Source organism: Ischnura elegans, chromosome X, assembly GCF_921293095.1.
Source record: "Ischnura elegans chromosome X, ioIscEleg1.1, whole genome shotgun sequence".
In the NCBI taxonomy this organism is placed as follows: domain Eukaryota; kingdom Metazoa; phylum Arthropoda; class Insecta; order Odonata; family Coenagrionidae; genus Ischnura; species Ischnura elegans.
In genome coordinates, this window is record NC_060259.1 from 74,124,742 (window position 1) to 74,334,119 (window position 209,378).

The 209,378-nt window shown below is 38.3% G+C and overlaps 2 protein-coding genes and 1 long non-coding RNA gene across 6 annotated transcripts; 1 reads left to right on the forward strand and 2 right to left on the reverse strand.

Annotated features, from left to right (window-relative positions):
* Positions 1 to 2,916: 2,916 nt before the first annotated feature.
* LOC124171893 (adenosylhomocysteinase-like 1) lies at positions 2,917 to 156,052 on the reverse strand. Of its 4 annotated transcripts, none has more exons than XM_046551284.1 (15): positions 155,834 to 156,052; positions 144,875 to 144,919; positions 117,682 to 117,769; positions 27,606 to 27,752; positions 26,253 to 26,353; positions 24,681 to 24,752; positions 19,786 to 19,816; positions 19,534 to 19,701; positions 15,518 to 15,668; positions 14,367 to 14,519; positions 14,100 to 14,265; positions 9,373 to 9,540; positions 8,689 to 8,767; positions 7,974 to 8,094; positions 2,917 to 4,373 (listed from the first exon to the last, which is right to left on the reverse strand). In XM_046551284.1, the coding sequence occupies exons 1-15, from the start codon at positions 155,930 to 155,932 to the stop codon at positions 4,367 to 4,369; spliced, it is 1,596 nt and encodes a 531-aa protein (XP_046407240.1). In that variant the 5' UTR covers positions 155,933 to 156,052; the 3' UTR covers positions 2,917 to 4,366. The 4 variants fall into 4 exon arrangements, with proteins under 4 accessions (XP_046407240.1, XP_046407242.1, XP_046407241.1 ...); XM_046551286.1 differs by lacking the exons at positions 117,682 to 117,769; positions 144,875 to 144,919; positions 155,834 to 156,052 and adding exons at positions 28,338 to 28,485; positions 66,053 to 66,242; positions 95,367 to 95,473; XM_046551285.1 differs by lacking the exons at positions 117,682 to 117,769; positions 144,875 to 144,919; positions 155,834 to 156,052 and adding exons at positions 28,338 to 28,485; positions 66,053 to 66,265; positions 95,367 to 95,473.
* LOC124171894 lies at positions 82,980 to 157,977 on the forward strand. The gene is made up of 2 exons (XR_006868004.1): positions 82,980 to 83,534; positions 157,578 to 157,977. It is a non-coding gene; the product is annotated as an uncharacterized LOC124171894 (long non-coding RNA).
* A 41,595-nt stretch (positions 157,978 to 199,572) lies between these two features.
* LOC124170697 (F-actin-capping protein subunit alpha) lies at positions 199,573 to 208,604 on the reverse strand. Its single transcript, XM_046549601.1, has 7 exons — positions 208,501 to 208,604; positions 207,581 to 207,644; positions 204,782 to 204,833; positions 204,387 to 204,558; positions 203,237 to 203,415; positions 201,134 to 201,284; positions 199,573 to 201,013 (listed from the first exon to the last, which is right to left on the reverse strand). The coding sequence occupies exons 1-7, from the start codon at positions 208,540 to 208,542 to the stop codon at positions 200,810 to 200,812; spliced, it is 864 nt and encodes a 287-aa protein (XP_046405557.1). The 5' UTR covers positions 208,543 to 208,604; the 3' UTR covers positions 199,573 to 200,809.
* Positions 208,605 to 209,378: the final 774 nt, after the last annotated feature.

Sequence of the window (209,378 nt, forward strand, 5' to 3'; positions counted from 1 at the left end):
GCGAGCCGCTGATCCTCGCGTCCTGTGAACTGCTCACAATTTATAGTGAATTCACCAACGGTGTCGGCCTCTTTACGGCATGTGTGAACTTCAATTACCCTCCGCCACCGTTTACCCAATTGTAAGGTGAATCGTCAGCGTGAAACCTGTTTCCCCTCCTCTGCCTACACCTCCCCTCTCACGCCTGCTTCGAGCGCGGCCGCGATCTTGTAAGCGGTCTGGCGCTCTCTCTCTGCTACTGACCTCAGACAAGGAAGGAACTCTTGCGTGCCCGGCTTCTTCCCAACGGCAAGAGTCCATTATCCTCAGGCAATTTAGTATTTTATGTATTGTGCTCCTAAAGCTTACTTCGGTCATTAAATGTATTATTACTGTTGGAAATCAACCATATTGTTTGTTAATTTTTTTACTCCTAACCACCTATATTCTCGTCAATTCATTCTCGCGACGTGTGTGCGTTGCAAGGTCACCGCGAGCTTTATCAATAGGGTGGTTTCCTATTATTTTTTATTGCCTAAATCGAAAGATTATTACTCCTGGAGTACGTATTTCACGCTTTTAGATTTTTTAATGACGGTATCTATTTTTCGCGATTAAATGAAAAGTGAAAATTTTCAAGCGCGCGAAAACGCGACGCATAAGTAGGAATGATGGGAAAAAAGTCCGTGTGACGCATTTCTGGTTCCCCCTCCCGCCTTGTGAGGTGACCTTGGAGAGGCTCTGAGCGCTGATACGACGCAGGATGCTAGCGGGTAGCTGAGTACCATGCTATCTGGTAGCGCTTGGCTTAAAAAAGGTTTATTAATACCTTATCAAATGAAGAAAACTTTCCGACCTTAGCCAGTTTTAATAGGTTATTATTAAGACATGTTCCCCTGAGCTCTGTGCCTCTTGCATGCATTGGTAACCTCAGACGATGTATAACTCCTATCCTCTCCTATAGAAACTAGGTCCCTGTGACGTCACGTGGAGTGGCATCGCATGGGCGCCATTCTGGCCTTTTTCAAATGAGGATAAAATTTGGCCCTTGTCATTCGTCTAAACCGGTATTTCTAAAACCAAATAATTTGTGTATTATGAATACACTAATGGTGGGTAACGAATCGCAATCAATGCCTTTCGTTTTCTTCGATGAAGGAAACTACCCTATTTCCTTCCCTGCTTGAGGTAGAAGAGCAAGCTGGTTTATGTGATGATGATTTGAGCGTCTTTTGCGACCATTTAGTTGTACCTTACATAAAAATATGACGCAAAGATTTGATGATCTTCTTTTGTTGGAAATTCCAGACTGGGTGATAAATTCGTTTGTAGATATTGAGAAAGTTGGGGTATTAGCGGAAGAATTAATTGGACTACAAAATGACATTGAATTGAAATCGAAGTTTTACAAAAATTATCAAGAGTTTTGGCTACAGAAGATTTCCAATCCTTATCCTGAATAATGGATGGTGGTTTAAAATCTCCTTCTTGCATTTCAGACTTCATATTTGGTGGAACGTGGTTTTAGTACAGTCACTCAGCTTATTTCACAGCAGAGAAACAGACTTCAGGTTTGCAAACGCAATTTATGACTTCTGCTAAGTGACATTAAACTGGACATTGGAAAACTTGTATCCTGTCATCAAGCTCATCCTTCTGATTAAAAATTAATTTGATGGAAATATGTAATTAATTTTAGCAATAGAATCTTCTTAAGTGACTTCTATACCATGAACAACTATAATAAAAAGTCACTAAATTGTTAAAATAATTTTAACAAAACATGATTGGCCATTCTGTTACTATAAATTGAAAATTTTCATGCTATAACTTAATTTAAGTAAAAGAATGACATGTAAAATTCTAAAAGAGCTTTCTTAAAATTATTTTTTTTAATGTCAAAAGTATATTCTCCATTAAGTTCCTTTTATTGTGTATTAAATCATTTACATAAATGATTTAAAAAACTATACATCCATTGGATTCTAAATAAACATTTAATTAGTGATTGTTTTAATTTAATTATTACAATTTTCCTCATTTGGGTAATTAGTATATGATTCTGATTATTATTTTAAAGATACCGATTAGGGCGTTGAGCATAGGTTTTTGGATCAAATGGAGAAATGAGAAAGATGGAGAAAAAGTTTGGGAAACACTGCTCTAAGTGATAATGCATCTGAGGTCTTAAGATTCTTCTTACAGCATTCTTTCTGAATATCAACTAGGAAAAAGCTGATTTTTTTCCCAAAAATCGTAAATTATCGAAAAGAACACAAGTTTGTGTACTGGTGCATTCACCTAAAAGAAAATGCTAGGAGTGCATCAGGCTCATAGGTGTTATCATGAGGACAGCTAAGTCACCCACTAAAAATAGTGAAATCAGGTTTTCAGGTCAATGTTTTGTTGTATCACAGGTCACAGTTTTTAATTTTGAGGCAATCATCATCACCTCGTTGTTCATTAAGTCTATCAATTTCTTTTTTTACTACATTATCATCTCGCAAGTGCTCACAACATGGAAAGAAGCTACTATTGTTCATGCCAATCTAATTTAGCATACCAGATAAACAAATAAAGTAACTTTACAATTATTTCATTTGAACTTGAGCTCACATGCATTAAACCTGAAGAGGACTAACGGAAGATACCAGACAGAATTACCTTAAAAGACAGTAGTGCCCATAATTTGAAAGAATTTTGCTTCATTTTAGAACATACCTAAAACATGTTTTTAAAGAAATAAATGCAACACGAAATAATAAAAAAATAACATAAAATTCATTTTGAAGAAATGAGCAGGGAGATGCCAACCAATATCAACTCCAATACCTTCTGGCACCTTATCAACATAAGCGTTTGTTTATATGAAAACCAAGGCACTCAGTGAATATTAAAAAGGATATACTCAATCAGCCATATGACATATAAAACAACTGGAATTGAACAATTTATTCAACCAAATTTAATCACTTTAATTTTTGCAATCTTCTGTTGGTAGAGCAGGTCAAAAGCTTCCCAAAAATACATAACACAGACCGGTTCTACTTGGAACAAAGAAGTGGAAAATGTACAGAAAACACTATTAAAATTAATTAAAACACATTGAATAAAAATCTGAGTTTTTCAAAAATAGGAACCATTTATGCTTAGTAATTTCACAACAATATGTACTATGTTACTACTAAGCATTACATGTTGCTCTAAGAACTTTGCAGAATGAAATCATTACGAACAGATAAGCTAGCTACAAATTATACAGTAACAGAACAAACTAACCATCAATACTTAGCAACATTAGGGTGATAAGAGACATAGGTAACACAGTTGGCAATACCTTTCAAAGGGTTAACAAATAAAAATAATTTGTGTTAAACTTTAAAATGCTGTTTATCACATACCACAATCAGTTACACACAACATCTTTCTGAAGAATCTTTGCATCATGCAAAATTTTTGTTTTTCTAAGGAAATGAAAAGTCATTATGCCACCAGATAGAATTTCTGCATTTTAAAATGTTCCTCAGCCATGCTGGACTCATTAATTCAAAGGGTAACTTCTATAAAACACGTTGTTTCAAAACATTCTTAATAAAAAGAATAATGAGTGATTGAGAGCAAGTGAAAGAAAGAAGACAGTTATGCGTTCAAGTAGTGTCCCAGCATGTTCTGACAATCTATGAAGAACAATTTGCTTACAAAAAATACTCTGCATCTTACAAGAGTGCAAGTTGATGATCAGTCTATTTCTTCAGTAATCATGATACTGAGAACCATATGTATCCACACAAACATTTTGGGCAGGAAAACATAAGAAAAATATGGAATAGAAACTAAGACATTGTCAGTATTCACAGCTGTATTTTTTGTAAAAATAAAAGATTGCACAACTCCTAGGAGTCTGAAATTTTATTACTTGAATAGTATGTATTCACAGTATTTCAGGTTGCCTTAGAATACGGTTAAATGAACTGCTCTTTGAATAAAATATTCCACCACCACTGGCTGAGTTGTACATTTGTGTTCATTAATGTTTATTGCCTATAACAAAATAATGATATACTATAAATTCAACCATGGCATGTAATTTCCAAAACCTCAATTACTCCCTTTGTTAAAGTGTAAATATCTCGTTCCTGATTCCATACAGAACTTGAAATCAACTTTAAATTTTAATTTATTCCTTCCATTGCCCCACTAAAATATCTAATAAGAACAGAATCAAATTCGGACAAGAATCCAATTATAACCTATTCGTTTTTTTTTCTTCTCACCAGTTAATGCATTAATACTAAAACATTTTCTGAGCACAACGTTCTAGATGATCCTCCTACCAACAAATTCCGGACACCATATGACGGTTACAGGGGTTCCACCACAAGCAGGATTAGTACCTGAAATAAAAATATGTACAAGTGTTATTGTCCAGTGGTGTAACTAGGAATATGCCTTGGATGGGCAGGGAGGTTGAGGGGGTTACTCCCCCCTCCCAGTCAACCAGGGGGTGTGGCAACATTTTTGAAAATGACATTCCTGGGAATACATTTTACATCATTTTGGCACTTAAAATTTGGGTTTCATGAAAAAGTTAGGTTAAAAGTTATTATACGTCAGACTAGACAATATTTTTTTATTATTTTTTTAATTATCTGAGGCTTTAAGGGGATCTATCCCCCTCATCCACCCCCATACTTGAGCTACTCTTGTTGTCAATATAAGTATACTTCATGCAGCATTGGATAGAGATGACTAGGTTTTTCTTTATGATTCAAAACCAGAAAATTACAAACAAAACCCATATAGCATTAAGAATACTTCAAAGGCAGCTTTTAAATTAAAAATCTAAGTAAAAATAAAAAAAAGTAAAAATCCAAGTTAAAAATCTAAGGAAGTAAAAAAATCTAAGTAAAGCAGTAACAGTGAATATAAGGGTCCTACTAATGGTGAACCAAAAACATAAAAATTCTACTTCCACTGGGGTACAGGACTTGGGCTTAGGAGCCATTGCAATTTATACTTCTCACCCACTAATACACCGCTCATAGGCGGATCTAGGGGGGGAGGGGGGGGCGATGGGGGAACGTGCCCCACCCCCCCAGAGCTTTAAAAAATATTCAAGATTTTTAATACGGTCCCATTGTCATTGCGTTCGTTTTGTATTACGAGATATCCTTGTACCCCCCGAGAAAGAAATCCTGGATCCGCCCCTGACACCACTCATGCTTTTCAACACCAGAAGTGATTTAATTCGAGTTCCTCATGTTTAAAAACGTTCTTTGCTTACACAATTATTTGTACAATTTGTGAGGATACTCATGATCCATACACAGCAAACTCTATATCTACAAAGTTGGAATGAATTGTAAGACTGTTACATGATACAATGACAATCAGCCTTCTCACTAACATTGACAGGGAATCATGTCACCCAACCACAGAAAAAAATATGTAATTTTAAAACCAAAAATCTAGCCAATAACTGTAAAATTAAAGGAAAATAAGTAAAAACTGCTATTGTACGTCATTTTTATGACTAATACATAACTGACATTGTGAAAGAAAATTGGCAAAATAGGAAATTAAATTTTCTTCTTCACCCTCACAGAGTAATTTCAAGATGCCCAAAATTTGGCACATCGATCTCATCTGCAAAAGTTTGATGATTTACTCATCATAATAATTCCTCTTTTACATGGATTCTATTAAAGTCTTAGTATCTGTTTGCATATTCTACTGGGGTAATGTGAAGGAGACAATGATGGAAATCATACTGTTAAATATAAACTTCATTCATTGCATATCTACTCAATCAAAATAATGGCAAATTAAGTGTGACTAAGCGATCGGGTTTGTGTGGTGACTAAGGTGTTGGTTTCCCGCCCCATAGGCTCGAGTTCAAATCCCGGCCGTGACAGAGAACTTTCGGAGACTGCCCGATCCCTGCTTGAATATTGTGTGGAGGATACTTCAAGCAAAACTGTCGGTTGGGACAATAAGCCGTGGTCCCCAAAAAGGGCATACCCAGGATCAAAACTAGAGGGGGAAAGCCAAGTTGTAACACAGAAGAGGTTATGAAACCAAAATTTCAAGAAAATTATACAAGCGCATTTTTAGTTTCTAAAATCATTTGCTCGTGAAAAAATTATTTTGATTTTAATCACATGATTTATACTGAAGAAGAAGAGGCGAGGAAGAGGACGGCCAAGGCTGGAGTGGGAAGGCTATGCGGAGAGAGTGGCAGCCCAGAGTGGGCTGAGTATAAATGATGTGAAGCGGCTCGCTCAGAATAGGAGGGAGTTTAGAAAGTGGCTGGTGGAACCCGACGCCTAACAGCAAAAGGGGATACGAGAAAGAAGAAGATTTTTACTGATATTGCTTTTCTTGGAATTAACCTTTTCGCGCCGAGCTCCTTCACGGGAAGTTGCTTTTGGCTCTACGAAGGGTTTGAGAAATTCTTTTTCGCCCCGTACGGAGTTTTACTTGGCTTGGGACTGTGCAGGTAGTCGCTTTCTCCCCTTAATGACCTTTCCTAGCGGGGTCCCGGACCCTTTCCTCGGAAACTGGGCAAATATAATCCTCGACCCTTTTCCCCGAAGGCAGCCCATCCCGGCGTACTTTTACGGTCAGTTTATTGTTGCCAGTGCAATTTTATTTTTTTTATTGTTACTGTTGCATTAAATGTCAGTTCATCAATGTATTCCTTTCATTTTGCAATGCCTGTAGAACTTTTAAACGAAGTTCTACGGTTATTTTTAGGGTTTTCAGCAAAACGGCACTATATCATAGCCAAATGAGCTTTTCCGAGAAGAGTGAGGTAATCATCTTCCACGTACATATTTCAGTAGGTGAAAACACGGAACGAATGTCTACGTAAAACATTCCCTATTGGTACATTAAATTTATGAATTTTTAGGATATGCATTAATCAGTATTTATAGCGAAATTCTTTTATAATACCTTTGTATTCCAAGGTTGGTAAGAGGTTATTAAAAATAGCCGCTGTAATTTTGGCTCACGACAAAGAACTGAGAGAATCATATTTTATTACAATACGAGGGCTTTTTTTCATAGAAGTTAAATCGGATATTCTATCGAATTTCACCGCAAATGTACACTTAGAATGAACACTTAGAACTAACAGAGTAACATATATTTTTAGATGTAAATCACTACAATATCGCTCCTATAAACTTGATAGTAAGTTATAAAAATAACAATTAAACATCTAACCTTAGCGTCTCCAAAAATTGTTTTAGGTGATGATCAACTCCGTTAATATGAACGCTAGAATTCCGTTTAAAATTTGGAACCAATCAGCAGAACATACAGAATGTAATTCCTCGCATTGATTTTCAATAAATGCAACATGAACGTTTTTAGTTATTTTAACTTATAAACAAATAAGTGACCATGAGCACCTTCCTTGAGTGGGACACTGAGAGCTGGAATGGGCCGAGGTAATCCCCACACGGACAATAGGAAAGGGCAATAGGAATAAACCTCTCGCGCCGAGGGACCCTTATGGCGGTTGGGACCCACTTGGCATGCTTGACCGCGAAACCGTGAAAACACGGCCTTTGGCCTTTTGCTTCAAAAAATTCAAGCCGTGAAAAGCCGGCCTTCCTTCTTTAGCATCAGAAAATTCAGGCCGTGAAATCACGCCCTGCGTAGGGAAGAGGTTACAGAAAATTTGTTTTAAAAATTTGTTTTTAACTAAATTTACTTTTGACTTTAAGGGGGGGCACTTGCCCCCTCCTGCCCCCCACTGGGTATGCCCATGGTCCCCAAGCTGCCTTTCGTTAAGAGCTGGCTAATGCCAACGCCAGATTTCTCTCCACCCTTCTTTCCATACACCCTTCCATACACCCTCTTTCCATACACCCTTCCATTCTCTCCACCCTTCTTTCCATACACCCTTCCATACACCCTCTTTCCATACACCCTTCCATTCTCTCCACCCTTCTCCACAAGTGTGACACGGGTGGGTAATTTACCTGTAGTAATTTGGCTTAAATGGTCCGGCCTTATTTAATCCCATGTATTTGGCCTGTTCATCTGAGAGCTCAGTGAGATGAGCATCGAAGGTCGGAAGGTGAAGGCTGGCAACGTATTCGTCTGGAAATGAATTCACCATTAAACCATATCATACATAAGAGTTTCAATACATGTTGTGAAGAAATGCAGATAGCACTGTTTCTTGCTAAAAAAAAAATCAATATAGCTTCTAACGAGAATTTCACTCTGTTATATCTCATTGGCTGTGGACTAATGAATCATACAAAATCATTACCAGGACTTCATTGAGAAAAATGAATGATCAGAAATGATAGGTTTAATATTCAAGGATATATGTTCACATACAAGTATAAGTAAAATTTAAGAATAAATATAAGAGAACTCCTTTTTATTAGAATTTCTGATATGCGAATAATTACTGAGAAATTTTATTAGTTATAGAATAAAAAGAAATAAAGTTTGCCTTCAGCTTTCAAATGGACCCTCACTAACTTGGATCCATTTTAATCAAAAACCCTACATAATATAAAAACTGGCACAGCAAAAGATATTTAAAATATGGCCATGACACATTAGACTAGAGAAATTGAAGAGCATAGAAATAAAAGCGACATATTATCTGTATTGAAGTCTGCAGAACTTATTCATTTAATAAAAATTATCACAATCAGTCAATAAAATATATCGACTTACCCATTTTTTTAGGCAGTAGATAAACATCTGATTTATACCGGCCATGGGGAGCATTGAACAGCTCTATCAGGGCAAGAGCCTGCAAAGTTAAAAACATATAATAAAAATTATGCATTGAAAAATTATGTCAAGATAAGAAAATTTAACTTAAAAATTAATTTATATAACCGGTTAATATGTATTCAGGTCCATCTTTGACTGATTGCATTGATACCCTGTGGCTGGGACATGATGAGTGGTTAATCTAGCCTGGCATCGGCATTAAATGTAAGATGGACTTGGTGTTACCAAACACTTTTAAGAGCTAACTCCAATGTTGAATCAAGAAATCTTGTATATTTCACGTAAATAACTTTCATATTGACCTGTTTCATCAATGTGTGACAAAATTACAGCTGTATATTTGTACTTGACAATGTTGCACAGCAACAAACCCGGTCGTTATTAAAATTATTTATGTTAAATCTAAAAGATTTTTTGATTCCACATGAAGCAATTTCAGGAAGTCACGCCTCAGACTACCCAGGTAACTCAAGGTTGACTAAATTACACTAATCTTCATAGCTTTTTGTAATCGCAGAAGTTTCATCCATTGTGAATAGGCTTGCCAAATATCAATGGCTTCTCACATCTCATGAAATTCAACTTCAATACTGTATCACGTAAACATTGACACGTCTTTACCTGAGTAGCAGCAGTGATGGACACAACAAAGGAAGGCAGGCTGGAACAACTCAGATTGACTAACCGCCCTTCGGCAAGCAAAATGATCCGTTTACCATCCGGCCAAATCACATGATCCACTTGAGACCTAACTTTCTCCCAAGTCAAATCAGGAGTTCTCAAACTATTCTGTAAAAATAGAAGCAAAAAATGATAATTTACAGATTAAACATACAGCTTAGTAACGAAAACAAAGTTTCTGCATGCAGCATACATGTATGCCATTCACAATTTTAAAAAGCACTCATTCAAGGACACTATGATGGTGGCCTGTACGGACTTATGGGTGACATTAGCACATAATTCATATAGGATGATTAAAGAAATCCTGATGACAAAGGGCATTACAATAATAACAAGCGATAAATTTATTTAGCAAAAAAACTGGGACCTATTACACATAAATACCAATATGAAGCTGAATGTAATGGTTTTACCATTGATCAAAGAGTATTTTTTCTCGTGGCAATAAGGATAACCCAAAGTAATAGTCATAGCAGAATAACAGTTATGAATAAACAGAAATCCAATGCGCAGCCATGAACTTGATAGTGAATGAATCACTTCTTTCTAAGAGTTCATCCGGTAGTACTCATTTGACTAAATTTACAGTGGTAAATTTAGTAACATGAGTACATTACCAAAACTAAATTTACAGTGTGTTAAAGATGCCACAAGACAAATTGTGGGATAAATTGATGTGAGACCACTGAATAGTTAATCAGTCACCAAAAAATGGCAATATTAATGCATCTGACACCTCTCACATCACGCTCAAGGTGAGGTGGATCACATTTAAACAATAAGGATAAGTCGACAGGTAGCCGGATGCCTTCTCTCACATTAAGAAAACAATAACACTAGCCGAAACACAAGAATAGTCATGAAAATCATAACTCCGATTTTTAAAGAATTAACATAGTTCATATCAATGGCAGCTTGTCAGTTGAAGTGAATGAACTGCAACTTCACCTGTATGTTGAGAGGCTTTATGAAAATGCCAATTAGCACCTAATTTGTAATAGTCATGAATCTAATAGAGGTTTTTGATGCACAATGCTCCTATAGTTATGCAGAAATAGGTCAAACAATGCTCCCATAGAATATTTGACACATTCATCAGTCGCGTTGCCTTGATCAGTGAAGGGCCCAGGTCCTCCCAATTCACTTGCAAGTGAGGTGAGGGAACCTGGGTCAAATGATTTTGCATTCTTTGAGGGAAGTAGCTAAAATTTTGAAATCTAAGAACAAGGTAATAGAGGTATTGAAGTTGTCTATTAGCTCTGACAAGATGCTGGGGGAACCCAAACTTTTTAGTAATTGCAATCGGAGCTGGAAACTCATAAGAACAATGATGAGAGTGTCACTTTGAGGTATGTTAGTGGGAACCTAAATATTGTTCCGGACTCATCAATAAAACTAGCGAAGCTAAAAGTGTGCAAGTACAAGATCTGTCATGAAAACTGCATGGATTTATACAGCAAGCTTGAAGATTTCCACAGTAGTCTCATCTGGTCAATAGTTATGGCATTCTTGCATTAACTGACACATATGGCTATTGGATGGTATGTATATCTGACTCAGAAATTGCTTTGCATGACATTTCTTTGCAATAGGTCTACAAGTGTGATGGGTAAATGAAGAGATGGTGGTGTGCTCCTAGCGGTAAAGAATATGTATCTTTAGTGCTACCCAAATAATTGTACCCATGAGTAACTTGGAGATTGATATTATCATTATTACTTTTTAATTGGGCTAAGTGATTATTACTTCACATTGTAAAGTATCTATTTAACCCTGCAACCGTACACCTCCATTTCTGTTACACTAACCGTACACTGGGGTACTGAGTGCCCCAAAAAGTTATAAAACATATAAAATGCAAAAACTTATTTTTATTAAAAAAAACCATTGAAAACGCGTTATTTTGGCCTTAAATTATTGCAAAAACATAAATTTAATTACTTGTTTTAATATTTTAACAAATATAATAAGAGAATTAAGAAACCTTACATAAAATTTACGGGAAAGTTAAAATTCCCTGGGGCACTGAGTGCCCCGGTGTACAATTCCAGGGTTAAATACATCGGGAACACAGCTATTGCTACTGGTATAAAATCATTGTATTAATTCCAATGCATCATATTTCGTGAAATATGAATTCTTTATGTGCATTATGGATGTTTTAACATTGTTAACTTTCAAAATACAGCACGCTCCCGATTATCCGGGCTAATGATGGAGAGAGACAGCACGAATAATCGGAAAACACGGATAACCCAAACTTTCACTTTAATGTCTTGTAATATTCAAAATTTTCATACAACAAACAATATATTATTATTTATGCAGTTATTCTGTTATTTTAGAGTGGTTCCCGGACTCATTAAGAGCTTTCTTTGCCAGTTCGCAATCTTTTTAGCGGCGATAACATGGCTGTACTCATATTTTTAATGCGCCATGAAAGGCTTGGTTTCAAAAACCACACATCCGCGGCTTAGTGATCACGGATACAGAAAAGTGGTCTGCACGAATGCTTCAAAACCACTGCTCGACATCCAAAACTACACTGTCAGGCACCACGCAACATAGTTCCATCTCACACAAGTCTCCCAGGTTGTAACTGCTGTACCCATGATCACAGAGCATAGTCGCTCGCTGCAAGGCTTGGAAAACACGAATATGGTGCTCCCGTGAATGCAGCTAGTGTGCAATCGCTTCCATTTTACATAGGGGATTATAACGGAAACAATAAGCCCGGTGTATCCTAGCATTAATGCAGTAATTCCGGTGATTTAACATCCGATTTTATTTTTTTTATAAAGATCGTGGAAAATATTGAGCGAGAGTGAAAATCATGCACGGATAATCCGCAACACGGATATACCGCAGCCGGATAATCGGAAATCTGCTGTATTTATATTGTTCCCCTAAATAGTGCTAAACTTATGAAAATCAGATGATGAGCTACAATCATCATTGCACAATTTGGTATCAGAAGGTTATGACGAGCTAGACTCATCGTTTCAGCTTAAGGGGTTAAAGGTGTGCCATTTAGACTTAAATGCGAAGATTGCACATTTCATTCAGTCTACCAGATGTTGGACACACACATCTCAGAAAAGAATTCTTACATCACCATTCCTAAGTCATAGATTACACATTACAATTCAATTCCCATAGGAAATTGGGAGCACTTAATTTCAGTAGAATCAATAATCTGCTTCAGAATTCAGATGCACTCGAATAAAGGGTCTGAAAATATGTATATACATAGGTACATGGCTTTCCAAAAGGTCATTTCATACATGACTATTTTTCTACTCACAGGGTCAAAACAGGTTAAACATTCAACTACTGTCTTTAGGTGGACAATAATGCAAGATTTAAAATTCTAAAAGTACCCACAAAAAGTCTCAAATAACTACATAGATTCTCAAAAAAATGAAAATGATGTTCAAATTCATTGCTTCTTTTACTATTCAAATCTATTATTCATTAATTTTTATGGTTATCTATAGGCTTCATTTAAAAATGATGTAAATGATGGTAAAGCATTTATTTTAATGATTCAAAGTATCTAGAAAAAGAACAAATAATCCCTAACCATAGGAATACAGCACACCTCCATGTAACAATTTATTCAATTTACCATCTGCAAGCTGGCATTTTCTAAGAGCACTGACTTGTACAGCATAATTTTCAGTATCATAAGTGTTTTATAAATGAAATAAAAAGAGAACTTTTTAAGAATGAGTTATTCCCCCCTTATTTGACTTTCGTGATTCCTATTTGGTACCTGCAATTGATTCTTGGTCCCGATTCTTAGTTCCGGTTCTAATTCATATGTTTCATTTTCATAAATTAATTCTTAAAAGTTATTTATTAATGAATTTTGCTGGATTACTACAAAAACTGCAAAAAGTAATGCATAAAAATACCTCAAAAGTGATCGGATCCTTAAAAGCATAATATTTAAAGAAATTGTTGTAAGTTACACTCAAGAAAAGTTTCCAAACTGGGTTTTGCGTAAAGTATTTCAGACCAGAGTCTTCCAGGCCTAAGTTCCCACAACCTAAACGACCAGTGGAACCGAGACCCACAGAACTGAACCGACCCATCCCGAAAAATTTTAATTACTGTTTAGTTTATGTCCCCACTACAACAAATCAATAATAGCATTGGTGTTGATGCTATGGAACTAATACCCCTCCTGTATTCAGCTGGTTCACATCAAAATGGGATTAACATTACCAACAGTACAGAAGAATAAATCAAAAGTATAAAGCAAGGGTTTAATGCAACTTTCGATATTTACAGGCTGTTCACTTTGGCAGGAGTTATGAGGGCCACCCAGGGATATTTTGGATAAGGGGTGGAGAAAGGAAAAATTTAACCCCTCTTGAAAAGGCTTCCCCCTCTCTTTGTGACCCGGAATATTTTAGATGCCTGTTTATACATTAAAAATAAAGCAACTCTACCAAATCATTCAATTACATCCGGTTATAAATAGGTATTCCAGGATCATTTGGTTACAATAGCATCATGAGAGCACATTTGCAGAGTGAATTTTCAAGGAAATCTCAGGAGTGATATCAACTCATGCAGTGAATGTGCCATTTCATGCCATTAACCATGAATTATTATGAGAGACTAAAATTAAAGATCAAAGACAGGGGATTACTTACAACATCAATTTCGGTATTAGAATGTCCCATATTACATACAACACAACCGTTCTTCATCTTATCCATATGCTCACGGGTTACAACATTTTTATTTCCTGTGGCAGACACAACTATGTCTACATTGCGGATAACTTCATTGAGTTTTACAACCCGGAATCCATCCATGCTGTAATTATGGAAAAACAAAACGTGCATGTTTAAGGTAAAGGAAATCGATGAAAGAGTATCACATTAGGATAAAAGGAAGTTATCACTAAATACACTTACCAAGCTTGGAGGGCACAAATAGGATCTATTTCTGTTATGTAGACTACACAGCCAAGGCCTTTCAGAGCTTGGCAACATCCTTTTCCTACTTCACCATATCCACAGAGGACAACTTGCTTTCCACCGAACATAATATCTGTTGAACGCTTCAAACTGCAGGCAAAATTGTAACATTACTCAAAGGATCAAATAAAATCACCAAAATCAACGTAAGCTAAACAATTAATTCTGGACGTGGCCTACTTGTTTCATATATCAATACTAGCATTCCATGTGTTATACAAAAAGAGACTATGAAAAATGAAAGACAATATTTATTAAGCACATTAATTTTCCAAGAGAAAAGAAACCACAAATTATCAGCTTTACACACTTTGACATATTAGGCAAAATAATGTCCCCTCTTTGGATACAATAGTGACAGTACAACAGCATCACCAAACCATAATAGCAAAAAAATCTTTTTTACCTAAATTTAAAAATAAATTTGCTTGCTATTAAATATAAATAAAGAAAAATTACTAGACTTTTAAAATTAAAAATATTTAGCGCCGACTCTCAGTTGATTTTTTAGAATTTTTCATGCTTGATTTCTTTGAGTAGTATGGAAATAGGTTCCCTTTAAAATTTAATCATTTTTCCATTATTAGGATATTAATTATATAAATTAATGACAGCGACGATATGCTATTATTCTACAAGTCACATAATGAAAGAGTGCTAGTGAAACTACAGGTGTATTGAAGAAGAATTAAAAGAATAAATATCATTGAACCAATGAAAGCATGTAACGGTACTCCTAAAATATTTGTAAAAACTGGCATTGAATGAAATCATACCCAATTCATTCATTATACATAATGGTCTTCCACAAAGCTCCACCTTAAACAATTGAATTTTCTCACGATGGTGTCCATTTCAGTGACCTAGTCGAAAAGTTATTTCACTAATAACTTTTTTCATGATTGAGAAACTCTTTAAGAATCTACTAGTTACAATTTTTGGGCACCGTGAACCTAGAGAGACAATTCCTACAGTGATGTTTTCAGGAACTGTGAAGGATTGGAGTATTTTTCCATAGAGTTAATGTACCCATGGATCCTTCAAATAAAGAGCATGAGCATAAATGAAAAACATTAAATTACTCTCACCTATCAATGATCGACTCTCTGCAGCTATACAGGTTATCAAACTTTGTCTTCGTCACCGAGTCATTCACATTCATGGCAGGTACAGTCAGTTTTCCGGCTTTGGACAACTGGTATAGCCGGTGAACACCAGTTACACTCTCTTCCACTATGCCTAACAGAAAAAAAGCAGGCTTACAAAGCAGAATACCAAAGCAGAAATCACCAAAGATGGCACAAGTGTAGTTATTTAGGCAATGGAGCATTCAAGCAAGTAGAAAAAGGAAGCCTATACCCACTACATGAGCAAAACAATTATGAGTAAATACAAAGGCCGATTTGAAAGAAGTTTGAAAGATTAATTTGACTGAATATATATTTTGAATTTTCACATTTTAAATTTGTGATGGCATTGCATAATGCTGTCTTGCAAACATTAATAATTTTCAATGCAGGAATAGCACTAGATATGATGTGCCGCTTCCATACAACCAATGATTGTAAGGAAAGAAGTTAAATGCACACCAAAATCTGAAAAAAATAATTCTTTAAGAGATAGGGGCATAAGTTAGAAAATGTGAAGGAATATAAAAATTAAAGGGAGAGGAAATAAACCATGCTAGAAAATAATGATGAAGATGATGGAGAGATATACAGATATTAGCTAATAAGTTTTTTAAAGGTCAGCAGACATCGAGTAGGTTTATAGATGACACTTGATGGAAGACTTTAAAAAAATAAAGTTAGACTGGAGAGAAAAATTCTATTTAGTAATGTCTACATGAGTCAGATGGCATAAAATATACCAACATTGGCAAGGGTAATAAGCAATTGAACATCAGAATCGGCCATTACAAGTCAAAGAGCAAGGAAGGGATAAACACTATCACCACTACTTGTTGACACCAATTCTTTATATTCAAAATACTTCCTCAAATTATGCCTCACATTCGATGGGGTTGAAAATGCATTTGAAGCTTAACAGCAACCATAGACCTATACTATGACACTGCCATATTTACTTTTTACCTTTTACTGTCATCAGGCCATATATCGGCCCTTGCTGGTTGTGTAAAAACTGCCATTGGCCGATTTGTAGGGTCGATTTTTAGGGCCGATTTATCGCAAGCCACTTATTTGATTCTTTTTAATTTCGTGATTGCGGCCTTTTCAACAGCTGCCATCTCATTTATACACGTGTGCTTTATCTCTACAGCTTACTTAGATTGTTGCACCATAAATAATAAAATTAAGTAGCTGAAATAATTTAAAATCTGAAATGTTGCAAAATTCTGGAAAATAGCCTTGGCAGTCTTCGCACATCCCACCCGAAATGGGCTGGCAGTAAAGGGTTAACTTCTGGTTATCCTATTCGGCATGCTCCATCAGCATAGCTAATAAGTTCTTCAATCACCACGTATATGGGGGCATTTTCCTGGCAAGGGCATCAATAGTATCATAATTAACCCTTTCGCAACAAATGACAAAAATATTCCGCAGGAAGTTTCTTGACTCTGGAGACGAAAGCTGAAAATTTTTGCCAGAGATTTTCCTATGCTGGCGAACAAATGGCAAAAATATCCGTTTCCTTGCTCTCCCCCTTTTGTGACGGTTGCAGGTACGCAAAGTCTTAGGTCCGGGACCCAACGCAGCGGGACTTAGACCTTACCCTCAAAATCTGGGAGCAGGTATGTACCCGGACTCCTTGTCTTTAATGACCCCTCTTTTGTGGTAAGGGACCGCAGTCATGCAATTGTTCATTCAGCCAGTTTGCAAAATAAATATTTGTTCCTTTCTCAAAAATTTTAACTAAGAATTGAATTCTTTGTCTTTTGAGCAGCGTTTACAATTTTTTACCAAAATTCTACCATAAATATTAATTTATATCTCCATTCCAGTACAAAAATCAACAAGGAAATTGTCGACGCATTAAATCTGTTAATACTGAAAGTAGAGCTTTGTTAAAAATTTGACAATTCTCAGAATAAAACGAGGAATTCAATTCAAAGTCAGCAATTTACATAGCAGCAACAATTATCCATACAGCTGATTCATAGAAAAAAAATCATAAGTTGACCACAAACCAATGGCCCTGGTCGGGTTATAAACCCAGAAAGGAGGAAGCCCAACTACCCTTGGAGTCTGAGATAATGCCGAGTCCCTACTCAGAAGTGTTGAAAAAGGCTGGTGCTGAGATTGTGTGATTATCTGCAAGACCCTTGTTAATGAATGTCCAGCAAAACTGCTCCGTACAGAGGGGACCGAAGAGTCTCTTGGGAATCAGTCCAGCAGTCATGCTACGGAGAGAACTCCACCATCTTGAAAGGGTTAAGAGACCACGTGATGCAGGCAAGAGTCCTGATGAAACTTCATACATTGAAATATCATCAAAGCCATTCTAATTAAAAAATCGAATCACTTGTTTGTCGGCCTGTGTAGCTGTGGGGTAAAATCCTCGCTTGCCAAACAAGAGGCCGTGGGTTTGAGTCCTGCCTGGGTAGGTTTTCTATCTCCTGGGTATGGTTGTTCGTGCACATGTAACTGTTACCATGTTGAAAACCATAATTTAACACGCTGCGTACGGATGTCGAGAATTCTCGTCATTTTTTCCCGAACGTTCTGGACGGATGACGAAGATTCTCGTCATTTAGGCGCATCAACCTAAACAATTTTAAAGCGTACAATACGTATTCGTTAGTACGTTTTCAGTTTTAGTTCGTTATTCATAATGAATTGATGCATCGTAACGTTTGATTGGATAAAGTTATATTCTAAATATTAGCTTTTTAACCATGTTTAAACCAAAGGCATTACACACTAATAGGCACATATTTCCAAATCGGCGTTTCTAGAAATTTAAATACCCGGTACCCAACGTGTTAAAAGGCCAATATGTACTGTTTTTGGTGATATGGAAATAAATGTTTTAAATAATAATAAGTGGAGCCCATTTGAAAGATTGAAACCTGTATATACGCAGAATGATAGTGAATGGAGGAGAAGATAAACCTGTCCCTTCCGCCAACTCTGAGGAATGGAGGAGCAAACAATGACATTGCCAGAAAAAAATTTGAAGGGGGGCTGAGAGGAACAAATGAGAAAAGAAAAGGAACAGAGAACTTAACCAAACCCCAAGTTCGTGAACATTGTCACACCCAGGTCAAAAAAATTCTTTACAATCTTTCAAATGGACTCTTTATCTTTATGCCTGAAGCATTAATTCCCCGTCAGCACTGAAGGAAGAATTCACGGAGAGAAAAGTCATTCGACTTGGATTGGAACCAAGATCTATGATTTACGGCCAGGTGTGCAAGTTGTTACACTACCGAGCCATTATCTGAAGGATATTTTCAAAGGGAATTAGTCAGACAAGATATTATTTTCCTCTCACACAATAGAATGCCATTATGAACTAATAAACCCTAACATTATTTTCCTTCCATAAGATTCTCTATTATTCAACCTACAAACTCCAAAGTCCTTATTTTGCAATTAAAACCAGGACAATGTAATTTTAGCCCCTTTACAACAAACTTCAGAAGTGGCTGAGGAGGATTGACGAGGCAAATAAACAAATGACAGCTTTAAGAAGAGTTGGATTTTCCAGCACAAAGGAACAAACGTTGGCTGGGATGCTTTTCCTAGTAGGAGGGCTGATTCAATGGACATTCATTGAAAACAACCAACACATACATTATTAGTTCAAGTTATTTTTCTTAAAGAAATTTCTGAACTGCTTTGCCCTAAAATGTGAGAATGACTTTGGTCACGTAATCCTTTACATACATTTAACATTAAAAACAAACATCATCACTCAGTAACCAAACAAAATACAATTCCCAAAGTTTACATATCAGAATAATCAGTAAAAGTTGGTTCAAAGCCTTCTATAAAAAAATTATTAACTTTTCCACCATTCACTCACAAAAGCGAGTTGAGTATTGAAAACTTGAGTCATCCATGTCTTTCTCCATTTGGAGACAAAAAAAAATAGCCATAACCATGAAAATAAACCATTGGAAAGAGGTCATTCACCATACCTTTTATCATTTTAAACATTGCAGGGTACTTTTTGAGCATTAGGTGAGTGGCATCTCCACCATCATCCAGGATCATGTTAGGTTGCCAATTTTCCGCATTTACACATTTGTCTATGCACCACCAGAAGTCTTCTTCTGTTTCTCCCCGCCACGAGAAGATTGGGAACCCTGAGTGAACAAAACAGCATGTTACCACTCACACCATTTACTGCAACTGAAACAAATACTCTAATTGCTTAATGCTAAACTAACCTGCTTCAGCAAGAGCTGCAGCAACTTCATTCTGAAAAGAAAACATATGCAATTATAAGATTTCTTTGTTCTTGAACATTTCAAATTCACCACCTTTACTCCATAGATGTCATAGCAAATAATTTGGCCTTAACTGAATACATACCTGACACCTGTAGTAGTTAACCAGCTACAAGTAAAAGGAGCCATTAACCAAAGGCTATTACTACTCATATAATTAACTATAATCACGGAAATTTGGAAGCACTACTACACAAATGACTGATATGAAATGACCTATAAATTTGTATAGTAATATAAATTTGGTTTAAGAAAAAATTCCCCGGGACGTGGAATCAAACCACGGACCTTTGGCTTTCCGAGCCACTGCACAGACCACTATGCCATCCAGGTTCTTTAATTCTCATGGCAATTATACCGGGGCTCATGGTACTAGGTGTCCGTGGTTCGATTCCCCGTCCAGGGGAATTTTTTCTCATGGCAATTCTTGTATATTTCACTGCCGTTCACGCAGCAGGATTAGAAATATTACACATAAATATGGTACTTCAAGGAGACGACTGACAGCTGAGGTCATTTGCAACATGAGAATGGTTAGGGAAGGTATGGTGGAGAAAAACCCGGCATCAGGATAAGCCTGCTCTTAGCATAAGGCACCAAGGAAATCACTGCTTAACATCGCATCTGACAGACTGAGTGTTGTACTTGAAATGCCGTCCACAAAGCACTCCAGCAGATTTCGGGCAGTCTCCGAAAAATCTCTGCCACTGCTGGGATTTGAACCCAGGTACACAGGGTGGGAAGGCAAAACCCTAGCCACCACATCAACCCAATTCCCAGAGCAACTCAAACTCAACTGGAATAATTTAAAAATACATTTCATAGTTCCCGCATCATTTGTAGAGGATTCATTGCATGCAATTCAACTGCATTTAAATATGCTACCTTTATTAACCACTTCCTAAATTCATGTTCTTTTGAGAAGTTCTTGAGGCTTTGTCCACAATAAAGAAAAACTTGCCCGGCCACCATTTTGCTTTATTTATTAAGCTTCATGAGTGCATAGGCTCAGTATTAGCACAACAAATATTGTTTTAAAACAATATCTATGATGATGAATATTTAATAATGAAGTGAAATGTTGGCCAACATTTTTTTAAACTTCTTTATTCTGACCTTAACCTCAAGAACTGCCAAAAGGAATATTTATATCATTATAATGGGAACTCTAGAACTAACAGAGGGAGGGATGACATGTAAACCCTAACAAAAAAAGGATAGGGGTTTACTGGAGAGTTACAGTATCAAAATACAGTTCTTAAAAAGGTACAGCACTTCCTTGGCATGTTTCATATTGGTGCATGATGTCTAACTTTGAATCTGTCTCAAGCATAAGCAGTAGGCCGGCCCTTATTTTTCAGAATTGAGAAAAGTTATGTTTTCCTTGTCTCAAAATGATCCAAATGAGGTTCATATTCACGTGTTAAAATTTGGTTACTTTAAAATAACGGCAACCCGTGCCCCAAGGGCCCTAAGTACTGAGGACCCTCAATTGAGATTTTTGGGGCCGAAAAAGTGCTATATCAATGTAAAACGTAAAAGTAAAGCCCTTTAGGGCCGATTTTTTGTTTGTTTTGACCTATCTCTAAGCGTTTACGAGATATTGTCCGTCGTAATGCAATCCACCCCCAAGGGCGCTACCCCGCACCGCGGCGCCGCTGAGGTATGGCCCGCACCACTTACTAGAGACTTCCCCTCCACCCCCTCCCCTCCCTCGGCAAAGACTTTGCTCCTGCTGGCAATATTTGCATGCTAGTGGTGCAGATTTGAAAAGTTCCTCTTGTGCCATGATTAATGTTTTTAAAGCATACAATGTCAATCTTAACCCTTCAACGCCATCCTATGTAATAATAATAATAATAATAATAATAATAATACGTCTTTATTGGGCGAGATTGGGACTAGAAAGTCCCATCTTCCATCTAACCCCTGTGCACCGACCTGTGTGTACTGTACTGTGCACCGACCCCTTAAACCTTAGTTTGTTGCCATCATACGACCGCGCATAATTACCGCATGCTTTGTTCAAAACTGCTCTTTATGTACAAAATTTTATAAGTATTTGATACAATTGTGTTTGTGAATTATAAAGGAATGAAGGAAATGAGCAGGGCTTCCAGGGCCATAACAGTTGATAGAAATATTCTATGAAGTAGAAACGAGGCAGTCAGTTCACATTTGTAGATCAATGTGGAAAGATAGTTAGTTCTTATGTATAGTGCGCAAAGGATAGAATGTGCTAAGTTTTTTAAGGATATACGGAGAAATGTGGTGAAAAAACTAGTTTATCATGAACACACGTGGCGTTCATTTTAAGAATAGGCCAACAAGAAAAAGTATGAAATCAAGACTAAATTCACACATTGAAGTGGATGGAAAAGAAAGTGAAGAAATACTTGGCTCAAAGTTACTTACAGTGAGAGAAGTGCTGTGTGTTTCTCTATTGTCTAATGGGTTTGAAATGTATCAGACTTAGTGCGAGAAAAACAGTAAGAAATGCGTTTCATCCATGGAACAAAATGAGAATTCATGTAATTACAGAAAATAAGGTGACTGAAATGTTAGAAACATTACACAATGAATGGATGAAGGTGCGACGACATAAAGAGTGAGTGGGAACTACCGTGGAGATTTAGAGAAGAGAATATTTCGTAACAAAACTTGATGATTTGTTTGATATTGCAAGGGGCGGTGCCATTGAATTTTTGACGCTCGCAGTTAATCTCTCAGATAAATGTGCGTGGGATGAAGAAGTAAAATTCTTATGCAGTCAAATAGGAGCACAAAATGCATTTATTGGTGGAATATATTTCAATATGCTCAAGAAAAAAGAAAAAGTTGTGATTCCCCGCTCCTTGTGCTGCATCTGCTCCCAACAGTGACTTTCAGATCCTAAAATTACGAAAGTGTTAACCTGGACATAGCGAAAGGGGTGCAAAAGAGGTTTTCAAACCACTTGTGGTACCTGAATGAGGAGTTCATAGGCCTGCCATTCTTTGACGGATCCTTTTCTGGGTGTGAAAAGGAAAATGTGATACGCCATATGAGGACACGTGAGGGGAAATATGATTCACCAAAGATGGCATTCTATAAACTTAAAGACCTGAAAGCGGTATCTATATCAAATGTTGTCACTACTAATTCGAGAAAGCTATTTAATGCATTGGAAATATGAACTGCATTCTTTGATGTGCCCACGCAAGAATGGTATGAACATCCTGATTACAAGAACGATTTGCAAATTATTCGGGGCCTTCAAGCGGTAGATGATTGTGCAGATAGAGGGGTGAAACTAATTCAAGATTTTAAGTCAGTCACGTAGAAGAAAGAGAGCTTTCAAAATTAATTACTAACAATAAATGTGAATTTTCATCGTAGCATAGCCCCTAACGTGCGCAAATACACTTTAAATGCCAAATAAGAAAGATTAGAAATACGAAAATGTATTTTGTTTTGGTTAATATGTACTGAAATTCATGGACAAGTGAAAATACGAGTAAATTGATCACTTTGATTGGAAGCATTTTCATGGCAATTAAATTCTTTTTAACGTAAGCGCATTTCTTCAAAGACTACATCTTGCCATCAGGAGCAAAGTCTTTGCCGAGGGAGGGGAGGGGGTGGAGGGGAAGTCTCTAGTAAGTGGTGCGGGCCGTACCTCAGCGGCGCCGCGGTGCGGGGTAGCGCCCTTGGGGGTGGATTGCATTACGACGGACAATATCTCGTAAACGCTTAGAGATAGGTCAAAACAAACAAAAAATCGGCCCTAAAGGGCTTTACTTTTACGTTTTACATTGATATAGCACTTTTTCGGCCCCAAAAATCTCAATTGAGGGTCCTCAGTACTTAGGGCCCTTGGGGCACGGGTTGCCGTTATTTTAAAGTAACCAAATTTTAACACGTGAATATGAACCTCATTTGGATCATTTTGAGACTAGGAAAACATAATTTTTCTCAATTCTGAAAAATAAGGGCCGGCCTAATAAGCAGTGCCAACATTTTTAAATCGACAAATGCAGCATAAAGCATGGCTTACACATGATGGAGAAAAATTGCCACGAAATTTTAATCCCGGATAGCTGCTGCCAGTAGGAATCAAAATGGCTAATGATGTTTAGGTTGAAAACGAGCCATTTTTAAACTACAGAAACTTTGCGCCAAGATTGGCCGCAAGTTTGCCCTGTTGCTGGAGGCTTTGAACAACACCTTAAATGGTCTTGGCCTGCTCTTAACGAAAGGCGCCAAGGGGACCACAGCTTAACGTCCCATCCGATGGAGACGGAGTGTTGCGCTCGAAATGTCCTCCACATAGCATTCAAGCGGGGATCGGGCAGTCTCTGAAAATTCTCTGCCACCGCCGGGATTCGAACCCGAACCCACGGGGTGGGAAGCCAACACTCTAGCCACCATACCAACCCATTCCCCTACTCAATGGTAATCATGCCGGAAAAACTTTTAAAAAAGAATGGGTGCCGACTCATGAGGGAAAATAGGGTTGATGGTTACTACGTGACATTGAAATCTTGTGTGGAGACACTTAAGGGGGGTGTTGCAAAAATGAAATTGATATGCTAAATTACTGCAGCTTTCAGTAAAAATGGATAAAAAAATTACACCCACACCAAAAAGTATCTTGGAGGTATACAAACAAATTTTGGGTATGAGGAGGTTGAATTATGGATTTAAGGGAGGATTTGTCATTAGGTTATGGGGGTGCTCATTGACTGTCTAAAGATAGAAAAACTGTAAATAATGACAAGTGGCAAAAAAAGTTAGCAGGGATAAAAAATTAATATTTAAGGATGAGGTGATGTAACAAAAGCTAAGATGATTACCTGAGTGGAGTATATGTTGCACGCTGCCCATCTGACATGAGCACCCAATTCAGCCAATGTTTCGATAAGCACCTGGAAAATAAAATAAAATATGCAATTAATCACATTATTTACAGGCCAATATTAATGAATGTTGATCACCTACATTCACATTTTTACATTCACTATTTCCAGTATTTTCTCTAACCAACAATAAATTTCAATAAGGTTCAAATGTTCCACAACAGAAAAATCATTTGCCTTGACGAGGATACCAATCTGGATCTCCTGAACCCATGCCACATGTTCTACCATTTAAACTAGCTAGGTATCTTCCTCCACGGCAGAGTTTTGCTGTCTTTGGAGGAAAACATGATTTAAGCTACCAGGCATGTGTTGCTACTTGGTGGCGTGTTTATTTCACTCATAACACCACGGTCCAGACACTAAACCAAAAACTTCTAACCCAAGTGTGTTCACCATAGGCATCATTCAAGGAAATAACCATAGATAAGGCCAGCGGAATAACTTAATGGAGTCACTTGCAGATGCACATAAAGGGGTTAAAATCCCAGTCAAGGCAAATAATTTTTTTCTTCCAGGAATTTTTGGACTTTATGTACACCTGCACAATAACCTGATGCATACCCACTTACTATGGCTTATGGTTACCAGTTATTTCCGAGAAGTAAAAATTAATCAGGCTTTAAAAATTTAATTAATTTGCATTAACTATCAAAAACAAATACATATGCTTATTATTGTTTTCCTAATGCAGTGCAAAAAGAGGGCCTTTAAGACGTTATAAAGTCATCTTAAATTTCTCCAGGCACTGCTTTCCATGTGTATAAAAACAAATGTGGTTGGACTTGAATCCTTGTATGTACTTATAGCAGCATAGAGGCATTTGAGGTCCGGGAACAATATTCTCAATGAGTTTCTTTGCTCCAACCCTCTCGGAATGGGAAATATTTTGGAGGCCCACAGAAAACTTAACTCTTTTAACCCCCTCTAGTCAATCCTACCTATGTAGAGTATTATTCATTATGTAAATGAGCATATTTCATAGTTTCCTAGGGGAATAACAACAATATATTCATGAAATAATAAATAAAATACAGAATTTTGAGAAAAAAACAAATGCCATTCGTTCATATACACACCAATAATGTCATGATTTACTAATAAAATCACTGTTTTTTTTTCATAATTTAAAAAATGCATATTGTAAGCAAAGTTGGCACATACTACTTCAGCAAGTTCCAACAAAAAAGCTTTGAGTTACAGCAGGACACTATAGAAATGCAAAAAATACATCTCTTAATGCAATATCACAAAAATGTTTAGTGCTCTGCACAGGAAAATTTATAACAACACCACTTTAGCAGATCCCATGTTATTTGCATAATGCCAGATTAATTTCCTATTGTGACATTCTGAGGGGTTCATGTACCCTGAGAGATCTAGAAATACTTATCTCTTATGAGCAAATATGATAGAATTCAAACAAGGGCAATATGACACAAAAAATAGCTCTGACTGAATATTACAGTTTAATCAGATATTTACATTTTCATAATCTAAGCAACTTACAGCAGTTTGTGCATTTATGTGAGTGCATCCTACAATCTTGGCTCCTTTTAAAGGCTTGTCATCACCAGCTCGGCACCTAAGAGCCATAATCCCCGGCATTTCTGCAATTAAAAAATATTTTTGAGTACTCTAAGCAAAAAAATGTTTGTTTTGCTCAGTCTTTCTTCACATTAGTAATATAGCCAGAGGAGAAATTTACATAAAAACTCTGAAGAATGGACAGAAATGTAACATGATAAAAAAACAAAGGTTTTGAAGAGTTTGTAATTACCACATAAATTATTTCTGCATACATTTTAAATTGAGTTAAAGTATAACAAAGACATTATCCATTTTGAGGAGAAGCAAACGAAGAAGCACAAAATGTGTAAAAAAGAAATTTGCAGCATTGGACAAACTTAGCACAAAACGTGTGGCTCGTCTTCTGTCATGGCTTACCATGACTATTTAAAGACAGAATTAGTAAGAATTGGCATAATTATGGGACCTATAACAGGCTAAGCCCCTTCAACCGTCTGCATTTTTTTTTACCACAAATAACAGCAAACCATTTCAGTGTCGGGCAAAAGTTATCAAAATAATGATAAAGCCAAATTAAAGCCAAAATTATGAAATCTTGTTTTTTTTGTAAAAAATGTAAAATTTTCACATGAACACTTATTCTCCCAATGAATTTAGCAATAGCAGCATTCAAAGTATAGCACTACCCATGAGGTCATGCTATTGACTATTTGTTTACTGTATGTTTGCAACTGATTTTCAAACTATAAATAGGTAATATTCCCTACATTGCCATTAAAGGAGTACATTAAATGGCATTTCAGCAACAGGCCGAATATATTGATTTCATCAAAACAGAAAACCACAAAGTCTTTTACTAAATTTGACCAGCTGCACATGTACATGAAAGGTCTAATTAACTTCCACTGAGCATAGAGTCGTATCATTTTCAGAGAAAATATAACGGATGATCAAGATTTATTTAAAAAGCAAGATTGGAAGGTCTTATGGTCAGAATGTACTTACTTAAAGAGCGACACTCAAATGCAGCTACCTTCAACTCAAAACCACGGTTCAGTGCAATTGACAGTAGGCAAGTATCAGAAGTGTTCTCAACTAAGAGAATCTAAGGTCATGTCAGGAAAAGCTATGGTGCATGATTTTAGTGCTATGAAAACAATACATATGCCTCTAAAAGAACACATATTGCAAGCTTCTCAAAAGGATAAAGAGATACCACACCCACACAACATTCTATTTCCGAATAACATCCAAGAGGATGTACCATTAAGAGAGCTGCTTTCATCAAGTCTTCCCTCAGTACTCCATCCCCAGCATCAACTACTTTATTACCTTGCTCAGCAATTTCTATCTCCCTTCTCCCAAATGCATGCTGATTGATATTTCTGACACAAAAGTCAGAAAATCCTTTAGAATTCTTCTGGATTTTTTCTCTGGGTGAAACGTCATCATCATCTGAGCTACTACCAGTGTACGAAGCTGGAATGAAACGGACCAAAAAATTTATTATTACATCCACATGAAACCATGATGGTGATTCACAGTCTACTTAATGAACCAATGACCTTGACAGCAGACATATTTTGGCCTTAAGTTTTGCTTGAAACTCAATAGAACTTGACCCTCACTTACACAGACACACATAAAGCAAAAAGATTTCACACTACGCACATGGGCATGCAGTAAACCACTCTGGCACGATATATGGCCATACTTTGTGGAGCATGAAATCCAGCAAGAGTTCAGAATCTACCTTTCTCGAAAAATTAATAAAAGAAACCTCTTAATTGTATGATATGGCACCCCCAATGAGTGACAGAAACCAGTTGGGAGGATATATATTTTGCATTACATGAGCACAAAAGTCAAAACCTTCGATAATACCCACATTACAATGAGTTACAACAACAGTGGTAGTTCTTCCTCCATTTGAATACTAAAATGTACCTCAAATAAGAGCATATCATCTCAATTGCACTAATTACTTATTTAAATTAACGGCATCAATTTATACATCCAAATGATATAAAATATTAATTACTGGCTTGGAAAGAGCCATCTTACAAGATGTAGAACAAACTGATGCAATTGACGATCTCCGTGAGTCTTGAGATTTGGCTGTATCCATATACCGTGCTGCTGTTGGCAAACTAAATCGTCTTCGGTTTCGATCTTTATAACCAGTCATGCCATCCCGAAGTTTTTCTGGCATCTGGAAAAGAATTTAAAAGCATGGTTAAGGATTCCAATGAAACTAAATCAGTTTTATAACAAACTCTTATCATTGATTGGGAATTATCATTTGGTAACATGGCATTATAGCAGAAAAACTGCCTTAACATTAAATGTCCTAATCTCACATTGATATTTAATTAAGAGAGAATGCATTCAAGGACAGTAAACAAAGGAATGACATTAGGGAAAACAGAATGAGAACAAACAAAACTAAATTAATGCATGAAATAAGGCTATTCTCTTGGAATTCTAACAAAAATAATGTATCTGATAAACAAGAATTTCAACCATATGGATAAAGATGCAAATTGCAAATTCTCTTAAAATTCTGCACATTATCATATTATCTATACATCAAAATATGCATATTATCATGACATGCACATCAACGTAAGAATTACCCCAGAATTTCATACATGGTACAATATATCTGAATACAGTTTTGGAACAAGTGCAATCAGTGTTTGTGAACAATGGCCTTGAGGGACATCCTTGAACAGAGGCCTAAATATAAAAATAGAATGCTTGAAATCAGGGAAAAATCTGCAGAGTATACAGAAACACTAAGGCTTCAAAGGAGCCATGACCCTTGTAATTGAAATGTATGCTGAAAATTGATTATTTTGTATACAGTAAGACTTTTCTTATGCTCAGTAATTGACTAAATGATAGAAAATTATTTTCTCATCTGTGGCACCTCTCTAATTAAAAAATGGACCACATTTTTTTCCTCATAACATGGATTCTATAGAACCACTCTGATAATAGAAGCTTGGGTGAAAGCAATAGGTCATTGAATACCTCTCAAAGATTATCAAAATCTATTTAATGGCTACAACCACTTTCATGCACTCATTCAAGCAAGAATAATATTTAACCTTATTATTATTATTATTATTAAGTTTATGAGTAACCAATATTAAATTCTGGAGTTACTTGAATACTGAGCTAGGTGGTGGCATGTCTCGAGTCTTTGTCAATTGATTACTTACTAAGAACAATAGACAGCTATGAAGCAAATGTAACAGACAAAAAAGCCACACAATGACAGGACTACCTTTGTCATAAGGCAGGAATTCAGGTTAGCATTATGGACAATGACTGCAAAAGTAAAGCAAGGATACTGGTTTCCATGCAAAATGAAGTATTTTCTATTAGAAATCCACAAAGCTATAGCCACCATTACAATAGGAAAACCGAATGTAATGAGGCATTTCTACGACATGATGAATCATACATAGGAACTATTCAAGAGTATTCATTTTGTTTTTTCCCGAGAAAACTAAAATATTTCCCCATTATCATAACAATGCATACAAAATAAAAGGTGTAAGAAGCATCTCAATATTATGAGGGGGATCATTAGGGGCTAAAAACCTGTGGTCCCACGTCCAGAGGGGGTCCGTGGCCTAGTGACTACGGGACAGTAATGCATAGACCAATGCCAGTGAGACCACAGCTTTAGCAGGGGGAGAGGTCCAGAAGTTCAATCAAGAACAATCAACATTCCCTGAAATGTTTGGTGTCTTTACTCCTGCCAAATGAAAAACTCCCCCAAAAATCCATTCCCCCTTTAGAAAATCCTTCAAAACATTTTCTAAGCTGCATTCTGGTCCCCAGGGCCCATAAATTCCAGAAGGGTAATAAAGTCTACATTTCGAACTGCTAAGTTGCTTTGAATGAACCCGCCCTTATCCCATATCACCAAAAGTAGGTTTTCAGACCACCACTTTCTCCATACAATCGGGTTATGGGAGCCCTAGTTATCATTTGAGCTCCTTTACCAATTATTTTTACTGACGATTGTGATAGAACTTGAAAAATAACGAGCCGCGTATCTTCAGGTTTTAGATTCGTCACCTACCACTCGAGCAGTCATTAGCAGCGAAAAATAGACGGCCTCAAGCCCTATAGCAGATAAATCGATGACATCACGCGCTCCTGCCGAGCGGATCACCACTTCTCCGCTAAACCTCCCTTCCACGAGAGAATGATCTGTTCATTACTTTTCCTCATTCCTCCCGCTGAGAGTACTTCGCACAAAGAGCGCTCTCTCTGAATGAGTCGACGAACCGGAACTCTAATGAAGCCACCAACTCATAAAAAGTGGGCGGCAAATTACGTTTTCTTTACTCATAACACATGAGAAAATAGATGAACGAGGAAGATTTTTACTACGCCTCAGTTTTTTTCCCATCTATATATACGGAATAGGGTAGTTTCCTTCATCAAAGAAAACGAAAGGCATTGATTGCGATTCGTTACCCACTACTAGTGTATTCATAATATACAAATTATTTAGTTTTAGAAATACCGGTTAAGACGAATGGCAATGGTCAATTTTATACTCATTTGAAAAAGGCCAGATTGGCGCACATGCGATGCCACTCCACATGACGTCACAGGGACCTAGTTTCTATACGAGTAGATAGGAGTTTTACATCGTCTGAGATTACCAATGCATGCATGAGGCACAGAACTCAGGGAAACATGTCTTAATAATCACATATTAAAACTGCCAATAGTCGGAAAGTTTTCTTCGTTTGATAAGGTATTAATAATCCTTAGTTAAGCCAAGCGCTACCAGCTAGCATAGTACTCTGCTACCTGCTAGCATCCTGAGTCGTATCAGCACTCAAGCCTCGCCCCAAGGTCACCTCACAAGGCGGCAGGGGGAACCAGAAATACGTCACGCGGACTTTTTCCCATCATTCCTACTTAGCCGTCACGTTTTCGCGCGCTTGAAATTTTTCACTTTTCGTTTAATCGCGAAAAATAGATATCGTCATTTAAAAATCTAAAAGTGTGAAATTCGTACTCCAGGAGTAATAATCTTTCGATTTAGGCAATAAAAAAATAACAGGAAACCACCCTATTCTTTCCACGAATTACGATATACTTGTAGGATCCGAGTAAACCTCCATAAAGTACAGTCTACCACGTCCCCACTGAACTCAACGCCTATCCCAGCACTGAGATGAATAACTGTTCGCCTGAAATCACATAGTTTGTCACGTAAAAACTTCTCCTGGACAGAGAATCGAGCCAATGACCTATGAGTTGTAAGCCAAACGACACTTCCGTGAGAATTTTTTTCCTGACTATACTACATACGTAAGTGTCTTGGATAGCTAGGATAGAGGCCCGCGTAATGATGCAGGTCGTTAGATTGCCAGTAAATGCGAATATGTCACACGACTAATAATGATAACTTTGACAAGCGTTCAAGCGATTGGTTTGAAAGAAACAACACTTGCTAATGAATCCTACAGATTAAAACATTTAGAGTCTTTCGGAAAAAATAACTTTTGATGCTACAAAATACACTTTGAGATGCTCTAGCGGATTATTAATGGTGATTGAAGTGAATAATTCGTTTGGAAGCCACCTTATTTTTTTGTACAATTTATGCCCTTATATCTCTCGCCAAATGTTTCGATTGACGGGATAATATGATTCATTTATGCCCGATTCTATTTCGCAGCATTGCCATGATTTTAATGAGCACGTATTCTGTTGCATTCAAATAAATCCAAGCAGGTATATGAACTGAGACATTGGCGAAAAATGCTACGAAGAAGGTACACTAAGAAAGTAAAAATGATTAAGGACAAATAAGAATAACATTATCATGCATTATAATTTCAATAAAAATAGACCACGCCGATCAATATGAAAGCATTATGTCCAAAAATAAACAGACTGGCACCTAAAAAGCCATAGTTTTCAGTCTAACTTGTATATTATCTCAAACTGTTAATACCAAATAACAATCAGTAGGTATCCGGCACCGCGTTCAAAAATAATTCACCCGAATCTAATTAAACGTAGATTCAATGTGCATTTTGCCACCCCGGAGGTTTTAATACCCAGATCCTCCACCCTTAGGCGGATCTAGGGGGGTCACGGGGACACGTGCCCCCCCAGACCCTTAAAAATATGCAAGCTTTTTAATACGATTCCATTATCTCAGCGTTCATTTTGTATTACGAGGTATCCTTGTGACACCCAGAATAAAATCTAGAACAATGCACTGGTAAGAATCGTATTTTCATAATTTGATTACCATAAGAGAGATTGATTACAGTTATAAAAAGTCAGAAATATATGAAAGGGCAAATTATCACCTTGAATATACAGTTTAAAATCCATAACTACATAAACTTGATAGCTATAGCGCAGTGGCGCAGCGAGGAGGGTTTTGGGGGATAAACCCCCCCAGAGCTCAAGATATTTTTAAGTTTAACCCATTTTACTTAATTGGATTGATATTACTAATAGAATAGTGTAAAAATAAAAAAATATCCCTCAGAAAGCCGTAAAACTTACCATTTTGAACCATTTATCTTTAAAATTCCGCAACTTATTAATCTCGCACCTACCGATTATCCTGGTGGGTATTCCATACCCAACACACCCCGGTGTTAGTTGCACCTAAAACCCCACCCAGCCTTAATTCCTAGTTGCGTCCCTGCCATAGCGTAACATGGGGTGGAGGATCTGGGTATTAAAACCTCCCGAGAGGCAAAATGCCGATTGAATCAACGTTTAATTAGATTCGGTTAAAATCGAAGAGAATATCGAGTTCATATTACAAATTTAATGACCGTTTAAAATATTTAGTAGCCAAAAATTTTCTTTTCCATGCTACATATATTATTTATAATTTCCTTTGGGGTGCGGCGTTCATGGAATAGGAATTCTTTCAAAAACAAACCTCGAAACCAGAGTCGTCAGTTGCATTAATATCGATGGCTTCAGGCGTTACGCGAAGGAAGTGCATACTTAACAAAATGAAGGAGAGAATTCGTTGAGTACTCGCTGCTCACTTCATTACTGACCCGGGCTTCGACTACTCTGCAGTCATTATCTAGGTCAGTCATTATCTATGACCTATATAATGCCTGCAGAGTAGTCGAAACCCAGCTTAGTAATTAAGAGAGCAGTGCATACTTCACGAAATCTTTCTATCATTTTGTTAAGAACATGCAACATCTCCATAAAAAAATACATTGCACTGAGCCTACATATTCGAGTGCTCCGAGTCTTGCAATAACAGAGTTATCCGAACAATCGAGACAAAATCGACAATACGGTCTTAAGATTTTTGGCTATATTACAAACGCCTCCATAGTGACTCCAAAAAATGAGCCCACCTGAAATTACCTATCTATGGCAGCTCAGGCATTAGCCATCATTGTTGTCGAAAAATTACAGCTATAGCCCCAAACTACTCATATCAACTTATTTGTTAAAAAACAAGTCTACTCTCAAAACTTATAAGGAATAAAAATAGCCCTCGTTAAAGAGGACGCATCACTCGCGATTAACCGTTCTATAGACGTTACGTAATACGTTTTCAAAACTTACGTAATCACCTTGAAAATTCCGGAGTATTGATACCAGACTTTTTTCGATGTTTGCCTGTATCTAAAGTTCGAAAATTTTGCCTCGGTACTCCCTCAGATGATAAATTTTTCAACTTGAAATACGCTCTAACGCAGTCCGAAGGGGTATATACCCTGGAAATTTCAAGACGATTGTGTAAGTTTTGAACGAGTGGCGCGTCGCGAAAAAAATGCAAAACACAACGGCCAAGAGGGAACATTGCGTCATCTTTAAGTGTAAGGGATAGATACAGGTCTTTGTTTTTTTCTTTTAGTAATAACTCCATGTCTTAAAAATGAGGGTTCAGCCACACTACCTCATATGAAGCCCCTGACTTCATTGAATCTATCTAATATTGAGCATATCACGTTAAATGAAATATTTCATTTATTGTGAAACAACATGAGTTTCGGAGTTCCCGTCATCATCAAGATCATCACATCCATCGTCACTGGGAATCATGTTTCCAGGTAAAACCTGATTTCCGATGACGTAACATGAAGAGGCTAATGAAATAATGCAAGCTCTACGACTGTGTTACGCGTTGAGTAAAACGAATAAGAAGCCTGATGATCTCGGTAGAACCTGAAAGATCGTAAATAAAACCTGATGACCTGGATGAAACCATAATGAAAGCTGATGATTTACGAGAAATCAAAATAGGGTCGTTTAAAATACATTTTGCAAGGTTACAAAGAACTACAAGCGTTTTAATTTTCAGCCATTCACGAGGCAAAATACGTACTACACCAGGAGAAGGGTAATGCTGAAACAAAAGGTAGTGGACACTTTTCCACAATTATTCAAACCCGGGTACTCCTTCTACCCCGGGGTTTTCCGTATTACTTAAATGATCTCTATTGTATCCGCACTGTACGTCTTCCTCAATTCCTTCTCTTGTCAAATCTTTCCCAACCTCCTCCTAAAATTTTAAAATGTGATATGCTCATGTACTGTGATGCCTTTAACCAGATGATGGCTCTGCGTCGTACGCATTAAATATTTGGGGTAAAGTGCAACTACCTTTTATTTCAACATGTCGAACTTCCGCTACATGACGCGTGGTTCGGTTGAAGTCAAAAGGATAATTTTATGCTAATAAGAAAATAATTAACCGATTACAGCTTGAATGCTTTGCAGTCACGATGGGGGCTGACAGAAATAATGCTGTTTTTTAGGGCCTATGAATAGGTATGCGAGATTCTTCTAGTCCATCCGCCCGACTTCTATAAACGGCATTGAGGACTCCATTTCCCACGAATGACCCCAGAGGCCGGGATCAAGTTTCTTCCATTAGCCCACTTGCGTTCATGTCAACCGTATTTCTTTTTCTGGGTTCCAGTTGCATGGCATTTCATGCCTTACGTCATTAATCAATTGCCGCTTTTTAAGCATTAATGGCACAAAGGAAAATGGAGCCTACATAGTGAAGGACTTCACTGCGATGGCTGCGGCCCAAGCGAGACCTTTCGGCCGTGGGATCAGAATGCCCAACACGTCCTCGCCGAATTCGTCGCTCGCTGCTCCAAAAAGACGAAAAGGACTCCATTATGAAGAAAATTCTTACTGCTTTACAAAAACGACGAGGGACTTTGAATAGCTCCCGCGGGAATTGCACTTCACCACTGATAGAAAGGTACCGGGTTCAATCCAGGGTGTGCACTTTGGACACCCTCAAATAAATCCATAAGTTTGAGCACACATAATAACTGCTTATATCCAGTGAAAAAGTAATTAATGCCAGGACGGACTCAAGAAGTCAAATCACTCGCTGTGTGCACCTAGTATATTTTTATATTCTCTTGCAGTTGAACGGCTGGTGCCTTAAAATCTCCCGTCTCACTCCAGACGAGGGAGCTGGCGGGGTCAGGGGCGCAGCTAGGAATAAAGGCTGGGGGGTTAAGGTGCAAGTAATACTGGGGTGTGTTGGGTATGGTATACCCACCAGGATAAGCGGTAGGTGCGAGATTAATAAATTGCGGATTTTTTAAGATAAATGGTATAGAACGGTGAGTTTTACGGCTTTCTGAGGGATATTTTTTAATCCTCACACTATTCTATCAGTAATATCAATCCAATTAAGTAAAATGGATTAAACTTAAAAATTTCTCTGAGTTCTGGGGGGGGGGTTTCATCCCCCAAAACCCCCCCTCGCTGCGCCACAGGGTGGGGTAGTACGTATGTAAATGTAGCAGAAAAATGCAATAAGTGCGAGGGAGAAATGTGACTAGGACTTGGCTTTGGAGGGGGATGGATCAGATTGAATAGCAAACCACAGTGTGCAATGATAACAGAAATTTTGCTTCATAACATAATTCGTAAAGGTTCTGTGGGAATTCTCTCGTCCTCCTTCCCTGCAGTTACGCAAATAGTGCGAGGTGGCTCAGGGAAAGGAATTTGCCCCCCCAGCCTGATTGTGTAAAATTCGCATGCTTGTACCTTAGTTTGGGTTGGGCTCTACCCTAACCCGTTTTAATGAACTTTCTGGTTTAAGCACTTCGTGAGTAAGTGAAAGCGCATCAAGTTTAACTGAGATTGAGCCCGATTACCCTTCTTCTGTTCTTTACTGGTTATAAGCGATATTTTACAATTCTCCTAGCATTTTCCCGTGAGAGAGATGTCAAAGTGTTCCATCGAAGATGAGGGAGACTGATAATAACGTAAAAAAGGAGTAAATTTCTTCTTAAATTCTCTCAGTTTCAAAAATAATGGCGAAATAGTGTAATTACAGCTATTTTAAATACTGCGGAGGGTTTCGTACGCTTCTTCCACACAACGATCAGATATTCCTGCAATGACGTCATAAAAGTTACTAAATACACGTAAATGCATCGATAACACGAGAAAAAGAGAATCAAAATTAAATTTAGGCTACACAGCTATGAAGGGAACCTATAGCTTACCAATGATAAGTACAAATGAGCTACATGCATTCGTGAAATGAGAAGCGCACAGAAACATTAAAAAATTACTTGAGTAGCATTAGAGGCCGAAGGATGGTAATGGTAGGCACGCAAAGCAAAGAATTATGAAGCATTAAAATGAGAAAGAATGAGAAAATAAGGAAAGCACATGATATTACAAAGAATACGGGTACTTTGAATAATGGTATAACCTGTAACAAAGGCACGCAAGTTGAGCGTAACAACGCGAATGACTCATAATTCATTTCTCTTTGCTCCCAAGAAGGTACATAGGAGCACGATTTAAGTGAATGAGCTAAAAAAAAGGAATCACTAGAGGATATTATGCTCACGATGGCCGTTGAGAGCGAGAGAACTCTTTTTTTAAATTGACGCCGAAATGGAGAAAAACAGGCTTAGAAAAAAGGACGATGATATTAACACGAGTTTGAATAGAGAACTGGCTGCTACAAAAGCCTGCTGCTATTCTAGTCAGATGTTCGAGGGTCCATCCCGCCTATGTAATTCCACAGGTCATTCCATTAATTTAAGAATGCCACCCCATAAACGGCGCTTCAAGCCGCTGTGCCCAACATCGCCACGTAAACAAGCTGCATGATAAAAATAATCATATTCTCTCAATTTGGCGCTTGAAATATTGATCAATAACCCCCCAAGCAGAACAAGGGCAACAGCGCGGAGCAGAACGGAAGCAACGCGTTCAAAAGACTGTCTTCAGGTTCATAAAAAGGATTGAGAAACAAATCATAACGAGATTAGATTAGTGTTTAAATTCAATGTTTTACGGGAAAACTTGGATTTTGATAGTAGACAACAATGGATAAGGACAAATAAACATAACATTATTAAATTAAATGATTAGACAAGCAAACGTAAATAATAATTAACCATACCGATCAAAATGGAGGCATTATGTCCAAAAATAAACATATTTGTATCTAAAAAGCCAGTATTTGTACTCTAATGCGAACCAGTAAAATATTCCATGCCCGAATTAATGTGTTAAACTAATTAATTCACCCGATGATTGTTATAAGTCAAGAGTTTTCTATGCGAATCCGTCAAAATTACAGGGAGTCTGCCAACAACATCATTTTACAGTCATAAGATTTTATCTAAGATCTAATCCAGCAATAAGAGTACAACATTGGAAACAGGGAACAATATTATCGGTAAATACAATAAGAGTTTGCGTTGGTTTCGTGGAATGTTGATCGTTTGCGTTGAAAGCTGATTTTCCACCCCAAGGGCCCGGGTTCAAATCCTGGTGGCGGCCGAATTTTTTTCAGAAACTGCTTTAAAGCTTTGCGGAGGGTAATTCAAGTACAATACTCTGTCTATCGGGTGAATTTAAGTCTTGGCTCCTATCGTTAAGAACACGCAAATGCCGACGACACATGTATCGCGAAAATAATTACCTCCTTAAATTACCATACCATATCGTGCATCAAATCGGAGAGGCAACTTCTCGTCCAATCTCTTACGGGAAACCAACTTTACATTCCTAATCCGAAAAAACTAGATTTATCTTAAAAATCGCCACTAGGGTGTCCATAAAGGAGTCCCAATGGTAATTCATGAAAAGCAATACAAAGTGATTGAATTATCGGGTACGACATTTTAAGATATATTTGCTCGGGAACGTTATGAAGCAAGGAGAATCCACTAGTTCTAAAAGGAAACTACTTGTTTTCTGAAAGCAATGGGCACTTCTAATTGAATTTTTCTTTTCTGGCGCATCGTATTCATTTCGAATTTCACTGCTTATTGTTAGAATTAATCACAATCAATGATGTATTGATACCATTATTTGAGTACGGATTTATTGGTAAAATTGCGTCTCATCATTTTTTAACACTACGTGCGGAAGGTTAAAATTACTATTTTATAAAACTTTACGCACAAGACCCTCGAGAATTTACCTCAATCACATTTTCAAACAAATTTTCAAATATTATTGAATTTTAACAACACATATGACCAGCCCATTAAAAAAATGTTATCCGTCATTGCAACTCACCTCAAATTGTTGCACTAACATTTCCCAGTAAACTTTGCTGTTTTCAAACCACGAATGTAAATAGCATTTGATATTGACGTACAGAGGAACAATGAATTTTTTCCGTCGTTCGATGGACAATGAGGACGAAATGAACACAGGATTTTAAACTAACACAAGCATGTAGAAAATCAACAATTTTCCGCGAAACTGAAGGGTCTTTATTTTAGGATCACATTTTTCCGCCTGAACGCGTTCCCGAGGAGCTGAGGGCATGCTTTTCGGATCTGTATGGATTTTTTTTAGCCTTGGGCCTAAAGATTTTGAAGACGCTTAAGGGGAAAGGTTTTTTTTTCCGGCCCGTGCCTCCGCACAAATTCCGAGATTATCTCTAAATTGAAGGCTGCTCGCACAACACACATCAAGTTTAGCAAAATTGAATGTGCCCGCAGTTAAATGCGGGGAAAAATTAACGCGGCAGCCGCATTCACACGTTAATGAGAACTCATTAACTATTAGCATTGCCATGACCTCGATCTTCGCCTCCTTTTTCATCAATATCATTCGAGGCCCAGTAGAATGGCTGAACATGTACGGGCTCAGGGGCATAGGGCAGTTTTTATTATCGTTACGAAATACTTATTGCACTGGAATTTGTAGAGATTATACGGCGCCTTTGATCACTGAGAAATTAATTAGACCGTTACAACAGAGGAATTTGGACGAGGGAAAAAGGGGAATTTACGATACGGATGAGTTGCAATGATTCAGGATGTATTTTTTGTGGAATTTCAGCATAAAGAGGTCGCAAATTAAGGAGAAAATTTCCTTAAATTAAATTTAAAGTACCTAACTATGAAGATCCAATGTTTTACACATAACTTTCAGCACTGGATGATGATGCTAATGCTGGCATCAGGGTGAAGTTTGAGAAATAGGAGCACTGGAGCAGAAAATTCACTATGCACATAATTTCTTAGCATAGTTTCAGCATGAGAGGATTTAATAAACGTTGATAAGATTCTTCCTTGATGAAGACAGCTCATGCGTAAAAATTACTGGTAGTACATGGAAAATATGGAATAAGTACGATTTCCATTTTCTATTGTTTAAAAATTTATGCCAAGATACGATAAATCCATAACTACAACATGGTGAATATCATTAAAATGAATCAACGCAAAGAAATGTGATATATAGGTAATCGAACCGCAGAAATTAGACAAGGAATTTAAGATGCAAGATGCATTTGCGGTCTATCAAAAATGGCAAATGAAATGAATTATATGCTTCAATGAAGTCAAAACCTGTTCTGAACACCACACCAGCCCTCTTCGGCCCAAGAATCCAAAGTTCAATTCCCGATGCCAACAGGTTTGTTCTCACGATTATTCAGGTCATTTACAAGACAGTTATGCAAGTCAAATTCGCCATTTACTTTTAGCTATGACATCATCGATCGCCGCAAGCAGAAGGTTCGTTATACGAACAAAATTGAAGCCGTAATTTTGAAACTAACATTGAACAACTCAAGTGAACAACTCACGGGATCAATAATGCTGTCACAATCTCTAAAGGTAAAATGTGCACAGGCCACAAGAAACCTCGAATTGTACAAGATATCCTTCTTGATTCATACCGGGCAAGATAGTTAAATACTGTCATTACTTCTATGCGGAGGAATCCGATTCTTTGGTACAGTTATGGCAAAATTTTCTTAAAAAAACTTAGAAAAGGACAAATACCTTAAGATACAACTAAGTAAGCTATCTTTATAAATGAGTGAGAACAGTTAAGAGTGTTGCGTCTCAGTCTCTGAAAATTCTCTGCCACTGCCGGGATTTGAACCCGAGCCCGCCGGGTGGGAAGCCAACACTCTAGCCACCGAACCAACCCGATCCCCTCACAGTGAAGTAAGTAAGGCATTGTTATAAATGAATGTGACATCTTATTTATATAAATTAGTGTGTACAGTTAGGGGCAAAATTTTCCAATAAAATTAGAAAAAACAAGTACCCTTAACATAAAACTAAGTAAGCTATTGGTATGAATGATTGTGATATTATATTCAACCGGTTTGAAGCTTAAATCTGACGCAAATTAAAAATAAATTGCACTTCAAAGAGATTTTATTTTTCATCGTTTGCCGCTTCTTTTTCCTAATTTACCATTCTTTTATGTACATACCTATGCGATCGTGGTGTAAAGCATCCTGTGTGCCAGTATGGCTGACGAAATAAGAAACAAATTGAATCATTTCAACTCCAAGCGGAAGTTTCCGGTTACTAATTAGGCAAAGGTGTTGGCGCGAGAAGCTTTTGCGCGCGGAAAGACAATTACTCTTCCCGCGACATCGCTACAGCGCACTCCAGATTTATAGGAAAATATTATGATAACGGGCAAAGATAAATGCCTTTGGTACCATGGTGAATACTTTTATTTCCAATCTGGCAAGTCTGCGGAGTGATAAACGAGTATTCAGGCAAGGAAGTAATGTCACTCAATCAAGGAGAAGACAAATTAACATTTGACAAACGACTCCAACATTCCATCTAAAGATTCATTTTTCTAATTTCAAAACATTGAATGATTTATAACGAGATAAGGATGCGTAAAAACCCTATTTTGCCTTCTCTATGTTATACAATCCCAGTGCCTCGAATCCTGCAGAAAAATCTTCGAATATCGGGAATCTAACCTCAAACCGTAGACTTCCTATCCAACGCGCACATCACTAAGCTAGCTCGGCTGCTAGGTTCTATTAAGTATTACTTAGCATCATGGTGTTTGCAACTGTCCGGAATAAGTCAGTGGTTCGACTCCCATATCATTTGAATTTTTTTCAAAGGAAAATACACTTGACTTTCATTGCCGTGCACTTCATACATACACATTTTCATACCCGCTTCTCTGTAATAACCAGTCGTTTCGGGAGTAACTCGATTGAATCGACAAAATACAGAAACTAAATAAATTAAATATCTGTAATTATCCATTAAATTAATTGGACGTGGTTTATATAACTTTTACATGCATAAAGACTGATGATTATGGCAAAAATAAATTTGGAATGAAATCGCAAGTGACCACGTAAATGCATTTCTATTACTTCCTTTTCTGTCAGATACGTCCCTGAATTGATTAACGAGTGCCCGAACTCCTAAACATGTCAATGGAGTATGAGGGAAAAGCAAATAAATGAAAAACTGACAAACGATTCTGATCATCAATCAATCAATAGATCAATTAACCGTATCCGAAAACAGCGAAAGGATTTTTCAAAGGCGACCTTTTCCCAAAGCCAAAAAATTTCACCTCGACGATACGAGAATCAATCACGCAAAACCATCCTAATTTTTTGCCAAACAATTGTAATTCATAAATCTTTGCACTTTTAAATGCTTTCTTAAAATCGCTACGAAGGGTATCACAAAAACATTAATAACCTAAATTTCTGAATTATTAACGATGGGTACGGCTCGTCACGACGAATTTCCAGAACATCGAGCCGTAAGCGGTCGAATTTTCCGCGAGAAAGATGAAAAAACCCCTCATTTTTTTTTAAAGAAACCTTTCTCCCGACTTGACGTTGCGGCGAGGATGTTTTCGCCCCTGTCACTCGCGCAACACAGACCGCCCGCGGGCCACAGTGGCACTCGAGATTATGAGGCGTGTGGCCGAGTGTGACAAATTGGGACGCGTTTGGGGGGAGGGGGGGCGGAGAAGGGAGGGGAGAAGGGGGAGTAGCTGGGGGGACAGCGGTCAACGAGGGCGAGGAGGCGGGACCCAGTTGCGACGATGGCGTCCAGCGCCGGAATCCGTCGGAAACGAACGACCCTTCGTCCGATAACAGCCCCAGCTGTAATCATCCCCGCACCTCGAATACAATAGCATTCGAGCATTTAAAACTCCAGTAAATACTTCGGGTAAAACCCTTATTGTATTCTCCTCATCCACTTTCGAACATATCATGAATCGTTCCAAGTAGGCTTCCGCGGAGATTATGATGATATTTAGTGATTTTTCCGGGTATTCTTCCGCGTTTATCCATTTTGTAGGACATTATTTAACTTCTTTTTATTATATTATATTTTTGTAGGACAATATTTTAAACTGGAACATAGGCGAAATGTTGTCCTACAAAATGGATAAACGCGGAAGAATACCCGGAAAAAACACTAAATATCATATCATGAATCTTTTTTCATTAAATCTGGTCATTTTTCAAATAAATTTAACTTGCTTTTTCTCCGTTAAAAATTTTAAATAGTTGTACTGAAATAAATACTAGCAATTTACAACGGTTATAAAATTTAATACCACATAGGTTTCGATATCACCTTGAAGATGATGTAGCAACATTTGAAATCCAGGCCGTAATGAATTTTATAATCGTGCAAAATTGCAAGTATTTATTTCAGTGTGAAAAAATTCCCCTCCATCACACTTGAATTTTCAGATTTTATTTAAATAGCTGCCCTGTTTTTCGGATCACAACATTTTCTCCGTGTTCCTACGTAAGCCTATTTTCTTCACGTCAAAACAGTTCTTCAAGCATATCTTTGTTCTCGAAAACTAGATCGTTCGCCAATTTTCATTTAATTGTCGATTGTGATTGCTTGAAAAATAACGAAAGTCGTACTTTCCCTTTTACGATCCGTTAACTGCTTTTCGAGGAGTTCGCGACGAAAAATCGACGGCATCAATCCTTTCGCGAATAAGTAAATGAGCTCCCGAAGTCAGACCGAGACGTTCCCTGCTTCTCATAGCCACTCATCTGCCTTGAGCATGAACTTCTCTTGGTTAATTGTCGCTAAAAAGTGTTAGAGATTTCCTCCCTTAACAAGAGGTTCTCCTTAAATAAGTCGAAGGATCAAAACTCCAATGGCGTCACCAACTCAAGATAGGTGGTCGGAAAATCTCCTGGTTTTCATTTTCAACCGAACATGATAATGACTGAATGTAGAAGATTTTATTCAGTCTTCAATTATTTTTCCCTTATATCTACCGAATTAGCCAATTTTTGAGAATTTGGACCTGCGTGAACGAACCCAATGAACGAACGAAAATGAATGATAGAACAATAAGATGAATTGTTTACACTTAAAATGCCTGTTTTTATAAATTGCGAGTGTTCTTATACGTAGTTTATTGTATCATTTGCGCTATATTTTGCTGCAACACTAATTTTGATTTTACACAATCTGATTTGAAGATGGTATTTTAATCAACCGAAACGTTGGCTAAAAGAAAAAAATCCAATCTTTACCTCACCTCCAGAAAGACACATAATAAAGCCCGCTAATCACTGGATTTTCATAAATGACCTGCAATTTACGACTGACAAGTTTACAATAATCGTAACGGAATGAGGGTAAATACCCGACATTAATAAGCATTCAGGCCTTTTACAATGCATGGAAAGCGTTTTACTTCAAAATCTAGCACAGATAAACTGGTAGCAGCTTTATACTTCGATTTAAAATCGATGAGCGAGGATGATTCGTCTCTGATCAACAGCAGCACCCGCTAAGAAACAGAAAAACTAAATTAATGCTAAGTAACGGATAATCCTTCTTTTCCCATTATTATTCGTCAAAAATACAACTCTGCCCTCTTATTTTTAACTTTAAGATTGAAAAGCAGCGGACAATAAGTAACAATTCCCATAAATACTATTCTTCAAACAATGTCCTATACACGGGCTCTATGATAAGTAGACAGAGGATTACGAAATGAAGGCCACAAGAATAGACACAGAAAAGAAAAGATTTAGCATTTCACCACTTCCTCGAGCTATCAAGAATGGTGTGTTGCGAAACGCTTTCATTGAAGTGCCGTTCTCGCTAGTGCGATCGATTGCAAGTTTTTTTAGGGAGCGTTCGTTTTGTGTTCGGCATTAAAGTTTATATACGGGAACACTGACAAAGGAGAGTCGGTTAACTAGTACGACGAATTTCAATAAACCTTTACCGATCGCCTTATAGTGATGCTATTACGCACCGAATTGCGCAGTAGTTTTTAAAAAATCCGCGGAAAATTACAACGTTGCCTTATTTCCGCTATGATCTTTCAACAACTAAAGCTTGAAGGGTACATGGAAATGAATGACGATCTCCAACTTGAAATTCCGTGCCTTCTCATCACTGGAAAACCGATTTTTTTAACGATAGATTGTCACATGGTTACCGATTATAGGAAAATTTTATTTCAGGGATTCAAACCCGGGAACCTTCCAAAAATACCTCAACGCTCTACCAGGGTGTCCCTCCAATCAAAGCAGACAAATTAATGCACAATTCCCGGTTTTCCAGCGAAATTAGACAAAATTCCTGGTTAATCTTACGTGATTACTGGGATGGATAAGAATTTTAAAACACCAAATATTACTTCAATTCTTTTAGATAATATTATATTTATGTATTTGCAAGGACAAGGAATAGGTTTGTTAACACATATTGTATTTAAAATTTAAATTTATCACTGCAAGCCAAGGCGCTGCTTCGAGCTGATAAGTAGATCCTGACGTCACTTGACATTCTATTCTTCGTGTTTTATAGTCTTACTCGAGTCAACAGTTCTAGAAATTTAGATTATGTCGTCTCGTCTGACATTCCACGTTTCGATGCGGATATAAAAATGACACTAAGCTTCTGCACTTAAAATTACAACAAACACATTTTAGGAGTTTAACTGGAAAATTTTCCTCTGAAATGAATTCGAAACAAAAGATTTTGAAATTCCCGGTAGGAGAAAAAAAATCATGAATAATTAATGCGTTACTCCAGAGACTTGAAATTCACGAACAATTCCCGATTTTCCCGGTCGCTGGACACTTGGTCACCAAGCTCTCGAAGAAACATTAGTTTTTATCTCCGCCACTATATTTTTTAATATCCACCGGATGCGATCTCTTCCAGTTATAATCTAGAAAACGACCGCTTTCTTTATCAGTGTTCAATTGACAGCGGAAGGAGAAAACAATGGAGACTAAATATTATACTGCCATAGATTACGGGGCGACGGAGGATTTGACCACTCAAGTCATAAAGCGCCATTATCCTGGAGGCTAGCTAGGTAAGAAAGGAAATGTTATGCGATTATTCAGAGGGACAAAAAGCACTGATTCAAAATGCTTGGGATGGAAGTTATGCTGTCACTATTTCAACGACTTCATCTAAAACAAACATCGATCATTAGTTCTCATTGGGAAATAGAGAAAGGGGAAATAAGGAAATAACATGGTGACCCCCCCACCCCAATCAAGAAGGGGTATAGGAAGTTTTTTCTACTGCCATGAACACTTGAATCTAATTTTGAGCAATTTAAACCAGTTTAACCGTTACAATAACCATTATGCACAACCTACCACCACATAAATGGGATAATCAAAATTTTCCCTCAACTCTGATCTATATAGTACGGTTTTGGAGTATCACTTTCTCCATATAAAATTTCGCGCAACAGCCAAAAAAAAGAAGAGTCGCCAGGGATGAAGGCGCAATTATGTTTGCAGATTGGGCAGACTCCATTCAAGAGTAAGCCAAAACATATTATTTCTGAGGAGGGTACCCCCCCCACTGCACAATTACTCATCGAACGCGCAGCACATGAAAATAAAAAAAATCCTCGGAAAAATATTGCCATATTTCCATTATAATCTTTCAATACTCAAAGGTCGAAGGAGTATATTGAAGTGGCTGACACCTTGAAATTTCCTGGCTTCTTAATAATGGAAAAACCGATTTTTTACGGTAGACTGCCAAATGGCCACCAATTATCACCCCTCCTCTGCACCCCAAAAGCAACAACTATCCTGCCCGTATATAGTGTGCATTTTAATATCTTATTTTTTCCCATATTTTTTTCTATGGCGCCACTAGCGTTACACATCCCATATGGCCGGGCCTGCAACGACGTGCCACTACCCAGTGGCGCAGCGAGGGGGGGTTTTGGGGGATAAACCCCCCCCCCCCCCCAGAGCTCAGAGAAATTTTTGTGTTTAATCCATTTTACTTAGTTGGATTGCTATTACTAACAGAATAGGGTAAGGATTAATAAAATATCCCTCAGAAAGCCGTAAAACTCGCCATTTTCAACCATTTATCTAAAAATTCCGCACCTACCGCTACCCTTATTAATCTCGCAAATCCTGAAGGGGTATTCCATACCCCCACACACCCCGGTATTAGTTGCACCTAAAGCCCCCCAGCCTTAATTCCTATCTGCGCCCCTGCCACTACCGAATCCACGCCACTCCTCCGAATGCGGCGTCAAATCGGACAGAGTGAGAGAGGTGGCTGGTTGATTGAAGACGCCTCTCCTACACACACGCTGCTGCCAGTATGGCTTCCCTAGTTCCGCCGAGCGGCGGCAGGGCTGGTCTTCCGATCACGTGCACGGGCCACGGCCGGAGACGACAAAGACACCGCCAGCGATACTCGACTCCGCCCATAGGCGTACTGCGGATGAATGATGACATCAAGGGGACTGCATAGAGGATTGACGATATCCCACCATAGAAGGATGATTTTTGTTGCCAATTCGGTCGTATTTTAATCAGTTTTCAATAATGTCCGCGGCGCTTTCGGGCCACTTTTTTGCATCATTATGTTTTTAATTGCCAGGAATAGTTTAAAAAAGTTATGAATTCGTTAGACCACATCATTATGTATATAAATTTCGGTTAACACTCCTAATTATACCTTATTTCCCGGAGAAACTCTGATGAATTTGTCCGTCAGCGACGCGAGTGGCGACTTTTGCAAACCCATTTAAATTCGCGGTGGGTGACAACGCATTTAGAGGCCGACTTGAGGATCCTCTTTTATAACATGATGGGGGACGCTTGTCAAAACAAGTACGGGTACCCCGCCACCGACGATCTTTCGGAATTACCACCAAAGTTTTGAAAAATTACCGGTCAGGTGGGTCCGATTGGCTCATTCCGACGATATTGTTTATTTAAAATTTCCAGTTCATTTTATAGCCGACCGCAGTGGAGGTGGGTTCCGTCCTCCCTGCCGAACCGAGGGTCACGGGTTTGAGAACCGCCAGGTTAGATTGCCCCTTTTCGTACCACAGAAGGATGATTTTTGTTGCCAATTCGGTCGTATTTTAATCAGTTTTCAATAATGTCCACGTCAGAAGTGGTTGGAATGAGTTTTATGTAGTCGAATTTCATGTTAAATTAAATTGGCGAAAATTCACTGTAAAGCTTTTAATGCTTTCATCATCATGTATTACATTCTCGTTCGGTCATTATGCTATGTTAATGTCAAAGTTTGCAGCTGGTCACATTTCAGCTCATATGATGGATCCAGGATGCGGGTGTAGTGATACTGATATTGGAGGAAAACTTCCCCATGTAAAAGGCTTCATTGCTTTATTGTGCTTTCTTTCTGGAGGAAGATGATAGATACACAATTCCATAAAATCCAATGCCCATAAAGGAAGAGCACTATCAGGATTATTATAAAATCTACTTAGGCGAACTTCCTCTCCAAACTTGATCTATTTCCCTCAGTAACTACGATGTTTGAGGTTTCAACGCTGGCTTCGGCTTTTAGTTATTTCGCTGCCACCTTCAGCGCTTCCGTTTGCAATTATTCCGAGGCATGACACAACACCCCCATTAGGTCGTTCAATGACTACGCACTTCCGCTGATGATCATCTGTAACGCGAAGTTAATGCATGACTCAGTGGGATTTGCCCCCCACACTCTCCTTACACTTGAATTTAATGCCAGGGATTCGACCTGCATTCATAATACCGCTATTAGTTCTTGAAAGAAAATTATTTAAGGAGTCACTTGGAAGAATTCTCGCTCAAACTACTCTAGGGAACAGCACTCAAAGGGATAAAGGAATCGAGAATTATTTGATGCTTATTCTGATGGAATTCTTAAATAAGTTCAACAGATTCAGGCTTCAATTGGTGGAAGTTAGACATACTTAAATAAATAAAAGATCGTAGCACTTTTCCATTGTGGAAAAGTGTGACGATCTTTTATTTATATAAGAATTCTAAAATATTGGTAAATTAAAAGTTACAGGCATTTTTCCACAAATACTGTATCCATGTTTCCTGTATTTTTGGAAAATCTACAGTAACTTTGAATTTACCGATAAGGAAATCACCCTCTAAAAGATCGTTTCACCAATTATTTCCTTCAATCACCGGTCAAACACATCTGCGAGGCAGCACACGGCGACTATCGGGTAAAGAGGAGAGTTTCAGATGTAAATCTTCCATTCTAACATAATAGTCTTCTGTTTAATCCACGGTGAGGAATTTCATACACGGAGTGCCGAGGGGGACGCACACTTCAAGTGCATTACGGTAACTGGCAGCTTGTCCGCCTGGATCCTTTCCGCGCCGGCCCCATCGCATTTCTAAAAATGAAGATCGACTCGCGACCTTTCCGTCCTTGAATTCAATGTCAAAAAAGGTTCACTCAGACCTGACATCGCAATCTATTACATTATAATAGCTTATCACCTCTTCATTTCCACAATGATGTCGTGAATACGATCATTACGATTAATTACAGTTCACACGGTTAAAAATTTGAAACTCACGGTGATTACTGTACACGTGTGCTTGGTTTTTGTTTATCTGAACGTGCTTCATCACTTCTAGGCCCACTATTAACAGATATTTTTGCTGTTTTGGCGGCAATAAAACTACATAGTTCCTTTAAGGAATTGATTAGCAGCAGTTATTCATTCAAGCTTACAACCAGTAGGATGACACGGTTCCTTATAGTCTTCAATTTGGGTAGAGATACGCATTGGAGTGGGATTAGTAGCATAAATGTGATTTCACTTTTACACTTTCATATACTTTTCTCTTTATTCATAAAAATCTTTTAAAATGAAACAATCCAATTTGCACGATAGCCACTTAAGGTGCATGACCTAAAAATATTTCTGTTAATCTGGAGGAATGGAGGTATTGAAAACAAATGACGCGCAAAATACGATTATGGACGAATTTCATGACATTGTGAATGCTAAACGGCAAATGCGAATCAAGACACACAATGTCACATAGTCTCCATCTGAAGTTTTCAATGACCGGTTGACATTTCAATGGTGAAACGGTCTATTACAAAGGTCTGATTGAGAGTATAACATGCCATACCCCATCCCCTACCACGTCTTTTAGGCTGAGGTAGAAGGAATCAACGTCCCCTACTGCATCCGATAGTGCGATGGGATGATGAAGGCTTAGAATCCGCTCCATCGAACATAACAATAGGATTATAATACGATCGACTGAGGATCACGAAACAATATTCACGAGTCAACCATTAAATGAGCAACAGGTAGACCTTCGTTCCCTGACGTAACTTAACCCATTTCACACAATTCGAAGTGCCTCGTATGAGCATGATACACTATCGACTACTCAATATATTACGTTATAATAGTTTATGACCTCGAAATACATTTGACTTGAAATATTATCACCAGAAGAAACCCAATTAGGAATTGAGCCTGAGTTATGATGGAGAGCATATAACGGATGAAGGAGATGGAATGAAATGATAACAGCAGCTTAAAGGAATTCCAGATGGGCTTTCCAGAAATACTTTTCAAGGGCTCTTTTCTCGAATTTTAACAGCCTTTCAAACTGTTACTGAAAGCTGGAGTTGATTCCGACGATGATACAAAAAAACGACGTGAATATCTCAGAATTCGTATAAAACAGGTAATTAAACCTGCAGTGATCAACGATATATCAAAAATGTTTAACTTAGTAAAAAGACTATTATTGCATCATGAAAATGGGTTGGTGGGTCAAAAATATCTTCTCTTGCTTCCTGCGGTATTCATTTATACCTGCTTCTTCAAATTATTTACACCATTACGATGAACATTAAACAGACACAACTTTTTATCTACACGAACAACATAACCTCAAATCCACAAATTAAAATTCTATTTTTATAATTGTTGTACACAAATTAAATGTAGTTATGAAAACATTTTTTTTAAACTTTAAATTCGTTTAGTTCCGAGAGTCTGTTGAAATAATATTCAAGACTAAGTGAAGTATGCGATTGAAGAAACTTCAGCTCTTCAGAGAGAGATATAACATAGTTACAATTGATATCAACACACACCATTAGCGCGCAGGAAACATCGCCAGGGCAGCGCTACTGATTGGATACTTCGTATGCCAGAGATTATCAATGAAAAATCGATTCTCAATACATGACGGGACTTATTAAATCTGTATAAGCCACGGGCGTGATTTTAATGTCAAATGTTTAGGAGAGCCTGACGAGCATGTTACAGATGGAAGAAATGGAATGAAATAATGACATTATTTTCTTATATGATAGTTAAACGAGTTTCCTGTTTTTCCCCCCCTAACTCAGTGATTCAGTCCGTAGATATTTAGGATAGGTAAGGGTAGAGCTCACCCCGGAGTAAGTCGTACGCGTGCGAAACTCACACATTCAGGATGAGGGGACCAGTCCCTTAACTCGGAGGCACCTCGCACTAAAATGAATTTATAGAGTAGTGTCCATGGTTTCACACGAGATTTGAACCCAGGACACTTTGGTCTGTCCACTAAGCTACCACGCTCACCGCTTACACCCAAACCTCTACCCTTAAAATCACTGAAATTTTTATTTCCAGCCGGGTGCTCTCTCACGATCGCCATTTTGATAGCCTAATTTCTAAACTGTCGTGAGGAAACACCCAAAGTTGAGGACGGTTAGTCCTGGAGTTTTTTCCGTATATACTCCAGCGACACTCGGGAAGGTCACTGGAATTAACGCATAGCTTTGTCCAGATAAGGGGATAAACACGACATGAAACACGGGCACAAAGTCTCCAGCACTGACTAACGCTGCGAAAGCTCTCTCGAGGAAAACATTTAACTCCTTAACCCTGTCACAGAAGTTAGACGTTGTTAGCGCGGCTTGAAGCTTCCGTACAATCTCCGTGAGCGCTAATTTGCATTCCCGCTCGTTTTCTCAGCCGCTCTATATGCAGCAAATTAGGGACTGAGCCTGATTTATGACGAAGTTACGGACTTTTCAAGTGGGCGGAAAGTTTCGCGATTTAAAAAATATACTAAAGAATGGCTGAACGTGGAAGAATATTTTTTTCTTAATTTTTTATCCGAAAAACTTCACCATCCTATCTAAACAACGACATCCTTCATTAAGAGGATGCATCCCTCCCGCTACATCGGTCGAAGTTTGTCTCTCATCCTCACGTATTGACCGTTTAAAACTTACGCTTTGATCTGGAAATATTTCGCGAGCGTAAACCCACGACAACTTTTACCCGCATCTCAAACACATAGAATATTCCTCCGCGAAAAGGTTGAATTTCTGGTAGAGTAAGTTTTAAACAAGTTTTAAGCCGCGAAAAATGCACCGGTCGAGTGAAAGTATTGCGAAATTTTAAACTGTGAGATGGCGTTAGATGATACGTACCCATTTTATACGAGGACTATGGAACTTTCCCATGCTTTCAAATAAAAATAAAATAAACAAGACTTAAAAACACGCTCACTCAAAAAACAATATAAAATACACCAAAAAGAAAAAAAGCTTTCCTCGCCCGGAGAATATAAAGAGCAGATGCTGATTAGGTTTACTAAAGATAAAAGAAGAAAAGGCCGATAAGAGAGTAACAATTAGCAGGCAATATTAATATCGAAAACCTAATCAGCAACCTCGGTTTATTATCCGAGCCTTGAAAAGCTAATTCTTTTCTACTATTTATTGGTGAATTATGACATCAATTAAACTGCAGCTGTTACAGAAATTCACCCCAAATAATGTATGACTTATGGTATCTATTGAGAAAAATTTAAACGATTTTCCATATTTAAATTTAGTTCATCGATTAGAGCCGAATGGTAAAAAAAATTTCAAATGCCTGATTATTGAATATTGTATTGTCATCACAAGCGAGGAAGTGTGCAACATTTCAAGCCGACCGTACAATGGGGATTGGGTTAAAAATCAATTACAATATTCCATCAATGGAATAGACAAACAGAAGAAGCAAGTAAAGATAAAGCGTGTAAAAAAGCAAAACCCAGGAAATCGCAGTGCTCCCAACAGTTATATTTTTCAAGGGCATAGGAGCGATTCAACTACATGATTAGCCAAAAAAATTCAAAATAAAAGCCATTACCACTTATTACGTCTTCAAACAACTATGATACTCTCGACAGAAATGCATCATCCAATACCGCAACGATAATCTCTTCCCTTCCGGCAGCATTCCGTGCATCCTCTCATTACCATCCCAACCCACCCACTCTCCTCAAATGCAAGCGATTCATCTCCTCCTCAAGTCACTCGACTTCCGCTGGTACAAGGCAGTGGAATCTTCCGCGTCTTCGAGTCTGTCAACGAAGAGAAGCTTACAAAATGGCCATTTGTCTGACCGCAACCAACGGTAAACCGTCCCACAAGTTTTTTTAGTGTAAAATTCAATAGCAAATCATCAATAATTAGCTCGTGGATTAAAATTCCGATTTTTTAGTTTCCTTTTTTCCAGATGCGGAGGAGAAATGAATATTTCCATCAGGTGAAAATGTGAAATAGTGTGACGTCATTGGTCTACGTTGATGTCGGGACCAACTGCTTCAATGGTTAAGTGAACGAAACGGCATAACTGTTTGCGTGCGTCACCGGAGATGAAGAACATCAAAGTAAATACACACAAGAGCGCTCAAGGCGGGTGCGCAGTAACCAAGAGGCGAGGGCAGCATTGAAGCCTCAACTTGCGCAGATTCAGGCCCAACTTCCGAGGACTAACACATCCGACTCCACCGGCCTTCGTTGCCGACGGATTGCTCGCTTAGAACTGAAGCCCTCGTTACGAAATTTTCAGGGCATATGAAATTAAACCTTTTTGATTTTTCAGTTGTATTTTTTAATTATATGAGTGACAAGCAAATGTCGAACAGGGTTACTCTGCTTACCCAGTAAATTTCAAGATGATAGCATGCGAGTAATCTGTCACCAAAAAAGATCGGTCGAGATGATGGTCCGGTTAAGTATTACTTCCGGAAAAGGAGAAAAAGTAAGCGAAGTAAATACTTATAAATAGAGTCTAATAAAATCCTCATACTTCTTCTTCGCAATATTGAAATTAACTTCTGAAATAGACTTCCCAATCGAAACGCTCATTGACTCAGTCAAGCAAACAGACCAATTGATGTTTGATATTGCCACTTCAGCCTCTACCCTTAACTCAGAAGTCGATAATCGCCCTTGTGAGCGTGTTCTCTCCGTGCAGAACGCATCATTCGGCACTCCAAGCCAATTGTTGCGGTAGAAAACGAACCTACCTGATTCTGAACTTAAGGAGTTCTACGCAAACGACATTGTTCACGGCGTAGCAAGTAGTTTGACGCCCTCCAAACAATACTGAATATAAACTGATTTTTTTAACCGATCCTCAGCCTCGAGAAATTGCATAGTTCTTAGTCCCAAGAATAGGTATTACTTTGCTATATTTCAACTACTCATGGGAAGCACTGCTATAACAAGTGAGTTTGAATGCAGTAACGCACACGAATGTAAAGTTATTACACCAAATGTGGAATCCACCATGAAACATATCATTCAGCCTAGCCGGGATTCGAACTCAGATTTCCCGATTGCTAAAATTTTCCTTGAAGGAAGTTCGCTTGAAGGTTTAACTGGTAGTAAATATGACCGGGAGATACGGGTTCGAGTCCTAGCTAAGCCAAGATGATGGTGTACATTTAAAAATACTCATAACAATAAAGATTTTCGGCGGCATTTCGGCTTTCTTCCACATTCAGACACGCATTTGAAAGATAATAAAAAACAAAATTTCATAAAACCTTTTGCCCTCTCGAGAGGTTCGTGATGCCAATAAAATTTTACGCAATACTTAGAAGTACTTATCCGTCAAATGCTTAAGAGCTTCGACGGCCGCCATTGACAAGTGGTGAGCTGGGCAACGGATTGAAAGAGAGATGATAAATTTTGCACATCAAACACAATCACAATCGGAAATAAAAATGAGATAATTGAAGCCAGTACAAAAAAACTCTCGTAGCTCTAAAAAAAGTAATACTTTTCGTCTTTAAGCAACAGCTTGCAGAAAATATCTACGATATTTCACAATAAAATGTTACACCCACACAGTATTCCGAAAGAAAGTTTAACCTAGAGATTTTTTCTGATATCATAGCATTTAAAATAGTACTTTTATTAAAAAAACCATGGTGTAAAAACAAAAATGACCGTAAAATTGTTATAATTCTATTTTCAAATGCTTTCCAGCAAGACAATAATCATCAAATGCTACTTTGGCTCAGTGGAGGTTTTACCTACATAACTCCCTCCTAGCCTGACTACGCCATAAGGAATGCCATTATTTATTGACGTAATTGATTACTTTTTAAGTCACTAGGTATTTCCCGAAAGAGGTAGTAGTCTTCTGAGAAAGCTTTCATCTTCAATTCATTCAACTTAAAACATTTTATGCACGAGATTGACTCTAAGGTACTGGAACACGTCGTAATAATTTTATACAGAGGACAGCATCAATTACTTCATCCAAAAGAAGCTAATCTACCAAGCCCCGCCAAATGAACGTAGTCGAGCATGTACTGTACACATACCATTCGCAGTTGGCCGGATGCAACACCGCAAGTAGTACATTTCTGGGCTCTCATAAAAGAATACCAACGACTTCACGAGATGGAAGTGATTGAAAAGGACGTTGGACAACTCCAGGGACGTCATCGCAGGCACGGTCAGACGGTCTGGAATTTATATTCACGAGATCGTCGTATTTATCCGCCACTGGATTTAAATCCCAGGAAAGGTTGTTTGGGGACTAGCGTTCCGTTCCGCTGAACTGCAAATTCACCACTCGACTTATTCGATTGTCGGGGTGGCAGGAGGGGGCAGAGAGTTCAGATGGAGGGTGGGTTAAGCCAGCGGTCGCCGCCGAGGGAAGAGACACGAGTCTTCTGCCCCCAAAAGGTTTCCCAGTCATCCACACGGATATTTTCGGCACATAAAACGCGGGAAGCGCACGGCTCGGTGAACCACACACATGCTCCCAAGAAATTTAAATACGCGGAGGACATAATGGGATCGTTCATTCAACCCCGAAATTACCACTCATAAAAAGAATTCGGTAAGTGGAAGGGAAAGTTGCGTTACAACGAAAAAAAATCACTCGCAATATCCCTCGTTCTCTCACAAGTTAAAACAAGAAAAGGCAAATCAACGGATTTCTTTCGCTCAGAGGAATAAAAATTGTGCGCTTTTGGGCCAAAAATCGTAAATAATATTACCGATTAACTGTGGGGTTGTTACTCTGACCAGAAATCGTAATTCAATAAAAACATTCTGAAAAATGGAAGGGAAATATAGATTACAATGAAAGAAAAATGTTCTAAAATTACCAATTCTCCAGTAAGTTTGAAATACGAGAACGCAAAAGTTGCCCCCCACCTATCATGAGTTTGTGACATCATTAGAACGTTGGTTCATTCAATCATTCGACGAAAACCTTTCACTGAGGGAAGAAATCGCTCATCAGAGCGTTAAACCCACGAGCCGCACGAGGTCCATGCTCAAGGCCGAGAAATAGCTGAGATGCAGTTAACCGCTCCACATTAGCTATTTATGTCATCTATCACTTATCTGCGCAATGGTTAAGGCCGTGAATAGCTCAAGTTACAGGCGATGGGTTGAAAAACTGAAAAATGCGTCCCTTAACTTTTCAAATTATATCCAAACGGACAGGAAAGTGAAATTGGCGAACGAGAAAATTGTTTTAATTAGGGCTCATGCACAAATCAAGAGATCGTTTCCGGTGATTAATTTAATGCCATTAAGGCAGCATGAGCACGAAAAGTGCTAAAGTCACGAGTGTCAGACCTCGAATGCTAAGGCACTCACCCATGGCATTGTTCAAGGAAATAACAGCGAACAAGTCACCGTTGTACCTAAACGGAATCAACCGCATGAGCACGTACAAGTACGAAAATTCCACAGAATCTAACGGGAAAAAAATCATTTGCCTTGACCGGGATTCGAACACATGTCTCTCGAATTCGTGCCATACTTCCAACAGCTTCAACGGCGACTACAGATCTGCGTAGTACTTACTGCTCTATGGGACAAGACGGTCAGTGCCGTAAGACATAACATACGACAAGGCAGCAAGCTTGCGCACATGTTACCACGATCACGAGGCTAAAGCTAGAACTCTGAATGCTAGTGCGTTCACCATAGACATTATTCACGGAAATAACTGCAGACTAGCCAGCGGCGGCGCGCTTTTACACAGTCAACTGCACCCACTCAACCACCCTCACATCTCCGATGACGTTCGCAACCAATTATGCCACTTCACTCACTTCACTATTCTACATCTACATAATACCCCGCGAGCCGCCTAAGAGGCGTGTGGCAGGGGGTGTTAGGTCACCAACCGTTTACAACTGAAAAAAAATGAAGTGCTCTAACGAGGTTGGGGCTAGCGTTTATTTAAGTCCTTTATGGCTCGCGGGAAAAACGAATTCCCATATCTATCCGTTCGGCAAAACATCTCTCGTAATTTATCGCTTCTATCGGACCTGGAAATATAGTGTGGCTCTAATATTATGTTCACTGTGTCGCTCTTAAAGATATCCATTCTCAATTGTTCAAGCAATCTAAGCCTAGCGCGCAGCCTCCGAATCTCCAACGGCTCTCAACCTAATTCGCTTAACATCTGGGTAAATGAGGTAGTTGGTTCCAACACCAACCTAGATAAATTAAATATCACTTTTTACACTTTCAACTGATAAACATCTTCGTTTCTCCTCTGCATCTCGAAAAAAGGAAACAAAAAAATCGGAATATTAATCCATGATCAATTTGTTGATTATTTCCCATTGAATTTTACAATAAAAACTGATGGTTGGCGATCTCGGAGAATGTAGCAGCGTTTTTTCTGTGGGGAACTGGTTTAAGATTTCTGCAGGCCGCATTTTCGCGTAAAATAAGGCTGTCGTATCAGTCACGGGAAACGAAATGTACGCATATGACAAATATGCATGTACACAAAGGTTAAGAAAAGACTTAGCTGTTTCTTCAATCCATGGGCAGAGATTTATTTTGTGAAACAGCTAAGTCTTTTCTTAACCTTTGTGCATCATGAAGGAGTTTCACCATGTTACGCCAACCACTATCGCATTTAATATGCATGTACCCAGTCATCGCCGTCGCGAGAACGGACTTGAATTCACGAAAGGAAACTCTCACCTTGCTATCGATTACTCTGATCGGAGACCCTTAATTCACGGGCTGGTACACTTGGGAGGAAGTGGAAATGAAACTCCCGCAATCAAAGTTTTTAACAAAAGAAATGAGATGCAAATAACAATTTTGCATTAGTCATACGGGAAGAAGCAACTTACGTCGTCTGGGACCGGGTTGGGAACGTGATAAGGTAGGAGCGACTCTCTGGACAACGAAATCAACGGAATGCAAAAAGAACAAAAGAGGCGTTTTCCGGGCCACGGATTGGTTTATCGCGGAGTGCATTTGTATGTACACCCAACATTTCCGGTGAATTTTTGAGGAAAATGAGGTGGGACGTTCCATCGGAAAACGAAACGGATACCGGAAATGGGATTTCATTTAGTTCAAGGATATGAAAAAATGTAGCCGATGCTGCTTTTATCAACGGGCACGAGGATTTTTTTTTCCAGCAATCCATGGGCAGATGAGGTATTTTCCTTGGCCGTATTTTGGGTATAACTGTGAAAGGAAAAACTGATCGAATCCAAAACTGTAATCTGTGCATTCCAACTACTGAAGGTTTTCACCAGAGAAATTCGCATAAAAATCGTGGGTTGAACATTACGAGGAAAAGAAACGACTCCGAAGAATATTTAGGTTCTACTGCTTGTATTAACAAGTGAGCGGATTTCTTTCTCAAACAACTCGTGGGTAAATGAGATATTTTCCGTGGCCGTATTTTGGGTGAAACCGTGTAGGGGGATAACTGATAAAATAAAAAAATGTTACCAGTACATTACAACTACTCAAACATTTTACAGAAACTCGCATAAAAATCGTGAGTTACGAGAAGCAGAAACAACTCCGGAGACTATTTAAGTACTGTATACGAGCGTGGCGAAGCCATGGTAAAGAAAGACTACACATGATGTGGAAGTTGTTCCGGGTTTCCACCGGGTGAGGTTCTCCATCTCTGCCGACGTTTCGATGGCCGTGTCGTCTATCGTCATTAGGGCTTGATGACGATGATGATCATAGTTGACTATGATCATAGTAGGCTATGACGATGGACGACACGGCCATCGTAACGTCGGCAGAGATGGAGAACCTCACCCGGTGGGAAACCCGAAACAACTTCTACATCATCATACGCCAGGAAAACATCAGATCCTTCTTCAAAGACTACACGTATATTAATGACAGATAAAACTATGGAAAATACTCAATGAAAAAATATTTTCATTAATGTACGCGATCCCCATCTACTCCGAATAGCGTCTCTGATGAAGCTACCGAAACGACACGCGGGTCGAGAATGAGGCACGATAAATTTCAACTACCCATCAAGAGAGGATTACGCAGCGGAAGCGATAAATGAAAAATAAATAAAAAGATATTAAAACACGCTTCTTCAAAAAAAGTATAAAATGGAGTCAAAAGTAAAAAATAAACTTCTTTTCACGCGAAGTATAAAGCTCGTGTGCTGTTTAGGTTTGCTGGAAATAATTTTATTGCCTGATAGGTGAATAAGGATTGGCACTAAAAACATTAATATCTAGACCTAATCGGAACCCACTCTTGATTCTCCGAGTGATGAAACGCTCATTTTTTACTTTTTAGTGCATTTTATACAGTTTTTGGGAAAAAAGCGTTCTTTTAACCGTGTTTTATTTTTTTTACCAATAACCGATTGTGAACTATAAAAAAAATAAAACTTGAAAGACGAAATTTCGTAATGCATCGTGCTTGAATTCGTTTCCTCCGCTAACACTTAAGAGATAAAAGTTCTACAAGAAACTAACGCAATCAATTGAGAAAACCTAAAAATACTTTTTCAAGTGGATATTGATTAGAGTACTTAAATTAAAAAGAAGAACTTTGTGCTTTCACATTAATATTTATTCACGACCATGGTTTCAACGTTAGACGTCATCATCAGGTAGACGTCGTCATCCACCTGATGATGACGTCTAACGTTGACACCATGGTCGTGAATAAATATTAATGTGAAAGCACAAAGTTCTTCTTTTTAATTTAATTATGAATCGCTTTCACCAAGTTACGCCTCAAACAATCAATTTTATTAGAGTACATTTAAAAAATTGTAATATCCCGATATTAAATATTGTATTGTCATCAGAAGCAAGCAAGTACGCAAAACTTCAAGGCGATCCGACAATGGGAAGTTGGATAAAAATTAATTACAATATTCCATCGAGAAAACAGGCGAAAAAATTAAGAAAAAATGCACAACGATTACAATAAAACGCATATCATGTAATGGGAAAATACGAGTGAATCTATTATGATAACTTTCAGTGTTGAAAGTTATAGAAGGAACTAACGCCATACATTGACATATTTCACAACTATTTTTCATATAGAAATTTAGGTAGTTAATTAGAGCACAATGGTACAGAATTTCAAATTTCTGTTTATTAGACATTGTATTTCCATCGGAATCAAGAAAGTGTGTAAAACTTCGTGCCTATTCCACTATGAGTAGCGAGTTAAAAATCAATTATTATATTCCATCGATGAAGCAGACAAACAGACGAAACAATTTAAGAAATAGCGAGCGATAATAAAAATAAAAGGCTCATCAAGTAACGGGATAATACGGGTCAATCTTTTTTTAATCTCCATCTGAATAAGCCATAAAAAACTTGGTAAACGAGCCAATTGTATACCTCTCCCTGCACAATGCAAATCCGCATCCAACTTCGCCCGAACGTACACGGCAATTCCCATTCGAGTACGTCGAATTCCGCCTATTGAACGGAGCGCAGATACATTTTTTTTCCAGGCGGGCAAGGAGATGAAACTCTGACACGGTTTATCACGCCTGCGCACGCTGTCTCGTCGAGAGACCACGGACACGTCCAAGGATACGTTTAATTGTCGCCGTTCCTCGAGCACGTGGCCTTTATCATCCATCTGCTGGGCTTGATTCGGAGTGGACAGCCACCGACAGCAAAATGCACTTGGGAAATCGCCGAGATCCCATTAAATGTACGGATACCAAAGGGGAGTGGAAAACCACAAATTGACTTGGAACGCAAACATGGAGGCTGCAGTCGATAAGAGTAGTATCCTGTTATATTTTATTTATACATATAAAAGGGGATATCTGTTTGTCTGTCCGCTATCCGTTTCCATACGGCTATACAGATTGCGAATTACGTTTGTACATAGGTGCACATGACGCTCCCAAACCACGTAGTACTAACGTCGATTGCGTCCGACGCGTCCTTTGCGTAGTTATCTCATTATAGTTTGTTACGTCACGCCATACAACTTCTGCGGCTGGACATCCTGCCGTATAGGCAAAACTCTTGACACGCACAAAATTAAAGCATAATAATCCTATATGATCATGAAATCCAAGTTCCAAGTTTCCCACTTCTCTGGGCACTATCCATCCCGAGCAACGTCGGGTAGCGTGCTATTAAGCTACTAATCCTCTGCGCCGTCATTAAATCATCTTCATCGAAACAATACCAATCATGTAAAATAAAAATACAGTGAAAACTGTCGGCCATTGTGCTGGTGGTGGAAAATTGGCTCCTTAATCAAATGACCGCTGAATAGAGTTAAGTTTTTCAGGTTTTACACGTAAAGTGAGCAAATAAATTATATCCTACCTAAACCTGGCATCTGGCTAGAGTTAAAATTAAATTTCATACATGAGCGCCACTCTCAGATATGTGAATGAAGCAATACAGGTCAATAACCACGAAAACACGACCGTTTATCTTAAAATTCAGATACATAGACCACTATTTAGATAGAGTTTCTAGATGAGAAGAAATCAATTTCAAAACGATATTCCTAGGTGTTTAGTGGGAGTGTCGGAGAGGGATGTCGGAGGCAGGTCGCAAGAGAATGGGATTCAGAGTAAAAAATTGACCGCCTGCCGTTGAAACAGGTGGCCGCCGCAAAAAAGAGGTGGAATATATGCAGCTTATACACAAAAAGTGAGTTCGGTTAGTGGAAAAGTGGCCCTTAACACTGTTAGTGCCGCCCGCTAATTTTAAAATCCCACTGAAAAATCCAGCCATTTTTATTAAATTCGCAATTCTTTTTAAAACTTTAGCATCAAAAATATATTTATATCGAAGTGTATTTCAGTTAAAATGGAATTTGCTCTTCTTTATGAATGAGTTGAATAACATTTATTGCCAACTTTTAAATATATATTTTAATAATGAAAACCTACTTTTTTTGAAAAATAAAAAAGTTGCAAAAAATGATGTACCGCCATAGAATGCATAATATTTTTTATTACGCTCAATTTGAACTATTTAAACCATGGAAATCATACAAAAGCATTGTTCCAAGCAAATCATTCAAAATCCTAGATGACAAAAAGGGGTCACTCTCAACGAACGAATCTTCCTCCAACGAATTTTCACACAAAGAAGGCTGAGATAAGGGTGCCGATAGCTACAGAAGACTTTTCGTCCTCAAGACATTAAAAGAACTCTTTTTCCATCGAGCAGTTGATTTTTGAAATAACAGAACCACTAAGCAGTAAACTGGAAAAGTACAATGGGCGAAATATTACAACTTCACGCAAACAAAGTCAATAAAGTAGATAGACGTAATATTACGTCCATGTCAATCCTCAGAAGGATTAGCAGGACGTAATATTACGCTCATGGCACGCAAAGTGCTAATGAATATGGACGCTGTATAAAAGTGACCATTGTAGCAGACTTCACTGTAAAACTAAACAAACCAGCGAATCCACTCCACTCAACCTAAGGATGCCTTATCTAGGGTATAAAAACAGACATCACGTGTCATTCCAGACAAAGCCGTGGAAGCAATCAAGGGTGCCTCTTGGTGTGCACGTGACCGTTATCTGCACGACAACCTAAAAACCTCCACAACGCCGAAACAACTCATTTAAATATCAAAGTCTTTCAAACGTTCATGCAAAATGCCAACAATCAACTCATCCTCAGCAAACAATCTGCAAACCTACATTGTAAACATCGTCAAGAAAATCACGAATATCTCCGTCTCATGTAATACAGAAATATTTCCGCTTACTCCAGTACCCTAAATAGCCTCATTACCAACACGCCACTGAGACCACCAACCCCAAGTTAAAATTCGCATAAATTACGTATAGCCCGTACGCCAAATTTCCCTCGTATCCCCGTGAATAAATGCGAAATACATTCGAAATCAATACTGCGGAGCAAATATGAACTGTATCGTATCGTTGAACCCTTGGGATCAGCCACATTATCATAATAGATTTTGACAAAATCTCGGCATGTACAACGTATAAGGAATTTTATGGTAATGCGAAGTTATGTGGAAAGAACACTTTGAAAGAGTTGACGTAGGAGTACCGCCAAAATCAGTTCATAAATACAAAGAAAGAGGCAAAATTTCAATAGGACACCTCGTTAGATTGGCAAAACCAAAATAAGGCTGTTACCAAGCTCAATACCTAATGCGTGCCGAAAAAAGAAATTTATGAAAGGACACGCCAAGTGCCCGACAAATAAAATTTAATAACAAATACTGTGATGAGCTAGATCATCTGAAAAAGCAGATTTTATGATAAAAAAAACTTTAACCTTTTATCAATTTTCGCTCAAATGCTAAAATTTGCTAAAATGAAAAACGCCTCAAAGTGACTGTACAACTCTGTTTTTTTCTTAGAATATACTGAAAATTTAAGGGCATCATGAGCAAGGTTAATTTGCGAAAGGAAAAATTCAGGATGCTTTCGTCAAGGTAGTGAGTCCCCCTTTACGAAAGGTGCCGAGGGGACCTCGGCTTAACGTCCCATTCTACGGACGAAGTACTGAACTTGCAGTTCCTTTCACAAAGTACTTCAATAAAGGATTGGACGGCCTGCAAAAATCCCCGACACCGCCGGGATTTGAACCCATTCCTACGTGGTGGAAAGCCAACACCCCAACTACAACACCAACGCGATTCCGGCGGCTATTCAGGCTGTGCCCGAGGGCATCACATTGAGCTCTCGCCGACTGCCGAAGTGGATCACGAACGTATATGCGAGCAGGGTACAGAAAAAAGGCGGTTCTCGGTGATAAGCAAATATGGCGAGTAGTTTCAGAAAAGCGCCGCAAGCACCACACTTGCCGCCTCATTCATCACCAGACAAACCAAAGATAGACCTCAATATTCCGAAATCATATAAAGTAAAAAAATATAACAACATCCATTCCTCCACGTAACTTTGAAAAAAACTGATCATGTTTTGAATGCTAAAGATCATTCTTCAGCTCTTAATAATTACCTGAAAAGGTTGAAGCTGGTTGATTCAATGAAATACAACCTGTGGAGTAGCCACAAACCAATTGTTCCCAATGATTTACAACACTTTGCAATTACATGCGTCTCCCTCCATGACCAATGGTTTGATCCCAAAGACAGGATGCCAGTGAGTACTGTCAGTTTTTCATGGGAGAGCATGAGAAAAAAAAACTAGGCATTAAAAAATTCCATACTCTCCCAAAAAGTATAACGAAAGATATTGGAATTATCAGGACAAAAATATTTCTGAAAATTTCCAATATCTTCAGAAAAACAAGCGAACACTGACATAAACTCGTTAAGCACATTTTGTATGTCTCATAAATGTCATTCGCGGACTTGATCATGACAATGTTTAACACTCGATGGAACATCTTTCACGACGGTGTAAAAGGCACCTCATATCCGAGTAATAACTTTGGAACACGTAAAGAGAATACACCAGGAATGCAAATACGGGGTTGAAAGTATTGCGGCGTTACGCAGCGTAATGGTCTCATATTTGAGGATTGACGAGCACTAAATTCTTTCAATTGCGATAGACACAACTTTGTACAATGAGTAATCCTTTTTCACTAAACATGATTTAATTTGGCCATAGGAATACCACACAACACCACCCAATACCCAGTAGGTATACCACATGACCCAATCCATGACATCAAAAATAACCTATAAAAAAGAAATTTCCGGAAAAAATTCTGGCATCTATTCAGAGTACTTGGACCACATAAGTAGTCTCAGTAACATAAGCGTACTATCTCAAACGATCCTAACTCACCAACCACGGCCAATCGATCGCGATTAAAATTCTAACCACGAAACGAAGTGGTTACTACCGTTTTAAATACGATGTATAGCCATGGCCATGCAAACCGCCGAAAGATAGAGCAGTGAAAAGAAAGTATTGGAGCAAGGGAGACAGGAGGGGCTGGTGTACAATACGGGGACCAGTATCCGGCATGTTACTGTCACACAGCGAGATCTGAGACACATGCTCACAATGAAAGACAGCAATTACGTGGGAGAAACGATCGAGGACGACTTAGAGATAAGCACAGGGGAAACTGAAGAAGGATTGAAAGATACGAACCATTAAGAAGCAAGAAGGTACTGCAGAAGAGCCACGATGATCCGTCGTTCGCTTAACCAATCGCTCGACTATCCGCCTATAGTAGCAAGTCACCTGAAACACACTCTTATGCTCCCTACCCCAGCCGTCCCCACCCCCAAAACAACTAGTTTTTCAATGTAATGGGCGCACAGAATATGCAGAGAAAGCTTGACACAGAAACCAACGAAACAATTGCTAAGAAATGATCGCGAGTGCATTATCCGTTCCTTTCGATTACAGAGTTGTGCTTTCCCGCCACTAGGATAGATAATAAACGCTATAATTCAAACGAATACAAAACTTTTTTCGTCTAAATCTACTTGTGAATTTTGAGGCTTGATATGAGGGATACTGGCTGAACTTTACTACGTAAATAATTCTGATGCCTCGATTTTAAGAGGCTAAGTGTGGCTAATACCAGAGACAAAATACACGAAGAAGCAATGGTAAGGACGGATAATCACAGCTCTACACTGCATAGGAGAGGGAGAAATAATTGCCAGCAATGAACCAATCAAAAGACAACAACGACACTAGGCATATCTCACCTTGTAAGACATTTGGTCGACGACGTCCTGGTCTTCATCCCGGAGAGCGGCGTCGGAGGCCTTACGGGTGGACGGCGAGGACATGTCGGCCGCTCCCTTGGCACCGGCGGCAGGTGGGCGCGGCAGATGCCGTCGGCGAGTCCGCGGTGAAGAGTCGACGGGTCAGCGTGGAGCGCGGGGCTGAGACCGTCTGCAACGCGACCGCCACGAGCACTGAAGGCGGAGCGAGACGTAACACCACGCGCCCTCTTCCCCAGCACAATACACACCCCAACCCACAAAGCTCCGCCTCCCGCTCGGGGTGGAGTGGGAGGCACGGCTCTGCCGGGGAGCAGGGGCCTCCGCCACGGAGAAACGCCAAAGCGCTCGACTTCGCGTCGCGCCAGACGGTGGACACACAGCGCCGTGGGGGAGACGCGCGGATCCGCGAGGAACTTGCGCTACCGGTAGCGACGCTAGCGTCGCACGCCTCGGGTTGAATCTCGTATTTTCCGGAATCTGTCGTTTTTATGGCATTGCTGTCCCGGGATAGCAATGGAAAAAACAACTTTCATCCCATCAATTTAATGTTAGTTTAAAAAACTTTTAGGGCTATGTCGCCGCGTCAATTTTCGGGCGGCCCCAATGTTGCCCACCCTTGCTGATTGCTTTTTCAAGGGTCAAGGGAATCTTCCCTTTTTCACGGCCCAAACATTTATTTAACCAACAATACGAGTACTCGCGAAAAGTTTAATGAAGAAGTAAAAATTTAACTTCGCAAACGAATTCCTGTACTCTGCAGGTCTATTAATGCATTAAAATTGCTAAAGTTCCGTTCATAAGTGCAGAAAGAAGTAGAGACTCGTGCTACGGGTCGCTACTACTTTTTAGGATGAGTTTTCCGGATACTCCAGTTTTAATTTAAATTTTATCAGTGGCATTTATGCCATATACCAACGCCTTTCATGGTATCCACTAAACTTTGCTAACGTATCGATGTACTCATTAAGCCTTCTAGTGAATCATAATTATTAACGTTCCGTTTACAATATTTAAAGAGCCTTGTTTCCCAATGATACGTAGCAGAATTCCCGATTTCCCGGGTTAAAATAAAGGTGGCAGCCCTAACTACAATTCAACGAAAAACTAGTGTCACCGTAAAGGTTTTCCCCCTACAATATTTTCCCCAACCACCAACTTTCTTTTCAACCCTTCCCCTAACGCCACTTTCAACTCTAAAATGGATCTCCGAACATTCTATTGCCTTTTTGTATCACCTTAATTTGCTCGTATCTTTGTTAACATAACGTAAAATATGCCTGGATCCTAATGATATGAATTTAGTGCTGATTCTGAACCTACAACGATAATGATCAAAACACCATTACATTTCCTTCTCTCTTCTCGATAACCAGAGAAAAATTGAACTATACTCCAATGCCTTGCAACCTCTTAAAACACTAATCGGGAATAATAGCAAGTATCTTTCAAGCGCTACGCAATAGTGATATGGAAAACAAAACTGCATTTTCAAAGCAGAAAAATATTAAATTACGACTACCATAAGACCCGGCGAAAAACTCATACGTGAAACAATCAGCTCACGAAATCATACTAATTAAATGAATGATACCTAAGAATTTAGCAATAGAAATTTGTGGAATATTATTTCATCAAACTTCCGAGATAATTCTAAAATATGTCTTTTTATGATGTTTCTTGGAGTTTAGGTCTATACCAAGAAAGGATATAGAAGTGTATAGACCTAAACTCCAAGAAACATCATAAAAAGTTAATTGAACAAGGTCAAGAATAGAAGAGGAAAATTAGTAATATACTAATTATCTAAAATATGTCTAGTTTGTTTCTTCTAATATATCATTACTACGAACACTTTAAAAAGAAAATATATAGATATGCAAATACAACGAAATTACATAGCTTTACATATAAACCTAAAGGGTCGTCTAAGGGCCAGTTGATGCTTACAGTTGGATCGGATGGCTAGAGGTATTCGCTTCGCTATCATAACTCAGACACGTCGTTTTCATTGACTCATAAAAGTTAAATGGACTATAAAAAGGAGGGTTAATAGGGTGGTTTCCTATTATTTTTTTATTGCCTAAATCGAAAGATTATTACTGCTGGAGTACACATTTCACGCTTTTAGATTTTTAAATGACGATATCTATTTTTCGCGATTAAATGAAAAGTGAAAAATTTCAAGCGCGCGAAAACGCGACGCGTAAGTAGGAATGATGGGAAAAAGTCCGTGCAACGCATTTCTGGTTCCCCCTCCCGCCTTGTGAGGTGACCTTGATCGAGGCTCTGAGCGCTGATAGGACGCAGGATGCTAGCGGGTAGCTGAGTACCTTGCTGGCTGGTAGCGCTTGGCTTAAAAAAGGTTTATTAATACCTTATCAAACGAAGAAAACTTTCCGACCTTAGCCAGTTTCAATAGGTGATTGTTAAGACATGTTTCCCTGAGCTCTGCGCCTCATGCATGCATTGGTAACCTCAGACGATGTATAACTCCTATCCTCTCGTGTAGAAACTAGGTCCCTGTGACGTCACGTGGAGTGGAATCGCATGGGCGCCAATCTGGCCTTTTTCAAATGAGGATAAAATTTGACCCTTGCCATTCGTCTAAACCGGTATTTCAAAAACCAAATAATTTGTGTATTATGGATACACTAATGGTGGGTAACGAATCGCAGTCAATTCCTTTCGTTTTCTTTGATGAAGGAAACTACCCTATTATGCTTCTAAAACGATTTGCATGTATATAGTAGCCTCATCGTATTTCCAATGCATGATTTTTGCACACATAAAGAACATACACCGATAATACAAGATATAATGAAACTTGAGAGCCATATCCTCTCTTGAATGACGGCATAAAAAATGAAGTACATGAACTAACTTACTAAATTTAACGGAAAATTGGAATAGCGTAATACCAAACGAACCAAATCGTTCTATGCTCATATATCCAAAGAAAGAGAGAGAATATGATTTTTGCTTAGCATTGACTCATATAATGATGAAAATAGCTCATCTTTCATTAATTTACACTCAAACTAAGATATAAGGCATTACAGTAAAATCAAATATGCTAGCGCTCAAATACCACTCCTCCACTGGGGACTTTTCCGATTGCTCATATTATAGTAACCATAATAAATCAATTATCAAATTTTTTTCGACAACATCAGTTGCTCGCGATAACTCTCAAAATAATGGTGACATAACAGTGAAACCTTAGGTAGAGGAATTAAAAAGAAAGATTAGGAGGCAAGTTTATTGTTCTTTCCATTAACATGATATGATACCACAAAATAAAACCGGATGATTTATTCCAAATAAAATATAAAACCCAAGCCATGATGTAATAGGCAAATCAAATCTTAAACAAAAAGAGAACATAAGAGGAAAGTACAAGAGTATGAAATTTACATCGAAGCAGCGAAAGAAAAAGTAACAACGGACACCAGATTGTAACAAGGGTTATAGCCGTTGAGAGAGCGAAAATCCGAATAAACTACAGAGGAAACGAAGGATAACATTTTCACACCACGTGCAAATGAACTGATCGAAAATTTTCCAATCTACGATCAATATCAAAACGGCCTGGCCTCAAGACGACCAAAAATGTATATTGCGCCAGTGAAAATTTTCCAAATTAAAACCATTAATAATAATCAGAGAGTAGATGTCTTACGGAATAAAGCTCTCAGATATTCACAAACTTATCGCTCCGGCAACGCTGATAACGAACACGCTCCTCAGTATTCCTATCCGGGGATATTAGCCTGACATATCACAGGAATATAATCCTAGATAAATAGATGACACAAAAAAGGCCTAGATAACCCTTTCTCGATTGGAAGTTTGTGCCCTATAAATTGGAACGTGATTATCTTTTCAGAAGAGGTATACGATGCCGGAATTTTAGGAGCAACGTTACCCATGCATACTTTTTTATCACTGAAACGTATGAAATAACAAAACAAGTTCGGGAAAATAAAAATAAAATAAAAACACTAAGAATTCATTTACGCCATTATTTTGCATTTGTCATTCCGGGACTACATGGAGTATCGACTATATTTGGCTACTGAATGTTGAAATACATCCGGTTTAAAGATAATGTGAGGAAGCATAAAAATCTATACAACGTCATTTTCCGTCAATTAAAGGCTGAGGCAGTATACTTTAAGTGAGACCAAATAGATACTGGGAAAAGATGCCAAGATAAAATGCATGCCTAAAAACCTAGAGCTATCACGAAATGTGTACAGAATATTCGAGGATTATACTTCAGTCGAAGTCACGAAAACCTTCGAGCCGATCCCAGTATTATTATGGGCAATTGTCAACGTTAACAAATGATATACATATTAATAGATTTTATTAACATCTTGACACTTGAATATTGAGTTTATGAATATGAATGAAAATTTGCGACTGAACATTTGATTAATAGCGGATGATTATTACGGTTAATGAAACGTCGGTGCACAGGGTATGAGTAGCTCAATCAAAATCGTTTATGATAAATTCGGAAAAGGAGCACAAGGAGTATGAGAACTCAGGTCAATAGGTTTTTTACAACGGCAATTAGCTGCAGGTATTCAAATAGGGTAGTTTCCTTCATCAAAGAAAACAAAAGGCATTGATTGCGATTCGTTACCCACCATTAGTGTATTCATAATATACAAATTATTTGGTTTTAGAAATTCCAGTTCAGACGAATGTTAATGATCAATTTTTACTTCAATTGAAAAAGGCCAGATTGGCACCCATGCGATTCCACACCACGTGACGTCACAGGGACCTAGCTTCTATACGAGTAGATAGGAGTTTTACATTGTCTGAGATTACCAATGCATGCATGGGGCACAGAGCTCAGGGAAACATCTCTTAATAATCACCCATTAAAATTGCCTAAGGCCGGAAATTTTCCTTCGTTTGATAGGGTAATAGTAATCCTTATTTAAGCCAAGCGCTACCTGCTAGCAGGGTACTCTGCTACCTGCTAGCACCCTGCGTCGTATCAGTGCTCAAAGCCTCGCCTCAAGGTCACATCACACGGCGACAAATGGAACCAGAATGACGTCACACGGGCCTTTCCCAGAATTCCTACATAGCCGTTGCGTTTTCGCGCGCTTGCAAATCTTCACATTTCGTTTAATCGCGAAAAATTGATATCGTCATTTAAAAATCTAAGAACGTGAAATGCGTACTCCAGGAGTAATAATCTTTCGATTAAGGCAATAAAAATATGATAGGAAACTACCTTATTCATTGAAAATAAGTAATAAATTTCATAGTTCGCAACGAAAACTGTAAACATCCCTACGTTACTAACCTCTTACGACGGTAAAAGGTCCGTCCCGTTGAAACTAGATTTTTGTAACCATATTGGACACATTAAATTTTTTTTTAATTCAAATTCAAAAGAAGATTTTCGAAATTGCTCGTAGCGAGGGGGCGAGGCGAGTGTGATCCATTCATTCTCAATATTCGCAGTATAATACTTAAAATCTCGAGAAAAAGCAATGAAAAGTTAAAAATATGATAGATTACCACGAATAAAATCACCATGAATATAAATTAAGATTGTTAGCCCCGAGTACAGGTTATTAAATCGTTTCAGGCTTGATTTTGTGGAAGTTCGATATATCCACGATAACAGAACACAGATGGTAATTTGCACACCTTAATTCAAAACTCATCAACCAACTATGGCTTCAACAAGTTACCTGGACAATGACAGAATGTGTTGAAACCATGGTCGGTTGTTGAGTTTTGCATTCAAGTGTGAAAATTACCATTTGTGTTCTGTTATCGTGAGTGTAGCTTATTTCTCCGTGAAATTCGGATCACTCTGTCCGTCAGCGACGCGAGTGCGGACTTTTTCAAAACCCATTTAAACGCACGACGGTGGCAAACACATTTAGAGGCCGAGTGGAGAATCCTCTACTGTAATATTGGTGCTTATGACAAGGCAGCTGCGAATGCCTGCGGTATTACATGCGCCCTCTACATTGATGAGCCGTCACGATGCAATCAGAGGCTGAGAATTCGCTATTGCAGTGCCTTGCACCCAATTTACCGCCGCTGATGCATCCAAGCGGAATGAATTCTTTTCCTTTCCCAAAACCACGGTTAATCCATTAGAAAATGATGACGTCTAACGTTGAAAACATGGTCGTAAATTTGTGAATAAATATTCATGTGAAAGCACAAAGTTATTCTTTTTAATTTTAATAATGAATCGCTTTCACAAAGTTACGCCTCAAGCAACCAATTCCATTAGAATATGTTAACTTGCGTAAAATTTTTCCACATACTTGTTCTCTTTTTTCGGAAAAGTTTTTGGTAGATTTTTTTGTTTTGTTTCCAGTGCTGAAAATGGGATGTTTAAATGATTGGTTTACACCCTCTCGAAATCAGCTTTCAGTTTTACTTAAAGTGACGTTAACAGTAAAGACCTAAGCATATACCACAAGGCCGTAGCGGGCGATGTGGGGGGAGGAATGGATGGGGTTCAAACGCCCGTAAATGATCGTAATATCCGTTTTGCTAATTAACCACCGGTTTTCGGAAAATGCAATCTTCCAGACCCAAATTTGCGCATTGCGCAACTCTGCAAGCTTTCGCGGAAACACTATCAAGCACCCAATCCGCAGTTTGAGTGCTTAACCATGCCCATTTTCACAGCTCTGCAACGCGAGATCCGCCACCAGCAGCGCCCTTGTGCCTGTGGTGTGAGTCGCTGCGATTGAACTCGACAGTAAGGACCATCTGTTTGTGGAATGCAAAACGACACCGAAAAAGAGAGTGGCTTTTTTATTTTACGTTGATAACACAAGTTCACAGATGATGGTGAGCTCGCTACAAGTGATATTCCGTAATACTAACACTTTAAGGTCAATATGAAATACGATGACCACATTATATTTGGACCAACTGGAGAATTTTGTGCCTAAGAAAGGACGAGTAACACTGTTCAATAATGCTATGAACAAATAAATATGACACACTTAAAATTTTCTGATAAAATATGCACTATGCAAAAACGCCGAGTGGAAATCAATAGTCCATAAAATTTATGATTTCGATTTTGAGGGCTATTATATACCAATATTTATCGATAGTCGACTGATTTCTAACGGCCAATCGATTGCTGGCGGTGTAATTATCTAATACAAAGGTATTGGCTGTACCGAATCCCACAGCAAAGGCGGCGATATTAAGGTAAGCCTCAAGGACTAAAAAAAAGGTCCAAGAAACTTATTTCCACTGGGTATTTAGAGAAAGCGATCGACGGCGACGATCTTTTGCTCCTGTAGGGAAGGTTATGGAAGAAGAGGAGAAAAAACTGAAAACAGTAGAGTGAGGTTTCTCGAAGCCGCTGATTACATTTTGCTTCGCACCAAGGGCAACGCACAGATGTCGGCGGCTTCTTTGGAGAACGACGAACGTGAAAACTCGTAGCAAGAGCTACACGCACTTACGCATGACTTCCACTTGCGAAAGATCGTGACTCCGTAGGCGCTCGAGAAAATATCACGAGGAGACGCGGGGCTAGCACACGATCTTCAGAAAAACTAAAAAAGAATCTACATACATCAACTACGGACCACCTACGATAGGCGATTCGACCTACATTTGAGATAATTTAATAATGCCTCACGTTCGAGGGCTTCCATCACGGTACACAACGAACATAAACAAGTTGTGATCGAAATAATTTTATACATTTTCTTTCTCCACCGCCGTTATAGGTATACGGTTACAAAGAGTGACCCAGCGTCATAACAAGGAACTGCCAGAGAGTTACCTAGCGGTAACCAGAGCTCATGAACACCAAAGCCAGAGCTCATCTTCTTTGTGAAGCAGGAATACACAGCAAGCGCCTTCTTGAAAATATGGCTCGACTTAATAGGCATTCAGAGTCCGCAAAGGTATCTTATTGAGGTGTCCTCCAGTAATGATGTAAATTTAGCATTCGATGATATTTACAAAAATCTCATCAACTTCTACTTCATTCACAGTAGTCTTCACCACGGGTATTAAAACATTACTATGGTTTGGATAATTTATTCAAATGCTCGTTAATTCATATACACTCCCATTGCAATACCTTCTAATACGAAATTATTTGAACGTAAAAAAGCATACAGCAGGAAAAAGGTTAATACAAAAATACATTCATTGACCCTTTTAATTTTATTCACCTTAAAATTACGTGACTACGAACTTCATAATTTTGCTTCAAACCAACGAAGCCCATCTCTATTAGCAGCAATTGCATGAATTTAAATTAAAAGAATGAATTAAGTATTCGTCTTCATCAAGTAGAAGTGGCAGATCTCCTGCGCATAGGTATGCAATCGGAAAGAGACGAAAAGTATAATAATATGCAAACACTAAAAGTTATGGTACTTTTTCCCACAATTTATTTAAGACGACCGGTTTCGTCGCAGAGTCGACATCATCAGGTACAGAATTCGTTATTTTTATAGTTATTTTGTTGTTTATTTGGTTGCTATTATAAAAAACAAACTGACTATAAAAATAACGATTACTGTACCTGATGATGTCGCCTCCGCGACGAAACCGGTCATCTTAAATAAATTGTGGGAAAAAGTACCATAACTTTTTCGTGTTTACAATGGATTTTCACAAAGTTAAGACTGAAAAAATCGAGTTTATAATAATATGTGTTAACTTAAGTGAATTTATACTTGACTTGAGAAACGAAAGGACATTGAAATTCATTCTTTAACGGCATATAATTTTTACGTTTGTGTTAGCATTTTTGGTATAAATGCATTGCCTCGAGGAACTTTACGTCAAAGCAGAGAAACCGAAGCGATCTTTGGCTTCGCATTAATCGCGGAAATGAGACCGTGAAGATGAATTATTTCGAGGCCCACCCGAGATAAATTCAGAACTCAACAGGTACGCGGGGGAAGCACCAGATTTTTCCTCGCCAAAGCAACACGTTTCTCAAGAAGGAAAAAGTTTCCCTGGGCGGCAGGGAGCATTCCTCGCCCGCGGGACGGGTGGCAAATAAATCAAGTCCTCGCTATCAGCGAAGGCGTATTTGAGCAGAGGCGTAAAAACGGTGCGGACACAATGCTCCCCATAAAACACCCCGTTCGCACATTAAAAAGAGGTATTTTTAATTCCGACTCCAAACCGAAGGCGCACGTGAAGGCTTTGCGGGGAAGCCGTACCACATTTCTGCAGAGCTCAACATGTCACCGATGGACTTTTCGACAAAAGACAAGTCTCACTAGCGCACTTCGATCCCGTGCCGCGCCTCAGCTACGTCGGCTAGCAAATAGGTATCGATGTGCTAATTATATGTTTTAATTTCGAATCGAGCCAAATAAAGTTAAAAAATATATCCAATGGCTACTGCCTCCACCTCGTGGATGTTGAAATAAAAGGTATAGTTGAACATTTCCACAATTATTATAATGCGTACGACGCGTTTCGGCTAGCAGAGCCATCATCTGGTAATTGTGGAAAAGTGCAACTTTACCTTTCATTTCAATACGTCGAACTTCCACTATATCACGCCTGAATCGGTTGAATTTATTCAATTAGTGGAAGTTGACTACTTCCTGTCTTATGTAATGTGTTCACTTGTACTATCTATATTGAAAATAAATCAAGTTCACAAATATTTCGAATCGTATAAATATTTATACGGTATAAAAATCCGAGGTTTCAAGGTAAAAATAGGGGAATCATTAAACGCTTTTACATATTGATGCCAAATACGACGGTGGGCTCCGTCAAAGGAACTTGGTACAGGTGCGGGCCCGCGGGGATAATCTCTCGAAGGATAATCTCCGGATAATCTCGCGGGGATAATCTCCGAAAGTACGATAATTTTAGCACCCTTTCACCTAGAGAGAGGGGTAATTTGGATAATTCATTCGAATATTCGATAATTTCCATTGATTCCTATGGCAATACTATAGTAAAAATATAGATTACAATTAGAAGATAAAGGTAGACTTGCCATAAGATGGATATAAGACATAGAACACGAGTCAATGTTATAACTGCATGGGGTATCACTGCACAGCTTTTAGTTATTTTATTTGAAATGAAAATACATAACATGAACGTAACAAAAGCATTATGGTCGTTTTATAACAACTGGAAAGAGTTTATCCAAAAATATAATAATCGATTCCTCCAAACTCTATACACTCTACTATAACGTGACAACAAATTACATGCCTAAAATCATGATAATTTATGGGAGAATCCCGACGACGCCATGAAGGCGAGGTGAGCTACCACTAGCGAATTTGCTGTACGTAGAAAAATGGAAGATTACCTTACATGAAGTATAGCCACATCAGGCACATTATAGCCGATTAGAATCGCATACCACCACGCCCCCGCAGAAATAAACAAAGAAACAACGAGTTCAATGCGCCTCCCAATGAAAACCTAATGTTCTTGTTCTCGCTAACGGTTGGTGTCCCAACACCTGCGGTTAACGGTTACTGTGGTGCCTAAAGGGGTAGTTTATGGATATACTCGTCGTAAAATTGACAGTTAAATCGGTTATAAATCCGAGGAGATTAAAAAAAAATCAACCTCTAAGCCTAGCACTGTAAACACAAGGGTAATATGTATGCCATAAATAGTCTTTGATCGAACTCATTGCAACTGCTGCATTACTTCGAGCGCATTCTCCCAGCATCTCAACGTCTTTCGCTGACACCCTTACCCCAGCAAATTGATAACCTAATTTATGCGCGACACCCCGCGACCGACAACCCAAAGCCCTTGCTCGACAACAACACGGACGACTCACTGGCCGCCCCTGCACATGACGGCAACACTTCATTACACATATGGTACTCTGGTGGCATAAACCTAAAGGAGCTGAAATTCTCTATAGTAGCACCAAACAATAGGGTGGTTTCATATTATTTTTATCGTCTAAATCGAAATATTATTACTCCTGGAGTACGTATTTCACGCTTTTAGATTTTTCAATGACGATTTACTTATATTTTTCGCGATTAAATGAAAAGTAAAAATTTTCAAGCGCGCGAAATCGCGACGGCTAGGTGTGAATGCTGGGAAAGGCCCGTGTGACGTCATTCTGGTTCCAGCTTCCGCCGTGTGAGGTCACCTAGGTGCGAGGCTATGAGATCCGAAATGAAAAGCGAAAACGCGACGGCTAAGTATGAATGTTGGGAAAAACCCGTGTGACGTCCTTCTGGTTCCGGCTGCCGCAAAGTGAGGTGACCTTGGGGCGAGGATGTGTGCGCCACTGCGATGCAGGCTGCTAGCAGGTAGAAAAGTACCCTGCTAGCAAGTAGCGCTTGGCTTAATTATGGATTATTAATACCTTATCAAACGAAGGATACTTTCCGAACATAGCCAGTTTTAATAGGTGATTATTAAGACATGTTTTCCCGAGCTCTGTGCCTCATGAATGCATTGCTAATCTCAGACGATGTAAAACTCCTATCTACTCGTATAGAAACTAGGTCCCTGTGACGTCACGTGGAGTGGCATCGCATGGGCGCCAATCTGGCCTTTTTCAAATGCGGTGAAAATTGACCATTGCCATTCGTCTAAACTGGGATTAATAAAACCAAATAATTTGTATATTTTGAATACACTAATGGTGGGTAACGAATCGCGATCAATGCCTTTCGTTTTCTTTGATGAAGGAAACTACCCTATTAGTCAACAAAAAAAAGGCATGGAATTAAAAACAAATGTAGTGACTTGAGTTTTACTCATCCGGCTCAACTACGATTGGAAAATTGGCTTATTTTGTCAGTATCCACCGTTTCCACAAAAACTTATTTTCTCCACGATACACTAAAGAAGCCAGCAATCGATATTTTTTATTATCTATTCCTACGTATTTTTCACAGCTAAATCCGAAATTGATCATTTTCTCTCGTCTCATCTCGGAGAAAAATGCAGCAAACTTTGCTAATGGTGCTCGGATTTATCAGTAAAATAGTTATACATCCTTGAACCCGGATTCTACATTCCAACCCGGTTAAACTATGTTCTGTAAATTCACCAACAAGGAAGCATTAGGTACCATGTTGTTGGAAGAGAAGGAAACGAGTCACATTCCAAATCCTGAGTATATAATTAGCAGCACCTTTCGAGTAGTTAAATGTTGATGTAACATATTTAGGTATTTTTTTACTTTTCGCGTAGGTATTTTTAAATTTGAAAAAAATCCGACGAGACGGAAGACAATGATGAAAAATTTCACATTCGTTACTGAATAAATAGGATTCAATTATCAATAAATAAGAACACCTATCTCAGGCTTGTTTCACTAAGTCTGGGGAGAGCGGTGTTTTGGGGAGATGGGCAGGACATACCAATTTTCTTTCGGAGCCCAATTGGTTCGCCGGGGAAAAATATTCATGGGAAAATTTTTTTGGTAGTGCCATGTATTCAAGTTTTGTACTTTGAAGAAATATCTTTCCAGTTTTACAATGTTTTGCAATGCGTCGCCAATTTTACAGAAAATTCTCAGATTCGGATTTGAAACGATCAAATAAAAATGACAAAGAGAAGAAGGCAACAGAACACCCGAAACTTTCCTTTCAAGGCTATTTTTCAGCACATATTTATTGAACAAATAATGCAGTATTTAGCCATGTTTCCAACAAGAGCAGCAAACACTTCGGACACTTTTAACTCTTTGGGCACTTTGAACTCTTTTAACTCAAAAATACTAATGGGTGCCTTCAAGAACATGTTTTGAGCAATAGAAACCACCACAGGTACACATCACATAAAATTCCCATAGTTTTTCGACTCTTTATAAAATATAATTTTAGACGATTTTAGCCTATTAAAAAGAAACTGAAATAACAGACAAGCTGAACAATAAAAATAGGTTTGAGGATACCAAAAATAACATTTCCTTACTTGGCCCTTCAATAAGCAATATCAGCATGAAAAAGAATTTATAGATTAAATATAATTTTTAGGCACTTGAAATTTAATTTCGCCACAAATTATCCTAATGAACTTATAACTTAAATTTGCAATTTCGAGTAAAAAACTAATCTGCATTTTTGGCGATGTCCTCAGCCTGATTATCGCCCACTTCTTCCCTCAACATAGTATATCTTAGCACCCCCAAATGAAGATGTGGTCAACCTCTTCCTCCTCTCTTTATGCCAAGTTCTATTAAAAACTTGTGCCTGAGTTACCATTTTTTATTTTTCCTTCGCGTTTAGGTGAAAGCAGAGAAATTTTAGAAAACCTCTCATTATGTTCTGAATCTCAACAAAATTTTCTCTACACTCGATAACGTGTTGAGCTATAGTTTTTTTTTTTTGGCTGGGGTTATTCCTTGATCTTGAGGGGGCTCTCAATAATACTTCTTTTTAATAGATCTGCTTTTCAGCTGAGAGACATGGAATCCACACCCATGTTATACGACGGATTAGATATATGATCGAGCAAAGAACCGTGAAGGCTACAATCACGGAAAACTCTGCAATGGTGTCAGTGACTCGTGGTTTTACCACGAAGTTGTGTCCCCTCCCTTCATTTGTGGACCGTGGTAGTCAGCAGCCTTATTCCGGATTTTAATAAGACAGGGACATTCACACAAGGGGACGCAGACGACATCGTGGTCATAATCACAGTAAGATTTCTAGACAGATTCGGGACTGTTGCAGAAAACCCTGGACATAACATCTAACAATAAGTGCGCACTAAAATAGGGCTGACCGTGAATTCAGACAAAAATAAAGTTGTCCTTTTCACCAACGTAAGGAAACGAGAGGGCTTCACATTTCCTTCATTCACGTGGTAGATAATACAACCCTCAAACTCTGTGAAGTACTTGGAGGTCATTTTAGACTAAAAACTAAACTGCAGGAACATAAGTACCAAGTTGGAAAAATCTTGTGCCTCTCCATGGATGCGCAGGAAGGCCCCGGCCAGACCATTGGTCTTCAACCTAAAGTCATGAATTGGTGGTGCAATGCAGTAAAGAAGCCTCGCTTTCTACACTGCTCTTTGATCTGGTGAAAAGGACTCAGGAGATTACTGTAAGGAGCATGCTCAACCATTTCCAAAGAACGGCCTGTCTCGGTATTACACGAGCAAAAAAAACTCCAGCTCTGGCAATGAAGACCCTTCAGAACCTGGACCCACTACACGTGGCTGCAGAAGATCGAGAGGACAATTCTGTCGCCTTAAAAACATAAATAATATCTCTGGGTAAAAGCAACATTGGGCGAGGCCCAGGGAGTCAGACCTCATCCTTGAAATGGGATCAGATGCGTTAGTGGCTACATTCGATTCATATCCTACACTGTTCTCAAAACCCAGTCCCCCCAAAGAGTGATTTGGGCCTATAAGAGAGTTAAGTTCTCCACAAAGGAGTACAAACGTTTTTTTCCGATGGCTCAAGGAACTAGGACAGCGTCGCATATTGAAAGAAGGACCTTCTTATCTACAGGCATGGCAGTCTGACGATATTCCCTCAGACCTGAAAAACCATTTTCTGGCGTGGTCCCTGACACCCTAAACCATACTGCTCCGGTAGGGTTTCGCCTCACGTCACTATTCCCGAAAAGGCAACCTAACCCTCCCGTATGCCAATCCATTGTCATAATCGGATGGCGTTGAAACTCGTAACGTGAAGAGAGGGAAAAAGACCCGAAATTTTTCAGGAAAGATCTGTAGATAGTCACACCAAGTAATTCTGTAAGACGGAAAACGAACTGTGAAAAAGTTAAGACATACGTATATACGGAAGTTCTAAAAATTTAAGATAACTCCGTAAAAAAAGTGTAATAGGTACATCCAACTACTTGTGAAAGTTCCCGTGAAAGTTCTATACAAGAGGCCAGATACCGTAAACTTCATGCACACAGTTGGATCGCATGTAACAAGAAGAACGCTTTACTTTTCTCGGAGTTCATTTCAAAAGTACTTCTTCAACATCCCTGAGTTTATATATATTTTAGCCATACCTACATATTTTAGCCAATCGCTCAGTGTTTCAACCAAATGGTGGGCTGTGATAGGAGAGGCTAGAGCTCACGTCGAACAACTAGTTGCCCTTCGAATGCAGCGCATGCCGTGTAAAGGGACCAAACCTTTCCGCGCTACCCTCAGAGATTACGCACGATTAATTTTTTTCCGTAGATATTGAAGTGGGGTTATAAAAATCTCCGTGCTTTTGTTATTCATAATAACTACCGAAGCTAAAATACTTTTACAAAACTAATTTTATACACTCAAATGTCCCTAAGGTTTGGAACGTCAACATTAAATTGTACATTGCAGTATTTTGTGCGTAAGTACGATGCCCTTCTTTAATTAAATTACCTGTTGCATATAATTTATTCTTTTTACCCTCCACACGGTAATAAGAGGCAACTTTTGTCCACAGGACAGCTTTTGGGTCGTTTCTTCGGCTGTGATCTATCTGACACTTAATTTCAGAACAAAATCGAAAGAATAGCCTCTCAAACAAAGATCCATCCGCGTCTTCAATCGTGCTATTGCCGGAACTACGTTTCATGATGACTTGCGACCACCAGCTATTTCCTCGGGATACCATAAAAGAGATAATTCTCCAAGATATGGGGGCCATCCACTGTACGGGTTCTGTAATAGGATCTTTGGGCGTGAACCACGCTTGCCCGAAACGAGAGTCAATGCGTGGCTCGGGTCGCCACCCACGGCTGCCGACCGACTCACAACGGCCCTCGACGCCGCCACTAGCGACAGGCCCGCCTCTAGCGGGGCGGCCGCGCAACCACAGACTAGAAAGGAAACTCTCGAACACGTGCCCGATCCGATTCCATTCGCAGTCCGCTTTCAGAAACATACGCTCTTGCACCGCCAAACTTCGAACACCTCTATCTGCAACGTTCTTCGTAGGACGGGGTATCTTTAGAGTAGTTTCGGTAGTACACCATCTCCGTCGGCTACTCGAGTTTCCCACCCGGTTAATGCTGAGACGGTTGCTGATGTTTTGGATGTTTGGAGTTGTTGCTCTCGAAACGTCGCCAGCCATGTCAACATTCACCCGGCGAGAGACCCGAGTAGACTTCCAAAACGCTATACGCCGGGAAAACGCCAGAGAAAACTTCATTCGTGCACCACGGTGATCACCCTCAAGGATGAGTATTTTGTGCTGCTATCCCCCAAAATGCCAGGCATTTTCAGAGGACGCAATCCCCCCCGCTCAAACACTATTTTGTGACGCATCACTCGTTTAAAACTTACAGTATCTTCATGAAATTATCAGTGCAAATAGAGTAAGCCCTATGTGAACATTATCCTGTATCTCAAATTCAAATGTTTACCTCGGTTTTCCTCAGTGTAAATTTTTACGCATTTGAGATACAGAAAAATGTTGGTAAAAGGATACTCTATATACCCTGAAAATGTAAGGTGGTAACTTAAGTTACAAACGAGTGATACGTTACAAAAAAAAGACCAAGTACGACTGGACGAGAGGGAGTGTTGCGTCCCCTTAAGCCTCAGCGGGATAACACATCAAAATCTTCCTCTCTGAGATAATCACCCAGCTAATCGCAATACCAGAATTATAGATTTTATTACCAGTCAATTAGCTTCAAAGGTTTCACTCTTAGGAAATTCAACTGGTTCTAGACAAACCTTAAAGACAACAACGAGGGTAAATTCACATCGGGAGAAACACCGAGTCAGATAGTTATCCAATTGATTTCGAAACTTCGCGCATCATTATTAAATGGCGGCTTAGGCCCATTCCATTTCTTAATCCATTGAGCTCATAGACGTCCTTCCTCGAGGCGGACTTCTCCACTCCTAATACAAACAAGGTATACTGATTGCTGGCGAATGGCCTTTGTAATGGGACAAAGACTCAAAAGTCGATCGAACATTGAATATCCTGAGGAATGGGAATTATTAACCTCATTTTCGTAACAACTAAAATTATTCCATGAAACAAAGGAAGCTTTTCCCTATCAGATTTTCCTCGTATTGATCTTCAGGGCCTAAAAGAATATGATAGGGCCACACCCACCGTCTTATACTAACTAAAGACGTCCTGCTGATACGAGAAGAATTCACTTTAAAATCGTTCGGAAAGAGTTACATCGTACACGAGGAATAGGCAACTAACATATTCAAGCAACCGACAAAATAAATTCCAAAGTTAGGCAAAGAACTGCTTTGTTATTAATTCGAGTTTCTCTTAGGTCCGTTTCCTACGCTGCGTTTAAACTGTATCATAAATCCGAATACACCCCTTTTCTATCAGTGACGTGTTATCAGTGAGCCGCGCTTGCCAGAAGATTCGCACGCACTAGCGGCCTTCAACACCGGTCGGCTGCTGCCTCAGCCGCAGCCAATACATTACCATGCACTACGCAGCCACAGGTCATCGTTCACATCCGTTTCGACAACCATTGGCAGAAGAGAATTCCGGGGCCGGAAGCAAAATTTGGTGAGTATAATCTCTCTTCCACATGATCATTATTACCGCTTTCTTTATGACTCTCAAGAGTACAATATTTCACAGCATTATCTGATTGTCTCCTCTAATCATAAATTTGGGCAAGTCGCTTGAAATTTTGAAAACAATAAGTCATTGCCATAATACAATACACCTGACAGTATTCAATGGATCCAAAGCTGAGAGACTATCATTATTACACGTGGATAGCTGATTACGGGTATTCACTTTCATTACTAAATGTCGACGCTTCCCATGAATCAAAACCGTATCCATTTTGCATTTTAAACATTATTTTTTGCATTTACAATATTTACTTATTCATTGGAAATTTCTTTCGCAGTTAACAAAAAGTTTTATTGTTTACTTTTGAAACGCAAAATCCAAACATTTGCCAAGTCAAGTCCATGCATGCATTTCATTTATCACGCTGTGTGTTTATTCTATTCGGATTACGTCAAACTAAATCATCGCTGAAAATTATGACGATACTGAAAATTTGATCATAATGTTAAATAATTCCTTACAATTAAATTTAAATTTAAAATACTACACTCCACAAATAAAATGTTTTTCGTTAAAACAACAGTCAAGTACTTTGGTAATGTAGCCAATTCACCAACTGATACGACGTTATTAACCATTACAACACAATTTCGAAGCATAAAAATGAAGCGAGTGACATATATATGAGATTGATTATAAATAATATTAGCAATACTGCATCAAAATTTTAATTCATTCGACAATTTAAGCGCATGGAATCCAGTTATGAATAAAGAATTTGTGCTATCACATCAAGACTTTGGCACCTTATGCCCAAAGCGTTAAAATAAATTTCTATTTTTAGAAATTTTCTGAGGCCAGAGCTACAGAAAAATATCTACAGTTGAAGAGAAAAAACTTTTACTCGGAATATTTTTTTTTATTCGCTGAGTTACAGAAGATATAGTTTCGCTAAACGTATAAAGAATTATAGCCGGCTGACGCACCTCCTGGCAATATTTAAATGAAATTTTATACTTCACGAGCGAACTACCAACTTATACGCACTAAACTTAGGCTAAAAAAGAACATCAAGTTCGAAAACGGAAATTTCTTGGAAAGGGTTATACTTGATTAAATCACATTAAAGGGATTGGCCTTTAAATTATCTTCCAGCATTATTTACCTCCACGAATGAAAACAATACATGTACTTTCACATTAATTTAACAATATTCCATATCTGAAGGGATAGCGTAAATCTGCAGCCAATTTGGGTGAGCGATTCTTGTTGTTTCGTAAATAAATGATAAAGAATATAAGATAAATGAGATAAGATATTTTCCAAGCCTTTCATTTCATTCCTGTGAAATGAGTAACCGAGGGTACCAAACCTCAAAAGGCAGCCCGAAGGTGAAGCGAGCAAACACCCAGGGTCGCGTGCCTGCCGAGGATATCAGGAGTCGGATCGTTAGTATAAGGGCAGAAAGAGATAAGGGAGCCACTGGGTAAGCCTCTGATAAGAATACCTCCCGACCTTCACTTCCAAAGGTTATGACCTTCTTTTCATCCTTCACTTTGCCCCTCCCCCCAACCCTCGCGCACACTGCGGCAAGTTACCTTTAATAAAACTCCCTCACCTTTACCGTCACCCAAAGTTTTCAACTCTTGAGTAGGCGCGCACAACAATACGAAGAGTTTTACCTTTATAATAGCATTGAAACGAAGTTTTATATCGCTTAGCTAACAACTTCTTACGTAAGGTCGGTAAAATATCCTACAATAAAATCAATTTTCGGAGAATTTACTTGGCGCTATCCTGACGAAATTATGACATGGAAATACATGACTGATTTCCACGAATGCTTTGAAGCAATTTCCCTCCTCGACCGATTTGTTCTTAAAGTATTTCTTATTTAAAGCTTCAGCTATCATCTAGGGATCATAAAGTGTAAAGCTCGGTCAACATTAGCCTATTTCTAAACTTGGAAAATTTTATTTAATTATTTTCTCCGATGAAAAATGTTCATACTTGTGATTCATGCATGTATTGATTAGGGTAAAATCAATACACCATGAGATTTTAAATATGTGCACTTAACTTTTCAATGGGTAATGCATCACTAAAGACAGAATAGAAAGAAAATTATACCACAATATTTAAAAAATATTTCAATAAAAAAACACGTTCCATTAAAACTTGAATTATTGAAAATTTCAAGTACGTTTGATTGGAAAGTTACCATAAGTTTTAGTAGAATATTGCAGAAATCAAAAACGAAAAAAGTAGAGCATATGTAAGATTATAACCGCTTATGCTAAGAGACAAGGATGATACCTATGAGCAGCACGTTTTTCGATTTTAATATCTGAAATGTTCTTCTAAACTAAAACGGTGGAAAAACAACTACACGTGAAAAAACGGCTTCGCTAGAGCCTCGATCAGGGCCTGTAACGACTGGGCTTGCGGTGGACGTTGATGTGCTGGTGTTCTTATGACACTTCATTACACCTGTAATGATTGCAGCGCCTCCACTAACTTTTGTGATCATTTTTGAACTCAATGTTTAATTTTTCTTCCTGAATACAACATAAGATAAATTTTAGATCATGGTAAAAGAGAAAGAATATTGCATAGTCATCCATTTCTGATATATTCAGACAATTTTAACGCTCTAGATAATCAGGAAGAGGTCGAAATTTGAGTAGCAAGATTTAGCACGGAAGGACATACACACAAACAAACATAAAACGAGTATCATAAAACTTGGTAAAATATGACCGGTCGAGAGGGAGTGATGCGTCCTCTTAAGATAATTCACCAGTTTCATTTTTAGTCCTCTTAACATAATTTAACGTCCTCTCACTCATTCCTTCCCTGGCTGCTTTCTTCGACCACACCCTCCAAATTACCCACTGCTCATCAGCCGTCTTCCTTCTGATCAATGCTCTCCACTGCATAGATTCTCATACAAATATTTTACATTGTACGCTCGAAAATGGCCTGAGAATGCCAACACTGATGTACTGTCTTCAGGCCTGGTTACACGGTACATAAACATGGGCGAGTCAATGTCTAAACGCATGGACGCGAGAATGAATACCGAAATGCACCACGTAATCACCCGAATTGTGCAGATGCACGAACAGAAAATAGAACCTGTTCTAATTTGGTCCTTCCATTCGTACACGCTCCGTTCCGATCCACCAAAATCGTTCATTCATTGAAGTAGACATTAACTATTAGGAGTCGACGTATGGAGCAACCAGGCCTTTAGATAGATTTTTGGAATATAAAAACGTTTCCATTGCCATGATCTCCTTTAATAATTGAAAGCAAAAACTGATTATTGGTCTTATCCATTAGCCCAATCTAAAACTCCCATGACTCCTTGACTTCAAGCCAAGGCTGCGTCAAACAATACTCAATTCCACTAGAAATTAACCAATCTACCCATAGAGTTGCAACCACAGCTTGCAAGGAACAGATTTTGAAAATTTACTGAGTGTTTTCGCTCCACTCACGAGGATTTCTACTGATAATACCTACGTTTACCTACATTTTAAAAATTTTGATGGTAACCGCTACAAACTTAGAACTAGGCGCGATGCCAGGACTCAAGCTGAAGCCATGACGTACTGGCGTGTATGACACAAGAATTATCACAAGGATCAGAACCTATATCATACGACTCATTAACTCACGGACAGGGGCTTGGCTGCTTGGAGCGTAGGGCTCGCCCACTGATCATAGAATGCCTGGTTTAAATTCCGCTCTGAAGGCTTAGGACGTCCAAAACAAAAAATCACGAAGTTCGAGGCGCCCCAAGGAAATATGACCCTCCTACAATGAATATCAGGCATTCACACGCTTTTGGCTCACTCTGGTGTGAGCTCTAACCTCACCCAACCAAACTAACCTTCTGGTTGAATCACTGAGTGATTGACCGTAGGGATAACAGAAAAATCTATTTTTTCACTCACATTAAAGATTTACCCCATGAACTTAGGCAACACGAATGACTAGCGTGAAGTGCGGAGAAATACGGACGGTACAATTCAGGATAAATATCCGAATAAAGCCCCTGAATACGTCCACATAAAACACTCGCGGTGCTATTTCCTACTTCTCATTAACTGCATGGAAAATAGCATTTAGTACAGGGTACGTGACTTATCCTCCTATTCAGAACGGTTTTCGTATCTATCACAAAACACTAAACACTAACAGCCTTTCAAGGTAATTACATTACAGGGCGATATATCATCAATGACGGAGAAATTCACCATACACGACTTACTGAAAAAGGATGGACTGAAATCGAATAATAAGAGAAACTGACTTCAATACATAGGTTCAAAATATTTTTCTCCCAACATAATCAGTATCTAAATATTTATTAATTAAATCATTATCCACGTCGCTCGTACAGCCTCAAACATAAAAGGAGTTTTTAAGAGAGGAAGACGTTTTGACCGGAGATTTTTATGACGTGGTACCCCCAAACGAGGCGGTGACTCCCCACTTCCTTTGATCCCTTCCGTCCAATACTCAAAGAAAAAGCTTTCAATCCTGAACGGTAAGCTACAATTCCTAAATTCGCGCCAGAAACTTTAAAACGCGATTCGGCATGGTCAAATTTATCTGCAATACTTTTTATTTAGATCATTAATGAAAATCTTTCCTTAAATGTACCGTAACTTTTATAATAATAACCGCTAGATAATTAACTTACATTTTCCGTTCAAATTACAAATACCAAATAACTTAGAGGTACCCATTCCGGCTATACGCACACATAAGTACGAATTGCGCTCTATTCTCACCGATAAGACCAACGTTAGAGTTGAAAAAATGGCCGAAAAGAAGTTTACTCCCAATCGCAAGTACCTCCAGCATATATTTCGCCTACGAATGTAATTTTTTCCTAGGCGTTTGCCTCTTTAAGCCATACTGTAACGCGGCGAGACTATCAGGGAAGTGGGTAGGTTTAGATGAAAGTGAGACCTGGAGCGTTCTCATCCCGATCAGCTGTTCTCACATCTCTTCAGGTGGGCGCGCCAAGAACCACTAGGGAGACGGGGAGGAAGGGGAACAGGGGGATGGGATGGGAGAGGGGTCGGAATAGCCGCGCAGGAACACACGGTGGCAAACGATCCACTCAACCTTTCCGCAAACAAAAAGTATATTGAGGATATATTTTTGCATTCAGCCGCTTATGTCTAGATGAAATGAATATTATTCAGAGAAAGCATCATCACTTCTACTCTGAAGGTCGTATTCTGTCTTTTTTCAGTGAAAAAGAGGAAAAATTGAAATCTGACATGGCAGGAGGTAAATTTTTCCAGTTTGTGATTCATTCAAAGTTTAACAAAGGTTCATCTATATACACACAGAAAATTTCGTAATGCTATCATAAGTGTCAATCAGGTAATGCACCTCACGAAAAATGACTATTGGAGCGAGAGAGATATGTCCCCTTTAACTTTTTAGCTGACGCTACCGATTCTATAAGTACACTTCCTTCTCTGGAGGTAATGGTACAATTGTTTTCTCCACAGTTCAATGATTCAACACACTACAACAAAGAGCACTGAAGAAGGAAATACACATATTCTGAAACATGTGCTTCTTATTTGGTTACAGACATTTCATAAAGACCTAAACACTAAATCTAAATTGATAATGGAACAGAGATCCGGAGGAGGTAGGGAAATTGAAGATCATTCGTCTCCGTCTAAGGTTACGATTCCCCAACCACTTACGTGCATGGATGTATTCGCTGTAGGTAAAAAAAAATCAGAGAGAATCTCAACTGAGGTATCAAGATTAGCTGACAACTATCTCGCATCTCATCCGTGGTCTACAACGAAAACAAACACAATTTGCTTTCCACCCATTATATGCAAGTGGGTTATAATTTACACACTACCATAGTATGGAGATTACCTCTTCTTATGAGCCACTACGACCGCTATCAACTTCAACGTGTAACACCCAGTTTAATGAGACTCTTACTTCCCTCTCGATCGGCTTTTTTGGTGAAGACTACTCTCGTAAAACCCACACTATCCCCACGAAATTTTCACGCTAAGCAAAATATTCAACATAATTCTATCTCAGATAAAAACAAAAATACAAACGAGAAAATAATATAAAGGTAAAATTACCCGATTTGAGACACAAGTGAATGGTGACAACAGTCTACTTTACTGACGCAGAATATTACAAGACGACAGCATGATGCGTAATATTTCGAGTCTCCCGCGTGAACTGCGGATATAACATAAATTTCCATGAGAAAAAAATTATTCTGGAGAGAACGTCTAATGTCATGAGCCTCGGTAAAGTTGATATTGTAATTTAAGAACCCAGATAGTGTAGTGGTCTGCGCCGTGGCTCGGAAATCCAAAGGTTCATGGCTCGATTCCCGGTCGAATAGAACCTATTCATATAAAATATCAGCATTAAATTTCAAGCGAGTCGCCAAAGAAGATCGGTTGGGCGCGAAAAATACGTCCTCTTAACAGCAATATTGAGAATAAAGGTCGAGCGCAATAAGCCATGAGTGAATACGATCGAAATAAAATGCAACGCGCGATAGACTCGCATTGTGCTTTGAGTAAGGCGATTGGCGCGCGGGTGAGAGCGGGAACGTCTGGCGGGAAGAAAGCGAGAGGCATTCTTGAGGGAAGACGCACTGTTCCCGCCAAGGGCGCGTGCTCGAGAGGCCATCCACTACGCCTCGCATCCCTCCATCCACTCCATTCGATTCGATGCACACAAGTGTCCCGCTAATTCAACAACCAATAACCTCAGAGCTGGGTGATCGATCGGGACGTAATCAAAAACATGGGAAATGTAAAATTGATGACTCCAGATTTGACTTGGTGGAAATTTATAATATTCATGATGAATGGGCAAAACTTTATATTTTACACATATCGCACAATGCGTTCCACCGCTAAGCGTTATAATCATTACAATCATTTATAGCCCTTCCAACACAATGTGTATAACGCATTAGCAACCTTGAGAGTGACCACAACGGAAATAGAATTTTAAAAACAAAATTTAAAAAACATGCTATTTCCAAAAACAGTATAAAATGCACTCAAAAGTAAAAAAATAAGCTTTCCATCACTCGAAGAATAAAGGGTGAGTACTGATTAGATTTCTTAGAAGAGAGTGTAGAAGATCCTTATAGGTGAGTAAGGATTGGCACGCAATATAAATATCTAAACCTAATCAGCACCCTCAGCACTCTTGATTCTCCGAGTGATGAAACGCTAATTTCTTTACGTTTCAGTGAATTTTATAGTGTTTTTTACGTACGACCGGGCGAGAGAGTGCACTCCATGAGTTAATGGTTTCTCCTTTACAGAACTCAACTGATTTCAACGTTTCGGTAGCGTCGATGCATAATTCTAAGGCTAGCCAGACACAATGAAACCAACCCTCAGCCAGTGGCGTACCCAGGAATTTCGTTCGGGGGGGGGTCCAATACCAGAGGGAAATTTTTTTAAAACAGGGTACTAAGTAGAGGGTTTTAAACTAATTTTAACACTTTTCAGAATCGAAAAAACTTCATTTGTTAAAGAAATATTTTGTAAATTCATGATTTTTCAATATTTTGTTTTATTGCACGTAGGAAAATAATTTTGTTTTTATATTTCGGGGGGGGGGGGGGGGTCAGACCCCTCGGACCCCCCGGGATACACCACTGTAGGAGGCTTTAAGAGGCAAAATTACCAAACATTAGAGAATGACCGAATCTGGACCACATTCCGAGCAATGGCCTTCCCTGTCCTCCGGCAAAGGTCTCACTGCACTAAACATCTCGAGACTGCGCTTATAGGGGCGCGTGCCAAGGGATCCACCACCAAATGAACGAGTGGGCGGGGTGTGGTTACAGTCACGCAATACGGTACAAGATCTGTTGACAAAGCAGTTTACCGCGCGCCAATCGTCCATTCAAAGGTCTAAAATTAACGCACGGCGCTTGGGGGTCAATTGGGCGGCGCACACCCCACGCACGTGGCCGAAAGCGGTGGGCGGGAGGCAGTCGCCCGCCAAAGATTTATGTGCGCGCGCATTGTCGTGACCGCCCCCGAGACGCCAACCGCCAAAAGACGCATCGGGATTTAAGACGCCGCTGGCGGCGGGCCGGGAAAGCAAGGACGCCGCGATTCTCCCACAATTCGCAAAACACTATTTCATTCGCGTCAATACCATGAAATTTATTTGAGATCACGGATCCATTTGTCAGGCTCAAGAAAACGCGTTAATGCCACTCGACCAGTGTTTTTTTTTCAATGCGAATCAGCTCGTTCAAAACTTAAACCGTCATCTTGAAATTATCAGGGTGTATAGAATAGTTACTTGCCAACATTTGCCTGTATCTCACAAACAAAAATTGTATACATGGAATGCATATGCTAGGGATGATAACGAGGAGAAAATTTCAAATTTATGACAAAAACAAATTTACTTCAGCATCTATTCACATGTAATTATTTATACACACAGACTAATGATGATTAAGGTCTACTCGACAGGCCCTGGAGATTTCAAGATATTCTTTAAACGAGTCTTTTAAGGAGTAGATTCGTCTTGGAAAAAGACGGGTAGAGGGGAAAGGATTGGTCTTTTAAGTCCAGGGATCATTTATCCATACTATCCGACTATAGGAGTACACGATGAGAGCTAGAAGTAGCTATAGATGTGACGAGAAAAGATTTTGAGATTCCACAAACAATCTCGAATACTTAAGCGGAGACTACTCTAATTCAATATTTCTCATGAGATCAGACTCATTATTTACCCTGACGAAGAGAAACAAGTCGGAACCAGACACGTCGGTTATAGGGCAATCTCTAATGTGGTCGAAAATCCGTCAAATAATTGGTCCGTTATAGCAAAATAAAAACTCGGCAAGAACCTATCCTCATAATTATCCCTTATTTGTGAGCACTAATGATGACTACCGAAATATGCACAACGAATATTTTCATTTCATTGAATATTCAGACCCCCTTTTCAAGGAAACTACCGCTACTTTTCTCGATAAAATTCGAGACAATCGATTTTGAGAAACCGCAAACAGTTTCATGCCCTTATACAGTGACTTTCGTGCTCTTTAATTTCTCATAAGCCTTTCATTAGCAGAAAAAGGAGACTTAGAAAAAATTAAAATACGATCGAAAATTTGATGATTCAACAGTTTCCTTAAATGTCAGTATTAATATACAATCTCGTCAGACCATAAGACATTTTACTCATCCTTTGATAATGATAATATTTGCAGAAATTAAGCCTTTTAAATTCAGGAGGGCATTTTCAATAACGTGAAAGAGAAGGGTAAAGATCGTAGTACGACTATATATCAATAACCACAGATTTCGAAAACGAAGGATACCATAGAGAAGCTGGCGTAATCATTATTATAAACTAATTCAGTTATCAATATACAGCAGTAAAGCCTCAAGAAATTCTTAGACTAATTTATGTGTATTTTTGTATTGAAAACCTTGTTTCTTAAAGCATGCTAAAGGATTCATCAGGGTTTCAATTAAATCACGTAGGACACAATAGCTCTTTGAAAAAGGGCCCAAAAGTACCCGATATATGATTTTTATTTATTAACCATGATCCGGGAAAGCTTAAACCTAATGCTAAAAGTAAATCAAAGATATCGATTCATAATATCAATCACGGTCAAGGAGGTACACCAACGAAAATCATGCTTCCCACAGAGGAATAAAATGACTCCTTTTTCACACTATTTCGAAGTTGAGTGAAATTACTTAACTATGGAGTTTCGAATTAAGTAAACAAACCCTGAGCCTGAAGTAGCCATTAAATGTACGATACCATGAGAGAAAATACAATTTTCATGTAAAGAGGGCGTATCACTTCTGCTCAACCGGTCGTACTGTGCCTTTCTTCCTTAAGTGCAAGTGTTTTCAACTCAACCAAAATACTTAAAACTTTCAGGACTTATAGAGTAAATCTTCATCAACATTTTCAGGTATCTCAAATATAAAAAAAATACATGAAATAAAATGTAGATGAGGACGTAGTAATACGATAGCTTAAGTTTTCAACAAGTAAAAGGTAGAAAAAGACTAGTCAAGTACGAGAGCTGCGTCTTAAGTGATCATTTATTCATATAGTCTCTCATAACATCCACGCCCGGCCAATTCGAACTCGAGACCTCGTGACTACCAAGACGGCTCGTTACTCATCCGTGACGAGCATGCCACAATCCCCTCAAGGTGCTCATGAGCTCAAGTACCTCTTTCCCACACTATTGAAGTCTTAGGAAGTCGAGCGCAGTCTGAACCGATCGTGCCGCGCTCTTTCTCAGGGCGCCGGACGCCGTCTCGACGGGAAAGTCCCGCAGGGCGACGCCCCCGGGAAATGAACCGTGGGACGCTTGGTCGGCGAGCGACACTCAAGACACACGAAACCACCCATCGCTCCTGGCTCTCAACCCAACCACAAGGGGACTCTCAACCCAGTCACTAGGGATCAATGATCTTACAGCGGAGCTGGTGGCCACAAACCGAGGCATCATCCTAACCCCATAGAAGGATTCACAGCACTCCCTCTAGACAAGTCAATCTTTCCCAATTTTAGGCGTATTACCATCTTTAAGCTTAGGCTATCATTATTAAAACGTCGCTGGATTTAATTTGACGTATTTTGCCACGAAGATTGGAGTAAAAATGACTTACAGTGACATTCCACACAACGTTTACTTAACCCAACGGGTTTTGACATTTATGACAACGAGTTGCACTCTAGATAATTACGCAGTAATTATCGCAATAACTTTCTCACACAATAATTTTCTGGCACTTTATTGCAACTTAGTAATTTTCCACACAATAAACGTTGATACCATCATTTAAATCGCAAAATTAGGCTATATTCTTCAAATATTCCCGGAAGATAGAAAAGACCCCGGTCAGTTTTTACCTCTCTTTCAAAAAAACAAATAAGAAACTCAAAGAAAATAATGAGATAGTCATAATATTTCCGTTATAGGGTATCAAGATAATTATTGTGGGAATCTGCCTTTGTCTAGGAAAGTAAGTGGGTGGAGAGGTATAATAATCTCTGCAGCCACATAGGGAAATTACTGACAAGGGTCTACACCGTACACACTGAAATTTTGACGATGATTGAGCAAGTTTAAAACAAGTCATACGCAAGGAAATCGGACTGGCGTAGGGGGAGAGATACTTCCGCTCAAACTGCACCAACGTTCCGGAGTGTTAGCATGCAAAGGACTTGGCCTGCATCGCGACGACCTACTGCCCCAGTGCGGTGAGCAGAGCGCCTAGGGGACTTCGCCCAGCGTCCAGAAAGCACTCCACACAAATGGACCGGTACTATGGCGACATTCATACACCTTAGGGTTGAAAACACAACGAATCCACCTCCCATTCCCTCTTTTCTTTGGTTAATACGGATAAACCACAAAACACGACGGGCACCACAAATACCCGTAGAGACGAGGGAAGTTACTCCGACGAGGCGAGCAGCGTTTACAGGCTGCGCCCCTGTCGCGACGGCTCAATCGATGAGAGAGCGGCACACCTACCAGAACGAGGACGACAATATACCGCAGTGCTCTCAAACCCAGCCGAACCCGAAGATACGCAAGTTCGACCCCGAGCAGCGATCGCCATAATGCAGCGGGACAGCTGTGAGACAAATGAATCACGAAAATACTTCGCACGCTCCCCTTCGCAACCTTGTCCGCCTTCAGGGGCGGGAGGGGCACTTGGGTTAGGCGGGGCGCGTGGTGTTGGAAGGGGCCGTTCTCACCTCGGATGCTCGCCGGCGATGTCTTCGGCGCTCGTGGAATCGGCGCCGGTGCGATGCGTGATGCGAGCCCGCGACGCCGCGAGCTGTGTCCGCGTCTTGGACAGCGCGCGGACTATGAGAGTTTGGGGAGGGGTGGGGCGCAGCAGCGCCGCGGTGCGGGAGTTGGCGGGACGACTTTGCTTGCGGGAGAACGGGGTGATCAATTGGGCCAGGTGGGAGGGTGCTGAGAGGCGATTGGCGCGGCAGCACAGCGGGGGCAGCAGTCGAAAGCGGTCAGACTTTTGCGGCAGGCATCTAAAGAGTTCTCCGGATATCAATCGGGCAACGGCCAAGATCTAGACACGGCTGCTGGGTGAATCACGTCACTATTTTACGCAGGCAAGATCAGGGATGGTGGTTGTGACGACAGCGGTTTCAGGGATGGCGACAACGATAAAAATCCCCCTCCCTTCTACCACCATTAGCGATCACCGCTAGTAAATATGACACCCCTTGCCATATGACTTGGAGCGAATTGTGGAAATGGAATTAACGCCGAAGTCTCACGATACTTTTTCTCATACAAGCCGAGATAAATGTTGGGAAAATTACAACATTTTCCAAACGAGCTACATTTAAAATATCCAGCTTATTAATCACTTTCATGGTGAGGTAGTTGAAGTGATTACTTTTGCAACTCAAAAGTTTCGTTATCTTAAGAATCGATTGAAACGTCTTTTACCTTATATACCTTCTCATCTTGTCACTTTCGTTTGCCTTCCACGCGACTAGTGAACCACAATTCTCGCCACATAGCTTGTGGAGATAAAATTTATATGTACCAGAATTTCCACGTCAAGTGGCAAGATAAATGAAGAAAATAATGACTAAAGCCATAATTTTTCCGTATCCTTTCATACTTAGTATTTTAATTGGGCCAGCATCCTTATCTTTTCCACTGAAAAGCCCCAAAAATCACATCGTTTACCAAATTTTGATTACAGGGATTCAACTACTTTGCTAGAGATATTTGTGAATGTAAATATAAATGTGTGCAAATTCTGACCGGGTTTTATTAAAATTCTGATACTTATCCTCCTTCACGAGAATTTAGTGTAATAGATATCAAATTTCCAATCTAAATAAACAACGCGTTAACAAACGCTATCGTCAGAACCAGTCCATCAGAAAAATCAGGAATCAGTGATTACAGATTTTAGCACTTCAACCTTAGTCACTTGCACAGAATCTGGAAATCGCTCCTGTTCACATTCACCCACAGGTTAGGGGCTCCCATAAATGCCTATAGTTCAGGATTAGCGAATCAAAGCAAAGGTTCAAACGTGTTTTGTTTTTCCGCCCGAATACCCAATGCCACTGAGTTTCTTTCGCATTATAACCAACTTTTATAGCCACATCGGAATTATTTTTACAACTCCAACAATAGAAACAAAATGAAATACTAACAAATTTTCGAGTAGAAGGACTTGTTTTGACTTTGATTTCAATAAAATTACCAGGATATACTGTGTTCAAAATTATATCGTCTAATTTAAACATTAAAAATATCTGTAAATCAAAATTTAACACTAATAATCACACTTTGGTTAATCATGTGATTTAGAGGTGTACTCCGGTTGAAGATATGAAGATGGTACACACTTTGGATCCTAGGTCTAGAAAATCTGGCCCAATCAAAAGACAAATAATCAAGTGATATGAACAATGATGGCTACAGTGATTCGAGCTTTCCATCTCCCGAAGTTGCCCATATAGTGAGGGCAATGGGCAATGGTCACGTGAATGACAGATATACGTAACAAGATCATAATTATTGACGCGAAAAAAACGATTAATGTGGCCAGCAGTCAAATTTAAGGTTTTTCGCTGGCTTAAGTATTTTTCATAAAATTCAACACTTCTTCCCACTGAGAACGTGCTCAAGAGATCGAAACCTTGGATTCCAAAAAGATTTTACTCCAAGCCACTTGTAGTGAATAGTACCGAACAAGTTAGCGTGGAAGAGTTTGTGCGGAGTGGATCTCAATTTTTTTAATGGTCTTTTATTTTCCACGGAAAAAAGGAATTCACAATGGCAATGTATCTCCCTTAAATTGCTTAACTTGCTGGGCCTAGAAACAAATCTCAGTTTCGAAAATGGTATTTTATGGTAGCAGTTCTATTATTCTTCGGGCCATTTTCTGCCCAAACATCTCCTACCCATTTTTCAACAGCGTTTTCACGCCTTTTTTTTTAGCTTTTGTAGCACTTAATTCTTCCGTCAAAGTAAGAATCCCAATCTGAAGAATGCAAGAGAAGGTGTTTTCTTAAAGGAGGACTGTGTATTGGATTTCCGCCAAGCATGGCTCATACATCATCACTTTGTCCCGACTAATTTATAACACAATGCTCGTTTATAAATTTTCATTTTATATTTCGATCACTTTTTATTCAGTTAAAGGAATTCTTTAGTTTACGAAATACATCATTTTTAGCAAATTTTCTGCATGAAACCATTCATTAACCGTGAATTAAAACAAAATTTAACGAAAGTTGCCGCCAACTCCATCAGTTCACGACTTATTTGTACGAATCAGAGAGCAGAGGGTGAAAAACGTTCTAACTCCCGTGAAATTTTTCGGACTCTGTGTACTCAGTGATTCAGTGTGTAAATAAGCTAACTCCACCCCAAAATAATTTTCTATTTACCCTTTATGTCAGTAGCAACAAAAAATTAATACCCTATCAAATATTTTTCCTCCCCAAAAACAACCTCTATTTCAAAAATTTTCTGGACTTGGCTACTGAACGACACTCAGAGAACCGCTTCGCCAACTAGCCCATATTGTAGTCATTGATCGGTACCAGAAGTGATATCAACAACTTTGCACGCCCCTTGCTATGTAAACACTAAGAATTTCCAAGTTTTCAGGCCGATGACTCGGAAATTTAGCCAATATATATGGATAGTTTTACTTTTCAAGCTTAAGGAATCAACGATTTAAAAGAGGGACAGGAATTTACCGTTATAACAAAACAACAACCTATTGCTTACCCCAAGTCGCTTGCAACAAAGTGCATGACTTAACTCACGGCTCGCGATAAACAAATGGAAACTGTACGATTAAAATGGCATGTGATGGAAAACGACTTCCGCTTAGCTCTTTTTCTCTGATGACTTCTTTGATTCCTTCAGGAGAGCCTCCTTATTAATCACACAATGTGTAAAGGTATTCACGTACTATACATGCAAGCTTATCTCCGTGGCTGCCGAAGTCTGAAGATCTCTTTGCACAAGCATTTTATTGAATTTAATAGAAGTATAAATCGATTTTTTAAGTGTGATATTGACCTACTTAATTACCAATCAATTGGCTAATTATTAATTAATTAATTAATAGGTTAGATCGCAATAAATGAGAAAGAAAACAATTATGGAAAAATTATCGTACAAGTCAATTGGCTGGATTGAAACTAAATACTGGCATTCTTGCTTCATGCATAATGATATATATTGATAAAAATGTTTCCTGACCAAGCCATTAGTGGCGTTATAAACTTCAACAAATATGATGAGCAGGGAAAGGTAACAAATTCAACTGATTGGAGAAACAAATTTAAAAACTGAAGTCTATCAATGAGGCTTAGTGGTTACGTCATGTAATAATTAACATTCACGGTGAGTTTTCCTCGTTTGAGCCAGAATGAAGGTTATTTTTAACTTAAACTACAACGAAAATCACTATTGAATGAATACTACCACAAGTTAGTATTCCTAGAACAAAAATCATAGAGGAAGATTGTAATGTATTATTTGGAAAGTTTAATGTGAAACTAATACCTCTTTTGGTTAGGTGAGATATATAACCTTCGCCTCATTACCACTACGCTTACATAATTTTAAACTAAAATCTGACTAAATATTTGCATCCAGCTAAAGATTAAATGTAAACAACGAGAAAAGTCGGAAGCTCCACAGAATCTTGCCGCGTACGATATAACAGATATAGTTTACTCACGGAGTCGCAACAGGAACAGACGTTGGATGCTTAATATTTAAAATGGTACGCAGAGGACCAAATGGCCAAGAGGGTATCCAATTTATAGTACCAAAAATTCCATCGGAAAACCCTAAATAATACAGAGCAAAAGAAAGAAAGGAGGCAAGAATTTTCCCAAGACGTGGCGATGCGACTGTATTGTGACACAAACTCCATAGATTTGGAACAGCAAACTTTACGAATTTTCTGATGATTAAATGGCCCTATCTAGATTCTGAAGTTATTAACGGCAGCTTTCAGGTAACCCCAATATCCCAGTTTGTTTTTCTAATTACATTACATTATTATTACATTCCGGGCCGGTAGAGAGGAAAGATTTATGCTCATTCAAACACAATATTTCAACCCAATTTCTAGTACCTTTCAAGCAGTTAATTCAAAAACATATATACCGTTAAAGTACGAAGAAAAATACTTCATAATGGAGTGAACATCGTTTCAAGCAATCCGCTCGGATGAAACGCTAATCACACTGAGCTAAAATCTATTCACATTTAATGGCTTCGATTTTTCAAGCGAACAACTTCAATCCGCCAAAATGGAAATATTATTAAAACAATACAACTCAATAATATGATATTCCTTTTAAAATAATCCGTAAAGTGATACTTTTCTCTGGCAAGACCGTTCCTCAAAGAGGTATGCAAACAGAATTCGAGACCATGAACACAAATATCTAATCCGAGTAAAATGTAAGATACAGGTGAGAGAGATTCTCATTTCCAATTGCGGCGTGTGAATAGAACTTGTTTCATAGCTTTTAGAGGGATTGGGTAAAAAACCTCCAGAGACTAGCTAGCGAGACTCACATGCCACGCCCACGACAACTCAGAACTAGCGTGTTTCGCAACGACACAGAGAATATCACTTTGACAGCCCGCTATATTTCTATGACCGACAGGGGCGGTAAAATGCATTCTCGAGGGACAGGTACAAGGATTTGTTCTTTCCACTCACAGTAAGTGTCCTTAATAGAAATGGATCTCCGCTCAATGTACTCCAATCATTCAGGTTCTGCACTGCCTTCATATTTCTAAACGGAAGGTGACCTACCAAGGCCTCACTCGCAGGGGCGCAGCCAGGAATTAAGGATATGGGGGGTTTTAGGCACAACTAATACTAGGGTGTCTGGGGTGTGGCATACCTGCCAGGGTTAGCGGGAGGTGCGAGGGCCCTCCGCCAGAAAAAATTAAGATAAATGGTTAAAAATGGTGAGTTTTACGGCCTTCTGAGGGATATTTTACTAATCCTTACACTATTCTATAAGTATTATTAATCCAAATAAATAAAATACATTAAAATTAAAAACTTGTCTGAGCTCTGAGGGGGGTTTTATCCCCCAAAATCCCCCATCGCTGCCCCATTGCTCACTCGTACCCACGAGGCGGCTCGCGAAGAATTATGCAAGATAGATTTTAACTGAATGCACACCATGCCATTTTGCCATTATTATTATTATAGGTAGGTTTCCATGGAGTGCTAAAGAAGCAATCTGGGAGCCTCCCTTTCTTCCAGCACTGCCTCCTTCAATTCACTGTAAGGCCTACTCCCTTTGAATCTATCTAAAAATCCTATTCTCTTCCTTCCCCTCCCTCGTTTACCCAACATTCTACCCTCTAACACCGTTTCCAACATCCCCTCCCCGCTAAGTACTCGATCCATCCAAACCTTCTGTCTCTTCCGTATCTCATCTAAAAGTTGCCTCTCCTCACCCACCATGTCCAGCACTTCGTCGTTTCTCCTCTCTGTCCATTTCACCTTCTCCGTTCTTCGCCATGCCCACATCTCGAATGCCTCCAATCTTCTCTCGTCCTCCTTCTTTAGTGTCCACGTTTACGCACCGTATAGAGCTACACTCCAGATCAAACTCTTCACTAACCTTTTCTTTAAGTTCTTACATAGCGAACCTCTCAGAAACTCCTTCCTGTTCATCGCATTAGTTATTATAGTGAGTCAAATGTTTACTTGAGGAAGTAACGCCAGCAACGACCTATACGGGAAGCGTGGAGTCCTAGCTGGCAAGACGTTTGGCAACTGACCGAAGGCTCACGAGTTCAAATCCCAGGTCCCAATGAAAAATCCTCGTGTTGCTATGTGGCCCAGGGAATGGCACCGGCCCTACCCTGTGTTAAGTAATTCACACACCTAGGGTTCAGACACGGCCGAGCTTTACTATCACCTATCCTAACCAACTTCCGGACAGACGAACGAAAGTTAAAATCTTACTAATTGGTGTCCATGAATGTTTTGCTCAAGAAAGAATTCAAACGTATTCATGAAAATAATTCAATTATAAACATCATAAAAAAAGTAATGGAATACAGCAAAAAGCTCTAATTGACAAAATTAAGGGATGAAGTCGAATTGTGTAGAATTAGTAGTTTTCAATTTGGTAACGTAAATTATAATTGATAACGCCTCAAAAGCAAATACATAGTTGAATACATTACTTCGCAACAAAAATTCATCCAAATAAATGCCTTATGACTTCCGGCTTTACTTAGTGAAACCTCTCCATATTGGAAATAAAGGAATGGCCAAGATAGCCTTTGCCATGAGTGTGAGGAGTTTGAATACGTGTAGCAAGTTTGAATAAGTGGTACATGTAAACGGTATCTACGGTATCTAAGCAAATACATAGTTGAATACATTACTTCGCAACAAAAATTCATCCAAATAAATGCCTTATGACTTCAACTGCAACTTTTAATCATAATAATAACATAATACTTATTAATATAATAGTGAACCTTACAAAGTTTTATTCCTTTTTTTCCAAATAAATGCCACCATAAAGCTAAGCGGTAAACAACATTAATGGACTCATTTCGTCAATGATACTTTTTGCATTCCAATAATGTCATTTTCTACGTTTCATTTTCATTATTTGAAAATCTTCTAGTCCATGCTCGCTGCCTTTCACGAGTAGTACATCCGTGGAGACGTAGATACCGTTTCATGTACCACTTATTCAAACTCCTCACACTCATGGCAAAGGCTATCTTGGCCATTTCACACTATTGGACCCTTTTTCCCTGTTATGAACCAACTGCTGCAAGAGAAGGAAAAGAAAATTTCCATGAATGCCTCACACTAACAGACTTAGGCACCGGAGCGAAACAATTGCGGTGGAATTGAAAAACTGTATCCTCCGTTACGTACCTTGAGAAATGAATCGTACAACGGTCGAGACGAGTCCCACAAATTGAGGAACACGGCAGAAAAGGGTCGATACGGGGGAAACGAGAAAATGGAAGAGGTACACGCATCGGCTTAGCCGCGGCAGCCTCATCACGCAGTACCCAAATCGCTCCCCAGAACCCTGAAGTAAAACAAAGGGGCTCTGCGCTGGGTCTAACGGTGGATTTTCACCATCCAAAAGTAAATTCAGGGTAAATCGATTGCGCAAGAGTGCATAAGTAAAGCCTAATTTCACTCGACGATCTTTACAGTATACAGATTATTGCTTTAGGAAAGAGGAAAAAGATCAATATAAGGTTAGGTTAAATCGAAACTGAAGCACGTACGTGGTGGAAGGGCTCCATATTAATAATGTAAGACATTTTGTTTCTTCCACAAGTTCATAAAAAATTCAATTTTATTACCGGTTTCGGCTATTACACCATTGTCAAATACTTACTAAAATCTTTGATAATGGTGTAATCGCCGAAACCGGTAATAAAATAGAAATGCTTATAAACTTGAGGAAAAAATAAAGTGTCTTTCATTATTAATAAGGCTAGGTTATATGCTTTGAAATAACGGAACTCTGGGAGGGTATGGAGTGATTGGGGGCCCTCAGCTACGTCTCATGATGGAGCCGTCCTTATCGAGGAATTCGGGGGTCCTCCCTAGGAAAATTTAAGAGATTTCATGGCTAGAAATGGATTTTTATGCTATTCTGGCTTTTTAAAACCATACGAAAGAAAAATAACAATATCGAAAGAAAAAATACAATGAAACGTGAGAATTTCACAGCTAATAAAGTTCAATAATGCATTATGATTCTGTCATCTATTTGGTGAATATGTTACTTGAAATTGCACTTAATCTAAAATACCTCTAAAATAATATTTTCGAATAACCCTTTCAAAAAAATGCATCAGGCTCTCTTTTATCTTCCGACAATTTTATTTCAATTATTTTTAATATGATCTTTTTATACTTAGCATGTTGTAAATAAAGCAACAAACGAAAAGGCATTATTTCCTAATTGCAAATAAACTTTGGTTCAAGTAATCTGAGTTTTTTTATTACACATTTCACGTACGATTCACGATAGACGCGAGCGTTGTGAGGGACCCCCAAGCTAGGGACCAGCCAACCTGGCTAGACCGCCCCTAACGGAACCCAACGGTACTTTACATTTAAAATACGCACAAAAATAAAAAATACTACAACAGTACTATTAGGTGGATAAAATAACTACGAAAGCTCTATGCGGCGGGAGGTAGAAAATTTAAACGCAAAAAACCTTCTTTCTTTCAGGGAGGGAGGGGGGCGGGCCACGTTCAGCCCATAACTCCTCACATGCCGACAATTGAATAGTGCAAACTCACGGCGACGAATTATTCATTAATTCTACCACTGATTCCGACGCGGCTTAATGGTATGGCTTCATGATTCACGCCATTAAAGATAATTTTGCGGAATTTACGGAGTTGTTAATTTTTATTTCGTGATAACACACTAAACCAGTATCAAATTTCAAGTACCAATCAGTATCAACTCAATTTAGGGTAAAATATAACCATGCATTATTTAAACACCATAAACCAATACTTTAAAAAATATGCGCTGCTTCTAATTTATACATGGTGTTTCAGGAGGAATCTGTAATACTGCAGGAGGTGGTGTGGGAAACAATTTTAAGCATTTTTTCCATAATAATAGAGTCGCAAGTACTTAATTTCTGAGTTACGGCAACACAAACATTTTTTGGGTGCACTTTGCAGTTACTATTAAGAAAGGTTTTCCGTAGGTTTACACTGCCTTTCCGACATTTTATTTACTAATCTGGATTTTTAAGGACATTAAATAATTAGGATTGGACGAATATTTGCAATTGTAACTGTCTGAGACAATTTGTTTTTGAGCTTAATTATAACAAGAGCTTTGAGCATCAACAATACGATTACGCAATGCCACCCATTTTGAGATTGTTTCAGACAATTATAACCGCACCATTATGGACAAAAATGCTTATGTATCCCCTACCACCTCCTGAAGCATTGCAGAATACTCCTGACACCCAGTATATTTTTTACAACGTTTTTCTTAACTTATTTTCGTGTCTGTCTGTTTGTTACGGTGGAATTTTGTAACTCAATTTGAACACACTTAACGACTAGCTAGAGCATTGAAACTTTGTACCTAGCTCAGAACTGGATGACAATGCATATTCAGATGCTTTCCGTCATAATTATGCCTAGATTTCAAAAAATATTTTTTTAAATTAATTTTGAATTTAAAATTAATTCTAGATTTTGCCACCGGTGGAGCTGCAATCACATTTCAGCGAATTTGTTGTGTGACACGTTGGATTTTGTGCAACATATAAGCGCATTTTTCAGAAATAAAACAAAAAAGAAGAAAATTATATTATGAATTAAAAAATTAAAAAACCATATACCTACGATTTGATTTACCAACCATATTCTTATCTAAAATCAACACTTTAGCATAGATGAAAGCTTTACTGATCTTTGAGAACTAGAAACGCTCAGATATTAATTCTTGAAACATTGCGTGCCATATAACAACACATTCATGCGTAATTGCTGAATATATTACATGCGCCCAACGTTTTTCGTTTTGGTCGTAATGATCGCCATAAAGTATGTCACCATTTGAGTAACAATTCATATCGAGACTCAGACATGGATCGGAGAAATTTATTTTCTTTTTAGTTGGCGAGAAAAACGTTGTTTTAAATTTTTTTAATTTATAATACTATGAGACGTTAAATTCATTTTATTGAAGTGCGGCAATAACAACATTTTTGACCTGAGAAGGAATAGAATTCTAAACAACCTGAAAATTTAACTTACATGAAGAGTTATCCCGAAGATTCTAGCCAGGCACTAGAAAAGTTGCGGTAAATACATCGCAAAGAGGGTATTCAAAATCGGTATCGCTGTTTTCTCAGTCACTGACTGAAAGCTGAAATCCTTCAGAATCTCAACTGAAGTCATTTTTTTCTTGATGCGCTTTAAATAAAGTTATCCGTCCAACTCACAATTGACAAATAGATGCATAGTAAGAAGCAGATACACCTTTTCGTTAATTTGAGTTGGTCAACTTTTATGATTGATTCTACGAAAAGGTCTGAAAGAGAAGGAAAATATCAAACCGAAGAAAATGATACTGTCAAATAAAGCCAAAAACACAAAATATAAGATTAGACAATTTTCGTTCTCTTTTTTGGTTCACAATAACTCCGCAAATATTTAAATAAATCATGATTTTGCCAGTACTCAGAGTACAATGACAACTATGACGAATAATAGAGAGCAACCACGACTAAAACTAAGACTAAAACACCATTAAGACTAAAAATATGAAACTGTCACTAAATCACCTCTTACAAAAATCAATACACTTACCTTAGATGTCTTCCAGTGGATTTCTTTCTTCAAATAAAATTTCTCGCTATCTGAAATGGAGTATTTTGTAAGGATACAGACAGCCAAATTTCTTAGCCAGCGGGTATCGGAATCATTCAGTCACCGTTGGCAGCTGGCACCAATGGAAATATATTGGAAAAGTATCGCTGCTATATTATCGTCTCACCCTTCAGATAAGTTGGAATCCCATTGGTGATAAGAGAGGGAAGTGATCCCCACTTCAGCGTAAAAAAATACTCAATTCAGCCAATACAGCCTCGCTCGCGCCTATAAAATTAGTACGTGCTGATATTAACTTAATTCTGGTCCCTTGTGCACAGAATTTACGACATTGGCGCAGCTACATTGGGACAGTTCCTAAGTGACCCAAAAAGTTGATAATTTTTACGATAGTAAAAAACGTCCGTCATCGGAATTGACTGGGTATCGCGGAGAAACAATATTATAATTCATGCCGCTTTATAATATTGTAATATTATAATATTGTAATATAAACAATATTATAATTCATTGGGGGTTATTTTCCTCCGTGAAATACAAGAAATTTTTAATTTTAATGTACTACGAATTTGTATAACATGTTTTTAGACAATTGAAACCGCTGTTTCAGTTACAGGAAGACAACCTAAGAAACCGTACGTACTTAAAAGTTTCATATTCTATTTCAACAAGTAACAGTCGTGGGAACTTCCGCGCAGACTACCAGAATATAAGAGACAAAAATGTGTCACACATAAGCAGAATAATATAGCATTATTGCTTATCAAGGGCTATAATGCGCAATAGTAGATAAAGCCCTGTATAAAATGAAAGAACAAGAGAATTCTACTTCTATTACAGACTTCGGTCCAGGAAATATTAAAACCCAATTTTGATAATAATTAATTATGCAAGGATTAAAAGGAAGTCGTTCTAGTAGGTAAGTAATCAATTATAAGTTAGATGAATTCAGCGTCCCTGAATTAAAAACAATGAATGGTTTTTCTAAACACCTAGGTGGTAAAACTAGAGAATGTTTTATCTGCAATAACAAATTCAATAATTTGCATAACCTGAATGTTAATGACTACCTGACTAGAAAATTTACTCAGCTTGCAAAAATATTTCGTGCAATACTTTTGATAATAATTTAATTATTACATTTCAGTGAAAAGAGCATTAATTGCTTGCCTTATTCTCATCAATCACTTTTTCGTGTCTAGTCACATAAAATAACACCTCTAAGACACAGGGGCGCAGCCAGGAATTAAGGCTGGGGGAGGTTTAGATGTAACTAATACCGGGGTGTGTGGGGTATGGTATACCCACCAGGATAAGCGGTAGGTGCGAGATTAGTAAATTGCTGAATTTTAAGATAAATGGTTCAACATGGTGAGTTTTACGGCTTTCTGAGGGATATTTTATTAATCCTTACGCTATTCTATTACTATTCTATATCAATCTAATTAAATAAAATGCATTAAACTTAAAAATTTCTCTGAGCTCTGGGGGGGGGGGTTTATCCCCCCAAAACCTCCCCCTCGCTGCGCCACTGCTAGGACACTCGAATAACTTATAGCTGCTTCATATAACACTCATGGAACAGGTGTAAAATAGGGAAAGAGATTTATAAATGCATAATTCGCAATTTGTACCAAAGTAGCCGATTCGCAAGTTGTACCGAAGTAGTCCCAAATACAGGTGAGGTTATTCCATTAACTTCAGGGTGAATCGAGATCAAAACGACAAACCTTCATATGTTGTTAATTACAGCAAACACTAGTAATATTTACAAACCTATAATTGAATAAAAAAATAATCTAACCCGCACGGTATCCCGAGAAGATTTTTCTAAAGTTGTTCGCCGGGAAAGTGTAAAATCATATATATAATTGAATATTTAATAGGTTTCCTTAAATTAACGCAAAAGGTGAAGTAATATATTAAAATGAACTACCAAAAGTGGCCCAATCATAATTAGCGGAATCCATAATCGTTAGCGCGAACGTTGTCACTAAAACATCAGTTTCGCGCGTTACGTAGCTATGGTTTGAATGTGCAGGACCCACCTTATCACGCGATAAGAAAGATAGAGGATTAAGCCACATATTCGTTGCCCGAGGTTTGACTTCCGAGAATGAGAAAAAAATATGCCGTAATAGTCGCAGAACAGAAGAAGATCGTGGAGGGAATGCAAACCCACAAATTTTAATAAAATTAATAAATAAGACATTTATTGAAGATAAATCGATACAAAGATGCTATGAGTAGATAAATTTCCCGGACACGATGTAGTCATATTAATTATTAAACACAAGTAATACCCGCCCACTACTTCCAAATATTCTCAAAAATACAGAAGTATTTTTGGAAGGGCTCGAAACATTTAGTCGGTCAGTCGTTCAATAGGGTGGTTTCCTATTTTTTTTAAATTGCCTAAATCGAAAGATTATTACTCCTGGAGTACACAACTCACGCTTTTAGATTTTTAAATGATGATATCTATTTTTCGCGATTAAATGAAAAGTGAAAATTTTCAAGCGCGCGAAAACGCGACGGCTAAGTATGAATGCTGGGAAAGGCCCGTGTGACGTCATTCTGGTTCCAGCTTCCGCCGTGTGAGGCCACCTTGGTGCGAGGCTATGAGCGCCGATACGATGAAGGCTGCTAGCAGGTAACGCTTTCAAATTTAATTTTATAACTTTCCTTCGCGTCCCATCGAAAGACTTCATCCAAACAAACCACAAACATTCATCTCTGAAACACCTTGATTTCTTCTCCTTGATTTCCTGTGCGTCATCTTCCCCTCGGTATGACATGCCGCACATTCCATAGATGCTGGGACAAGCCATTTTGAATTCCCGCCACTTTCAATTCAGAACAAGAATACACAGCGGCATCAGGGTGCATGATGGGTGAGTGCCAGAACCGGAGTTATAAAGGCTTTGTTCTTCATCGTTTAAGAAAAAAAGGTCGAGAAAGCGCTCAATCCCCCGACGCCTGCTCAGAGCAGGCGGTTCGCGCGTGAGCCAAACGACCACGCGGCATTCGTAAACAAAGGCGGGAAAAGGGGGGAAGGCGGGAAACGGTGGAGGGCGGGAAGTGGGGGATTGTAAGGGCGCCTCGCACAAGGGGGAAAGAGGATCGTGGGCGAGCGTCGAAGAAGGGAATTGTGGATCCCCATTACCATTATGCTCATCTTACTGCGGTGAGCGAGACCCTCAGAATTAAATAGCGCATTTATTAGGGTATTTTGCTATTTAAATGGGAAGATATTTTCGGTAATTCTGCGAAATGTAAATATGTTAGAGGAAGCAATTAAGTTCTTTTTTCAATTTGTTAAAATGATAACGCTGTTACCTTTTTGTCCATTTTTTTAGCAATTCCAGCCACAATTTCCCTTATTTTTTCCTGATTGTCTTTTTGGCTTTTCCCCGTACTATCCCTTATCCATATCCCTTATTTTCAATCGAAATAACACATGAATACAAACGCTAACGTAGTAGTCTGCAAATCAGATCCATCATATAACCTCAGATTTAAAAATTTTAATCTCGGTCCCATGGTGAAAGCCGAATATCGCTCTCCGCGCGCTCCGAAGCGTGATCGTAGTTGAATTACGTAATGGAATAGTAGTCACCACTAACCATAGCTAAAACTGTAACCTTACTAAGCTGACGCGCGAGTAGGACGATAACGGGTTAAAATAATAATAATGGAAATGGTAGAAGTGTGACTGCAATAACTCACATAGCCTATAATGCTTCCTCCCATTGATCCAAAAACTAAAACTCATACAGCATTGTAACCACACAGCATCATAATAAAGACATTCATTACAGCCGTATTTACCAAGAAAACGGTCTGATTTCGCGGGTGAACTTGTATCACTGGGAACACTCACATGGCTACCCGTCGTCCCCTAACGATTACAGAAGTTGCTTAGAGGAAACAAGGCAAAGAGAGCGTGGGGGAGGGGAGGAGGAGCGAATTACTGTCTTACAGACGAAAAGTAAGACACCCGCACTTTTGAGGGCCTAACTTTGCAATGAGAGAGCCTAATTGAATCTAATAAAATGCATAAGAGAGACTTTATTTTTGCGTTCGAGTAGACACCATAAAAATATTTGGCTCTATGGTATTACTTGAAGTTGAAATTTTTGAGCGTTAAAATCCAGCAGCCCGAATTTGAGCGCTTCATTACAAATACCATGAAATTCGTTCCTTTAGCATACAACTTTAATGTAATAAAGCCAGGTCCATTCGTTAAAGCTAGCTAAACTGATTGATCATACCACAAAAATGAAACAAAATGCAGTAAATTAGGAAAAACCAATGCTGCATTCGAAATATATTACTTTATTGAAAGTGGATGGCAACTTTAGTGTAAGCAAGTAGCATATGAACACCATATTTCTTTTATTTTGCAGACTGCACTAGACCCTCAATTAGTACCACTGAAGGAAGATTTCCCAGGCTTCCCATCGGGTGGTAATTTCGCTGGATACCGTCGAGGGCTAAGTACACCATCCGGTGGGGATTCCGCGACATCTTCCTACAAACAGCACGCCGGGGGAAAAACTGAAATTCTTCCCAGCAATATCCCTTCCACACACGCGGGCGGCGGAATTCACGCGGCAACACCACTTTGCGAAGCCCTCCACTCCTTTACCCCTCTCGACCTCGATTCGGCAGGGGGAGAGGAGAGGGGCGGAAGGAGGCAGAGGGGGGGCAAGGGAGCGAGAGCAATCGATGACCGGGGGCGGCGGCCCGCTCCGCATCCGACCCCTCAGGTCAGCGCCACTCTGGAGGGGGGGGGGGGAAGAGGTCGTTCCGGCAAGGGGTACCTTCCCTCTCGGGCGACACCATGCTTTCCATTTCGATGACAATAATCGACTCCAGACTGGAGTTTCAAATCATCCGAAGCGGCTACTGGGGAGGCGGCGGACGCCTCGACCTCGGCGCCGCTGCGCAACCGACCCCGACAACGGGGCGACGCCGAGTCTGGTCCAAATAATAACATGAATCTTCCAAAATTACTTCGGCCAAGAATTAACGATCATTATCAGTACAAGCCTAAAGAGGATGTCTGTTTGTTTGTCCGCTATGCATTACCATACGGCTGCAAGGATTGTGACCAAAGCTAGTATATAGGTACATCTCATACTCCCGAATGCCGTAGTGCTACTTTTGGTTATGTCCGACGCGTCCTTTGTGTCGTTTTCTCATTACCTTTCGTTACGTCATGTCTTACAACTTCTGCGGGTGGACATCCTGCAGGGCAGGCACACCTTTTGACATTCTCCAAGAGAAAACATAAAAATCCTACATCAACGTGAAGTCCAAGTTTCCCACTTCTCTCAGTACTATTCTTCCCGAGTAACGCCGAATGGCCGGTTAGTATTAGAATAAATATATTCAAGGTATGAAATCGTTTAGGGCTTGGCTATGCGATATGTCCATGATAAAATATAAACAAATAGGGACTTCATTTGTTCACCCAAACTATTTCCGCCTACCCCACACGCCCTTTCCATATGCCCCCACCTTCTACTTGGCTCTGGTGGTATAAACACATGAGAAAGTGTCTGTTTCATCACCTTAAAACAGACAGGAGTGTTGAAACCATAATCGGTAGTCGAGTTATACATTTAAATGTGGAAATAACAATTTTTTGTTGATCTTACAACATAGAAATACGAGGCGTGTTTTTTAAGTAAGTACCATTTTGACATAAAAAAACAACAAGTAAATTTTTTCCAAAAATTATTTATTCACTTGAAAGGCCATACTTTACTTCTCTACATAATTCCCATTACAATTGAGGCATTTATCGTATCTTGGGACCAGCTTTTGTATGCCATCGTCAAAGAAGCTTGCCGCCTGATTATACAACCACTGCTTCACAATCATCACCAAATCAGTGAAAAACATGGTGAAAACATTATGAGTGATGGAATGATGCGGAAATGGGTTAGGGCCTTTAAAGATTGCCGCACAAACATTCATGACGAGGAACGAAGTGGGAGACCTTCAGTCATTACCGATGAACTGATTCAAAAAGCGGACTGTAAAGTGAAAGAGAACAGACGATTCACCATTTCGTCCTTAGCTGAAAAGTTTCCTGCTGTCTCAAGAAGTGTTCTTTACGAAATTGTGTCCAAACGTTTAAATTATCGGACATTGTGTTCACACTGGGTGCCAAAAATGACGAAGTGAAAACGACCGTGAAGCAGTGATTGTCTAATCAGGCGGCAAGCTTCTTTGACGATGGCATACAAAAGCTGGTACCAAGATACGATAAATGCCTCAATAGTAATGGGAATTATGTAGAAAAGTAGAGTAAAGTATGGCCTTTCAAGTGAATAAATTATTTCTGGAAAAAATTTACTTGTTGTTTTTTTATGTCAAAACGGTACTTACTTTAAAAACACGCCTCGTATATCCAAGTGTCCTCATAGTGGCTGCGCAGAAACCATAGGCAGATCCCAGCATTGAAACCCCATCTTAGGTATTATTATATTAGGAAATGGATACAATAACCTAAGGAAATACTCATGAGTATATTTTATAAAAACCTGAAAGAGCTTTTTCTTCGTTTGTGACAAATAAAAATTTTTCAAACGAAATGAAATGTATGAAAACAAACGCAATCGTCTTCATCAGCCAATCGGACCTATGAAAAGAATCACTGGCCGCTGCCGCCATTGGATTTTACATTCAGCGAAGAGCACTTTCACTTGATTCAGGGCCGGTTTAAGTGGTAAGCAAAGTACGCGGCCGCGTAGGACACCGAGCAAAAGGGGACGTCCTAGCGCTGGTTTTTGAGCCCCAAAAATATCACATTCAATACATAAGAGCAAGCACGTTATAAGTTCACGCCGATATTTAAGTGTCGACCCTTATTCATAAAGTATATTTTATAATGTATCCATAGAGAATCCCTACTACCCCTCAGGTTATTTTTGAGGGGAGGGGTGTAATGTTGTCGCTTACATTAGAAAAATGTCTAAAACCGGCCCTGACTCTGGTACAGTAATTTTACTTAAGTTAACTTTACACCGAGGACGGCTGGAAACATTCGAGTCAACCAAAGTTTATTAATTATTTAATTATAGTACCTTGAGGACTGGGAGGCGGCACCGATATTCTCTGAGACAATGCTCTTCGACACACAAGATGTTCACAATAGACCACTACAACTGAATCCTAGTACGCTCCATAAAATTGTCTCCAGCATATATTTTACATCATCTTGACCAATTTAATCCTGCCTCCTAGTCTCCAGGATATTAGGAGCCAATTATAGCCTAGTGGTGAATTAAAATCATCCATCCTCGTTTCAAGCGGAAAGTTAAAAAAAAAAACTTTTAAAAATAGTTAGTGGCATAACTGAGAGCAAGCTATTCAACATTAAGGTGTTAAAAAGAAAGCAATGGCATACCATTAAAATTATAACTGAAAGAAAACATCCAGAGGGATTATTTTTCCTCATCTTTCATCTTTAAATACGGTCACTTTTAAACATCGCTCGTTTAAAGAAAGGCTCGGCAACCTTTCCTGAAAGTGAATGGCATGGTGGTATAGCCCCGAGGGACAAATGCGAAAACGTGGGCCTACATGTTTATTTAATTAAAACGAAAAAGAATTATTTGGGCCGCGTATAGCTTTTTCGTGGGCCGCATGCGGCCCGCTGGCCTCGGGTTACCGACCCTTGGTTTAAAGCATTTTCTGTGACGACGTAAACTGGTAAGCAAGATGCATTCCCAACGTTTCCCTCTTAATAATATTTATAAGAACCCTCCCCTTAATTGGAAGACTTCCAAACCCTTCTCAAACCGCATGATACATTCAGACCACAAACTTGACGGATGATGGGACAGTCACAGACAACTTACATACCACTCTTTTTTAGATAGGAATCAACTACATATATAAATCCAAAACGCTAAAAAAATGGGGGACATTTTCGGCTACAAGGGAAAAGGGTATTTTCCTTCATCAAAGAAAACGAAAGGCATTGATTGCGATTCGTTACCCACCATTAGTGTATTCATAATATACAAATTAATTGGTTTTAGAAACCCCAGTTTAGACGAATGTTAATGGTAAATTTTTCCTCATTTGAAAAAGGGCAGATTGGCGCCCGTGCTATGCCACTCCACGTGATGTCACAGGGACCTAGATGCTATACAAGTAGTCAGGGGTTTTACATCATCTGAGATTACCAATGCACGCATGAAGCATAAAGCTTAGGGAAAATCACTTAATAATCACCCATTAAAAATGCCTAAGGTCAGAAAGTTTCTTTTGTTTGATAGGTAGGGTATAAATAATCCTTGTTTAATCCAAGCGCTACCAGCTAGCAGGGTACTCTGCTACCTGCTAGCATCCTGCGTCGTATCAGCGCTCAAAGCCTCGCCCCAAGGTCACCTCACTTGCGGCAGCGGGAACCAGAACGACGTCACACGGAATTTACCCAGTATTCACACTTAGCCGTCGCGTTTTCGCGCGCTTGAAAATTTTCACACTTCATTCAATCGCGAAAAATAGATATCGTCATTTAAAAATCTAAAAGCGTGAAGTACATACTCCAGGAGTAATAATCTTTCGATTTAGGCAATAAAAAAATAATAGGAAACCACCCTATTCACGACACTCCCAACGTCATAATCAGGGTTTTCGGTATGACAATTCTTCAACGACCATATTTAACTATTCGTAATGATTATATGTCAGTCATACATGCCTTTTTCTTAAACCGTAAGCGAATTCCGTCCACCCAATGGTATTCGAAACCGCTGACATCGCCGCCTTTCAGTTGACTCCTTCAGGTATTCTTAGGTAAGAACATTTTATGTCACAAAACTGTTACCTCTGAACCGGAAAATTAGACTGTATAAGATCGGGAAAATAAGTGAACGCACAACGGGTTCAGCTACAGCGCAAAGGCGGTGACGTAATTATTCTCCAGCGAGACTGATACCCCTTCAAGCTAAATGAATATAAACGACGACGGCCTTTAAAAAGACTATTCGGGCTTCCAGCCGGGTGGTCTCCCTCCATTCTGGCAGAATGGAGGGAGACCACCCGGCTGGAAGCCCGAATAGCCTTTTTGAACATATTCGCCGGGAAAGCATCAGATTTTACTTGACGACGGCCATATTTAATGAAATACATTCAAGCAACAAAATTTTCAACATATGCCATAATATATTAAAACATTTAGAATAAATGCACACGTATTAGGAAGAACACCCCATTGTTTCACAAAAAAAAAACGAAAAAAAAAAAAAAAAAAGAAAAATTGACCTTAATTCTTAGGAAGTATAAAAATTATTAAACGCATATAATTTTGCTGATTTCATTTGCCTCCATTTACCCTTTAGCAATGAATTTCTATACCATTATGATAGAATATAAGTCAATGAGGCAGTTAAAAACTCGAATCTGGCATTATTCCGTGCCTCAGGTGACAACCCAGCTGCCAGAATAATTTTCATTTCGAATACCCAAAGGAAGGTAGAAAAGCAACTTTCAAGTCTAAATTTACTCATTTTCACGATATTTTCAGTAAAACTTGCCACAACTTGCACCATACGCTACTTGTAAGCAAATAAAAAAAGAGAGTCGTGAACGGTCCACGAAGCATCATCAATCGCGCTGACACAATTAGACACCATATGCACCACGCTTTTACACAAAAACTTGTTTGACAAAGTTAAGTAATAAGAGAATCTCATTCTAAACGCAAACAAGCGCAAATTAAACAACGCATGTGGTTAGTGTACAATAATTTATTCAGAACAACAATATTACAGGAAGAACAATAGGTAACAACTGAACAAGCGCAGTACAAAATTAGGATCACTGAAGTACTAAAAATAATAAACACATGTACGAAAATAACCTCACCGTTTTCAAGCCTATGGAAACAATTTTGAACTCCAAACGGTTATGTACTGGTGCTCACAAGATATAAAAGTGCACGTCAATGGAACCTAAGGGATCACCACTACTCTATCTCACTATTCGGTTATCAAATCAAGCCGGTCATTATAAACCACATCTTGCATACACATACTTATTCACACAAATAGATTCATTGCCTGAGCCCTATTATGCCGACAATGATTTCATAAAGCCAAACGGAGGGAAAACGCACCACATTTGGTGAGCTTAGGACCACAGCATAGCGCTGAGGACAGAAGTGTTGATAACTTCATCTATAGTTTTGGTGTTTTGAGGTCAGAGATTCATTAGTAATCGTAATCAGAATTAACTACGATTCATTTATTCAACACTAACTCAAACAAAACAGTTATATAATATATTTCTTACCTGGACCACATCAAAATATATTATTTTCCACCAGTTATCCCCGAGTTTATATGATCAAAATTTCTAAGTAGACTTTATGAAGGATTCTTTGATACAATATGCAATCCATATCAATTTCAACGGATTGAATATTTACATTCATCCAAATAACAGGTTTAAAGTGAGGAAATTATACCTCTATAAATGATACGCCAACCTCAGCGCTTAAAAACAACCACTACAGATTATGACATTCATTTACTAGAGATACAGTTAGGACGATGTATCGCATTTCGATTTTCATCAATCAAAGGCTTAATATTAGGGCAAGGCCAGTGGCGTAGCCAGGGGGGTTCAGGGGGTACGGACCACCCCGAAATATAAAAACACAATCATTTTCATTTGTAAAAGAAAACAAAATATTGAAAAATCATGAATCTACAAAATATTTCTTTAACAAATGAAGTTTTTTTTACTATTAAAAGTATTAAAATTACTTTAAAACCCATTACTTAATACCCCGTCTTTCAAAAATGTTACCCCCTCGTTTTGGACCCCCCCCGAACGAAATTCCTGGCCACGCCACTGGCAAGGCATATATTTCATTTGAGAGACCCTAAAAAATATTTGACCTAATTAAAACAAGGAATGTCCCACTCCAGAAATGGGAACGACAATTCTCGAAAGTTACTTTTAATCACAGGAGTTAGATTCTAGTCAGAGGTTGGAGAAGGGTAAACTTCAGCCACGCATATCATACACAAAATATCGATAAAACATTCATACTACGTAATTACTCCCACAGTTCCAGAGATTTTAGCAAGATGATTAATGTATATTAGTTCATAGCATCATAAGGCCAAAATATGCAGCTACCAGCAATAAGCACTAACTACTACATATACTCTTACTAAAGCGTTTGAATTATTCGAATCGCTAAGCTTAAAATATCGTTTAAAAGAAGCAAGCTTTACTTATTTGTTCAAAGGCAGTGACAAAAAATTATGGGAAGAGCACGTTATGACAATAAAAAGAAATTGGCATAGTTCATTTCATTCAAATGAATAACTTTCAGAAAAAAATTGCATCCACATTGTGGAGTCAAGTGAAAATAATACAATATTTGCTGCCTCATTACTATTAACAATAATCAAAATTGATAGAATATAGTAGATAGAAGATGATTCAAAACGACTTTGCATAATTGAGTGGCATTTTTCTTAACAATAAAATTATAACATAAAGTTATATTTTGACGCAAATTTAGAGAATTTTATTTAAATAACGTACTATTAAATGAAAATATAGCAGTCAATAATTAAATAAATAAAGAAAAGAAGTGTAAATTACCTGAACTGTACGAGTCTGTGGACGATGCTGATAATGATCTACTTCTATATCTACTGGACTTCTTCAAGGCACTAGATGTCTTCACATCCTGAAAGAGAAAAAAACTTGTGACTATAGTTGAGAAGGCATTAATTTGGACAACATAAAATACAACAGCATTATTCCCAAACAAATTTTCTTCCAGCTGATTTATACACTACGGGTCGTATAAGCACGTTTGAAACATGATGGTAACAAACCTCCTTCATCTCACTGAATACATATTGGGAATAAAAATCAAAAACACTACAATTTATTATTTTGAGATTCTGCTAAAAATGAGTTAATGAGAACATAAAACAGGGTAAATTGATCAAGTATGGGGAGACAGTGAGGAAGACACACAAATAATAAAGCACATACGACGAAATAAAATTCACTTCGAGGATACATTAGTCAAAAAATTGTGTCTTTCTGTCAAATTAACATTGAAAAAGGATAAAGTAAACACAATGAATAGACTGGTAGAAAGTAAGTTAAAAAATTAACACTTTCCAATAATGAGTAAAAACATTATTTACAGGTAAGATCAACTTCGGTGCCTTCATAAAATGACCACAACAATTTTTACGCCAAATCAAAAAGGAAATGACTCTGCTTGTAATGGCGTCGATTACTCTGAAGATAATAGGAAATTTTAATCATAACCGCGATGAATAGGAGGAAAACGGTTAATCGGCGGAAAAATTCCAAATTCATTCATGCAATGGAGAATTTAAAAAATAACTTCGGCGGGCCATAACAAAATCAAATCAAGAGTTACCACCGGCAAAAAGAGTTCGTGAAGTCATCAAGGATAAAAGGAAACGAGGGAAAAGGAATTCTGAGAACTGCTTATACTGATTAAAAAGGATCAGGTAGTAAAGCCAACAACCTCCCACAGTTCTATCTGTGACAGGGCTAGATTTTCAATTTTTTTTCTCAGATAAATGGAGAGGAATTTTTCCGAACCTGAAATAAAGTATTTTCACATTACTAATTATCCAACATAAAACATCGACCACAGGTCAACAAACTGACGCAAAATATATTATTAGTGACCATAACGAGTTTTAAAAAAAGTCTGCAGCATATTTTGACGAAGCTCGCGGAGGCTGGCGGACGAGTCTGGCGGATTTTGACATTTATTGTCACTGTCCATCGAAAAATCAGTGAGCGATAGTAACACCTAATAACCAAGAAATACTATTGATCGAGTAAATCTATGAATTAATTATATGTTTTACCCTTTCTCACCATTAGTCATCGAAAGCCCCAGTTAATTATCCATTCTCGACGACAGTCGACAAACATAGGCACACCATAGGCAATGGAGTGCCATCGTAGATCGTACGATGACCAACGTCGAAATGAGGTTTCATGAACTACACTGGTCATCATCTCCATGACCAATGTAGCCAAAGGAACAAGCCTAGCAAACTTTAATACGCAATAAATACAACGAAGAAAGTATGATCAGTGCTGCATGTGTAATTATGGAGAAAGAAACCGATTTTGCAACAGCACTATCATTTAAAAAATCCGGGCAAAGGAGCAATAGACATTGCCAATTATTATCTATCGCAACTATCTTTTTTGAAGAAATTATATCCAGCGGTAAAGAGATGAACACCGAAAGGCATTTTCAAGGGGATTCATCACGTTGTTTGTTTGACAAGATCAAAGAAAATAGGGAAGGAGAGGTAATTCTCCGCTGGCAGGGATTGAAAGATACAATACACACAGAATTCTAAATATGGACCACAAGGAAGTTTCGAGACGATTACACGCAAGACGAGAAACAGTCAAGAATTTCATGATGAATAATTGAATGTTTTCCCAAGCATCCGTGACCGATTAAAAATGTAAAAGGTAGCAATGAATCGGTTGTTTAATTTACCTCTTGATATGGCTGATACAATTAATTATTCAACCCACTACCTTCCCACGAACACAAACCATTGATTAACGGAAATCACGAAACGTGAAAGACTAAACCCATGTTCATTGGTCCACTAGCAGGATGAGAGTGGATAGGGGAGAAATTAAAGGCTCTGTTCCGTAAGGCCTCGTCACCTCACGGTCAATTTGAACAGGAGTGATTTTCGCCTACGGCCCATGTGACCAAGAATAGAAGCAAAAAATCCGAGATTACATGGTGGAACTTATTGCGGATGTGCAAAGGACTTACGCTAGCCTATAAATATAATTTCAAATTAAATACGGAGCAAAATCATGCACGAATCCTCCCATTTCAGTGCGCTATAATTATTTGGATGACGCCGGTTAGCCGAAAAAAAAATTGCCAATAAGGCACTCCTCGATTAAAAACGTATGTTCGATATGCATTTTGCTTTTTCCTCTTGATTTAAACTTTTTGTATGGAAATAAAGAATACATTTTGTACGGTGGTTGTTTTATGTTTCTCTTAATAATATGAGAGGACCGTTTGCCTAATAAACTCATGTGCCCAACCCCGCCCCCCAGAAAAATTCTGGATCCGCCCTTGTTTGTGCATGTACTGCTCTAATGGAGCTGGTACTAGCCTCGTTTCACAAAACCGTTTCTTCAAATGCGCCTCCAACAACACATTCCGTCCCAGGCGACGCGGGGCAGTTTGTCGGTCATGCTCACTGTGGCGAACCTTACCGATAACAAATTTTCATTCAAAGCCTTCCCCGTGGACCACTATGGATATCCGATGATTACGGACTCCAACCTTCAAAGCGTTCGCGTCGCTTAAAACTCTCAGGGCTGGAAATTTAACGTTCTTCCCGAGTGAGGCGGCGCTATTCCAGGGTTAGGCCGCGGGACGAACATACGCGTGAAAGATTATCGGCTGGCGCGCGTGCGACCAAAACATTAACATTAAGAGACAATTAACCCCTTGCGTAATCTCTATAGTCACAGGGTCAACTTTGTGGAAGTCCATTTCAATAATTAATAAAAACGAACAAACTTTGTATCAATTCACCAATTTATTTTCGTGGTACGACTAGTTTCGACGCAGCGGCGTCAACCCCATGCGCAGAATTGACGAGTCAAACTTGTCATGAAGTTCCGAGGCCAAATCGTGCAATGAAAAGTAAAGCTCGTCATCATTTTTCATGAAATATGAGTTCTTTATGTATAATATGGATATTTAAACATAGTTAAACTTTCAAAATATATGTACTGTTCCCCTAAATAGCGCTGAAATTATGAAAATCTATTGACGAGCTACACTCGTCATTGCACGAATTGGCATCGGAACTTCATGACAAGTTAGACTCTTCAATTCTGCGCAAGGGGTTGACGCCGCTGCGTCGAAACTAGTCGTACCACGAAAATAAATTGCTGAATTGATACAAAGTTTGTTCGTTTTAATTATTGAAATGAACTTCCACAAAGTTTAGCCTGTGACTATAGAGATTACGCAAGGGGTTAATTGTCCCTTCAATTTTGGGTTAGCTTTTTCCTGAGTAATTGAGGAAATTTAATGAATATTTCTCAGAAATCCGTTAATGTGAAAGCTTTGCTAGTTGAGTGGTTTGGGTACATTCATTTGTAACATAAACGAAGTCCTTACATCCATGAATCCTCATCTATCACCTAACCCCCTCCGCGACCGCATCACGAGTACCTCTGTGCAACGCCTACACCGACCATTAGTCCATGCCGCGACGCCGAGTCTGGTCTACATAATATCATGAATCCCCCAAAATTTACCCGTTCAAGGACGCATACTCATAAATTATTAAATTATTTTGCACTTAATTGCGACTGGAACTCAATTTCCAGTCGTTAGTGAACAATTCGCGCAGCAGAGATCATCCGCGTACGAGATGGAGAGGCGCCGTATGCCGCTAAAACGACTTCCGGCCGCTGCTGTCGGGACACAATCTAAATATTAGACGAGCGTGATTCCCCCGCTCTTTTCAATGCAGGTCCACAGAGGGATAGGCGCGTTTCTAATTTTAAAATGCAGAAAAAAAGGCATGGTCTTATGTACAAATTTAATGGGAATGTTCATGTACAAATTGAGGTCAGAGGACCTCTTTAAACACAACATTGGAAGTAATTACACAATCCTCTGTTAAACGCACATGTTGACTCATACTTACGTATCAACAGGAGACTTGAATGTGGAACCAGCCGCATTTTGATAAAATTTATTTAAAGAATGCGAGATATTGTTGCTAATGAACAAAGGTATCAGTTTGTGCGCCGTTAACGTCAGGAATATTTACAGTTTTTTTTTATTATTTAAAAAACAATTTTAGGAAACAATAGCAATATTTAGGAAGTAAGATATGCCGTCGCATGTTCTCTGATAAATTCTGTGCATTTTGGTACCTCATTTGTAGACTTTGGTTGCGTATAAGTTGAGAAAAAGGTATCAATACAGTAGAAATAATATAGAAGATTGGATACAATCAAGTATGCCCATCGTGGTTGATGAGTAACCAAAATCCGATGTCAGGACTGAAGCCCGGTATTTCGGTATTATATTAGGTAATGGAAAAAGTAAGCTAAGGAAATACTCATCACTATATTTTATCTCGCTTTCGCTCGCGTGCGGCCTTCTGTGGACACTTCGCCAGTTCTTACAATTTTAGTCTGCCTAGTGTTCCTTAAGGATCGTTCCTTTCGGTGATAACTAGCCTACTTAAAGTTAATCCTAAGAATACCAAACACTTCGTGGCTCCCTGACTGTTACAAGATGACTATTGGCTGCCACAATGATTTTGGTGCCATTTACAAGCTTCTCCGCAATTTTCAAATTCCTCATTACCATTAATTTTTTGACTCCCAAATTTCCCCAAAAAGTAGAGGCATATAGGCAGTTTTCAATACTGCTGTAGATAGAAAATTTAGTGTTTCAAAATTTTTTCTTATGGTCTAAGACGATTTTGGAGGGAGATGACGTTATGATTTCCCCTCGTATATCGTTTCGCTCACATCTAACATAAGTATGAATCAGTCAGTCAGTGCTCGGAAGTGATTTTTATAGTATAGTGATACATCCTGATACCGATGTTCCTTAGTTTTTGTAAAATTTAATGGAAATGACATTTCCAATTGACTTTAACAATGTGAAAACACACGCTATCATCGGAACCAGCCAATTTGATCTTCATCGCGGATCACGTGATTTCGCATTCAATGTTTTGCCGATAACACTGTTCTGCAAAAAAAAAAGAGTTCAAAAATTGCCTCGCTACAATTTACGGTGTATCGGGCTAATTTTGGGTCGCTGAATCCGAAAATGACCTCCGTTTTTTTCTATCACCCTCCATTTTTACGCAACCCCTAAATTGGGGAAAACAACCCCTTATCTAAACTTATCGCTTTTCAAGGGACTTTTACTAATGTTATCTGCTTCTGATTGAAAAAAACTGACGTTTAAGGGCTATCAGGGTCAAGATAGAGACTAACTTCACCAGGGTTGAAAAGATTTAGGGAGTGAAAATTGAAAAAAAAAACATTAAAATAACAATTTTTTTCGTTTTTTATGACATATGAAATGGTGGCTAATGGAAAAGTTTTTAAGGGATGAATACACTATTCACCCCCTATATTTTGCAAAGGAATAATATAATATAAAATATAATTATAATCAACGCGCGCCAGCTGATAATCTCTCACGCGTATGTTCGTCCCGAGGCCTAACCCTGGAATAGCGCCGCCTCACTTGGGAAGAACAATTTCCAGCCCTGAGAGTTTTAAGCTACGCGAACGCTTTGAAGGTTGGAGTCCGTAATCATCGGATATCCATAGTGGTCCACGGGGAAGGCTTTGAAAGAAAATTTGTTATCGGTAAGGTTCGCCACAGCGAGCATGACCGACAAGCTGCCTCGCGTCGCCTGGGACGGAATGTGTTGTTGGAGGCGCATTTGAAGGAACGGTTTTTTTAAACGAGGCTAGTACCAGCTCCATTAGAGCGGTGCATGCACAAACAAGGGCGGATCCAGAATTTTTCTGGGGGGCGGGGTTGGGTATTAGCTCGGAAGTGTTATCAAAATATCGATATGTTGGAACCACATTTTGTGAACATAAATAGGCCCCATCAACGTGAGTAGAGACAAAAAACGGTTTCCCAAGAACAATTTACTATACTCAAGCACCAGTTTATTCGTTTCAGTTAAATTTTCTAAAGCTTTGTCAGCGAAATAAAATCACAAGAGATTTATGAAACAAGAAATTAGAAATAAAAAGTTCTCAGCTTTTTGGGCAAAAAAAAATCGCTTAATTCTTGAGAGTGAGAGTTTAAGGCATGTGATAAAGTAAGAGGACTAATGTGACCTACGAAGTCATTGAGGAAACAATAAACGCCAAAAACTTCAGGCCAAGCCTTAAATAACTGAATATTTCATTAGTTAATTGCTAGAATGTCCTCGAAGGAACAAGCATAGGTATGACATCACACTGATCATACTGGTCCTCAAATTCGTTGCGTGCCCTTGGGACCCAAGGAAGAGAGATTTAATACAAGAATCGATACTGTACATCGGGAAGTAGCGCGCTTGGCTCAAACAAATAATAAAAGCGAACAGGTATCAGGCCAGTTTTCACGAGTAGGAGGCTGGATACTACTGGGAGCACGAATGTGCTCTTGGTTAAAATTAGTGACTGATGCAAAATTCACTAATAGGGTAGTTTCCTTCATCAAAGACAACGAAAGGCATTGATTGCGATTCGTTACCCACCATTAGTGTATTCATAATATACAAATTATTTGGTTTTAGAAATACCGGTTTAGACGAATGGCAAGGGTCAATTTTATCCTCATTTGAAAAAGGCTAGATTGGCGCCCATGCGATGCCACTCCACGTGACGTCACAGGGACCTAGTTTCTATACGAGTAGATAGGAGTTTTACATCATCTGAGATTACCAATGCAGTCATGAGGCACAGAGCTCAGGGAAACATGTCTTAATAACCACCTATTAAAACTGCCTAAGGTCGGAAAGTTTCATTCGTTTGATAGGGTATTAATAATCCTTATTTAAGACAAGCGCTACCTGCTAGCAAGGTACTCTGCTACCTGCTAGCAGCCAGAATCGCAGTGGCGCACAATATCCTCGCCCCAAGGTCACCTAACACGGTGGAAGCGGGAACCAGAATGACGTCACACGGGGGTTTCCCAGCATTCATACTTAGCGTCGCGTTTTCGCGCGCTTGAAAATTTCACTTTTCATTTAATCGCGAATAATAGATATCGTCATTTAAAAATCTGAAAGCATGAAATGCGTACTCCAGGAGTAATAATCTTTCGATTTAGGCAATTAAAAAATAATAGGAAACCAACTTAATGCGATTAACTGAAAATATAGTTTTGATGCCGCCCTATATTTCGAGACACATTCGTTAAAATCGCTCATTAGATAGGTCCACTGTGCATGTTTTATCCTTAATTTTTTTCCTTTTTATCCTTATCCTTAATTTACATAAAACCCTTCATCCTTCAAATTCCAAATCGCATCAACCTGGAATTAATTTCCAGTGAATCTTAACAAACTTTTCCCGTGAAAGTTTTTTTTTTCCAGGCAACCATTCAAAACTTCCTGGGTCCGAATGCAAAAGCTGCAATCCCCAAAGACGAAAATTAAAACGCCAGTTAGTCTTAGATTAATCCCTTCAACAGTTATATCCTTCGAATTCCCAATCGCATCAACCTGGAAATGATACGCTTGGGAATGGCGAGACGAGACGATCACTATCTCTACCTAATTCGCTAAGTTAGTTCCTCTAATTCTTTAAAATCCGGCTCACGGTCACCAATTGAATTCAATTCATCGGATGGATCATTGCTGGGCCAAAAATGTTCCTTCGCCAATAGCGATGACAACGGACATATTCGGATTCGTGCACGTAACACGCGTCAAGGAGTAGAGGAGATTTATCAACGCTTTCGACATTTTTTTATTTCGGTACAGCATTCAATCCGAAACGCATACGACATCCTTAAGACCTTGACAGAGGCCATCAGGGGTACCGTTACATGTTAATAGCCCCTCATTTCGTCATTATAATGTAGAACGAAATTTACAGAATTTATTTTCAGAATCTGTCGGGGCTACACGTTTATCGGAAACTTACATTTTTCATTTCACGACAACCAATAGACGAAATCCTTTTCCCACGGAAAATATATTACTATTTCAAAAAAGGGAATTGCGTCTAACCTTTCCATACATCCCGCCAAAATTCACTATGTAACTTCTCTCATTGACTTTCCCATTGCCCAAGAAAAATATCCAATCCAATTTCCAAAAGATAATTCCATAAAAACTTAAAAATATCGAGACAAATTTTCCGTAAATAGGGTGGTATCCAATTAATTTTTTATTGCATAAATCGAAAGATTATTACTCCTAGAGTACGTATTTCACGCTTTTAGATTCTTAAATGACGATACCTATTTTTCGCGATTAAATGAAAAGCGAAAACACGACGGGTAAGTATGAATGCCAGGAAAACTCTCGTGTGACGTCGTTCTGGTTCCCGCTGCCGCCAAGTGAGGTGACCTTGGGGCGAGGCTTTGAGCGCTGATACGACGCAGGATGCTAGCAGGGAGCAGAGAACCCTGCTAGCTGGTAGCGCTTGGCTTAAATAAGGATTATTAATACCTTATCAAAAGAAGAAAACTTTCCGACCTTAGCCAGTTTTAATAGATGATTATTAAGAGATGTTTCCCTGAGCTCTGTGCCTCATGCATGCATTGGTAATCTCAGATGTTGTAAAACTCCTATCGACTCGTATAGAAACTAGGTCCCAGTGACGTCACGTGGAGTGGCATCGCATGGGCGCCAATCTGGCCTTTTTCAAATGAGGATAAAATTGACCCTTGCCATTCGTCTAAACCGGTATTTCTAAAACCAAATAATTTGTATATTATGAATACACTAATGGTGGGTAACGAATCGCAATCAATGCCTTTCGTTTCCTTTGATGAAGGAAACTACCCTATTCCTTCAATCTATATAGAAATCTCCCTCCCTTTTTTCCGCAGTAGGCCTTAACGAGCGAACAGCTCCTAAAAAGAGTTCGAAAGAATCTTTCCAGGTCGCGTAAACTATGCAAAAAGGCCTGAACCCAAACTTTCAGCAGAGCGATGCCCTAATATCCCATCGTACGACTTTTTCCTTCCTTCACATTATGCATATAAACTATGCCCAGAGTAAAATTTTCCAGCAAGCTTTTGTTTCCAGCACGAGTAACCTCTCAACCTTTCAAATGCATACGGCCGTAATATACGATGCATGAGGAGGCATAACTCCGCTCGACCGATCTTTTTTAGTTACGGATGACTTAAAACTTATGCTATCATCTTGAAATTGTTAGGGTACTTAAAGTAGACCATTGTCACCATTTCGTGAATTTTAAATTTCATAACTCATGTCTTTTAATTATTTTCTCAGATGTAATTTTTATATTTGAAACTAAAAAATAAATATGAAATATGAAGAGCCTACTCTGCTTGCTATGAAAATTTTCAAGCATAGGTTTTAAGCGAATAATCCGTAACTAAATATACCTTACAGGAGGGACGAATGCGATATATACACATATTCCGACGAATAATTTACATGACCTTTTCTTGGGCTTACTCAAGAAGAAGTCATACATCATCACCATTAGTCAGCCATCCTAAGATTGGTTGCATTCCTTCTTTTTTAAATAATTTATAACCTGTATCATGTAAGTCATACATACTGCCGTATTTCAAATTTTAACGTTGCACAACCATCCGCACAGCTATTCGTCCTAACCCCTGAATATGACCCTGATAGTCATCACAATTTCTTTCAACCTCTCCCCGCCAAATACCTCTCCATTACCACAGCCCCTCTTACAAACAATTTGACCACCTAACTAGCAATTAGAAATTCCGTAACTTTACCAGACTTTCCCGACTACTTTCACAGTTTCCCACACAACATAATAATATTCGACGTAAGGAAATAAAACTTTGTAAGGTTCACTGTTATGACACATGTTACAAAGTTTTATTTCCTTACTTCAAATATGGAGAGGTTTCACAAAGTAAAGCCTGAAGTTATTAGTTATATAATAATATTCATTTAAAGTAGGCCTGTAAGTAGTTGGAGGAGGCGACCGAACGAATCTCGGGCAATTTTCGCCAATGGGAGTGAAGGGTTCAGAGAAATCTAGCAACGTTAGCATGCTCTTCACAAAAGGCGCCAAGGGGACCTCGGCTTAGCGTCCCATTCAAAGGACAGAGTAGTGCACTTGAAGTGCCCTGCACAAAGCATTCAACTAGGGACCAGGGGACCTGAAAAATCTTAGTCACCGCCGAGATGTGGACCCAAGTCTAAGGTGTGAGAACCCAACTTTAGAGTCAACACAACTACACTAAATCTTATTTATTTACGGAATATTCATACTTGGAGATGGAAAATATATGGTGCAGTTTAATAAAGAGATGTTCCCCACCATTAACTGAGTAAAATCTCATCATGTGTTTTTTTTACGATCATGTAGCACCACTTGAGTGGTACATTGGCAACTGTGTGTTCAAATATGAGTCACGGCTTTCGGGCGTTCCTCCGCGTTGTGTTATCCATAGGTGACGACAGTTTCTCCAGCCATCCTGCTGGCGTCTTCATGTCAGAATCCAACATTCTAGTCAACACAATAACCCTAAACCCTATTATATATAACACTATATGTACACTTCTGACCTGAAGACGCCAGCAGGATGGCTGGAGAAGCTGTCGTCACCTATGGACAACACAACGCGGAGGAACGCCCGAGAGCCGTGAATAATATGGAGAAACGCCGCGGAAACCTTAGATCTAACCTGGGTGTTCAAATATCGCAATAATACCTACCATACATTCCGGCGTATATGACGACTGGAGGTAAAAGGCGACCCCAATTCATACATTGAAATTATTATTACTTGACAAGTGCATCCCTCGCTGACTTTATACGGTCACTGCAAACGGGGAAGATACAGGTGCGGCAGTTTTCGAGCCCTCCCCCCCCCCCCCCCATCCTATGCGGCGACTATGGATTCTATAGTCCAGCAGGAAAGTTAGATAACGGGCACCAGGAGACCAGATCCAGCCTGTAAGTCGATCTCTGAATTTCGAGTTGATTTTCTTGAGATTAAAATTGCCTCATACGCCGGAATATACGGTATTTTAAGTAGATACGGAAAATCCAAATAATTAATTTAACAACAAAGAAGATTTTTCCTTTTCTCAGAAATTCCATAACCTCCCATACACAAAATTTCCCTCTATTTCACCGTTTTCCATATGCATATACTTTCGGCGATTTGACGAAGATAAAAGCCCCAATTTCAGGCTCCGTAAAAACGTTACCTATGGATTATCTTCACCGAAAATCAAATATCCTAACCTGTTGAGAAATAAATTTTGCCCGCGTTTGCTTTAGGCGGTCGGGGCGTGGAGATCCAGTTATTGGTACCCAATTTGTAAAAAAGGAGGTCATCCATGGATGCGGGCTCGTCGCTTTCATATGAGGCCGCTGTCGATGGAAACGATATTTATTGGCAATCAAAACACTTGAAGAAAATAAAAAAAGGGGATGGAACAACCACGCCTAAGTTCCATCGGGTTCAAAAGAACTGCAACGAAAGGAGCGCCACTTTCTATATTAAAGCTCAAATGCAGACTTTCAACCTAATTAAAAGTAATTTAGGAATACCAGGGCTAGCCACGGTGATATCTTTACGTAGTCACCCGCAATGCGCATCATCTTGCCCGGTAAAATGCGGCAGAGTCGGTAGCTTAAGAGCACTCAGCCAGAAATCGGGATATTCGGGTTCGAATCCTGATCCAAGCGACTGATTATGTTCTGAGGAATTTTTGCACGAATTAAAAGAATCGGAAGGGGAAAATGAAAGAAATTAAGCACCTATAATGCAATAACCTTGCACATTATAGCGATAAGTGAATTTCTGAGTTACTATTTATGGCATTTGGAATTTTTATGATTCTCTTTGTAATTTTAGCACTTACCAGCACACTGTATTATTCACTTTACGATAGCATTAGCAAACTCATTAACCGGCTTCGTCAAGCAACGACCGATTAAGACGGCAGAAGGGTCAGCAAAAGCTCACATAGAAGTAATACAGTGCAGTTGAAAACCAAGCTAGCCCAAATTAAGTTTAAAAGTAGACGCCTACAGAAAATTAAAAACGTGAAATAAAAAACTACCATTCCATTAATTTCGCAGGGCGTGCTCAATTCGAAATCAGGACACTAGATCTCAAATAGAAATTAATGAACTTATCAGCCGCGAGCTCCAGGGGCGCCGACTTATAAAAAATATTGGGGGGGCCCATATCGGAGGTCTTGCTCTGGGAAGAGGTTAAATTCAAAGTGTGTCGCAGCACCGAAACACTATCATGATTCACACCACTTGTTTTCAGCTAACCTGCCTTCTACCGTATTAATTATTCGTTTAAACTCATTACTGAATGTTTTTTAAAAGGTAACTATCGTCAAAGATGGGAAAAAAACTGATATATTTTTGTGATTTCACAAAGCATAATATAACTTAATTATTTTCTTGAATTATTGAGGGGGCTCGGCCCCCCCAAACGAATCTTTGAGGGGGCTCGGGCCCCCTCAGGCCCCATGGAGTCGGCGCCACTGGCGAGCTCATACTATAGTTCAATACATTGGACTGCAAACTGCTTTGGACTTGAGAGAGAAGGGTTACACCCACATTTCATCGAGACTCTTCACTGAAATGCGTAAAATGTTCAGCATGCAAGAAATCAATTGAAATCTTAGATACAATCTTACTCATGTTAGCCACTTCAACACGGGGTACCTACACGAGTAAGCTCCAGATCGATGCGTGTGTTCGTGAGGACGAGAAAAACGTCAGAATTGGGTTCACTTCAGAGTTGGAGGTCATGGAGAGAGTCAGCAAATTATTGTGGCACCAACCGCAGCCCTGATTCCACTATTCGTCAACAGTTTTCGGCCAGTTAGAAAATAAATCCTAACGTGGCAACTAAGTTGACCAGTCAAGAGGACGAAGAAACTCCTTAAGCATAACGGTTTTAACAGGCGAATCAAAACTTTAAAAAAAGACAACAGACGACACCTTTCTCGAACTGTCATCTCTCTTCTTTTTCATAACTAACCACGGATTTAAAACGTATTTTATCAATTAAAATCTTTCAGGGTACATAAAACACATCTTATTCAACGTTTTCTTGCATCTTAAAGTTTAAAAAATTACACCGGAGAAAATATTGAGACACAATTTATTAAAATTTGAAGTGTGCAAATTCTGACAGGGGCCAACTCTGCATGCCACAAAATTTCAAGGGGATAGCGTTAGTTAAAAACGAGTAAGTCGTCGTGACAAAAAAGCGGGAGTGATGTCTCATTGAGGAGATATGGTGACCTTCGAATTCGATAAACCTCATTTCCACGCTGTACATCAAGACCGAGACTACAGAGAAAAAACCCTCAGTTCAATTTTGTCAAGTCCAGATTCAATTAGTAATGACTGACTTGGGTTGGACACTTTTTAACTCCTTTATAAAACATTTTATACGCGTCTGTAAATGTTAACATGATGAAATCAAATTCAAATAAAATATTTTTCCATTTTCGACGCATTTTTAAGAGTTTCCACTTATAACTAACTTCAGTTTAAAAACTGCTTTTCTTAGTAAGACCTTTTTAGGCCTATAAATTAGTGAAACGTTATTCACGTGAAAATTAATAAAAAATAAATTACAAACAAAAGCTAAATTTTAAAGGCAAAGCAAAATTAAAACTTTCATAGGTTCTACCACTACATATGGTAATAGACGCGAGTACCAACAGGTGGGAAATAGCACCTCCCCTTCACGCTTCCATCCTAGGACCGTTCCTCTAAATGGCCTCAAAATCTTTTATCCTCAAAAATTACACACTCTTTCGCGGTCCTTAATTTATTACAAAGCGCGCCGGAAACAGACTGCGGTAAGCCGTTTGGGAACCACTAGTCTAGGGCATCACTACCTATGATAACAAAAATGTGTGAGAGTAGAGAAAATACCAGTAGCGACCCAGGCGAGAGAGATGTATAATTTACTTCAGGTTACTTTGAGGGCCGTCAATACAGAAAGGATTTTCTGCCTTCCTCGGTGGCGGCGGGGTGAAGTCCTCGCCTGCGAAACAGGAGATCGCGGGTTCGAGTCCCGCCTACGTAAGTTATCCCTAGCGTAAGTTATCCAGGCCATGTTTATTTGTGTGCGTTAAACTGTTACCATATTAATGTCCCCGATGTAAAAGGCCGTATAGAGCTGTTTTCGGTGGCATGTAATTAAATCAATAAATCATATTGTAATTCAAGGATTGGCGATTCATGGTCTGCTTAGAATCTTAGAATTATATGCACTTGCCACTTCCCAAACAAAATACTTTATTATTGCGTAGCTGAGGCAATTACTGTTGCCACTAAATGATGTCACATTTCATGCCAATTGTAACGCACTTTACAGGTCTCTTCATGATTACAGGTCACGCCACTCTTTCATGATTTTATTATTAATTCCATATTCAGCTATTGTAAACTTTATCGGTCAGAAAACAATTTGAGACAAACCAAATTTCAAAAATAAATGAAGTTTTCAATATTGTCCTCAATGCATCTATCAAAATTAAGGAATCCCTCAATTACACACAGCTATCGCAAAATTCTGCTTCAGGAACACACTAACACACACTCTTTTAAGTTTATTCAAGATGACAAGGATAATTAATGCTCAATGTTTGTAAAATAGACAAGCGACAATGATAACCTAAATACCATTGAGTTTATAATCTGACTGAATTTTACAATTTAACCTCCTCCACAGTAAAACTTACAGTGAGATAAGTGACCACAAAATACTGCGATGATCTCTCAAGCAGGGGCGCAGCAAGGAATCAAGACCGGGGTGTATGGGGGAATGGAATACCCACCAGGATAAGTGGTATGTGTGAGATTAATAAATTGCTGAAATTTAAGATAAACGGTTCAAAATGGTGAGTTTTACGGCTTTCTGAGGGATATTTTATTAATCCTTACACCATTCTTTTAGTAATATCAATTAGTAAGCAATTCTGTGAGCTCTGGGGGGGGGGGGTTTATCCCCCAAAACACCTGCTCAATGCGCCACTGATCTTAAGTATATGTAATATTAATACAATTAGAAGATGAGTGACATCATAATCTTTAGAATCTAAAAATGATGGTATGCGAGCTAAATACCCCAACCTTGCTCATACCTGGTAACTTACGCAGTATAATACAAACTAGCTCAATACCACAGGATAGATTTACAATTCAGGACACAGATTACCCCTATTTCATTTAAATTCATGGAAATAACATCCCCTCAAATGTGTCACATACAACAAGGACGACAAATAACAGGCGATGCTCGTAGATACATTCTGGCACACACAGATTTTTTTTTCATAGCGTGGCACATTCAAATATAATATCACAAGTTACAAGAGGTTCTCACAGTATTTATTTCAAATTGTTTGCCACATGCCCTCTATTATGACAATAAAACTCATTCAAAAGCAAAAATATGCAATATAATGATAGCTTGAGGTTTTATGAGCATAGTAAAAATCAGTTTCTCTTGCTAAATTCTAGTCTCACCTCAGAAATCATCCAACCAGCTGATTAGTCATCCACCATTTTCAAGAGTTATGGAACTCATAACTATTTAACCCCGCTCATTCGGTCAGATAAGTAATGAAACGGTTTATGGGACTCATAAAATTATTGAACATTCCTACAATGCAAATTGCCTGATTACCACGGCTTATGAGTCCTATAACTTTATTGAATACATATGCATCGATCCTGCAACCGGCCCTTAGTCAATGAAAATGAGTTAGTAATGATCGTTAACTGTAATAGTATTGAAGCCTGCCCATGTAGCCAGAAATTTGCTAAGGGGGAGCTTGGGCGGTATGCAAGTAGCCTACACAGATACCTACAGGCAGGGCTTGGCAAAATATCGGTAGAGGAGTATTTGAAATTCAAAATACCCTAACAAATATATTTGAAATACAAAATATTTCTCTAAATTTATTTGAAATGCAAAGTACAAAATAACTTTGACTCGGGCATTTGAAACACAAACTACAAAATAGTATTTTAAATACCTTTTAATAAACAAAATACATTTGTATGAAAAATAAGAGATCATTAAAAAATATAACCTGCCTTGGCACATTATGGATAGTAGCAAAGATGAAGAAAACGATTCTAATGAAAACAAAAGTGTTATCCAAAAGCCACTTTAAAAGTATTTTACAATGGTATTTTTTACTTTAGAATGAGAAAAAAAAACAAAAATCTGTACTTGAAATACAAAATACAAGATACATTCAGGTTGTGTACTTGAAAAACCAAATACAAATTACAAATGTAATTCAAATACGCATTTTAAAATACTTGTATTTGAAATACTGTCTAGCCCTGCCTTCAAGTACCTACTTTTCTCTCAATGCTCACACATCGGAAAATCATACATTGAATTAAATCGGCCACATGTCTCGTTTACATTGCACTGAAATTAAAATTAAAATAGTTTTCCATTGGCAGACATTACAAAATGATGTTTTATTGAGAAATAGAGTGTCAAAGGAGAAGAGTGCCAAGACTAGTGGTCCCCTCAGCTGATGTGCTGCGGGTAGTCGCGACATGGGAAAATATTTAGGGAGCAGAAGCCCCCCCTGGCTACGTGTGTGACTGAAATCGATACAACCTGTCACAATATCCATCCTAATTATTAAAAACAAACTCTTTGGAAAAAATTCAATGCCCTTACTTGCATGTAAAACTTATTTGGAACAAATACTGCAAAATATTTAAATACTGAAGTCTTCACCATGAAATTCCGTGAATATCAAAGAGGAATCTGAATCTTTATAATTGAATCAAATTTGTTATAAATATCAATGAATTTTCAGCAATCCAATAAGCCAGGAAAGTTAGGGTTGGGGAAATAACTAGAATTGTGACAACTGAGAATGATGTGAAGCGGCTAGGAGCAAGAAATAACTTGTAGTAGTATTCCAAAACCCAGCATGCATACTATGCTCAAGTATGCCACAAATCTGTCTATTTAATGTAGGCTAAGTAACAGAACTTGTTTATGGAGTTTTAAATTTTTATTCTAACATAAATAACAAGATAGTCTGGCATAGGGAATCAAAAGCAGAACAGGAGAAACAGGACAAAAGGAGATTAGTTAATTATTACATCAATAAGGGTTTCAGCATGGGAATTCCCTTAAGTGATACAGGTAGGATCCTATTCACAACCTTAAAACAAAAGATATTAGCATATTGAGGACAGATGGCTTATGTGAGGAGATGCCTATCATATTGTTTGATGATTTTAATAACGATCTATTGTAATAAATGGTTAATAAAAACGTCATACATTATACACGAAAACGGAAGAGGAAGTGCCAATTTTCTTCCTTAAAGCGTGTATCTCGTGTGATATGCCATTAATAACGCTTGTTTGTATGTAAAAGCCCATTACAAGAACCAAATACTCCAGTGCCTCAACCACGACAACTTCCAATATGTGATTAGGTACAGCGCTCCACATATTAGCCCTTAAGGAAGCGCCTCTTGAAGTCTCTATTGAACTCCAGAATGTCAAAAGTGGATAACCCCCCCCCCCCCCCCCAGAGCTCAGAGATTTTTTTAAGTTTAATCCATTTTACTTCAGTGGATTGATATTACTAATAGAATAGGATAAGGATGAATAAAATATCCCTCAGAATCCCGTAAAACTCACTATTTTGAACCATATATCATTAAAATTTCGCAATTTATTAATCTAGCACCAACCGCTTATCCTGGTGGGTATACTATACCCCCACACACACCGGTATTATTGCACCTAAACCCCCCCCAGCCTTAATTCCTAGCTGCGCCCCTGAATTCCATGACTTTATATTTAGCATTATCAAAGTATAACATCTTCTGGAAATAGAGAGGTCTAGAAGGTGAAGATCATGCGAAACAAACAACCTCCCAACTTCAGGGGAAATGCCATTCATATGTCAGGAAGCGGTAGCGATAATTGGGGGTAATTGGGGCTAACCCATAGCTGACATTCTGGCCTTCAGCACGACCCTTGCGACGGTAACCAAAAATTATTGAAAAGCAGCGAACACTCAAAATCCTGACGGCATCAATCTTCTCGGGAACTAACGTTAACGTACGCTTCTTATCCCTCTCTTCCGTAGTCCAAAATATTTTTCGATGGAGTTTAAAAAAAAGTTAGTGCACTTAAAAGGACGCATGACCCCAACTCTACCGGTCTTTTACCCAGATATATTACAGTAAAACTATATATACAGAGTAGTCCCTTTTCAAAACTCACAATTAAATTAGGCAATCAATACACCGGAGAAAAAGAAAATATCGAGTCGAACTCTCGCCCGTAGCTCTTATACGATAATAACAAAATATCGACATAGTAATGCTAGTAATGTTATGACGATAGCATACCCGGTCACCCCCAGACGCCATAATCACAGGCTACGGAGCGGATCTGCCTTCCAAGCACAAGCAAGCGAACCCACTGTTTAAACGTCGAATAATGACCGGGAGCAATACCGTTCCGTTGCTAATTACTGCGATCAACCGTTGAGCATTGTCGCTTTCAATAATCAAAAGTTACCCAATGAACGCTTATTTATGCTCAATGTAAATAACACCTTTCACCTCACAGAACGGAACATTAAAAAAAAACCGCTAGGTTGCAATCTTTCACTGAAATTTTCCTATTACCCATTTTATTGAATTCTATTAAGAATGCAAACTTGACCGGCAATAATTGTTAGTATTCGCTGCGCACTATCCTCATTTTCTCTCCATTACGCAAATCTAGATTCTTAGGATGGTTTCCTAAGATAATAATGGAAAAAGGCAGGAGGAAACCTAACATCACATTTTCCTCATAAATTTTTAATTGCGAATGATGCTAAAGGTGTACTACTTCTACACCACCAAAGGCCTAAATATCAAATATCATTTCGTGCATACTTCAAACAAGATCAAAATATGCGGGCTTCTTCATTCAACACGAATCTCATCAACGGTGCTTCGGGCCAGCAACGCTCCTCACGCCATCTCTGATCAGCATTTCGTACTACGTAATAAAAGATCAATCCGTAAGTCAGGAAGCGCCAAGAAGCAACGAGTTTCCTTTTAAAAAAGAATCGCGATCGATAACAAAATATTTATACCGGTAGGAATAGTCTCAGCTTCGGAGTCAACTCTAGCGCCAATAATACAATAACCAGGCCATGGGTGTTAAGTTTGGGATAAATAAATGGAAAATGACAGAAAAGAATCTATAAGAATGTAGGTATGGCTCGACTTAAATGATAATCATCTTCATTTCATTTGTGATAATTTAGCGAGAAAACAACCTTGCAATTACGAACAAATGGTAATCCTGCTCAAGCCACATATTCCACAACCTTACACGATTTACATCAGATTACATTTCTTCAATCCTACAGAATTTTCATAAAAGGGAGGGAATAATGTTTATCTGCGAGTGTGCTCGAAACAAAAGAAGCCGCATTTTTCATTAATGTTTAGTGTTGGTTAGCTCAAGGAAATATTGAAACAATATGCCAACAACGCATGCGTTGCGAGATCTCTGCTGGATTCCATTCCCCAATCTGAACTACAAGCGCATCTATGCCATTGTTAGCAATACAGTACATATATCCTAATTGTACAGGTTAATTTTAGTCTTAAGGGAGCATTAACTTCTTTGGAGAAATTTTCCTTGAAAGTCATATTAAAGGCAGAGCCCTACATTCACCTCAAAAAGCAAGAGGATGATAAAAACCACATCACCCACTAAGTAGAAATGAAATTATTGATTGGTGTTTCAATATAGAATATACAGCATCTTAGGACATTTTACACCAATGGAAGGCTACCACAAATAAACCAAAAGGTCTAAAAAGCATTCAACACAATACGAGTAATGGTGCAAGCATGAGAAAGCTGACATGCAACTTAATGTCAGTAGTGTTTTTCCTCAAAGGGCCAGTTTTACAATGTCTAGTTGAGTTTGCTAAGTATGAAAATCAAATGTATTTAATTCTTATTCTTCTCAACAAATCATTAATCTGAACTACTACACTATACAATAGCTTTCAAATGCTCTCAAGTTAAGGCTACAACCGTTCCATGCTGCTTATAATAGGGAACTTGCATACATTTCAGAAACAGTTGTGAGCTCCATAATCATGTAGAAATACATGTTTGCGTTTCACAGTGAAAAGGTTTTATTACTTTTTGATGTCGTTAGCGATATTTTATTCATTAAAGTTCAAGAGAATTTTCAAATACGAGTGGGACTCGAAAACGCCCGATGATTGGCTAGCGGCAAATTGACGTCATAGTTCAGTACGAGGAAGCGAAGGAAGCAGCATAGGCATTTGGACACAAGCGACGGCTTGGTTGTGAGGCATTTCTTAGTTCCAGTACAGTGAGTCCTCGTTTAACGTTCCTGAAAAATGTGACGATAAACGAAATGACGTTAATCGAAACATATATCCCATAAGAAACAATGTTAAAAGTGAATATCGGCTTCTATACGCGAAAAAAATTTAGCGTATCATATCTGGGGCATTTTTTACGATGGGAATTCGATATGGTGGTCGCCCGGGAAACATCGTCGCAATTAAAGGAACCAACCGATGTGCATCTGAAATGTTTTATAGTTCATAACAAAGTGAGACTTGCGTATAACATTGGCGAAAGCGTATATTCATGTGAAATGTGTATTCTTTTGGCAGTCCGGTAGAGAGCCTTACGGTGAACTTATTTCCACCTCGAAGCTGTCGATGATACTTTCAACTTAAAAATACCTTGCCTGGAGGGCGACAGGAAGCTCTGAGGAAGCCAGACTATTAATTGTTTCAATTAGTAGCGAAGACGAACTTCCAACACAATCTACCATCTTGTAACTCAAAACCCCGAAACCACTTCCTACTCTGCAGAAAGAATCGGTCAATCGCATTTTGATTAATATAATAAATACAACGTCTTCAGGTGTTAATAAGTTACTTTTGTAATTAGAAGGCCTTCCTAAAGTAACATTAAAATTTGAATATTTTCCAAACAGAGTCTTTAATACATTTTGGGAGCTTTTCTCACGATATATCTGAAACCTACTCTAAAGGCGAGCTCATCGTCATTGCGATCGGTTGTTACTTAAAAATTCCGTATCGGAAATCCTAGAGGGATGACCTTCGACGATGACCATGATCACCTGCACTCTCACTATCACTGGAACCCATGGTGAAAATATCATCCCAATCCAATTTCTATTTGGTTTTAACTGGGAAAGAGCAACATAGAACTGCACATTCTTTGGACAACTTTGGGTTTGACTTTCCCTCAAACATCCCATTTCCCCTGTGGTGCACATCAGTCCTATCTTTATACGATAGCCTAACAACCTTTAAATGGATCCTTGGTTTATCCTGACAACCAACTAAATGGAAATTGCTGATCCACACGTCTTCCTCTATCTCCACAGTTTCCAAATCAAGGGCCGCGGAACATTCCTCATTGTGACTCAACTTTTTCTGAAAAGCAAGCCGGCGTAGAATAAAATCAAAGAATGCTGGGATTCATTTTTTGTGACCATCTCTGGATTCCATTCTTTTTCCATCTACAAATTCCTTTATCTTTGGGACAAGACGATGTTTAAATATTTTCATTAATTTATAACAAAATATAAGTTCTAAAAATACCCAAAAGCCATTTTATTAATCGGCACTGACGAGTGTAAATTAATGTGGAAGATGAATGCTGTAGACGTAGTAGTTTTCCTTAGGTTGAGTTGCAAAGTTCATGAAGTTGACAAAACGGCTAATTTTTCGGTGCGCGGAGTCATTTATATTGCACTGGCCGTGTCTATATACATTTTTCAATTTTTTTGTAATAAAATAAATCAGAATTTAGGATAAAATTTCCTTTAAAATGACATATAGTTCATTATTATAGCATGCAGTGAAGCCAGGGTATAAATTTGCAAAGTACTGCGGCACATCATTTTGACGCCGACAGTAGAAGAAAACGCTGTCTTCTTGGCTGGCACTCGAATGCATGAGGATCAATGTTGCTCTGTATTTTCATATTTCCTCTCTTGATTTTAAACATCATGGAATTTTCTATGTCCTTCCGTAACTGAAATTGAACAAGTGCCATAAATAATTTGAGTCCATCATAACCATCGAGAAACACCTATCTCGATTTTTGTTGTGAAGTTGAGTTTTTATTCTACGGCGGCCGAATTATCGAAAAATCTCAGTTTCAAGTTATTCAGTCAATGAAATATGGATATATTATATATGCTTACTCTATGATATTATTAATATTAAAGTTATCTTCGCTCACATAGCACACGGGTTTATCATTCCGTTTATTATACTCTTATTTTTCCGACATCATCATCGCTCATCCCGACAGACGGCATGCATCGAGGCTTTTCTTCTAATTTCCTCCGTGGGAATGCAGACGAAAATTTTTTCTGGGGTGTTATTACACAGAGGAACAATGCACCACTTGTAATTTTTCCTTATTTCAGCCATGTTCTCCTTTAAACGCAACGTGGCTCTTCCAAACCTGCAGTTACTGGGCTTGGATCTTGGACTCGTACTGAACTATGACGTCACGGCCAAAGATTAGTGGGGGCGGTATTTTTTAGCCCGCGAAACTCGGGCGACTTTTGGGAGTCATTTTCTAGGGTAAAAACTGAATTTTAAGCGGAAAAAAGTATATTGCGGTACTAAGTGTTTACTGTAGTATATCAGCATACTGTTTATAAAAAGTATGCAATTTCCCTATGCTAACCAAACATTATAAAGCCGGCACTAAATGGATTAGATTAATGTATTTTGATAAAATGAATTGTAGTGTTCCCCTTGAGCAGTACATACAGACAAGATAAGCACTAACTATATGGTCACACCAAGCCAGCAAGGCAAGTACATAATTAAACATGCTGATCTGATACATATGAAGAACTACGATATGCACATCACAATTTATCGCACAGTTTATCAGTGAAGAAAACCATTACATATCAGAAAGGAATGTAAAGGATAATTAACCTCTACGACAGAATGAGGTGCAATGAGTCAATAAAGAGTCTAGAATTTGATATTTTATACTTTGAAAATTCCTAATACACAATGTGATGATTTATGCAAGCTAAATATGAATAAATGGAAAAACACTCATTACCACATAAGAATAACTAGCAATATTATGATACACAAGAACTGGAATCCATGAAACTGAACTTGCTTCCCCATAAATAATGGCAAAAAATATCTTGAGTCTTAGATCGTAGGACTGCATCAATGGATACCACCGCTTTGACTAAGATATTGCTTACAATACAGACCAAAATGTCTTATTCCCATTTTACCTGAGTTTTCATTAAATCAAGAGTTCTGTAGTTAACATTCTCCATACAAATTAATGAAAAGAATCTTAACTGCACAGGAATACATACATCAGCCATTAGAAGAATATTACTTACAACTCAAAGCCAAATAGCCTCCATTTCCATTGGTTGTGATCTACGCTAAAACTACCAAAAATGAAGCACCATCTCCATTCTTTAACCTATTCATATCATAAGATTAGCAGAGGTCAATGTCAACATTACTACTCACCATGGCCATAATTACTGTGTGAGTAAAAAGGCCACAAGCCAAAGGAGCCCACTACCAATATGTATAGTTCACTTTTGCATATACACAAAGATTTTCGCAATTCCATAAAAGCAGGCAGGTTAGCAATATGAAATTACAGACAATACAAGTGCCAGCACACTTGATGCTCAGCTGTTACAAATTGGGAGCAGAAATTAGGTCCAACTTCTGCTTTGAGTCAAGACAAAGAGTGACTGGGAAAGAGTGCAAACAGCTATGCTGGCAATAATTAATTACTAATGGATTTGTATGAAGTGACATCGCCCAGTGGTTTAAGTTTTGGACAACTGATTGAAGGCACCCAGAATCAAATTCTGGGTGAAGCCAGCAGACACCCCACAGAGAAGTATTGGAAGTTTGAATTGGCCCAGGGAGAGGAACGGGGGACCATCAATGTGTGTAGTTCACATGCTTATCACTATGGGCCATAATTTCAGAACCATACTCAAGTCTTGAACCTAAATCAATAGCCACATTGGTGCTATGAGAACTCTCTAGATACCCAAAGCTATCTTAGACTATGCTCTGCCGTTGATTAGTAGAGTCCATATCAAATTGAGTCACCATATTCCATGATTTCTACTGCAATTGTCTCATGTTTTGGGAATAAAATATTTCTCCTAAAAAATTCCACATACGATATTATTCACCTGTATAGCAATTTTTTTTTACGAGCAGCAGACAATTTTTGACAACAGCTAACGTAAATGCATAATTTTGTGAATTTGATATCTATGTATAATCACAATAACTCTAGCTCAAGTGAGTTGAGTCAAAGTTGTTTTATATTTGCAACTTGAGTCTGAGATCTGATCCCGAAAGGCAGACTTTTGCAGGGAAATGGAGTAACTACGGAGGCACCACACAAAAGAGCCACAGCCAAGTTTTTCCATGGAGGCTACCAGCTTTTAGTCACAGCACTGCTGTTTACCTATTTTAACACAAGAAAAAAATCACCCTGAAAATTGTCTTTAGAGAAAATTCACCAGTCCATAAACAAATAAAGGTACAAAAATTCATATTGCCATGGGTTTCAGAAAATTAAAGCCACATGGGAAGACCGATTAGGTTTCAAAGTTGTATTGAATAAAATTATTTTTTTATTTCATTGATTCCACCAAAAGCCAAAATTTCAGATATATTCAAGATGTAATGCACATAGTTTTCTAAATAGAAAGAAAGACGATCAGATGCGATTCAGTTAATAGACTGTAAATGACCTCCATGTGAAAAGATGTTTCTGGTGCATAGTAATGAAGAAGGCATCTAGATTGATCACTTCATAATCAAATGGGAATATTGCACCTCATGGATTTAAGAAATTTGATTTTATAAATTAATCCTGATTTACAATGATAGGAAAAACCTAACACCAATGCCAGTCCTAAGTGCATTTTGGCAACTGGTACTAAGCAAACAGGGCACCGGAGTGGATACAGATCATTGCTCAGGGGATGGGAGCCACATGGCATGACATGAATAGAAGGAGTCGGTAAGAATTTTCCCTATGATAAATTCAAATTGCATATGCTTTACTGCATATTCATCACTTTCTGCTCCACCTTGGTGGTATGCAATACCAGTCAGAAATAAAACATTCGGGGTCTGATATGCATAGACAAGTGGCTTTTAGATATTCATCAATTATTCTCAAACATTGTTTTATTTTTTTTGAAGCTGGTGAAATAAAAGCTTTCATTCGATAGCCACTTCGAAGATTGCCATCTTATCATTGAAGAGTCCATCCGAAAGCAATTGCTTTAAACCTTTACAACACCTGTAGAAAAACACATTTTGACTTATGGGCACAAAAACAGAAAAGGAAGGTAATGAGGATTTAACAATCTTCAAAGCAAATTTAAATTAAATTAAAAAGTTCATTTTAGCTCTAATGCTAAATGGTAATTGTCAATAACTTGGAGGAATCTCAATGGAAGTACTATTACTCTGTCAGAACAACTTACCCTATCACCAAAAATCATTGCTAATTACCTACTGATCAATAAAACCATTAATATTTTTACATTATACAACATTAATGAGGCATTATCTAAGATGCAGTGAAGTAAAGGTAGGAAAAAGGAAATCAGATGTAAAATGATAACATCATTTGATTCCAACCATATAAAAAATTACTGACAACAAACTATACAAGATTTCTCAAAGTTATCACATGAAGACAAGAAGTCAGTAAGTATTTTCCGAAGATGAATTCAAATTCCACGTGCCAAATTGCATTATCAATACAGTGAATCAAACTTACCAAGGCATGCGTCCACAAAAACTTGAACATGCTAGGGACTAAACCCAAAATTCCAAGAGACAGTAAAAATATTAAACTCAACGATGGTTAGATGGGTATTCAATAGGGAGTATTAAGGGTGAACACCAGAGAGAAAGGCTGTGTCTTGATGTACCAAACTGTTTTTCAGTCTTATTGAATCTTGATGAGTACGGAGTTTGCATATCTTTGAAAAGTAAGATTTGCCACTTTTTTTACAAGTGAACAGAATCAAGAAAAGGAAATCGTATGAAGCCAATAATAGTTAAATAAAATACATCAGCTGCATCCACTGTTATGCATGTCAAGCACTACACATCTTCATACTTGCATGTTTAAGATCCGCAATGAACCTGAATCATGATAATTTCTATACATGGGGACTAGCACATTTATATAGCATGAGCTTCTTATATATTCTTTCATTTTACCCAAAGACTGCTTGGAGGTACAAGAAGTTGACAAGCAAGAATAGGTACTGAAAAAATTCTTTCCCTGAACTTTACCATGCCATTCAAATATTTACCCCCTACGGGTGTGGCTTTGGAGATGCAATTTATAACTGGAAGTTTCATATTAATTATGTCTTTGGGGTAACAGGCCAGCAGAAGTTGCTAGTCTTAAAAATCCAACCAAGAACCATAAGAACAAAGTTAAGAGGAAGTGAAGTATTGGCTTCCACCATCACTTTCAAGAAAGTAATCAGGAAGTAAAGTAATGGCTTCTACCATCACTTTCAAGAATGAAGTTCCACACAAAATTGAAAATCTTAAAAACATCTGTAAATTTGATGACTGCAGGATGGCATTTCTATAAGGTAAAAATTACATAAATGATGTTGGTATGAGGAGGGAATAATTTCTTGGAAGACAGAAAAATACAGATGACCTCACGGCCTTGGGACAAAAAGTCTCACCTACGATAGCTGTGGCTAGCTGGTCTTTACAGAATGTGAATTAAGTAAAACCTAATTTAACATGTAATTTAGAAAACTTTGTTAAACAGAGAAACACAGCCTAAGCCTTGCAAGACAAAAAGGTTTAAAAAAATAATTACAACAGATAAAGAGGAATGTACACAACCATCACCACATCCAGAGTGAAAAAGTAATATCATACCAGTTTTGACATGGGTCCACTGAGTCCATCACTGCATTCCAAAGTCTGAAATCAGAAATGATTTGTACAATTGTATTGCTGCCAAAGAGGTACCAGAAACTTTAACCTCAATTTCTACAAGGTCCCAGATATATCTTTAGTACATAAGCAAATGCCAGTACCTGGGTTCCGACAATAGTTAATAACAAACCAACTTGAACTGTAAACTAGACACATATTTTTCCATTCAGAGAAGCAGAACTGCACAATGAGCTATTTTATAAAATATTCCACGGAAATTGATGGCTTTGATGAGAATTGGCATATAATTTTTTCACAGCCATTAAATTGTAATGCCTTAATACAGCCAAAATTTGTGCACGAAGAAAAGGCAATATACTCCAGAAATAGTGAACAATTCAAACTCTCATACCTCCTAACATATGAAGCTAGTGCAACTTCAAAATCCAAGAATTTTGAAAAGGCAAATGAGTTACTGAGTAAAGATAGTAGACAATCATCTCAAAACAATTCCACAATATCAGCCTAAATTTAGTGACCATTTAATGCTGGAAAACAATACAAAATCCTTTTCTAACAATTAATACATTACTTGCATATTCTGATGAATTTCTCAGCTAAATAACATATTTCTGAGTGATCAATAGCAATGTCAATGATTCCTGATGAAGTATTCAATGCAACAGAACTCCACAAAATACAATAGAACAAACATTTTCCAAACCAAAATCAACTTATCTCACGATACAGAAAAAGTTTTTTTCTAACCTAAAGAGATTTATGTACACCAATGATGAAATTTGCCATGAAAAAATCATATGTCTCGGTCAGGATTCCAACCAGGTTCCTTCGGTCGTGGGTCAGGTATGCTACCAATTACACCACATAGCCATCATCTTTCAAGGCAAATCTCGGACTGGAAGATGATAGCTTAGTGGTGCAACTGGTATCACACCCTACTGGCAATCGGAAGATCTGGGTTCCAATCCCTGCTATGCTAAATGATTTTTCATCATGAATTTCATCCTTGGTGTAATAACTTGATATCCATGTGTGACTGCAAAGCAAGTTACTTGTTTACTGCACTGTTAACAAGAGTTGTTGGATGAGGATTAGATAATATCAAGATGCAAGTTTTCAATGACCTGTTAAATCAAATTCAAAGTAAAAAAGAAGGGTGGTCGGCTGCCTAAAAATCTTACCAAATATGCGCAAATTTCTAATTATAGTCGTGCTATAAACATCCATTTGAGGTAACATGCATCCGAAAGATTGGAATTCTTCATCAACAACCAAGAAACCTTTTAAAAACAACAAAATGAAGCATAGAATGTGTTCCTAAATTGTGTATCCATTGGGTATACCACCCATACCAAATGCATAGTTCCCTCAAACACACAACTCCAAAACTCTCCTTCACTTCAAATAATCATTCAATATTTTATAAACTCTGCATGGAAAAATTACATACTGAACTACCATGCTCCATACTAGCTCCAATACGGTGTCTAATTGCCCATGATGTATGTGTATTACAGAGACCTCATCAGGATAAGTAAGGCTGCAAGTGTGATAGGGGTGTTCAGTTCCACAAGCCAATAAGTAGATCATTTCTTTAATAAACGTGACTTATTTAAAATTATAATACTCCATTTGTAGGAGCATTCAAGGGCTGTATGTATTTTAAAATATTTTGGGTTGCACAAGAGCGCAGGACTACACAAAATTCTGACAATCCATGAACTTCTTATGTAAATATCTTGAAAAGAACACTTGCCTACAGCACAGAAACGGATTATACTTGAATAGAACACTCATGCTATTTTTTTGGTCAGAGAAAATTTTTATGTATATAAATAAATGAAAAAAAATTAAATGGGAAGCTTTCTTTTCTCATTACACATTATGGAACCTTCTCTCATTACCTTTCTGGAACTGATAAATCCAGCTCCAATACCATGTTAAGTAACTTATAACAACTGGGGACTATCTTATCATATTTTCTATAGGTAAGCATATGCTAGACATATTACATTTGTCCAGAAATCAATACAATCCCATTCCAAAAAGGAAAGAAAAACCAGTTTACCACATTAGAGTCCAACTAAGCCTCCAATCATGCTACTACGTACTAGTTTATAGATGTTACTTCCAGATAAACATTCGAGGATTTTTATAAGTCGGTAAGACTAAATAGTCTCCAAATAGTATGATATCTGTGGGTGATCAATAATCTCAGAAATCCAGTCCCAAAATAGTCACTTGAGCTATTTTTGCTTAGTATTTGCTTTGTATTGAGCCATTTATTTACCTATTTAATAGGAGGCAGTGTAAGAAATGAACTTGTACAAATATTCAGCAACCTGAACAAAAAAATGGCAAGTATGTAGCCTTTCTTACTGCAAGGAAATTATTTCCTAGCTTTTATTCTTCCAGTGATAGCAGAAAAATTTTAATGTCGTAACTCATGAAAGTATTTTGGCAAAGCGTGATAAATATTCAACGAATCAGAAATGGATGTTTGTGAACAGCTGAAAGTTCACCCCCACATTACATGAGACTGCCATTGAAGCAGTACAGGCAACCTTCTAGTGGCTCAATAAGAAATAAGATATCCTTCTCTGAGGAATGGTCATCATGATGCATGAATGTTATCCTGATATAGTGAGTGATACATTTCCAGTAAAGATAATAAAAGTACTTTTTTAATCATTAATTTGAAAAAGTATTTTAAGTTCTGACACATGCATATTACATAAAATTTCTTAAACATAACTTGATACATAAGATGGAAACGATAATTAGTACTTTTATACAACATAACATGATGTAGTTTCACATTAGAGAATGCTCCTCAACACAATAAAAATCTGGGATCATTCCATGCACCAGTTAAAATCTTTTATGCTAAAGCAGGTCTGACTGCACCCATAAACATTATATATCCTCATAAAGCTCCGCTTTCACATGTCATACAACACTATCTACCATTGCCAATTGATTGACAGACTACTTCCATTCACTCCAATTCCATGGAGCCAGGAAGTCTTAATGAGAAATAGAATGCTTTGAGTATACTTCACCTGCATTGCAATTGGAAACTTGAAAATAGTTTAGCTTAGTAATAGTAACTTCAGCGCATTAACCAGATCATCCATCATGAAACCTTAACATCTGCCATGTCACTTCTCATGTTTCATGGCATAAGAACTGCAAATACAACTAAGAAATGAGCCTGTAACCCTATTTGGGGCCCCTCAAGCTGCTACAAGCCCCAAGCAACCACTGACAAGCCAGACAAAGCAGATTACCCCAGAGCAGATTCCTTTGGGTTAAATTAAAAATTCAGGGGAAGAAATGGGAAAGAGAAGATGAATGATGAAGGGTGTCACAATACAAAAATCACTTACAGAGGACATTAGCCAGGGTTTTCCATCACATCTGAAAATTTACCACCAGCTACTGAGTAAATGATACGCTTTGTGGAATAATGCACAATTATTAATGCTCCCATCTGGATGGAATTCCACCAAGTAGAGCCTAAAAGTTTGGGATCACATTAACTACATAGATGGGACAAAATCAACCGCTGGGATACAATCAATCATAGCTAAGGATATGCTGGCAAATTGCAACGGAGGAACTATCTCAATACAGAAAATACCATGTTTTTCAGAAAAAAATATGCAAACCTAAGACAGCATGCAGTCAAATTTTAACAATTTTTCAATCACTACATATTTACCACAGATGGATACGATTTCACAAAAATATGTGAGAAACAATTTTTAATGAAACATGAGATAAAGCATAGTGATCTCCACCATGAATCATATTTGTCGCCCTGGCATTTTATAAGAAAATTTATATTTCCAATATACTGATAGATTTTAACAAGACATTTTCCTTTTCAACTTGACACAGAGGATGATCCACACAAAGGCTTGGGGTTCTAATGAATTAGATTTACAAAAACAGAATTAATAATTACCATTAGCCACACCAAATAAAATTAAGTCATTGGTTCTACGTAATCTACAGATCTAATCAATTCATCTCACAAACGGATACAAAATACATCCCGCTAATGCAACTACTTATCTTATCAACACATGTATTAAATTCTCCCCCTTTCTAATGACATACCACTTAATGGTAGATGTCAATATGCATTAAGCCACAGTAAGGGTACCCAGTAAACTACCAGAGATAACTAGGGAGGCAAATTACTTTAAATTAATTATTTTCAGCAAAAGAATTGGAGGTTTTATACATTTAACCAATAAAAACAGGAATAATACCTATCTATCTAGAATTCTATTTGCTTAACTTTTCAAGGACTTCCTCATTAATAATTAGAGTTTTTAACTAGAGCCAGACATTAATTATAGAAAAACAAACTACCATTGATTTATTTCCTATTAATACTAGAAGGTTGACACATTGGACAGTTCACATATTAATAACTATAATTCTTAGGTAAATAAATTACAAGCTACCACAGGTATACTTCAAAATGGACACGATTCAAAGCATAAACTAATTCAATTTGCTTGTTATCAGTTAAAGAGTCCATAAAATGATGGTCTGTTCAACAGCGTTGGCAATAGATTATTGTTTACATTCTGTAGTGATGAAGACATTTTTAGATATCCATTCTTGTTGGATGGTTACATTAAACAAAAATAGTAAGAATGAAACCGAGACAGCCAGCAACCTTTAAAAAATGCAGCAAGGTACATAGTGGTACATAAATTCAAGCAGCACCAAGTCGGCACTGCCCCATGCCACTCAACGAGGCAAGGCAACAAAATGCCTACCTCGCCGCTCGAAAACCACAAAAACACAGCGTTCAACCTCGATGTTCATCTTCTTGATGCACCATTAAAATTTTTCCCTGACCTAACATTTTGATGACTTCCTCTCTCAACTTTTATTTCCTTTACATTTGATGGCTCCCTTGACTAGCAAGAACCCTGCATTCAGGACACACCATGGGCTTTGCAGGCTTTGAGGGAGGGAGGAACAAGAGCAGCAAGCTAACAAAGAGTACATCATTTTGGATTCTGCTGAGGGTCTCAGGGATTATTGAAACATCCATTCTCATCAGAAGGCACCTGAACTAAGAGGTACAAATCCATTCAAAACAGATGCCTACTACAACTACCGATAACTCTTACAAAAGATTGGTAACTACTTCCTAGAATAGTGATGGGCTCCTTTCAGCCCACAGGCCAGATGCAGCCCACATGGCATTAGTCCTAATCTGACAAATAAAAAAAAGGTATTAGAAAAATAAGTAGAGTAGATTCCGTTTAATGGGTCCACCAGTTACTTGGGGCAGCCGCTTAATTGGGGCAGATCTTGAAGAACAGAACCCAATAGAGGAATATCCCAGAGTATTCTCCGCTTAATTGGGACAGCATACCGCTTTATTGGGCCACGAGTCGGCGACATAGACTAGTATCAAATTTAAAATTTTTTGCTTTCAGAATACTTTTTTTTTTTCCTCCTTTGATTTACTCTTCTTTTTCACAAATGTTCCTATTCTAGCCCTATTTTGAAAGCTTTTGTTGTTCTATTACCCGCAAGAGGATAGGACTTTTCTTTAACAGGACTTAGTAAAAGACATTCATTCAGCGTCGCCTGAGGCGTGAAAAATATTTTTGACTTAATTGTTATAATTCTTCCAAATGATAATAAATTAACTAAACTCGCTGATTTATTAATCAAATTAATAGTTTAATAAATTTATGTTGCATTATAAACACTCTTTAGTCTTCTTTCTATCATTTCAACGTTTGTTTATGCCCATATATAGGATAGTTCGCCTAATTGGGGCAAAGTGCACAAGTCCCGATATGTCCCAATTAGCCGGAATCTACTGCATAAGAATACAGGCCCGGAACTAGGGTGGGGCTGAGGGGGGGAGGGATGTGCTCCGGACGGCAGATTTCAGGGGATATTAATGGTAGAACAAGAAAAGACAGTACAGTTCCACACCTGTCAACTAGTTTCGACAGCTGTAGCTTCATTCTCATGGAAAACAATTTTTTTTAACAGACAAAAAACTGTTTGTCTTGAGAATAACGCTATAGCCATAAAAACTAGTTGGCAGCAACATAAAGTTTGAGGAACAGCTCAGCGCTTTATTTATGAAGCGCAGCGCTTTATTTATATGTGAAAAAGACACACTAAAATCTGTTAATTTTAAGGGGTCTCAAAATTTCAAAAGTTTATCTTAAAAGTTACCTATTTAATTTTTCATTAAATTATGTAATAATAAAAAATTTATAAATTATTTAAGAAATATTAACAGAATTTCTTAATAGCAAACATACAGTGGGAAATTTCAACAAACCACATCTCAAAATAACAGTTTACAGATGTATTACATTTCAGTGGTGGGGAAGGAGTGGGTAGGGAGGGTGGGGGGAGGGGAGGCACCAAACTGATCCCTGTAAGAATATCGGAATGAACTTTCAGAAATACAGTCACAGTTTCATTTATTACACCCTCCTTCACAACCTATCGGTCATTACTACTACTTAATAATTATTACCAAAAAAACCAAGAATTTTGTAAAATGTTTTATTTATATTTCTTCATAAATTCGATTGTCCTGCCATAATTTTTCCCCCCTTAGTCTCCTCTTGAAAATGTTTGCCCATCACTGTCCTGGGAGATCAATTCAAAGTCCTTCAAAAGATATCTCCAATCCTTATTCATTAATACAGCATGCGAAGGAAAATTTAAAGTGAAATAGCATCAACAAGATGATCTGCACAACGACTGAAATGGGAACTATATAGGACTGATTAGCAGGGTTATGACAACTGAGGCAATCGAACTAAGTTCTGCACGAAAATGAACATGCACATCTTACAGCACCACTAGGAAAAGTACTGGAGTGACTTACTAAAGGCTTTGAGAAGAGAAGGGAGACCAATAAATGACAAGTGTTGAGGCTAAAATGCACACGCCTTCCTCCACGGTCTTCGTTCTGCCTCCTTTGATTTTCTCTAAGGGATACACTTCACTGATTTCTTTTATCTGTCCATAACATTTGAAAGGAGACTTCAGACAGTGTCAGCACTCGTTATTAAGGAGGAGCCTTTTCACCATGGCATGATTATAGCTCAAGTGAAAGGTAAGGTACTTCATTCCAGCAGATATGGGGTGAAAGTCACTAGGGTTTTCCACTGACTCAAAGACCTTACATTCACTGATCTCTTAGCATATCAGTTGATCATTCAGCGCCGAAGATGACAGAAACACTATATAAAGAGGTGGTTCTCTATAACCAGGCATTGAGGACTACATGACGCTCAATGCATGGTAGTATTATCATGGATCCATGATGATGAGTTGCAAGTCTGTGTCGCATCACTGGGAAACATCAGAAACCATATTCTCAGACAGGTCACCACCCAGAACTGAAGTTACTTGAGAGGTAAAAGCTGTGTAACACAGTTACCGACTACATATATGAGAAGAGAATACAGATCGATCAATGAGAAATAATCGGGCATATGGGCCAGATGCGATACCCTGAAATACAGTGCCCAGCCTGCATGGCATTATTCCTAATATGACAAATAAAGAAGGCACAAGCCATACAAATGAGAACAAGAATAAACCTCTAGAGAGTTAAAGGCTAAAGTAAACATACCTACATGAAAACAAGTAAATATGTTATGAAAATTACCAGGATCACGCAGTTAGATTGCTCCCTCTCACTGTCTGACATGCTGGGAAATTGGCCAAACAAGTCTCCCATGAAGGGGCAACTAGCACTTATTAAGCCAATGGGCATCATGCAGCCACAAATGCATCATTCTCGAAAACCTGAACTGAAAGTGTTTCTTTGCATTGGACATCTGTACCTTTCAAGTTCTCAGCATGTAAAGTTGTCAGCGGAGGTTTTTAGGTGCCACTGTGTAATGCTCTGTAAGACTGAGATATAAAGCTAACACTTTAACAGCTGCAGTACCAAAAGACTCCAGTTACAAATCTCTACGTGATATCATGATAGAGATGATGCATGATAAGAGAATACCGTCTGAGTAATAATTTCTGTGATGGGTGCAGCGTTTGTCTGTTACCAGTGAAGGCTGGAGCATGAGGAAAATTGCACTCATCATGAACATCGTCACAGTAACCTTGGTAGGACTAATTTCCTTGGTTAAAGTGGATGGCTTGCTTCATGTAAAAGCGAGCACACTTAAGAATCTCCAAACAAGAACATTACAATATAATAATAAAATTCTTTATATCTAAACACTTCTTATTCATAAATGTTACACAAATGTAAACTTACAAAAAGGAAAACAGCAACACAAAGCTGCCTAAAACCAAATCACCACTACTTAGTAAGAAAATTAATGCTCATAACTATGGAATGAGCCACAATTACAAATAAAAAGACTTAAATTTAAACTTAAAATTAGAGTGTAAAAGTCCTGTTCCCCGATTCAACAATGCTGAACCTATGTTGGGCATCATTTGGATTTTCTACACTAGCTAATGCAACACTTCTGGTTTGCTGGTGCTCCATGGTGTACCTTCAGCCTTTACCCCTTGACATGTTTCCAGCCATCTTTGCAAATCAAAGGACATGTATTGTAAATGATATATGAACTTCAATACTGGAATATAGTCAGGGTTGAAACACACATACATACAACTCCTGCAGGATATGGGTATCTACTCCATTTTGACACTTCCCATCAAGAGAAAACTCACCAGAGAATGAGAGTCAAAATAAATTTGATGTAAAAAAATTATTCAAAATAATATGATGTAAACATAACTTGTATGAATTCAACCCATAAGTTTATCCTGGTATAAAATCGTATTCATACACAAAGCATGTACCTGTGCACATAGATGTGTGAATACTTGTGTGACAAGAGAAATGAAAGTCAACACTTCTTATGAAAAAATACTCAGAATTAGACTTGGCAACTTTCCTGCCCACATCTTCATGCAGTTTTTGCATGTTACGGTGTTTCTATTATGCAAATTTTTCAGTAAATTGCAATTTCAACTCTACTAGCCCAGATACATGCACCATGTATATGTCTTTTAATTATTTCTTCCACATGCAACTAAAAGTGCAAGTGCTTGCTTCATGTCATGATTTTAAGAATATAATTCATTTCAGCATAACTGTTAATTCCTGCCAATTCTAAACTACGAAGCTTAATCTGGATTAGTAATCTACAAGAAGATAAGGTAGAGATCTAGTTCTCACAACCCTCAAGACATACAGATGCACATCTTCACTAAACACATTTCCAACTGAGATACCCTCACCTGTATATTAACATTTATGCTCTTCTCCCACTACTTAACACATAGCCCAATGAATTACTCTTGACTCCTGAGTAACAGCAGGGCTGTACAAAAAGATGCAGTAAAAAGACACAGTTTAAACCCTGCTACCACTGAAGATTGTGAAGGTGATTATGGTCAATTGTACCACTTAATAAAAACTCAACCCCTAAATGAAATGAGATCAAAATCTATCTCTATCAAGATCTATCAGGCATTCCAGCTGGTCCCATAGCCAAAGAGCAACATTCGATTAGTTTATCCACATAGCATGCAATTCTAACTTAACTACTTTTCTGGAACAACAAAATATAAGCATGATCCTATCATCTTACATATAATGTAATGATTAAAAAAAATGACATGGTAGAATATCAGTTTTTGCAACCAGGTATGGTTTTAATGCCTGAACAAGGATAGCAAATAAAATGATCCATATGAACATCAGCACCTTTCCCTTTATAACAAATTTCGATGCTTCTTTTGCTCAACTTCACGCATTGACAGCGATGTGCCTTGGCATTTTCTTATGCGATTTTCTTTGGACAATTGACAAGGGAAACGAACCTCTCATATCTTCCTCCGGACAAAGAATTAGTGTTTACCTTCGCAGAATAGCACCAAGCAGTAACATGACAATTAATTACGTAAATTTATACAAAACAACCCATTATATGTTCAAGAAACAAAACAACAGACTTATGAATAGCAAAGAGCATCGTCTGCCACACACATATGGAGACGTCTTCTGCTGGCATTGGTGATGGATTTTGTCTCTCATCATATAAAACGGAAGAATACCATAAACAAATGCAATGAATAGCGGTCCGATACCTGTACGTATCCCAGTCAAGTATCGAAGGATATACATCCTTCTCTTACATCATGAGTGGCATGACAAGACCAATTATGGGTAAACTGGGTTAGTGGGTGGGCTCATAATGCTGGAGGTACAGAACACTGACGGTCGAAATTTTTTAAAAACATCGATTTTTTTACTTATGTCATCTCAAAAACCGATTCGGAAAGCACCAAATGAGGTTATACGAGCAAGTTTGACCTTATTCCGGAAAAAGTGAACAGGAAATAATTTGTAAAATATGTGACACTAGAGTACTAAAATTTTGTGGTTCATAAAATACTGAGGTTTTATTGCTGACCGGGTATGAATTTAAGCATCAAATATAGAAGTAATTCATAAATTAAATTCCTCCTGCGAAAGTTTTTAAATACTTCCAAAAATAAACAGTTGAAGATCGCTTATCGTTCTGATTGATACATGCATGTCTCGGGGACAGAAAAAAACGGATAAATATATTAACTGGCATATAATATGCTAACGGACAGCTGAAAAATATCAAAAATCACACAAATTTCATTCATGCAAAACCACAGTAGAATTAAGAGTCTTTCCGACTCGCGCCGAGGATATACAAACAATAGTAAAATTTTTATCAATTAAAAGAAACGCTCGTGGCCTATGAAATACCATCAAGAATAACTCCAACCATTAATTATCTACAAACATACATTACCAAAATTTGTTGTGGCCCGCATTTATGTAAATAATTCATTCAATATATAAATAAATGAATAATTATAGCTCCTACAGTTTTAACAAACCTTTCCCGACGATCCCGGATCGGTTACAGGGCTGTCTGACACAGTTATCGGTGAGGACTTTTGTCCAATATGTTGTACTTCTCCACTCCCGTCGGCCATCGTGGATGTTGGTCACTAACAATACTTCCGCCCTGCCGACCCTAGCTCCGACTGTAACCTATGTGTAAACACCGACAACCCCGACAACTGCCAGGCCGCAGGGAGTGGCAATTTTCACAGTCACCCAGCACCAGTGACGTTTCGAATACAGCTGTGCGTCATTCTCATGATGCGCGCTCCGTTTGTAATCTCTAACCGAGAAACTACCTTCATATTTGTAATTGGAGAGTGAAATTGACACGCTAACGCTTCTTTATATAACGTGATTTTTTTAAATTGAGAATAAAAAGGGAAAATTGCATTGCAACAATTTAATGAGTATTCATAATTGACCAAGTTAAATTTTAAAATAAATTGTTACAGTCGGCTATTAAAATCATGCGTGAGAATAAATTACGTTTTCTTCACTGCAAAATAACAACGGAAAAAACAGTGGTTATTCTAATACATGAAAAATACTCATAGTAGATATGAGCTAAATCTCGCGGATTATCCCGCCATGATTTAATGTCAATCCAATCATTTATCATTGCACAAGCAGGGTGTATCGCCAAAAAGAGGATCTTGTGAACGTTCTACATAGGCTAAAAAAAGATAAATTTAAGCCAAAATAGGATCTTGTAAATGAGCCTAAATTTGCCTAAACAACTCTACGTAATTGTGAACACAAAAATGATCGTTTAGCAAAAAGAAAAAATCCTGTCGATTTTTCTAGAAAATTTGAGTCGGGAATGATAAACCATATTTTCTAAAAGAATTAGTACGGGATCATTTTCATGGGAAGAGAAAAAATATATAATGCCGAGGCTAATAGTTTGGCAATCCGAGCCTCATCTATAAATGGCTCGCCAGGTCTCTCTCAAAAAATATAAAATCAATTTAAAATACAAAATATACAACCAATTAGGGGACCTAAAACTCTCCGTTTAGCTCTTAATCCAAATAATTCCTTATCCAATTGAGTAACTCAAAGTTCTCCTCCCTCCTCCGCCCGCTCCCCCGCCTCCCCGATCTGCCTAGATCCGCCTCTCGTTAGAATTTTATCAATCGAGATTTCAGGCAAGAAAAAAATGCGAAATGTGACATTATCGTATTCTGATTTTTTATATTTATTTTGAGCTTTAATCTCAACTGAAAGTAATGTTTCCCATATTAAATGGGCCTTCTGCGAATAAACTCTTTGATCACTCCATTACATAATACATATGAATCATGTTACAAATTGTTCTTAAACCTTTATAATCATATCTATAACCTAACTTTCACATATATTTGGCAACAACTGAGGCATTTCCTTATTATTTAAAATTATTTTGCCAGTCATCTAAAACTGAGAACACATCAATGGTTATACTAGTTATTTTTCCGCTCTTCTTAAATGGTCTCAAATTCACAGTTTTTTGTAATATTTATGCAGAAAATTTTGCACTGAAATTATTAGTAGAGTATTATTAGTAAGTAGTAAGTATTATTATAATTATTAGTAAGTATAGATCCTGTAAAGGAAAATGTATAATATGATTGGAAAATAGAATAAATTGCTCGTACTATTAAATTAAAATCACTTGTAACTGTAACTAATTTTCTCGCCTCAATATTGTGTAATAGCTATGACGTTACAAGTGATTGCTTTTTATTATTACAGGCATGCATCGAGGACGAGAAATGCGTGATCCTCTGAGGGTTAACCGGAGCAGTAAGCCCATCGTTCGCTAAGACTGCCACATCTTGTGAAGAGTACCGTACTCCTCGAGATTTACCATCAACATGAAGAATGAAGATTTGCCAATTAATTCAAAGAAACTACCATCACTGGTGTTGGTTGTGGTCTGTTCCATGGTTTCCCTCTCTGACAATGAGTGTCGAAAGGCGATGAACTGGCAACAGCTCTTCCTCCAATTTCAACATAGTTTTACCTATGTATGCGGGACCCTTGATTGGTGGACCTTTTACTTTGATGCTCAAGGGGCAAGCATGCAAAAAAGGCTACAAATAAAAGGAACGTGGGAAAAACTGCTAAAAAGTTTCCCACCAAGTCTACCTTACTCTATTGGTATGCACCCGCACTTGACGCCCCCTAAATTAAGCACCCCTTACGGATGTAAAGACACATCCCATGCAAGTGGTTACGTTTTCCCGGCCACCATAGGCGTATCCAGGGGGGGGGGGGCACGGGGGCGCGTGCCCCCCCCTCCCTAGACTCTAAAAAATACGCAAGATTTTGAATACGGTCCCACTATCATTGCGTTCGTTTTGTATTACGAGATATCCTTGTGCCCCCCCCCAGAACAAAATCCTGGATATGGCCTTCCTTGTGCCCCCCCAGAAATAAATCCTGGATCCGCCCCTGCCGGCCGCGTTCCTCCTCCGGAATGGGCAATCTGTCTCCTGTAACGAGCTGTACGCGTTGAAATCTAGAGAGTCATTCATCTTCAACTTCAATCAAAGCTTCATTTTATCCTTTCCCATTTCTCTTCTAAAGCACAAGCATATCTATCTATATCCAAATTCGGCTTCCCTTCGCGGAAGTATCTTGTATTGATTACATTAACTTTCCATATATTTCCAAAAATTGTCTCTGAATTGTTCGAACAGTTTTGGCACTTTGCGGCATATCTATATATTACAATGATCATAATTTTATTGAAATGTAAGGTGTTTACACTTTTTCATTGTTATTTGATGCGCACGACGCGTTTCGGCTCACAGAGCAATCATCTTGTACAAGATCTGATCTTTTTGACAAGATCTGAGGCCTGATGAGAAGAGGTCTGGTACCGGATGATGGCTCTGTAAACCGAAACGCGTCATACGCATTAAATAATAGGGTGGTTTCCTTTTATTTTTTTATTGCCTAAATCAAAAGATTATTACTCCTGGAGTACGCATTTCACAATTTTAGATTTTTAAATGACGATATCTATTTTTCGCGATTAAATGAAAAGTGAAAAATTTCAAGCGCGCGAAAACGCTACGGCTAAGTATGAATGCTGGGAAAAGCCCGTGTGGCGGTTCCTGGCTCCGCCGTGTGAGGTGACCTTGGGGCGAGGATATACGAGCCGCTGCGATGCAGGCTCTTAGCAGGTAGCAGAGTACCCTGCTAGCAAGTAGCGCTTGGCTTAAATTAGGATTATTAATACCCTATCAAACGAAGGAAACTTTCCGACCATAGGCAATTTTAATAGGTGAATATCAAGATATGTTCCCCTGAGCTATGTGCCTCATGCATGCATTGGTATCTCAGACGATGTAAAACTCCAATCTACTCGTATAGAAACTAGGTCCCTGTGACGTCACGTGGAGTTGCATCGCATGGGCGCCAATCTGGCCTTTTTCAAATGCGGTTAAAATTGACCATTAACTTTCGTCTAAACTGGGATTTCTAAAACCAAATAATTTGTATATAATGAATACACTAATGGTGGGTAAGGATTCGCAATTAATGCATTTCGTTTTCTTTGATGAAGGGAACTACCCTATTGTGGAAAAGTGCAACTACCTTTCATTTCAATACATCGAACTTCCACTATATCGCGCCTGAATCGGTTGAACTTAATCAGCACTTTACCTGAAGATGAATTTTTAGGTCATAAAAATATGCAGGGGGCGTTTATTTGGGGAGAGGAAAATTTCTGAGGGGTTCATGTGAAGGGGGTACTCAAAAGACAGTAGCTCCTCAACATTTCACAAAGTTTAGAGATACCTTTCATTTCGTCTTCAGGGTGACGCGATGGCAGATAAGTAGTAGTTTCATATTTATACACAGTAAGGACCCCGTTAGAGGGAGCAAATTTTCTCTTCAGGGCTTGTCACATATACATTATAATTCATAGTGTTTGTGAGCTTGCAGCGGGCATGGTAAAAATCGTATTCAGGAATTCTTTTTTTTCCAGGAGGGCTTATGGTCCGGCATTCGCCCGAGACGTGAGAGAAATCGGCAAAAACCCCTCGTATACCGCCGTGCTACAAAGATGTTATTGTCGAAAGATGAAGTGCTCGCGGTGATGTCATTCGGTGTTATCTCGCTGTCCTTGCTTTGATGGTTTAACGGGTCTTGAGACGAAACACTTTCTGAAGTGCTCCAATGTCAGAGACGAGTGTTAGTTAAATGCTTTTGGGCCATGTCGCTACGTCAAGTTTTGGTTGGCCCCAACATTTCCCAAACGATGATGGTCGCTTTTTCAAGAGAATCTGATGAAGTACGAATTTTTATTCATATGTCTACCAGTAGATATATGAATAAATAGTAGATTTTTATTCATGTATCTAGTAGGTATCCTTTTGGCGATTTTTGGACCCTTTGGACAGTAAGATGTCGTGAGATTTGGCTCGACCCCTACCCTCAAATCTCACGCGAGATTGTTCAATATACGTATTTTAGTGTTAGTCCGGTAATCTATGCTCCATTGCGTCGAATTTATTTAAAAATACAATTCCTTAAGTTATTTTTATTGAATATTAACATAGAGTAAGTATATTCTCTGCGATAAATTCTTATTCTATGATATTAGTTAAGAGTAGTATTTAATATTACTAAGATAGCAATTTTACACTGTTTCTTGCCGAAAAAAATACGCGATACTTGCCAGGACCCCTCCTCCCCCCATGTGAGATTGAGTGAGATTCGAAGTGACCCCCATATTATATATTTCACATGCATCCATGCATATATTTTTAAATTTATACACCATTTACTATTTATATCTTATGGATAGATATTAATGTATTATTCAGTTCATTTTATAAAGTTAATAAACAATTTTTAAACATAAAATGTTAACAACAATAGGAAATGGTATTAAATCGTTTCAATTCATTTTCAATGTCTTAGGCAAAGTGTTAGCTATAAAATGACCGCAAATCATGGTTCTGCGAGAAATAAGTGGAGGGAAATATAGCAAGGCAATGTAGTACGCCAAGAATGTAAAAAAATATTCTGAGGCGATTAAACTCCCATGAAGGAATTATTATCAAAATCTGAGACCCCAATGGTCAATCGTATATTGAATTGAGGTGGTCTGACTTCCATATAAATAACACTTCCTTTTATTATTGGCTCCACATTTACATTTTGTGATTTATCTTTCATACCATTGATAAAATTGAGGAAAAAGCGCCTAAATTACCGGGTTATCGTTACAGAATGGGGCTGTTTTGAACGTGGTTTAAATGAAAACAGAATTTAGTACGGGAAATGAATGATGGAGGCTAATACAATGCGGAAATCCAGTATGAGATATTTAGCAATGATATTTTGCTCTTTTCCACATTAATCTTTGTTTCAAAGGAGTCAAAATGTTTCACTACACAGCATTAAATATTTATGTGCAAAAGTGCAAAGTATAATTGCTTCATACACTAGAACTAATTACAGTGCATGTGTTTTATTTTTCGATTCTGTCGTCTCAAAGAGTTTTTTTTTACAAAATACATTTCAATATGTGCGCTTTTAGTCGCTCGACAAGAGATACACCTGGCGTCGACATTAGCCCACTCATGACGAAAGGCGCCAAGAGGACCACGGCTGAACGTACCATCCGACGGCCGGAGTGCTGCACATAAGTGCCCTCCTCAAGGTGTCGCCGGGACATTAAGGGAGAAGGAAAGACAAGTTATAGCTTCATTCATGGTTTATTCTATGACTTACAATGGGGGGACTGCCGGGCGGTGCCGAAGGGAGAGTCCGGGGAAGCCAAGTCTTGCGAGGTCGCAGACTCAACGCGGTAAGGATAAGCGGCCAAGTCTTGCGAGGGCGCAGACTCAACTACATCTACATAATACCCTGCGAGCCACCTCTAGGGTGTTTGGCAGGAGGTGATCAATCACCAGCATGCATCATGCAATTGGACTCCCACATGCACACCACACGGTCCAAAAAGCGTCACGTATACTAACAAGTTATACTATCATATGCTGTTAGAAATAATAATAAAATTAAGAAGCATGCATCAGGTTTTGCATAGGTTAGTAGACTACACTACTAGTCATGCAATGTATTTATGAGTTCTATCGATGCCGTTATAATCTCTTATTGATCCTGGAAAAAAAGACATTCTGAACCTGTCTGTTCTTTAATCTATCCCTCTTATTTTATTTATATGATCTGATCTTCCGTAGTATGTTGGCGTCCGTAAGATATGATTAACTTCGTTAGAAAAGACACTGCTCTTGTATTTAACTAAAAGGTTTAGTCTATTTTTCAATCTACGGTCCGACAGAGATTCCCATCCGAGTTTATCTAAGAGGTCAGTTACACTAACAAGACTATCGTAACGACCTTTCACATACCTGGCAGCTCATCTTTGCACGCGTTCTAACTCTGTTATTAAGCCTTTTTCATGAGGGTCCCAAACACTGGCAGCGTATTCTAAATGTGGTCTAACGAGGGAAAAGTCTCTAATTTCTCTCACTTTGTCGTCGCACTTTCCTAATATTCTCTTAACAAAACCCATTTTACGATTAGCTTGACCGGTTATTTCTCGAATATGTTTATTCCACGATAGATCATTATTGAGTCTAACTCCTAGATATTTCACGGATTCAACAGTCTCCAATTGGGTACCCCGAATTATATATTACGCTACCCTACCCCCTACTCAACGCGGCCTGGTCTAGAATCGGACTCTCCAGTATCGTGGCTGCCGCGCGCTTATAACCCGTTTCAAGGGTTCAAAGGGCGGATCGAGTCACCGGTTGATCTCGCAGTAAGGAGGAAAGAGAGCGTTTCCCGAGGGTTTGGTGGACCCACCCCCTCGTCCGTGCTCTCCTGTCCCCCCACTACGACAAAGGTATCCAAGCAGGGCTCGGGCGGCCTCTGAAAAATCTCTGCCACCCTATCTCTGCTACCTTCCTATAAATTACTGAAACCACACCATTCTTTTATGATAATCCTATATCTCACTTTGTCATAAAATCCATACCGTATTTTCTAATGCACTACGTCCACCTTTTATTCAGCATTTTAGCTCGTCATTGACGAGGATGCGCGGGTCACTTGAAAATATCCATTTTAAATGGTATCGATCGGAAAGACACTTAACGGTGATGAATTCAGCAAGCTCCGGACGAGCAATTACTTCGTTTCAATCATCTTTCCCGTTGCGGTGGACCCACTCGCTACGCTGACGGTTCCAGAGAGGCGCTAGGGAGGGCTACAGCCATGGGCGAAGTTTTATGGTCAGGGCCGGCTCAAGGGCCGGACAACCCGGCATTGTGACCGACGTACATTGTAACGTACACTGGCATGCCTGACAAATTTGTTTGAATTAGTCTCTTAAAACAGAATTTTAAAGACTATCGAACAATTAGTCTAATGGCTTGAGGGGCGACCAAAAGCACTAACAGCAAAAAAATGTTGTTTTCTGATTTTATAAATTTAATGTTTTGCATGCAAATTTCTTGCGTAAATTTATTGTTATAACGTACACTGTAATGTATGCAAAAAAAGGATATGGTATTTCAAAAACTCATTATTATTTTAAAAATTTTGAAAAAAAACAGGAGCAGGGCGCAACAGCAGTTTTCCCGGGTAAGTATTTGGCCTTGAGACGACCCTGTATGTGTTGGGGGAGCAGCAATCCTGCCTGGGGCCTAGGGACTCTGGAATGGCTGACAAATTTGTTTGAATTAGCCTCTTAAAACAGCATTTTAAAGACTATCGAACAATGAGTCAAAAATGTATTTAAACTTGTGATATTTTTGTTTTCACTGTACTTGATTACGTGTTTCGTACTATTTTCGGTAAAATTACCATTTAAGTTGGGGGGGCAGGCTTCCCCTTCCCCCCAAAAACTTCGCCTATGGCCATAGTTTCCGATATGGTATCCAATTTACGCTTGAAAAAATTGTTATTTTGTTCAGTTGTAGAATATATATACTGGAGACCAGGGCCTTAACAGAGAGGAGAGATAAATGTTTGTTTTAAAATATTAATTATTTGGGATGATGACTGCTAATTTCCGGGTTCTCCAGCCGCGTCTGTCGTTTATGGTTGACTACAGTTTCGGAAGCCATCCTGCTTCCGTCTTCAGGTCGAAGGTGAGAAGTTTTCATTTTTTGTCGTCTTATATAGCACTGGCCGATCTCCTCCTGTGCGCTGATTGGTCAGAACTCTCTTCCAAACGTTGCTGATTGGGTAGCCGTTGTCCCTGTTAATATTTTGTCTTTTGTGAATTTCAATTGCTTCCCTGATTTGCCTTGGGTAGTAGCGACTCTCTTTTGCCACTATCTTCGCTTTTTCGAATTCAATGTTATGGCCGGCCTCACTCCAAACATGCTCTGCAATGGCTGACAAGTGCAGTTGTTTTTTATTGGTAGCTTTCACATGCTCCTTCATCCTTGTCGCCATTCCTCGGCATGTTTCGCCAACATATGACTTTCCGCAGGAGCATGGCACTGTGTACACGCCTTCGCATAGTGCCTGCGGGATACGATCTTTTGGTCCAGGTACAATGTTTTGTATCTTGGTCACGCAACTTGGGATGTTAGCAATGTGACAACCTTAAAGTATTTTTATAAGCCTCAAAATTCAAAAAAATTTTATAAAATTATTAGGAGTGGGCGTAACTTTCATAGAATCCTTCAACCTAGGAATAGAAGAAATACAAACTTGGCTATTCACCTGGACAATGTAACGGTGTAATGAAGCCATGGTCGGTCACAATAAAGTGCCATTTGGAAATAGACAAATTTTTATTTCTACTATTCCTATGAATTTTTTATAACCTCCCGGACCCCGACTGCTACAGGGAGGTTACCTCCTCTAGGCACTCAAGCGGAATCGGGCAGCCTCTGAAAAATCGCTGCCATCCTATCCCTACTATCTTGCTATGAATTACTGAAACCTTACTTTATTGCAATTAATGAAAACTTACTATATTACTCTAATTCTTTTATGATAACCCTATATTCCATTCTTCATAAAAATACATACCGTATTTTATCACGTAACACAATAGGTGTCATGGTGCCGGAACAAGCCAGAACGCCGTTCCTACACTGGTTAACAAAAGATAATTGTCAAATAACACTTTCAGCAATTTATTCGCCGCAAAATTTCTAATACATACATTCATAACCAAAACATAAAATTGTAATGATGTAAATAATAACTTGTAAGGAAAGAACATACAGAGTAATATTTCAATCATAACTAAAGTTAAGGGAAGTCCGTTCCGGCACTGCTAGTTTTGCCATGGCGTCACTGGTAACACGCGCAACCCTATCCTGGATCCATCACTGGCTAGTGAATTGTGTCAATTTTTTCGAATTTGTTATTCTCAAAAACCCATTGCCCAGGGATTTTTTCACTGCCGTCACTATTATCATAGGCCATAACAATGCTAAGGAATTGATTGAAGAGATTGGTTGGACGGAGCTCTCCACACAGCTCTCCTATAAGTTAATTTTTTCACCTTTACGTATTTTTCCTCTTTTACGTCCTTCATATCTTGTTCAGTGTAATTGATACGAGACCTTCCTTTATCGTGCCTTATCTTTTCTCATTTTATATTGGTACTCTTAACCCATCACTGCATTTTGTATCATCTATGACTTCACTCATTTCCGGTTATTTCTGAAGGATACAATTCTTTATCTCTCGCGCATGGTGTATCAGATATGATTATACTATGTGCTTCTCCAAGCAGTCACTAGGTGTCAAAGGTGATCAGCTTTTAATTATGAAGCAGGAAATCAGTTCCCCGCATAAGAAACGGGTTAGAGGATTTACCGGAGTGATATCTATAGGTATATGTCATTATTAAAGGTACGTGCGCCAATGAGAAGTTTTCAATGAGTATATGAAATGAAAACCTCTTGTGGAAAATTGACAAATTATCTATTTAATGTAAAAGTTTTCTATAACCACAATTAATCATATGTTATGCATATTAAAATGTTTCCTTAAAAATAAAGAAAAGCAGTAATAGTTGTTAAAGTTGTTAATTGAAACTTTTCTGCGTGTATTTTACAAAGAAAAAAAGCTGCACTCCGGGAGTGCCGACAGAAGTGAAATCTTAAAATAACGTGAGCATTTTTTAATGTAAGGAATAATTTCTAATGAAGTGTTTTACTAATCAGTAGAAAGTAGAATCATGTATATAATAGAGTAAACTATTTATTTATTGCGATGTTGTACACAATTATTTTACATAATAATTTTATACTTCAGAATAATCAACTTTCATCCATTACCTCAACAACTCTTTCATCATCACCGCCATTATCATTGGCAATATCTAAAACTGATACAATAGGCTTACGGTAACTGTATTTCTACAACATACAATAGTAAACACTTCACATCTATAAGTTAATTTTATGGCACAACATTCGAATAAGCTACTAAAATTCAAGATATTAAAAGAAATTGAGTTATATTGTACTAACCTCCACTTTTCTTGTACCGAGTACACTCTCCTGCACGAGTATGGACAGGTGACGGTGATGCGAGTCTAATGGTTTGTACCCCTCCACAAGTACTGTGTATATACAGAATAAACACAATTATACATATATGTAGTAGCGGTGACGCGAGTCCAATGTCTTTCAAAAAAATTTTTGGCACGCATTTATAGATCAATGCAGCTAAGGATTAAGTTTCCTGATCAAGAGGCCTATGATATAATTCTGCTTTGTAGCTGCGAAAACACAAGCATAGGGTCTTTTACGTGGACGTACGGCACTTTTTAAAGTAGGGGGGGAATCTAAATCATCATCGAGATGGGAGAATCGGCAAATATCTGGGATCGACCCATCAGTGCTAAAAATACGACTGGTGAAGTGTGAATACGAGGGTGCGGCAAGTGTCCTGGCCTCTAGTTGGCGTGAATGAAGTGCTGTCGTGGCGAGGGGAGGCGCTAAGCTTGCGAAAGAGGGAATTCATGCTTCCTCCATGGCGCACGTTTGAAATTATGAAATGAGGAAATTTTAAACCTTGGCCGGACTCGGAGGAAACTAAAAGGATTGAGGAATTCATTCGAAATGACATCCAACTCAATATCACTCGTTCTTTATTCTATTAAATACTTATAACACATAACAGCTTCTCGGAGAAATTAATTTGGAAGATTTCTCATTTGAAAAAATGGAAAAATTTTCTAATCAATCACAATTATTGTGGGCAGCGGCGCAGTGAGGGGGGTTTTTAGGGATAAACCCCTCCCCCAGAGCTCAGAGAAATTTTTAAGTTAAATCCATTTTACCTGATTGCTATAATATTAATTATAGAATAGTGCAAGGACTAACAAAATTTCCCTCAGAAAGCCGTAAAACTCACCATTTGGAACCATTTTCCTTAAAAATTTCGGGGGGAGGGCCCCCGCATCTCCCGCTGACCCTGGTGGGTATTTCATACCTCCCAGTATTAGTTGCACCAACCCCTCCCCCCCTAGCCTTAATTCCTAGCTGCGCCCCTGATTGTGGCAACCACGTATTTTGCATTTAAACTTTACAGCAAAAGAGATCACGCAGTTTAGATCTTTCCTGAATAGAGCTGAAAATGTATACATTTTTGATTTGACTTAAAAGCAACATCGGGTTATAATGAGTTAACCTGTTCCCGTAGCCATAACTGGATGGGAGCGTGGACTAGCGATCGAAGAGTTTGGGATTCGAATTCCGTTTGAAGCGTTCGGAAACTCCTAGCAAAAGTCCTCATAGTTCGAGGTGAAACAGGGAAAGGAACCCTTCCCCATGCCTTGAATAAAAGAATCTTAATCGCCAAGCTTAGTCTGGAAAGAGCTCTACCCTCAAGGGCGTACAAAGAATCAATATTAGGGGGGCTGGTCATGGTCGGTCTGGTTGTGGACGTTTCAGTATGAAAAAGGCGATTGGAACCAAAATTGCAGGAAAATTATCACTTTGTTAGCTCTGGAAATAATATTGCAACACGTGAAATCCTTCGATATTTGCCACGGGCGTAATACAGTAGATTCCGTTTAATGGGTCCACCGGTTACTTGGGGCAGCCGCTTAATTGGGGCAGATCTTGAAAAACAGAACCCAATAGAGGAATATCCCAGAGTTTTCTCCGCTTAATTGGGACAGCATGCCGCTTTATTGGGCCATGAATCGGCGACATAGACTCTATACTCGCGTCTGAATTAAATTTTTTTGTTTTCAGAATACTATTTTTTATATTTTCCTCCTTTGATCTGCTCTTTTATTTTTCACAAATGTTCCTATTGTTGCCCTATTTTGAAAGCTTTTGTTGTTATACTGTCCGCGAGAGGATAGGACTTTTCTTTAATAGGACTTAGTAAAAGACATTCATTCAGCGTCGCTCGAGGCTGTGAAAAATATTTTTAACTAAATTGTTATAATTCTTAAAAATGATAATAAATTATTTAAACTCGCTAATTTATTAATAAATTAATATTTTAATAAACTTATATTGCATTAAAAACATTCTTTAGTCTTCTTTCTATCATTTCAAAGTTTTTTATGCCCATATACAGGATAGTTCGCCTAATTGGGACAGCCGCTTAATTGGGGCAAAGTGCACAAGTCCCGATATGTCCCAATTAACCGGAATCTATTGTATTACGCCATCCGTCTTTTGAAAAATCGTAGTTTGTCATTTCCTAAAAGAGTGATAAACTCATAAATACTGCATTTAAACAGTATGGATAAATTTCTAAATTAAAAAATGAAAACAACAAAAGCAAAACTCGTTCTTTAAAATGATACCAAACGCCTATTCCTAGCATCAAAGGTAGGTTATTAAGAAATGACACAAAGGTACTGAAAATGGCCAGCCCCAAACTACAGATGTACAGTACTAAGGTTAGCACGGTAAGTTATATATACAGTTTTAGCTGTCCTTTATTAGTAATTACAATTATATTCTTTAAAAAAATAATTTTGATCGCTTATGCTTTCATCATTTTTCTTTGGTTTGAAGAAAACTTGTTCAGTACTACATGACAATTAAATTTTTTTCTGTCTTCTGAGGGGAGGTGTATCTGGATACGTCCATTTCAACTCCATTATGACAAACCCGCCTTTGGGTTGAATCATATAGTTTTACTTGAATATTCCATTTATTGTAAAATTTTAATATATTTTATATGTAGGAAAAATCTTCTATATGTACTCTAAAATATTTAAAATAATATAATTAATTTCAAACGAGTGATTCGTGACGAAATATGACAAAAAAACCATGATTATTATATTAACCAAAGAGAGATCTTAACAATATTATTTGTGGACGCAAAGTTTAACAGTCATAATATTTGTCGGTGCGACGCCGATATTACTCAGCCTGCCAAGAAGGAGATGCAATCCAGAGCTGGTTAGCCACTCATTGAGCAGATGATGCACTGTGCTTCACGAGGATTGAGGATTGATTTTTCAAGCTCTTGAACACAGCTGGGTACTTTTATCTCATTGACATGCCGTTCTCAATTATCACATGACTGCTCTGTCACAGTCTTTGTACATGCAATACGCTCATCAAGGGAGTAAGAGCGGGGCTTTCTAGGTGATGGGACGAAAAAGTAGAACAATGCATAGGAACATCCTCTACGGGCTACTGTCATTCACCGAATGAGTTCGTCGAAAGTGCAGCTGAGCTGTCTGTTCGAGTCTAAACTCCAGATCGAGTATGTGGTCCAGCCGGGCATTTTACAAAATAGATATTTTTGTTCTTCCCATTATATGTTACATTCATTTGAGTGTGGAGTTAAAGAACACAAGAACATTATATTTGATTAGTAAACGAATAACGAACGATTACAGACATATTACAGCAGTGGCGTAGCCAGGAATTTTGTTCGGGGGGCTCCAAAACCAGGGGGGAAAATGTTTGAAAAACTTGGTACGAAGAATTGGGTTTTAAACTAATTTTAACACTTTTATAATCGAAAAAACCTCATTTGTTAAAAAATATTTTATAAATTCATGATTTTTCAATATTTGTTTTTCTTTTATGGAGGAAAATAAATGTGTTTTTCATATTTCGGGGGGGGGTCCGGACCCCCACCCTGGCTACGCCACTGGATTACAGTTTTGACAAGGCAGACCATGTTCCTTGCCACGCCTATTTAAACGTCATATTTTTAATGGCATTCGGAATGGTGAACGCTTCTCGGAATGGTTTGTGGTTTCATTCATTGGGCATTAGTTTGGCTGCAATGAATTATATAACATGCGGTAACTTTTACATGCCTTACATTATTTAAATATTCTGATTAGAATTTGAAAGGCACATACCATAGTCATGGCAGCCACATTTTATGATACTTTTCAACGTTAGGTCGTCATGTCTTTTTTAACTGCGTAAGCATCACCTTTAATGCACGCCAAGGGACACCCTAATACACCGTCGTAAAATAATCTAGAAAGCGCGGAGCGCTGCCCATCTCAAGCAGCAGCAGCAAAGGTAATAATGGTATGTCAAGCCCGTTTTTGTTACATACCTGATGCTTACGGATGGTCGTATGGGAGGAAAGGTATTGGAGCTGAAAACAAGAAACGAGTAAAGGAACCCATTGATGAGAATAGTAGCTTGAGAAGAAAATATGGAAATTACTCTATATTCTGGGACCCTACCACGATACTGAGGCATACTAGTAAAAGAAATATGCCGAAATATCTTGAACGGAATTACTATCCCGATCAAACAGCTGTTCATGGCGATTCCTCGTCCTCATTATTTGCATTGCATCCATCTAAACCAAAAATGTCCCATATCAATGGCAAAATGCCAATGTCGATACGAGTAGAAGATTAATAATTCATTTTCCTCGCTCTTTTTTCGTTACATCGCGTAGAAAAAAAATGAAAGAAGACTATGGCGCGGGGCAAAAATCCTACATTAGGCAACCCGCAAAACGTGTCGATCCTGCTGTGCTGTTGACGTGCAATCACGTCAATAATAAAAAATTGCATAGCTAACAAATTACAGTCATGAAAATTTGTCATTATTTTTCACAGCTCTTTTGGCATCCATACATGCGTTTTGTATTAAAAAACGGAAGCCGCACCAGGGGATAATTTTGGCTTTTACATGGCCAGCATTGAAAGTGTTAATTAAAATTTTTTCATATAAGGTGGTTTCATGTGGGCGGCAACTTTCGAGTGTTCTAATTTTAAACCATCGACAGAATGGCTGAATGGGGAATATTTTCATCGTAACTTCGGTTTCCACTCCAATTACTGAACTCTTTTAATGAATAAATTTAATGAATGTTTTAAATCCAAGTGAACGACCCCATTGCTGAATGATGCCAACGAAGGGGAGGAGGTCATTGGAAGGACCGAACGTCGCACACTGTCATTGATGTACAAAGTATGATTCATAAATAATCTTCTATATTATTTCCAGTGTAGAGATACCTTTTTCTCAACTTATACGCAACCAAACTCTACAAATGAGGTACCAAAATGCACAGAATTTGTCAGAGAACATGCGACGGCATATCTTACTTCCTAAATATTGCTATTGTTTCCTAAAATTGGTTTTTAAATAATTTAAAAAAAAAACAAAAAAAAAGAAAAAAAAACTGTAAATATTCCTGACGTTAACGGAGCACAAACTAATACATTTGTTCATTTGCAACAGTATCTCGCATTCTTTAAATAACTTTTATCAAAATGCGGCTGATTCCACATTCAAGTCTCCTGTTGATACGTAAGTATGAGTCATCATGTGCGTTTAACAGAGGATAGTGTAATTACTTCGAATGTTGTGTTTAAAGAGGTCCTCTGATCTCAATTTGTACATGAACATTCCAATTAAATTTTTACATAAGGCCCTGCCTTTTTTCTACATTTTAAAATTATAAACGCGCCTATCCCTCTGTGGACCTGCATTGAAAAGAGCGGGGGAAGCCCGCTGGGAGCGGGCGCATCACGCTCGTTATTTTGAAAGGCACAACGAGGCCTAGAAACGAATTAGGGTATTCATAAGGGTTTTAATGTTTCTCTATCGTCATCACTTCACTCCAAAGGGAGGTTATCAAAGAACTACCAGTAACTTTAAAAAATAAGTGCTTTAAATAATGGTCATATTTATTACCAATAACTTCAGCCTTTACTTTGCGAAACTTTTCTATTATGGATGAAATATACCACACCTCATAAGGGCAATTAGTTCAATAACAGATTTGGGTCTGCCAAATGTAATCCTTCAACTTTTTAATGTGAATGGAAATTAAATGTTGTAAGATATCTGCCTACGAACCAAACTACTTGTAATATTTTTATTTTCCATTACAGCCATGCAACTATTTTTCGTACGATTCTCGCGTTCTAACGCGATCAAAACTCGATCAATTTGGCTTTTACTGGAATAAGAAGGTGCAATGTATAACGAAATTAATTTTTATTCGACCTCGGTTTCAAAACGCTATGAAGATGTGTAGTAGCATTGAGACTCGGGTCGAATTAAGATTTATTTCCATTGAAAATGCCACCTTCTTATACCTATATGGATAAACTCCACTCCATCTCGCTCTAAATTTCGAATTTCATATCGATTCCATCTGAAAACCATTTTTGCTCCAGAAGAGAAAGTAAAAGGCCAACCGTCCCTATCCTTTGACACGCAACGTTTACGTCACACGTGAACAATTATTGAAAAAAAATTTCTTGTCGAGTTTGAGAAATGAACAATACAGGATAGAGAAAAATATCGGTCCTTACGGCAATGCATAGTAAATGAGTCACAGTTCCCACATTACCTCGGTTTCCATACCTTGCTGATAAGCCAGGACGGTCACTCGGGTTGAAGGAAGTGTCGTATATATTAGTTTTAGCTACAAACGTATCAAAAGCAGTAATGAGTAAAAGCAGCATAAACACCATGTAAAATGAGCGTGGTATATGCATCATTTAGCGAAAAAATTCTGCAACACTACACTAAATACAGTATGAACAAGGGCGGTTAGAGAATTTTTTCTGGGGGGTCAGAAGGGCCTGACAAGGAAACATTCTTGTCATATTTGAAAGTAAAAACAACAAAAAACAATTACTGTACGAATTATTATATTTATTTTATAGGGATGGATGGATCCAGGATTTTTTTCGGATTCGGGTTCGGATCGGATCCTTGATTTTCGGAGCCGAATCTTTCGGATCGGATATTTTCGGATCCAAATGCATTTTCAAATTCCTGACGCTGAGATTCCCCCGATGATCGTTCAATCTCTTGGGAAGAGTCACACTATGTGCCAGTCGTATTTTGTCTTTTTTATTTTCCACGGATCAAGTTCTCCTACGAAACCTCTGCGAGAGCTTTCAAACTAAACGGTTCATGAGTAGGACAAGAATCGTATGCGACGGCGCATTCGAAGAGAAAATCTGAACTCTTTCCACCCTTATGGGGCGTTGCATTCACTGAAGCTATTATTCAAAATTTCGGATCCAGATCCGATGTCTTCCGCGGCTTTGGATCCGATGTATCCGGTGAAGGGCAATATCCGCGGATATTTGGATCCGAGGTATCCGATCCGACCACCCCTAGTTATTACTTAAGACAATGTTTATGTGAATAATTAAAACATCCTGGCATTCGAGATTATCTCCAGAGTTGTTTGGGGGAGAAGGGTGGGGTAGTGGTTCATTATTTTCCGTGCACTCTTAGTCTCAGTCGCGGATACAGAAAAAACTCAAGAAGGGGTGGAAAAGATAAGAAAATGTGCCCCCCCGTATGTATCCGCTTACGCTTGGGATGACCTCTAATTGATAATGTGTCCGATGTCTATTTTGCGATTAGAAGTGGTTTTTTAGATATTCATCAATCGTTTTTATTCATTGTTTTATTTAGCTTGTAAATAAAAACTTTCATTGGAGAGCTACCTTAAAGAGAATGATCTTTTAAACTTTTTCAGAAAATACAGGGAATGCGGACGTACCTCCCCTAATCTGCCACTGGTAATTTTACATCTTCCAATCCGAGGTATCCGATCTGACCGTCCCTATTATTTTAATATGAACGCTATTAATATGAAATTAAATGATTGATACGCCGTAACACAAAATAAAGAACGTATAGATAGCCGCATTAAAAATCTTGTCTACTCTTTTGAGCGAACATGTCCTCGTGCCCCCTCTAAATCCGCCTAAGAATATGAACATGAGAGGATTCGTTAGATGGAAGATAATGATAGGTTGGGATGTAAAACAATCTCCTCCATTCAGCCATTCTGCCGTTGGTTTAAAATTAGTAAACGCGAAAGTTGCCGCCCCCTGTTATCATGAGTTTTTATTTTTCTTCCTTTCCATCTATTGTCTAAAGGCCGTTTTACACGGGGCACGGAATTGCGCAGGTTAGAGCTGCATTAATGTCTAAAATGGCGTGGAATTGCGCGAATGCATGAACGAAATTAGAACAGGGGCTATTTTGCCGTCTCGCATCCACGCATTCTCGCATGTGTTCTAGCAATTCACCGCTGTACACGACGCAATTTTGATTGCGCCTTCGCACGTACGTCAGATTGCGCAATTCCGTGTACCGTGTAAAACGGCCTTAAGAATGCGGTGGGTGAATAATTTTCCTCGTAGCTCATTTCCATACCTGGTCGCCAGTTTTCCGCCACATTTTCTATGAAATGAGCTGCATTAACAAGGAAAGTGCTTCGCTAATTGTAAGAGTTACATGTCTACGTAATCGGCATGTGCGATCAGTGGCGCCGACTCCATGGGGCCTGAGGGGGTCCAAGCCCCCTCAAAAATTCGTTATGGGTGTGAGGAAAAAAAATGTGTTAAGCTTGTTGATTTTCCCCGTTCTACACCATCCCTTCCGAAGGACAGCTCCATCGATCGTTCCAATGATGGCGAAAAAACGACCGTTTCACGCCTTCATTTTCCGCCATAGCTCGAGGGATGGAAATCCCATCCTTTTTCCATCACTCGGCACTTCCCTTTTTCTGTCGCTGGCACTATCCTTCGGCCAATCAGATCGCACGGCCGCTAAAAGCGATTGTAACGTCATCCTTGGCTTTTTATTGAAAGGCAGTTGTAAATACCGAAAGTGACTGTATAAGCAATGGAAAAAGGGACGGTGGATATTTCAGCGTGATTCAAGAAATGATGGGTCGAGTGATCATTCTATTGGTCCCTAAAAATTATCGCTGAAGTTATCATTCTGACGGACGTAGTAAATGATCGGGTGATTCAGGATTTAGCAACGCATATGTATGAAGATGAAGTTAATAGGTTAACTATTATTCTCGATTCAATCTGCATCGTTGATGTAGGAAAAAATGATTTTAGAACCACATTTTTTTGCCTCTGTTGTGACATAAAATATAAATACCTTCCCTTTCTTCGGTTTTTCGATCAATCCTATTAATTTGATAGTTCCTTCTCCGGAACAAAGTTTGTGAAATTACTGCTGAAGTTCAATTAAGGCAAGATAGATAAATTTGTTGCAAATGTTATATTTTTCCTACCTTCAATCTTTTCTCTTACGGATTTCTCCCGAACGATACATGTTTTCCATCTGTCTATTTAGTAATAAAATGTTGTCATTAATTTTGTAAAAAGGTTAGAATATCAAGCCTGCAACGTCGCACGATTTCGTTCTCGGTAACTTTCTAATCCAGTTATTGAAATTTTTCTACATGCAGTTTCTCTCAAAGCCAATGAATGCATTTCACTAAAGGCGAGTTTCCGGAGCAGGCTGACGACGATCGGCCGCGACGATGGAGATGCTATTTACGCAAGGCCTCAGGCAGGAGCGGTTGGGGGTGTCTGGGGGTCCTCGGCTGGGCCTCATGATGGGACCGTCCCTATCGAGGGATTCGTGGGTCCTTCCCCGGAAAATTTTATGAAATCCGGAAATAAATTTGTAACCCATTCTGCTCCTTAAAAACCAGATAAAAGTTAATTAAAAGTAGCAATTTCGTGCCCCCAGAGCTCTAGAAATTTTTTAAGTTCAATCGATTTTACTTAATTTGATTAATATTACTAATAAAATAGTGTAAGGATTAATTAAATATTCCTCTGAAAGCCGTAAAACTCAATATTTAGAACCATTTATCTTAAAATTTCGCAATTTATTAATCTCGCACCTACCGCTTATCCTGGTGGGTATACCATACTTCCACTCACCCCGGTATTAGTTGCACCTAAACCCCCCCCCCCCCAGGTTTAATTAATAGCTGCGCCCCTGGCACCAGTAACATAAACTTTACGATAGTCGCAAGCGTTATGGGAGCCCCCTAAGCTCGGGGCCTTCAGCGATCGTCGATCAGCCGACCTGGCCAGACCGCCCCTCTCAGGATATCCTGTGCATACAACTTCCCCGCTTATTCATCGTTGGCCCGTGCGAGTGTAGGTGGCGGCTTTTACGAGTTGATTACCATTATGAATGGTCGCATTCAGAGGGAGTGAGTTATCTGAGCACTACCACACAGCGGTGGAATTTCCCTTGAATGCGACCGCTACGTAGCAACTCAATGTGACCTCACAATCATTTCTCGCAACGGTCTTTTAAGCCGCCAACTTGCCAGAGCACTCTTCGCTGATTGGCGTGATCCAATGTCGGTTCTAGGTGACCAACCAGGTTACTAGATCATCAATATTTATTGCTTACAACTATTACGAATTGAAACAGGATATGAATGTCATGATTGCAAGCTCGGCTGCCTCGAAAGAGTACCTGCGTTGAGGCAACCTTCATACAATATTTGCATTGCTAACACAGATGTGGCGTAACGTGATAATTTGCATGTTGATGCGTTGCAGGCATAGAAAATAATAATATAAATCAAACATAGTAATTGGTAATACAGTACAGGTGATTCCAAATAAACAATATACTAATAATAATACAAATTAGACATAGGAATTAATAATTACAGTACAAGTGATGCCAGATATGTAATATGACTATTTTAAGGTATATTTAAAAAAATATAGCAATATTTTCATCAGCCAATATCCAATTTTTCGTTAGGTGCAAGAATACTTGACTGTCTTTCTTATTCTTTATACAATCAGGTAGCATGTTGTACATTTTTGGTCCAAAATTTGATTCAAAATCCCCTTCTTAGTGCTCACTCAACTTTCCCATCGATTGAGGCTGAGAATGTTTCGGATATGCGAGCGGCGTCGTTTGGGGCCGTTGAAAGTTGGATGGTAAGAGGAATAGGTAAATACTGCCAACACTTGAATGATTACAAACTTCAACTAACATCTAAATGCCGTTTCATAGTTACGTACTCTAAAGAAGGCTGTACCCCTATTTGAAGTCTGGGGCTTAATTCAGTCTCCTCAACTTATTAGAGTTATCATCTTAAAGTTGTGATATTATCAAAACTCTCTACGTAAATGTGTATATGTATATGTGTGTTCAATACTGTCTAAGTTAAAACTTATATTTTTGTGTTATTAATATTGAATATTTTACATTTTTGTATAAACATCTACTACTTGTTAGCCTAGCAATAGTCTCCATGATGCCTTATTTTTGTCAAAATGCCTTTTATTAAGAGTAGAACATTTCCTGTATTTTCTATTTTTTGCTCTCATAGGTTTTACCTAGAGCATAATAAAAATATTCTATTCTATTCTATCTTATTCTACTCTTTCACCGATTTTACATAAATTTTGGGACCACTTCCCATGAAATTTGAGCGCCAAAGGCAAGGGATCCGGGCTGAAATGCCCATCTGGCTGGATCTACCAAAAATACACCCAGAGCATTTCTGACGACGGAGGCCGATATTAGAGAGCTATGACCTCTCTACTTCTGGTCCGAAATAGGAAGCTTGGTAGTAAGAAAATTATACGTGGGTTGAACCAGGGGCGCAGCTAGGAATTAAATCTAGGGGGGTTTTAGGCGCAAAAATCACTGGGGGGTCTGAGGGTGTGGGGTACGCGCCAGGGTAAGCGGGAGGTGCGGGGGACCTCCCCTCGAAAATTTTTCAAATAATGGTTCAAAATGGTGAGTTTTACGGCTTTCTGGGGGATATTTTATTGATCCTTACACTATTCTATATGTAATATTAATCAAATTAGGTGAAATGGATTAAACTTAAAAATTTCTCAGAGCTCTTGGGGGGGGGGGGGGGGGGTTTATCCCCCAAAACCCCCCCTCGCTGCGCCACTGAACACAGGAGCTATATATCCCGCGAAACTGGATTACCCATCCTCCTCAATAAAATTTCGGCCATCCCTCAAAGGGAGTATCGCTTTGTAGTCCTTTCAACAAGGCGTTGTAGAATCTTGCACTATTCTATTAGTAATATCAGTCCAATTAAGTAAAATGAATTAAACTTAAAAATTTCTCTGAGCTCTGGGGGGGGGGGGGGAGGGGTTTTCCCCAAAACCCCCCTCGCCGCGCCACTGGGGGGATATTTATCTGAGATTGCTTGAGTGCTTTATCCTTCGAGTCCTTCGAGTAAGCACAGCTCTCTGTCCATCGTGTTGGGCGTTAAGTTAAGAGTCTGTGGCCATGGCCCACTTAACGCCCTTCGTTGAAAGCAGGACATTGCCGACGCCGGGTTTCTCTCCACCTCTACTTCCTTTCCTTTATGGCGCAAATGACCTCAGCTTTCGGTCGTCTCCTCTAAATACCATGTCTAGGATTATTTTTCCGCGTAATGGCAGAGGGGCACCACAAACATTAGGGTTGTATTTAACTCTTCCTAACCCAGACCTGCTTCTAGGAGATATTAAATTTTAGGACTTCTCATTTTAAAAATGTGGAAATTTTAAATAAATCTATTCAATTATAATTATTGCGGCAGCTTCACATTAAACTTTACAGCACATAAGAACACGTAGTTTAAATCTTCCCTGAATAGAGTCGAAAATGTATACATTTTTGATGTTACTTAGAGGCAACATTTGGTTATCATGGGTTAACCTAGGAAGGAATTTCTCCATAGAGAACCGGCTTTCAATTTTTACTCTTAACCCTTCCTAACCCAGAGCTGCTTCTGGGAGAAATTATATATTAAGTCTTCTCATTTTAAAAAGTGAAAATTTTCTACTCAATCATGTGTGTGAATGGATGGTGTCCTAACACCCCCTGCCACACGCCTTTTAGGCGGCTTGCGAGGTAGCATGTAGATGTAAACGAATTAAAGCGGCTGCTACATATTCCGTCATAAAATTTTACAGCACAAAATAGCACGTAGCTTAATTCCTTCCTGAATAGAGCTGAAAACATAAACGTTTTTGATGTTACTTAGAAGAAACATTGGGTTAAAATGGGTTAATCAAGCAAGCTGAGGAAAGCAGGAAAGGTGTAAATGCAAAGTATGGAAGGTAGGCCAGGTGAAGAAATATCTGAGGATGATGAAAGGAGAAACGATCACGGTGTCATTGAAGCGTACTGCGATCGCTCGAGCGAAACCAGATTTTGTGTTCCTTTCGAGTTTTTACCCCGCCCGGGCAATGTCACGGTGATTTAAGATTATAGTGTCGAAATTGCGACTGAAATCGATCAAATAAAGCTACAGATGTCATCCATCGAAGAACGCCGAATAAGTTAGCGGCCTCTTACATCAAGAACGCTGCCTGTGACTCGAACTCGTCAATCATTTTCATCAAGCATTTTTTGTTCCAATGCATTCAGCATATCTTCATTTAACTCCTTTAAAAAGAGGTGAACTTAAAATCAAATTATAAAGCCAATAGTTTTCATCAAGTATTTATAGTTGAAATAATGGTGATGGAAGCCTGCTGCGTCATATTTTTCAAGAATTAATCGCAGAGTCCTCTTAGATGAATAAAATGTTCATCAACTAATGGAGATATTTACATAAAAAGTTTTCGTCGGAAATAATGACGTGGTTTTTGATAAGGGGTGCGCTCCCCTTGGCTCGAGAGCTCCCCCCCCCCCCCACCCGAAACGTGAAGACTTAACTATCTCCGAAAACAGGTCACACTCACGCCTCCATTTCCGCAAACTTTTCATTAGTATGTCTGCCGTCTGTAGCGGATAACACTGTTTGTCAATTATTACTAATATTTTTATTAATTGCTTGTAATAATTTTTGTGACACCCAAATATTGTTTTACGAGTCCCTCGAAAATTTTTAATGGCGCACAGACCATTGGTACTCCTACTTTTTATCATAAATGCGCTTTCTGGCATTAATAGGATCCATGCCATTTAATGGATTGGCTGACTAATCATTAAATCGTATAATTTCATCTAATTGATAAATTTTGGCAGTTGCCAAAAGTTCGCTATCTCCAACTCAAGAGGAGCGTTATCATTGAAGAAGCGCTTACAGCGCTGAAGCCCTCTGAGTCGTCTTCAAAATTCCTGCTACACCGTAGCATAGAAAATTGCGATCAAAGGCATAAATTACAATGAGTATTTCCCCAGAATGAAAGAAATGCGTCAAAGCGATGTTTCGACGTGAAAAATTCTATTAGCGTTCACATTCCTTCACTAGACTTTCGGTCAAATTTTATATATTTCTCAGCATGACAGGATCCGTCGTTGCTATACAAGAAAACAGTTTCTTTATCAGTGGCGTAGAGAGATTCTCTTTTCGGTATGGGGACGCGGACCCCCTGGACTACCTCCCTTATACATTAACCTATTATAAACCAATGTTGATTCTAATTAGCATCAAATATGTGTGCATTTTCAACTCTATCCAGGAAATAATTTAAACCACGTGTTCTTTTGTGCTGTCAAGTTAAATGGCGGAATATGTAGCTGCCACAATAATTATGAATGTGTAATTTTTTTCATATTTTTAAAATGAGAAGTCTTGAACTATAATTTCTCCCAGAAGCAGCTCTGGGTTAGAAAGGGTTATTAAGTCAATAATTACTTCTTCATATTCCTCGATGAGTTATTTATCACAATTACAACCCAGGGTAGGTAGGTATAATGGTCTGTTTACGCGATACATTAACACGTACGAGTTTAATGTCTGTTTGCGTGAAGGATTTTTGTGGACCGGAACGGAACATGTGCGAATGCATGAACAAAATTAGAACAGGTTTTATTTTCTGTTCATGCATTACACAAGTTGGGTGGTTACACGGTGCATTTTGTGTGTTCATTCACGCGTTTATACAATTGGACATTAACTCGTACGGGTTAATGTATCGTGTTAACAGGCCTTTAAAGACACAATACTAAAGATACTCTTATGAATTTAAATTTTTTGGTGGCACTACCACCTTCCTCAAGTTAGGAACCAGAGTCATAGTCAAGAGTCATATAAGTCAATACAAGAGTTATTGCATCTTTTATTCTATTTCTTACCCAACAATGGTGTAACTAGGAGTATGATTTGGGGTTATGAGGGGGGTTAGTGGGGGCTACCCCCCAGGAAACAGGGATTTCGGAAAAATTTTTGAAATTTTTTTTTGAAACGTGCCTGAAAATGAATTTTATATCATTTTGGCACTTAAATTTAATTTTTAGCAGATGCAGTTATTATGCATCAAATCCAGGCAATATTTTAAAAATTATTTTTGATTTCCTTGGGGCTTTGGGTGGGGGGATACATCCTTCATCCCCCCCATAGTTACGCCACTATTATCCAGCCTGGGTCATATGTGCAATAAATTAATAATAATATTATATTCGCCCTGAAGGGACAACCATTAGCAACTCTATTGGATTGGCTCCAGCACAGAGCGTACTTCGGTGGCGAATGGCGATGGCACCTATCAGAATTCTTCAGGGATACCTATACGTCAAATTCAAGTTTGCCGATTTCGACCCTAAATGTTAGCCTCTCTCGTTCTCACGTGAGTACCAAGGCCTAGGAATACCTTAAAATGATGGATCGATTGTAGTTGAGGGGGCAATATCAACATTAAGCCCAGCAGTGGCGCAGCGAGGGGGGGGTTTGGGGGGTTAAACCCCCCCCCAGGGCTCAGAGAAATATTTAAGTTTAATCCATTTTACTTAATTGGATTGATATTACAAATATAATTGCGTAAGGATTAATAAAATCTCCCTCAGGAAGCCGTAAAACTCACTACTTTTAACAATTTATCTTAAAATTGCGCAATTTATTATTCTCGCCCCTACCGCTTATCCTGGTGGGTAATCCACACCCCACACACCCAGGTATTAGTTGCACCTAAAACCCCCCAGCCTTAATTCCTGGCTGCGCCCCTGAAGCCCAGTATAACTCGTTTTATATAAGGAAACTAGATGTTATTTTATATTCAAATACATAATAATAAAAATATATATACGACCGAGTATCACCATGCCCTCGTACTAGATTCACTGAACTAATCCACACTATGGTACTTCATTTTTACTTTCTTTTCCACATTTCGGGGGGCTGGCCCCTACCATACATCTGGCCGTTCCAAATAACCCTTTCTAACCCAGAGCTGTTTCTGGGAGAAATCAAATTTCAAGATTTTTCATTTCGAAAACTTGAACATTTTACACTCAATGATAATTATCCTGGCAGCTAGATATTTCGTCATTAAATTTTGCACTACAAAATAATATTTAGTTTAGATATCTCCTAAATTCATCTGAAATTTTAAACACTTTTGATGTAGCTTAGAAGCAACATTGGGTTATAAAGGGATAACTACCCGAAACTGCGAACGATCGGTCCAACGTGAAGACAATTTAGGTCGGCATCCGGTGATCAATAATGAGCAAACCTTCGGTCTCCAAAACTGACAAGACCCTCAATCCCGAAGGCGGTTTCAACCGTCCATTCTTTATCAGATTCTGTGACCACTCAATCTTCCATATCTTCACTCGTGTCCTCCAAGGTCACACTATCTTGCCAAGTCTCCTCCTTTATCAAAGTTACAGTAGCCTCGCCTTCTATCCCAAATTTCCGCCATGCGGGCGAAAAAATACTCTCTGATCAGGTCTCAATGCTAAACCGCATCGTCAAGGCCCAACGGTACCACTGATAAACACCGGGGACAGTTTACGACATGGAAACTATCTTCTCATTTTCATTTCGCTGACCCAGCCCCCAACTCTCTACCCATGTGCAGTCAGGCAACGGCTCCCCAACTTACATCGGGACGGCACCTGATTTGCGTATTCGTGCAATTCATCTTAGAATTTAGGCCATGAAATCCAAAACGACACAAGTCCATTCAGTAGGATGATGAGACCTACCACTTTTTTACACCTTTTCTAATCCACCAAATTCATAATTTCGATTCTTCGCCATGAATAGATGCACATAGTGCAGTATTTCAGTGGAGTATATAGTTCCTCCTCGCTGTCGCTAATTAATATATAAAATCCTGCGGCTTTTTCTGGTCACTCTGCCAGCTCTTACAATTTTTGTTAAACGCCATAACGCAACACCGTACCTCCCTCCGTTGTTGAGATAATAATTCGTGAAATTGCACGTTTGGCTGAAATTAAAAGTGCTTTGATCGGTCTAAAAATTGATTTCTCGACGTCTAACGTTGCCTATATTCGAAAAATTGTATTTTTTTAAATCGATATTTTTGAACCCCGAATACCTCTGTGAATAGTAATTGCCCCATGGAGGAAATTGGCAACACTGTAATAGAGAGAAAAATTTCGATAATTTTTTCTAGGGTTTCAAACGATTTTGGAGGGGGTCGATTCTATGATTTTTCTCTCGTATTTCGTTTCGCTCACCCCATACATTTATACGAGTGAGTTAGTCAGCAGTCGGAAGTGGGTTTCATTGCACCAACAGTGCAATCTCGGTAACGCGACAAAATATGCAGCCGTTGCATTGCTGGATTATTGGAAACGTACAGTACACAAACACAATGCACAAAAGCTTTTCAAGGTATAATTTTGCAATTAAATACATATCAATATAATAATAATAACTATATCAAAATAATGATATGGTTATTCCAACTCCTCCTACTGCATAGGGTGAGTCAAGGTAGATAACGAAACTAATAATAACTGTTATGGTCAATATAGGCAGAATAAACCCTGGATACCACTGCGACTCTGCAAAGAACATTTCTTATCCCGATTCAGTGGGTCACGTAACCAAAATTTATGCAAATAATGAATGACGAACACCTGCATGTATAATAAAAAAACTGGCTATGTATTGAAAAATATTGTATTTCAAACTAACGGAATTATAGTAGCCAGCTCTGCAAGCCATATTACTGGACGTGTCGGATTACCACAAAGCCAAATTACAGGGTTTGCACTGTATGTAGATTCGGGGATGAGAGGGCCTCTTATTATTAGCCCCTGAGGGAATATTGCTACCTAAAATACATAAATTGGTTTTGCAAAACTACCAGGCGTAACCTTGGAGACAAGTGATCGCGCCTTTTCGGACACATCAGGGATAGTCGTTCAATTCAGACAGTCAATTTCGGGTTTTCCTGTGTTAAATGCGCGCACCCGCTGCTAACAGTTCTTAGCAACGACTAAAGATGATGGGTCGTAGAGTCGAGTAAGGGGGCCAAGATCAATGTACGGAAAGGTCAATTACTTTATGAATAAGGGCACCCAAACTATTATAGCCGACCCCGGTGGCGGCGGGTTAAGTGGCGGCGGGTTTGGTTAAACCAATGGTCGCGGGCTCTAGTCCCTCCTAGGCATGGATGCTTTCATATGAGTTGTCTCATTACATCACAATGATCGTAATTGGGGGTACCTGAGATCATTACAATCATTATTATTACTATTACTTAATATTTAAATGTAGACTAATAATTATATCTATGACAATTTATCACTGAATGCTTCGGCCATGGCCTCGCCAATAATTCATTTAACTAATTCAGGTTACGTTGCTTATTTTTTATCTATTTTTCTCATTTGGGGTAGGGGTCCTGGACCCCTGATGTACGCTTCTGCTATTTCTTGTACCCATTCATGGAAAAAAATCGATGCAGCAGCAAACTACAGATTAATGTCGTAGTTTTGGGCAGTTGACCATCACTTTCCGCGGCGCCTCGGTGGTATACAATACCTTTCAGCATTAATGCGTCTGAGGCCTAATGTACGTAGGTAAGAGCCTTCTAGATATACTTTAATCATTTTCAAATTTTGCTCGTTTATCTGGTGATATAAAAATTTTAATTGCAGAGCAACTCAAAAGGTTACCATCTTTTCAACTACTATTCATAAATAACGGGGGCCGCCTTCCATTGATACGCCATTGGGTGCAGCTCTAATAGCCCCAAAAATAACCATAAAAACTACTCATCCGAAATTCCTACCAAGTAGACTCATGCTAATTTCGAATGGGTTCGTTCACGATTTTTATTTTCGACTGCTTCAGAGTTTGAAAAATGAATAAACTCGTATTCTTCCGTTGTTCGATCCGTCTCCTACTGCTTGAGCCATTCGCGACGAAAAATCGACAACCTTAACCCTTTCGAAGATAAGTTGATGACGTCACAAACTCATGGCAAGCGTGCTGCCGCTTCTCCACTGCTACCTGGCCGTGTGCATGGATCTCGCGGGGATCTATGTTCTTGTGGACGATTCCTTCCCTTAATGGAATGTTCTCTTTGAAGTAGTAAATGAACCGGAACTTGTCACCGTACGACGAAAATGACGTCTCTTATTAATGAAAAGTGGGCGGCAAATTTAGCGCTTAGGATGATTGGGAATGATTTTTCTTTCGTCGTGTTTTATCTGTCTCTTCCATCGACCGAATTCCTATAATCAATTATGATTTCGGGTCTGCTTGTGAGCGATCGACCCCATTTATGGCTTCCATTCTTAACGCACAAATTACCTTAATTTCTCGAATGTACGCGCGCATTAATAATATTTGATTTCTTTTGCAAAAATGTCGAAGTTATTTGATGCGCGTGGCACATAAGGTGAACGAGTGCTCGTTTTACACAAGAATAACAAGGTAGGTAGGGGGCACATTTAAGGTTGTTTCTCCTACCTTAAAAAATATCTTTAAACATCAAATATTAAGTCAGTGAAATTATGATAATGCGAAGTGGCGTAACTATGGGAGGATGAGGGGATGTATCACCCCCGAAGCTTAAGGGAAATCAAATAATTATTGAAAAATCTTGTCTGGATTTGATATATAATAATTGCATCTGCTTAAAGTTAAATTTTAAGAGCCAAAATGAGGTAAGATGAATTTTCAGGCATGTATATTTTCAAAATATTTCATGAAATCCCACTTTCTCTGGGGGTAACCCCCACTAACCTCCCCTCATCCCCCATCCCCAAAGCCCCCTCACACCTCCCCTAAAGCATATTCCTAAATACGCCACTCAGGGGCGCAGCCAGGAATTAAGGCTTAGAGGGGTTTAGTTGCGACTAATACCGGGGTGTGTGGGGGTATGGAATACTCACCAGGATAAGCGGTAGGTGCGAAATTAATAAATTGCGGAATTTTAAGGTAAATTGTTCAAAATAGTGAGTTTTAAGGCTCTCCGAGGGATATTTTATTAACCCTTACACTATTCTATAAGTAATATCAATCCAATTAAGTAAAATGGATTAAACTTAAATATTTCTCTGAACTCTGCGGGGGGGGTTTGACCCCCAAAACCCCCCCTCGCTGAGCCACTGACGCCACTGATGACGCGTACGAAATGCTTCAATGGCCGAAAATTGACGGCCGTTGGAGATTATGCTTCCATGTTTCATGCTTGGGAACATTCGGCGAGCTTCTCCCGTGGAACCGCACCCGCGAACCAACCTCCTGATGACGTCAACAAAGAGCTCACCTGAGCTGAGGCGTTGTTGGGCGAGGGAGAGCCCTTTCGCCCCGGGCGAACTGGTGACAAATGGGAGACACCGAGGAATCCTCTGTGGGTTGAAATGGAAGGGGGCGACGAAAACTAAGTCCGTACGGGCAGTACGCATCATGGGCGTACCCAGAATCAAAACTAGGGGCGGGGGGCAAAACTAGCCGTGGTCGATAAAGTTGTAACTTTTTTGCATAGAAATGGTTGATGAAACCAAAATTTTAAGGAAATTATGACAGCAATTTATTATTTTTTATTATTATTTGCTAGAAAAAATAATGATTTTTACTTTAGTTCCATGTCTTATACTAAATTTAATATGTCTTAAGAAGCTGCATCATCAAACGTTTAAAAGAACTGGGAGTCATTTAGACTATGCAAAATTTTCTGAAATCAGAAGGAAGTGCAAAATCCTATCTAAAGAGTGCTACTCTAAGTATATGGACGAGGTTCAATCATCCATTTCACATAATACTAAATATTTCTGGGCTTATGTCAAGAATACCAAACAGATGGACAAATTTCCTCACCACATGACCTACGACAATATGATTGCTGAAAATTATAAAGAAATAGCTGACCTATTTGCCTCCTGTTTTGTCAAAGTCTACAGCAATCAACAGCCTGACAACTTAGTTATACCTAACTATGACACAACACTCAATCTGAGCAAGCTTCACATTTCTTGTGAAAACATTATCAGCAAACTGTCTCATCTAGATCTAACAAAGGGTACTGGCCCTGATAACATTCCTGCAATCGTCCTAAAAAGTTGTCGTCATTCATTAGCCTATCCTTTGTTCATATTGTTTAATAAATCCCTGGAAAGTGGCACAGTCCCAAGTGCACTAAAGACCAGTTATGTTGTACCCATCTTCAAAAGTGGAGATAAAACTGATGTGTCGAACTACAGACCAATTATAATTCAGTCTGTAATAACCAAAGTTCTTGAGAGCATAATTGTAGACAAAATAGCTCCTGACTTAAACTCGCTGATAGTGGAAGAGCAACATGGATTTCGGCCAGGTCGTTCCACTGTAACTAACCTCCTAACATATCAAGAATACATAATAAATTCCATGTCCCAGCACTCTCAGGTTGATTCAATCTATACAGATTTTTCAAAGGCATTTGATAAAATTAATCATAAAATTCTAATTGCTAAACTAAAAGCATATGGTATAAGTGGTCAACTTCTAGCCTGGGTTGAAAGTTACCTACATGATAGGAACTTGTATGTTAAAGTGAGCGGAGTTCTGTCCTCTGTCTTCACTGCCAATTCTGGTGTACCACAAGGGTCGCATTTGGGGCCACTTCTGTTCCTAATGTATATTAATGATATCAACTTCCCCCTGCATCCATTCAAGTACTTACTATATGCTGATGATTTAAAAATTTATGGCTGCATCCGATCACTTGAGGATTGTAACAAATTGCAAAATTGTCTCTACAAATTTGAAAAATGGTGTAATGATAACCTCATGGCACTAAACGCATTAAAATGTAATGTAATAACCTTTCATAAAATTAAGTCTCCAATTATGTACGACTATAGCTTAAATAATGCTACTATCTCTAGAGTTAGTAGAATATGTGACTTAGGTGTTACATTTGATTCATCCCTGACATTTCAGTATCATATCCAATCCATAGTCATAAAAGCTACTAAAACAATGGGTTTCATATTCAGAATTTCAAGAGATTTTGATAATATTCATACTTATAAGATCCTCTATTGCACTTTAATCCGCCCTATTCTTGAGTATGCCTCTATTGTATGGTCCCCGTTCTATAACATTCACATCAAGCTATTGAGAGTGTGCGACGCAGATTCATAAGATTAGTATCCTACAGATTTAACATCCTCCCTATTATTTATGACTTAACACTATCCCTTCTTAATCTGTTACCTTTGGCAACCCGTCGATTACACCTGGACATAACATTCCTTCACCGTCTGCTGCATGGAGACATTGACTCTGTTCATCTGGTAGAAATGATCCCTTTCCATGTCCCCATTTTAAACACTAGGCAAACATTCATGTTTTCACTCCCTCATTCTAATAGAAATTACGCCTTCCACTCACCCTTAACCAGAACTATGCGGAGCATTAACTACAAATGTAGTAACATTGACCTTTTTAATTTAAATCCAAAGAATTTAAAGAGAAAACTACCTTTGTTTGTGCATTGACATAAATAATTTGTTCTTGTGTATAATGATAATGTCTATTTCCACTGTTTAAGAGATATGTGACTGTTCAATCTATTATTCTTAACTACTGTGTTTATTTTTTCTATTGTTGGTTTTTACAGCAAGTTTATACGATTATTCCTGTATTTTTAAGAGCTTAAAAATATTTCAATCTTATGATAATTGTACATTTTTGTAATTGGGTAATTTTCCCGTCAATAAACTATTATTATTATTATTTTATATTTTTTTATGTTTTCACAGCATTTTTGCTGGTTGTAGGCGAGGTACGGGTATCACCAAGTACTCTCGTCTCTTTACTCTATTTTGAAAAATTTTCTGACAATCCGGCAAGTATTTAAAATTGCTGCTTTTTGTATGGTAATAAACAAGTTTTTCGGCAGTCCAATAGTTTGAAGACCTTGATGGAGTGAATGAGGCACTACTCCTGTGGCGGAGATAATGATGGGTATTATGTGTACTTTATCTGATTTCCACAATCTCTTGATTTCATTTTTAAGTTCTTCATACTTTTCCATTTTGCTGGTGTAGGCTGTAGTGATATTATGCGAATTAGGTACGGTAATGTCTATCAAGTACGTTTCATTGTGAGTTTTATCTTGTACTACTAGATCAGGTCTATTGCTATGGACTGTTTTATCGGTAATAATTGAACGGTCATAATAAATCTTACAGTGGTCGTTTTCAAGGATGGTTTTAGGTGTGTACTTATAATAAGGAACTCCATTTTCTATGAGTTTATACTTCAGAGCTAATTTCTGGTGTATGATGTTGCATATTTGATTGTGACGGTGTAGGTAGTCTTTTTGAGATAAGTTAGTGCATCCACTTGTGATGTGCTGTATCGTCTCAGAGGCATTATCACATTTTCTGCATCTGTCATCCAACAAATTTGGGTTTTTAATTATATATTTTTCATAATTTTTTGTTTTCACCACCTGGTCTTGTATTGCGATCATAAATCCTTCTGTTTCTGGGAAGAGTTGCCCATGCCTGAGCCATGCGTGCGATGCATCTTTATCGATTTCAGGGGCCTCCAGGGCATGAGGGTGTCTTCCGTGAAGGGATTTAGCTTTCCATATTGACATTTTACTGTCTATAGTAACAGTGGTTTCACTAACTTGCATACTTTCGTCAGATAGGTTTAACGGTGTGTATTTATTGTCTGCGTCACAGATAGTTCTCAGGAGATCCGAGGTAGATTTCTTGCTGAAAAAATATTTCCGTAACTGAGAAAGTTGTGAGTTGTGCTGATTCTTGATGTCTACGATACCCCTTCCACCAAATTTTCTGGGCAGCGTGCTCCTCTCTATATTTGAGCTTTTATGGAGCATATTTTTCTCCGTCATTTGGGATCGAATTTTTCTTTGTAGGTCGTCTAGATCTGTTTGTGACCATTTGATTATACCAAAGGAGTATGTCAGGAGAGGGATGGCAAAGGTATTAATTGAATTAGTGAGGTTTCTGCTGTTCAATTCCGTGCGAACAAGTTTCTTGATTCTATTTTGGAATTCAGTCGAAAGTTGATTCATCCCTGACATTTCAGTATCATATCCAATCCATAGTCATAAAAGCTACTAAAACAATGGGTTTCATATTCACATCAAGCTATTGAGAGTGTGCGACGCAGATTCATAAGATTAGTATCCTACAGATTTAACATCCTCCCTATTATTTATGACTTAACACTATCCCTTCTTAATCTGTTACCTTTGGCAACCCGTCGATTACACCTGGACATAACATTCCTTCACCGTCTGCTGCATGGAGACATTGACTCTGTTCATGTTCATTATTATTATTATTATTATTATTATTATTAACATCATTTTTCTTCATAGGGAAAATTTGTTCATATCTTTCGTTTTGAACTAAATTTATTTTCTCTCCTAGGGAGGGGAGGCAGTTTTCCCTCTGCCTCCCACTGGGTACGCCCATGGTACACATACTAGCTACATCACTGGACCTGAGTAAGTAATTATTATCCTAGTAAAGGAAGGTATTTGGAGAGGCAACCTATAAGCCAAGGTGCCAAGGCGCATAAGGGTGGAAAGATTTCCGATTCTATCTTCGAATGTGCCGTCACATGCGATTCTTGTCCTACGCTACTGGTCAGTGGTTTATCCGAAGATTTTTCCTATTTTATTTCCAAACCCAATCCTAACAGTTTAGGTCCTGAGCATATGAAGGTGTTTAAAAAAACAACTTGAAAGCCTATAAAAATTATTTTTAATTTATAAAATATTGAAATGTGTATGAAAATCTAAAAAGCATTTCTTCGATTGTGCGTATCCAGAATAAACTTGAATAATTACTTCGTTTAATTGCATGAATTTGAAAATGCATTTGGATCCGAAAATATCCGATCCGAAAGATCTGGCTCCGAAAATCAAGGATCCGATCCGAAAAAAATCCTGGATCCGTCCATCCCTAGTGATAACAAAAGCATTGCAAATATGTACAAAATATCTTCAAATAAGAAATAAGCAAATCAAAAACTTTTTAGACCAATCTTACAGTATTGTTAGAAAGCAATATTATAACAGCTTCAATTTGGGACCAAAGCAATGCTGTGCCTTAAGCAGCTGTTCTGGCGGATGACCCTGGTAAAATTGAGCTTTATACTCATAATTATTATCCATTGAAATGATAAAATAAATCCAGTGCTCGAAAATTACTCTAATGAAAATCATTCCCCATTTTCTTAAGAATTACGGCTCAATCCGCCATTGGGGATTGGGGAAGCAGTTTGACTTAAGCCCCACTTAAAGAATAAAGTAGCTCCAAAATTTTAGCTATCCCTTTTTTTACGATACAAATGGAATGAATTGTAAATTACAGCCTCGTCCAATGATGATGTACACCCCATACCCAAATCGATGTTGACAGGCCACTGATTTGATCAATTAGGATACATAATTAGAGTCTCATTTAAGCACTGAATCTAACATATGGGAATGGAGATTCTATATGGGGGCCAATTCTCTCATAGGACCTCCACCCAGGAAAAACTCAAGTATGGCCTCCGGGCAGGGCCGGGCAGTATGTCAAATACATACAAGTCTTTTTAAAATATGTGTTTGAAATACATTTGTAATTTGTATCTGGTATTTCAAATACACAACCTGAATGTATCTTGTATTTTGTATTTCAAACACAGATTTTTGGTATTTTCCCATTCTAAAATTAAAAAAATTCATATGTAAAATTCTTTTGAAGTAGTTCCGATGACACCTGTGTAACATTATGGTTGAGGGGTGCCAGGGATGCCGACTTACAAAAAATTTTGGGGGGGCCCAAAACAGGGATCTTGCCCCGAGAAATTTTATAAGTGAGTTTTAAATTTTTTAAGCATTTTAGAAGAGTCCTACGATCAACATTAGAACTCTGATAACTGTAAACTCAATATCTGGACACTCCATGGAAAATCGACAAGCCTGACACATTTTTTCCTCACACCCATAACGAAATTTTGAGGGGGCTCTCAGGCCCCCTCAGGCTCCACAGAGTCGGCGCCACTGAGGGGCGCAGCTAGGAATTAAGGCTGGGGGGGTTTAGGTGCAACTAATCCGGGGTGTGTGGGATTATGGAATATGGAATGTAGGTGCAAGATTAATAAATTGCAGAATTTTAAGATAAATCGTTCAAAATGGGGAGTTTTACGGCTTTCCGAGGGATATTTAATCCATACACTATTCTATTATTAATATCATTCCAATTAAGTAAAATGGATTAAATTTAATAATTTATTTTAGCTCTGGGAGGGGTTTATCCACCAAAACCCCCCTCCCTGCGCCACTGTGATGCCTTACTTTATGAGTAACTGAATGAATGAACTGGGGAGTCAAAGGATTTTGTCCCCAAGGCTGAGATGCCACCTGAGGGTCACAAAGGAGCAGATATATGTAGGCAAGTTAGACAGAAAATTCAAAGATGTACCAAGTCCATCCAAAATTTGCGTCCATTCTGTATTTCTCGCAACCAACCCTGAATCACAAGAACATTTTTCCATCTAATGTTAACGGTGCTCAGGGGCGCAGCTAGAAATTAAGGCTAGGAGGGGTTTTAGGTGCAACTAGACCTGTGGTGTGTGGTATACTCACCAGGATACGCGGGAGGTGCGGGAGCCCTCCCCCAGAAAAATGTTAAGATAAATAGTTCAAATGGTGAGTTTTATGGCTTTCCGAGGGATATTTTATTATTACTTAAACTCTTCTAAAAGCAAATTACTCAAATTAAGTAAAATGGATTAAACTTAAAAGTTTCTCTCAGCTCTGGGGGGGGTTTTAACCACCAAAAACCCCCCTCGCTGCGCCAGTGACGGTGCTAATTCCCTTTCCGAACTAAGCATTAACAATGGTGGCCATGGCCGCCTTCAAAAATGATGGATGCAATGGTGCAAATCCTTCCCCTGGGGCTCATTCTTTAACACTTCTACGGAACTGGGCCCCTCTTACCGTTAGAGCAAGCTATTTTATAGCAGACCCTGCTTAATCTGCTGGAACCATCCTTTCACCATTCTCATCTGATGGAATCATGCCTTCACCTTTCCCCTCTCTTTCCCACCCCTCCAACATCGTTTGTACAATGGAGGGACAAGGTAGTCAAGGCCCACCTGAAATGAGGTTAATTTGCAGAATTAAACCTTGTCACCAGTCTGACACTTAGATCTATAGCTGTGCTTTTTATACATCTACCAGTTGGCTATTGAGATTGCTATGACATACTACAATGTGATCTGAGACAGTGGCGCAGCGAGGGGGGTTTTTGGGGGATAAACCCCCACCCCCCTGAGCTCAGAGAAATTTTTAAGTTTAATCCATTTTAATTAATTGGATCAGTATTGCTTATAGAATAGTGTTAGGATTAATCAAATGTCCCTCAGAAAGCCGTTAAACTCGCCATTTTGAACCATTATTCATATAAATTTTCAACTCCTGCTTATCCTGGTGGGTATGCAATGCCCCATACCCGTAAGTATTAGTTGCGCCTAAAACCCCACCTAGCCTAAATTCCTAGCTGCGCCCCTGATCTGAGATATGGGTTACGTCTTTTGCCAAGGGAAAAGTTCTAAGAGAATCAAAAATGCAATGAAGGAGAGAACCATTGGGTTATGTGAAGTTTGGGAAAACTTCAGCTCTGCATTTTAGACATTAATGCACCAGTGGGATCGCTGGAAAAAATATTTTCAATGAAGTTCCATACGCAATGGAATCCCAGAAAGATGGAGTCTCAGCAATTACTCAGGAGAAACCTAAGAAAAAATGTTAGTGCACAGCAGGCATGCAGCTAGGAATTAAGGCTAGGGGTTTTTTTTTGCTCTAGCCTCATGCAAACCTATTAGCTACCACTACTTATTTCTCATTCCCAAATTTTCTCTTTACACAATACCCTCATCTCAGACAGTGGTAGATTGAAGGTGCCCCACCATAATTTCTGGAAAAATTGTAAAGATGCCAATTCTTAAGGCAGCTTACCAATGTAAGGTTTTATTTCTCAGGGTTAACAAAATGATTAAAAATAATTGATAAATATCTTGAATCCACTTGCACACATCAGGCCTTACACACATTATCACTGCGAGGTATTGTATATCATCTAGGTGCCAAAGTGAGTAATGAACCCCCCCCCCTCTAAACAAAAATCTTCTGATAATAGTTGTGTCATATGATATGGAAAAAATTATGATATGCACACATGGTATAATAAACCAGCACGATTGAAAATCCACACCTTGGTGGCAGATAATTTTTCCACTAATTTTATTATTGATATGAAATGTTTAAATTACTTCATTTCCATTATTGGCGTTCATAACTGGTTACAGTGAGTGGTACCAAGGTTCTTTCTATCATATTTGGATTAGAAATGATTACATTGACAGGCTACATTATACAAAAATTATTTCTGGCCTCAATACTCGAGAGAATTCATCCTCAGATTAGTTTCATTGAAAAATTTGGGCATGTACATGCCATTCCATGAACAAGTACGTAGTGTTTAACGGAAGGTACTCCACGAGTCCTTAAAAATTGATCTCCATTGCATGAGGATTACACCTCCACTCTCAATGACATTACCATTCCATAGCTCACAAATTCCCTATTTTCTCAACTCTTGGCTGGCCTTGGCGACAGTGGAGTAACATCCTGGGCATCAACCAGAGACTACAGAACGAGTTTGCATCTCACCAGGGTATTAGGATGGGTGTTTGTGAATGTGTTAATGACCTTGATCAAGTTAGGAAAATTAAGTCTTACATCACCCTCAATAGAGATATTTCAACTTATTATTCCCTCCAAACATATTTCAGAGAAAATGCTGAATATAATTCACCTCAATCATAAGTAGTATCTTTCTGGAGGGTAAGCTTGACAATGATCAGAATTATTCCTCTCAATGTTCAATGCAATCCATTGATTCCCAGGGGCTGAAAATGTGATCCGAATAGGGTGGTTTCCTATTATTTTTTTATTGCCTAAATCGAAAGATTATCACTCCTGGAGTACACATTTCACGCTCTTAGATTTTTGAATGACGATATCTATTTTTCGCAATTAAACGAAAAGTGAAAATTTTCAAGCGTGCGAAAACGCGACAGCAAAGTAGACAGTGACCTTGGGGTGAGGCTTCGAGCACTGATACAACGCAGGCTGCTAGCAGGTAGCGCTTGGCTTAAATGAGGATTATAAATACCTTATCACACAAAGGAACCTTTCCGACCATGGGCAGTTTTAATTAGTGATTATTAAGAGATGTTTCCCTGAGCTCTGTGCCTCATGCATGCATTGGTACTCTCAGATGATGTAAAACTCCTATCTACTCGTATAGAAACTAGGTCCCTGTGAGGCCACGTGGGTGCCAATCTGGCCATTTTCAAATGAGGTTAAAATTGACCATTGCCATTCGTCTAAACTGGGATTTCTAAAACCAAATAATTTGTATATTATGAATACACTAATGGTGGGTAACGAATCGCAATCAATTCATTCAGTTTTCTTTGATGAAGAAAACTACCCCATTGGTGTGTGTGCATGAAAAGCTCCATTCCAACAACTCAAATCATAAGATTGAAAATTTTCAAACATACTTAACCCAAATTACATTACCAACCAATAGGAATAAGCCAGTCCTAATGGCAACGCATAGCAATAATTTTGATCATTGTAACACACACCCCAGAGGTGTCTGCTTTAGAGCCCCTTGAGACTGTCGAGAAAACTGGTTGCACTCTACCTGTGCACCTGATAGAAAGTGACCAACCTGTATTTGAATATCATTTTGGAATAGCCGGGACTGGTACAGACATCTTTCTTCACCAGGAGTATACCTCTCACTGGGGCCAACCAATAAAAAAACAAATCAACCTTCGTCATCTTCCCTCACAGCTTTATTGCCAATGGCTTGGAAGATGACATTGGTTATGCATTTAGAGGCCTACAAATAGGCACCAAAGCTGGTTGCTACTTGTCAAGATCCCTAACCAACCTGAGCTTGTAACTCAGTCCAACTGGCTTACAGAGGTGTCTAGGATATCCTTCCTACCAATCTGTTGGCACTGCACCATACTTACCAAAGGTGGTGGGACTTACATTGTTCAGCCCCCGTGCCCAGCACAACTTTGACAACTATCCTAAAAGTGATCACAACAGCTGGGACACTCGGAAAATATTTGCCACTTTCAACTAGGCGATTTGGTTTCTGTCTTTCAGACACCCTTGCATATTGCATCATTACACCCAATTGTAGGACTCTTTTAAACTGGAGGAACCAGGCATCTTCAGCCAAACAATGAACTCAATCAAGGATTACCGTGTATGTCTGAATATAGTCCCCCCTTTTTTCCCAAAAATGCCCGTGATAGAAGTTAAGGGGGGGACTACATTCAAACCCATTTTTTAAATTTTTTCCCGAAACTCAAGCCTCAAAATTAGGGGGAGGACTATAATCGGAGGAATACGGTAAATGATTTATGCACTTTCATGCCTCAAATGGGCACTTCTTAGGACCTGGGTCAAGTTACAACTGAGCAAAATATCAGGTCCATCGTTGACCACACACCTGCTTGCAGGCATCTTGTCTCCTCCCCTCAAAAATTCTACTCTTATAATCTGACACATTACATCAACCATTGGGCATAAAACCAGCTTAGCAATGTTTTCCTTTGTGGCGACCACATACATTACATCTACTGAGGACTCTACTTGCCTAGAAGAACCTATCCTTCGTCACTCCCATTTTTTGTTAGAGTAACAATTCATAATGTAGGCCAAAAGCCAAGGATGAAGTTAACCTTCAGAATTACTCGAACAAAATATATTGTTGATTGAAAAAACACATTGTTTTCTGATGTGTGTGAATTGAAAATAAACTATCAGTGAAGGCAACATGCATACCACCCAAGCTACCCACAAACCAAGTTTCTGGCAACATGCCTGCCAACCATTAATGAAATTCTGGCTTTAACAACCCAAAAAAATGCCACCAACACGTAAATTAATGTCTCCGAAGTATCCAAACCTCAAGATGATCATGACATCATCTGGTGTGACAAAAAATTAATGACTGAGCTGAGGCCTTTGATGTATGAATAGGAAAAATATTTTATGCACGAATAATCCTTCTACAATCAGTCTCACACACATCACTGAGTGTAGTCAACAATTTTCCATGAAAGATTCAATAACATAAATGTTTCACTCCAGATAACTCATTGATTAGATGAAAAAATAATAATAGATCTTCCACTTTTCAAACTCAACTGCAATTGGCAATAGAAACAAAATTTTCCAATGAGACCAACCACCAAACAACCATCCTCTTGTCTGAGTGAATGTGGATTTAGACATAGCCAACACCACAATGAGGCTTAATATCAACCCCTAATCATCTGACTTTTGAGAACATCTAGCAAACAATTTTCATGGTGCATATAGAGTCATGACCTTTAAGCACATAAATCCTGATGAAAGGAAACATTTCTAAGGCATGGTGTGCCCTGCCCAACTATTAAAAAATGAACTTCAAAAGAATTCACGGCAATAGGGTGGTTTCCTAATATTTTTTTATTGCCTTAATCGAAAGATTATTACTCCTGTAATACGTATTTCACGCTTTTAGATTTTTAAATGACAATATCTATTTTTCGCGATTAAATGAAAAGTGAAAATTTTTAAGCGCGCGAAAACGCGACGCTTAAGTATGAATGCCGGGAAATATCTCCGTACGTCGTATTTCTGGTTCCCCCTCCCGCCCGGTGAGGTGACCTTGAGGCGAGGCTTAGCGCTGATACGTCGCAGGCTGCTAGCGGATAGCTGAGTACCTTGCTGGATGGTAGCGCTTGGCTTAAAAAAGGTTAATTAATACCTTATCAAACGAAGAAAACTTTCCGACCTTAGCCAGTTTTAATAGGTGATTAATAAGACATGTTTCCCTGAGCTCTGTGCCTCATGCATGCATTGGTAACCTCAGACGATGTATAACTCCTATCCTCTCGTGTAGAAACTAGGTCCCTGTGACGTCATGTGGAGTGGAATCGCATGGGTGACAATCTGGCCTTTTTCAAATGAGGATAAAATTTGACCCTTGCCATTCGTCTAAACCGGTATTTCAAAAACGAAATAATTTGTGTATTTTGAATACACTAATGGTGGGTAACGAATCGCAATCAATGCCTTTCGTTTTCTTTGATGAAGGAAACTACCCTATTCTCTATAATAAGTTTGTTGTTATTTAAAACTTTTAAAAAATTACTCAATAGTAACATGTGGTGCTAAGAAGACTTATAATTTTCTCTCTGTGCAATTAATTCACTTGCCCATTAAATCACACTTAATGTCCTTCACTTGACATAACTTCTCACAAATCAAATTCCGAAAACAAAAGTAAATTGAAAAATAGAACTCCCATCTTGAAGGTGAAAAAAACTATAATATGTATTAGCCCCATTGACTACAGCTGTATCTTGCCATGATATAAAAATTATCATTTCATAAGATAACCCTACACTTCAAACTACAAGTGTATAAAATGTCAACTAAAAATGTAAATGAAGTACTCTCCATCCACAGCTGAATACTCTCAGCTAATATTGGATAGTGATGTCCAGATAGAGCTGAAATACACCACATGGCAGGATTAAGTATAATGGAAGCAGAGCAAGACATGAGCTGCAGAAATAAACTTGAAGGAAATAAAAAAAGTTGAAACATGATAATAGCAAGAAACTCAAAGGGATTCGAAGCTAAATTTTCAATCTATACTGGATAAAATTTTCACACAGGTAGTTGGAGGCTACATATTTATGTAAAAGGGGGCTATGGGAAGTAACGAACAGCCTAAGCTGAGAAAATACGTAGGAGCATGCAATAGAATGTTATTTCTATAACTACAACCTTTGGTGAATCTCATAAAAAATTAAGAGAATTTTTTATACTCGCCAATAAGAATTTTCATTAAATATTTCAAAGAATATATTTTAAACAAATCACCTTTACAAGCTCCACACGGTCTTCAAAACAACCGACAAAATGAGTGACGAGTGGCAGCTCCAGCCAATAAATGTATCATCAATATAAACATTCATAACCTCTCTGTCCATGAGATGACTGAATAGTTAACATTTTGCTAGTAGGTATTCATGGGTAATGAAAGAGCCTTTTTTTTCATTTAATACAATAAAAAGCAATAAGCTGCTATGTAACACTACTACAGTAGTGATTCAAAAGCAAGATGAAAAAAGGAATGGCATACTTTCAAAAAGACCACCACAATACAAGTGAATAAGAAACAAGCACTAATCAAATAATATATCATTTACTGTAAATAAGGACCAAGATGGACCACAGCATTTATTGTTAAGTAACAACAAGATTACAACAAGTAGGAGCCAAAGCGTTCATCTTCAATGGTATTTTTAAAAGGGCTTCACCGTTGGAATTGGAATAAGGAAGAAATTAATGCAAAGCCTAATACCTTGTGCTTAATAATTGGCCATTATTCCTTGAAGGAATGAGGCAAACATTTTTTGGCAGCACACATTTCAATGAAAATAAATTCAGTGGACACTCACTGCCACTTCTTGCCATGCCTTCTCTCTTTCCTATCTCACCTGGCAAAGCAAATTGCAATACCAAATCATATTCGAATAAAAATAACTCATTAACTATGTATCCATAAAAAATATGCAACAGAATAGAAAAATTGACAATCAAAGTTCGGCAAAGCTCAAATTATAACATATAATGGTCATTAGCACAGCAAATCAGGTGAATAGAATTTCGTATTACACAAGGCACTTCCTCTATTTTGTCAGATATGTGGCACTGCTCTCTTAGAAAACATACAGCACACACAGGATTATATAAAACCCAAGACAATTAATAACTTACATTTATAAACACTTAAAAATTCTTAACACAGGATTCAATGTAAAGGTTGCAATTCAAGATTACAACAAACTTTATATATTATGGAATTATGAATATTCAGCCACTTGGGCTTACTTTGAAAAGAACTCCTTTATCAGAAGTAAATTAGAGAAAATAAGATTGCCACAAGCACATCTGTCTAAGGGAATTCTCTAAACTGTAATTCAAACAAAACGCAAAACAGCGAAGTCCAAGAATTAAGAACATCATCATCACAGTGAACTGAGTCACCATACTATAATAACATGAAACTAGGAAACATATGGATTGACAATGTGATCCTACTCAAAATTAAGGATATAGTAATAAACTTCTTAAATGGGAAGGATAACACCTGCAAAGTTATGCAGTCACTCTCTCAAGGAGTTCACTTTCAAGAGTACTGCATATAAATGTTGAGCCCCTGTCCCCTCCACTCTAACAACTCCCGCCGTAATTAATACTACATATGCAAACATGTTTCCATAAATTCCATAACTTCAATCGTCAAGTTAACAAAAAACCATACTCAACCTTCATACAACTTATTATTTACAAAACTTTCCGAACCAGATACAACAGCTAAGTCATGGATTCATGTTTCCTTCACCTCTTTTTTTTTATATTTATGTTAAACAGTGCATCATTGGCTCTTCAGTTCTTTCCCAATACTATAAGACACAATTTTATTCCAGTCAATCTTTGTTCGCGTCAGTGGCAATTGCCTACGCAGTGCCTTGAAAGTTGTGTCAGACATGGTTTGATAATTATCAGAAATTGCTGTCTGGTATTCATTCTCAGCCTCCTCCACCCTTTTTACAAATTCCTTCGCTGTTTGCTGCTCACTCTGTAAGTAAAACGACACAAAAAATTGAGTCAAAATTAATTAATCCATATTTAACTTCATCATCTGTCCGAGTATTCAACTAGCAGTACATGAATTCTTCAGCATATTAGAGTTACTCACAGATATGATTAGTGATCCTTTGACATCTTTTGAACTAACAAGTTGAACATTTCCATCCTCATAATAGTGAACTTGAACCTTAAGAATGCCTCTTAATTCAGCAGAGCCAGATGTAAAAGCAACTGACCACTGGGAACGCCAACGACCATTCCTGCAAAAAGAAAAACCACAAATGATAATCAAAGACAATTTCAAAGCACGAATTTAAACATTCCCTTGAGACCGGAAAATTACCATTTCCAAAAACATTTTAACCTATGTTAAAGCCAGAGAGTTAGAATAAAAGCATAAATTAATGCCTCTGCAAAAAAGAATAATATGCAAAAACTTTGAAATGAACCAAGCATAAGAAGCCTGTTACAGAGAGTATGGCAAACAGTGAGAATCATGTCATGAGTGATTGCCATCAAAAGGTCTATGATTTAAATGGAAAAATACAGGAATATATAGCTAAAATTAATTATTTCGTTATTTAGGAGCTGACAAGAGCATGTTCACATATTCTGAAATATTTCCATATTCCTTCAAAAAACTTCCCAACTGAACTCCACTGCATCAACTATACCAACTCACACCAGCTACTACATTAACTCTATGCACATGTTTCAAATAAACAACCCACAAAGCATGTCAGTATACCAAAACCCCTTACAATGAAGTCACCATTTTCCCAGTCCTATCTGATTTGTAATACAGAGGTTTTACTGTTTGGTGAAACATTTTCAAGCCGTTCCTAGTCTTCATAAGTACATACTTTTCTCAGAGTAGACTGACTGAATATGTATTATACTTTAAAAGGTCATATGTAAAGAAGAATACCAAATCATCCAACTACGGTAGTTACGTTCCAAATACAAACACTGCAACACTTGACCCAGAAAACTAATACATGCACCAAACAAACTACATGTTTGCACTGATTTGGTCCAGTGACATCATTTGAAGTCTGAAAAGTAGCATTCATAAGTTACCCTTCAATAGCACTGGCAAGGTATAGTCATGTAGTACATACCTTTAATACCTAACCTCCCTCAAGGTGAGTCACATTTTAAATATAACACAAGTTACCACACACAACTACAACAGCCTTGCAACAATAAAATAAGGAAATACAATGAAAAAAAAGCTCAGTACAAGCCTTGAATTAAAAGGAAAATTTAATTTAAAAAATCAAAAAGTAACCTTAACTACAGCAAGATAATATCTGGGGCACTTGCAGATCGCATGTTCCACCACTGCCACAGTCAATGGCATCTTGATTACTACGATCACAGTGACCCGTAGAAAAAATCTACTATCTGACCCAAACATCTACAAATCTAATGTTGTCTGAGACAGACATGTAGTTCCCTAAATTTATTCAGCTTACCTTATCAAAAAGAAAAAAAAGGTTGAAAGGTAAAAGAAAAAATTATCTGTATAAAATGTTCATGATCCTTCCTTCTCGGAGAGCTTTCTAAACATAAAAGTAGCAATGGGACAAGCTTACAAGTACCGTCCGTTAAAATATGCACTTGATTCATTACTTTATAAGAAAATATACTCAGGATCAAAGCAAACAAGAGTCTGAAGTAATTCAAGAGAATTCACAGCTAACACGAATCACTATACAGGCCATAGAAGACCAAAGATTGCAACTCGTTGCAGGAAAAGAATGCAATTAAAACAAAAAAAAACATGCACACACAAAATGCTGAAGGCTCTGACAGGCCTTCAAAATACTACTAAGACAAACGAGCATAATTTTTTAATAGAAAAGAAACATAGGTGGTTAGCCATATTAGGATCAAAAACCTAAAATACTATATGAGCCATATGAGTCAACTGACAACATGATTGGATTATAACAAAATAATATGAGAACATGAGATTCCATTAGCAAAAACAGAAAAAAAAAACAGGATTGTTATACACACTAATTTTTTTAAGACAAAAGGAATCAACTTCTTTGACAATGTTTAACCCTACCACACACATTCTTGCACACTTTCAGATCTAAAAAGCCTTAACTGCATCAAGCATTCAAGCAAATGGGGAAAAAGTTAATCCTTGAATGTTACTATTGCTTCAAAAAAAAAAAGGTACAATTTTCCCATTTCTTACCAATAATTTTTGGGTTGAAACTGATGATCTTCTATACAGGCTATCAAAGTAATCGTATTCCCCTGACTTCTGCCAAACACACTGCACACTCCATGCTTGTAGTGACTATTAGTGTAGTTAGAAAATTCGGTTTCTAGCGCAGCCCTCCATGGTTCAGCTACTTGATCGACTTCCCAGTTCTGTGAATTAAAATTTAAGAAAAAACAATAAATAATAAAAGAAGCTACAAATATATTACCATGAGAAAAATTTACATAATCAGAGAACCAAACTATCAAATCCCTAAAAATATCTTATGGCAATTTGCTAGCATTTAATTTTTAATATTTGAACACCAGCATCACTTCATTTAGCCCCACACTTAAAAATATGGTAGTTCGTGTATCAAGAATCAAAAAGAATTCATAAAAAAGCACTCATAATAAAGAATAAATAGGTTAGTAAATTATGTTCCATAGGATACTTCTTGATGGGTTATCAAGAAGTATAAAGGGCAAATTTTAGTCCAAAACACATCAAGGCATCACTCCTCCTTGCATTGAATCAACTTCAGGTTTCTCAATCAGCATTTCACACAGACATTCATGTAAGTACTAATAGATACAGTAAACCTGCACATATGATGACAATCCATTAAAATTAATCATACTTGACGTAAATTCAACCTTTGACAGGATCTAGCACAATGCAAGAACAATAATCCTTCACACAGGGTCAACACTTAGGAATTTGGTTTCCCACAGAAGAGATGTGAAATTGGTAGTGCTTCGTGTGCACACAGCAGGTCCCTTAACCCCCAAAACAAGGATAAGAATTGCAGTAATTTGTGTCTCAAAAAGAGCGACCATGAGGACACAACCCCCTTGATATAAAATATATGTATTTATACTTTCACTTAATAATAAAGATAGGTTATTGATGCTGACAAAATCATCACCACAGAAAAAAATTGAATGCATGTATCCATGAATGTGAATGTAAATTGAATCCATTACAGATTGAAAACATCATGAATGGTGGTCTACTTCACTAATATTCCCTTAAAAAATATTTCTCCATCACATGCACATTCAACAAGCAACACACAATCCAGAGCCGCATTTATATGAATCCAAAGGAGTGAGATTCTACATTAGCCATCATAATTTACCTGTAAATCTGTAGCTTCTTTCCTCAAATGGTCATATTTAAAGCTTTGTTTTGACCTTGGGTCAAAAAATCTGCTACTACCTATATCATTGTGTTCAGTGATTAACACTTGTTGCTCCAAACCGTCTAATTTTACTGGTGTAAGTTGGTCCTTATTGTACTGTGAAAATGCCCTGCAAAAGGAATCACATCCATGTTAGCCAGATGTCATAATTTGCAGCAAAATACTTATGATTAACCTGCCATTAAAATTAAATTTCTGATAAAATTAATATTAGCTCTAAGCAAAACTTATCCAGAGAAAAAATAAACTAATGAAGGCAAAGTTGGAAAAATAAAAAAAATAATTTCAAAAAAGGTAAAAAAGATAGGAGAAGGGAGGTAAATTTCACATACCCGGATGCACCCTCTTTCAAAAGTGTGTCATTGTTCAAAAGCACACGTACATCTGAAACAAAAATAACCATGTACTTGCCAACCACATAAAAATACATTTTGTAACCTAACCCATTCATTGTACTTTTATCATTTCTAACTCGTTGAGTTAGACTTGAGGAAAAAATAGTAATAATTTCATTACAAATAACCAAGATGATTTAAGTTTTGGATTGTAACCTTCCTGACTTTTACAGTGCTCCTAACTAACATAACATACCTGAATTACATTCCAATTTAGCATAGCAATAGACTCAGGAATATTTTCTTTGGTGGCTGGGGTAACTTACCTATTTTATGCTATTTAGAGATAAAAGCAATATACCCTGGCTGATTAATGGAATAACTTTGTTGAATAAGCAACGATACAACAGATGGCTCACTTTTGCAAATGATTGGGAAACTGTGCCATCACAGGCCATTACTCACCTAGCTACATCAATTCATATGAAAATCTTTCTCCACAGTTATGAAAATAATGAACTCATGTTTACTGGCCCTCACATAAATCAGATCATGAATTTGAGCAAGCATTTTTAATAAATGGGTGCTTCCATTAAGATAAAAGTAATATTTCATGACAGAAAAATTAAAATTAGCTCATCCAGTTTATATATTGATGCTCGATGAAGTCAATTCGAAATAGCTGAAAGTGAATAATTCCTTCTTTAAACCTTCTTTAAGTAACCTGTAATTTTAATGCCAGCACCATTCCCAACACCAATGACTCCAAGATCTTTTGAACAATAGATACTAGAATTTCTTTTAAGAGTGAAATTAACTCCAACCAATTTTGACCCAGAAACTTTTCATTGTACAAAACTAAACATAGTAAAACCCCAATCAAAACCTGAAATTAACTACTGTAATTTTTTACAACTCTAAATGAATCTCAAGTACATTTTGTTGCACAAATCAATATTCTATACCGAGTATACATATTTGTTCCCGTGTGGACTTTTCAGCAGTTCCATACCTGAAAACTTTAAAAAATTAGGTTCTTCCTACATAAGTTGGCAATCTGCCACAAGTTTAATCTTAACTAATTCTGAGAAATCAGTCAGAAGATCAAAATAGCATAATCTTTCTTCCAGTAGTTAGTCTCACTGTACCATATTAACTACAGCATTTCAGAGCCTGCATCAGAAAAACTCATCTGGAAGTAACAAATGAATGATGGCAGCTGATAGGACCTACATCTTTTATACAAATAGTACCCCTCTTAAGTCATAACAATCAGTTTGAATAGGTTTCATTAAGATATTCCAATGTTTTACTCAAACACCTCCGCAAACATACCTTTCAATAAACAGGTAATGATCTAGAGAAAAAAGTGTCTTATAATTACTCTAAAACACTCATCTAATTGCAATAATATTAAATATTAATTTTACAGTGATAATGTCCTTCAAACACAGAACCAAGTATGGGGATGGAAAAAATTATATGTAAACTGCTTTCCTTGTGAGCTTAAATAGATTTTAAAAGCCCAACAACTTATTTTGCTTGCTGGACAGAATTAGATTCAGTTAGCTAACTTCTCATACGGATGATCTGGATGGAGACAAGGAATGTAGAGACAATTAGTTATAAAATAATATTTAATGACAGATTAAAAGCCAATCTAAGGCCACATGACTACTATATATACCCACACGATCACTACTTATTAGAATGACACAAGAGCATGGTCATGAAATACCACATGACATTTGGAAAAAAGATATAAATTTCTCTCTTTGTCATAAGTTCTCTTATTCAAGGAAAATAAATTGTGTTGTATCTTCAAAACCCACCTGAGCTCACCATATTAAAACATTCATCTACTAAATGAGGTGCTACCGAAGATAGAAGAAAACACAGAATTACAACCAATATGCATACATCAGCATAAATTTCCATTCTGTAAATGTTCCATCCAAGATTTGAACATTAGAATTTTTATAAAAGCTAGCATTATTTTTCTTAAAAGATGCCCAACTGTTGACAAATAAAACAGTTTCCATTCGCTTCATTTGGTTAAACCTCTACCTCTGTCCACTTTCAGGACTTAAATTTAGAAACAATCCATTTTTCATTTTTGAAATCAACTATTTACATATCCTATACAAATTCCCATAATGGTTTCTAGATCCTGCTGCCAAAAACAAAGATATGGAATGGCAATTAATGAGAGTTAACATGACCTAAAGATGATGTATCGCATAATTTGCAACATTTCTCCAGCTATCCTTTCTCAACTTACGGCCATAGGCAGTTGAGGATCATTATAATAACACCTAATAAGTAAGTGGCGAGAAACAAAGACATTGCTTAAAAATCTCAAGAGGTCTAAACACAAATAGATTGTATCTCATGCATCCGCCACTACTTCCCGAGCAACAGAAGTCAACAGTAACACCACCAGACGTTATTAAAAAGTAAAATATTCGATTTATTCACAACCTAGGTTTGAACGTCGAAAAATGGAACCATCTTAACTCCCTCACCAACCATGGGAGAAATCAAACAGCAAACAATAAAGCATAATTACTCTTTTACGGTGAACTTCACAAACAAACAATGAATGCAGAGACGATTAATTGTAACATAATATTTAACGACGGATTAAAATGCCAATCTAAGGACACATGACGTGTGTATATACCCACACGATAACTAGTCATTAGAATGACACAACAAGATCGTCGTCATGAAATACCACATGACAGAAGGCATATTAGGATAAGAATACAAAGAGAAAAAAATAGGAAACCATACCATTGAAAACTTCGTTGAATTCCCCTGGTGGAGAGTGCAATATGAAGTCCGAAACAATTCGGACCTGAAACGGAAACATTTGCCAAATTATTACGTGTACTACAATAAACTGTCAAAACAACATACCCTTTACAACTGATGTTCATTCACTTAGTACAATACGAATGGTTTTTACTTAATTAAAAATAGGATATGACCTGTCATAAACGTACATTGTGCATACGTTGCATTTCTGAAATAAACTATCAAATCTCAATTGCCAATTAATTCTGACAAATACCACAGTACGTTTCTACTTCAGCATCAATAATGCAGTGGAACAAGTGCAAACCCAATGCATACAAAGGAAGTCTCCTATTTATTATAACCAACAACACCCTTCGTGTTTACATGAGGAAATCAACATGAGACGATAACCCAGTAGCCAATGACTCAGACGGCGACTTATCTGCTCTCTCCGAAAGTTAACTGGCAAAGGAAACACCCTTTAAAAATTGGATTCTCCGCATAGAATTATTGAAAACGGCCACTTTCACAGTCAATCCAAGCGTATATATTGAAATATAACATCTTTTGACACTAAATGATACAACAATTGAGTACGACAAAAATCCTTACGTCAAATGACAAAACGTAGAGGATGGAATAACAAATAGATAATACTTAATAAAATAATAATCAATTTACGTGAAGAGTGTCGCACATAATGTAACTTCAGCATTTACAATGCAATCGAAGAGAAAACTAAATATTATTCCCGGCCCGATGATTCAACACTAGGCCACACACAACCATTTCGCATTTTTAAACGCTTTACACGACTCAAAATTGGCATAAAACGAAAGCACATGATACTTTTCAGAAGAAACAGTTAAAACTCCAGCATAATTTTTCCAATAGTTGAATTAAATAAACAATACCTTCTCTTGATCCGATATCGGGTCGTCTCCGTCCGCCGCCATCTTAACTATCCTTTAAGCTCAGAACACGCCTGTCCTGTCGTAAAACCCGTAAAAAGGAATGCGAATGCAATGGGAATTGATTTAGAAAAGAGAATAACTATGTAATTTTGAATGTACTGGAGGAAAATAATTTTTTTCGCGTACAATTCTGAGATATTAATAGTTGTTACTTATTTCATTTCATTTTATTCGTAATTTTCTTGCTACCTTATATAGCCCGCGAAAATTACAAACAACAAGTGTGCTTTTTCGTACAATATTTTTAGATAGCTACTTCCAAGAATAATGCAATGCCTTTCCCTGTAATTTATTTATGTAACTATTTAAAGTTTTTCTATTTCTAGTATTATTTCTCTTGGCTTACGGTGAGTCAAAATTATGTTATTTATTATTAGACAATGCACGTTTTAAAAGATCCATTCTGAACGATCTGCAATCCACCTCAGGCCTTCAATTTTGCCAGAAATTCATATGAAAATCAAAAATTACATAAATATGTATTCCATACTAACACGGTAATCACTAATTGCAGGGAAAAAAAGCCTCGAATTCCACTATGATCTCAATCCTTTCTGAGTAAGGATGTTAACCAAGCCAGGACAATACTTCGCACAAAATTATTAGCTACGATGTTGTATTGTCATTACTCACTCTACGATCAACCTTAAGGAGGAAAGTATCTGTTGGATCGTAAATTTATTTATTATCTGATTTGCTGGGGGCTTAGGGTTCAAGAGAATGGCAAAATTCTCATCTAACCTCAGCAATCTTCCTCTTACTATCCAAACTGGGGGGTCAATGTTGGCATCTTTGATACTTTAATCCCGCTCAGTTTT

Coding starts and splice junctions, on each gene's coding strand:
- LOC124171893 (XM_046551284.1), bottom strand. CDS start 155,932: ATGGCCGACGGGAGTGGAGAAGTACAACATATTGGACAAAAGTCCTCA. Junction 117,770..144,874: donor GTGGACCCATGTCAAAACTG/GTATGATATTAC, acceptor TTTCTCTTTCAG/GATGTGAAGACATCTAGTGC. Junction 8,768..9,372: donor CCATCACTGCTGCTACTCAG/GTAAAGACGTGT, acceptor TTAACTTTGCAG/GCTCTTGCCCTGATAGAGCT.
- LOC124170697 (XM_046549601.1), bottom strand. CDS start 208,542: ATGGCGGCGGACGGAGACGACCCGATATCGGATCAAGAGAAG. Junction 201,285..203,236: donor TTTCAACCCAAAAATTATTG/GTAAGAAATGGG, acceptor TTCTTTTTGCAG/GAATGGTCGTTGGCGTTCCC. Junction 201,014..201,133: donor AAGGATCACTAATCATATCT/GTGAGTAACTCT, acceptor TTTTACTTACAG/AGTGAGCAGCAAACAGCGAA.